This window comes from Monodelphis domestica, chromosome 2 (genome assembly GCF_027887165.1).
Source record: "Monodelphis domestica isolate mMonDom1 chromosome 2, mMonDom1.pri, whole genome shotgun sequence".
Classification (NCBI taxonomy): Eukaryota; Metazoa; Chordata; class Mammalia; order Didelphimorphia; family Didelphidae; genus Monodelphis; species Monodelphis domestica.
In genome coordinates, this window is record NC_077228.1 from 359,733,283 (window position 1) to 359,952,737 (window position 219,455).

At 36.1% G+C, this 219,455-nt stretch overlaps 2 protein-coding genes and 1 long non-coding RNA gene across 4 annotated transcripts; 1 reads left to right on the top strand and 2 right to left on the bottom strand.

The window, feature by feature from the left end:
- Nucleotides 1–39,151: 39,151 nt before the first annotated feature.
- Nucleotides 39,152–100,124, bottom strand: LOC103096518 (uncharacterized). The gene is made up of 3 exons (XM_056814732.1): nt 100,071–100,124; nt 96,185–96,552; nt 39,152–40,374 (listed from the first exon to the last, which is right to left on the bottom strand). The coding sequence occupies exons 1-3, from the start codon at nt 100,122–100,124 to the stop codon at nt 40,158–40,160; spliced, it is 639 nt and encodes a 212-aa protein (XP_056670710.1). The 3' UTR covers nt 39,152–40,157.
- A 25,591-nt stretch (nt 100,125–125,715) lies between these two features.
- On the bottom strand, nt 125,716–176,391 carry LOC103098743 (uncharacterized). 2 transcript variants are annotated; one of them, XR_462777.2, is made up of 5 exons: nt 175,658–176,391; nt 140,542–140,641; nt 131,312–131,409; nt 127,788–127,967; nt 125,716–127,106 (listed from the first exon to the last, which is right to left on the bottom strand). It is a non-coding gene; the product is annotated as an uncharacterized LOC103098743 (long non-coding RNA). The 2 variants fall into 2 exon arrangements; XR_001628389.2 differs by having other exon boundaries at nt 126,241–127,106; nt 176,020–176,391.
- A 479-nt stretch (nt 176,392–176,870) lies between these two features.
- Nucleotides 176,871–179,224, top strand: POU3F2 (POU class 3 homeobox 2). The gene has a single exon (XM_016431200.2). The coding sequence runs from the start codon at nt 177,071–177,073 to the stop codon at nt 178,406–178,408; it is 1,338 nt and encodes a 445-aa protein (XP_016286686.2). The 5' UTR covers nt 176,871–177,070; the 3' UTR covers nt 178,409–179,224.
- Nucleotides 179,225–219,455: the final 40,231 nt, after the last annotated feature.

Consider the following 219,455-nt stretch of genomic DNA (forward strand, 5'->3'; position numbering starts at 1 on the left):
TCATGATCTTTAGGTTATTGGCAGGCCCTTCTCTCCTCTGATATCTCCCAAAGGCTATACAAGTTAAGGTTTCTTACTTCCATGACACAATCTATCAATGTCATGTTCTACCATTTCCTTCTCAGTTTGCCTTCAATCTTTCCCAACATTGGGATCTTTTCTGATGAGTCCTGTCTTCTCATTTTGTGGCCAAAATATTTGAGCTTTGGCTTCACTATTTTGGTCTACTGAAGAATAGTTGGAATTAATTTATTTTCACTGTTGACTGATGTGCTTTCCTTACTCCGAAGGGACTCTCAAAATTCTTCTCCAACAGCACAATTTGAAAGCATTGATTCTCCAGCTCTCAATTTCCAACACTCACAGCCATACATTACTAATGGAAATCTTCTTTCCTCAACAGCATTTCTATATAGCAACAACCAAATCTAAAAGAGAGTCATAGAGACATAAAATATTTGAGTCAATCCACCAAAGCATAGTCAATAATTGTGTAGATTAGTTATTAAGTATCCTTAAAAAATAAAGAACTTAAATAGCAAGTGAAGTATTCAGGGCTCAGGTTTATGCCACTATGATAAAAATTATGATCTACAAAAGTTAATTTAGAGATTTAATAATATGTCAATAGAACTTTACAGAACTTGATAAAATAATGACAAAACTCTTTTGGAAGAACCAAAATATGTAGAATATCAGGAGTTGTAATGAAAAAAGAAAGAAAGAAGAATACTTACAGATTCCAACCTTTTGGTACTGATTAAAAAAATAGGAAAATAAACCAATGGAATAGATAAGACAAAGGAGAGTCAGATGTAATGAAACTCAATAAATCAGTGTCTGATAAATCCCAAAACATAAACTACTAAGGAAATATATCCCTGTTTGATAATAACTACTGGGAAACCATCAAAGTAAAATGGCAGAAAGTAAGCTCAGACATCATATTCCACAATAATTCCAAATGAATATGTGATCTGAATGTAGCAACTCATATCATAAACATACTAGAAGAGAACCAGATCATATGCATTTCACAGCTATGGTTAGGAGCTGAATTCTCAATCAAAGTATAGAAGTGATCATAAAAGGTGAATTAGATAATGATTATATGAAATAGAAAAACTTTTACACAGAATTAATTCATGTAGGGAAAAGAATCAGTTAACACGAAAATCTTTGTAACAAATATCTCTTATATTGATTTTATGCCCAAGTTATATGGACAATTAGTAGAAAAGTGTAAGATCAAAAGCTATTCCTCAATAGATAAGTGGTCAAAATATATGAATAAGAAGTTCTCAAAAGAAACATTGAAAACTACTAACAATTAAATGAAAAAATTCTCTAAATTACTAACAAGAGAAAAACAAAATAACCCTGGAATCTCATCTCATATCTAGAAAACTGGCAATAACAAAAGATGTGAAGAATCAGTGTTGGAGGTAGCTGTAAATTAATATAGTCATTCTTGACACTAATTTATAATTATGTAAATAAAATACCTAAAATGTCCATATCCTTTGACCCAGAGATTCCACCTCTAGTTATATACCCCATTGAAGTCACTGAGAAAAAGAAAGATTCCATATACATAAAATACTTATAACATCTTTTTTTGTTGTGGTAGCACAGAACCAGAAAAAAAGTAGATAGAAAAAGCAACAACCAAAAAATAATTTAAGATAAATGGTACAAAATTACAAAGAATAAGCTTGATCCCAAAGAAGAGATATCCAAAGTCAATTCCTCCTTTTCTTTTATGGGGGGGGGGGGGGGAAGAGGTTATAAGGTCCATGAATGTGGAATGTTCAATATAACAACAGATTTTTCCTTATGGGTTGATCAGTGTTGCTGTTCTCTTGTCTCATGTTTTTTTCATGAAAAAATTTATATAAAGGATGCTTCTCCATGAGGGAGACAGGAAATATACAGAGGAAAATCTGAACAATATGTAAAAAGGCATCAATCAAAATATATTTTGTTAAAGTTTTGGTGAGTGTGCTGCCATATCTATATATTTTTGGATCCTAGTCTTAAGTATTTTAGCTATTCTTCCCAATTTTCTTTCATATATTTTCTTCAAATATTTTATTTAAAATGTTGAAAACTATAGGACCAAGGATAAAGCCCTTTAATTCTTTACTAGAGACCTCCCATCAGGTTAAGATCATATATTAACCACTACTCCTTACATTATCAATTCCCTAGTTATGCATCCACTTAACTAGAGTATCAGCCTACTTTTTTATCTTATGTTATTAAATAGTTTACTAAAATCTAAACACACTACTGCTGCATTCTTCTGATCTCAAATTCTAGAAACCCCATCAAAAAAGAAAATGTGCTAAGATTATCATAACTTGTTCTTAATGAACCTATGCTGGCTTTTAGTGATCAACCATTGTTTACCTCACTCTCTTTTCACAGGTCAACTCTTTATTATTCATACTTATTTAAAATTTAGTAAGTAGATTTTTATACAAATATTTATAAATAATATTACTTTTTATTGTTATGTTTTATGTTTTATTTCTTATATATTGTATACATTTTTATATAAAGGTTTCCAGAATCTGAAATCAAGCTAAATTGGCTACAGTTTTAAGAAACATCCTCTTGCCTTTCCTGAAAATTAAGGCAAGCTTTGCTTAGATCAAGTCCTTTTCTATCACTCAAATTCTCCAATTTTTAAAAGATAATTGATGATGATAGCTCAGCAAATCCTATCAGCTGGTTCTTTCAGCATCTTTACCTAGAATTTGCACAAGAGTAGGACTTGAATTCATTGAGGATATCTAAGAGTTTTCTTATCATCTCCTCACATATCTTGAATTTCAGCCTAGTTAACTATTTCTTGTCTTTCTTAGATGGAAGATCATCCTCCTTCACATCAGAAGTAATATAAGGTTGAGAAATTCTGTTTTTGCTGTCTATAAATTATTGTCATATGATACATTTCAAATGGGATGGTGGCCCTTCTTTGCACTTTGTCTTATTTCCAACAGGAGCTTTAAAAAGGGAAAAGAATTCTTATTATTCTCAGTATTCATTGCAAATTCAGCTCATTCTGAGCTTTAACATTCCTTACATTTTTTAAAGGATCAAGCAGGTGTGTTTTGGACTCATCCTTAGTTACTTTGCCCTTGTTTTCATCTCCTATATATGCCTTTTTTAAAATTTCAGTTTGTCAATAAGTACTTTGAACATTTGCACAAGCCCCAGCATGACTAGAATTAAGAGTGCTGGAAAAGGAATCAAAGGGTCTGGATCAAACCCTATCTCTGTTTCTTACTGCCCATGTGACTTTGGACCAATCAATTTTCTTCTCTGGCCCCAACTAACCTAAGGAATAAAATGAAGAGGTTGGATTAGATTGTCTCAAAGATCTTTTCCAACTCTAAATCTTAAGGTATATATAATGCATTTTCTTCCACATGAGAATGATTTATGTGGATATAATTTCACTTTTTAGAGCATTGCATTTAGTCTGAGTAACTTACTACATAGAATTTTAGGCCAAAGAATCCTTTCTCTTACCTCTTTGAAACTTATTCTCTATAAATCTCAATTGTACATGAAACTATGTCATAGCTTTTCTTCCCTATATTTCCCAAGAGAGGTAGAATGGTGTGGTGGTTAGATAACTGACTTTGCCATCAGGAAGATATACATTCAAGTAACATCTCTGGCACATCATAGCAATATGGCCCTGGGCAAATTACTCAACCTCTCAGTGATCTAGGCACCTCTCTTAGATGATAAAATGTGTGGAAAGCACTGAAATGAATTTGTACAGTGAGTCTCCAGTGAAATCAGAGCTTTATCCTTCTCTCTCACAAACTCTAAAATGGAGTAGTCATTTTTTCCTTTTCTTGGAAGCTGGTAGTAGAGTAGATAGAACACTGGGATTGGAGGCAGGAAGACCTGAGTTCAAATATAGCCTCAGACACTTACCAGTGGCAAGTCACTTAACCTCCATTTGCTTCAGTCTCAACTATAAAATGAAGATAGTCATATTACCTACCTTTTAGGGTTATTGTGGGGATCAAATGAAATAATATTTGTAGAAAACCAATTACCATATTGCCTGGCACCTAATAAGTATTATAGAAATGCTTATTCCTTGTCCTTCTAAAAGTTTATACTATTTCTACTTTGGCAGACACTTCTTCCTTATCAATCAGGATCACATCCAAAATTAAAATTTATCCTCTAATGTATGTATAACCCATATCAAATTGCTTACTGTCTCTGAATAGGTGGAGGGCAGGGAGAGAGGGAGATTATTTGGATCTTATAATTTTAAAAAACATGATGAAAATCATTAGTACATATAATTGGGAAAATAAAAAATTTTGGAATCGAAGAAAATTTATCCTCATCACTTGTTTCACCTTTAAAAGGATATTCTCCTTACCAAAAAACATAAATTTATCAGCTACTCTGTTTTTGATAGAGTAATAGAGCAGATACCAGTAGAATTTAAGCTAAATCCCTCCTTCCTAGCAATGCTGTATCATATCTCTGTTCCATGTCTATTATTTCTTCCTCAACGATTTATATCCTTTTAATTTGGTTTTTGGTCATATTTTCCCATGACTCCCCCATTCTCTCTCATCTATCTTCATTTTTCACTGATCCTCACCTAAATGCTTTCTACCTTCTCTCCTAAATTTATAGATAGTCTCACATGTTAATGTTGAAAATAAGTCCTTTTATGTAATCTGTTCCTTTTGAATAACATCCTTTTGTTAGTCATATTTCAATTGTGAGTTATATCTTACCAAGTCTCAATGATATCTGTAAAGTGAAGTTTAACTCCTTTGATTAAGTTCCTTAGAAAGAGCCATAAGTAGGAATTTTTGTACTAGAACCATCAATACAAACCACAATGAGGACAAGCATCACAAAAAGTACTTGGGGATAGAGAAGAAAGTGGGAGGTACTAAAGAGCAGCTGCAGGTATCTTTTAACTTGCCACTTGAAAGAAGTATTCAATTATTCTTGATAACTAGGGGTTTCAATCAGTTGGATTCCCTTCCCACTCTTAGGCCAACCTAGAGCTTATGTCCCACCAACTACAGCATCCACTTTTCCTAGAGAACCTCCATATGGCAGAGTCAGAACCTAAAGCATTTTCTATTCCTCAAAGGTTGTTATTCCTACTCCTACTCTCACAGTCCTATCATCCTGCCTAGCCATAGCTCCAATACAACCTTCTTCCTTAGATGTATAAAAGTTGTTCTCTCTTGGAGAAAAGTTTCCATACTTGATTTATTACTCATACCTTGCCAATTGGGATATAGCTACCAAAGCCTTAGATATTGTTTCCTATAAATTAATATTGTCTCCTGATATTCTTCTTCCCGTGTAATGCTTACTACTCTTTGAAATGTCTCACTGGATAAATGCTGAATATGGGCTCAGATGTTCTCCCTCCCCTATTTTACATTTCAAATCTCATTATATCATGTTTATAAGACATAAATATTATCTAGATATCTGAATAGATATAAAATATATACATCCCTATGTGTATATATCTATTATTTGCATATAGACACATAGCTACGTCTATATAAATAAGCATACCAGTAAATATTGATGTAGATGATAGAGGTATAGCCAGCTCTTATTATAGGCACTCCATCCCTGGTTAAGAGCCTATTGTTCCTTTCATAAGCTGTAGCTCTGAAATTCAAATCCCCTTCTAAAATCTATACCAATTCTTTTAAACAATCATTATCTCCATAAAATGTCCATTTCTGCTATGAATTTGACATTAGTGTACTCTTATTTACCCTGTTCTTCTAGTTGCCCACAAGTACTTCTGCTTCTTAGAGCAAAAGCATAACAAAACTTTTTTCATGTTCTACACTAACCTCAAACATACTCCCAAAAAGAATGCACCAACATAAATTCCCAGGAAAACCAAACAAATAAGGACTGGAAATTATAAGCAGAACATACCACATTTCTTTTAGTTTTCAATGGTATTTCCCTAGGTTTCTTACAAGCCATAGGATGGTGGGCTAGTGCTTATTTCCATGGCTAATTAATAATTTCTGGTTAGTCCTTAATGCAGGAAACCCAATATCCCTTAGGGAAACCCTAAAGATGCAGATGATTTTGAATTCAAGGAAGTCTATTCACAGCAAGAATCAATGGAGAAAGAAGGCAATGTTACTCAGGACAAAATCCTACCACTTCCTGAAAGTGCTCAGCCGAGATGGGGGTTGCAGGGAAAGGATAACAGAGAATGTATTCAGAATACCAAGTTGAAGTTTCATCACTCTAAAAGCCAGCTTTAACAACTCACATCCCAATGTGGAAATTTAAAGCTTCCTTTCTGTGAATTTTGACTGGTTTATTGCCATGAAAGGAACCTTCACCTCCCCTAGAGCTCTTACCTCTTGGATTGAATCTGCTTCCTGGAGACAGTGAGTGTTTACATCAGCAGCAAGGCCTCTTAAATTCAATCACAGCCAAATCAATGTGTGAAATGAGGATGATTTCAAAAGGATGAAAGTGCTAAAAAGCTGCAGAACTGTGGGAACTACACTAATTCCTGCCACATGCATATTATCTGATGATCAGGTGACTGCAATGAAGGAGTTGGGCTCAATTAAAGCAACTTTACATTTTCCACAAGTGAATTACTTCATTTTCCAGTCATCCATGGGAGCTGTGGAGAGTATGACTTAGCTTTCTATCACTTCTGGCTAAATGAATGACACAGGTTCTTTATGAAAAGGGGTAGGGCCATTTAGTAGAATTTGTTTCATCATGTATTGCAAGGCAAGAAGAAAGATTTCCTGGGCTATTTGGTCATGATGTCATACACTGCTCATGATGATCACAAGCTAAAATACCACCATAGAAATAACTGCTACTTGTATTCCAACATGGCATGAACAAAGCATGAAATTCCACAAATAGCATGACAAATTCCTACAAACTTAATTGCCATATTATCCCAAACTTGGTAACTGCAATTCATAGATGGGCTGTGGGAGAGTGGCCAAATATGGATCATATCTAAGAAAGGAAAGAGGCTCCAGACTTGGGCCTACTCAGAAGATTACTATCTATAAAAATCTAGAAATATGGATACATATATAAATAGAATAAACATATTCTCCCAGAGGAGAGTCACAAAATGCTAAATATAGCAAGTACTGAACAACATCACAAAGCAAAGAATTGCTTATATCTTAATAGAAAAGAAAGGACTGAGTATTTGACTTAAAAAAATAAATCACACATTTATAGTATCTTAAGTTTTACAGAGTACTTTACATAAATCATCTCACTGGTTCTTCACACTAACCCTTTCATGCAAGTACTATAGATAATATAATCCTCATTTTATAGATTATGAAACACAGGCTCAGAGAGGTTTATGAACACAGGTCTCTCCTGACTTGCTTCCCAATTATCTCTCTATTCTACCACTACCTCTTAAGTGATAAGGAAGTCATATAAGAATCAGCTTTCTGTGTGAAGTCAAGCCACTGCCCACTGCAAAAGTCAAAATCAACTTCAAATGAGACGAAAGGGTAAAGATGAGGGATAGGTAAGACACTGTACAATTTGCAATCACATTAAATTTGCCAATTCAGACAAATCTATTCTGGAAATTATAGGAAATGGAATGGATACTAACCTTGTTTATCACATTTTCTATAAAAGTTTAACAGGAGCAAAAGTAGTTGGCACAACAATGAAGTCAAAAGAGCTTATAAACCATCCAAGCCAGGAAATATTTGATCTCTTTGCCAGTAGAAAGATATGGCAGTCAAGGGCAACAACAACTTGGAATACAAATTCACTATGGAGAGGATGGTGGAAGATGGTAATTGATATCATCTTTTGAAACAGAAAAAAAAAACTAAGCAAAAACAAACCTACAAAAAATTTGGGGTGAGACCCTACAGAGATAGATATATAATATCAAAAGCATTCAGTGATGAAACTGGCAGGATGACAACAAAAATATGGGAAATAGAATGATGTGTCATCATTCCTATAACAATCTATTTCTCCCATTAATGACACTGTAATCCCTACATTTGAAGATGTGCTTCATTACCCAAGAACTATATGAAGAAATTTAAACGGCACTTAAGGAAATGAAGTTGAGAAAAGAAGCTAGATCAAATTAAATACACACCAAGGAAATTCATGAAGAAAGCAATTGCATATTGAGATGTTAAGGATTCACTTTAACAGATACCTCAGAGAGGTGAGGTTATCAGAAGAACTGGGGAAAAATACAGATGAAATTAATATCCAGAAAACATTGAGAGAGCATTAATAACTATTATCTCGTGTGCTTAACTTCTAATTTCAAATAATATTGAATGAAAATGATCTACACACATATTGAAGGTATCCTTGATGAAAATATAGAAAAGGAGGATTTTGTAAAAAATTCTCTAAGGTAAGGCACATTTTTTGCATTCACGCAATTGACTAAAAAATGCAAAAAAGACTCCACTGTAATTCATCTGTGTTGCTTAATTTTTAAATGGACTCAGTAAAACAAAATGCAATCATCTCCATAAATGAATAAAGTAAGATAAATTTCCTTGCTAAATGAAAGCTCAGTGATAACTCAATACAATAAAAAAAACTGTGTTTATCTCAAAAAAGTTATATAATAGAAAAAAATGTTTTGCCAAAGGTTTTTATCACCATCATGGAGTATGTAGTACTCAGGGTCCAAATGGAGGTAGGGTTATATAGAGATAGAAAAGTCCTCCTTATGCTCAAATTTACATGCAAAATTAATTGCACTATCTGTAATGAACTATAAAATATTATAAGACTTCTATAAGATTAATGACTACACAAATATTATTCATTTAATAATATAGCAAATAATATAGAAAAAAAACAAATTCAGGCTATAAGATAGTTTTAAAGGACAGTCCATTGAGTTATTACTTGGGTATTTTCAAATGATCCATGTTCTTCCTAAAATATGGCACTCAGAACAGAATAAAATGTTGAAGAAAGAGCCTGACCAAGAAAGAGGACAATAACACTAATAATTCCTTTCTAGTCTTGAACACTATTCCTCTTGTAATGCTGCTGAACTACCAGTATTAGCTCTGATTTAAAATAAGAGAAGACATTATACTGGCGTGACATATTTTTGATGAAGCCATATTACTTATGATTACAACTTTCTTTTCTACATGTTCACTAAAAATCCTTTAATAATATGCTCTAGAATTTCCCAATGAATTGAAACTAGTTTACAGGTGCTCTTTTGAGTTGTTATTGTTGTTTTAATGCCAGCAAAATATGTGCCCTTCTAGTATCCAGTTGTACCTTTTCTTGCTATCCATGATCTTTTGAAACTCAGTAACAGTGGCTCAATAAACCTATATGTAAAGCTCTTTCAATATCCTGGAATAGAATTCTTCTGGAACAACATGAACTCATGACTTACCAATGTTGGATCTTGTATCTCATCCTGTTTGGGTTTTGACACATTATTAAGCACCTTTTTTCTGTCTTGTCCCAGTTCAAAGATAACTTTTTCTTGGCAAATAAAACTGAAGCAAAATAAAAGTCGAACAGTTTCACTCTCAATCATCAGGCATTTATTAATCACCTTCCATGCAACAAGCACCAGGCAAGGAACTGGGGAAAGAAATATAACTAATAAGTCTATTCTCAAGAAACGTATATTTTATTAAGGGAGATTGTTGTTCTTGCTCAGTTATGTCCAGCTATTGATGACCCCATAGACCATAGCATACCATTACTGTCCATAAAGTTTTCTTGGCAAAGATACTGGAATGGTTTACAATTTTCTTCTCCTATGAATGAAGACAAATGGAGGTTAAGTGACTTGCCCAGGGACACACAGTTAGTAAAGTGTCTGAGGTCAAATTTGAACTCATGTCTTCCCATTTCCAAGTACACCATTTTATCCACTGAATCATTTAGCTTTTATTAAGGGAGATAGCATATCCACATATAAGTTCAGTATTTGTAGAATAATTATAAATTAAGTAAATTCAAGACAGAGAGGAGAAGATTCTAACAGTTATATGGAATCAGGTAAAGTTTCATGTAAAAATTCATGTTTGAGTTGCATCTTAAAAAAAGGGAAAAATTCTAAGAGGCAGAGGCAATCAGGAAGAACCTTCCTGTAAGAGAGCATGTCCAGTGCAAAGCAACAGTTATGGAAAATGCAGTGAAGTATCAAGAAGAGAAAGGTCAATTGGACTACACCATGGAGTGTGGGGAAAAGAGCAATGTATAATGATGGGTCTGGGAAGATAAGTTGGGTCTAGATTGTGAAAGGCATCAAAAACCAAATAGAAGAATCTATTTTTCCCCTGGGGCCAATAGGAATGAATTGCATAGGGAAATGATACTTAGGCAGCTGAGTAGAGGATGGGCTGAAGTGGGGAGAGGCTTCAGGCAGGGAGGCCTATTAGGAAAATATTGCAATAATCTAAGGGAGAGGTGATGAAATTGAGATAATGCCTTTCTGAATAATGAGAAAGGGTAGAATTCAAAAGACTTTTTGAAATTGGAAGTGGTAATATTTGGTAACTGATTGGATATATGGGCTATCAGAGTAAAGAATCCAAGGCTAGGGACCTAAGAGACTGGAGGCGCTATCAAAAGCAATGGTAAACTTTAGAAAAGCCATGGGTTGAGTGGAAAATATATTGAGTTTTAGATGTCTTGAGAACTTCCAGTTTATGTTCAATAGAGCAATAGTGATGTAGGACCAAAAATCAGGGGACAGATAGATAGATCTGTGAGTCATCTTCATAGACATGATAATCAAACCCATGAGAGTTAATGATATTATTGATGGGGGAATGGGGGGAATAACATGTAAGATGAACTAGGAAGGGAGACTAAGGGGAGTAGAAGACAGTAAAAGACCCTGGATAAAGTAACATAAAAACTCAGAAAGGAGAAAGTAAGAGAAAGAAAGGGTTAATCAGAAGTATCAAAGACCAATAGAGAAATCAAGGTGGATAAAAACTAAGAAAAGATGATGAGATTTAGTTAGTAAGAAATTATTGGTAATTTTGGAAAGAGTAGTTTCAATTGAGTGATATGACCAGACTGCAAAGGGTTGAGAAGGTGAAGGAGAGGATGTGGAGAAAATGAATGTGGACAGCTTTTTTTCTAGGCATTTGAAAAAGGGAAGAAATATAGAATATAATAGCTTGAAGAACCTAATGAAGATTTTTAAAGATGGGGAAGATTTGAGATTGTAAAAGGATACAGAAGGAACAAGCATATATGGGAAAAGATTGAAGATTATAGAGAGAAAACTATTGAGGAAGCAATTTGCTAGAGAAAATAGAAGAGGAAGGAATGAAGGATAGATGTAGAGGAGTTAGCCTTTGCAAAGAGAAAGATCATCTCATTAGAGGAAATGAGAGGAAAGGAGAAGAAAGTTAAGATATGAAGAAGTCTTAAGATGAAGAGTAGGAATTCATGTCAAATGACCACAACTTTCTAAGTATGAAGGAATGTCCTCAGCTGACACAATAAGGAAGAAACCCCCAGAAAGAAAGTGCTGAGCAGAGAAAAGAAGGATTGGAATAGCTAGGTAAATGGATATAGGAAGTTAATTGTTTTTTTCAGTCATGTTCAACTCTTCATGACCTCATTTGGGATTTTATTTGCAAAAATACTGGAGTGGTTTTCCATTTCCTTTTCCAACTTATTTTACAGGTGAGGAAACAGAGGCAAATAGGGTCTTGCCAAGGGTCACACAGCTATTAAGTGTCTGAGGCCAGATCCAAACCCTGGAAGATGGTCTTCCTGGTCTTCCTGACTCCCGGCTTGACATTCTATCCACCAAAGCACCTAGATGCCCTAGAGAATCAATTAGGGAGGAATAAAAAAATTGTCTTACTGTAGTCAAGGCCTACGATCTATAAAATCTGTCCAACTGAAGCAATGACCTGATTCCACATTTGACACTCATAACTTTAGAAATTCTTTTGCTGTTGTCCTTAGCTTTTGCCACCATCACTTCATTCTGGGATTTAGAACTTTTATAGAATGAGGTATTCGCTTCTAGAGTCCAATTATCTGCCCCATCACTTCATCTCAATGATACCTGTGAGGTCAAATTTGTCTTGTTGCTTTAGAATTTCTACTTCATCTTGTTTATTACATACTTTATACACTTGGATATAGGACATCAGAGGCCACAGGCTTTATTGCCTGCTCCTTTTTTGAACTAAGGTGATTATAGTTCAAATAAATTTAGTAAAATAGCAGTAATAATTTGATTAATATTTGTGGTGCTAAATGACCCACAAGATCCTAGGGTTGGATGAGGGGATGCCCTATATTTGTACTTCTTTCTCAATCACTACTAGAATTGATTAAATGAATCAGAAAACTGTCCAAAATTAACATATACCAAGTTTAGTTTTCATTACAACAGTAATTCACAACCTAGCATGAGCTACAAGCACAGAAAACAGAAGTCATACCCAAAACCTTTTCTGAACCACCATAAGTGCTCTGAGAAAAATTTTACCATAAAATCTGTTTTATTTTAAAATTTATCTTTGACTAATGTTTTAAGTCAGTTCTTTGATCCATGAGATGATACAACTCTCCTTTAGAGCCAAATGTAATTTGATAAAAATTATATATCAGATGAGATTTGGGTCAGCTCCAGGTGGTCTGTATCTTCGATAAAAGGTTATTACATCAAAATCCAAATTAAAATGATTTTGCTGTTATTATTTATTTAAATCTGTAAGGTGGCTGCCTTATGCTTGCTGCATCTGTTTATGCCTGTCATTAAATGTTACCTGCAGTTAGAGTAGCTACTGTCACAGGAGGCAGTGAGATGGGGAAAAAAAAAACAACTTAGATAATGTATCAATGTCCCTTCAAGTCTTCTGATTACATAGATACAACTAAAATTACATGTTTAAATGATTACCCAAAAACTCTATTATTTTGATTCTCTAACTACCATCTTTCATGCTACTTCCGAGAATATATTTAAGTTGATCTATGTTGACTGCTTTTTAAAATGGTTCCTAAACAGTTTGCTATTTTCAGTGGTAACAATGGCCAGTTTCACTGAAGGTTACATAAAATTGAATTGGCTGAAGCATGTGGAATATTTACATGTTTTTAAATTCCTGTGGATCTTTAGTCATTGCCTGAGCCAGAAGATATAGTATATCCAATATCCTATCAAAAATTAATTTTATCATGTATTTCTAGCCTTCCCACTCACTTCTATTAATGTTATTAGCATAACAAAACTTATCACAAAGTTTGAACTAATGCATCAAAGTTCATCAGATGTCTTTAGTAGACTTTTGTGACCATTATTTTGCTTTTGCAACATATCTTGAACTACATCCATCACTTATCATTCTGGAAATAAATGTTTCACCAAGGAACATTTATTGAGTTGTACCTTTGCCAATTCAATTTTTTTTTTTGGCTTAGACCTTGGCAAACTAAAGTCAACATAGCTAATTATGTGCCAACTTTTACTTTTGTTCATTATTTTTAAGTGGTCAAAATTTCACCCACAAAATCTAAATTTATTATAGAAAGTTCAACTTGACCTTACCAAAGTTCTTACTAATTAACATAATTTTTCATATGGTTTTCTTTCTTTGCAATAAGTTCTTGAGTAATCCTTAATAAAATACAAAAATCCAAGTGGACATGAATATATTCTCTGTATGTGTATATCTCTGGCTCTGGGTCTCTATTTCTTTCTCTCTGTTTGTCTCCCTTTCTCCCTCTGTCCTCTGTATCTCTGTCTCTGTCTCTGTGTGTCTTTCTGTATCTCTCTATCTCTCTATCTCTGTCTCTTTCTTCCTCCTTTTCCCTCGTGTATTTTCCTGATGTGATCTCAGCATCTTGTGAACATACCTTGTTTACTACCTATCCCTTCTGGGAAGGCAGATCCCATTTCCAAGATGTGACCTTCAGCATCTCCTGCGATTACCATGGCAAAGAATTCAATGAATCTCTTAGTGACAAACTTCATCTGTCCCTGATTTCCTACTCATGACTGGGAAAAATCCAACAGACCTTTTGGCCTAGCTATTTCTTACTCTGTTTTCATTTCCCACTTTAGCTGCTTTCATCTGTTGTTAATAAATCCCTAGGTCCCTTTCCACCTTTTTTGTTGTTGTTCAGGTTGGAAGGGGGGCAGGGGACTGGAAGGATTAATGCTACTTGGGTCTGTTCTGATGCTTCTACCATGTTTATTCAAAAACATTACTAATTGTCTGATTCATTCTGACCCAGTTAGTACATTTAGTGTGATTTGATTGCAATAGTACATTTTCCCTTCTGTCAATTTCTCACCCATACCCAGCAGCCTCTGCATTCCATTAAAACTCACCATTCCAAAGTTCAGTTGTTTCTGTTCTATCTTATTTTCATTTTCATCCTGATCCCCAACACAATAAGATTGTGATCACTATTTCCCAGATTCTTCTGTACCATTCTGTCCGCAATCAGACCTCATGCATCACACAATACGAAGGCCAGTATTGTTTCTTCTCCTTATTGGCCACTGCACATATTGAATTAGAAAGCAATCCTGTATCAGAGCCACAAACATGTTGCCTGCCTTATCTATTCTGCTTAATACAATCCAGTCTATTCATGGGAAATTCAATTCTTCTGGCCACTACTGGCCTCTTGGATGTTTGCACACTTTTTGTAAAGATTGCAGAGATTTCTTTATCCAGGTGTCCTTTCTAATTGTACAAATTATACTGAGCAACTTATTCTATGAAATGTCTTCATGTTGAATACATAATGATCAAAACTGACCTATAAAATAGTCCATAATCTCAAGGAAAAGAAGTAAGATTGTTTTCTTATTTTTTTTAACAGCCACAGGCTTATATTTTGATAATCTGCAACTTGTTTTTGATATTGGTCTTGCCTTTTCTTTGAATACCTAGTGTCTGCAACACAGTAAGATCATAAATAAAGTTTCTTGATTGGCCAATTAATTGATTCTAAAAGTTTATGTTATTAATAAAAGGCAGTTTTCAAAAATTAAAATTGGACTCTCCACCAATCAAGGCCTCATATCACTGAAAAGAACTATTATTCTTTAATTTGCAAATAGCAAAAGGACCTTTCTAAGGAATCTTTTATAGAAATACATTTTAAAAAGATTTCGCTGATATTTTTCTTTGTTACATCACCCTAGTTATCCCATGTATCCATCCCTCCCCCTGAGTCATTCCATATGACGGGATTTTTTGAGAGAAAAAAAAACTAGCACAACTGGTCAATATATTGAAAAAGTCTAAAAATATGTATATATGTATAATGTTTAACATCTGTGGACTTCTTCCATCCATGTAGTGGGAATTTTAAGGTATCTTCTTTTTTTCTTCATTTATGTCCTGCTTGACCTTCATAATTTTGTTACTCTTAATTTGGGAAAAGGGTGGCTTTATGCTTCCCATTTACATTGTAGTCGTTACTATGTTTACTATTTTCTTGGCTCTCCTTACTTCACTCTGAATAAGTTCATCTTTCCATGCTTCTCTGAATTCATCACACATCATTTCTATTGTGTAGTAATTTTTCATTGCATTCATATACCACAATTCATTGATCCATTCCCAATTGATGGGGATCTACTTCATTTCCCATTATTAGCTATTACAAAAGTCCTTCTCTACATACTTTGGTGTTAATAGTGATTTTCCTTTTTTTTCTTTTTTGAACAAAGGTATTTATTGAAATGGTATATAACATGAATGGTACTGAATATGGCATGAATTGTTTGTTTGTTTTCTTTTTCCCCAATTAACTGCCTCTTTCCTCTCCTCTCTTCCCATTAGAGAAGGCATAATTTGACAAAAAGGTGTAAGTATATATAAGACTTGATTATTTCTATTTATCAGTTCTTTCTCTGGAGGTAGACATATACAAATCCTTCTTCAAACAATATTTCTTACTGTATATAATGTTTCCTTAGTTCTGCTCATCTCACTCTTCATAATTTTATTTGTCTTTCCATCTTTTTTTCAAAATTAACCTGCTCATCATTTCTTACAGCACAGTAGTACTTCATTACAATTATGTGCCACAACTTATTTAGACATTCTCCAACTTACAGGCATCCCTTCAATTTCCAGTTCTTTGCCACCACACAGCTGCTATAAATATTTCAGAACACATAGAATCTTTTCCTTTTTCTTTGATCACCTTAAGAAATAAGTCTAATAGTAGAATTGCTGAGTCAAAAAAAGTATACACAGTTTTATACTCTTTGGACGTAATTCCAGATTATTCTCTAAAATGGTAGGATTGGCTCACAGTTCCACCAACAGTGAATTAGTATCCCGACTTTTCCACATCCCTTCCAACATTTGTCATTTTGCCCTTTTATCATTTCAGCCAGTCTGATAGGGTAAGATATTGAAGAGTTGTTTTGATTTACATTTCTCAGATTAGAATATTTTTTCAGATATATAGTTTTGATTTATTTTTCCCCAAACTTTCTATCTCTTTTGACTGTTTATCAATTGGGGAACAGTTCATATTCTTATATATTTGATAGATTTCTTTATATATTTTAGATATGAGATCTCTCTCTGAGAAACTGCCCATAATTATTTTTTGGCAGCCTACTGCTTTCCTTCCTCTAATCTTGGCTAAATTGGGTTTATTTATACAAAACATTTTCAGTTTAAGGTATTCAAAATTATTCATTTTGTATCTCACAGTGCTTTTTATCTCTCAATTATTCATACATTTTCTCCTATCTATAAACCACTAGAAAAATAACAAAATTCATTTAGAAAAACAAAAGGTCAAGAATATTAAGGAAGTAAATAGCAAATGTAAAGGAAGAAAGTTTAGCAACACCAGATTTTGAATTATATCATAAATGAGTAATGATAAAAACTCCCCAGTACTAACAAAGAAGTAGAAAAGCAGATTATTGGAATAGAACAGATATACAAGAAACAATTTTAGTAACCTTGTGTTTGACAAAGGCCAAGATCCAAGTTTTTGGAATAAAGATTCATTATTTTGTAAAAAATTATTGATAAAATTGAAAAACTTTCTTGCATAAACTACATATAGATCAATATCACACACCATTTACCTAGATAAGATCAAAATGGATACATGACCTAGGCATAAAGGGAGATATAAATTAGAAGAACAGAGATGTTACTTTTTTTCTTATCAGTAGCTTCTCTGGAGCATAAGCCCATTTATGAAATTCAATTACATTTTTATCTGGTTCTGGTCACACTCAGGAGTCTCAGAGTTCCACACAAGGATCATCAAATGCATGTTTGACACTTCTAAATTCAATAGTTTGTCCAAAACCATACTTTTAAGCAGCAAAACCAAGATTTGAAATCAGAACCTTTAACTCCAAATCTAACATTTTTCCATTGTACTATAATGATAGGAAGCAGTCAAGTGTCTGGTATAAGCAAACTAATCAAAAGCAAGCTTATTGACAATTTCTTTTTCTTTTTAAACATCATTAAAGCCATGCAATCTAGAAATTTTAGTATTTTGAGTCAAAAATTAGTAGAGAATTTTCCCACTTCAGAGAATTCTGAACATTAAGAATGTATGAATAATTACATAAATTTGCAATTTGGAATAGCACTCTTAAATTTTAGTCATTTGAAATGTGTGGTATTGTCCAACTTGTGCTAAAGAGAGGGTATTACAAAGAATTTGACATCTGAAGGGGTGCTCATCAATTTTGGGGATAGCTGAAAAATTTTTGAAATATAAATGGAATGGAGCATTATTATGCCACAAGAACTAATGATAGGGATGGATTCAGAGAAAGCAGAAGACTTGTATGAACTGATTCAGTAAAGTAAGAAGAACCAGGCATGCAATATTGCAAAGGAAAATATTTGAAAGACTTTAAAGTTCTGAACAATGAAATGACTAGTTACTATTCCTGAGGATTAATGATGAAGCATCCTATCCACCTTCTAAAAGAGAAGTGATTGATAGACTAGAAATTTAGAATGTGAAATACAATTTTTGTACAGGGTCAATATATGAATTTTGCTACTATTCTTACTTGTTACCAAAAAAAAAAATTTAGGTGGAATGAAGATAGAAAGGATCTCATGAAAATGATAACTCTCCTCCCAAAAAAGGAAGAGAAGAGTCTTTTAAGCACTTTAAATGCAAACGAGTATGCAAAAAAGAGTTCAGGAAAGACCAATATGGAAGAGAGTTTTGAAACTATATTTTAAATTGAGCAACTCATAAGATTCATAGCTTTATGTATTATCTGATTTTTTCATTTGTATATGAAAATGTTCACTTCTTGGCTTTTGTCACGTTCAGAATAGCAAAAATATAAAAATTGTTTCTAAAACAAAAAGAAAACAACACTATGCCCAGTCAGAAGACCTGAGTTTTATTTCCTGTAATCACTCCATTCTCAATTTCATATCCAAATATCAATGTTATCTATGAAATAAGAGTACTGGAATAAACTATCTCTAAAATCTATTCCATCTTTAAAATTTAATTATTTACTATATCTAACTCCTCTAACTGTAGTTAACATCAGACAATGTTCTTTCTCTCTTTCTGCCTTCTGGCTTTCCTGTTTTCTTTCAAGACCCAGATAAAATCCTACTTTCTAAAAGGAAGCCTTTCCCAGTCCTACTTAATGCTAGTGCCTTACCTCAATTAATTATCTTCAATTTATCATATATCTATATATAACATAGACATGTATGCATGCATATTTATCTTGTTTGTATGTAGTTGTTTGTATGTTGTCTCCTTTATTCGTCTGTGAGCTCCTTGGGAATAGAGATTTATTTTCCTCCAGAACTTAGCCCAAAGCCTGGCACAGAGAAAGTAATTGATAAATGATTGCTGACTTGACTTGATACTGATTTGTAATTTACTATACTCAAACTTTGAAAAAAAATCAGAACATTAAATTTCTGAACAGAGAGGCCCATACTGCCACAATCTACTAATTTTCTTTTTTAAGATTTATATGTTATATTAAAATTTCCAGTTATCTCTCACCCTCTCTCCCCTCTCCACACTACAGAAGGTCCCATTTAACAGAAAGATATATGTATACATAATTCTCTTATATTTATCAAAATGTATCATGTTACCTAACAACTGCATGTCCCATAAGTTTTTGGAGGTGAGCCTCCATTGTTAAGCATGACCAGAACAGCTTACGACTCAACTTTTGGATTCCATTTTTCTTCCCATATAAAGATAGCATATCAAATTTCACAGTGTACATATTTTATTGAGCAAAGTTGTCTTGAAAAAGTTCCAGTGATGGTAGGAATATTTTTTTAAATCACTATGCATGCAAAATTAAGAGTCTGGGCAAATTAAAGTTAGTTTTTAAACAAAATTAGCCAAATTTTGGACTTACAAAATCTATCTATAGCAACTGTGGAAGAGATCATATAAAATGTCAGAAACTATTCTATTTTCACTTTGGGTATTTTTGTTTTCTGATTTGTTTTGAGAACAGTATTTTTCTTTTATGTTTATTAAGATATATCCATATTAATTTCTTCTAATATTTGATGCTCATCTTTGTCCAGCACTTTCTGAACTTCTTAATGAAAGCATTTATGAAAGTGAAATATGAGAATTTTTAGTAGTCAAAAAATCTGGAAATTTTCAATTCTTAATTACAAAAAAATAATTTTCCAGCATGTTTTTTTTCCCATCTTTCCTATTATAATCAGTATCAAGGTATAGGTTAACTAAAGTCAGAAAATTTTCTTTACTTCATCTATTGCAGAAAATGCTGGTGCATTAGGTATAACCTTTATTATGGTCCATTTGCTTATGTTTATTATGAAGTATCATAAAAATAATATTGCTTGTTTCCTTTGGAAGTGCAAAATGAAACCAACTTCAGCATCTTTTATTTGCCTTTCTGTGGGAGAACCTATGATCGATCTTTCAAACTAGCTCCAAATGTCTTTCTGCTATTTTCATTTATGAAAATAAAATCAAATATGGAATGACTCTGAGTTCCTCTAGTAGTGCATCATTATGATCATTGGACAAAGATTGCAAGTAGAGTCCTGAGTGTTCAATTAATGTATGGTGATAGTCTATGAACTGTATGGTTTTTAGTCACCCTCTGCTTCCTTTTCTACTATTCACCTATTATCACTCTGGAATCTAAAAAGGGCCAGACAGGACTGATAGTTATTTTGTTTTTCCTAAAGTTTATTTTTGCCTTTTCTGACACCACCAATTGCTAGTTACTTCCTTCTTCATAACAAACATATTTATCGTGTATATAAATAAGGTAAAAGGCAGTATATTGTAGATGACAGAGAGCTGGGGTTTCAAGTTCTGCCTCAGACACACATACTGATTGTATCAGCCTAAGCAAGTAACTTAACCTCTCAGTGATCTAGGCAAAACTTTAAAATTTTTATGTAACTGAAATTATGTTTTATGACTTTTATGATACCCTCTATTCAGGAAGGGATATGTATAAAACATAAGCATAAATAGAGATAAGGGACTAGATATATGTACACAAATATATATGTAAGTATAAATAGGGGACTCAACTTGAACTTGTGTGTGTATAATGTGTTTATACACATCTAATTATCTCTCTATCATCTGTCTAGTATAGGTAGGAATAGGGGATTAGATGTGTGATTTCATTGGTATAAAGATAATAAGATCTTGCTGGGGAATCTTCCTCTACCGAAGCAGATCTACACATTTTCTGCAACATATAGAATTGGAAATTTGCCTAGATCACTGAGAGGTTAAGTTACTTGCTTATGACCAAAGGGCCAGAAAAAATGTGATTCCTCTTTGACACTATAATACCACTACTGGATGTGTATATGAAAGATATCATAAAAAAGAAGAGAGGACCTACTTGTACAAAAATATTTATATCTGCTCATTTTGTGATGGCAAAGAATTAGAAAGTGAGGGCATGTCCATCAGTTGGGGAATGGCTGAACAAATTGTGGTATATGTTCATGACGGAATACTATTGGTCTATAAGAAATGATGAGCAGGATGATTTCAGAAAAAGCTGGGAAGATGTACACAAACTGATGCAGAGCAAAATAAACAGAACTGTGAGAACATTGTACACAGTAATGGCAATATTTTACAACCATCAACTGTGAAAACTTGACGATTCTCAGCAATGCAATGACCTGGAAAAATTCTAAAAGATTTATGATGGGGAATGCTATCTACCTCCAGAGAAAGAACTGCTCTAGTCAGATGCAGATCAAAGCATACCACTTTTCACATTAGTGTATTTATGGTTTTATTTGGAGGTTTTGATTTTATATGAGTTTTCTCTTACAATGACCACCAATGTGGAAATATGTTTTGCATGATAACACACATATAACCAAGAACAATTTTTTTTTTACCATCTCCAAAAGGAGGGAGGAAAGGAAGGAATAAGGAAGACAATTTGGATCATGTCATTTTGGAAAACATTTTAAAATTATTATTATGTATAATTGGAAAGATAAAATATTTTTGAAGAAAAAAATTGTAAACTATAATTGCTACATTAAAACATTCTCCAAATTTGGGGAGGGGTGGATGAAAATTCAAACAGTTCATGAGATTTTGTCCCACAGATAACATGTTGGCAAAATTGACCCAAAAAATAGAAAAAATCAGTTCTGGAAGGCCAGTGAAAAGAAAGACACACTAATTCACTGTAGACAGAGTTTTGAATTAATGCAATTATTCTGAAAAAGAATTCAGAATTATACAAGAAAAGCAATATTTATCAAAATAAGTCAGAGTAGCACTTTAGTAGCAGAAAAAAAACTAAACAAATTCAATGCCTATCAATTATGGACTAATTAAAAAAACTGCCAGACATGAATGCAATATAATATTATTATACTATAATTAGTCATGAAAATGAGTAATATAAACTTGGAAAGATGTGTATAAACTGGTGCAGAGTAAAGATAAACAGAACCAAAACAACAATATACACAGTGACTGCCAAAATATAAAAATAAAAAACACTGAAAGGAAATCAAATTCTGAATAACTAAAAATTATTGTTCCCAAAGAACAAATAATGATGCATACCTCCCTCTCTTCAGCAGAAAGGTGAGGACTACAGGTGCAAAATTTTGTATACTCTGTGAGTTGTCACTGATTTTATCATTATGGCTTAACTGGTTTTTATTACAAGATAAAGTTCTATTTCAGGGAACAGACAAAGGGACAGGCATGTAGAGCCACAAATGACTATGGTGTGACAACAAAAGATATTGATTAAATTTCTAAAATTAAAATATTTCCAGGAAATACAAGCCAAGTGCATATTCACCAAGGAGGTGACTATCGATCAGATATTTTCTTCCAAAAACTTTTTCTACATGGAAAAAAGATTTTAAAAGCACATTCAAATACAATTGGCCATTATGTCACCTATGAACATATGTATTCCAAATATAGGCATCAAATATTGTTTTTGTTGCTTGTGTAACTAGCAACTCCCAATGGCTTGGGGCACATTATAATGGCCTTAAGCATCCTCTGCAGTCAGTGTTGTGAGGTTAGATGCCTCTTCTCATCACTGGCACAGGAAGGGATCTTCAAGCTATCAAAAATAGGAAAACAGAAACTTCAGGAAAACTAAACCAACAATTACAATCAGCTGATGTAAAGGGAATACAACCTACAGCAGAGGTAGGCGGCTGTTCACAAGTAAGGTGCCTAGTTGCTTATTCCATACTGAAGGATACTGAAGATAGCAGAACAACAATTACACCCAGTATTTATATAATATTTGAAGGTTTTCAATGTTCTTCTTTACATATATTAATTCATTTGTTCTCTTCAAGAAAGAACTGGATGACAATTTGTCAGTATGTTATATGGATTATTCCTTCACTGTGGGATGGACTAGATGACTTCCAACTCTTAAATCCTATGAGTCTGTTATTCTTGGAAAAAACCCTGGGAGGAACATGCAATTGTCATTCCCTTTTTATAGATGGGGAAACTGGAGCCAAAATGGGTTACGTGGAAAATCACGAACTATTAAGTTTGGGGAGAGAGGAAGATTCAAACTCAGATATTTCTGATGCCAAAGTCAGCACTGGATCCGCTACAACAAACTACCTCTAATAATAGTTGATATTTACATAGAGCTCAGAGGATTGTACAATGTTCTACTTATATAATTATATTTGAGCCCCACAGCAACCCTATGAATTAACTGCAGGTATTATTAACCCCATTTTACAGGTGTGTTTGAGTGAGGTTAAGTAATTTACCCAAGCTTAGGTCCAACAAGCTCTTTACCTGTGAACCTGAAGTAGGCATGATATGGAAGCAAAGTTTTCCCGGACAAAAATTTGTCTCAAATATACATGCTACTATATAAGATTCCTTTAAATTCATAAACTTTTAAAAATGAAAATATTTTGTGAGAGCTTGACAAGGAGTTATTTGTACTTTAGTATGGATGTCATTAATCAGTATGCTTTTATTCTAAAACCTAATATCATTTCAATGAAGAAAAATGGGGGATTAAATTGGAATAAGGAATAGTTTTATAAAGAATGAGGCTGATGGGGGAAGAGTAGTTTGCTTAGGGTCTTTAAGTAAATTTAGATATCCAATCCAAAAATTCAATTGATAAACATTTATTAAGCACCTACTTACTATGTGTCAGGTTGAAGATACAACTAATAAAAGAAAGATAATCCTTGCCCTCAAGGAATTTACAAGAGCACACACAAAGGAGGCAAGACAGTGGGGGAATATAAGGACCATATCTACTACAGGGACATTTCGTTCCTTGGAATGGAAGCCAGGCAGAGAGTAAGTTAAATAAAAGTCCAGTTTCTGCCCAATAAAGGAAGCTATTGGAGAGGAGCTTGGTACTCTTACCCTCCAGTCTTCAGATTAGAAGGGAGAGAAGGCAGAAGGAGGTGATGTCAGTTAAAATTCCAGTTAGCAGTATGGTGATGAGATTAGAAGGGTTAAACTTAATCTGGGAGGGCATCTTGTTCCATAGACTTGAAACCAGGGAGAGCAACAGAAGCAGAATTGAGGTAAAGCCTCAATTTAGGACAAGAGGACAAGAGCAAATTGTCAACTGATGTGACAAAGAAATAGCAAAAAGATGCCCCCCCAAAAAAACAAAGGTTCATTTAACTATGTAATTTGTCCTGGTTTCCTAGGAGAACAAATCAGTTACCATAATAAAGAAAATCAACTCGAATTGCAATAATAGGTTATTGACTGCTCAAAGTGATCCTAGAGGAACAGTATGAAAAACTTCTTCAGATATGGCTAAATAATCACCCAACCATCTATGTTGTTGTTGTTCATTCATTTCAGTTGTGTCTGACTCTTCATGACCCCATTTTAGGTTTTCTTGGTGAAGATACTGGAGTGATTTGCCACTTCCCCCTCCAGTTCATTTTATAGATGAGGAAACTGAGGCAAACAGGGTTCATTGGCTTGCCAAGGGTCACATAGTTAGTAAGTATCTGTGACTGGATTTGACCTCAGGTCTTCAGGCTCCAAGTTCTGCATCCTATCCACCATGCCACCTAGCTATGACTTATGGAACAAACAATTTCACAAGTTCCTTGGGGTACTTCTGGGTAAAAATATGCAACTTTAGAACAGAAATTTCTTTCCCTTTTTCCCTCAATTTTGTAAGTTCTTTAATGAAATGATATCCAGAAAGTACATGGTTATTTATGAGGCTTCTCTTAAGAAAATTTTGCATTTGCCTCAAAAGTTCTGTGTACAAGGAATGATGTTGATATATTTAAATTAGCGAAAGAGAATTCATTAGAGTCCTCACTTGAACTAAATTCCAATTACTTTTCCCTTCTGTCATCACAATCATATGACAATTTCAGAAGTCTGTACCAAAGTTTGCAAACTCAAGAAATCTCAAATATTTTCAAGAGTGCACTCCTGGAGGAAGGAGAGCCAAATATTTCTTTAAGTTAACTCTCATTTCAAAATAATATATCAGGCCCAAACTGTGACTCCATAATGATAATCAACTAAAAGTTATTATTTTAGTTGGATAACAACAAAGGTTTCAAAAAGAAGCATAGCATGATAGTCCTGAAATTAAATCCCACCTAAAGAAATTTAGAAACGTTAACCCTAAATAAGAATCTTCTTCCTCCCTCAGGGCACAGGACCTTTGATCAAATCCCAGATCTACTACTTACTAAAGTTGTAACTCAGAATGCCATTACTTCTCTGTTGACCTCAGTTTCCTTATCTATAAAATGAGCTTTGGACTAGAAATTTTTTTCTTTTTTTTTTTTTTTAATTTTTATTTAAACCCTTACCTTCTGTCTTGGAGTCAATACTATGTATTGGTTCCAAGGCAGAAGAGAGGTAAGGGCTAGGCAATGGGGGTTAAGTGACTTGCCCAGAGTCACACAGCTGAGAAGTGTCTGAGATCAGATTTGAACCTAGAACTTCCCATCTCTAAGCCTGGCTCTCAGTCCACTGAGCTACCCAACTGCCCCCTAGAAAACTTTTCTAAGGTTTCTCCTTCCAGCTCCTGATACTATAGTGCCATGATATATCACCCCTCTCCCTAACGTCCTAGGATGTTCCATAAATACTTGTTGGCTGGCTGACAAATTATGACATTTTGCAATGGACACAAGGGACAGACTAAAGTCACCCAGTACACATGTAAAAGGAACAGGCTTTCACATTGTCAGCACACATGGAATTTAACCTCAAGCCTATGACAGCACCTGGGCAAAGGCAATCCTTCTAGGACAAGCAGCCAGGTGTTTTATTATGCAAGGGATTGATAAACAAGGTCACTGTCTGTGTATTGTAGAATATCTGTCCTGTCAGTCTGTTTCTCTATAGATCATCCAGAGAGCCAATTCATTCTGTAGAAGCTCAAGAGCCCTAGTACTTGTACCTGCAGGACACGCAGGGAACATTTTTGGTCCTAGTTCAATTAGCCCACGATTGTGGAAACCAGCCAGCCCGGAAGGAATTCTGATCTCTCAATGCAGTGTTGACAGTCTGACCTGAAGCTGTCTTTAACTGTCCATTTCAACTGATGCCTCTCTGACCTGATTTTTCGGTGTCCACTGTATGCTGAAGAACAAGAAGATATGAAATTGAAGCCAATTCTCTAAGTCACAATAAAGTTGCATGTGTGATTTCTTTTTTCCCCTGTAATGAAATGCTTTCTCTTTTTTTTTTTTCAGGACTATTTAATACTTCACAGCTACTTCTGTTCATTACTTTGGATGAAATGGATGATATGCATGACTCAGACTTTGGAGCCTACTCAAAGATGTTGTAACATTTATTTAAAGAAAGTAACTGGGCAAAGTGGGAGACAAGATCCACAGTTTTTCCAAAGAAAATTCAGACTGAGAAGCAAACTCCTCTTCCAATTAGTACTGAAACAAGAAGAATCTGACCACCTCTGTAATCAACCTCTCAGGTGAGATTATGCCTTGGTGCCTTTTGGAGAGGCAGGAAGGTGTGTTCTCAATTCCACCTCTGACACGTATTAGGGGTGATCATGGGTAAGATGTTTTCTATGAGCCCAGCCACCCCTCTAACTCTGTAAGCTAAAGTTGCTGAACTGTACAAGTGGAAGGAGTTTCTGTAGCAGGACTTCTTTATATTGATTTAATCACAGTTGCTGATTGGCTTCTTCCATACTGGGAACTCCCTGCAATGATGAAACTGGTCACAGGATCAATAGATGTAGATCTGGAAGGAGTTTCAGAGGTCAACAAGTCCAGCCTTCTCATTATGCAGATAAGGAAACAAACCATAGGGGTTGAGTGACTTGTCTAAGATCACACAGCTAAAAAGTGTTTGAACCCTGAAAATCATATCTACCTGACTTCAAGTCTAGTACTCTGTCCACTAATGTATACTATACTGCTTCTAAATCTAGTTCAGATCTTCCCCTCTCCTCCCCTCCCCCCACTTGTCACCCCAAAAAATATACAAATTAAGACAATCCTCAGTAAACCACCAGGCTTGAAATTATTATTCTAAAATGCAAATTTCTATTTTTATATATTTATATAAACACTTCTGGTAACAGGTAAATCTAAGAGTAAGAGCAGGGTCACATAGCGATCTTTCTTTCTGATACTGAGCCAGCTCCCCATTTCCTGGTCTTCTCTGGACCACTCTGAGCTTCTGTGAAATAACTTACCCATCACTTCTCTCTAGCTGCTGTAGCAACCATCCCTCTTACAAAACATGCAGAGACTCCAAACTCTAATGGTTTAGAAGTATAAAGAAGGCACTAGAGCCAAATGGAAAGGGCAACAGAGAAGGAAAGGGGGCACAGGAATTGTTTGGGAGCTTAACTAGGCTGGTCCTCAGACTATTGGAAAGTCTGTTGCCAGGCTTTTTCCCAAAGATTATTCTCTTGGATGTACCTAGTAGAGTTTGTACTCAGCTGACATAGACTTCAAGAACCTAAGATCACCTCCACACCACAATGAGGCATCAATGTGGGACTTTTGTGGGGGCCTGAGCTTTATACTTCTAATCAAAAGCCTCCTATGTTTCCAGGATTCAGGCCAGCTGGCACGAAAACCCTTCCCTTTCTTTGTCTCTCTAGCGGGAGAAACAGAACTGCCTGCTCACACTTAATCAAAGGGCAAGGATTAGTTTGGCTTTTCTCACCCCTGCTCCCTCCCTGTCTGGATTAACATGAAGAAACTGCTGAGAGAGAAGAGAACAGCTTTTCCTCTCTGTTCCCTGTTGTCCACGGCCTGATTAGGATCTTGGGTCCTAGGACCTGTACTTCCCAGGAAGATAGTGGGTGGGCCACCAGCCGTGAGAGTAATAATAATAGTGTGCATTTATTTATGACTTTAAGGTTAGCAAAGATTTTATAAGAGCAGCTATTGAGTGATTTATCCATTAGTCATTTTTTTAATCGTGTCCCACTCTTCATGACCCCATTTGGGGTTTTCTTGGCAAAAACGCTGGAGCGATTTTTCACTTTCTAATCCAGCTCATTTTACAGATGAGGAAACTGAGGCAAATAGGGGTAAGTGACTTGCCCAGGATCACACAGTTACAACATTTTGGAGGCCAGATGTGAAATCAGGTCTTTCTGACTCCAGGCCAAATGTTTGATCCACTGTGCCATCTAACTGTTCCACTGAAGTGACTGCTCAGTATAACCATCCCTACTTTACAGATAAGAAACTGAAGTTTAAATCACTTGTCATTTGTGCATACTCATATATCTAGTAAGTGGCAGCGTAAAGACTTGCTTCCTTGCTCTAACCCACTATCATCCTCCTACCATTTCTTAGAAATGAGCAATAGTCCAGTCTCTGATGCAGTAATAGATGACACTAAAAGCAATGGCCATGATAACAATAGCACATTTATTTCAAAATGTAGCTCTACACCTTCTAACAGATTCTCTAGATGCCTCTAAACCCTATAAGAAGACCATCTCAGGAACACTTCATTAGTATTGCTTTAATAAAAACACACACACAAAGTTGATTTTAAAAATAGAAGATTAAGACAGTTCTAAAGCATTATTTAACCAAATAGTTCAAAAACATCAACTACAAGCACTGAAATAAATACTAATTATGTGATTTAGGCTCAAGGATGCACAACACAATTTTATTACATTTAACACTCATCTACATCCAAGCCATTTCTAGGTGGAGAGAGAGATGTCCAAACTGACATATTTCTCTATGCCCTCCATTCAGAATTGATGCCCCAAGATTTCAGATAATAATTATTGGTATCTTCAATAAGGAAAATGGCATGCTATATTGGGTTAACTTTCCAGAATAATCAGTTGTCTCTGGACAATTTTGCTGTTCCACTTTCCCAAAAGGAAGGATCCCTTCCCTTGAATAAAATCTTAATATTTCTAGTGAAACTAAAAGGAAGTTTTTAATATGCTTCCACACAAACTTGCCTGTTCTTATCTTTGTTTTATCTTTGTCTTATCTTTTATTTTGTCAGTTTAGGAATTCCTTTCACCACTGTAGTTAATCTGCCATCTATCATTTAGAAGATAAGGCATAACAAGTTGCCTATAACCCACAGAGATTACAGTAAATGACTTGCCCAAGGTCGTAAAGTAAGTATTCAGAGATGACATTTGAAACCAGATTTTCCTGACTCCAATCCCAGCACTCTATTCTCTCTTATTACAACTGTGTAATACAAACCTAAGGAAAAATCAAATACCTTTTGTATCTTTCATTATAGTTTATTCACAGCAAGTATGTTATAACTGCTTTTGTTGATGAACATGATGGTTATATGTGCTGTAAAATAGAATATTAATTTATAGCTATACAATCCAGAGTACTTTCTTCATAATTCTGTGAAATAGAACAAAGAGGATCATTTTCATTTTACTGACCAATAAACAGATTCAGAGGTCAAATAACTTGTCCAAGGTCACATAGTTAATCAGTGATAAAACAGTTCACAGTTTCCCATGTTATCTTTGTGGGTCAGATATAACATTTTTAATCCTTCCCATGACAGTCCTTCAAATATTTGAAGACAACTATTCATTTCCCTTCTGAGTCTGGTGGGCTGGATGTTTAGGAGATTTCATTCCTTTCCAGCTGAATTCTTGACGTGTCCTAGACTTTCTTTGCAATAATCCCAAAACCTCTCCAATGGGCTAAAATGATGGTTCTGATCTAATAAGAAGAAATTAAACTAGGATCAATGTCCTCCTTTGCAAGTTTAAAAAAACCAATCACATATGTAATGTATCAAGTACACATGGTGAGGCAATATTCAGTTGAAAAATATATGTGGGCTTTAATGGACTTCAAGCTCAAAATGAGTCAAATATAATAACACGGTAAGCAAAAAAAAATAAAATGTCAGAGTGATCTTAGCCTTCATGAATAAAAGCATGATGCTACCATCCAGTAGGCATTTAAGAAGTAGTTCTAAATTGAACTGAATTGGAATGAATTGGTATCCAGGAACAGGGAAGTAATCATAGTCCTTCTGTGTTTGAACCTGATCATTCCAAATCTAGAGTTATTTATTTATTCTGATCTGTCCATTTTTGGAGGAACTGGAACATGTCCAGAATAAAGAGATGAGAATAGCAAGTAGAATAAAAAATATATGGTACCTACATTACTTTAAAGAACTGAGGATGAATAAATGAAATGGATTAATTCTGAAGGGAAATGAATAGTTGTCTCCAAATATTTGAATAGGTATCAATTTGTTAAATCTGACTGGCCAGGGTAGACCTGGGAGTAATGATTGGCTTCTACAGAGTTTCAAGAGTAGAGTTCAACTCACCATAAGATAACAGATCCAGAAAAGGAACTAGATGACCACAAAGGTCATAAAGACCAATCCCCTCATTTTACAGACAAGAAAATGAGACCCTGAGAAGTTAAGTGGCTTTTCCAAATTTACAAAGGATGTTGTTCAGTCATTCAGTAATGTCTGAATCTTTGCTACACTGGACTGTAGCACAGCAATGCTGTCTATGGGGTATTCTTGGAGTGGTTTAACCTTTCCTTCTCCAATAGATTAAGGCAAGTTCAGTTTGCCCAGGGTCACAGAGCTAGTGAATTTCTAAGGTCAGATTTGAACTCGGGTCTTCTTGATTCAAAGCCCAGTGCTTTATCCCTTGAGCCACCGAACTGCCTTATGAAGATAAGTAGCTAATGGGTAATAAAATCCAGGTTTTCTGACACCACATTCAGCACACTCCCTTATATATTACATTGCCTTTCCATAGAAGTTCCCAAGAAAAACTGTCCAAAATGGAATAGAAAACCTTAGGATAAATCAAGCAGAAACTGGATGGCCCCTTGTAAGATACTGCAGAAATTCCTCTCTAGATTGAACCAAATGACCTCTAAGCTCCCTTCCAACTTTGAGATTCTCTGGTTACATAGGAAAATTAGGACTAAGACATAAAATCCTTCATTGGGCATACAAAATCCATTAAAACCTGCACACACACACACACACACACACACACACACACACACACACACACACACACACACACCCGCCATCTTCCCATTCTTCTTTCACCATACTCACTCCTAAGTACTCAGGAGAGGGGAGCAAGTTTGGAATGACCCTAGAATTAGAATTCTCTGCATACATGGTCAACAATAGTACTTGTTCTCTTGCAAATTTTAGGACTTGTTCAAGGATAGCATATGATATCAGTATCATAAAGGGAAAATATCTTAGAAATGTGCCACTAAATGAAAATTATTCAATGAAGCATTCATTGCAATCAACTAGAAGCTTGATAATCTACTTACCAAGGCATACACAGAAGTTTTATAAATAGAACTGCAAACTAGTTTCATGAGAATAAAGACACATCTAAATAATTGAGAAATAATAAATTAATCATTGGTAAACTGAGCCAATTTAATAAAAAGAAATTACCTTTTTTACCACAAAACAAGCAATAAAGAGGATCATAGAAGATTAAATTTATAATTCTAATTGGATAAAATTTTAGAGGCTTTGCATAGTGACTAACATGAAGGAAAAGGAATTTGCAAGGGGGAAACATATTTGCAAGAACATTTTCTGATAAATATCTCATATCTAGTGTAAAGATTGGATTTAGCTATCTCCTAATTGTAACAATGAAGATATTCAGCTCTTCCTTTATTGGGAAGATTGAATTATAATCCACAATCTATTTTTAGATTTTAATCCCCAATAGGTGTTAACTCAGTATTTTAAGTAGATCTACCCATTGTAGCAAAAAGTTGTTAAGTAACTACAAAAGATGAACTAACCAAAAAATGTGTTAAGTAACCCAAAAAAGATATAATCTAACCCAAGAAGGTGTGAACTAAAGAGTAGGCAGTCCTACAGAAAAGCTTCTGCTGTGATTAGTAGACATGAAATTTAGGGGAGGTGACACAAGAGAAAAAGATCTTTAAAAAGGACCAAAGTCCAGAAGAATATATTCAATTAGAGGAGATTGAGGAGATCTTGGACTCAGAGTTGACCTGGAGGATCAGTCTCTCGAGTTTGGAAGGTGATCTCTGACTCAGAGTTGGACTGGAGAAACTGGTGCAAGAGACCTCAGACTGCTTTTCCTTTTAGACAATCACCCTTGGTGAGTGAAAGGCTGGCTTAGTGATCCCACCTTTCTGGAGGTGTGAAACCTCCAGGAAACGCCTATCATCTTAAGACTCTCTTCCCCTTCCTGGGGCTTTTCTAAATGGTATCAGAGGAAGCCAGAGCTCGCTTGCTCTCTCTCTCTCTCTCTCTCTCTCTCTCTCTCTCTCTCTCTCTCTCTCTCTCTCTCTCTCTCTCTCTCTCTATTTCTCTCTCTCCCCCTTTTCTCTCTTCCTTAATATCTTCCCTCTATTGTAAATAAACTACCACAAATTCCATTTACTTTAGTAATTCATTTTGGGATCTAGAAATTAAATCCCTGGTGACCACCAATTAAATATATTCAAGTCTCAACCACACACACACAAAAAATTAACACCAAAAAATATGAGTTTCAAATGTATGAGAATAAGAGCTATTCTCCCAATTGATAAATAGTGAAAGAATATGAATAACAAGTTTTCAAAGGAAGAAATCCAAGTTATCAATACCCATATTAAAAAATGCTACAAATCATTAATAAGTAGAGGAGCACAAATTAAAGTGACTCTGAGGTTCTTTATATGCATAAAATAAGTACAGTTGACAAAAATGGAAAATTACAGGAGCTGGAGGGTCTGGAGGGGGAAAAGTCCTAATAATTAGCATACTATTACTGGTCCTGTGAATTGGTGTAGTCATTCTATAAATCAATTTGGAATTAAGCTCTAAAGGAAACTAAGTTTTGCAAACCTCTTGATCCTAAAACCACTATGGGCTTATTGAGGTAAAAGAAAGAAGAAAAATATTCATATATACAAAAATATATTTATAGCAGTTCTTTTTTTTAGTTGTCAATCAATTTGGGAATAGATTATTATATATTGGCATATGAATATAATAAAATAATATCGTATCCCAAGAAATGATAAAAACAAATGGTTTTGGAATTTACTGAAATGTGCAGAACAATGTTTTATGAAAATAGCATTATGAGGACAAATAATTTTGAAAGACCTAATTCTGATCAATAGAAAAACCAACCATAATTTCAGAGTATGGATGATCAAATATGTAATCCACCTCCTGATGGAGAGGTGATGGACTGAAGGTGCAGAATGAGACATGTTTTTGAACATAGATAACTCAAAATTTTGTTTTGCTTGACTATTTTTTACAAGGGTTTTGTTTCTTTTTTTCCAATGAGGGATAGGTAAAAAAAGGAAAGAAAGAAATTTAATTAAAAAGTAATATTTCTTTTAAAAAAAAAGAAAATTGAAGAAAAATCAAATTGAAGCCCATTTGCTCTTCATGTCTCATATTTTTAATTGTCTATTTTGTCTATTCTTTCATAATTCATAATTCTGAGTTCTGGAATCATATAGATAACAACTTGAATTAGCTTAAAATTTCTGAGTTACCACAAAGTTATGAAGTTATCCAGATCCCCTTATTCTGAGAGTTCTTAATAAAGAGAAGTATGAGGGAAGGGAAGATAGATTTCAGTGGTTCTATAAACTTGGAATGGAGTAAATTACATTTTTACTTCATTATAATTGCTTTTCTTTGAAACCCATGTATTTTTATGTGTTTATAAACATTATCCTCCTAAGGGAAGCATTTATGACCAAATAAGAGATACAGAGCAGAGCATAACAGGATAGGAAATGGATAATTTTGATTACCCTAAATTTTAAAAAGTTTGCACAGGCAAAACCAATGCCACCAAGATTGGAAGGAAAGTAGAAAACAAAGGGGGAAATATACATGTTTCCCTGATAAATGCCTCATTCCTCAAATATACAAAGAACTGCATAAAATTTATAAGAATATAAGCAATTCCTTAATTAATAAATAATAAAAAGATATGAGAAGGCAGTTTTCAAAACTTTCTATACTCATTTGAAAAAATGCTCTAAATCATTGTTGATTCAAGAAATGCACCTTAAAACAACTCTGAGATACCATTTCATACCTATTGAATTACCTAATACAAAAGAAAAGGAAAATGACAAATGTTGGAGGGAAGGTGGGGGAAATTAGGACACTATTGCTTTGTTGATGGAATTGTGAACTGATCCTATCATTCTGGAAAGCAATTTGGAAGGATGCTCATAAGGATATAAAATTGTGCATACCATTTGAAGCAGCAATACCAGTACTAAGTATGCATCCTAAAAAGAAAGATTTAAAAAAGGGAGAAAGAACCTATATGTACAAAAATATTTATACCACCTCTTTTTGTTGTAAAAAAGAACTGGAAATTGAAGAGATGCCCATTGATTGGGGGATAGCTGAATAAATTGTGATATATGATTGTGACAGAATACTGTTATGCTATAAGAAATGATGAGGTTATGCTATAAGAAATGAAAAATCTTGAAGGACTTACCTGAACTGATGCAAAAGTGAAGTGAGCAGAACTAGGAGAAAATTGTATACAATGACAATATTGTAAAGCAGTCAACTGTGAATGATTTAACTATTCCCAGCAATATAATGATCTACGACAATTCCAAAGGACTCATGCTGAAAATGCTTAACAGAGAAAAAAAAAACTAATGGAATCTGAATTCAGACAAAATTATATGTTTTTAACTTTATTGTGGGGGGCAGGTTTTGTCTGTGTTTTCTTTCACAAAATGAATAATATGGAAATATGTTTTGCATGGCTGCATATGTATAACCTATATCAAATTGCTTGCATTCTCAAGGAAAGTGAAAGGAAGAAGGGAGGAAGATTTTTTGGACTTCAAAATTTTTTAAAAACAAATGTTAAAAAATTTTATATGTGATCATAAAAATAAATTTGTTTAAATTATACTAAAAAGCATTCATAATCTTCACCAGACTGGCAAATAAATGACACACAGAAAGGTTAAGAACCCATGCTCTAGTTAATAGTGTATTGCACCTCCTCAAATTATGTTTCATTTATCTGGGGAGGCAAATATTGTGCCTCCCCAGCCTCCCTTGAGAGCCTGGAGATAAGGATAAGGATTGTTCTGTGATTTCAATGATACAGAAAACTTTCTCAGTGAAGAAATTCTATAAAGCAATAGAATGATGGTTCTCAAAGTGTGGTTCAAGGACACCTGGAGATCTTCAAAGTTAAAATTCATAATAATACTAAGATGTTATTTATCTATTTAAAAACTCCTCCCTTTTCCAACTACATATCTGTGTGAGGCAGATTTTCTTCATATACTTCAAGCAAAACAACATATCACAACAGATTGAATGCAGAAGCAGATATGAGAATCCAGCTGTCTTCTATTACGCCAGACATTAAAGAGATTTGCAAAAATATGTAAAAGAATGCAACTTTTCTCACTAATTTTTTGTTTTCGAAAATAGTTATTTTATTAAAATGTGTTATTTATATTTGTGTAATTGGGTTTTTATTATTTTAAGAAAAATTAATAAACATTTTAAAGAGTTTTAGCTTTAGCTCTACCATGGTAAATATTGATAGATAGTAACTCACATAAACAAAAGCTCCTGGGGGTCCTCAATAATTTTGAAAGTGTAAGAAGGGGTCCTGAGACCAAGAAGTTTGAGAAACACTGCACTAGAAGTTGGCACTATCTCTTCAATTTAAAGTTCATGAGAGCTGCCTAGAGTACTAAGGGATTAAGTGACATACTCAAGGAAGTAGAATTAGTACTCAGGCCTTTAAAAAAAAACCAGATCTCTAGCTGTTATTCCATTCTATTTCACTTACTCAACTTCTTGAAAAAAATTTCAGCATCCAATATTCCCATTTCCTTATAAGCTAGGTAACACAGTGGATAGATTATTGGGCCTGGACAAATCAGATTTAAGATACTTACTAGCCTATGTGACTCTGGGCTAGTCAATAACTTTTGTCTGCCTCAGTTTCCTCAACTGTAAGATTAGGATCATAACATCTATTTCTCCAAGTTGTTTTGAGGATCAAATAAGATTTTTGTAAAGTACTTGGCCAGTTCCAGATATATAATAAGTATTTGATCAATTCTTACTGACTCCTTCATTCACTCTCTTCAACCCCCTGCAAACTCCTATCACTTTACTAAAACTATTCTGACAAACCCAATGGCCTTTTTTTTTTTATCAATTCTAATTTTCTTTGACCTTTCTGCATTTCACAATGTTGACCTTTTTCACTTGGCTTATGCGTCACACTACATTGCCCTAGTTTTCCCTCTACCTATCTGAGTACTTTTCTTTCTCTGTATAACTGGAAAAGAATGTGAACTTGTATAATGCAAAAGCCAGAGATAACCAGTGGGGAATCCATGTTCTCTTTGGATGTCCATGCAGTGCCAAGAGATCTAAAAGAAAGTCTTCACTGAATTATACTGTATGGAAGATTGATGGGAAAGAATAGACAAGTCCCACAAGATAATAAGGCATAGATGGGTATCAATCTACATTATTGCAGGAAGTATCCACATTGATGATGTTTCAAGAACATTCTTCCATACTGAAGTAAGTGTTCGATGATATTCTTACTCATGCTCATCCTTTTCCATCCTTTCCCCTTCGTTAGACTTTATCTTCCCTAGGACCAGGAACCACATCATTTTTCAACTTTTTTTTTTCCTAGTGACCAACATACTCCCTTACTCAGAGGAAGCAGAGAATAAATGTTTGTTGAATTTCATTTGCTAAACTGTTTGTGTCAGGTGCTTCTATCCTTTGCCTAAGGATTCAAGCAGCAAAATTAAAGGAAGAATAGTGGGAGCTTTATAAGTATTGCATATTCTAATATATACATATTGTGTAATTCTCTGACATTTTCTTCTGACCAGTATTTCAGAGTACCCTAATTTATCATTACCCTTGTGTTTGGAGGTTGTACCAATGTTCTCATGATAATGATAATAATGGAAGAGAGGCAGTATTGCACTGATCTCAGAATCAGAAGACCTGGGGTAAAGTCTCTCTTCTGATAAATGTTGGTTCTGAGGTGGTGAACCATTCACTCAGTGCTACTCCTCTGAGACTATAAGTTGGAGAACAGTTATTTATATATATATATATATATATATATATATATATATATATATATGTAAAGGATCTCTTCAATTGGAAGTTTCTACAGGAAAAAAAATTATGGGTCCAGACCAAGTATTTATATGTGTTTATAATGTAATAAGCCAAATATTTCCTCCTATTATGAACAGAGCCACAAAGAGCATAGCTTGATAGAATCTGACAATAACCTTTTCAGCTCAATGTACAAATATATTAGACTCCAATGTGAGGAAAAGGTGAATTTTCTAGACTGCTATAAGGCTACTTTAAATCACTTATTTACAAATAGTATTGATTGGAACATTTGATGTCCTTGAAGGAAAATAACCATTTTAAAATTAAATAATCTTGTAACTAAGTATTAAAGACAGATAAGTATTCAGTTAGTAGTTACTGGGGGGTTGAGCACAATTGCTTAATAATCAGAATTTTTTTAAATCCTTACCTTCCTCCTTAGAATCAATACTATGTATTGGTTCTAAGATAGAAGAGTGGTAAGGGCTAGGCAATGGGGGTTAAGTGACTTGCCCAGGGTCACACAGCTAAGAAGTGTTTGAGATCAGATTTGAACCCAGGATCTTCTGTCTCTAGGCCTGGTTCTCAATCCACTGAGCTATCCAGCTGTCCCCTAGTAATCAGAATTTTAAAATCCCACACAGAGAGAAAAATATATACTACATAGTGTTTCAGAAGTTATGTGAGATATTTTAAGTTTCATTGACTTTGCCAATAGCCTAGCATTCCTCACTTTGAGGATCTCCTGGCTGTGCTACACAAATAATGGTAGGAAATCTGGTTGATTGAGAAGGAATAAAACTGAAGCAGATAAAAAAAATATAACTTGTAGAGTATCATTAATAAATTTTAATTGTGACGTGTACCCCACAAAGATAGCTGCACAGTCAATGTAAATTTATGGAAAGTACATAAAGTAACATGCTGATCTATATATGGACATGCTTATTCATAGACAGCTATGATAGGACTTCAGAACAAATCTTAGTAAAAATTACCGGTAGGTGTTTTATGAGAAAACTCACAATATACAGTTTTAAAACAATAAAGAATCTTCCTGTGAAATTAGAAAAGAGTAAAAATTAATTTAGACAAACTCACTTACTTGGGCAGTTGCATGGTACAATAAATCATGTACTGCGCCTGAAGTCAGGAAGACATTCATGTTCCCAAGTTCAAAATCTGGCCTCATATCCTTACTAGCTGTGTAACACTGCATAAATCACTTAACTTCAGTGCCTCATTTGTAAAATGAACTGAAGAAGAAAATGATAGACCACTCCAGTATCTTTGCCAGGAAAACCCCAAATGGGATCACAAAAAAAAAAATGGATACAACTGAAGCAACTAAACAACAACCAGTTTTTTGAAAACAGAAATTTATCTCAAAGACAAGAGAAGGGGGTCTTGCCATAAAGAATTCCTAAATTATAACCTTTTTGTCTTCTTTTGTTCTGTTTTATAGAAAGCATTGTGCTAATAACATTGAGCCTTAGATCACTACAGAACCTCCTTTAAAAAATTCATGGTTACTCAAAAGAAGTAGGACTAACTATCCACCCAGGGAAAACCAAGTGGATGAGAAACATGTTTTCTTCTCAGTTAGTTAGCAAAATAGAATGACTATATGTGTTAGCTTCAAGGAATTTGGAATGACGTAACCTCAAACTAAAGCCTGATAAAGGCTGAAGAGAGACACAATCACTGTCTCCAAATACTTAAAAGTTAAAAAACTAAATTAAAATATTAGGCATGTTCAACTTGACCCCAGAGAGCAATGATTCTTTTCTGCCTCTTCTGTTACTAATGTAGGAACTGAGATTTTTTGCAAATTAAAAAGTGTTCACAGCTACATGAAAGAATTTCCCAAATCACTAATAATAAAAGAAATATAAATCAAAACAAACCTGAGATTTCATTTCATACCCTGAAAATTGGCAAAGATGATAAAATACAGCAAAAGTCAATGTTGTGTTTATTAATTTATTATTGGTAGAACTGTGAAATGGTACAATCATTTTTAGAAAGCAATTTGGAATTATTCAGATAAAGTGACTTTGGACCAGAAATTTCATTGCTAGGTTTGTACTGCAAGCAAGAGATTGATAAGAGGAAAAGTCTCCGTATACACTGAATATTTAAAGCAACATTTTTTGTCAAAACAAAGAATTGGAAACAAGGCAAATGCCCACTGATTGGGTAATAGGTAGACAAATTTTGCTACATGAATATAATGTAATATTACTCATAAGAAATGATGAATGTAATAAGTAGAAAGAAGCATGGAAAGAGCTACTTGAACTAAAGTAGATGAAGTAAGTAGAACCAACAAAACAATATACATAATGACTGCAACACAATGAATGAAAAGACATACATTTAAAAAAATCAAAGTGAATTAACAAACTATAAAGAATACATGGTTCAAATGATGAGATATGGAGGCCACCCTCAAACTACCCATTAGTGAATTTGGGGGGGGGAGGTCCGTGGGTTTTGCACATTGCATATATTTTTATGTTTTCTCAATATATCATCAATCATGATATGTTTACTCTTCTTTTTCTTTTTCATCAAAAAAAATCTTTTTAATTTGAAATCATTTTAAGGAAGGGGGAGAGGAGAGAAAATATTGAAAGCTATCATGATCTAAAACCAGAAAACATCTATAAAAAAACACAACATTTTAAATTGTATGAGAACATGTTGCCAAAATCTAGGTAAACTACATTTACAGAATAATTCTAATTTAGTAATGATTTTTTTTAAATGAGTTCAGTCTAGAATGCTCTGTTCTTGACAAAACACTTTGTAATCACCACTTCCTTTAGATAATATCCCAACCATCTCTTTCATGATTCATTCTCCAATTTTCCCAGGACTTTAAAGTTAAATTCACTAGTCTATACTTTCTAGACTCCATTGTAACTCCTTTTTAAATAAAAATCAGGACATTTTCCCCTTCTCCAATCTAGTCATTCTTCTGTTTTCCATGATGATTCAAATATCACTGACAGTGGCTCATCAATTATAGCTTCCACTTTTTTCAGTACCCAAAGATGCAGTTCTTCAGATCCAAGTGATTTCATTTCAAGAGCAGAGAGGTATTTTCCTGCTGTCTCCATAGTTATCTTGGGTATTGAGTCCCTGGTAGTCATCTTTGCTTTAATTTTCAGCATAAAGGTCATTCTCCTTTCAAGAGAAAACAGAAACAAAATAAAGAGTGAGCATCTCTGCCTAACTCTCTGTCATCAGTTGTAATCAACTCATTCAACCAAAGCAAAGTGATATATCTATTCTGAACCATCTTTTTCCTCCCAAGATGTCTTTCTGAAACCCTTTTCATTTTATTTATCGTCCTTTACCAGTATTGGTTCATTCTGAGTTTTAGACTCTTTGAACAAATATAATTTTTTCTCATCATTGAAATTGTTTCTCTGAGTCTTCAGAATTTTATTCTCTAGCTATTCTCATCCCTCCTGAGTTGACTTCCCTTATCTTAGTCTATGGAATCTCATATATGTGTTCTCTCATCTGCTTTCCAGAAATATAGAATATATATTAAAGTATGCCCCAATTTCTTCTCCACCATCACAAGGAATAGTATCACTTCCACCTAAGTTTTCTAGCATTACTATCAAATCCACCCGCTCTTCTGTGTCAGTAAGAATCTTATTCAGAGTATGATTTCTCCTTGTGACTTCCTCTATTTTTAAGGATGAAATCATCACCATGATAAGGCAAGAAGTTACTAGCTGCTATGAGAGAGACAGAGACAGAGACAGAGACAGAGAGAGAGAGAGAGAGAGAGAGAGAGAGAGAGAGAGAGAGAGAGAGAGAGAGAGAGAGAGAGAAATCATGCAGATGTCTGCAGTTGACAGAATTTATTTTGTCATGCATACAAAGTGAACAAGAAACATCATTTCAGGGAAAGTTGGTCATCTCATAATGTAGTGAATTTAATGCAAATTGCCTGTCAATCCATCTATCTATCTATCTATAATTTGGAGGACTTAATTTTTTGAGTTCCCTTTTGACTTTATCTTCCTCATTATTCTTTGCAACAGAAGTTGGCACACAACCTGCTATTGTTTTCATAGTAGTCTTTTTGCAAATGTTTATGGCATGTAATTAAAACAACTCAAACCTGACCCATTTGTTTAAATGAGTTCGTCTTGCTGAAAAATGGGAAATGAAAAATAACTAAAAGAATCAACATTGATATTGACTAGCATGATTTCTTAAGAAAAAAAACCTACAAATGGCCCTGGGGGTAAATACTTTGTCTCATTGCTAGAGAGAAATGGTAGCCATTGGCAACATGAGTTTTGAATACCATTTGATTTAGACAAATCCTACTGAAATGAAAGACAGAATATATGAGCAACACCTGAGAATTTAGTCCAGAAACAGGAAACGGGTAGGAAAGACTGAAGTGGTTAAACAGTACCTATATAGTGGTTTGGATAGATGGATCCAGAGACATTATACCTTGTACCCAACAATGATGAGCAATCATAGTCAGACCAAGGTAGATCCAGATCTTGTGACTCAATCAATCAGCAAGCATTTATTCAGCACTTTCTGTGCACCAGGCATTGTGCTAGCCATAGAGGATACAAGAACAAAAATTGCATCCTTACCATCAAGAGGATTACATTCTATTAGGGGAAATAACATATATATATATATATATATATATATATATAATAATACAATAAGTACAGCATAACAGCTTAGAGAACAGGAAAAATATACATCCAGAAGTTAGAATTTTTGTTGAGCTTTGAAAGAAACTAGGAAGTCTAAGAAGCAAAGATAAGTGCCGAATATCTATATCAATGAAAAAAGGTGTCTATGAAAGTATCAAAGTTAGTCAATGTTTATTTCAATCCTATATCTCCGATACTTTAAACACTCCTGTTTTAAAGTAGAAATATGTGTTATTAGGCAATATTCCAAGATGTAAAACTGTCGATGTTAAGATTCTAAATTCATTGAAGTCTCAGGAATCTAGCCCAGAAATGCCATTAGTAGGGTCTTGAAATAAGTATGTGATTTGCCTTGGCAGAGATAGTGAGAGACATAAATAAAGGCATGGGTATGGAAAAATGTAAGGTGTATTCATTAAACAGAAGACTGAGTCAATTTGAGAGTTCACATAAAGAATTTGTAGATTATAAAGCTGGAAAGATAAGCTGAAACTAAATTATGGAAGGTATTTAGTGCTAGGATCAAGAGTTTGGAATTTATTGTATAGCAGTGAAAAACCAGAGCAGGTTTATTTTTTTTTCTTTTGATGTGATAATGGTAGTGGTATTTTAGGAAAAAAAATTGATCTAGTGCCAATGTTCAGGGTGTATTAGAAGTGGGGAAAATCTGGAGGCAATTCATAGGTTACTGTAGAAATGCATTAATAAGTTGATAACAACATAAACTGGGATGGTGGCTGAAGATATGAAAAGGAAGGGATAGCTGAAAGAAACATTTGAAGGGAAGAATTAAAAGGGCTTAGTAATTGATTTATTTCAAGGAATAAAGATAAAGAAAGAATCAAAGGTGAATCTAAAATATCTACAACAGATAGAAAATGTAAAGAAATAAATGTAGAGTTCTGAATTATAGAATGGCTATCCCTTGTGCCATGGAAAGGGGAAAAGAATATTATGTAAATAAAATAAGAGATAGAAAGACCTGAGAATCCAGATAGTGTCCTGTTATAGAAGCCAAAAGAGTGAATTTCAAGGACAGATTCAATTACAATGTCAAATGCCACAAAGAACTCAAGGAGTAGGAGAACTAAGAAAAGATCAATTAACTCCTTAACAAGGAAGCCAATGATCTCCTTCCAAAGTTAAGTTTTAATATAGTGATAACATAGTGATAAAAGTACTTCAGGAATTTGAGGAGGGGGCAGCTGGGTAGCTCAGTGAATTGAGAACCAGGCCTAGAGATGGGAGGTCCTAGGTTCAAATCTGGCCTCAGCCACTTCCTAGCTATGTGACCCTGGGCAAGTCACTTGACCCCCATTGCCTAGCCAATACACAGTATTGACTCCAAGATGGAAGGTAAGGGTTTTAAAAAAAAAGAATTTGAGGAAAAAGCTGAAGGGAGGAGAGAAAAAAGAGAGAAAATAGTCATGACAATGGTAGATTTCTCATTCTAGAAATTTGTCAGGGGGAAGGAAGAAGTAGGATGATAGCCGCAGAGAGAAGTAAAATCAAACAAGTGTTTTGGTTTTGTTTTACAAAATGGTCTAGACTTGTGCAAGTGAAGGAGGAATTGAAGATGCTGGCTGAAGAGGGATCCAAATGCCAGAAGTCATGGGAGAAAAGAACACTGAGGATACAGGTGGAGGAACTACAACCCAGCTATCAATACCAGGAAAAATTTAAGGTGAAGAATGTGGTCCCAACCCAACTGAAAAAATCATCCAGTTTTCTATTGTCTATGTCAAAATTTATTTTATTGCCAGGTAGAACTTGTCTCCTGATTCTAATCATTTTCACTGACTCCTTCTGCATTGAATACTCCCTCTCCTCATCTCTGCCTCAAAATTTCCCTATCTGCCTTAAGTACCACTTTCTACAAAAAAGTCCTTCCCAGTCTTCCTTAGTCCTAATGCCTTCCTTCTTGAGACTAATCCAATTTATCATATATATATATATATATATATATATATATATATATATATATATATATATATATATATATATATGCCTTTCTTTTCCCTGTTGCTTGCCACAATACCTGGCACACATAGATGCTTAATAAATGCTACTTGACTAACTAAACAAATAAATATGTAAACACCAGTTTCAAAGTGAGTACCATTAGTTTATCATCATTTCCCCTTATAGGCAATGAAACTTATATGGATACAATTCATTAAAAAAAAACTATTTTTCAAGAAGAGTATCATTTCATGGAGCAAGAGCAGAAGAGAAATAAATGAAAAGCATGTATGCTTCACTGGTACACACATAATGTCAAGAGAATATAAAGAAGTTCCCTAGTACATTGGGTAGATCCTCTGAGGAAAATTTAGGGAAAGATAAGAACAAGAATTACAAAAGATGGACAGAAAGGAATCAATTAAAATCTGCCTTATTGGAGGAAATACCCACATTATTGAGAATATAGATGCACTGGAATAATAATGTAAAATATCATAGCCCTTCCTTATACAGTTGTAATGTTTTTCACCATTATAATATGATATAACATAATATAACATAACATAATATAATATATGATATGATATGATATTGTATGATATGATATGATATAATTAATATATGATATTATATAATTGATATGATATGATATGATATGATATGATATGATATGATATGGTATGGTATGGTATGGTATGGTATGGTATGGTATGGTATGGTATGGTATGGTATGAAATGGTATGATATGATATGATATGATATGATATGATATGATATGGTATGGTATGGTATGGTATGGTATGGTATGGTATGGTATGGTATGGTATGGTATGGTATGGTATGGTATGGTATGGTATGGTATGGCATGATATGGCATGATATGATATGATATGATATGATGTGATGTGATATGATATGGCATGATATGGTATGATATGGTATGATATGATATTATATGATATGATATAACATGATATGATATAATATAACATAACATAATATAACATAACATAACAACATAATATAATATTATATTATATTATATTAGAATAGAATAGAATAGAATAGAATAGAATAGAATAGAATAGAATAGAATAGAATAGAATAGAATAGAATAGTTTGGAGGAGAAACATGGCTAAGCGAATAGAAGACCAACTTTGAAGTCAGGATGACCTAGGTTGAAGCACTTACTCTAACATATATTAGCTATGGGACCCTGGGCAAGTCACTTAAATTCCCAGTGCCACTGACAACTCTATAGGACGATAAATTGCAAAACCAAGCATGGGAGTTTTCAGAAGGGAAGCTCACTGTGATGGTAGAATCATAGAACCAGGATTTTATGTGTGTGAATGTACATATATACACATATGTATGCATATATGTATTCTTTAAAATGTGTTTGAGTGTAATATATTATGTATATGTGTACATATATATATGCATGTGGGATATATATATATTCAGGGTATCCCCAAAGTCTTAGTGCATTTTAAAAGCTTTAAATAGCTTAATATATTGAGAGAATACATTGAGCACTTATAAAACTAGGCATTTATTTGTTTAAAAAAATTAATGCCCTAAAATGGTCACATATACTCAACTTCACACTATTCAAAGTTATAATTATGTAAAATATGGTCATTGATTCCAACTTGATGGAAATATTCAATGCAAATACAAATAATGGGATTCATTGTTTACACTAAATCTGACCTAGCTGTACATAGATAGTTGATGTAGTTATATGAATTGAAGAGAGGCTGACAATCAAAACACAACTCCATAAGTCTGGAATTCTATTTCTACAACTATCATTAACTGCCACATGACTCTGGCCAAGTCATTGAGGATTTGTAAGCTTTTTCATAGAAGAATAATGATATTTTTCTTCTTGGAAAGAGTTTGTTATTGTCTCAGATGCCAGTTACTTTATGCAGGCAAAGACATAGAAACAGTGGCTAAAATCCAGAAAAATTATAATTCGAATACTCATCAAGTCCACTTATGCCCAGATTTGGGGGTTGTCTAATGGTAGGAATGATAAAGTCTCCTGGTGATCAAATGCACTCTCTGTAACTACTAGGAGAATGAAAATAAAAGTGGAAGTATTTAGAAAGGAAAATGGGAAGAAGAAAAAGAGAGAGAGAGAGAGAGAGAGAGAGAGAGAGAGAGAGAGAAGCTGTTCTCCCCTGAATGCCCAGAAGAGGCACTACTTGGGCCCTTCTGACCTCTAAGGGGAAAAAATCAATGTTTATATTCATGTTATTCAGCTAAGAAAAGATTTCATATACTTGAATAATAGATTCATTTCTCTGTTATGGGCTTTGTCCATTAAGATACATAAAGATGCATCCATTTTCAGTTGGAGATGAATGACAATGGTGTTATAAATCCATTCCCAGCATCCATATTTTCAAATGAACATATCAAAAACATCAATGCAATGGATTTATAATGAGAACTGAATAGTCAAGTCTACACAAGCAATGCCAACTGGAGTGCTGAAAAATTATCAAATTAATTTAGGAAGAGACAGATGGCAAATCCATTATGTCTAATTTGAAAGAGGATGCCTGAGCTATTTATTGGTCCCCTCTATCCCCACCAGATAATACAGATCCCTAAGAAAGATTCTTCCAAATTCTGTCCTTGATAGAGTGGCAGAGAAATGGCAGGACCAGTAGCAGTGTATCCCAATGAATCTAAGGTGTAAACTCCATCCTGCATTGTTATATGCATAACTGCATATAACTCTATGCAGTTAAAATAATAGCTAGCATTCATGCAGCTCTTTCAAGTTTAAAAAGCATTTTACATATGTTACTTAGTGAGGTGTCACAGTGGATTGAATGCTCGGCCTGGAATAAGGAGGACCTGAGTTCAAGTCTGCCCTCAGATACTTATTATTATATTGCATGACCTTGGGCAAATCATTTAACCTTTCTGCCAAAGTTTTCTCAGCCTTAAACTAAGGGTTAATAATATGCCTATTTCATAAGATTGTTATGAGTATTGAATGAGATAATATTTGAAAAACACTTAGCTCAATGCCTGGCAATTGGTAAGCAGTTAATGCTTATTCACTACTCTTTATTTCATTTAATCCTTTAAAAAATCCATTGAGATAGGTATATCCCCATTTTTTGTAGATGAGAAAACTAAGACAAAGAGACTTGTCCATAAATAAAAGTGTCTGAGGCAAGATTCAAATTCAGATCTTCCTGACTCAAGTTCAACAAGCAATCCAATGTATCACCTAATAGTGAGCTAGTTGATATAATGTAGAAACACAACTGATAATGTATATAGTATATAGAGTGTCCCAAAATTCTTAGTGCATGCTTAAGCTTTAATAGGTAAGCCTGTCCCCAGCACCTTGTGCCACACTTCAATATCTGACACCCACCAGTGCAACATGGCATCCTCATTATCACCTCAGCATAGTGAATTAATACCCAGATCCCAATTTTGCAAGTTTATTACCCTTAGAAGCCTCCAACAATTGATACAATATTTGAGAACTCAAGAAAGATACATCAGCTTTATGACCCAAAATCCTTTGCTATCATCTCATTAAATTTAAGCTTTAACCAGTTAAAGCTACATTGACTTCTTGAAACCCCTATGTAAGGTAGACGCAGAAAGGCAGAAGACCAGAATGTACTTTCCTGTTCCCACGTAATGATACAAAGGTTTTATTTAGGGTCATATCTCAGTCTACAGGTTGAAAAATCAAAATCATTCTATTCTCTAAGTAGACATTTCCTGGGAATGTAATTGGAGAAGTACTCAATTAGATCAACTTCTGTTTTTCTTAAAGTACATGCAAATTATCTGGGCTTATAAAGTTCTTCTCTGGTCCAAAGCCTTCAAGAAACAAATGTAAATTGGACATCTCAAATATGCAAAACAGTTGTCATATAGAGAAATATTTTTTTTTACTTTTCTAAACATTCCAGACATTTAGGAGTCATGAAAACAAATACACTAAGCACATGAAGACATCATAATACAATATAAATAACCCAAATAACTCACTCTATTAAACAAATAAGTTAGAGTTTGTGTCACATAAAAACAGAAGAATGAAGGATAAAGACTTAAGGATATGCTTTACTTTGACCTCCATATTAATTATTCAGCTCAAAGATACTAAGTCTCCAATACTCCAAACTAGTTTATATCCCCATTAGAAATGAAGATAAATGTCTGATGTTTTCCAAATTTGCTCCACCAAATTCAAAATTTTAACTAATATATTTTGCTAAACTGAAGGATCCTAATTTCTGTGTCCAAGTTAGATCATATTTTATTTTAATAACTCCATAAATGTACAGATTAAATATTAACCTAGGAGAAAGGAAAATAAAACATCCTCCAACTCAGTGAATAAAGTACTATAGGTAAGAAATGTTGTTATCAGAGTCAGTTATTATTTCATTGATTTAATTTGTAATTCCTAACAAAGAGGAGACATCAGAAAATGACTGTTGTCTAGAAACAAAAACATATTTTTAAAAACCATGAGTCTTCTGGGGGCAGAGCCAATATGATGAAATAGAGAAAGTGCCGAGCTGAACCCTCCCAATATTCCCCTCCAAATAACTTTAAAATAACAACTCAAATTGAATTCCAGAATGATAAAGCCAGCAAAAAGTCCAAGTGAGATGTTCTTCCATTCCCAAGATGACTTGGCCAGAAAGAGAACTGTGACATCAAGTAGAGACTGGCCTGGAGTCCACATGGATGAAACATTAATGATGAAACTAGAATAGAATAGTGGAGATAGGAGTAGCAGCTGCTTTGGGTGTTTCCATGATAGAGATGGTATAAGGCCAAGACAACTAGTCAGAAAGAGACTCTAGGGGACCCCTTTGCTATTACTAAATGTGGGAATAGACACTGTTTCCTATATCCATTTCTGGATCATATTTCAAGTACAGGGAGGAACACTTTCAGTCAAGAGGGAGTGGAAGCTATGAGGAGCAGTATGTCCTCCAGTCCTAAGGGATCAGGGCCGTGAGTAGTATCAATAGCATTTCAAGGAAACAAGGGCCCTTCCTGGTAAGGAACAGAATGCACACCAGGACATTAGTAGCCTCATCTTTCCCCAGATCACACTACCTAGGAAGCACCAAAAACTACCAAATTCCCAGGGCTAGCTCTGAAAAGAGAAGTGCAAAAAGCCTGAAGTTTGGGACAGTGTTCTTCCACCCCACCACACACCAAGAACAGAGCCCAATGTTAACATAAAGATATAAATTAAGAAATAGGATGGAAAATGAGCAAACAACAAAAAATAACTGACCACAAAAGGATATAATGGTGACAGAAAAGATCAAGCCACAACCTCAGGAGAAGTCTATGAAGTCAAAACAACAACAAGCAGATTAAAATTTATCAAATGGGAAATGCAAATTGGACACAAGCCCAACAAAAATTTTGGGATGAATTAAAAATGATTTTAAAAATTAAATGACAGTGAAAGCAGGAAAATTAACCAGAGAAATAAAACAGAGAAGGCAAATTATGAAAAGACAATTAAGAGTTTGTTAAGAGGCCCCCAAAATGCTAAAAAAAATAACATCTTAAAGTATAAAAGTGGCCAAATGGAAAAAGAGGTAGAAAAAAATTCACTGATGAAAATAACCTCTCAAAAAGTAGAATTGACCAGATTTTTCAGTGAAGAAAATGAATAGTTAAAAATTAGAATTGGGCAAGTGAAAATTAATGACTTCAAAAGACATCAAGAAAGAATGAGAATTTTTTTTAATATTGAACTGTATCTTTCTATGAAACACAAATGCAATTTTTAAAAGAAAGTACTATATAGGAAATAAAGTGGTCTGTAGAATTTTTTATCATTATACTAGTATAGTATGGAACTATTTTTTACCGTGATTAAACCCTTAAAGGATCCTTTAATCAATGGTTATTAAATAGCAATGGATTTTGGACGCATCTTATTGACTGCAGTAGCTGGGAATATAGCAGAGGGAAGAGGTCCTGGATATGGGTTCAGTAGATGAGAGTTCAAGTCCTTGTATTACTATTTATTTATTAGTGGTGCAATCCAATACAAGTCATTTCTCCTAAGACTCAGTGTTCTTCTCTACAACATGGAGATAGTAGACAATGCTATCTTTCCAAGTTGTTATAAGGAACAAATGAAGCAATATTGAAGAAGCTCTTGACAAATCCCAATCCTGAAACATAGTATAAATGTGGAATTTTAGGAGGAAGACAGCCTCTACAAGGATGTTCAAGTGGTTTTTGAATCATTGCATGCTTTGTGACAGTTTTTTTAAATATACTTTTATTTTTTTGGCTACAATACTCACTTTATTTCCCTCCCTCCCCTCTAACCACACTTCCCGCAGCTGACACGAAATTTCATGGGTATTACTTGTGTCCTTGATCAGGACCTATTTCCATGTTGTTGTTTGCACTAGGATGTTCATTTAGAGTCTACATCCCCAACCATATCCCTTCCACACATGTATTCAAGCAGTTGATTTTTGATGTTTTTACCCCCACAGTGTTTCCTCTGGATGTGGATAGTGGTTTTTCTTGTAGGTTCCTCCAAGTTGTTCAGGATCACTGCATTGCACTAATGGAGAAGTCCATTACATTCGATAGTACCACAATGTATCAGTCTCTGTGTACAATATTTTCCTGGTTCTCCTCCTCCCACACTGCATCAATTCCTGGAGGTTGTTCCAGTCCCCATGGAATTCCTCAACTTTATTATTCCTTCGAGCACAATAGTATTCCATCACCAACATATACCACACTTTGTTCAGCCATTCCCCAATTTAAGGGCATCCCCTCATTTTCCAATTTATTGCCACCACAAAGAATGCAGCTATGAATATTTTTGTACTTATCTTTTTCCTTATTATCCCTATTGGGTACAAACCCAGCAGTGCTATGGCTGGATCAAAGGGCAGGCAGTCTTTTAGCGCCCTTTGGGCATAGTTCTAAATTGCCCTCCAGAATGGCGGGATCAATTCACAACTCCTCCAACAATGCATTAATGTCCCTACTTTGCCACATCCCCTCCAGCATTCATTACTTTCCTTTCCTGTCATGTTAGCCAATCTGCTAGGTGTGAAGTGATACCTCAGAGTTGTTTTAATTTGCATGTCTCTGATTATTAGAGATTTAGAACACTTTTTCATGTGCTTATTAATAGTTTTGATTGCTTTAACTGAAAATTGTCTATTCATGTCCCTTGCCCATTTATCAATTGGAGAATGGCTTGATTTTTGTACAATTGGTTTATTTCTTTATAAATTTGAGTAATTAGACCTTTGTCCGAGGTTTTTGTCATGAAGATTGTTATGAAATTTGTTGCTTCCCTTCTAATTTTGGTTGCATTAGTTTTCTTTGTACAAAAACTTTTTAATTTGATATAATCAAAATTATTGATTTGACATTTTGTGATTTTTTTTCTAGCTCTTGCTTGGTTTTAAAGTCTTTCCTTTCCCAAAGATCTGACAAGTATACTATTCTGTGTTCACCTAATCTGCTTATACTATCCTTCTTTATATTCAGGTCATTCACCCATTCTGAATTTATCTTGGTGTAGGGTGTGAGATGTTGATCTAAACCTAATCTCTCCCATACTGTCTTCCAATTTTCCCAGCAGTTTTTATCAAATAGTGAGTTTTGGTCCCAAAAACTGGGATTTTAGGGCTTATCATAGACTGTCTTGCTCAGATCATTTACCCCTAGTCTATTCCACTGATCCTCCTTTCTGTCTCTTAGCCAGTACCAACTTGTTTTGATGACCACTACTTTATAGTATAGTTTGAGATCTGGTACTACAAGGCCTCCTTCCTTTGCATTTTTTTTTCATAATTTCCCTGGATATTCTTGAACTTTTGTTCTTCCAAATGAACTTTGTTATGTTTTTTTTTTTCTAATTCAGTAAAAAAGTTTTTTGTTAGTTCAATGGGTACAGCACTAAATAAGTAAGTTAATTTTGGCAGGATTATCCTACCCATGAGCAATCAATGTTTCTCCAATTGTTTAGATCTAGTTTTAATTGTGTGGAGAGTGTTTTGTAGTTGTGTTCATATAGTTCCTGTGTTTGTCTCAGCAGATAGATTCCTAAGTATTTTATATTGTCTAGGGTAATTTTAATTGGAATTTCTCTTCCTAATTCTTACTGCCGAAATGGGTTGGAGTTATATAGAAATGCTGATGACTTATTGGGTTTATTTTGTATCCTGCGACTTTGCTAAAGTTGTTGATTATTTCAACTAGCTTTTTGGTTGATTCTCTAGGATTCTTTAAGTAGACCATCATATCATCCATGAAGAGTGATAGCTTGGTCTCCTCATTGCCTATTTTAATACCTTCAACTTCCTTTTCTTCTCCAATTGCTACTGCTAGCATTTCTATTACAATGTTAAATAATAAAGGTGATAATGGGCATCCTTGTTTCACTCCTGATCTCATTGAGAAGGCTTCTAGTTTATACCCATTGCAGATGATGTTTGCTGATGGTTTTAGATATATACTGTTTATTATTTTCAGGAAAGGCCCTTCTATTCCTATGCTTTCTAGTGTTTTCAATAGGAATGGGTGTTGTATTTTGTCAAAGGCTTTTTCTGCATCTATTGAGATAGCCATGTGATTTTTGTCAGATTGCTTGTTAATATGGTCAATTATGTGGATAGTTTTCCTAATATTGAACCATCCTTGCATTTCTGGTATGAATCCTACCTGGTCATCGTGAATAACCCTCCTGATCACTTGCTGGAGTCTTTTTACTAGTAACCTATTTAAGATTTTTGCATCTATATTTATTAAGGAGATTGGTCTATAGTTTTCTCTCTCTCTGTTTTTGACCTGCCTGGTTTTGGGATCAGTACCATATTTGTATCTTAAACTCCTTCTTTGCTTATTCTGTCAAATAGTTTGTATAATATTGGGGTTACTTCTTCTTTCAATATTTGAAAGAATTCATTTGTGAATCCATCTGTACTTGGGGACTTTTTCTTAGGGAGTTATTTGATGGCTTGTTCAATTTCTTTTTCTGATATGGGGTTGTTTAGGTAATTTATTTCTTCCTCTTTTAGTCTAGGCAATTTATATTTTTGTAAGTAATCATCCTTATCACCTAGATTGCCATATTTGTTGCCATATAATTGGGCATAATAGCTTTTAATGATTGCCTTAATTTCCTCTTCATTAGAGGTAAGGTTTCCTTTTTCATCTTGGATACTAGCAACTTGGTTTTCTTCTTTCCTTTTTTTTAATTAGATTGACCAGTACTTTGTCTATATTATTTGTTTTTTCAAAGTACCAGCTTCTAGTCTTATTTATTAAATCAATAGTTCTTTGACTTTCAATTTTATTAATTCCTCCTTTGATTTTTAGGATCTCTAGTTTAGTCTTCATCTGAGGATTTTTAATTTGTTCACTTTCTAGTTTTTTAATTTGTATGCCCAATTCATTGACCTCTGCTCTCCCTAAGTTGTTAATATATGAACTCAAGAATATAAATTTCCCCCTGAAATTGGCTGCATCCCATAGGTTTTGAAAGGATGTCTCATCATTGTCATTTTCTTCAATGAAATTATTAATTGTTTCTATGATTTGTTCTTTGACTAACCGGTTTTGGAGAATTTTATTGTTTAATTTCCAATTAATTTTTGATGTACCTCTCCATGTTCCCTTACTAATTATTATTTTCATTGCATTGTGATCTGAGAAGGTTGCATTTATTATTTCAGCTCTTTTGCACTTGTTTGCAATGTTTTTATGACCTAATACATGATCAATCTTTGTGAATATATCATGTGCTGCTGAAAAGAAGGTCTATTCCTTTTTGTCCCCATTTATTTTTCTCAACATATATACTAACTTCAATTTTTCTAAGATTTCATTCACTTCTCTTACCTCTTTCTTATTTATTTTTTGGTTTGATTTATCTAATCCAGATAGAGGAAGGTTCAGGTCTACCACTAATATAGTTTTTCTATCTATTTCATCCTTGAGCTACTAGTTTCTCCTTTAGAAATTTGGATGCTATGCCATTTGGTGCAAACAGGTTGAGTACTGATATTTCCTCATTGTCTATACTGCCTTTTATCAGGATGTAATTACCTTCCCTATCTCTTTTAACTAGATTTCTTTTTACTTTGGTTTGTCAGATATCATGATTGTGACTCCTGTCTTCTTTTTATCAGTTGATGCCAAATACATTTGGCTCCATCCTCTTACTTTCACCCTATATGCATCTAACTTCCTCATGTGTGTTTCTTATAAACTGCATATGGTAGGGATTTGGATTCTAATGCACTATGCTATTCATTTGCATTTTATGGGTGAGTTCATTCCATTCACATTCAGAATTATGATTGCCAGCTTTGTATTTCCCAGCATTTTGATTTCTACTTCTAGTCCTGCCTTTTCTTCTTTCACTATTTCCTTCTACACAAATGTTTGTTTTTAATCAGTCCCCCTAGTTCTCTCCCTTATTTTACTTCCCTTCATACCTCCTCCCTTCTTATTCCCCCCTTATTTTCTTTACAGTCTTTTTAAACTACCCCACCCTCTCTCTCCCTTATACTGCTTCCCTCCCAACTAGTCCATTTGTTACCCTTCCATTCCCCTATAGGGTGTGAATCTATTGTCTTCCCCAATTGATTGGATTGTTCTTCCCTCTTTCAGTCAATTTCAATGCACTAAGAGTTGAGTATTTCCTGTCTCCAACCTCTTTACCCTTCCAGTGTATTGATGTTCTCCCCCCTTGCCATGAGCTTCTATATATAAATTTACATGTAAATTTACCACCTTTTTTTCTTTTCCCATTTCTTTTAGTATTAGCCTCTTTTTTTAGCTCGAGGTATATATATATATATTTAGTTATTTAGTTATTTATGTATTGTTATTTCTTCCTATACAGTTTTTCACTGTTCCCTCTAAGTGTAATTCTTTTAGCTGCCCAGGTGATAGCAACAGTTTTTAAGAGTTACCACTGATCTCTTTTCTTATAGGGATGCATTATCATTTTAACTTATTGAATCTCTTTAAAAAGGGGGGGGGGTTGTTTTGTTTTTTCCCTCTTTTTAAATTACCTTTTGATGGTTCTCTTGAGTTCTGTGCTTGGACATCACATTTTCTGTTCAGGTCTGGTCTTTACTTTACAAATTCTTGGAGTTCTTCTATTTTGTTGAATGACCATATTTCCCTGTAAGAATATAGTCAGTTTTGCTGGGTAGTTGGTTCTGTAAAAAATATTATGATTTTAAATTGCAAAGTTTAAATTCCTTTTGAGAAGAGTTTTAGGTTAAGAAAGATGCTACCTCTCTGAATCCAGAAACTGAAATGTTTGGAGAAGACACCAGGAAGATGCCTCCAGACCACAAGCTGCAAGAGAAGATCAAGAATAAACTTTGGATGTAGTTGATTGAACATTTATTTTGTATCTATACTTTCATGCCAAAGGGGACTTCCATCTAACTGGTTTTTTTGTCAATGCATCTAGTAATTATTGGTTTTGTTCTTTTTTCCTCTTATCCTCAAATTATTGTAATCTTTAAGTTGATTGTTTTCATGATCCTTTGGGGGAAAATTTTTCCAAATAGGATCAAATGGAGAAATGCAAAAATGGAGATTTGAACCCCAGACTTCAATTCCCAGAAGTCCTTGGTAGCTTCCAGAGTTCCCCAGAATCCCACCTGAGTTCCCACCTGGGCCAAGAACATAAATTGTATTTAAGCTGACTCTCCACCTACTTCGGGTCTCTCAGCTTCTGCTTCTAGGGACAGGCGGCTCTCTACATAGCCAGCAAAATGTAGGTTGCACGTGCTTTCTTTTCTTTGTATTTTCTTTATTTCTTAATCTTTAATAAACCCCTAAAATATAATACTTTTATTACTAGAAACTAATTTTAATCTTAACAGTTCTTGGTTGTAGACCTAGTTCCCTTGCTTTCTAGAATATCACATTCCATGCCTTTTGGTCCTTCAGTGTAGATGCAGAAGATTCTGTGTTATCCTCACTGTGGTTCCATGGTATCTGAATTACTTCTTGGCACCTTTTAATATTTTTTTCTTTGGTTTGATAGTTCTTGAATTTGGCTACAACATTCCTGGGTGTTGTCAGTTGGGGATTAAGTGCAGGAGATGACCTGTGGATTCTTTCAATCTCCACTTTTCCCCCTTGTTCTAGAATGTTGGGGCAGTTTTCTTGTATAATTTCCAGTAGTATGATTTCCAGGCTTTTTCTTTTATCATGGTCTTCTGGTAGACCAATGATTCTTAAATTGTCCCTCCTTGAACGATTTTCTAAATCCTCTGTTTTGTGAATGAGATGCTTCATATTTTCCTCAATTTTTTCATTCTTTTGGTTTTGTTTTATAGTGTCCTGCTCTCTTGTGAGGTCACTTAATTCTAGTTGTTGTATTCTGGTTCTTAAAGACTGGATTTCATCCTTGGCTTTTTGGTCATCCTTATCCTTTTGGTCTTATTTTCTTTGGAGGTCATCTTTCATTCTTTTTACCTCATCTCTCATCTCCTTTGCCTCATCTTTCATCTTCTTTGCCTCATCTTTCATCTTCTTTGCCTCATCTTTCATCTCCTTTGCCTCATTTTCAAGCTGGTTGATTTTGTCTTTCAAGACACTATTTTCTGTTTCCAGATGACTTATCTTAGTTTTTAAGTTATTTTCCCATTTGTCTTCAGCCTCTCTTATTTGTGTTTTGAATTGCATTTTGGTTCTTCCAAAGCATGTATCCAATTCACTGGGATTTCTGAATTTTCCTTTGCTGATCCCTCCCCCTCTGTTTTGTTCACTCTTTTCTCATTACTTGTACAGAAGCTGTCTATTGTGATTTCTTTCTTCTTTTTCTGTTGTTTGCTCATATTTATCCCTTCTTTGCTCCCCATATTTGTCTGTGCTCTTGCACCTCTCATTTTTTTTTTGGTGTTGGGGGTTTCTGTCAGTCTCCCCTCTTGTAGCTTTGACAGAAGGTCTCTCCCTGTAGTCTATGGGGGAGGGGTTTTGTAGTTTGATTTTCCCTGTCCTCTGGAGGCTTTTGATTGGATTAAATTAAAGTCCAGCAGTCTGTGAGGGAGGCTTGTTGGAGTTTGGGCTTCCCTGACCTCTGAAGACTTTTTATGGGATTAAGTTCAGCTGGGTTGGGCTGGATGTGCCCTGAGGCCAAAACCTCCTGGAGGGTTAGAATAATATGGAGGGTCTTAGTAGCTCTCTTCAGACTGCCATCTCTTCTCCCTTAACACCTCCTTCCCCGCCACCTGTGTTTGATGCTCTGAGCCTGCCACAGCCCTACCCTTAAGGTATACTCTCCAGACCAGTGCCTTTGCCAACCCAGAGGTTCCTGCTTCCACTGGAGGCTTAGTGCTCTCGGTGGGGGGATGGGAGGGAGGGGTCCTGGGACCTTCCTTCTGCCTTCCCCTTAAACCCAAGTGTTCTCAGATTCTGGCTTTTGGGGGATGTACCTTTTGGATTGAGTCCAGCAGGAGGGTTCCTTGGCTCTGTCTTGTTGTTAGGTTTGATTTTCAGTCTCCTAGGAGCAGTCAATTTTTGATCGGTAAGGAAGGTTTTTCAGAGGTCTGAACTTCTGGTGCTTCTAAGCCACCATCTTGACTCTGCCCCCCTATAGTATGTAACTTTTGAAGGCAAAAGCTATAGTGAAAAAATGCTCTCATCTGGATGAAATACGATGTGTTCTTTCTTTGCCTGTCAACTTTTCATCTTATTTATTAATATCCAAATTTTCACAACAGACATATTATTCTAGCTCAGGATAGCATCATTCTAGCCATGTAAAATTGTGTCTGTGTACTACCAAATAATATACATTATATGCAGTCTGGGTAATAAACATAATATAAAGGAATCTTTTGTACAGATGACAGAACTCTTTTAAATGACCACAGTTCAGCAGGTATGACTGCACTTTGTCACATCTATAATCTTCAATCTGTAGGTATTTTCAGATTGACCTGAGCCTGAACACTTCTTAGTTCTCCCTACAGTCCATGTTACTTTCTGTATATGCCATTTCCCCATAGGTGGAAATGTGAATGTGGATGTTCTGGGTCAGTGAACATTCCTTTTGCCATGGTGCTTTTGACATCAAGTGCCATGATTAACACACTGCCCTTAATGATGGGCAAAAGGACTAAGCATTCCAAAATTGGCCTGGATTTTTTCCAGAAGTGAAAGAAAGGGGTCTTTGTTTATAGACATTTGAAGGGCGGGCATCAGCATGTTAACTGACACTTAACACCCCAAACCAGTGACAAAACTGTTGGCGGCCTTCAACAACCCACCCTGGTTTCAACTGTCCACTGACACAGACTAGTCACCTCTGATTATAAAACTCATTCTTTCAACTTCCTCAGAGGAATTCCCAAAATAGCAGCTCTTAGAAGCAAACAGATTCTAATTCATTGACATATGCAGACCTCTTAATGTTTTTTGTTTTTTTTTTCTGGAGACAGTTCCATTTTTTTGTACCTACAAGATTATCTATGCATTTTTAATAATTACCTTGTATGTTACGTGATGCAATTCCTTCAGGCACTAAAAAAGAGAAGCCACAGAATTCATATTCAGATTCAATTGTTAGTTTTGCTGCAAGAGGTCCAAGCTAATTTATATGGCGAATTTTTTATATAGCATTTTCCCCCTGGTTTTCCTTTCCTGCTGTCCTCACCCCCTTTCTTCTCCAGTACATTAAGAGATTCTGATATGCCTGCAGCAACATCCACTGGAGGTAGCTGTCTGTAGTGATGCCAATGCAGGCTTCCCTACAGTGGAACTCAGTCATGTGTGCTGTCTCAGCAGTGCTCACTCACTTAGAATACCCTCTGGGACCTCCCTTCCATGAGGGCTAGATCTCATGGCATACCTTCAATAACTTTTGTTGGTTCACTTTTGTTCATTTTAGACAATCACCCATGTTGTATAAATTCCACATGGAAAGTAAGCAATCGCTTATCTTTAGAGAACCATTGATTGAGCAGGTTACTGCCACGGCAACTGCAGAAATTTCACATTAGAAGAGCCTACATGCTGCCTATTACAGGAACAAGATGAAATAATTTCCATGGCATGAAGCTCCTTTTGCTCTATCGTTAGTTACTTTAATTCTCTAAGGATCCGTGATTATATTGGTACATCTGCAACCAAGGCAAATCTTTTTTAAGCTACTGTAGTCAGAACAATTCATTCCCTTTCTAGTGATGAGCCCCTCCAGATTAGGCTCGTCCTCGGACACCAGACACCATATTCATGTTGATATTGTAAGTCTTTCTAATTTTGTTGGATTCACCATAGTTTATTCACTGGCATAACTTTCAAGGAAAATGGTAAATCACAGTTTTAAGATACTTTTAAAGTTTACCAAGCACTTTCCTCTCAACAAACCTATGAGATGGATAGTGTAAGCATTATTTGACATCATTATTTTGCAGGTGAAAAAAGTGAAGTTCAAAGAAATTGGAAAGTTTTCCCATAACTAGTAAATGTTAAAAATAGGATTTGAAACCAGATCTCTTACTGCTAAACCATTTTTTCCTTCACACTAGCAGCTCTGAAACTATTTATTCTTAGTACCCTTTACATCCTTAAAAATTATTAAGGATCCCCTCAAAAAGCTTTCACTTGTTTGTGAGGGGAAAATCATATCACAAAGTTCATTAATTTCTCTTCCTCTAATATGGTCAATGATGAAGAACTCAAAATATATAATTTTCTACAAACTTAGAATTTTGTCACTAAGTTATATGATTTCACCACTGATTTGGTAAGAAGAACCTTCCTATAAGAATCAATGCCAGCTCTAAATGAAAGAACATCATTTTCATTGCCACCATCACAGCGACATTGTACTGGAGGAGTAATGGTATGAAATACTGGTTAACTATTTTTAGAAACAATAAGCCACTAAAAGAGCAAATGATGTGCCATACATAATGTGACTAAGAAGAGGCATCACTGCACAGTGCAAAAGAACTCAAGATCTGAAGTCAGCAGAGACCCCAGTTTGAATCCAGGTTTTGATACTGTTGTGATGGATAAGTCACTTGCTTCCTCACATGAAAAATGGGGCTAACAATACCTATAGTACACATCTTCTATTATGATTAAAATTATCTCAAGGGACTGATTTTTTTATAAGAATACAAATTTATTGACTTTATAAGGTTTGTTGCTTAGGCCAAGCATCATAACTAATAAAGTGAGAGAGGTCTCTATACCTCTTTTGGGACCAGTGATGACCCAATCTGGGTCAGGCAGCTTAATAAATAGATTTCTAGGAATTCATTATTCATCCTCTTCCTTGAACACCCCCAAACATCTTTAATTGGTGATAGCCAATTAAGAGGTGGTCTATCAAACTATCTCCTAACCCTATCCCCACAAATGGACAGATCATATATACAGGAAAAGAACCCCTTCATTAATTAAGCAAATTCTGTTAAGAAAGGAAGATATTCCTTGGGATTCCTAAGGACAAAAGAAAATGCAAAAAGTAATAGACTAGATGGAATCACTGACCCAGTTGCCAGACACAAGAATACACAGTAATTATCCCTAATATGTAGGAATTAATACAGTATATGAAAAATAAATTTTCACACTTCATAGAGGTATTGCAAGAATCAAGAGTTAATATGTGAAAAAACACCATTTTGATGTCAACTGTTGCTAAAATAGCAAGCCTAGTGATTCACCATTTTTTTAAATAGTGAAGTTAATTAAATTGGAGGGGGGTAGTGATTTCATAGGGGCATAGACTTCAAGCTAAAAGAAAACTTAAAGATCATCTAGTCCAACTCTTACATTTAGTAAATGAGGAAAATGAGTCTAAGAGAGGTTAGGTGACTTGCTCAAGGTTATAAAAATCATAACTGACAAAGACTGTATTTGAACCCAGTGTCTCTGATTGCCACTGTGCCACAGTCTCCCCAAAATACTGTTATTGTTATTATTATTATTATTATTATTCTCTCCTTTCAGGAATATCCAACTCTTTATGACCCCATTTGAGAGTTGTTTTTTTTTTTATCAAAGCCACTAGAGTGCTTTTGTCATTTCTTTCTCTAGATCATTTTACAGATGAGGAAACTGAGGCAAGCTTACCCATGGTCAAACAAATCATAAGAGTTCTGAGGCCAAATTTGAACTCAGGTCTTCCTGACTCCAGTTCCAGTGCTCTATTCACTGTGCCATCTAGTTGCCCTTGCCCAAAAATATTAGTAGGTTTTATAAAATAAATTGTTATGGTGGCATTTTATTTAATGGAGTTATTTAAGTGGGGGGGGTCAATAAATGTTGAGGAAAAACACAAATTTTATATTAGTGTCATCAGTCATTATTTTAAAGGGGAAAAGCAAATTTAATGAGTCTTTTGAAAAAAACTACTATATTAGATTACACTGATGAAGGTGTTCATTTTTAGTTTTCTTCTTAATTGGAAAGGCCATCCCCATCTCTGGTTGGAAAGCTAAAGTACAGAGGCACATTGTTAGCAAAGAAATTATCCAGTGACTACAGGTTGAAGTTACTTAAGGTCCTTAATATTATCAGTATCACTAGCTGTGGAGCCTGAGATATTAGTAATTTGTAATCAGTCTAGAAAGTTGGTTGTAATAATATTATTCATGTAATAATAATAAATAGAACTAGGCTTTTAGGCTTTTAGGGTCTCAAAGGATTTTATAGACCACTGAATTTAACCCTTTAATTTTTAAGATTAGAGAAAAAAAATATTTTTTAATTCAAATCCAAGTTTTTCACTTTCTTTATGTATAACCTTGAGCAAGTGACCTAATCTCTCTGGGCATCAGTTATCTCAAAAGCAAAATGAAGATAATAAAAGAAATGACTCCTGAGAGATTCCTTCTAGGTCTAGATTTATGATCCTATATTCTAATTCTAACTGAATTCTAACTCAAAGCAAAAAAACAAAAACAAAAACCAATAAAAAGGCAAATTTGAAATACCAAGTTCAGTATTCTCTTTGCCACTGATAGGCTAGTCATCACAACCATGAATAAGGTTCACAACATGTTTAAAAAAGCCAAACATGTTTTCATGAAAATTGTCAAGAAAACCCCAAATGGGATTACAAAGATTCAGGTATGACTATAGTGACTAAACAACATAGTAATCCTTGTTATATGAGACACAATCTCTCTGAACTTTTTTTCTCTAAACTTAAAGATGAAAGATTGAATCCAATGGCATCCAAAGTACTTTAAATCTCTAACAACCTAATTCTTTTATTCTCAAAAAAATATGACTCCAATCGCTCTTTCCAAGATGGCTACAAATTATTTGCTTCATGCATGTTGTGTTCCTTTAAAGTGGTCTATTTGCTATTTCCCACGTGTTACATTCTATCTACCACCTGCATGTCTTTGTAAAGGCTGTGTTCCCTTCTTACCTCTGCCCCCAAAATCCAAATTCCTTTCTAGGCTCAATTTCAGGGTTATCTTCTACAACAACCTTTCTTGATTTCAGTTACTCCTGTTCCCCATCCACCCAAAAAATTACTTTGTATTTATTTTGTATATATGTAATATAGACATAAAAGCATATATAGATATAAATATATAATTAACAAATACATATATACATTGTTTCCTCTCAAGAGAATGTAAGTTCTATGAGAGCATATGCTATTCTTTGTTATTGTTTCCCTGACCCTGTATCTGGCAGTGGTAAGGCTTCTTCTTGTCTATTTTTAAAAATTCATTTTATTGCTGACTAATTTCTTAATGAAAAAGAAAAGGCTCACAAAATTATAAGTTTAATACATAAGAGAATAAGTACAACCTAGGACACAAGATGAGCAACTGAATTTTTTTAACCACTTGTTACAACCTTTCAAAAGTTTCTATTAGGCAATTTATCCCATACAAATGGAAATGCTGACAAGAAAATCTACAATAAGTAAAATTATAAAGAAATTTAGAAATGAAAAAGATCATCTATGTATGTTACCTGGATCAACCAACTTCTCTTTGGACCTCAATTTACTCTTCAATTCTCTCCATTTTGTGGAGGAGTCAAGATGGTCTTCATTCCTTTCCTAGTCCTCTTCCTGACTTCCAGACTTCAAAATCATGCCTCTGCTACTATTTCATCCTGAAACATCTCTCAACACTTAGGGCTTTGTCATCCTGGAATATCCAACAATTGCTGTGTCCTTATCAATCAGAATAACCCGCTGTAAGGCCAAACCTTTCTCCTATTGGAGGATTCCTCCTGAGATCTCCATTTTGTGGATAGGTCCAAATTTTCATTCCCCTCACAGCCCTGTTTCTGGCTTCTGGACCTACGAAGCCCCACATTCGGTAGTTCCTTTTTGAATGTTAGCTTTCTTCATTAAAATGTAAGCTCTTTGAGGGCAGGGGATACTTCTTTATTTGCTTGAATTTTTATCCCCAGCCCTAACAATAGAGTTTAGCACATAACATGCACATAATTAAATTTTTTTAAATGTTTGTTTCCTTCCTTCCTTTCTTCTGTCTTTTGTAAAATAAATGAATAGTGCCAAATAGCTTCTAACATACTTCTCAGTTATAACACTGTTTTTCTTTTTCATTCTTTCTTAGCAAAATGTTTAAATGTCCCCTCACATAACAAGGATTAGAACCCAATCCAATAAATCACAATTGAAAAAATTAATGATGCATATTTTTACATCCCCAATTCATCCTCCCTTTTGTCTCTCCCCCCATATATTATTCCCCCTCCCTTCCTCCAACTTCTTTATAGGATAAAATATATTTCTATAGATCCTGTGTGTGGATATTTTTCCCACTTTGAGCAATTCCACTGAGAGTAAAGTTCAAGCATCGCCAACAATACTCTCCTATCTTCCCCTCCATTATATTGACTTATGATGCCTCCTTGTTGGAGATAATTTACTCTCCTCTTTACCTCCTTTTCTCTTCTTTCAGTGTGTTTCTCTTTATCACCCCTTAATTTTTTAGATATTATTCCATTAAATTTCACTTACTTCCTGCCCTGTTAATGACAAAAGTTTGCAGTATCTCATGTTATAGATATCTTAAGATCACCTCCCCATGTAGGAATGCAGTTCATTTAACCTTGTTGAAACTATTGAGTTTTCTCTTTTACGTTTCCTTTTTTCTCTTGAATATCAAGTTTGATCATAAATTTGTTTTCAGCTCTATTTTTTCATCAGGAATAACTGGAAGTCCTCTATTTTATCAAATATCTATTTTTCCCCTGGATTATTATGCTTGGTTTCACTGTGTAGGTGATAGTTGGTTGTAATTCTAAATCCTTTGCTTTGTAGAATATCATATTCTCATCCATCTGATCATTTAAAGTAGAAGCTGCTCAATCCTACATAATCCTAACTGTCACTCCATGATATATTAATAGTTTGTTTCTGCTTGCTTTCAGTATTTTCTCTTTGGCCTGGGAGTTCTATAATTTGGCTATAATAGTCCCAAAAGGTTTAATTTTGGAATCTCTTTCAGGACATAATCAATAGGCTCTTTATCTTTCAACTTTCCCCCCTTATTCAAGAATATCAGGACAATTTTTCCTGACAATTTCTTCCAATATGGTGTCCAAGGTATTTTTTTAATCATGCCATTCATGTAGTCTAGAGAATTTTAGATTATCTCTCCTGGATCTATTTTCTAGGTCAGTTATTTTTCCAGTGAGACTTTTTTCTTTCAGATTTTCTTCTATTTCTTCATTCTTTTGAATTTGTTTCATTGCTTCCTGTTGTCTTGTGGAGTCATTAGCTTCCATTTTCCCAATTCTATTTTTAGGCTGTTATTTTCTTCATCAAACTTTTGTACTTCCTTTTCCATTTCCATTTGAACAATTTTATTTTTAGAAATTGCTTTTTTCAGTGGAATTTTGTGCCTCCTTTCCATTGGGACAGTTGTAACTTTGGGGGAGTTGTTCTCTTCATTAATTTTTTTATATCTTTTATAACTGATGATGCTTTCTTTTCCCAATGTTTTTCCTACCTCTTATTATTTGATTTTTTAAACTTGTTTTCAAGCTCTTCCAGGAGTTCTTTTGGGACTTGATGTCTTTTCATATTTTCCTTTGAGTCTTCATATATTTTTTTTTATTTTGGCATTATTGTCATCTTCTGAGTTTGTGTTTTGATCTTCCTTATCATTAAAATAGCCTTCTAAGATCAGGTTTTTCCTTTGGCTTTTGTTCATTTTTCAAGCCATTTTTTTCATGACCCTGCTACTATGTTGAACTTCAACTCTGTTTCTCAAATACAGATAGCACTGTCCCCAATTTCCCTTGGGTGCATTGAATTAAGTCCATTGAATTAAGCTGAATTCTACTCCCCATTGTTCTGTTCCCCTGAATGTACTTATACCAGGCCATTGCTCATTCTAAAGGTTCTCCCCAAAACTATATGGACTTAACTGCTCTCCCCTCTTAAACAAGTAAGACAGATCTGCTCTAATGTTCTTTTACATTATTTTGAGCTAAAACACTGTTTCACCCTGTCTTTCATTGGTTCAACTACTGCAGAATTTGTTTGAAGAAGGAGGATTCTGTGGTTGTTTGGAGGTGGAATTGGGTGAGTTCAGAGTATTCCCTACTCTGCCATCTTAGTTCCTGGAAATAGAAGTCTTAATGATCATGCATATTTTTATACTGGATAGTACTAACTATAGTTAACATCTTTCCACAAAATTGTAAATATTAAAAAGGATCCATGTTTTAACAAGAAGATAATGATAAAATTTAGGGAAAAGTTTAAATTGATTTGAACTTTTTTGCTCACAGCAATTCCCAGAAATAGTTGGACTACAGAATTGTTATCCCTCTATTAAAACTAAAAAGATTTTGGCAGAACATAGCCAAGTGGTATCACAACTTTAGAATAGTTATATATTTAACATTCCTTCTTACTATGTAGCTTTTCTCACTAAATTCTCAAACAATCTTACCTCTTCCACACCCACCAAATTAAATACATCATTGATGAGTTAGTGTTATCTCCCTGCCTTGAAAAATCCCAAGTCTCATATTTTACTTCCATATCCACAAAAATATTATGTTTTCCTAGTTGCTGAGGGGGTCCAGCCTCCCACAGTGGATGGGGTCTTGGAGGTGGGACAGTGTCAGTAGAATGATGAATGGGAAATAGCTTTCATATTCAAACTGCAGCACAGGTTTCACAGGAAAGGCTGCTCCACTTTGGCTGAGGCTTGGCTTTATTTTATACCCTCATAATCACACATCTACTTGGCACACAATTTCATTCTCAATATACATGTTTCCATAGTTCCTAACAACAGATGTGAAGTCTAAGGAGATAGTCAACAAAAACACTGTTGCCAAGTGCATGTTCAGAGGGTAGAATCAACATGACCCAGATTTATGTTGGAGAATTCTGAGCACAGATTTGCCAGAAGTTTTAAGCCTAGAAAAGAGGGTCCTTTCTAAGTGGGTACATGAGAATCCTTAGGTTTAATTTTGTGAGTGGCATCCCCTGGTGATATTCTGGGGGGACAGAGTGGGACATCTGTATTAACCCTACAAGCATGTTTCTCTCATCTATTTTTCCTGGGGTATAATCATAGCAATTCCAATAATAAGGGGATGTTAATAAGGAAAGTCACTCAGAGGAGTTTCAGTGGATGTTTCCATTCTTCCTAGGAGCCACTTTATGACCTCTTGGTTTCCAAGAGTGACCATGTCAAAACATCATGGCTTGATGGCTCCCAGCACCTAGTTACTAAAAATATTAATCTAGGTATTAATCAAGTTTTAATAACAACAGTAGTGAGAAATTATCAATGCTATTAATCATTAAATACTATTAATAGTGAACATATTTATCATATATTATAGGATAACATCACAGATTAAAATAACTAAGAAAATACAAAATATTTGGAATGTATTCATTTCAACATAAACTTTCTTATTACACATCCATTTAGACCAGTCATCAACAAGCATTTATTGAACACTTACTGTGTATTAGGTACAGGGTGAAGTTCTGGAGATACTAAAGAAGACAAAGGCAATTTTTCCTATCAAAATGTTTACATTTTAATGACAGAGAGAAACCTGTCAAGATGGCTTTGTAGGAGGAAGCATCAGTCCATTTCTCCTAAACAACTAATCAATGAAGACCTAGAAAATGCACCAGAATAATATCCTTATCTGAAATTCAAAAGAAAAATCAATGGGCATTTTTTCCAGACCATATTTCTATCCTATGAACACATATCAGAGTCTAGCCAGGAGGTTGTTCATTTGAGACTTTCTACCACAAAGACTGAACCAAAGCCTTGTGCTATGCCATGGGAAAATGAGAGATCCCACACCTAGCACAAAGGGACTAGTACTTTGCAGGGAGGAGTATTTTGACATTTGTTCCTGTCACTTATAACCTGGAGATGAATCCTGGATTTGATGTGTACTGAGAAGGTAACCTACAACTGGGGGATTATAGTCTAGGAAAAGAGGCAGTTATGAGGTAGGATTAAATACTGAATAAGGAGTAAGAAAAGAAGCAAACAGTAGTTGTATGGTTCTGACCCCAGAGAACAGAGTAGGGTTATAAATCCAGCCCCTAGTCCAATCTGATGCCTGTGGCTAAATAACCAGCTTTCAGTTATTTTGTTTTGACTCTGTAAAGACTTCCAGCTAGATTGCTGGGTTCAACAACAGGCTACTAGAGCTCCAATCAGGTGTAAGCCCATAACTGTGTTGCTAAGATACAAACATAGGTTAAATTCTTTTTCAAATAAAATGAATAAAAAAGAATCCCACTATTAGGAGCATTGTGGTGACAGATATGCCCAAGAAAACAACTCCAGAAAAAGAATTGCTCCAAAACATCCACAAGCAAAACATCAAAGAAAAATATAGCTTGATTATGGATCAATAAGAATTCCTAGAAGAAATTTTTATTAAAAAACTTTTTAGATTATTTTTAATTATTTAATAAATGAATTGAAAATACTAGATAAAATTAGAAAATAAGTGACAAGTAAAGAGGAAGGATTTGAAAAAAGTAAATATCACTTAAATAATTGCATAGCAAAAAAAAAAAGAAATTGAATAAGCCATCAAAGAACTCCATAAGAAAAAATCACCAGGGCCAGATGGATTCACAAGTGAATTCTATCACACATTTAAAGATCAGTTAATCCCATTTCTCTACAAACTATTTGACAAAATAGAAAAGGAGTCTTACCAAATTCTTTTTATGATACAAATATGATACTGATTCCCAAGCCAGAAAGACCAAAAACAGAGAAATGACAGTAGCAAAATAGTGTTCGATAAACCCTAAGATCTCTGTTTTTGGGACAGGAACCCACAATTTGACAAAAACTACTGAGACAATTGGAAAACAATATGGTAGAAATTAGGTCTAGATCAACATCTTACACCTTATCCCAATACTAATTCAGAATGGGTAAATGACTTAAATATAAAGAGGTATATCATAAACAAGTTAGGTGGATATCATAAACAAGTTAGGTGAGCATAGACTAGTATAGCAGTCAGATCTATGAGAAAGGAAGGAATTTAAGACCAAGGAGGAGATAGAGGACACCACAAAATGTAAAATAATTAATTTTTATTATATTAAATTTAAAAGTTTCTGTACAAACAAACCGAATAAAACCAAAACTAGAAGGGAAGCAATAAATTTGAGTGGGGGGAAATTTATAACAAAAACCTCTGACAAAGGTATAACTTCTCAAATTTATAAGAAACTAAGTCAATTGTACAAAAAAACAAGCCATTACCCAACTGACAAATGGTCAAGGGACATGAATAAAAACTACCAATAAGTACATGAAAAAGTGTTCTAAATTTCTCACAATTAGAGAAATGCAAATCAAAACAACTCTGAGGTACCATCTCATACCTAGCAGATTGACCAATATGACAGCAAAGGAAATTAATAAATGTTGGAGGGGTTGCAGCAAAATCATGATACTAATAAATTGATGGTGGAGTTGTGAATTAATCCAGCCATTCCGGAAGGCAATTTGGAATTATGCACAAAGGACTCTAAAAGAATGCATACCCTTGGTTCAGCAATACCACTAATAGGTTGTACCCCCAAAGAGATAATAAAGAAAAATGCTTGTACAAAAAAAATGTTCATAGCCACACTCTGTGGTGGCAAAATATATATATATATATGGAAAATGAAGGGTTGTCCCTTGATTGGAGAAAGGCTGAACAAATTGTGGTATATGATGTTGATGGAATACTACTGTGCTATAAGGAATGATGATCTGAAGGATGTCTATATGAACTGGGAGGACCTCAATGAACCAATGCAGGTTGAAAGGAGCAGAACCAGGATAACATTGTACACAGAAAGTAAAACATTGTGGAACAATACAATGTAAAGGACTTTGCTACTAGTAGCAATGCAATAAGCCAGGACACTCCTGAAGGACTTATGGGAAAGAATGCTAAACATATTGTGAGAAAGAACTATAGGAGTAGGAATGCAAAAGAAAAACATATTACATCACTTATCACATGTATATATGGGTGATTTGGGGTTTAGGCTTTAAAGGACTGTTCTATAACAAAAATGAATGATGTGGAAATGCGTATCAAGTGATAACATTTGTACAACCCAGTGGAATTACTTGTCAGCTCTGGGAGTGGGGAGGGAAAGAAAATAAATCATGGAAACATGGAAAAATATTTTAAAATAAGAATTAATTTTTAAAAAGTAAATAGTTAATATCTTAGTACAAGATGTAAAATACTTTATCTAGGCAACAAATGAAAATTGAAGGTTAGAACTGACCAAATAGAAGTTAAAAATTCCATGAGGCAACAAAAAATATTTCAAATTTTTTTCATTGTGAAATGTGAAAAATACAATATTGTCATATAAAGTTAACTGATCTAGAAAAGGGAACGAGGATAAATAATTTATGAATCATTTGATTACCCAAAAGACTTGACCAAAAGAAGAGATTAAATACAATATTTCAAGAAATCATGAAACAACATTGCCCAGATCTTTTAGAACCAGAGGGCAAAATGAAACTAAAAGGATTCACCAGGACTTCCTACAAAAATCCTCAGTGAAAATTCCCAGGAGCATCAGAGGCAAAATTCATATGTCAAAACAAAACAAAACATTGAGGATCCAGGAAGAAAGAATTCAAGTACCAAAGAGGCTCAGTCAAGATCATATGCAATTCAAACATCTCATTTCCTGCTCAGTTGCACTCATTTTGTATTTCTTTGATTTCTCTACCATGTGCTTAATAAACACATCATTGGGAAATCTCATCATATTATGAAATCTATTCAAACTTAGTAGTCATACCTCATGAGTACTATCTGCCCTTGTTATTGGAAGGTGATGACATAAATTCCTCGATTTAAGGAGCATGAACAGGACAGACATTTCCTCAGTTATTTCTCATCTGGTTATATTCATTTTGGACTTCTCTGAGTGATTCACCATGCCCCCACCCAGACACCTCCTTCCCACCCCACCATTTCAGTTTTTTCTGTGTTGTCTTCTCCCATTAGACTGTAAGCTCCTTGAGAGTATGGAACTATCTTTTTTCCATATTTTTATCTCATGCTCAACACAATTATTGACATTGTGTAGATGTTTAATTAATGTTTATTGATTATGGATGAGATCCAGCAGCCACCATTATAAAAAAATAGAGAATCAGAAATAAAGTATTCCAAAAAGCAAGAGATGAAGGTTATAACCAACAATAATTTAGCCAGCAAAATTTAGCATAATTCTATGTGAGAGAAATGGAATTTTAATGAGAAATTTTTAAAAGCTTCCAAGCATTCCTGATGAAAAGACCAGAGCTTAGTATAAAGTTTGAAAAAGAAACACTGGAATGAAGAGAAACATAAAGGTAAATATAAGTGAACAATCAAAAAAGTGATCTATTTACATTCTAATAGGAGAGAATACAAATGTCCCCTTAGAACCTTCATATCATCAGGAGACATAGAGGATTTCAGATAAGGCCAAGGACCTAGGAATGGTGTTCTTATGCTTTAAACATATTCAAAGAAGGAAATGGGGAAGAAACACACTGTGGGAAGGGGAGAAGAAAGAAAAGGAAAGGTGACAGAAATTATTTCATAATGAGGATGCACAAATAAATAACTACATAAAGAAAAAGGGAAAGTTTGAGTTGGGGAATAAATTCACTTTCATTTGAATTGGTCAAAGGCAGAAAGAATATACAGAGTTGGGTGCAGAAATATTTTCCTCAATGAGGAAAAATGAGAGAAAGGAGAAAGAGTAAAACAGGGAAATTATAAAAGAAGTTAGATTCAAGAAAAAATAAGTCATAAGCATAATAAACTGGAGCCACAAGAATCAATTGATGGTGAAGAGGGATTTCAAAGGAGAAAAAGAATGATGAAGGATCTCTGGGCTCTGGACAAGAAATTGAGAAGAAAGGAAAGAGAAGTAGATTTCATTAAAGCTAGAGAATTGGTTTCAAACCTACCCATCACTCATCACCCTCTTCTTTAAGAGAAGGTAAAAAAGAATGAAAAGGAAAACAAATCTAAGGATGGAGGGAAATGCACAATTAATGATCATATCTGAAAATATGAATTAAATAAGTGCACAATGAAAACAAAAGAATAGTTGAATATATTAGGAAATAGAATCCAATAATATGTGGCTTAAAAGGAACACCTGAAATAGAAAAAATTCACATAGTTAAAATAAAAGGCTAAAGCAAAATCTTGTGATTCGAGTGAAGTCAAATAGAAAGAAGGTATGAATCATGATCTCAGACAAGGCAGTGGGAAAAATTGATTAAAAGAAATAAACATTAAAACACTAAAAAATATATTTATTAAATGGCATAGTATCCAAATGTGTAAGTGAAGATTTTAAAAAATTAAAGGAAGAATGAGATAGTAAAAGTATAAAAGTTGAGGACATTACTCTATGCCTTTCAGAACTACAAAAATCTAAAATAAAAACAAATAAAAAAGAAAATTACCGGAATAGAATTTTAGAAAATTAAGTACCTTTCATGATTATTGAATGGGAATAAAAAGGATTATACATTTTACCCAATAGCATGTGGCATCTTTTGGGCAGCTAATGACACAGTGGAAAGAGTGCCAGGCCTGGAGTAAAAAACACTCATCTTCCTAAAAATATGACCTCACTCAATTACTATGTGTAACTCTAGTTATGGCACTTAGTCCTGTTTGTCTCAAGTTTCCTCATCTTTAAAATGAGTTGGAGAAGGAAATGGCAAACCACCCCAGTATTTTTACCAAGAAAACCTTCAGTAGTATCACAAAGTGGCAGACATGAGTAAAAACAATTGAATAACAGTGATACATTATTATGGTATAAAAATGCAACAAACAAAAGCAGAAATATTTAAAATATGCATTATGAACCACATTGCAAAAAAGTCAGTAAATTGTCAATAGAAAAATTATTTAAAATAATTGGAGAATAAATAATTATAAAGAAAGAGTGAGCCAAAAGACAAATCAGAGAAATAATACAAATTTGATATCAGTAATTAGATCAGAGAGAATCATACCAGAAAAGAAAAGACCAATATCCCTAATGAATATTAATACAAAAATATTTTGTAAAATATTAGAGAGGAGACTGCAGAAGCATATCAAAAAATTATACACTATTATCAGTTTAGATTTATACCAGAAATAAAGGCTTTATTTAAAATATTACTAAAACTATCAATATAATACAACATAATAATAAAAAGAATAGCAAAAATCATATTATTATATCAATATATGAAGACAAAAGTTTCTGTCATGATATAGTACCCACTCCTATTTGAAAAATTGAAATATGTTGATCATTATGCAACATAAATATTACAAATTTAAGACCAAAACCCAACACTATATATCATGAATGTAAATTAGAGGAATTTCCAATAAAATCAAAGGTAAAACACAAGGCTGTTCATTACCATCATTAATATTTTATAAGGTAAAGAAATACTACCTTTAGTACTGACAAGAAAAAAGAATTGAGGAAACAAAGTATAGGTGAAAAATAAATAAATAAATAATTATTGCTTTTTGTAAATGATATGATGGTTTTCTTAAAGAACTCTACTGTCAGCTAAAAATTAACTTAAACAATAATTTCTGCAAAATTTTGGAACATAAAATAAATGCACAAAAATTATCAGCATTTCTATATATTACCTAAAAAATGCAGCAGGAAGAGAAATACCACTTAAAATCACTGTAGAATACATAAAGCACTTGATAGACTGTCACAGTCCACTTGGAATCTAGAGGAATATACCTACAAAACCCTATTTATACAAATATAGATAAACCTAAATAACTGAAGACATTAATTGCTCATGGGAAGACCAAGACAATTTGATAAAAAGGAAAATACTATCACATTTTATTTGTTTAGTGCTATGTCAAAAAATTTACCAGAGAATTATTTTATAAATATTTTTTAAATGATGAAATTCACCTAGAGGCACAAAAGGTCAAGAATCTCAAGAAAAATTATGAAAAAAATTGGCAGGAAAGAGAAACAATGGTATTAGATCTCTAAATACACTGCAAAGTAATAATCATCAAAAATATTTTATAAAGTTTGAAATAGAGATATCAATCCCTGAAAAATTATTACATGCAAAATAAAGAAAAGCAAACATAGTAGTCTATGTTTCAATAAAACCAAAGACTCCAGATATGAGTGTAAGAAATCACATTTCACAAAATTCCTAGGAAAATGAAAAATGATCTGATAGAAATTAGGTATAGGCCAATGTTGGTTATGGGTATATGGCAGACAAAAAAATTAAAGGAGCAGAGAATAAATATCTTTCTGATATATGAATTAGAAAATAATTAGTTTATGATCCAACAGCAGATTAAAATTATATCAAAAGATAAAATGGGGGTGAAATCAAAATGGCAGAGAAGATATGAGGACCCATCTGATCTCTACCAAGTTACTGTGCAAAAAAAAGACTATGATATTAAACCTCAGAATGGATTCTGGAGCAGCATAACCCACAAAAAGATGAAGTAAAGTAATTTTTCAGCCAGAAATAGCATGAAGGACCTAGTGTATCAGGGCAGAAGTGGACTACAAAGCCATATGCCAGGGCAGGGCTCACCATGGCAAAGGGTTCTGGGCATAGCTGAAGCAACAGCGAAGGTTTCTGGAACTTTCAGTCACAGACAATAAGGGAGGGTCAGACAACTGCTCAAAAAAAGATTTGTAGGGGTCACTTTGCTGGCTATGGGTGTAAGGTTCTTATTGCATTGCCCAAGTCCAGGTAGCAGTCTGGAGTCAAGTTTCAGGGCAAGGAGGAGCAATGAGCATGGGACCCTGGTCACAGGTCCAAAGGAGAAAAGACTGCTTGTGGTTATTCCCAAACAAGAACACAAACTGGAAGAGTATTAAAGACATCTCTGCTATCATAACACCTTGGAAGAACTGAAAGCAGTTAGATTATTTGTATCATCCCCAGAGTCAGCTCTGAAGGCAGCTTCACAAAAAATCTGAACAGGTATACAGCCCAAATATAATAGAATTTTTTTAATTAAGAGAAAAGAAAAAGACTTAGGGATAAAAAGAAAAAGAAAGAAATCTAACATAGAAAAATTATTTTGGTGACAGGGAAGAGAAAAACATAATCTCAGAAGAAAACAACAAAGTCAATACTGCTGCATTCAAAACTTACAAGAAAAAATATTAATTGCTCTCAAACCCAAAAAGAATTAGTAGAGGAGCTAATAAAAGGATTTTAAAAATCAAATAAGAGAAGTAGAATAAACCGTGGGGAAAAGAAATTAGTGTGATACTGGAAAATCATGAAAAAAGAGCCAAAAATTTGGTAAAGAAGGAACAGTAATACCTTAAAAAACAGAATAGTTCAACTGATAAAGGACACAAAAATCCAATGAAGAGAACTTCTTTAAAAGGTAGAATTGGTCATATCAGAAAAGATTACACAAATTCACTGAGGGAAAAAAAAAACTCTTTTTAAAGTAGAACTGACCAATGGAAAAGGAGATTTTAAAAAGTTTACTCAATGAAATGCTTTAAAAATTAGAATTGGGCAAGTGGAAGTTAATGCCTCCATGAAACATCAAGAAACAATTTAAAAAGTCAAAAGATGAAAATAAAAAGATTTAATGTTAGACTAGATATCTGAGGTGGGAGTGAGGAGATAAAAATGCCAAAGATATTGCAGGTTTGGGGTAACAGAGACAATAGTGGCACCCTTGACACAAATGGAAAAGTTCAATGAAGTAAAGTTTGGCAGGGAAGGTAGATGGATTCTATTTTGAATATTTTGAGTTTCAGAAGTGTATGGGCTTCCAATTAGAAATGTCCAAAAGGCAATTGGTGCTTTGTGATTCTTCAGGAAGAAAAAGGTAGATCTGAGAATTGTCTGCACAGAAGTGATCATTGAGCACAGGGGAGCTGATGACACCAGTCAAAATAGTAGAGAAAAGGAGTCAAGATGGTGGTGAAGAGACAGAGAAACTTCAGACCTCTGAAAACTCTTCCTCAATGATTAAAAACCAAATGCCCCTAAGGGAATAAAAAACAAACCTAACAAGAGGACAGAGCCAAGTAACTGTCCTGCTGGATTCAACTTAAAAGGTATTCCCCCCCCCCAAAATCCTGAATTTGAGAACACTCGGGTTTAATGAGAAGGAAAAACGAAGGTCCCAGGACCCCTCCTGCACCTACAGTACTGAGCCTCCAGCAGTGGCTGGAATATTGGGCTGGCAAGGGCACTAGTCTAGAGGGAGCACCTTGTGGGCAAAGCTGTGCCAGGCTCAGAGCTTTGAACACAGGTGGCAGGGAGGCAGCTGGAGCAGAAGCACAGAGCAGGCAGCCTGGTCACAGTGGAGACACTCCATATTCCCTCCCCCTTCCTGAGGTTTTGACCTCAGGACACATCGAGCTCTTCAAGATCAACTGCACTGGGCTTAATCTTATCAAACCTTCAGGGGACAAGAAAGCCCAAGCTCCAACATCCTTCTCCCACAGGATGCTCTGAGAGTTTTGCTAACTAAGCTCCAAGGGTGAAGGTTGTCAGAAAAGCCCAAATCCACAGATCCAATACATAATAAGAGGAGCAAGATTATAGGCAACTATAGGGGGGAAAGAAAGGGGAAATATGAGCAAACAATAGAAAAAGAAAAAAGGAATTACAATCGACAGCTTCTATCCAGGCAATGGACAAAGAGCCAATGTAACAGGAGGATCAAGGAACACCAAGCAAAAACACAGAAATTCCAGCGAAGTGGACAAAGTCTTTGGAAGAACTCAAAATAAAATTCAAAACACAATTATAAGAGGCTGAAGACAACTGGGAAAAGAACTTTAAAAGCAAGATAAGTCATCTGGAAATAGAGGCACTTGAACTAAAATGAGAAAATAATGTCTTGAAATTCAAAATTAATCAGCTTGAAAATGAGGCAAAGAAGATAAAAGATGAGGCAAAGAAGATGAAAGACGACCTCCAAAGGAAATAAGACCAGAAGGAGGATGACCAAAAAGCCAGGGATGAAATTCAGCCTTTAAAAACCAAAATACAACAATTAGAAGCAAGAGACTTCACAAGGCAGTAGGAAACTATAAAACAAAATCAAAAGAATGAAAAAAATTGAGGAAAATATGAAACACCTCATTCACAAAACAGAAGATTTAGAAAATTGGTCAGGAAAAGACAACTTAAGAATCCTTGGTCTACCAGAAGATCATGAAAAAAGAAAAAGCCTGGACATCATCCTACATGAAATTATCCAAGAAAACTGCCCCAACATTATAGAACAAGAGGGAAAAGTGGAGATTGAAAGAATCCACAGGTCACCTTCTGTACTTAATCCCCAACTGACAACACCCAGGAATGTTATAGCCAAATTCAAAAACTACCAAACCAAGGGAAAAAATATTACAAGCTGCTAAGAAGAAGTCATTCAGATACCATGGTACCACAGTGAGGACCACAGGACCTGACTACAACTGCACTGAAAGACCAAATGGCATGGACTATGATATTCTAAAAACCCAGGGAACTAGGTCTACAACCAAGAATCAACTAACCAGAAAAACTGACTATATTCTTTCAAGGGAAAGTTTGGTCATTTAATAAAATAGAAGAATTCCAAGCATTCATAAAGAAAAGACCAGACTTTAACAGAAAATTTGATGCCCAAACAAATAACTCAAGGGAGTCATCAAAAGGTAATTGAGAAAGGGGGAAAAACCTTTTTTTAGGAACCCAATGAGTTAAAATGATATGTATCCCTATAAGAAAAAAAGAATATTGGTAAGTCTTAAAAATTGTTATTATCACCTGTGTAGCTAGAAGAATTATACATAGAGGGAACACTGACAAACTGTATAGGATGAAATGCCAAGAAAAAAATATGTATATAGATATATGTATGCAGAAATATATATGTATATGTTGATATATACATATGTTTACAACTAGAGCTTTAAAAGGGGGGTTAATACTAAAAGAAATGGGAAAAGAAACAAAAGGGGGTAAGTTTATATGTCACAAAGAAGCTCATGGCAAAAGGGGGTAGAACATAAATACACTGGAAGGGAAAAGAGGTTGGAGATAGGAAATACTCAATTCCTACATGCATTGAAATTGACTCAAAGACAGAAGAACAATCAAATACATTGGGGCAAAGAATTGATTTGTGCCCTATAGGGAAGTAGAAGGATAACAAATGGACTGGTGGGGAGGGAAGCAATACAAGAGAGGGAGAGGGTGGGGGTAGTTTAAAAAGATGGTAAAGAAAATGAGAGTGAAATAAGAAGGGGGTAGAAAGGGAAGTAAAATTAGAGAGGGAATTAGGGTGACTGATTAAAAACAAAATACTGGTGTAGAAGGAAATAGTGAAAGAACAAAGGGAAGGAAAAGGAGTAGAAATCAAAATGCTGGGAAATGCATTGCTGGTAATCATAACTCTGAATATGAAAGGAACTCACCCATAAAACGCAAGCAAATAGAGTGGATTAGAATCCAAAACCATACCATATGCTGTCTACAAGAAACACATATGAGGAAGGTAGACACACATAGAGTAAAAGTAAGAAGATGGAGCCAAATGTATTGGGCATTGACTGAGAAAAAGAGGGCAGGAGTCACAATCATGATATCTGACAAAGGCAAAATAAAAATAGAACTAGTCAAAAGAGATAGGGAAGGTAATTACATCCTGATGAAAGGCAGTATAGACAATGAGGAAATATCAGTACTCAACATGTATGCACCAAATGGCATACCATCCAAATTCCTAAAGTAGAAACTAGTGGAACTCAAGGATGCAATAGATAGAAAAACTATACTAGTGGGAGAACTGAACCATCCTCTATCAGAACTAGATAAATCAAACCAAAAAATAAATAAGAAAGAGGTAAGAGAACTGAAAGAAATCTTGGAAAAATTAGAGTTAGTAGATATGTGGAGAAAAATAAATAGGGACAAAAGGAATAAAACTTCTTTTCAGCAGCACATGGTACATTAACAAAGACTGACCATGTACTAGGGCATAAAAACATTGCAATCAAGTGCAAAAGAGCAAAAATAATGAATGCAACCTTCTCAGATCACAATGCAATGAAAATAATAATTAATAAGGAAACATGGAGAGGAAAATCAAAAATTAATAAGAAATTAAACAATATGATTCTCTAAAATCTGTTACTTAACAAATCATAGAAACAATTAATAATTACATTGAAGAAAATGACAATGATGAGACATACTTTCAAAATCTATGGGATGCAGTACTCAGGGGGAAATTTATATCCTTGACTTCATATGTTAACAAATTAGGGAGGGCAGAGGCCAATAAATTTGGCATGCAAATTAAAAAAAAACTAAAAAGTGAACAAATTAAAAATTCTCAGATGAAAACTAAATTAGAGATCCTAAAAATCAAAAGAGAAATTAATAAAATTGAAAGTCAAAAAACTATTGAACCAATAAATAAGACTAGAAGCTGGTACTTTGAAAAAAAACAAACAAAGTAGACAAAGTATTGGTCAATCTAATTTTAAAAAAGGAAAGAAGAAAAACAAATTGACAGTATCCAAGATGAAAAGGGAGACCTCACCTCTAATGAAGAGGAAATTAAGGCAATCGTTAAAAACTACTATGCCCAATTATATGGCAACAAATATGGCAATCTAGGTGATGTGAATGAATATTTACAAAAATATAAATTGCCTAGACTAATAGAGGAAGAAATAAATTACCTAAACAATCCCATATCAGAAAAAGAAATTGAACAAGTTATCAAAGAACACCCTAAGAAAAAATCCCCAGGATCAGATGGATTCACAAGTGAATTCTATCAAACATTCAAAGAACAGCTAATCCCAATACTATACAAACTATTTGACATAATAAGCAAAGAGGGAGTTCTACCAAACTCCTTTTATGACACAAACATGGTACTGATTTCAAAATCAGGCAGGTCAAAAACAAAGAAAGAAAACTATAGACCAATCTCCTTACTAAACATAGATACAAAACTCTTAAATAGGATACTAGCAAAAAGACTCTAGCAAGTGATCATGAGGGTTATTCACTATGACCAGGTAGGATTTATACCAGGAAGGCAAGGATGGTTCAATACTAAGAAAATCATCCACATAACTGACTATATTAACAAACAAACCAACAAAAATCACATGATTATCTCAATAGATGCAGAAAAAGTCTTTGACAAAATACAGCACTCATTCCTATTGAATACACTAGAAAGCATAGGAATGGAAGGGCCTGTCCTAACAATAATAAACAGTATATATCTAAAACCATCAGCAAACATCATCTGCAATGGGGATAAACTAGAAGCCTTCCCAAAAAGAATAGGAGTGAAACAAGGATACCCATTAACACCTTTATTATTTAACATTTTACTAGAAACACTAGCAGTAGCGATTAGAGAAGAAAAAGAAATTGAAGGTATTAAAATAGGCAATGAGGAGACCAAGCTATCACTCTTTGCAGATGATATGATGGTCTGCTTAAAGAATCCTAGAGAATCAACTACAAAGCTAGTGGAACTTTAGCAAAGTTGCATGATACAAAATAAACCTACATAAATCATCACCATTTCTATATATTTCCAACACATCCCAGCAGCAAGAAGTAGAAAGAGAAATTCAATTTAAAATCACTCTAGACAATATAAAATACTTCAGAATCTATCTGCCAAGACAAACACAGCAACTATAGGAACACAACTACAAAACACTCTCCACACAATTAAAACTAGATCTAAACCATTGGAAAAACAATGGTTGCTCATGGGTAGTATGAGTTAACATAATAAAAATGACAATCCTACCCAAATTAATTTACTTATTCAGTGCCATACCCATTGAAATACCAAAAAAAACTTTTTTACTGAATTAGAAAAAAACCATAACAAAGTTCATTTGGAAGAACAAAAGATCAAGGATATCCAGGGAAATAATGGAAAAAAAATGTGAAGGAAGGAGAACTTGCAGTCCCAGATTTCAAACTATACTATAAAGCAGTGGTCATCAAAACAATATGATACTGGCCAACAGACAAAAAAGGAGAATCAGTGGAATAGACTTGGGGTAAGTGACCTCAACAAGATAGTCTATGATAAGCCCAAAGATCCCAGATTTTGGGACCAAAATCCACTATTTAATAAAAACTTCTGGGAAAATTGGAAGACAGTATGGGAGAGATTAGGTTTGGATCAACATCTCACACCTGACACCAAGATAAACACAGAATGGGTCAATGACTGGAATATAAGGAAGGAAACCATAAGTAAGTTATGTGAACACAAAATAGTATACATGTCAGATCTTTGGGAAAGGAAAGATTTTAAGACCAAGCAAGAGTTAGAAAAAAATCACAAAATGTAAAATAAATCATTTTGATTATATCAAATTAAAAAGGTTTTATACAAACAAAACCAATGCATCCAAAATTAGAAGGGAAGCAACAAATTTCATAACAATCTTCATGACAAAAACCTCTGACAAAGGTCTAATTACTCAAATTTATATAGAGCTAAATCAATTGTACAAAAAAATCAAGCCATTCTCCAATTGATAAATGGACAAGGGACATGAATAGACAATTTTCAGATAAATAAGACAAAGCTATTGATAAGCATATGAAAAAGTGTTCTAAATCTCTTATAATCAGAGAAATGTAAATCACAACAACTCTGAGGTATCACGTCACACCTAGCAGACTGGCTAACATGACAGCAAACAAAAGTAATGAATGTTGGAGAGAATGTGGCAAAGTTGGGACATCAATGCATTGTTGGAGGAGTTGTGAATTGATCCAACCATTCTGGAGGGCAATTTGGAACTATTCCCAAAGGGTGCTAAATGACTGTCTGCCCTTTGATCCAGCCATTGCACTGCTGGGTTTGTATCTCAAAGAGATAAAAAGGAAAAAAGACATACAAGAATATTCATAGCTGTGCTTTTTGTGGTGGCAAAAAATTGGAAAATGAGGAGATGCCCTTCAATTGGGGAATGGCTGAACAAATTGTGGTATATGTTGGTGATGGAATACTATTGTGCTCAAAGAAATAATAAACTGCAGGAATTCCATGTGAACTGAAATGTCTTCCAGTAATTGATGCAGAGTGAGAGGAGCAGAACCAGAACATTATAAACAGAGAATGATACACAGTGGTATGATCAAATGTAATGAACTTCTCCACCAGTGGCAATGCAGTGATCCATAACACCTTGGAGGGATCTACGAGAAAGAACACTATCCAACTGTGGGAGGAGAAACACCAAAGAAAAACAACTGCTTGATTACATGGGTTGAGGGGGATAGGACTAGGGATGTAGACTCTAAATGATCATCCTAATGCAAATAGCAACAACATGGAAATAGGTTTTTATCAAGGACACATGTAAAACCCAGTGGAATCGTGCATCGACTATGGGAAGGGGTGGGAGGAGAGGATGGAGGGAAGGAACATGATTCTTGTAAGCAAGGAATAATGTTCTAAATTGGCTAAATAAATTTTTCAAAAAAAAGAAAAAGAAAGAGTCCAGCCTTGCCAGAATACCTGTTACAACACTTAAAAAAAAAAGATAGTAGTGGAAAAAGAGAACAATGTTCAGGACAAAAATGCCCTGACATCAAATAAGATGCAACAATGAAAACCAAAAAGGAGCAATCAGTCATATAGACAAACAAGAAGAAAACAGAGTAAAAAGAAATTGAGAAAAACAGAGCCTTTAATAAGATAAAGTGATTAATGGTGTCAAACACTGGAGAAAGGTCAAGAAGAATGAATATTCAAAATAAGTCACTGGGGGCAGCTGGGTACCTCAGTGGATTGAGAGCCAGGTCTAGAAACAGGAGGTCCTAGGTTCAAATCTGGCCTCAGATACTTCCCAGCTGTGTGACCCTGGAAAAGTCACTTGACCCCCATTGCCTAGCCCTTACCACTCTTCTGCCTTGGAACCAAGACACAGTATTGATTCCAAGATGGAAGGTAAGGTTTTTAATTTTTAAAAATCTTTATATTTAGCATGTAAGAGATCATTGGTAACTTTATTTTTTTAAACCCTTACCTTCCATCAGTTAAATAATGAGACTAGAAGCTAGGATGCAAAAACATTGGGAGAAAGCAAGAGGACAGAAAGTAGTGACTAGGCATAAAGGGTTTTCTCAAATAATTTAACCTAGAAATGGAATGATAATTAACAAAGAAAGTAGAATAAAGTGAAGGTTCTTGAAGATTAGGAAGTCATGAGTATGTTAGTAGGCAATAAGGAAGGAACAGTAATAAATAGGAAGAGATAAAGAAAAGAAAGGTAGTGGTTGGTGAACATAAGAGTAATCCCAAGAAGACTGGAAAAATAGACTCAATGGTGCAATGTAGAAGAGTTGATCTTGGTAAGAAATGTCACTGCTTAATCTTTTATTCCTTACCACTCATATTAGAAATACTCAGCTGATAATAGCAATTACCTTCCAGATTTACTGGGAAAGAAAATTGTTACATTTGGGCCATTTTATCTAGTCATAATTCACTAGAGCAGCATATTGATGGCCTCAGCTTTCTTAGGATCAACTTGGTTCCTAGAAAGAGATGCTTGGGCTCTTTTTCCAGTTGCTCACTGCCAGTGGTTGAAAGCCAAAGTGAATTGCAGCCATGTCCTGTAGACCTAGATTTGCCTTAAAAGTACCCAGTCATCCTACTCTAAGACAGATAGATGGGCCACTATGAATCAGGGGCCTAATAATGAGACTGAGACAAGAAAAAGAAGAGCATGATTTGTGAGGTCATAAGAAAAACTTGTAGACAAGAATTTGCCTCACCTACAGTATCCAAATACTGTTAGTACATGAAGAACTTAATTATTATTAAATGACTTTTTTAAACAATCTCTTTCTCTTTATTTACCTATCTGTGTATCCATCTGCCTCTTTCTTCCACCTTTTTACTTTTTCTCTATCTCTCTTTTTGTCTCTCATTAAAATGCACAGACACATACATTCACACACACACACACACACACACACACACACTATTCTTCTATTTATCAAGAATGTCTAAAAATGTTGAGACATTCTCAGTTCCAGAGGACATGCTGCCCCATAGGGTTATACAATTGTAATAGGATAATAGTAATAAAACTGTGCTGCAATTTTACTACAAGACAAACGAATTTTCCAAAATGATAAAAGAGGCTCATAAGTTTTCATCTTTCTCTCTCACTCTAATGAAGATGAAAATCATGTTAAACACCAAATACACTTGTCTAATTACATCAGGAAACATTGTTCGGTATTTGCTAATGAAATGTGATGGTATTGTATTCACTGGAAGCTAAACCAAAGTGAATATATAACATTCTAATTACAAAAATGCAATTGGCAAAATGGTCATATGCTTTGAACTGTAGTAAAAATTAATAAAATTATGTAAATACAAAAAAATAGTCATACAAAACATACAAGTCTCATTTCAGACAAGCTCCAGAATATAACTACTTCTTAAAGAAACTTCAAACAAGAAATTCATTGTTAACTTCTGGCTTTTCTCAGAGAGGAGACTAATGCTAAAATCTCTGTCTGAACAGCTAATGATTTATGGATTAGAGAAATCTAAGGATTTTCTGTGGTTTGTTGTTGTTGTTTGTTGTTGTTGTTGTTGTTTTACCATACAGAAGCATGGAGTCCACCTATGAATCCTGTTGTGAGTGAGCAGGAAAGAAATCCTAAATGACTAAATAAAGGTATAAGTGCAGCTTTTCCTACCACATATACTTTTTTAAATGAACCAAGCATCATTTACTTTTTTTGTCTACCATTATTTTATTTACTATTTTCCCAATCATGTATAAAAAGAATTTTTAACATTCATGTTTAAAATTTTGAGTTTCAAATTCTCTCTTCTTTGCCTCTTTCTCCCTCTCTGAAATGGTAAGCAAGCTAATACAGATTTAATGTAAGCAATCATGTAAAACATTTTTCCATATTATTCATTTTCACCACATATATTTTCAAAGTCTCAGTTTAAAAATAACTGCTATATTAAAGATAAACATCTTAATGTCCTGGCTTTATAGACTCTTGTTGTAATACAGTAGTCAAGTCACTAACAGCATATAGACATCATACTCTTTCTAAATTATATCGAGAGAGATGTGCTGCACATCACTACGTCCACAGAGAACCAGATTTGACCTCCATGACTAAATCCATGATCTAGTAAGGTCCTTAATAATGACTCTTTTACAGTATGTGGTATTTTGTCATTGTTTACAATAGGCCTGGTACTGTAGTCATTTTTATTTTTTTACTTTAATCTCTTAATAGAATTTATATTTACTCAACAAATGCAATGCCTTCAAAAAATTATCCTTCAGAATATATGTTCTATTAAATTTTCTTATAATTTAAACACAAGGCTCATTATTAAAATTCATGTATAGCCTGCCTCTACATTTTAATTATCAAAATACATATTTTTATTCTGCATGACAGGAAGCATGGAAATGATAAGCTTTTTAACTTTCAACACTTAAAATCTTGGTCAAGATGTGTCTATGGCTCCAAACCAAACAAGCAATTTTGAAACTCTCTGATTGTTGTGTCTTTGAACTGTCTGAACAAAAACCGCATTCTTCACAAACAGTTGTCAATGATGAATGTGCTCATTTGCAATACACTTACACAAGGAGTTATAAAGGGACCAGAGATAATGTAAAGATCCCTTACTTGCTTTAGTATGCAGGAGAAAAAAAATTACTGTTTCAGGTCTGAGAATATATAATGGACAGTATATCTTCCATTTGGTTCTGATTACTTTTTGTAATCTACTAGAAAGTTAATATAAGAGCAGAATCACATCCTCAGTACTTCCATGGGTGAATTCTTCCTTACAGAAAGGAAAGAAGAATTATATCAGTTGCATAAGACATGAATATCCCCCATTATAATTGCTACTAATACAGTATCACTACATACATATATACCAAAAACTTTTCTTTTTCAGCTACTTTCAGATTTCAATTGGTTTTGATCCTGAAGGACTTATTTAAACCATAAGAACACATCCCTTAATTGGATTTTCAAGATTTTATTTAAGAACCATGGGGGGGGGGGAAGCTCCATCCATATAGGAAATGCACTTTAGCAAAATAGGGACAGTACAGAAAATACTCAGATTAAGCATCTAAATAATAAATATTTCATAGTCCTGCACAGCTGTTCTTTGTAACATTTTCAGCACGGTACAGTAGAGCATTTCAGCAAACCAATGCAAACACAAGAATCACTATGTAGCAAAAGCTCTTGTCATTGTTTGTGATTGTCTAATAGTATAGGGTTCAATAATAAAGGGCAACTGACAGGCTGGGATAAGAAATGAATTTTCTTCTTCTTACTGATACATTAGGATAGGGCCCCCTGCTGAAATGCAGAAAATCTCTTATGAAAAATAATATTTAGAGCACATTATTACTATTCAGAAGATTAAGGTGGGGATGAATTTTATTTTTTAATATTGATTCAAAATTAGAGAAAGATCAAACAGGATCACAATTATTATTCCATATTTTCCATTTAGCAATTGTGTGACAAAGCAAATTATTTTTCCCTCAATGCCTCCATTTCCCTATCTTTGAAATGGGAGTAATAATAATAAATCATGATGCTATGTCTCAAACAGAATAAGAATAAATAGCATTTTATAGGTAAAGAGCTTTTATCTCTTCAGAAGAAAGGTATTAACCAACTAGAGAGTATTTTGTTTATATTGTTGCCATCTTTTAAGTACAGAAAGAAGAAAAAAATGCTAAAAACCTGACTTAAAAAGAAGTCTTGCATACTTTTTTTTAATTCAATTGTCAAAAGACTGGCTGAATTCTAGCTATTGAAAGCATTTTCTTCTTGAAAGCAAAATTCAATGATAGAAAGACAATAACATCAGAGAGCACAAAAGTATCCTGAATTCATAGATTCCAAGAAACAAAAAGAAATTCCTCTTATGTTTAAGATGCCATTCTATGTGGCAAAGGATATAAAGAAATAAGAAATACAGTTGCTGTCCACAAGGGGCTTATGATTTAATTGGAGACAAAATACCCACAAGAATAGTTAAAGGACTATGCATTTCAGTCCCTAGATTACAAACAGTAGTGTCCCAAAAGTCATTATGTGAGTAGGAAAGGAAATGATATGCACAACCCCCAAGTAGACTATAAATTCTTCATATAAGCTCTTTGTGAAATTTCTCCTGGCTTAATATTTGTTTGAGTGTGAGTTAAATTTTTTCCCTCTTATTTTCCCTCTTAATAATATTAAGAAGATGAGCAAAGATATAGGTCATGCATATGTAGCCATGCAAAGCATATTTTCATATTGGTCATGTTGCAAAGAAAACACAGACAAAAAAACAAGAATTTTAAAAGCATTCTTCAATCTCATTCACATTCCATCAGTTCTTTCTCTGGCATTTTTCATCATAAGTCCTTTGGAACTGTCTTGGATCATTGTATTTCTGAGAATAGCTAAATCATTCCCATAAGCTGATCATCATACATTATGGCCATTGCCTGAAGAAGAACATTTTATATTGTAGCATCAATGTTATAATAATTATTTGGAGGAATTTTCTAAGCTAGCAAAGAATGAAATTAGCAGAACCAGGAGGAAAATTTATACAACAATGTTGTGAAAACAACTTTAAAAGCTACAAAAACTATAATCAACATAATGGCCATTCTTAATTCTAGAGGACTGATGAAAAACATATTTCTCATTTTGGAGAAGTGGCAGACATAAGATGTAGACTGGGATATTTTTTATGTACAGTCATAAGGGAAACTTGTTTTACTTAACTACATTTTACAAGATATTTGCTCTTTTTCTTTTCTTCATTTTTCCAATAGAGCGAGAGTAAGATGGAGAAAAAATATTTTTTCATTTGCTCTTCTTTAAATGAGTGAGGGGGCTACCTCAGATGTTGTTGAATGGACTTTCACATAAAGTCACTGTATTAGTTTTACTTAGATGTCTGTGAACAAAAAACTGCTCATGTATCAGGAGTAATCTGAATAATAAAATGAAAAATCAGTAAAACTGAAAAGTGTAGAAAAGGAAAACAATATACAGCAAAATTTTTGCCTATATTAGCAGTTCCTGTTGAAGATGATTAGAGACAGAGGAGACTCGAGACAGAGATCAACTAGGAGGCTATTGCAATAATTACTAAAGTTCAGTAAACAAACGGAATTTGTACCAAAGTGGATATAGTTCTAGTAAATGTTACTAATTTGGGAACAATTACATAATTTGTGCCATTGCTTTAATTAAAAGTTCTTGTTAAGTCATTTTAGTCATGTCCAACATTTCACATTTGGAGTTTTCTTGGCATAAACTGTAATGACTTGCTATTTCTTTCTCTAGCTCATTTTATAGATAAGGAAACTGATATAAACAGGGTTAAGTGATTTATCCAGTCTGAGGCCAGATTTGAACTGAGGAAGATGAGTCTTCCTGACTTTAGGTTCAGCACTCTATCCACTATGCTACCTTGCTGACAATTAAGAGTTCTACTTTTATAGAATAGGTTTACTAACTCAATGCTTCTAGATTCAATTATCCATACTTGACAGCCTAAAATTCCTATGAAGAATGACAAATTTCCTCTAAGAAATTATATATAACAGAAGTTCAATTTCCTATGCAGTTCTATTTCTTGTTCTTTCTTGTAGGTTGAAATGTTTGTTGGTGACTGAAAAGTTCATAATTATATGTGTATGTAACAGAAGTCCCAAAGTTCATTGGTATGTAACTCTCTCCTCATTGGTGGAGATCAATGCCCTGCAGAGTTAATGAGAATGGGAGAGGGGAGAGCTTTCGGGGTTTGAATTACTTGAGTCTCTTCCAATTGCTTCAAGCATTCTGACTTCCAGCATCAAGAGAGAAGATGGATGAAGCCAGGTTGCTGAAATAAAAGTCTCTTGGAAGAAGCTGACTTGAAAGGAACTTATAGCCTCTCTCTTATTCCCAATTTTCTACACTAGCAACTTAGGAGAACTACAGTGGGTGAGACCAGTGACAGAGGCTGGCACATAAGAAAAGTGCCAGGATGAAAAGTGTGTGGAACTGATCACCTTGATGGGGGTGGGGCCCCAAGGGATTGGAATCTTGAGGAGGAGAAGACTGGCTGGTAGAGTTGCTCTCTCAGTCTTGAGAAGCTGAAGAGAAAAAGTGGAAAAAAGACTTTCTCCTGAGGGTTACCCACTTTTCCTGCTGGTACCTGGAAATCTTTCCCCCAACATTTCCTAATTGAAAAAAGACTATTGAAGATGAAACCTGAGAAAGACATTTTAAATCTCTGGCCAACTTTACTTCAGCTCCTGTTACCCTGAGTCTAAACTGTGACCAAGGGGCCAAAACCCAGTGTGAGTCAACCTGACTTTCTCTCAGGGGGCTCAGGCTGCCAAAGCCTGAGTTCCCCCCCAAACTTGAGGAGGGAATATAAGGGTTTTAGATAGAGACAGGGACCCCCTCTTCCCACCTTCCTTTCCCATTCTTTCTCTGCCAGTTATTTCTTTGTATTATTCTGATTGAGTTAAGTTGACATTAAAATAGTTATCATTTCCCCAAACTGTATGTGAGTGAACAGATCAAGGGGAAACCCTTTGATCTCAAGTAGTGGAGGGGGGACAAGAGGGACAAGAGCAAATCTGGAAGATCAGCCTTAGCTAAGGAGGGAAGGCAGAAGGGGGAAATCTTCAAACCCCCTCTCCTCTCTCTCTCTCTCTGAGCCAACCTTAAACATCAGCTGTCTCCCCTGAACCCTGCTTTGAGAAGGAAGGTTCTCCACTGTTTCCCCCTTTTTATACTGAGAGACTTAACCCCTCTAATACAAATAACCATCCCTCAAATACAGACCTCTGACTCTCTTTTAATTGAGCTAAGTTACCTCTCTCTATATGAGACAAATCCTTCAACCTGTGTTATTTGGTAAATATTCTCAAATATATACTTTCTCTGATTTCTTTTTTGCTATAATTTGGATGAATGAGTTTCTTAGCTAACTCTTATGTGTGTTTCTTTCAGAACTGGTATTTGGTGGAAAGATAGTCAAGCCTTGTATATACAGTTTGGGGTCACGCTTTCCCCTCAACTAATTGAACAATAATAAGAAATCAGTTTAAAAATGAAAAACCACATTCCCCAGATTAACCATATTTAAGGGATCAAATGGATATAATTCTAGTCCAGTAGCCCACTTCTCTGAAGAGAGCAGAGAAGCCTCTGGTCTGTACCTCCTCTTACCTTGCTGGCAAGAATTAAAGTTTCCCTTGGAGAAAGGAGAAAGGAGAAGAAGATGCTAGAAGTATCTGTTCTGCTTCCATTCATGCCACATGATGGTATTCTGTGCTACATATGGTAGATAGTCCCTTATTACAAAAATATGGATAGATTATCCCAGGGAAATATATATATGTATGTACACATACACACACACACACACACACACACACACACACACACACACACACACATATATATATATATAATCCAAATTGCCGGTTCCTGAGAAAACATTCAAGTCTTGCTAGGGCTAGTCTTGAAAAAAAGCAATCTTACTAAGAGCAATTGGCATAGTAGGCAATGTTACATTACCAAAAACATTCTAATTGTCTTCAATGGATACAGGAATATTTAGATTTTACAAATTTATTCAAAATTCAACTGTCCCCACTGAGACATTATAATTTTAAGTTTATGAATGCAAACAAATTGATTCAGAGCTGTAATATTTCATTTGTCTAATTTCCTAGGTGCTTATCCTCTATTGCACATATGATACTGCTGGCATTTTGGAGTCACTTGTGCTAAACAATGTATAGACCACTATGAATTAGACAGGGAGAATTTGATCCAGTTGTTGGTAGAAAGCTTATATTTTTATGTGTTTGTATTTAGTTTTTATTTGTTTAATTTGTATCACACACTATTCTTGGGAGCTAAATCCTTGGGGCCTGTTCCTGAATTGATTCTGAATGCAAAATTCCAATTAAAGTCTAGGCAAGTATATAACCCATTACAGAATGCAATATGTGTTTATTTTCTTAGGCAAACCTTCCAAGGGTTTTTTTTTCCCCCGTTCAACCTCTATCCCCCATTGATTTCACAATATCCTGTAAGGTACCTCTCAGATTTCTTAAGATAATAAATAATGATTTTAATTTGCATTTGTCCATCAATTGGCTCCAAATAGTATCAGGGCAATGGTTTTCTGGGACATTAAAAATAACAAAAGATGGGAAAACCCTGCTGTATAGGAAACTGAATGGTATGTAGTATAACAAACCCTAGACTTGGAATCAAAAGATCTGTATTTGAGTTCTTAATTTACCAGGTACTAACTATGAGACCTTCTCCCATCTGCCAAGTAGGAGATTTCGACAAGATCCATTAGGTCCCTTCAAGCTCTGGAATTCTATGATTATATAATATAAATGCATTAATCCAAAAAATTAAATTCAAATGTACTTCTAGAGAATTAGTTTTTATGGGCACTTTAAAACCTATATGATTCCCTCTTAAAATATTTTATTGTCTCAATTACATGTAATAACAATTATAACATATGTTTTCTGAAATTATAAGATCCAAATCATCTCCCTCCATTCTTTCCCTCCCCCCACCCTGAGATGTTATACAGTTTGATCTGGGTTATACATGAATGATCATGCACAACATTTTCCAGTATGAAAGAATATTCACATAAAACCAAAAGCCAAAAATAAAAACACAAATAAAATAAAGTGTAAAATATGTATGTTTTGATCTGCATTCAAACTCCAGCAGTTCTTTCTCTGGAGGTGACTAGCAGTCTTTGTCATAAGTCCTTCAGAATTGTCTTGAATCATTGTATTGCTGAAAATAACTGTCTTCCACAGAAGATCATTGTGCAATACTGTGTACAGTGTTCTCCTGGTTCTTCTTACTTCGTTCTGCATTAGTTCACACAGATCTATTCAGGTTTTTCTGAAATCATTCTGCACATCATTTCTTAAAGCGTAATAGTATTCCATCACAATCATATACCACAATTATTTTGTCCATTTCCTGATTATTGGACATTCCCTCAATTTTCAATTCTTTTTCACACCAGAGATGCTATAAATACTTTTGTATGAATATATCCTTTTTTCATTTTTTTTTAAATCTCTTTGGGATCTCGACCTACTGGCGGCATTACTAGATCACAGGGTATGCACAGTTTCATAGCCCTTTGAGCACAGTTCTAAATTGCCCTCCAAAGTGGTTTAGAATTGGTGTTTTTTAAGTTGCATTATAGTACATTACACTGGACATCCTTTATTAAGCACTATTTTGATGCATTATTGAAGTATGAAGGTGACCCCCTTCTCCAAGACTATTCCAACCAAACACCAGGTCTAAAAGGTCCTCTTGATCAAAAGAGGCTTCAGGTATGGGCTCTACAAAAGGCTACATGGCTATTCATCCTCTGAGGACTGTCTAGCTAAATTCAGAAAGGCTCATCACTCTCAATCACTCATCAAAACACTTATATTTACTAAGCATATACTATAGATCTTCACATAGTCCAAGAAAACAAAATGCCAAAACCCACATGTTAACAAATGTCATTAAGACATAAGGTTCACAGAAATGAAAATCTAGTAAAATTATAAAATGTGCAATTGAACAATGAATGGCATAAAGTTTAAGGCAGTTGGAATTCAAAAGGGAAAGATAGAGATCATTGTGCAATGGAGCACTTGGGAAAAGAATTGAAAATACTACATGGCTTGAAGGACTGGTCTCACATCAGAAGCCAGAGAGGAAAGAGGATGAGTAATTTCAAGAAGAGATTGCAAACTTCTTGAACAACATAAATTTTATATATAAGTTTTCTTTCCCTACTAACTAGGACTCCCCAACTCCCTCCAAAATAACACTTGTTGCTATAACTTGTTGTTGTTGTGGTTGTTCAGTTATTTCCGTCATCTGACTTCATGATCCCATTTGATATTTTCTTGGCAAATATACTGGAGTGATTTGCCATTTCCATCTCCAGCACATTCTACATATGAACAAACTGAGAAGTGACATGCCCAAGGACACACAGCTAGTAAGTGTTTCAGGTCAAATTTAATTTCAGGAAGATAAGTCTTCCTGACTCCAGATACAACATTCTATCCATTATGCCACCCAGTTGACACTCCAATACAGCATAGTGCTTTGTATATCCTAGGTATTTAATAATTGTCTGTCGAATTGGGTCATTGGTATGATGGCTTGGAGAGAGGATTCGTTTGGGGGGTACAATAGAATATAACTGATAGATACAGGGCAAGTTGTAGAAGGCCTTGAAAACTAGGTAGAACAACTGACATAATAAACACATCAAGGATATACTATTTAAGAACCATTGAATTATAGTCAAGAAATCACAAATATAAACTGCTTAGATACATTAAGAGCCAGAAATCAAAATAAAGATAGACTTCACCAATGTCCTCCTAAAAAGGAACCTCAAAAAGGAAAAATGACAGAAATGTCATAACCAAAATCCAGAGTGCTCACATCAAGGAAAAACTATGGCAAAAATTCAGAAAGCAGACCAAATAGCAAGAGTCCAAAGTGGCATCACACAAGACTTGGGAGTTTCTATAAATGAGAGATCTTGGAATGCAATCTTCTAAAAGGGAAAAAAGAAATTCTTCCCAAAAAAAACCCTTATTCTACAAGTATAATCTTGGGGGGGGGGGATAGATCTTTGACAGAATGGAGGACTTAATACAAGAGATATCAGAAACCTAATTAGTATAACAATTAGAAGCTACATGATGATAAAGTACAATTGTTCTATTGTAGAGAAAAAAATGTTGCCCTTCAGAACTTTAATATCTTCAAAGGATACTGAAAAAATAAAGTAAGAAAAACAAAAAAGTTAAGTTAAGTGTAGATTAGGTCTATTCTGAGAGTTTGAAGGGGGGGAAGGAAATATTAGTGAAGAAGAAAGAAGGAAATGTGACTTGTTTATCACAAATGAAATACAAGAATGTACAAATGTGGAAGAAGGGATGGAAGAATGTGCATCAGATGAATCTCAACCTTATGTGAAACAGATAAAGGATGATTTAATATGCACATTAAACTGTTGTAAAAACAAACTTAACAAGGAAAGAAGAAGCAATGACCAAGGGAAAGAAAGAAGGTGACTAAGAAAAAGGGGTCATACATGAATGAGAATAACTACAAGGAAAACAACCTTCCTGATCCTGAAGAGGGCAGTAACAGGAGGAAAAAAGAAAACTTAGATTACCTTTTAGACAATTGTGAAGTGACTGAAGGAAGTTGGGGTTGGAGTAGAGGGAGAAAAGGAAAGATTAAATGAAAGAGCTACAATCTATGATGGTGGCCATCAGTAGGGAATGACTGAGAAAATTGTGATATGTGACAGTATAGAATATTATTACACCATGAGAAATTTATATTAAAGATAAAATGTTAAAGAATCTTGGGTAGTCTGAACTAATAGTGAAGTGATAGGGTCAGGAAGAAACAATATGCAAAGATTTAAGAACTCTAAGTAATGCAATGACTGACCATGTCTAAAAGGAACTAGGATGAACAATATCAACCTACCTCAAGAAGAGAAGTAATAGATTCAAAATTCAGAAAGATGTCCATTTTTTGTTCATGGCCACTGCGTGGATTTGTTTTGCTTGACTGTTTGTTACAATTTTTTTTTCTTTCTCGATTTTTATTGGGGAAAAGGAAGAATAAAAGTTGAAAATTGTGACTGCTGTTGTTCAGTCATATTAGACTGTGTCTCTGTGAACCATATTCTCCATGGGATTTTCTTTGAAAAGATACTGGAGTGGTTTGCCAGTTCCTTCTCCAAAGGATTAAGCAAACAGAAGTTAAGGGACTTCCCCAGGGTCACATAGCTAGTGAGCATCTGAGGCTGCATTTGAATTCAGGTCTTCTACACTTTAGAACCAACACTATCCACTGAACCACCTTGATTCCTCAGCAATAGTGATACCCCTTTTCAAAAGGAAGACTAAAATATTTTTAAGGGTACCAAAATAAACAAAAGGAAGTTCAGAAGGGGAAAAAAAGCGTGGAATTTAAAGTGTGCATATGCATTTGTGTTGGTGTGTGAAATGGTGCTTCATTTTTCATATTACTATTTTTTGAGTTCATGTTCAGAATAAAAGCATTTTAAATCACACAAAAGTAACTGGATTAGACTATATTATTGGTTCTCAAAATGTGGACAGGAACTTGTGGGTCCATAAGACTATTTCAGGGGGCAGGTAAGGTTAAAACTGTTTGTATAACAATACTTAGATATTTTAATTTCTAACATAGTCCACAGAGATAGATATAACACATGCAAACAAAGGTCGTTTGGGGTCCTTAATTTTCAAAAGTGTAAAGGGATCCTGAGACAAGTAAGTTTAAGAACAAGTTGACTAGATAATCATCTGACTGATGTTTCCAAGTTTAATAATCTATGAATAACGGCAGACTTTGATCACAAGGGAAGTGCCTGAACATTTAGCTTAGTCATTATTCCACAAATTTCAGGGTACCTTACTTTTATCTCTTTTACAGACTTATGTCCCACTGTTGCAATTTTCCCAGCACACTTCCCCAGAAATCAGTTCACTTCTCCTCAATAGACTGAGAAGTCTATCTAACTTTGGTTTTGCTGAGTTTTGTTTTACCAATGGAAGGCAATGCGGGAAGGTCTAACACTAACAATAGAAAAAGTAAGATAAGAATATTGCTTTAAAAGTTTCAATAACTAGTTTAGAATATCCGAATTCCAATCTAAACTATCCGAAGGCTAACTCTAGCTATAGCATAGCGGACTGCTACCACCTCATTCCATTAAAATAGAGCAAATCATAGTCCTACAGAGAATCTTCAGTTATTAGTGGGGGGAAACTCCGTTATCTCAAATTCAGTTAGAAAGGTTTCACTTTTCCTTTTAGAATGTATGTAAGCTTTAATCACACTTCTACTTTCTTTGAAACAGTAATTCACTTTTGTCTCTCCTGAAACGGGGAGTGGGAAGGAGGGAGGTTGGGAGTTGAGTGGAGAGGGGTATGTCGGTGATTGTGCTAATGTTTCCCAAACTTGGACAATTTGGACAGAAATTTTAAACTAAACTTTGGAAATTGAAAAAAATTATGGAATCCTGCTTTGGAAAAGTCAAAACGAGATAGTTTTGATTTGGGGGTTTATTCTGTTTTTGCTGCAGTTAGTACAAAATTAGGTTGTTTGGAGAAGACTTTCCCCAAGTTGTGTGCCCCGCCTGTAGCTCTCTGCTCCTTTTCTACTTATCTCCTTACCATCCCATCACCGCCACCACCACCACGCCACCTCCCCCGCAGTTTCTTCCAGAGCTCCCAGGCTGCACACTGCATCTGCACTGACCTACACCAACAATATCTTTACCTCCTGCTGCAACATGCTCAACCGCTGAATTGTGCCAACTGTCCAGAACGCGTGAATTATGCATCTCTTTAGAAAGATTTGTACAAAAGAAAAGCCAAAAACTAACTAGCCCGAGAAGGCGACTTTCTTCAGTTGCGTCTCTCGCTTAACACAAAAGCCCGACCATGTGCAATGTGCCAGCTGGTTGCCGGGAGAGGGAAAGAAATGACGTGACGCGCAGCAGCAGGCCCCCTCCGACAAAGCCCCAAGAGAAAGGAACCCTGCAAGTTACCCACCCTTGTCGCTGCCATCGCCTGCGCCGGGTAGCTTTCAGCCCAACGCCGCCCAGGTCTCTTTCTCTAAAAAATCCAACCCACCCTGCCCTAAGACTTGAAGGAGCTTCTTCAGAGCCCTGCTTCTCTCGGGACTGCCCAGGAGCCCTGACTTCAGCGGGCAAACACGGGGAGGGGCGCTCGCATACCGCAAACTTGCTCGCGTTCTGCCACCAGACCTTACTGAACAGCCTCCTCGTGTTCCGAACCAACCCAAGAAAGGGGACGGGACTAGGAAAAGACAGGGGAGCGCACAGGCACAGACACGCGCGAGGTCGCTCGTTCTCGATGCTGGGGGAAGACGAGCTCCCGAGGCAAACCCGGGTCACAGCCTTGATAGAGAAAGGGAAAAGGGAATTGACACAAAATAATTGGGGCCAGGAATCTGGAGAGAGAAAAAAGGCATAGCTCTTGTCCCTGCTTACTTATTGGAACAAATGAGAGCCTAATTCTGGAGGCATCGAATTAGTAGTAGTAGTAGTAGAAGAAGAAGAAGAAAGTAATTCACCAAATATTTCTTGATATACATATAGACAAGATTGCCTTGCTGAAATTCTCCCTCATTAAATTCCTTACATCTGGCCTTTATATTTAGTGCATACTCCTTAGAATCAGTTACTTGTGTTTTTTCTCTCACTAGATTCTAAACTCTTCCATGAATAACAACAACAAAATAGTAACTTTTATATAGCACTTTAAGGTTTGCAAAACGCTTAAGAAACATTACATTTTAGCCTCACAAAGTTCCAGGGTGGTAGGTGCTATTATTCTATTTTACAGATAAGGAAACTGAGGATGAGAAAGATTAACTGATTTGCCCAGGATCACACAAAATTAAGTGTCGTTCTGCATTTGAACTCAGGTCTTTTTGACTCCAGAGAATTATGTTTAAAAAGTTAACAAGTATTTATATAAGATTAGCATGTGTCAGGTGCTGTGCTGAGGATTGGGAAAACAAATACAACCAAAAATAGACAGTCCCTGCTCCTAAAGAGTTTACGATGTAATAGGAGAAGACAAAAGAGAAAGGTGGAATCTATATTCCTAGCTCCAGAAATCCTATTCTTAGATATTTTAATTAAATGTTTCATGATTGTATATGTAACTTGGAACTATAAATATAAATAACAAATAATTAGACATGTAAATAATTACATGCCCATTTTTAAGGACCTACTATGCTCTGGGCACTATGCTAAGAGCCAGGACCTTACTCTCTAAAGGGGGAAAGAATACACACAAAAGAGAGCTAAAGGGTGGGGGATGGGCAACCAATGTGTAATGGTTCCCTAGAATTGAGGCCAACCAAAGCTGCTCATGGAAAATGGAGTTACCAGGAAGGTTGTAAGCCCTCTATAAAAGAAAGCTTTGGAGAAATTTAATGCTCCAACTTTCAGCACTTCAGTCAGAGGGGGAACATAAATTGAGGTTGAGCTGAGAAGTTGTAGAATATCAAAATCTCTATCATTCTTCATACACTCCAAGGAGTCAGTATTAAAAAGAAAAGTCCAAAATATGGATAGTGGTGCTTCTTATAGTAAGAGAAAACTGAAAACAAAGTAGATGCCCTTTAATTGGTCAATGACTACATAAGTTTTGGTATATTAATAAAATGAAATATCACTGTGCTGTTAGATAACTATAATAAATACAGCCATGAGGGGAAAAGTGTGAGAAAATTTATATAAATCAATTGCAAGTGAAGTAAGCAGAAAGAGGAAACCTATTACACACAACAATTACAAAAATATAAATGTAAAGAATAGCAATTGAACTTGTTTACTTAGAAATTATACCCATAGAGTTCAGGTTTAAAGAAGAAAACATAAGGTGGACTCCGGTATGGGTATGCATATAATTTCAAACTTTTTCAAGACATTGATTAGTTTCTCAGTGTATGGTTAACTAAGTGTTAAGTGTTTTGGAAAGCTTTCTTACTTAGGCTGGTCAACTACTGGTTGGTCTTAGTTATCTTAGAATCAAAGATGAGGAAGGCTGAAATAGGTTAAGTGATTTGCCCAAAATATTCACTCTGTAGGTTTCTGAGTGTGCATTTGAAATCAAGTTTTCCTGACTCCAGAGCCAATATTTTATCCACTGTGCAACTAGCTACCACTAGAAATTAGTCCAACAATTCTGGAAAACAATTTGGGATTATGTTTTAAAAATCAACAAGCAGTTGTATAAGTTTATTATGTGCCAAGAACTGTAAAACAAAAACGGCAAACCTGAAAAGCTAGAAGTCCCCCAGAATTTGTCTCATTCAACTACTTCTTCTTTCATATGAGAAAACTAGAACCCAGGGAGTTTAGAGAAGTTGTCCAAATCTACATAGGTAATAAGAATCAGTCTTAATTCAATTCAGACTTTGGACAAATCATTTATCTCTCTTGGTCTCAGTTTCCTCACCTGTAAAATGATTGTTCTGAACTAAGTAATCTCTTTTGGAAGGTTCATTGAATGCTTAAAACTACAATTCTGTGATTTTATGACCTTGGGCCAATATTTGATCTTATCTAACTTTGGAATTCTCAAACTATTTTTTTAGAAAGCAGGATCATATTTATGTGGGCACATGCTTTTTTAAATTTTCCCATTTAATAAATTATGAATTAAATCATGATTTAAAATTAAAAATTAAATTAAAATTAAATTAAAATATTTTCTGTATGCATGGTTCATATCCCTCTTCCACAAAGAACTCCAGATTCATACATGCTAGGTTTGATCCTTGGTGCCTCTCACCAAAGGGGTCACTTTCTCTCTTTGGCTCATTTTCCCATCCCAGAAACTCTGAAGAAATATGATTATTAAAGCTTAGTCATGATTCATATCTAATTCTCTCCAAATGTAAGTAAAAGAGCTCCTAATTCCTACAAGGCACTCAATGTACAATATAGGTATGAGGAGTGGATATGCTTTTATTTCACCCTTTACAGAAAAAGAATGCTAAAATGCACTTTCTTTTTTAAACCCTTACCTTCCATCCTAGAATTGATCAATATTAAGTATCAATTCTAAAATAGAAGAGCTGTAAGGGCTAAGCAATTCAAGTTAAGTGACTTGCCCAGGGTCACACAGCTAGGACGGTTCAAGGCCAGATTTGACTCTAGGTTTTCGCTCTGGGCCTGGGGCACTTTCTTTCTGCTACCTAGCTTCCCCAAAAGCTTTTCTTTTTTTTTTCCAAAAACTTTTCTAAGAGCCCATGGACAGAGAAAAATAAAACATTTAAATAGCCCATTATCTTCATTCACCTCTACTAGACTGAATATCTATTTTTCATTCACCTTCTATCCAAAATGCCCAAGAAACTCAAAGTAACATCATAAAGAATTGGCAAAGTCTTCCTGGCCCCTCATGGTATGCCTTTTGACCTTTAGCTACAGCCCTGTCCTCTGATGAAGATCTTCTTCCTTTTCCAATAGGAATGCTGTTAAGAAAATCTCCCTCTGAAAGGCTAGTTACCAATAAAAAACTAACTCAGGAATTCTTGAACTTAATATTAGTCACAAGGTAAGCCCTAATGCTAGAAACATAAATTCTAAAGATCAGTAGTCTCTGATCAAAAACTGAAAAAGGAATCAGACAGATAGAAGAGGTAGACAGAAATGTGGTGGTCCAGAAACTTTCTTCTCAAATTCACTTAAGCAAGAATATACTGCTTGCCACATACTCCTGCGGTTTGAAATTTTCTGTCCCTGTGACTGGTGGTGTAAAGGGATAGACATCCTTCTTCCTCTTTGCTATACTCTGGGCTATATAGACATCCTAGAAATTTTTTAAATGGGAATAAAAATTAAAAATTGATAAGTGAAATAGTCATGTTACAGTTCACTCCTATAAACCATACAGGGGCAGATACTCCAACAAGAGTCCATCTTCCTGATTCCCCTTCATCAATCATGTTGAAAGCAGCCCCAGTCACTGGGGACTAATCAAAGGAGTTTCCTCTGTCCTCTCAGCAAGGAGTTAAAGCATGATGTACCTCCATGGGAGGTGCCCTTCTAACAAAAGTCCATGCCCAGTAATCTCATCTGGTTGATTGGACAACTCAGCAAATTAGTTCATGGCTTCCTTGATCACCACCAAAATACATCTCTTTTTGAGGATGAGGTTTAAGTAACTAGGTTTGACTCAACAGAAGAGATAATGAAAAAATGCAATTCTTATCCTTCCTTACAAAGGTGATAGACTGTGGATATACAACATATATACTTTCAGACTTTTTTAGTTAGTTTTGAGGAATTACATTTTCCTCTCTTCTTTTATTCTTTCTTACAAAAACAGTCTTTCTAAGGAGGGTAAAGAGGGAGAGCAAAATATTTAGAAATTAAGGGAGTATTAAAAATGAAAGATAAATAGGTTAATTTTTAACAGAATGAGATTTTGGAAAGTATTTGTACGAATAAGATTTTTAAGTGAGATTTTTTAAATTGTGTTGATGCCATTTGAATTTGGTTTGAGGCACTCAAGCTACAACCCTTTACATAAGGATTTTATGACACTGATTTGTGACAGCTTCACAGTAAGAGTAAAATTCAAATTAAAAATTCTGAAAAATGTTTTTGTTATTCTTTGAATTCTAAAAGTTTACAAGCTTTTGGTCTCTACTAAACCAGTTAGATATAAAACAATATCCCAGGCATCCAGGTAAAAGTATTAAATAATTTCCCATGGAAATCTGTTCTAATGCTTTACAAACAGTATCTAGCAGCAATCTCTTAATCTCTTCCATTCTTAAATTGCTCTGTTCTTCCCTCTACACCATCATTCACAATAGGCAAATAAAACATTTAAAATTAAAAGAAAAACTCAAAGCAATCAATAAGTAACTGTCCAAGAAAATAAATTCCAATATTGGTCATATCCAAAAAGGTGTGTTACTTTCAGCATTTCAAGATCATCATCTTTTAATCAGGAGGTCTCAGATAAAACCTTGCCTTCAACAGCAAACCTTTTTTTTTTTAAGGCTTCTAAATTTCTGTGCCTTCCCATTGTTGATTATTTTTCTATTTATCTTGTATATATCTTGTTTGAACAGTTATTTGCATGATGCTTCCCCATTAGATTTTTAAGTTCCTTAAGGACAAAGATTGTCTTATGCCTGTGATTTAGTAGGTACTTAATAAATACTTATAAGCTGAATTCATTCCAATAGGCAGTTGGTTTAACATGAATCAAGCATTATGTTCAGTGGCAAGAGATTTACAAATTTTCAACATTCTCTTTCTCTGTGATATTGCTATTATTATATAGATTCTTCTATTTTTAACTTTACTTCTCATCAGTTCATAGAGGTCCTTCAAAATAGTTCACTTCATCATTTTTTTTTAATTTTGAACATTATTTTATTTGGTCATTTCCAAACATTATTCACTGGAAACAAAGGTCATTTTCTTTTCCTCCCCTCCCCCCTCCCACCACCTTTCCCTCTCCCATAGCAGACGCATAATTCCACTGGTTATCACATGTGTTCTTGACTCAAACCCATTTCCCTGTTGTTGGTATTTGCATTAGAGTGTTCATTTAGAGTCTCTCCTCAGTCATATTCCCTCAACCCCTGCAGTCAAGCAGTTGCTTTTCATCGGTGTTTTTACTCCCAGAGCTTATCCTCTGCTTGTGGATAGTATTTTTTAGATCCCTGCAGATTGTTCAGGGACATTGCATTGACACTAATGGAGAAGTCCATCACCTTCAATTGTACCACAGTGTATCAGTCTCTGTGTACAATGTTTTCCTGGTTCTGCTCCTTTCGCTCTGCATCACTTCCTGGAGGTTGTTCCAGACTCCATGGAATTCCTCTACTTTATTATTCCTTTTAGCACAATAGTATTCCATCACCAACATATACCACAGTTTGTTCAGCCATTCCCCAATTGATGGGCATCCCCTCGTTTTCCAATTTTTGGCCACCACAAAGAGCGCAGAATATTCTTGTACAAGTCTTTTTCCTTATTATCTCTTTGGGGTACAAACCCAACAGTGCTATAGCTGGATCAAAGGGCAGACAGTCTTTTATCACCCTTTGGGCATAGTTCCAAATTGCCCTCCAGAATGGTTGGATTAATTCACAACTCCACCAGCAATGAATTAGTGTCCCCACTTTGCCACATCCCCTCCAGCATTCATTACTTTCCATAGCTGTCATGTTAGCCAATCTGCTAGGTGTGAGGTGATACCTCAGAGTTGTTTTGATTTGCATCTCTCTGATTATAAGAGATGTAGAGCACTTTTTCATGTGCTTATTAATAGTTTTGATTTCTTTGGCTGAGAACTGCCTGTTCATGTCCCTTGGCCATTTGTCAATTGGAGAATGGCTTCATTTTTTGTACAATTGATTTAGTTCTTTGTAAATTTGAGTAATTAAACCTTTGTCAGAGGTTTTTATGAAGATTTTTTCCCAGTTTGTTGTTTCCCTTCTGATTTTAGTTACATTGGTTTTGTTTGTACAAAAACTTTTTAATTTGATGTATTCCAGATTATTTATTTTGCATCCCTTCCCATAGGTCTGACATGTATACTATTCTGTGTTCACCTAATTTTCTTATAGTTTCCTTCTTTATGTTCAGGTCATTCACCATTTTGAATTTATCTTGGTGGAGGGTGTGAGGTGTTGATCTAAACCTAATCTTTCCCACACTGTCCTCCAGTTTTCCCAGCAGTTTTTATGAAATAGTGGATTTTTGTCCCAAAAGCTGGGATCTTTGGGTTTGTCATATACTGTCTTGCTGAGGTTGCTTGTCCCCAGTCTATTCCACTGATCCTCCTTTCTTTCACTTAGCCAGTACCAAATTGTTTTGATGACTGCTGCTTTATAATATAGTCTGAGATCTGGGACTGCAAGTCCCCCTTCCTTTGTATTTTTTTTTCATTATTTCCCTGGATATCCTTGATCTTTTGTTCTTCCAAATGAACTTTGTTATAGTTTTTTTCTAAATCAGTAAAAACATATTTTGGAAGTTCCATGGGTATGGCACTAAATAGATAGATGAGTCTGGGTAGGATGGTCATTTTTATTATATTGGCTCGTCCTACCCATGAGCAGTTAATGTTCTTCCAATTGTTCAAGTCTAGTTTTAGTTGTGTGGAAAGTGTTTTGTAGTTGTGTTCATATAGAATCTGTGTTTGTCTCGGGAGATAGATTCCTAAGTATTTTATTTTGTCTAAGGTAATTTTGAATGGGATTTCTCTTTCTAGTTCTTGCTGCTGAGCTGTGTTGGAATTATATAGAAATGCTGATGACTCATGTGGGTTTATTTTGTATCCTGCAACTTTGCTAAAGTTGTTGATTATTTCAATTAGCTTTTTGGTTGAATCTCTAGGATTCTTTAAGTAGACCATCATGTCATCTGCAAAGCGCAATAATTTGGTATCCTCCTTGCCTATTTTAATGCCTTCAATTTCTTTTTCTTCTCTAATTGCTACTGCTAGTGTTTCTAATACAATGTCAAATAATAGAGGTGATAATGGGCATCCTTGTTTCACTCCTGATCTTAATGGGAATGGATTTAGTTTATCCCCATTGCAGATGATATTAGTTGATGGTTTTAGATATATACTGTTTATTATTTTTAGGAATGACCCTTCTATTCCTATGCTTTCTAGTGTTTTTAGTAGGAATGGGTGTTGTATTTTATCAAAGGCTTTTTCTGCATCTATTGAGATAATCATGTGGTTCTTGTTGGTTTGCTTGTTGATGTGGTCAATTATGTGGATAGTTTTCCTAATGTTGAACCAGCCCTGCATCCCTGGTATAAATCCTACTTGATCATGGTGGATGACCCTTCTGATCACTTGCTGGAGTCTTTTTGCTAGATTCCTATTTAAGATTTTTGCATCTATATTCATTAGGGAGATTGGTCTATAATTTTCTTTCTCTGTTTTTGGCCTGCCTGGTTTTGGAATTAGTACCATGTTTGTGTTATAAAAGGAGTTTGGTAGAACTCCCTCTTTGCTTATTATGTCAAATAGTTTGTATAGTATTGGAGTTAGCTGTTCTTTGAATGTTTGATAGAATTCACTGGTGAATCTGTCAGGGCCTGGGGACTTTTTCTTAGGAAGTTCTTTGATGGCCTGTTGGATTTCTTTTTCTGATATGGGATTATTTAAGAAATCTATTTCTTCTTCTGTTAGTCTAGGCAATTTGTATTTTTGTAAATATTCATCCATATCACCTAGGTTGGTATATTTATTGCCATATAGTTGGGCAAAGTAGTTTTTAATGATTGCCTTAATTTCCTCTACATTGTAGGTGAGATCCCCCTTTTCATCCTTGATGCTGTTAATTTGCCTTTCTTCTTTCCTTTTTTTAATTAGACTGACCAGTACTTTGTCTATTTTGTCTGTTTTTTCAAAGTACCAGCTTCTAGTCTTGTTTATTAGCTCAATAGTTCGGTCACTTTTGATTTTATTAATTTCTCCCTTAATTTTTAGGATCTCTAGTTTGGTTTTCTTCTGGGGGGTTTTAATTTGTTCGTTCTCAAGTTTTTTAATTTGCATTTCCAATTCCTTGATCTCTGTCCTCCATAATTTGTTAATATATACACTCAGGGATATGAATTTTCCTCTAAGTACTGCCTTGGCTGCATCCCATAAGGTTTGAAAGGATGTCTCGCCATTGTCATTTTCCTCAACAAAGTTATTAATTGTTTCTATGATTTCTTCTCTAACTATCTGATTTTAGAGTATCATATTATTTAATTTCCAATTAATTTTTGATTTGGCACTCCATGTACCCTTACCGATCAATATTTTTATTGCCTTGTGATCTGAAAAGGCTGCATTTATTATTTCTGCTTTTCTGCATTTGAGTGCCATGTTTCTGTGACCTAGTGTATGATCTATTTTTGTGAATGTGCCATGTGGTGCTGAAAAGAAGGTGTATTATTTTTTGTCCCTATTTATTTTTCTCCATATGTCTATTAACTCTAATTTTTCTAAAATTTGATTCACCTCTTTTACCTCTTTCTTGTTTATTTTTTGGTTTGATTTATCTACATTTGATAGTGGTTGTTTCAAGTCTCCCACTAATATGGTTTTACTGTCTATTTCCTCCTTCAATTCTCCTAGTTTCTCTATTAAAAATTTGGATGCTATACCATTTGGTGCATACATGTTGATTAGTGATATTTCCTCATTGTCTATACTCCCTTTTAGCAGAATATATTTACCTTCCCTATCCCTTTTGATCAGGTCTGTTTTTGCTTTGGCTTTGTCAGATATCATAATTGCAACTCCTGCCTTCTTTCTATCAGTTGAGGCCCAAAAGGTCTTACTCCAACCTCTAACTCTAACCTTGTGAGTGTCAACCCGACTCATATGTGTTTCTTGAAGACAACAAATGGTAGGGTTTTGGGTTCTAATCCAATCTGCTATTTGTCTACGTTTTATGGGTGAGTTCATCCCATTCACGTTCAAAGTTATGATTGTTATTTGTGGATTCCCTGGCATTTTGATATCTTCCCCTAGTTCTGACCTTTCTTCTTTAGCTATCTCCTTTTGAACCAGTGATTTGCTTTAGGTGAGTCCCCCTAGTCTCCTCCCTTGAGATGCTTCCCTTTCTAGCTACTCCCTTTTTGTGCTCCCTTCCCCTCCCCCCTCCTCTTCCCTCCTTTTTTATGCTCCCTCCCCCCTCCTCATCCCTCCCTTTTTATGCTCCCTCCCCCCCCTTAATTTTCCTTTCTTTCTTGCCCTAATGGATAAGATAGAATTCAGGATCCCACTGGATCTAGATGTTCTTCCCTCTCAGATTTAATTTCACTGAGAGTAAGGTTTAAGTAATTCCACTTCACGCTCTCTTCCTCTCCTTCTCATATGAGAGTTCTTCCCCTCCCCTTCCCATGTGTATCTTTATATGGGAAAGATTATTCTATTAAGTCCCCCCCGTTTCTTGAAGTAAGTCTTAGTATTATCGATGGTTCCCCCCTCCCTTTTCCTTTCTTTGCCCCCACTTTCCCCAAATCTTCTTAATGCCCCAATCTTTCCCTATGCATGTTTCTTCTAACTACTCTTATGATGCTACAATTTATGAGTTACACAAAACATTTTCCCCACATATTAATATATATAATTTGATGTAAATGTAGTCCTTATAGAAGAGAGTTTGACTTAAAGAAAAAGATAAGATTTATCTCCTTTTCCCTTTCTTTCATATTTACCTTTTCATGTTTCTCTTGCTTTCTGTGCTTGGATATCGAACTTTCCACAGAGCTCTGGTCTTTTCTTAGCAAATGCTTGGAAATCTTCTATTTTGTTGAATGCCCATACTTTCCCCTGGAAGTATATAGTCAGTTTTGCTGGGTAGTTGATTCTTGGTTGGAGACCCAGCTCTCTTGCCTTTCTAAATATCGTGTTCCATGCTTTGCAGTCTCTTAGTGTGTTAGCCGCTAAGTCGTGTGTGATCCTAATGGGAGCCCCCTTATATCTGAAGCTCCTCTTCTTGGCTTCTTGTAGGATTTTCTCCTTTTCTTGGAAGCTCTTGAATTTGGCAATCACATTCCTAGGGGTTGTCTTTTGGGGATTTAGTATAGAAGGTATTCTATGAACCCTTTCTATTTCTATTTTGCCCCTTTGCTCCAGAACGTGGGGGCAATTTTCTTTTATAATCTCCTGTAGAATAATATCGAGTTTATCGTTTATCTCTGGTTTTTCTGGGAGACCGATAATTCAGAGGTTTTCTCTTCTCCCTCTGTTTTCCAGATCCGTGACCTTCTCAGTGAGATATTTTATGTTTTCTTCTAATTCATTAATTTTTTGGGTTTGCTTTATTGATTCTTGCTGTTTTATGATCTCACTTTCTTCGAGTTGCTTGATTCTGGTCATTAGGGACTGGTTTTGCTTTTCAGCTCTGTCTGCCCTTCTGTTGGATGCTTCGAGCTCTTTTTCCAATTGAGCAGTCTTATCTGTTAGACTGCTGATCTCTTTCTCCCATTTTTCTTTCCAGGTTTCCATCTTTTGGGTAAGCTCCAGTTTGAGATCTTCCAGAGCTTGTTGATAGTTTCCATTTTGGGAGGCGTGTTCTGATTTTTTTTGGATTTCCTCCTCATTCTCTTCTTTTCCTTGGGTACTTCCACCATAAAAGTTTTCAATAGTCACCTTTTTCCCTTTCTTCCTGGAGGCTTGATTTTGGGCCATGTGAGCCATCCCTTTGGTGGTTTTATTCCCCTTTCCTTTTTGGTCTGGGGTCTGGGTGATATGGGTGGGTTTTCTGTGAATTTAGGTTGCCTCGGACTAGTTCTTCCCAGTCTCTGAGGTTTCTTAGAGTGCTGGGGCCCTGATCACAGCCACACTGCCCAGGTGTTCAGCTCCGCCCAGATGTTCAGGGCAACCGCCCCAAGTACAGCTCCGCTGACCCCCATGCTCAGTGCCGGCGGGTTCTCCAGTGAAACCGCCCTGAGATGTTTTTTCCTGGCAGTCCCCAGATCCCAAGGACCCTGGAGTGCCCCCTCAGACAGAGACGTTCCCCACTCACTCGCTGTCCCAGTGAGAGCTCCAGTAGCTCACTCTGGTTTGGTGGGGGAGGTGGGGGTGGGTGAAGGGAGGCTCAGTTCACATTTCTGTGCAAGCTTTTCCGCCTTCTTATTATAGTGTGGAAATGTTCAAACCCCATGTACCTTCACCTCTGTGGAGTACTGGGAGTACTGGGGTGTCCTTCTGTTCCTCCAAAGGTGATTTTTATGCTCCTTTGACGTAGTCTGTTTCGTTCGGTGCCGGGGAGAGGAAGCGTGTGGCGTCTAGATTGCAGCCATGATTACCCCCACTTCATCATTTTTATGGCACAATAATATTTTATTATATTAATATTTCACAATGTGTCTAGTCATTCCAAAACAGGAAAGCCCTTTAATTTTCAATTGTTGATTACCACAAAAAGAGCTTCTATGAATATTTTTGTACATATAGAACATTTCCCTCTTCCTTGAATTTCTATGGGGAATAGGTCTACTAGTGTGTAGATAAGTTAACATATGTAGACATTTGGTAATTTTCTGTGTATAGTTCCAAATCACTTGTTAGAATGGATGGAAAAATCCACCAACAATACATAAGTTCATCTATTTCCTCAGAGTAGCTTATATATTTGCCATTTTTTTCTTTTGTCATCTAAATATGATTGGTTTTAAATATAAAGTCAAAGTTACATTTACTTAATTTGCACTTCTTTAATCATTTAATTATTTAAATTTTTTCATTTATTTATTGATAGCTTGGATTTTTTCCTTTGAAAACTGTCTATTCATATTCCTTGATTATTTAACAATTGGGGAATGGCTCTGAATCTTATAAATTTGGATCACTCTATTACATATCTTGGATATGAAACATTGGAAAAACTTATTGAAAAAATGTATTTTTCCCAGTTACCTAGGCCCCTTTTAATTTTTATTACATTAGATTTGTTTTACCAAAACTTTAGAAATGTTTATAGTAAAGATATCTATCTTATCTTCTATGATCCTCTCTTGACTTGATTTGTCATGAACTTTTCCCCTCTCAATACATATGAGGAACAATTTCTTCCTTGCTTCTCTAGTATTTTTTTTAATGATGAGACATAAATGTAGGCCCTATATCTATTTAGAGTTCATTGTGGAGTGTGGTTAGGGTATTGGTATGAGTCTAATTTCTGATACACAGCTGTCCAATTTCCTACCAGTTACTGTCAAATAGTAGTGAGTCCTTCCCTCCATGAGGCTATTGAGTTTGTTTGCTTCTGTGCACTGTGTTCCTAGGTTGTTATACTGATTGATCTTTCATACATTAATACCAAATTGATCTTTTATTAATCAGTACCAAAAAGTAATTAATCCCTTTCCATCCCATTTTTTCACTATTACCTCTGAGATTTTTTACCCTAAATGAATTTCATTATTACTTTATAGGACTATAAAATATTCTTTTGGAAGTTTGATTGGTTTAACACTATATAAGTAAATTAATTTAGGTAATATTATGATTTTTATTATATTATCTAAGCCTCCTCATGAGCAATTAATATTTCTTCCATCATTTAAATCTATATTTCCACAAAGCATTTCATAACTAGATTCATACAGTGTCTGGATAAATTTTGGTAGATAAAATAACAAATATTTTATAGATTCTATGGTTATTTTGAATGACATTTCTCTTTCTAGCTCTTCCTATTGGGTTTTGTTGATTTTATGTAGGGCTGTTGATTTTTATGTGGATTTAATTTCTATCCTGAAACCCTGCCAAAGATATTAATTATTTCAATTAATTTTTAGTTGACTTTTTAGGGAACTCTAAGTATATTGTCATTCTTTTTTCTGTCTTTGCCTATGTCTATTCCTTCAGTTTTTTTTTTGTCCTTGCTACAGCTAGCATTTCTAGCTCTATTTTAAATACTAGTCGTGATAATGGGTAGCTTTGCTTTTCCTTTGATCTTATTGTAAAGAAATCTGATTTTTCTCAATTACATTTAATTTTTGGTCTTGGATTTGAAAAAATCTAAATATTTACTATATTAAACACAAAAATTCCAATAGTTTCTTAAGTTTTTCATAGAAATGAATGCCATATTTCCTCAAGTCTCTTCAGAATCTGTTGATAATACTATTTTTAATTGTAAATTCTTTTATATTCCCATTTAGCGGTTGTCAAAGATATATCATTTTTTACTTTTCTCAGGTTGCGTTCAGGTTTTCACTTCTATCTTATCTTTTGATTAAACAATATAGTCAGGAAAAAGGTACATTAAGGTCCTTAGCTCTTATAGTTTTACTATACATTTCTCCCTCCATTGTTCTCCCTCCAATTTTCTTTAAGTTTCCTTTCCTTTTTAGCTGCTACATTATTAGGTGCATACAAATATATATAATATGTAGTACATGATATCCATAGCATAATACATATACATGCCCCTACTTAAGATATCCCAATGTTTCTCTAGTATTTGAAGGATCAAATACAAACTTTTATCTTTGACTTGTAAAGCCCTTCACAATCTGTCTCCCAACTACCTTTCCAGGATTATCAGGCATTACATATTATTCATATTATTATTATATGTATTACATATTACATGTCAAAATAGAAATGTATATTATTCACATAATCTAAGATCTAAACAGATTATCTTTTTTTATGTTCTTTACACATGGCATTCCATCTCATTAAGCAATATTCCAATGACTGATTAACAAACGGTTAGATATTATAGAGAGAATTCCTGCTTAAGTAAGCCTTAGGATTCAAAAAGTTTTAGGATTATAGATCTAGAACTAAAGGGGACTTGAGATGTCATCTCATCCAATCCCTGGCTTTTACAGATGAGAAAATTGGGCCCCAGAATGGCCCAAGGCCACAACAGCAGTATGCATGAGAGGCACAGTTGTACCTAGATCTTCTGACTATAGAAGCAGTTATTGTTTTTACCTCTAAAATTCTACAATTACAATATTCTATCATTGTCCTTCCTTCATGCCTTTTTCGTTCATGGAATGTTCTCCATCCTCACCTCTTAGCATCTTTACTCTCAAAGATTCAAAGTTCAACTCATGCACAATCTCCTACAGGAGACCCTTCACAATCTTTTTAGCTTCTAGTGCCATATTAATTCTGTATATGTTTTCTGCATTCTTATTAGTGCACATCTTGTCTTCTCCAAACAAATATAAACTCCTTAAGGCTATAATTTCTGCCTTTCTATTCCTAGGGCCAAGCACAGAGTCTATATGATAATTGACTCTTAATAAATGTTTATTGATTGATTGTTATCCATAAAATTCACTTCCTTTTGGGAAGTGAATTCCCTGATTGGGAAGTACAAGAACTCATATTATCTTCCCTCAAATCTTCCATGTGCTTAAAGGTAATTATGAGACCACCAATCAAACTTCTCTGTCATCTTCCAAATATAACAAATAATATAAGTATTCATTTTTAGCTGATAAAAAATTAAAGCTAACATAAAAGGACACACCCTCATGAGTTATCAAGTTTGCAGTACCTTTATAGTACACTATAATGAAAAAAAATTGCTCTACTGAAAAAAGATCTGGATTCAGTTCCATCCACATCTGCTACTAATAAACTGAGTGGCCTTGGGTTGCTTACTCTACTTCTCTGTACCTTTGTTTTGTCATCTAGATTCAGAGGGAGACTTAGAAATGGTCAAATTGCTCCATCACAAATACTAAGGACACAACAGCTGTATTTCACTCTCTAACTTCTGATCCCTGACCCAGTTTCCCTCATGCCTTTTTCTGGTGTTGTCTCTTTGGGAAAGCATTACTTCTTCCCAAGTTGCCAATCCCTAGGAAAATGAAACCTGAATTCAGTTTCATATAGGTGAACCCCAAGTTCTCCAAGCCTACATCAGTGTTTTACCTAACATCATCTCAAGACCTATATTCTAATCCTGATTTAGCTATTGAGTAGCTTCTATGTAATCTTTGAAAAGTGGAATAAACTCTAATGCTCCACTTTGTCATCAAAAAGATGGGGATAGAATTAGGCAACCTTTAATTCAGACTTTAGAATAAATCCCAATGTTAGTTATAAAATCATTTGAGGCATTCCAAAAGTGGCATATTTCTCTTCTCGTTGGAAATGTAGACAATGAATAGACATTTTTCCCTCCAGACTTCATTGAGAATAGAGTCAGAGACCTAGCATAATAACTAGAAGGGCTTATTTTGATATTATAAAGATTTCAAAGATGGGAAAGACATAAATGTGTTTGCAGAATGAGCCAGAATAAAGGGAAATATTGAAGATTGGTGGGGGAAATCTAAGAGTGGGCCAAGTATGCTGGGGAAGTAAAGAGAAAATGGGATCAATGGTTCATGTAAAGGAGTTGGCCTTGACAAAAAGAAAGGACACTTCATGATCAGAGACTGGAGCAAACAGATAAAAGAATGGTGGAGGATGTCAAAAGTTTTTTAGATATAGAAAATTGGAGAATGGGATGTTTATGACTAATGGTCTCACTTTTCTCAGTAAAATTTAGGAAAGGTCTAATTTAGAAGATGAAATAAAGTGGTGCCATGTGAGAGGCTTGATGAGAGAAGAGAATCTTGGGGAAAGGCACTAAGGAGAATGGCATGGAAAATCAATTAGTAAGGAGTAACAGAAGTTTCTGGCTATGGTAAAGGTCCAGTTGAGATTAGATAGCTTTGATTTATAGTGACCCAATGAGCAGTTATGTGACTTCCTCCACTTCTGATCACAGCACGTGTGTAGGAGGAAAGTAAGCATATGATGGGAGTAATCCTGGGTTGGGTTTAGCAAGGCATGAGCAGGAGGAGGTAATGAAACTTGCCCAAAATATGGCAAACATCACCCATCCTGAATGCACAGCTTTTCTGTAATCCAATGTGGTTTTACATAGATGTCAAATAGAGTTTATTTTAATTCTTTGTTAACAGTCTGGAAGAAGAGGATTTTAATTAAAGTCTGTGGAAGATTATAAAGAGGAGTGTGAAAGCAAAAAGAATGAGAAATTAATTCTAAGGAGAAAATGGAATATGAGGGGCATTTTCTCTCTCAACCCCATCTTTTTAAAGCTAATCCAGGTACAGAATGAAAATTCAATTAAATTAGCCAATTTGGACAAATATTTATTAAGCATCTACTGTGCAGAACCTGTAAAGATTCAAAGTTTAGTTTCAGCAGTTTAGTTACCATCATGGAGCTCACAGTCTAGTGGGAGGGGGTGAGGGGGTCACATCATAAATAGCCATAATACAAGCTAAGTGTATTTAAAAGGTGCAAAATATTATGTGCCCTTCAAGCTGAGATGAGCTCTGTTTCAAGTGTTCTTAAGTCGCTCTCTTCATAAGCATGTAAAAATCCAATGAATAGAGTAAACAAGTCAGAATGCCTTGGTTGGATCCAAAAATAAATAAAAATAATCACCTGAGGAATCAAATATAATAACAACAAATATCACTATACTAAAAATCAATGACAAACATTTCTACTCCTACAACTCTAAGAAATACTGTGTTTAAGAAAACTCTGATAAAGTGCATTTCAGGAAAGGATAGATTGAAGGAAATCTGTTGAGTTCAGTCCTCTGGAGATTTAAACTACAGTACTAGTAGGAGTCAGGGTGGGTGGGGGGAAGGAAAACTGAGAGGTTAAGGTAGGTTATAAATTAAATATTACTGAAATTTTTGTCTTAATGCAAGGAGGAACTGTAACTCCCAGGGGAAAGAGGACTAAAATATAAATAGGTCCATGAAAGGTTTAGATAATTTCATGGATGATAGCTCCATAATTGGCTCTCAAAAGGAATCTAGGAATGTTTGAGACACATCCCTAATCTTTGAAGTACAACAACATGAAGGGCATTAGTCAGATTCCCCGGGGCCATTTGAAGAGACAAATTTGTGGACTCAGACCCCAGAGTTAGTTTGGGGGGAGTTAAAGACACTGAGAGGGAAGGGAAAATTCTTGTGTGCTCCCAAAGATGTCAGGAATGGGAAATAGGGGAAGAAAAAGAACAAGAATCTTTTAAAAGGCTAATTAGAAGAGTGAATCGTAATGCCTTGTGAGAATTATATATTAACATGTGTCTACTCTGCAATGACACTGGTGTTCAAAAACCCACCCCATCATTATCCTGATGCTGACCTAACCTCCATGAGTTGATGTGGGTCAGGAATTGCTAAGGATGCTGCGGGGAAAGTGTCTCTCAGACCAAGTTCACATGTCCTAAATCTGGGTTAGAAATATGAAAAATCCTAGGATTAAGGTAGAGGGAAGGCAATGTTAGTTATGCTATGTTGGCCCACCTCCATAAAATGAAAAAGACTACTGTACTTTATGGAATTCCTTCTTTTTTTTTACCTTTACCTTCTGTCTTAGAATCAATATTGTGTATTGGTTCCAAGGAAGAGAAGTGGTAAGGGCTAGGCAATGAGGATTAAGTGACTTGCCCAGGGTCACACAGCTAGGAAGTGGCTGAGGTCAAATTCAAACCTAGGACCTCCCATATCTAGGTCTGGCTATCAATCCACTGAGCCACTCAGCTGCCCCCATTACTTTTCTTTTAATTACTCTTTGAGTAATTCTTTTATATGGACAGATATCATGGATTTTGAGACATTCTATATTGATATTTTAATTTAACTATTCTAAGAGAAAATTTATACAAAGCATAACATGTCTTATCAATGTAAGGGACCAGAGTTCCTCAATTTTGGGGGCAGAATATTGACTGGATAAACAGAAAATATCTCTGTACTATGTCTCCAAAAAATGTTAAAGTATCACATGAAAATGTTCCTGGAAAAGCTGGAAGGAAGATGAGAGGTGAGAAAAAGGAAAAAGAAGGGATTAAAAACAATGTGGTGATCTGCATTATATCCAAAACCTTAGAGACTTTAAGATGTCTCCTCCCTTCTTGACAAAATTAGAGACTGTGTACTGATGTGTGTGTCACAGTTAATAGAGCACAGTCTCAAATAAAAAAAAATCATGTTCCTTAGGTGAAATCTGACTTCAGATACTTACTAGCTATATGATCCTGGGTGAGTCACTTCACCCTGTTTGCTTCTCTTCTCTCATCTATAAAATGAGCTGGATAAGTAAATAGCAAACCACTCCAGATTCTTTGCCAAAAAAACCCAAATGGGATCATGAGGAGTCAGATATGACTGAAATGATTGAACAACATATTTAGACTGAAGCAATGAGAGGAGCTTTCATCTCTCTTGCAAATTCCTGGCTTTCAGACTTAACAAAGACAAGCTCTTTAGTGGGCAGACTTCATGCTCCTATCTGGGAAGCAATACTTCAGTTAGAAATTCTATATTCTATATTCCATATATTCTATGAGAATTATCAGAGACTTCCCTATGACTCTCCACTCCATACTCCCATCCCCTGGACATTTTCTCCCTTTCCAAACTTACAAAACTATAGCATGTGCAATAAACTTTCAAACATGCATACTCTCTTAATTAGGGGATAGGTTGGAACAGTGAATTGATGTCAGGAAGTCAGGAAGACCTGAGTTCACATACCAACTATGACATATTGGCTGTGTTACCAAAGGTAAGTCAATTAACTACTCAAGGCTACAAGCTTTTCTCTGTAAAGTTGTTGAGTCGTTGCTGAGGGAATTCTGTAAATTGATAAAGCTCCGAGTCAGGTGGTGAGAAGTGGGTAGAGGAATGTGCAAAGTACTCTGCTAGATAACCTATAGCTGGCAAAACAAGAATAAATAATTTCTATCTTAAAGAATCTTTAGCATTCAGTAAAGGAGATAGGATTTGTACACAAATAGCTATAAATCAAAATGAATATACATGGGTTCAGCTTCCTCATCTGTAAAATAAAGAGATGGAACTAGATGGCCTCTGAGATCCTTTCCATCTCTATATAAATCGATGACACTATGGACTGTTTTAAAAGTGAATTTTAGGGTATCCTCATTTCCAAAGTTGAAGAAGTGAAATCAGGGAAGACTTCATGAAGAAAGTTGTATTTAAGCATGAGTCAGATCTTGAGTTTCTGCTCTCTTCTCCATATGAACCTTGAAAATCTTCATCATTATAGTTTCATGGAGCTTGTGCTCCTCAATATTTAGGGTTCATCTTGTAATATTCATTTCTGAACTTTAAAAGACAGAATCAGACAACAGTCATGAAAGCATAAAAGCATTACCTAGCAGGAAAACTGGGGGTGGTTTCTTTAGTTTTCATAAATCAAATGAACTAAGTAACCTAGTTAAATGTTATAGTATTATCATAGTGTTTGGCAGCTCCCACTCAGAGTGGATTTTCACACTCATCTGTTCCCCAATTTTAAACTTTTTCCCTACAACTGTAGACTTGAAATATTTTCCAAACCTTATTAGCAAATTCCCCAAAAGACTAAAAGTGATCTACATCCAGATTAAAGCTGGAAATGAAAGGCGGTACTCATCTGTTGACATGATCAGAAAACATCATCACACATAATCACATTTCTTAATGTATAATAAAACAATACTTCACACACTTAGGTAGTGGAATAAAGCCAATCTATTAAATGTGTCTTTTAGTGAAGCTCTGTTTTCTTGAGAAATGTGAGATTTAATAACAGGATGCTCATGGTTCAAAGCATATGATTCTGAATTAGGGGTACAAAACTGAATTTATGAAATAATCTTGGCAGTAAATAACAGAGTTCCTCAAATGGAGATTCATCATGCACCTGTGTTATACAGAAAGAATATCAACTCCATAGCACAGAGTGTATCAATCACCAGGAAATGCAAATTTTTAGAGATACAGAAAGATTGCATTACATAACCTATGAAAAGTAGTAGATCAACACAATGCGATGACAATTACAGCCCAGGCAGGACTGGGCAAATCTATAAGGATTCTTAAAGAGTTTTCATTTAATCTGAATCCTTTTATTTTCAGAATAACAGCAACTGATGGGCATAGTTTTAATTCTAGAGAATATAAACATACACTATTTAGAAACACTGTATCTCAGAATTTGTCAAAAGATTCCACCTCTTTTCCTTTAGACTATTATTTACAAAGAAAAATGGGATAATTATTGATACAATTTAAGCAAAAATAGACTTTTGTCTCAGAAATGTGGGCATTTAAGGAATAATCCCCTTACTTCTCAATTTGTTTGTCATGCTCAATATACCCTGTTTATATAAATATATATTTATGTATATAAATATAAGTATATACATGTACACATATATGCACATGTAAATATACATATGCACATACACACACATATTACAAGCCCATATACAGGTATGCATATACATGTGTGTACTTGTACATATGTGATCAATTTGCTTTCTTTGCACCACTGGGAATTTTCAAAAATATTAAATGGGGGATTAAATGACTTAAGAGATAAATCACCAGCTGTGAGAAACTAGAGTGATTTGGTTATTCTCTCCAAAATTACTAGTATTGCTTGAGGATGTCTTTTCAACTTCAATGAAAAAAGGTAGCAGTTTGAATGCAGCTATTTATAGTCTTTGTTTCATCTCACAAATAGAATACTAATTTCTAACCTAATATAATCCAATGATTTCTATCTATGCTTCACTGGATTCCATTTCCCCCATTACATCTAAACTAACACTAGCAGCTTGCCATCTTCTCTCAAATTCTTTGATCCTTTCAGATTTCCAGGAATAAACAGCCACTAGAGTCCTCTGTCCAAGCTCTGTGGTCCTGTTCTTATGGCATGGCAATGGAAAAAGAGGGAGAGAAATATCACACGTACACAGAAATCTACCCATGTATGTATAAATATTCATGTTTATATACATATACACACACACACACATATATTTATATATATATATATATATATATATATATATATATATATATATATATACTCTATGGTTATAGCCAAAAAGCTAGCATAGGATAATGAGTGCATGGACTAGCCTTCACATCAGACTGGATTCGTTCATGTCTTGCCCCTGACAGTCTTGTCCTGGCTGTATCACTCTAGAGAAGTCGTTTGACTTTCCAGTGTCCCAAGCAACTCTGTAAAAGAATGAGTTAAAGCATATCTTCTCTGATGGGGAGAATTTCCACACTAGGAATTTGCTCTTTAGATGAAATTACAGTTCTGAATCTCAACCCTTCTCTCCAAAGAAAAGCCATGGCATATCACAGTAACAGAAATCTGTAGGAAACTTATAAATTCAAACAACCAGTGGTGTTGCCAATACAACAGTAACTGACACCATATTCATTCAATCAATTTACTGAATTATCTTTGAGTCCTTATTTTTATTCAATGATGTCATTACTTTTATTAATTTAAAATAGAGCTTCGAGGCAACAATGGTGGAATACAGGCACAGAAGGCTAGAATCTTTTTAAGAATCCTCTCTAACCAAACTTAAATTAAAACTTCAAAATGAATACCAGAGTGGCAGAACCAACAAAGAGACAAAGTGAGGCAATTTTCCTAAAGAAAACAACTCAGAAGCTAGGCATAGAGAGTTTATTTCACAGGAGTGAGAAGGGAGCACACCCCATAGAAGACCACAAGAAGGAGCACAGAAACAAGCCAACAACATGGCCCCACCCTACCCACACTACTCAAAGTTCTGAAACCAGGTCCAAGCCAACATCAAGATTCCAAGATCCTTTGTAAGCCAACAGCAGTGCACTCCCACATCCAACTCTTAAAGTTCCAAACCCTAGCATAAGCCTACAGTAAGGCACCAAGCCCCAGCGTAAGGCAGTGTCCGGTGTGCCTGGCCCAGTGTAAGCCATGGGTGAGGCCCCAAGCCTGCCCAAGCCCCAAGGTGAGGCCCCAATCCCCAGTGTAACAGTATGTTGGGTCCTTCATGTCATCAGCAGGCCCTGAGAGAGCCTGAATCAGCAGTACAGGTGGCTTCCAGAACTCTCATATCACCTTGGAAGAACTGAAACTTGCAGAAACACAAAATTAAAGCTGAGAATAGATGCAAGGAAAAACTGAAGTTTAAGAAAGTTCTCTCTCTACTCTGAGAACAAAGACCACCTTTAAGATAAAAATAAAAGGAAAAAAAGGCTAGGAAATGACCAAACACACATGCACCCACATACACACACACACACACACACACACACACACACACATATACACACACCTAACCATAGAAAATTATTATGGAAATAAGGAAGAACAAGGTACAAACTAAGAAGAGGTCAATGAGATCAAAGCAGCTGCATGTAAAACTTCAAAGAAAAATTAAAATTTGTCTCAAACCCTGGAAGAGCTTAAAAAGGATTTCAAAAAACAAGTAAGAAAGCAATAAGGGAGGGGCAGAACCAAGATGACAAAGCAGGTACACAGACCCATATGATCTCTACAAAATTACTCTCCAAAAAGCTATCATATAATGTCTAAAAATGAATTCTGGAATAGCATGACAATGATAAGGAAAGTAAATTTTTAGCCCAAAACAGATTACAAGGCCAGCAGGAGGGATCTAGTGCACCAGGATGGAAGCAGAGCATAGTGTACCACAGTAGATCCCAACTGAAACAAAAGCAAAGACTTCCAGAACTCTTAGCCACAGACAGTAAGGGGGGTCAGACAACTGCTCAGAAGGTGATTTAGGATTCCTTTTGCTGGCTCTTGGAACAAGATTCTTGTTGCATTTCCCATATGAAGAACCAGGTCCCAATCAAGGGACACCATCTCAGGGTAAGAAGGAGCCCCTTATTAGCAGACACCAGCACTTGTGGCCAAAGGGGAAGAGGAGACGCTGATCATAGTACCAAGGCAGGAAAGGGTGCTTGGAGTACTCACAGACCAAAATAAGAGTATTAAGAGTATTAAACGGGAAGAGTATTAAACATACCTCTCCTTACATCATACTAAAAAAACATAATGTAGCTAATAACCCAGAAGACTAATAGGAGAACTCAAGTGGATAGATGTAGTTTCCACTTAGAGAACTCCCTAAATACCCAGCTATGGTCTCTGGGTATTCTAGCCCCTGTTAGTGAGAGTAAAGCGGAATCACTTTCTCTCACTGAGCCAGTCACAAAACACCTTATATAAAATATATGTGTATATATATATTATATAAAATCAGTGTCTCTATTTATTCAGAGATGGTGCAAACTGAGGATCAAAACAAGGTGTCCCTGACTCTAAAGGATGTAGCTATCCAACCCACCACAATCTACGTCCCTCACAAGAGGGAGTCTTCCATTCTTCAAACTAACTTACCAGCTCCCTATTTCTACCTAGGTGTTCACCAAAAAGAGCTGGATAAGCTGCCTATCTATGACCCTCAGTAGTTGGTTTGGTTGAGTTCAAAAGCTGTTGCTCTTAAAATGCTAAGTCCACCTCAGTGGGTCTGACCCCTGAGGTAAAACCTCAAAGCCAACCTGACAGGATGTTAGGCAAAACCTTAAAAGCACAGTAGGTATAGTCAGATCCTTTGCCTGATGTTCTTCAGTTAAACAGAGAACCTCCCAAGATGATTTTAGGGTTTTTCCTGCTTCACAGACAGGCTGAGGTAGACAAGCTCTGACAAACCAGCCTTCTCTCCTCCCTTCAGGACAGAAAGAGTTTCTTCCTATCACAGGAAGTCACTCACTCTTACAGTTGTCCCTTCCAAACTGTGCCTCCTCTGCTAAAATCCTTTCTCTAGAGTTCCTAGCATGTTCCTTAAAGACTACCTTCCACTTCTTTTAAATCTTATCCTTATCTCTATACTTTTCCCATTAAAATGCCTCCTTGAAAGAACTGAAAGTAGTTAGATCCTGAGTACCAGCTCTAAAGGCAGCTACAAAAAAGAACATGAAGCTTGGAACAGTGTTCCTCTTTGCCACAGTTACAGAGCCCAACTTTAACAATTTTACAAATTAAAAGAAAAGAAAAAGATAGAAAAATGAGCAAACAACAACAAAAAAGAAATTCAACATAGAAAGTTATTTTGTTGACAGGGAAATTTCAAAATCAGAAGACAACAAAGTCAATACTGCTGTATCAAAAGGTTACAAGAAAAATATTAATTATTCTTAACACCAAAAAGAATTAATGGAAGAGCTCAGAAAGTATTTTAAAAATCAAATACAAAATAGAAGAAAATTTGAAAAAAGAAATGAGGATAATAGAGGAAAACAATGAAAAAAATCAATAGCTTGTTAAAAGAGGCACAAAAAATATTGAGAAATTGATACATTTAAAAGAGAGGAATAGGAAATGTGGGGAAAAGAAATAAAAGCAATGCAAGAGTCAACACCTTGGGGGAAAAGGTCACAAAAAATACTGAAGAAAATAATACCTCAAAGAGTAGAATTGGACAAATTAAAAAAAAAGGTTCAAAAACTCATTGAGGAAAGTAATTCTTAAAAATTGGAATTGGACCAGTGGAAATTAATGACTTCATGAGACACTAAGAAACAATAAAACAAAATTAAAAGAATGAAAAAAATAGAAGAAAATATAAAATGTCTTATTGGGGAAAAAACAATTGACCTGGAAAATAAATCTAGGGCAAATGGTTTAAAAATTATTAGATGACCTGAAAACAATAATTAAAAAATAAAAAGACATCATGTTATAAGAAATTATCAAAGGAAATTGTCCTGATATTCTTGAATAAGAGGATAAAATAGAAATAGGAAGAACCTACTATCATCTACTGAAATAAGCCCCCAAACAATTCTAAGGAATACTATAACCAACTTCCAGAGCTCCCAGGCTAAGGAGAACATACTGCAAATAGCCAAAAAGAAATTCATGGCACCACAAATATCATGGAGCCACAGTCAGTATTACACAGGACTTAGCAGCTTCTACATTGAAGGACTTTGAATATAATATTCTGGAAGGCAAAGGGATTAGGTTTACAACAATCTACTTAGCAAAACTGAATATAATCCTTAAGAGGAGTGGGGAGGGGGAATAGTCACTTAGTAAAATAGAAGATTTCTAAGAACTCCTGATGAAAAGACAGACCTAAACAGAAAATCTGGAGTTCATATACAAGATTCAAGGGAATCTTAAAAAGCTGAACAAAGAGGAGAAATTTTAAAGAATTCAATAAGGTCAAACTTTAAATTTCTATATATTATACTTGTAGTTCTTAAACTTTTTAGCATTATTAGGGCAATTAGAAGGATATACACAGAGGGTGCAGAAATAAGTTGATTAGGATGACAGGATATAAAAAAGAGGAAAAAAAGAAAATTTCACTGAGAGAAAAGGGAAGAGTGAGAGGTAGAATGGGGTAAATTATATGACCTACTGAAGTGCAATAAAACTATTATGCTGGAGGGGAGGCTGAGGGTGGTGATGGGCAGTGCTTAAGCCTTATTCTCAGCAGAATTGTCTCAAATAGGGAATAACAATTAAACTCATTTGAGTATAAAAATCTATCTTGCCCTATAGAGAGTAGGAGGAATATAAGAAAAGGTAACCAGTGGTGGTGGGGAGTGTAGTAATAGAAGGGAAGGTGAAGTTGAAGAGGCAGTGGTTAAAAGAAAAAACACTTGGGAGGAAGGACATCGTGAAAGGATGGAGAAAGCAGGATAAATGTGGGAAAATAAGATAGAAGGGAATACACAGATAGTAATCACGTGTTAATGTAAATGGGATGAACTCATCCATAAAACAGAAGCAAATAGCAGAGTGAATTAAAAGCCAGATTCCTATGATATGTTGTTTACAAGAAACACATCTGAAGCAGGCAGACACACACAGAGTGAAGGTAAGGGATGGGAGCAGAATTTATTGTTCTTTAATTGAAGGAGAAAAAAAGCTGGAGTAGCAGTCATAATTGCAGACAAAGCTTAAGCAAAAAAATTAAGGAAAGAAATTACATCTTGATAAAAGAAACCATAAACAATGAGGTAATATCAATATTAAACATATATGCACCAAATGGTTTAGCCTCCAAATTTTAAAGGAAAAATTAAATGAGCTACAGGGAGAAATATTCCGTAAAACTCTACTAGTGGATGAGCTAAACTTTCTCTTCTCAGAACTAGATATATCTAATTTTAAAATAAACAAGAAAGAAGTTAAAAGGGTGAATGGCATTTTAGAAAAGTAAAAAGCTCTCTGGAGAAAACTGAATGGGAATTTAATGGAATGTGTTACCTTCTCAGTGGTGCATAACTTCTACACAAAAACTGACCATGTATTAGAGTACTTCACAACCAAAATAAGAAAAGCAGAAAAAATAAATGTATCTTTTCTGATCATGATGTGATAAAAATTATAACCAATAAGGGTCCCTGGAAAGACAAATTAAAAATTCATTGGAAACTAATCTAATTTTTTTAAAGTGTTGGTGAAAGAACGAATCATAGAAACAATCAATCATTTCAATAAAGGGAATATAAGGATAGAATAAAAGGAGGATACAATATATCAAAATTCATGGGATGCAGCCAAAGCAGGACTTGGGTCAAAATGTTTACATAAATAAAATAGGGAAAAGGCAGATCAATAAATTAAGCATGCAACTAGAAAAACCTAGAAAAAGAATAAATTTAAAATCTTCAATTAAGCACCAAATTGGAAATCTTGAAAATCAAAGGAGGGATTGATAAAATTGAAAATAAGAAAACCGTTGCACTAATAAATAAGGGTGGGAGTTGGTTTTATGAAAAAAAGTAGTAAGATATATAGAGAATTCATTAATCTAATTGTATTAAAAGAAGAAAATCAAATAATCGGTATCAAAAATGAAAAGGGTGGATTCACCATCATTGAAGAGGAAATTAAAGCAATCTGGGTAATATTTTGCCCAATTACATGCCAATAAATCTGGCAATCAAAGTGAAATAGATGATAATTTACAAAAATATAAATTGCCCAGATTTTTAAAAAGGAAACAAAATACTTAAATAATCCTATATCAGAAAAAGAAATTGAACAATCCATCAAAGAACTCTCTAAGAAAAAATCCCTATAGCCAGATGGATTCACAGATGAATTATCTCAAACATTAAAGAATAACTAATCAAAATATTATATAAACTACTAGGGAAATAGGCAGAGAAGGAATCCTACCAAATTATTTTCATGACTCAAATATAATACTCTTACCTATGCCAGAAAGAGGAAAAATGAAAAGAAAATTATGTACCAATTTCCTTAAAGGACATAAGGTACAAAAAATTAATATAATACTAGCAAGGACACCACAGCAATATATCACAAGTATCATTTACTATGACCAGATGGGATTTATACCAAGAATCCAGGATTGGTTTAATACTAGGAAAACTATCAGCATAGTTGAACATATCAATAACAACACTAACAGAAGTCATATGTTCCTCTCACAAGATGGAGAAAAAGCAGTCTGTGAAAATACAATAGCCATTCCTATTAAAATACTAGAAAGCACAGGAGTAAGTGGGTCTTTCCTTAAAATGATAAGTAGTTTCTGCCTAAAAACCATATCTCCTATAATGGGGATAAACTAGAAGTCTTCCCAATAAAATCAGATTTAAAGCAACAATACCCATTATTACCATTATTATTTAATAGTGTACTAAAATGCTACCTTTAGCAATAAAAAAAGACAAATTGAAGGAATTAAAGTAGGAAATGAGGAAACTAAACTATCACTCTTTGCAGCTGATATGATGGTTAGAGAATACTAGAGAATCATCTAAAAACTAGCTGAAATAATTATTAACTTTAGCAAGATTGAAGAATACAAAAAAAACACACAAATCATCAACATTTCTACATATTACCAACAAAGTCCAGCAAAAAAGAGATAGGAAGAGAAATTATATTTAAAATAATTCCAGACAGTGTAAAATACGTGGGAATCTATTTGCCATGACAAACACAAAAATTATATGAGCACAATTACAAAGCATCCTTTTCTACACAAATAAAATCAGATCTAAATAATTGGAAAAATATGAATTGCTTATGAGTAAGTCAAGCTATTATAATAAAAATAACAATTCTACCTAAATTAATTTACTTATTCAGTGCCATACCAAACCACCAAAAATTTATTTTATATAACCAGAAAAAATAATAACAAGATTCATCTGGAAGAACAAAGGGTCAAGAATATCAAGGGAATTAATCAAAAAAACTGCGAAGGAAGGTGGCCCAGGAGTACCAGATCTCAAACTGTACTATAAAGCAGTAGTTATCAAAACAATCTGGCACTGACTAAGAAATAGAATGGTGAATCAGTGGAATAGATATGATATACAAAATTCAGTGGTAAATGATCATAGCAATCTAGTATTTGAGAAACCCAAAGATCCCAGCTTTCAGGATAAGAATTCACTGTTTGACAAAAACTGCTAAAAAAAACTAGAAAACTATATGGCAGAAACCAGGTATAGACCAATATCTCACACCCTATACCAAGATAAGGGCAAAACAGTTATATGACTTAGACATAAAGGGTGATACCATAAGAAAATTAGGGGGGGCATGGAATAGTTTATCTGTCAGATCTCTGGATAAGAGAAGAATTTACAACCAAACAAGAGATAGAGCACATTACAAATGAACAATCTTGATTATATTAAATTTAAAAGGTTTTGTAGAAACAAAACCAATATAACCAAGATAAGAAGGGAAACAAGAAACTGATGGAAAAAATTATTATAGCAAATTTATGATAAAGCTCTCATTTATCAAATATATCAAGAACTGAGTCAAATTTATAAGAGCACAATTCATTCCCTAATTGAAAAATGGTCAAAGAACATGAACAAGTTTTCAGATGAAGAAATCAAAGCAATCAATAATCATATGAAAAAAATGTTCTGAATTAGATTAGAGAAATGCAAAACAACTCTGAGATACCACCTCACACCTATCAGATTAATCACTATGACAGTAAAAGAAAATGATAAATATTTGAGGAGATTGTGGGACAATTGGGACACTAATGCATTGTTGGTGGAGTTGTGAACTCATCCAACCATTCTGGAGAGCAATTTGTACCTACACACAAAGGGCCATAAATCTGTGCATACCCTTTGATCTTGCAATAATATCACTACTTAGGTCTATATACCAAAAAGATAAAAAAGTAGGGGAAAAGACATATTTGTACAAAAATATTTATAGCAGCTCTTTTTGTGATGGCAAAGAATTCTAAATTGAGGGGGATGTCCAAAAATTGAGAAATGACTGAACAAATTGTTGGATAAGATATAACACTTTTGTGTTATATGAAATGATGAGCAGAATGATTTCTCAAAAAGCTGGGGAAAAGACCTAAATGAACAGATGCAGAATGAAGTAGACAATCAGAAGATTATTGTACGCAGAAACAGCAATATCATACCATGATCAACTGTGAAAGACTTAGCTACTCACAGCAATACAATGATCCAGGACAATTCTGAAGGACTTAGGACAAAGAATGCTATCCACTTCCAGAGGGAAAAAAAAACTGTTGGTTGTCAGAATGCAGATGAAAGCATTCTATTTTTCACTTTAGTTTATTTGTGAGGGTTTTTTTGGGGGGGGAGGGGTTGAGGGGATTGTTTTATATGAGTATTTAATTCTCACAACAACGACAAATATGAAAATATATTTTGCATGAGGATACATATATAACCCAGACCAAATTAGATACCATCTCTGGGAGGGGGGAGGAAAAGGAGGAAGGAAGACAATTTGGCTCTTATAATTTCAGAAATCATATGTTGGAAATTATTATTACATATAATTGGGAAAATAAAATATTTTTTCAAAATTCAAAATAAAAATATTTATTCTAGTAACATACAAAAACTAACTGTATTTATATTTGGTTTTCAAGACCAGATCAAAGCTAAAGTGTGTGTAAAGATACACTATTGTCCCCATTCTACCCCCAGAACACATGCTATTTTTCTTAATAACAGTCTTTGAGGCTCCAGTAACCGTGTGTGGTAGAAAGAATCAGACAATTAGATATTTTTACTGGAGACCATTACCCTCTACTTTTGGGGTTAAAAATGAATCGGGATATTTATTTTGACTTGATTAATTACACTTTACCTCAGTATCTTCATCTGCAAAATGGAGAGAATATTATTAGCCAAGTTCACATCATGGCTGTCAGGAATAACTAATAAACATAACTGTAAAGCACTTTGCAGTAGATATGCCAGACAAATGTGCCAGACAATACTGGACCAAATCCAAATCCAATGGAAGAGTCAAATGAAAGAAAATTCCTGTCATAAAAGTAAATTTACACTCTGAAGTTCTATAATATTTGACAATATTAGAAATTTTTAGTTTATCTGAGGAAATTATTCTCATACTTTTTTTAAATATTTACAGTGCATATCCACTGAAAGATTGCAGGCAGGATCTTGGATTTGCTCCAAACTGGCGTCAGTAACCAAGATAGGAAGTACTGATATAAAGTCATTAATCAGCTCAACAAGACCCAGTCTTCATCCTAGAGCCAAGGAGTTCCTGCCTGGAAAAACGAAACAAACAAGCAAAAATATTCAACAGTTACCAATAAAAATTGTAAGATACTATCATTCTCATATGTTGGCATAGGCTTCTCAAATTTCCAGGACAATACTTCAGAAAATAGTTTCCTGAGTCGTCATATGATCACAAGATCATATAGACTCAGAAATTTCCTCACAAGCCATCTTATCTAACTCCTTTATTTTGCTGAGGAGGAAACTGAGGCACAGAGAAATTAAATGATTTGACCAAGCCCTTACTTAGATTTTTTTTTTAATATTGGGCTCTTTTTGGTGGGAGGGGATGAAGACTAGACTTGTGATTTTACTGGTATAGAGAACTTCTGGGGAAATCTCCTCTCTCAATGTAGATTAGCATCTGATCTACTATTAATAGTTATATAAAGTTGGCCTGGGCACTGAGAGGCTAAGTGGCTTGCCAGTGTATTACAGAATCTGGATTTGAACCCAGATCTTCCTGATGTTTATGCTGGCTCATCTATATTATGCAAATTCTTATCCAGGACCCAATGTCTATAAGACAACAAAATGTTAAAATACCTTTCTTTTCAAGTTTTCATAGGATTTAAGTATTTGGTGCTAGAAGATACTCTAGAGCATCTCCAGGGAATCTCTTTGTACTAATGAAGAAACTAAGAACCAAAGAAATTGAAGTCACTTACCAAAAGTCATCCAGGTAATGATGAGTAGCAGAGCCAAAAATAGGTCTTCAAAATAATCCTACATTCCTTCCATTGTGGTGTGTTCCCAAAAATAAATCCCTCGGTATTAAAAAAAAAATGATCAAAAGCAATGCCCTTCCAGGAAATAGAAAATTATTGCATCTTATAGGACTTTGGGATCTGTGAAGGGAAAAAAAGAAATGATCTTGCTAGATCTTATGATTTTAGGGAAACAAGTCATGCAAACTCAATAGTATCTCACTGGCAAAAAAAAAAATTCTAAAGGCTCCAAGAATATAAAAAGAATCAGCATACATGCATTATCTATTCAATTCAACTAAGCAAACATTTATTAAGCACTTCATATGTGCAGAATGATGTGAGAAGCACTGGAAAAGATATAGAGATCAACTCCCCATCTCTGACCTCACATGCCTCACAGTCCAGTAGTAGTACTTCTAAGATTCCCAGAATGGCGATTCCTAAAACATTCTGAAATAGCTCAAGCAAACACATTGCATGGATAAGGTATTGTTACAATTCCTGTGTATGCTTTTTTTTAATGAAGTCTCATTCAGTTTGGAAGTGCAGCAGCATTGAAATTCTGACCTGATCTCTTATTCTGGCTGGGACTGGTTCACTTCACTCCTCCTTAGAGGACATGATTGTTCTCTCTTCCTTGGGGTTCACCATATTGGTCCAAGACTTAGTTCAGACAACCAATTGGTTTTAACCCTGCCATAGCTCAGAACTCCCAAACTCAATCAGCCTCAGCCTTCCAAGTATTAATAACTTAACTGTATATTCTTTTTCTTTAACCCTTACCATCTGTCTTAGAAACATTAAGTATTGGTTCCAAAGAAGAGCAGTAAGGGTTAGGTGATTGGGTAAGTGATTTGCCCAGGATCATCACATAACAAGGAAGTATCTGAGACCAGATTTGAGCCCAAGACCTCCTGTCTCCAGGTTTATTGGTGTATCCATTAAACCACCTACCTGCCCCTTAACTGTATCTTCTTAAAGCAAAATTTTAAAGAGTTTTTGTCTTTTGTTGCAAAGCTTTTTGCCCACATTCTTTCATATACCTTTTTTTACACCTTTATCTTCTGTCTTCTGTCAATTATTATTGGTGGTGGTGGTGGTGGTGGTGGTGGTGGTGGTTCCAAGGTAGAAGAGTGGTAAGGGATAAGCAATGGGGGTTAAGTGACTTGTGTAAACCTCAAAATTTCTTAGACTTATAAATGTTGGAAAATTTCACCATTGGGAAATTTCATACTTGAAAAATTTCCTATTGATAGTGGGTCTTGGCTATTGGAATGTGAACCCCATTGGCATGGGAGGTTCCTCCTCCTCCCTTCTTGGGATTACTTTAGGACAGAAACCTTTTGCTGAACAATGGAAAGGGCTTTGACCTATGCTTAAGCATAGAACAGGAATTTCTTTGAGTCATGATTGATTTTAGAATTGATACAATGGAGATACTTGGAATCAATCTCCACCCTATTCAGTCCTAACAGGATTGAGGAAGGGCTGCAGCATAGATCAAAATTTAATTATTCCAATCTCTACCCTACTCAGGTTAACAGGATTTAGGAAGGGCTGTAGCAAAGGATCAAAGATTTAATTATTTGAAAATATGACCTTCAACAGACATGTGCAAAGCCAGAGACCTCTGGGCGGTCTTGGGTTAAGCTAGAGTCTCCATTGGCACAGGGAAATTGATGGACAGTGATTGGTAGATATGAGAACTGAGGGGAGGGAACTTGGATGGTTTCCTTAAAGATAGAGGGGTCTGAAGACTCAGAGGAGGTGGTTGAGGAGTTTGTCTGAGTGGTTGGAGTGTGCTCTGAGAAGCTTGCTCTGAAGGAAGCTGAAGGTGGGGACCTTTGAGACTGTTTCTCCATTTTGGTCACGTGAGTAATAGGGACTGATCTCTTTTCTTTGCCCCAGCTATCTAAGGGCTTGGGCCTTTTGGCCCAGCCTAAACAGAAGGGGTATTTAAGCCCTATTCCCTTCTCTCCCTTTTCTCTCTCTCTATCTCTAATTCCTTTCTTCCTCCTGTTGTATTAAATTCCATAAAAGGTTGACTGCTGACTTGAGTTTTCATTTAGGAATTACATAGCTGATTCCTTGGCGACCTTAAATTAATATATATCAGTCTTTTAAAGTGATTTCCTTGTCACACTTGCCCAGGGTCACACAGCAGGGAAGTATCTGAGGCCAGTTTTGGACCCAGGACCTCCTATCTCCAGACCTAGCTCTCAATCTACTGAGTCACCCAGCTGCCCCTCATATCCTTTAAAAATTGAATTATTTCTCTCTGAAATTTTTCCTTCCTATTTCATTTTTGATTGAAGGCTGTGGTCCAGTAAAAATATAAAATGTTTCTTTATTCCATGAGCAAAATTTGTGTTGGTTCCAGTTGTCAGGCATACAGTTGGTCACTTGCCTTTTTTTTGGCACAGGTTGAGTGCTCACACTGGAGTTTGGCTTATAATCCTTATTTGCAAAAACTCCAGATGGACCCTCTCAGCAATGCACCTCCAAATTTCCCTTTTTGATTTAGACATCCACTACACACACATTTGCTAATGTATAAAACATCAGTACAAAATATAGAAAACATATTTTGCCTGAGTACGCCCTTTTTTATGATGAGCTGAGGTTTTCTTTTCCAGAGGCAAAAGTTTTCCTAAAGAAAAACTATAGGAAACAGAACCCTAAAATAGCATAATTTAAAGGGATACTTTCTATTTAGATTTTTACAGGTTCCTGCATAAGAAATAAGAGCATGCTGTGAAGTTCCTGGAGAAGTCATACAAGTCTGATTAAGATGGCATTCCTGCAAAGGCCTGGGGGAGCTCCAAATTGCATAGAGTGTTATATATTTCAAGGTCTGACCACTTTGGGCCAAATTATAAAAGAGGCCTCAACCTGGACTCCAAAATTACATGCACTATTACCATGTTTCCATGCAAATGATACTGAATTGAATAGTGCTCCAGTTTGATCTATGGATGGCTGGGCACAGAATCATATAGGAGGCCCATGTAGAGGGAGCCTTTTAAAAATAGCCCCATGCTATGGGCATTTGCCTTTAGCAAAGAGCTTGAAGATAGAGTCCAATTAAAAATCATTTTTGCTAAACATTTTTCTTCCAGGCATTTTTAGGTTTTCTGTTCTCTAGCACTTTAAAAGACATACTAATTCATTCTTTACTTCTATTACAACATGCATAAAACTCCTCTGAATTCTAGAATCATTTTACAAATGATTCTGTTGATCCTCTTCTAAATAGTAACTAATAAAGTATAGAAATGAAAAGCACTATGGCCTTGGAGCCTGAAGACCTGGGTTTCAGTCTGGGTTTAAATTAAACCATATTAGTTAACTATGTGACTTTGGACAAGTCACTTGATTGTGTGTGTGTGTGTGTGTTTTTTCAAACAACCAGATTTTTTTCCCACTTTCCCTTTTGCTCCACCTCTCCCATTGAGTATTTTTTTAATTCCCATAATACATACTTGCATAGTCTGGCAGAATAAATCCCCACATTAGCCATGTCCAAAATGTATTCCCAACAGGTCACTTTGCTTTCTTTTTAGAGGTTCAGTTTCTTCATCTTTAAAAAAAGGAGAGAGGCACTAGATTCAAATAACAAATATTTATTAAGTAATTATTATGCTCAGGGCTTTTTCTGAGCACTGGGTACATAGAGAAAAATAAAACAGTCCCTGCCATAAGGAGATTATGTTCTATTTCTGGGGATACAAAAGGTAAACAAATTTAAGTTATATAAATGTAGAAATATAAGTTGTGCTAAGGAGAGAGCCCCAAGACCCAAGCAAATCAGGGAAGGCTCCATAAAGATACCATACTGAACTGAGCCTTGAAGGAAGTAAAAGAATCCAAATACCATAGGAAAGAGTTAGTGCAAATGTTAGTGCAAGAAATTGAATGAACTCTATAATTTCTGAATCCCCATCCAGTTCTACCATTCTATAAAGTCACACCTATTTCTACTGTACATTATATTCCTGTGCATTTTAAAAGTACTGGAAGAAGGTGATCAAACTATCTTCCAATATCATTTAATAAGTAAGTTCCTTTGTTAATAGGACAGAAAAGAGTCCATATATAAAATTCCCTGGAAATAATTTTCTATGTGTACAAATTCTCCCTATAATATATTAGCACATGAAACAGTAGGTGAGCTAATGGTAGCCATAACTTTATTTTTATAGCCTTACCTTCTGGCTTAGAATCAGTATTAAGAACTTATTCCAAGGCAGAAGAGAAGCAAAGACTAGGCAATTGGCATTAAGTGACTTGCCCAGATTCACACAAGGAGGAAATGCCTGAGGCCACATTTGAACCCAGCTCGTCCCATCCTCCATCTCCAGACCTGGATCTCTATTCACTGAGCCCTGTAGCTATCCTGACCATAATTAAAGGGTACTATTTGTTTTCCCTTTCCTAATCTTCCTGCTGTGACCACAGAAGTTAGACTACTAAAATTGCAAGTACAGAGGTACTACATCCACTCCCTTTTCTTCTTGGGCTAAATTGTCCCTACATACAAATAAAACATTAAACAGAAAAGACTTACAGTGAACAACAAAATGGCTTTAACCAGAATTTAATAACAATTTATAACCACTGTGACAATATGCTGGGAGACTGATACTCAAATCACTTTAGGATAGAAAGAACTTTGCAGTATTTCTAATTGGACGCTGCATTTTCACCTTGGCTCTGTATTGTCCAAACAACTCCAGGTAACCTCCATGCTGGTAAAATAACGGGGCTTCAGTCAATCCTCCTGCCAGTTGCCATTCTTTCCAAGAACACTAAAATAGGTGCCACAGACACCTTCTACACTACCATTTAAATCCCACCTTATGGAACTCAAGACTTCCAGATCTCTCAAATTCAGAAGTCAGCCTCAAAGATAAAACGCATATACCTGAGGATAGATATTTGTTTATCTAATGGGGGGGGGGGGGGGGACAGACAAAAGCAAATGCAGAAAAAATATTTCTGGGTTATACTCTAACAAGATAGATGACGAGATGCTTTTTCCAATCCACATTACCTCTTAAACTTCCCCAAAACTGGATGTTTTGTTCTGAGGATAAAACAATTTCTACCATCCATGGTCTAAGGTACCAAGAACCCTAAAAAGGTAAAAATTTCATCAATTACAAGTAGAAAAAGCTAATCCCTAAGTCCTACCACACTGTAGCAACCTCATAGCAGAGCAGTCTGTGAAGCACTCCAGAGGTATATGGATCCACTTGCATAAAGCAAAAAAAAAAAAAAAAATCCATGTGAGGCCATTTCTATACCCACAGAAATAACCTAGAGTCATTTTTATACCCTCAAAATCACTTAGGGCAGAAACTAAGACCAGCAATATATATGAACTACCCAGCCTAGAAGGAAGCTGAGATAACTATCCCCTAGAGAAATAGATCAAAAGAGGAGACAGAAAGTATGCAAGAGGGGAAGAAATAAAAAATACTGGAATTACCAAAAGATCTCAGGAAGAAAAAAATTACTAAAGATATCAAGCATCAAGACATAAATCAGTGGGGAAGATATTGACAAGAGAAGCAAAGATCAGCTCCAAATCATCTTAATTAGCCTAGAGATCTTTGGATAAATATTGCAAGGCAGAGAAACCTGTGGATTCCAAAGAGAGCACAAAACAACAAGATGTTCCCAAATGGTTTTACAAGAGAATTAGAATTTTGAAAATAGAATTTATGGTCTAAACAGTACAACTATTTGGCAGAATAGAAAAACTTGATACATAGTAGCAAGACCCAACAAAGGAATAAAAGTGAGAATAGTCAATAAACATTTATTAAGTACCTATTATTTTCTCAACACTGTACTAAGTGTTAAGGATAATTTTAAAAGGATATTTTTCAAAATAGTTTTTGCCCTCAAGGAGCAATACACAAAAAAGGCTGAAAGGTATGTGAGGTAATGGTAGTCAAAGAAATCCAAAATAAATATAACTACAGAAGTCAATGACATCCAAAATGAATGCAGCCAGAAAAGTCAAAGAAGTCCAAAATGAGTGCAGCCAGACAGGAAATGAGGAGATATCTGGGGGATTGTCTTTCCTATCTATTCTCTCAAATGGAAGTTCGAGAGTTTATGACTCTATCTTCTAATTAGAGAGGCACAGGAACCTGTGAGAACCAAGGCTCATTTTGTCTTGCAAGATGATGAGATTTTCCAATGATGAGTTTAATGGAGGCATGGTAAAAAAATTTAAAAAATAATAATAACAAAAGAAATCCAAAATGAGTGTAACTGGAGATGCCAAGGAAATCTGAGTAGAAAACAAGATGTCAGAGGAGAATACCTTGTGATGACAAACACATAAAAGTGAAGAGTACAATGGAAGAAGATAATGTAAAAGTAATAATCTTAAAAAGAAATTATTCCATGGGATAGTCCTTGTTATACCTAGAAAACAATTTTTCATCTTCTATATGACATCTCAGTGATCTAGTCAGCTCATTAAGATGATAATTTCCAGATAAGTTGCTAACTTGCATTGGTAGATGGAGATTCTTCATCCAGTTCCCTATACAGGATGCTCCTATCACTACTGCCTGAGTGTTGTTATGGGAGTTGCAGAAGAAAGAAGATGCTGGCAGTTGGGGAAGGAGGGGAAGGAGTTAAAAAGACCTGGAAGATGGTTTCTTTCCCTTAAATGAAAAGTTATAGCACAATTAATTCATTTTGTGAAGCATTGTTTAAGTGAAGAATAAACTCAGCACTTCTCCAGGGAAAAGAAAGTGTTCAGAAGGGAAGGCAGAGATTTTTCCTCCATCCTTTCTGCTGTGGAATAGAACAAAGGGTTTCGTGTTTCATCCTAACTGTGATGGCTCCTTCACACCAAGGGTTCAGTTTACTCAGGGCCATGCACCAAACAGTCAGCATACAATAGACAATTGGACTTGGGCTGAGCTCAAAACAGCAGTGATTAAACAAGTGAGAGAAGATCTTCCTTTTGTCTTTGATTTGAACTTCAGTCTCTTTTAGAAGACCTGGAAGGGTTTCCTAAAGAGGCTGCCCAGCCTCCGAGTTTGAGAACACTAATGTGAGCAAGGTATTATTTACTAGAGGCTTGTTTCTTATACATTATTCTAGAGTGACCAGTAGTCATTTTTCTAATTTCAAAGGAAACTTGCTCTCTAAATTCCCCCTGTAATATTAATTTGATTAAGTTTCTTTCCTTTTGGAGCCTAAACAAGGTGGTAATTCTCTTGAACAGTAGAGAGATTGGTGCCAGACTACGTCAAAGGGAGCCACGTTTTATGAGTGAGATAATTACTATGTTGATTTTACCCTCTGAGAGTCTTCAGGGTATGTGATACACTGAAAAAAAATATATATGTGATCCTACTAAGCATTTTAAAAGCCCAAGGACAGGATCACCAGTGTATCATAAATGGAAAAGTTGGGTCATAGGTTTGGGGACATCAATTCATAGAGTAGAAGGAGGGGTGAAAGGCCAGCCTAAATAAATGATGGCATCAGGTATAACTAGCCAAATAACTGATCTGTTTCATTCACTGAAGAGTCAGAAATCCTGTCTGAAGATTTTAGCTCTACTGTGTGTCACATGTTATGTATTATACATTTGCCACCTATTCTACCACAAGTGCCTAAGTCAGAGACTCCAACTGAGTGATCAGGGACTGGCTTCACTGGTAGTGGGACAGGGTTAAACTCTACTAAGACCTTCTTGTTGATGAATCAATAAGTTTTTATGGAGTGAGTTCTGTATAGCCAGTGCTGAGACAAAAAAAAATGATAATATTTAGAAGATAGGGTAGCAATTCCTGGTTAAGATAGCTGTGTGAATTGTTGAAAAGTGTCCTTTTTTTAACACATGTACTACATCAAAGATCTAAAGACTCCCAGAATGATAAAAAAAAACAGCAAAGAAAATTATAGTAAGTGCCTTCTTTCAGCCAAGGACTACACAAGAAGATAACTAGAAATCCTCACATCCTAGAAAAGGGATCCATCCAGAAAATCTAAAGGAAATGCAGATAAATAAATCAGGAGTCAGGCACTATATAGGAGGGATACTCCCAGAGTATATTAAGATCACAGGGCTCTATACTTGGGAGCACAAAAATCAAAGTACAATGTTCTGTAGAGGAAGCTCCAGAGTCACTGGGAACCCACAACTAAAAATTAGAATGGACCAAACAGAAATCAGTGACTCTATGAAACAAGAATTATTAGAAAGGAAGTTAAAGATTTAAAAAGAGAAGAAAATATGGCAGTTACTCTAAAAATAAACAATAAGACAATTTAAGAATCACCAGACTCCTTGAAAATCATAACTTATTTTTTAAAAAACTGGATATCACATTTCAAGGTTTCATAAGTAAAAATAGCCCAAATCTATTAAAACCAAAGGACAAGGTAAAAAATGAAAGTGAAAGTCATGGCTAAAAAAATCCTCAAAATGAAAGAAAGCTTCCAGGAATATTGTAGACAAAATTCAGGGCTTCCAGGTCAAAGGAAAAAAAATACCATAAGCAAAGAGAAAGAAAGAGTTCATGTAATTGTAAGATTTTGCAATTATAGAGGAGAAGAAATGCAAAAATTCAAAAGGCAAAAGAAAATAAATTTTCTAACCTAGAATAACTTAGCCTACATGACTAAGTCTGAGTTCATCTCCTATTTCTGAGTTGGCTAATAAAATATGAGTCCTTAGGAATACAAACAGTTGGTTCTGTCTGGTGCAATCATCCATGAGGATTTTGAAGTATACATGAGCATTTGATAATTATTTGAATCCTGCTAACCCTGTTGGAGCAATGAAATTTTGATTGGCTGCTGAATCAGAATTGAGTATGAAAACAAGACACTTACTGTGGCAACTTTTTTTCTGTTTCCTTGGTATCTCTGAAGAGAATAGGTTGTGGTGGGCTTCCAAGTTGGGGGCAGCTGTAAGTCCAAAGCTCACCCAGAGCTGGAAAGGAAGCTGACTACACTTGACTTGACTAAGAGAGGTAATACCAATGCCAGTAGCTTATTCTCCCTTCACCTGGGCTGATGTGAAGTCCATTGATATATGGTTCCTCTGAGCTTTTCCTCTATGCATTTCTCATTTCCTTTCTTCCTTTGGGGATCCACTTAACCCACATTTACCACCCAATCAAAATCGTGTTAACTGTTGTCTACTGACTTTTGGTACATTCCACTTTGTTCTACAATAACTTTAGTGGCTGGCTCATAGTCTTTTTCTTCTCCCCATCTCCTCCTCTCATACTAGAAGTCTTCAATATACCTTTCATTTATCTCCCAGTTCTTCAACCTACTAATTTCTCATTCCACCTCTATCCCATCCCTCCAGAGATTATTGGTCCCTTGATTGTGCCATCCTCCACCAATGTAACAGTTACATTATCATGAATTCTGAATTTCAATTATCATCACATTATCATCATTCCACCTCTTTCTCATGCTTGAAAAGCCAAATTCTGTTTTTTGTCTTCTCCTTGACTTTCAGACCCTTTGCCCCTTAGTTCTTTCCCAATACATTACCTCTTCTCTTACTATACTCTTGGTGAACAAGTCAACTCTATACTATTATCTTCTATTGAATCCTTTGTCATCTTAGAAAAAAGCCTCAGTCTTGGATTATTCCTACCATTCAAGGAGCCTTTGCTTCTCTTCATGTAGTACTAAATGAAATTTGGGGGGAAATCATGAAAGTGTACTGATTGGATCCACTACAAATTTGTTACATAACATCAAATGGGCTCTCATCAAAGGAAAGAAGGTAATCCTTTTACATGTCCTTAATTGACTTATTACCTCACTAAATCACAGCAGCTTTTCCAAATCTTTTCATCTCTCCTCCAACTTCTGTAAGTTCCCCTCTTCTATCCTCTCTGCCAAGAATATTGCTTCATTCATTTCACTGAAAAAAAAAAGCTGAGACCATTTACTGTGTTCTCTTTTCTCCCCCTCCTCACCTCGTATCTTCCAGATGTGTTTTTAATTATCTCTACCTTCATCCCATGTCACATGAAGAGGTGGTCCTTGCCAAGGTAAATTCTTCTATATGCACAAATGATCCCATTTTATCTTATCTTCTCCAGCAGATTGCCTTTCTCTACCATTCTCCCTCTCACTTATCTTCAGTGTCTCTATCTCTATTGGTTGCTTCCCTATTACTTTCTTACATACCCATGACTCCCCTCTCCTAAAAACAAAACAAAACAAAACTCTGACTTGATCTGTTCATCACCACTACCTATCATTGTGTATCTCATTTTTTTTGTGGTGAAACTTTCTGATAAGGCCATCTATAGCAAGTTGTCTATGTTATTTCCTCTTGCTTTTAATTTTCTGAATTCTAGTTTTCAACCTCAACATTTAACCAAGACTGCTCTCTTCCAAGTTATCATTGCTTTCTTAATTTCCAAATCTACTGGTCTTTTCTCAATCCTCATCCATCTTTACCTCTGTGCAGTCTTTGACACTATAGATTTCCCTCTTCTTTTTCATAAATTTTTTCTCTCTGTTTTCATGACACTTCCCTCTCCTGGTTCTCCCCCTACTTGTCAGATCACTTCTAATTCTGCTTAGCTGGACCTTTGTCCAAGTCATACATACTAATCATAATGCTCTCTTCCCCTCACCCAAACTCCCCCATCAGCCATCTAAGCAGTTCCCCCTTAAAGACAAGTCTCATCTTGTTCAAATCACTCTCTTGGCTTCCAAACTAGTTCTCATTACCTTGATGGCTTTATTGCAGACCCTACAAAAAATTACCAAGTTTTCATAGCCAGTCAGAACAGTGTTCTCGCACAAAGTCACTCCTATTGATAAAGTAATTTTCTCATATTGATAAATATGCTCATCTGCTTATGGTACCAGAGTTTAGCATTTCATCAATTACATTGGGAGAAGTTGGATAACTTGATTGATTTGTCCTAAGTATGTTTTGCAAAGTTCATAGTTTCAACTACTGGATGGATCTTTGGTGATCTGAGCTTCTACATTTTCCTTTCTAAATGTCTTCTCCAGTACCTTATACTAAAGAGTACCAAGAAGAATCAAGGTAGCACAGTACATAATCAAATCTGATCATTAACATTCCTCCATACTTTCAAATACATAGTAATATAATTCAGCAAAAAATATTATTTTACAAACTTGTCTTTGTTGTTGCTTTAAATTGTTTGCTCCTCAGTTTATGAAAAAAGAACATTAAGAAAAAGAAACTGGTAAAAAAAAACCCAAATATCTCTTCTTGGAAAGTCTTATTCTTTAGAGATTTCCCTGAGCACATAGGGATGGAGGACATGGGGTTGGATGGAAGTCACTTCATCATTTTTGAGATAAGAGAACAAACTAATTTGATCTGGTCCTTATGTGGTCCACTGGCTCAAAGGGGACCTTAAATCTTGTCCTCTTTTTTCTCCCTTGGAGTGGTCTCTTTATTCTGGATTCAGTCAAGAATCAAATTCTACAACTAAACCAACACTGGATCCATAGAAAAATGAGGCATTTAACCCACTCTTCTACTCTAGTCCCACACCCAGTCATTATTGACTAATGTAAAAGGAGGAAAGGAAAGCAAGCTTCCTTTTAGAAGGAAAACTTAGTTCTTATAAAGATTCTAGAATACATGGAAATCTCCCCATGTAGATTTTGGCCCTGGAGGGTGGATGGAAAGCAACCCTCATCCTTTGCAATACATTTTAAAGACAAACAACTTTGAAAGACTTAAGAACACTGATCAATGCAATTAACAATCATGATTCCAAAAGATCAATAATGATCCATACTAGCCGCTTTCTGACAGAGAAGTGAGAGAATCAAGATGCAGAATGAGACATATAGTTTCAGATGGGGCCAATGTAGGATTTTGTTTTGCTTGGCTACACATATTTTACCAGTTTTGGTTTTCTTTCTTTTCTTTGGGGAGAACAGAGTGGGAGAGGAAAAAGTAAATTATTTTTATTTGGGAAAAGTAAAAGGAAATAAAAGTTACCATTAAAAAAGAATCTATTCAAAACAATTCCTCATAGAAAGAACTGTGGAAGTAGAAACACAGAAGAAAGACAATTGCTTGATCACATGGGTCGATGGAGAAGTGATTGGGGATAGAGACTCTAAGCAATCATCCTACTGCAAATATCAACAGTATGGAAATAGGTCTTGATTAATGCCACATGTACAACCAAGTTGAATTGTTTGTTGGCTATGGGAGAGGGAGGAGATGGAAAGAACATGAATCCTGTAACCAAGGAAAAATATTCTAAATTAACTAATTAAAAAATTTCTTTTCAAATTAAAAAAATAAAAAACGCTGATTGATACACACACGCAAAAAAAGCAATCCCTCATAGAAGTATGAGGCTCTCAACATGGGATTAAAAATTTAGGAATGATTACTCGGAATTTCTAGATCAGCAACATAATCTTTTTCCTATGAAACTGCAGCCCTTATAGATTTCTTACGCACTGTCTGGATGCATGTCATAAGTGAGTCAAATGTTCTAGATCTGCTTAAAGGAAAAAGGGGGGAAATGATTTTATGAGCTATCTTTGTGTGCTTTATATGAAATGCCAGCACCATACTTTAGGAAAGCAATATACATACCAGGAACAATAATGTAAAAAAAAAATTTGTACATACACATTCAAACAATCAAAGATGGTCTCAAAGGAGCTGGTTTGACTTGAAACATACCAGAATATGCACTGTTCAATTACCAATTTTTCTCTGGTGCATCCCCAAACTAGGGAATTCAATTACAAAAGTCCTGGGTAGAAAATCTCTCCAGGGATTCCTGCAAATGAAAAGAGTTCAATTTTTATTTCAGACAGGGGACAACAAGTAATTCTGTTACAATAATTAGCTTGTTTTAAGCCTGGGGCCAGTATAATGGCCCCTTAAGTACACATAGTTCCCTTTTCTACTACTTTATGAATTTTATATTAAATGAAAAGTTCATACAGTTACAATCACTCTGAATCTCCAGCTATGAAAATTCCTGACATTTAGGCAGATTTGGCCCTCTGACTTATTTTACATTTATACTTATCTCTAACTTCTGGCCTCACTGTGATTGAGGTAAAATCCAGGTTACTGAAAACATTTGGGTAAAGAAGTAGCAGAGCATATTACAGTGTTTGTTAATATACTAGGACTAGGAGAGAAGACAAGAAAGAATAAACTTTTTCTTAGAACTTCCCTCAGACTGTGAGGAGGTGAGTATAATGCTATGAGATGGATCTTTTGGATCAATGACCCTCCTCATTCCTTCCATTCTCAGCCACAGATTAATCCAACTTTTTCTTTCTCCATTTTTCTGGTTGCCCCACATTGGCAATTCCTTCCATCTCAGACCTTGATGTCCCCACTTATTCCTCTATGCTGCCAGACCCTCAAAATATCTCCAGTTCTAAGATAGCTATTACTTTTACATAAGTTCCTAAGGAGGAGGTGGAGCCAAGATGCAGAGAAGACACCCATCTGATTTCTACCAAATTACTCTCCAGAAAGTAATGATAAAACATTTTGAGCAGCACAACCCACAAGAGGAAAAGGTTGAAGTAATTTTTCAGCCTAAGACAACTTGGAAGGCTAGCCTGAGGGTATCTAGTGGTGGTGTGGAGCCAGGTCAGACCCCACCAAAGCAACAGGCTTTGGGCCAAAGCTGAAGCAGCAGCCAAGGCTTCCAAGGCTCTCAGCCACTGATAGTAAGGGAGGTCAGGCAGCTGCTTACGGGGAGACTACAAGAATCTCTTTGCTAGCTCTGGGTGCAGGACTCATTGCATTGCCCATATGCAGAATTAGGTCCCAATCCAGGGGCACCATCTCAAGATGAGGAGAAACACCAGCATATACCAGTATTTGCTACTACAGGGCATCAGAGAACTCTGGTCACAGTTCCAAGGGGTAAAAGAGTGGTTGGGGTTACTCACAGACCAGAGCACAGGTTGGGAGAGTTTTATGCCTCTCCTTACATCATACCACATTGGAAGAATTGAAAGCAGATAGATCCCCAGATAGATCTCTGAAGGCAACTGCACTAAGATCCTAAATCTTGGAACAGTGCTCCCTTCACCACAGTTACAGAGCCCAACAAGGCAGAAAAGTGAGTAAACAACAACAAAAAAAGAAACTCAACATAGAATTATTTTGGTGACAGGATAGACCCAGACTCAGAGGAGGACAGAAAGGTCAGTGTTGCTGTATCCAATACCTATAAGAAAAATATTAATTGCTCTCAAGCCCAAAAAGAACTAATGGAGAAATGTAGTCAACATTTTGGTAGTCAAATAAGAGAAGTGGAGGAAGAATTGTGAGGAAAAAAAGAGAGTGATGCAGGAAGGTCATGAGAAAGGAGTCAACAGCATGATAGGATAGACAGAAAAATATTGAAGAAATTAAAACCCTAGAAAATAGAATGAGTCAGTTGGTAAAAGAGACACAAAAGTCCCAATAAGAAAAAAAAACTTTTTGAAGAGCAGAATTGGCCAAATGGAAAAGGATTTATGAAAATGCACTGAAGAGAAAAACTTCTCAAAGGACAGAATTGGTCCTTTGGAGAAAGAGGTTCAGAAATTCACTGACAAAAGAAACTATTTGCAAAGTGGAGTTGGCCAAATGGAAAAGGACATATATAGAGGCCCTCTTAAGAAAACCATGACTTGAGAATTGGAATTAGGAAGGTGGAGGCTGATGACTCCATGGGACATAAAAAAACAATCAAGGCAGGTCAAAAGAATTAAAAAGTGTGAAGGGCTGGGAAGTGTCTCATTATGGAAAACAACTAATCTGGAAAATAAATCCAGGATAGATAATTTAAGAGTTATTGGACTATTAATTGGTATAATTAATTGGCCATGGCAAAAGGAAAACCTTAGATATCATCTGTCAAGAGGTCATCAGGTGTAAGATTTAAAGTTAGGTTTTGACTCAATATGAAAGTTATAATAGTTGTCACCATTTTTAAAATATTAGTCCCTAAGTCAAAATGACTGTTAGCAACTTTTATTTACAACAAGGTAGAGACAGTGAAAGTGGGAAGGAGACAAATCTTGGTCTAGCATATTAGTCCTAAGTGCTGCTCCAGTGAAGTCCAGCTCAGCCCTGGCAGGACTTCCCCAAGTCCCAATCTCCACGTGGATTTCCCAGTAGTCCTCAGTCAGAAGTCCCCATGGTGTCTTCAGCAAGGGTTTCACCAATGCAGGCCTCTTCCTTCAGCTCCAGTCACTCACCCAGCCAGCCTCTCCAGCAAAGAATGTTCCAGCCAAGGATAAGTCTAGGACAATGTGAGTGCTTCCAAGAGTCTTCCTCCAGCCTAGCTCACCAATACAGAATGAATAAATCCTTGGCATTTTATTCCCCTTTTTTCCACATAACTTCCTGTCTTCCCCTCTTCATAGGAACCAATTGCAGTCTCCCAATTTGCCTACTGCCCAAGGGGGAATAGTGCTTATGACCTTTGTGGGTATGAATTAGTTAGTAAGTGACTTGTGAGCTCTTACTTAATGGTTGATTAGGTGCTAAAGAGGGGTACTTTAAGTTCTTGATTTGATTAACTAAAAATAGACAAAGGGAGAGTTAATTCTATCTTCACACAAGGCAGACAGCCCTGATGTTCAAGAGGACAAAAAGGAAATTGATCCAATCACCTCCTGAAGCAGATCTCAAAAAGATAACATCCAGAAATATTATGGTGAAATTCCAAAACTCCTGGGTTAAAGAGAATATAATGCAGGCAGCCAAAGGGAAAACAGTTAAAGTATCAGAGGCATGTTTGGGATGATGTAGGATTTAGCAACTTCTACATATGAAGATTGGAGGGCCTTGAATATGATACTGCAGAGAACAAAGAAGCTAGGATTTCAACCAAGAATCACTTGCACAGCAGGACTGAGCATTATCCATCAGAGGGGGGAAAATGACTATTTGGTGATAGAGGACTTCCAAGCATTCCTAATAGGGGTACTAGAGCCAAGTGGAGAATATGACTCTAAAATGAAAGACTAGAGAATCATGGAAGGATGAACAGGAAAGGAAAATTAAAAAAAAAAACCTTCAATGGGGTTAAACTGTATATAACCCTATACAGGGAGAAGATTTTTGTAACACTAAAGAACTTTGTCATTATTAGGGAAGGTAGAAGAATGCATAGACAAAATAGACTAAGGACGAGTATATGAGTTGAATATGATGGTATAATATAAAAATTAATTAAGGCATGAGAAAAGAGGAATGCACAGGGAGGAAGAAAGGAAAAACAGAATGAAGTAAATTATTGCACATAAAAGAGGCATGAAAGAGGGTTTACAGTGGAAAGAAAGATGGAAGAGGTGAGGAGAAGAACAAATGAACCTTACTCCCATCAGAATTGGCACAGTGAGGTAAGAACATGCACAATAAAATGGGTATAGAGAGCTATCTTACCCTTTAGTAAAACAGAAAGGAAAGGAAATAAGAGAAGTGTAGGGACTGATAGAAAAGAGGACAAATTGAAGGAGGTCAGAAACTAAACTGGGATAAATAGGATGGAAAGTGATATACCGTAATCATAATCAAATATTTTTACAACACTATAATAAAGTCTCATTTCTCAAATACATAGAGAAATAAATTAAATATAAAAGAATACAAATCATTCCCCACTTGATAAATGGTCAAAGGATGTGAACATGCAATTCTCAGACAAAGTAATTAAAGCTCTCTCGAGTAATGCAAAAAATGCTCTAAATTATTATTACTTAAAGAAATGCAAATTGAAACAAGTCTGAGATACTACTGCACACTTGGATTTGCTATTTTGCTGGAAAAGGAAAATGACAAAATTTGGTGGATATATGGATAATGTGGAGCAGGAATGCATTGTTAGGGAACTTGGAAAGTGATTCAATCATTCAGGAAAGAAATTTGGAACTATGACCAAATAGCTATATAAAACAATACAGAGGGGTAGAGTCAAGATGGTGGCACAGAGGCAGTGAAAGTTCAGACCTCTGAAAACCCTTCCTTACTAATTAAAAACTAAATGCTCCTAGTGGACTGAAAATCAAACCTAACAACAAGACAGAGCCAAGGAACCCTCCTGATGGATACAACTTAAAAAGTATTCCCCCAAAAGCCAGAATTTGAGAAAACTCAGATTTAAAGGGAAGGAAGAAGGAAGGTCTCAGGACTCCACCCCCACCTAAAGCTCTAAGCCTCCAGCAGCAGCTAGAACCTCTGGATGGGTAAGGGTGCTGGTCTGGAGGGAGTACCTTGTGGACAAAGCTGTGTGAGGCTCAGAGTATCAAACACAGGTGGTGGGAAAGCAGTTAGAGAAGAAGAGCAGAGTGGGCAGCCTAGTTGCAGCAACAGAGACACTCCATATTGCTCCCCCCTTCCTGAGGTTTTGGCCTCAGGGCACATCCAGATCAACCCACCTTGACTTAATCCCATCAAAACTTTCAGAGGGCAGGGAAGCTAAAGCTCCAACACCCCTCCCCCACAGGCTGTACTGCAAGATTTGCTGACAAAGCACCAAGGGTGAAGGCTGACAGAACAGCCCAAAACCTCAAAAAAAAATGAGAGAAGCAAAAGCACAGGCAACTACAGGGAGTGAAGAAGGGGTAAATAGGAGCAAACAACAGTAAAAGAAAAAAATGACAATCGACAGCTTCTATACAGGCAATGAACAAAGAGCAAACAAAAAAGAGAAGGATGAGGGAACACCAAGCAAAACAAAAAAACAAAAACCAGTGAACTGGATACAGGCTTTGGAAGAACTCAAAATACAATTCAAAACACAATTAAGAGAGGATGAACAAAACTGGGAAAAGAACTTAAAAAACAAGATCAGTTATTTGGAAATATAAAACAAAGCAAAAATTAATCAGCTTGAAAATGAGGCAAAGAAAACGAAAGATGAGGCAAAGAAAATGGAAGATGAGGCAAAGAAGATGAAGGAGGACCTCCAAAGAAAGCCAGACCAGAAGGAGAAGGATGACCAAAAAGTCAGGGAAAAAATCCAGTCTTTAAAATCCAGAATACAACTATAAGTAAGCAACTTCACAAGGCCTCAGGACACTATAAAACAAAATCAAAAGAACAAAAAAAATTGAGGAAAATATGAAACATCTCATTCACAAAACAGAAGATTTAGAAAATCTTTCCAGGAGAGACAGTTTAAGAATCATTGGTCTACCAGAAGACCATGACAAAAGAAAAAGCCTGGACATCATAGTACAGGAAATTATCCAAGAAAACTGCCCTGACATTCTAGAACAAGAGGGAAAAGTGGAGATTAGAAAAATCCACAGATCACCTCCTGTACTTAATCTCCAACTGACAACACCCAGGAATGATATAGCCAAATTCAAGAACTATCAGACCAAGGAAAAAATATTACAAGCTGCTAAGAAGAAGTTGTTCAGATACTATGGAACCACAGTGAGGATAACACAGTATCTGGCTGCATCTACACTGAAGGACTGAAAAGCATGGAACATGATATTCTGGAAAGCAAGTGAACTGGGTCTACAACCAAGAATCAATTAGCCAGCAAAACTGACAATATTCTTACAAGGGAAAGTATGGACATTTAACAAAATAGAAAAGTTCCAAGCATTTGTAAAGAAAAAACCAGAGATGAACAGAAAATTTGATGAACAAGCACAGAACTCAAGAGAATCATCAAAAAGTAAATAAGAAGGAGGGAAAAAGAAAAACAAAACAAACAAAAAAACAACTTTTTTTAAGAGACCCAATAAGTTAAAATGATATGTATCCCTATAAGAAAAGAGGTCATTGGTAACTCTTAAAAAATGTTATTATCACCTGGAATAGAGGGAATAGTGACAAACTGTAAAAGATGAAATGCTAAGATATAAATATGTATAGATATATGTATGCATAAACATATATATATATATATATACATATGTATCTATACAACTAGAGCTAAAAAAGAGGTTAATACTAAAAGAAATGGGAAAAGAAATAAAAAGGAGTAAGTCTATATATCACAAAGAAGCTCATGGCAGAAGGGGGGAGAACATTAATACACTGGAAGGGTAAAGAGGTTGGAGATAGGAAATACTCAACTCTTACTTGGATTGAAATTGATTCAAAGAGGAAAGAACAATCAAATACATTGGAGCAAAGAATTGATTTGCACTCTATAGGGAAGTAGAAGGGTAACAAATGGATTGGTGGGAAGGGAAGCAGTACAAGGAAGGAAGAGGGTGGGGGTAGTATAAAAAGACTGTAAAGAAAATGAGGGAAATAAGAAGGGGTGATACAAAGGGAAGTAAAATAAGGGTGAGAATTAGGGGGACTAATTAAAAACAAAACATTGGTGTAGAAGGAAATAGTGAAAGAAGAAAAGGCAGGACTAGGAGTGGAAATCAAAATGCTGGGAAATACACAGCTAGTAATCATAACTCTGAATGGGAATGGAATGAACTCATTCATAAAACACAAGCAAATACCAAAGTGGATTAGAATACAAATCCCTACCATATGCTGTCTACAAAAAATACACATAAGGAAGATAGACATGCATAGTGTAAAAGTAAGAGGATGGAGCCAAATCTATTGGGCATCAACTGATAAAAAGAAGGCAGGAGTCTCAATCATGATATCTGATAAAGCCAAAGTAAAAATAGATGTAGTTAAAAGATATAGGGGACGTAATTACATCCTAATAAAAGACAGTATAGACAGTGAGGAAATATAAGTACTCAATATGTATGCACCAAATGGCATACCATCCAAATTTCTAAAGGAGAAACTAGTGGAGCTCAAGGATGTAATAGATAGAAAAACTATACTAGTGGGGGACCTGAACCTTCCTCTATCAGAACTAGATAAATCAAACCAAAAAAGCAATAAGAAAGATATAAGAGAAGTGAATGAAATCTTAGAAAAAAAATAGAGTTAGTAGATATGTGGAGAAAAATAAATAGGAACAAAAAGAAATACACTTTCTTTTCAACCACACATCATAAATTCCCAAAGATTGACCATGTACTAGGGCATAAAAATATTGCAAACAAGTACAAAAGAGCAGAAAAAATAAACGCAACCATCTCAGATCACAAGGCAATGAAAATAATAATTAATAATGGTACATGGAGAGGTAAATAAAAAATTAATTGGAAATTAAACAATACATTTCTTCAGAATCAGTTAAAGAACAAATCATACAAACAATTGAAAATTACATTGAAGAAAATGACAATGATGATACATCCTTTCAAAAGCTATGGGATGCAGCCAAAGCAGTACTTAGGGGGAAATTTATATCCTTGCATTCACATATTAACAAATTAGGGCAAAGGTCAATGAATTGGACACGCAAATTAAAAAACTAGAAAGTGAACAAATTAAAAATCCTCAGATGAAGACTAAATTAGAGATCCTAAAAATCAAAAGAGGCATTAATAAAATTGAAATCAAAGAACTATTGATTTAATAAATAAAACTAGGAAGTCGGTACTTTGAAAAAAACAAATAAAATAGACAACTTACTGGTCAATCTAATTTAAAAAAAAAAAGGAAAAAAGAAAACCAAATTGACAGTGTCCAAGATGAAAATGGAGGCCTTACCTCTAATGAAGAGGAAAGTGAGGCAATCATTTAAAATTATCATGCCCAACTATATGGCAATAAATATGGCAATCTAGGTAATATGGATGCATATTTACAAAAATATAAATTGCCTAGACTAACAGAGGAAGAAATAGAATACCTAAATAATCCCATATCAGAAAAAGAAATTGAACAAGCCATCAAAGAACTCCATAAGAAAAAATGACCAGGTCCAGATGGATTCACAAATGAATTCTATCAAACATTCAAAGAACAACTAATCCCAATATTAGACAAACAATTTGACAGAATAAGCAAAGAAGGACTTCTACCAAATTCCTTTTATGACACAAATATGGTACTGATCCCAAAGCCAGGCAGGTCAAAAACAGAGAAAGAAAACTAAAGACCAATCACTTTAATGAATATAGATGCAAAAATCTTAAATAGGATACTAGCAAAAAGATTCCAGCAAGTGATCATGAGGGTTATTCATTATGACCAGGTAGGATTCATACCAGGAATGCAAGAATGGTTCAATATTAGGAAAACCATCCACATAACTGACTATATTAAGAAGAAAACTGACAAAAATCACTTGATTATCTCAATAGATGAAGAAAAGGCCTTTTACAAAACACAATACCCATTCCTATTGAAAATACTAGAAAGCATAGGAATAGAAGGGCCTTTCCTAAAAATAAAAAACAAACATTATGTATCTAAAACTATCAGCAAACATCATCTGCAATGAGTATAAACTGGAAGCCTTCCCAATAAGATCAGGAGTGAAACAAGGAGGCCCATTATCACCTCTATTATTTAACATTGTACTAGAAACAATATCTGTAGCAATTAGAGAAGAAAAAGAAATTGAAGGTATTAAAATGGGAAATGGGGAGACCAAGATATCACTCCTTGCAGATGATATGATGGTCTACTTAAAGAATCCTAGAGAATCGACTACAATGCTAGTGGAAATAATCAACAATTTTAGCAAAGTTTCAGTATACAAAACAAATCCACATGAGTCATCAGCATTTCTATATATCTCCAACACACCTCAGCAGCAAGAATTAGAAAGAGAAATTTCACTTAATGTCTCCTGAGACAATATAAAATACTTAGGCATCTATCTGTCGAAACAAACACTGTAACTATATGAACACAACTACAAAACACTATCCATACAATTAAAACTAGAATTGGAAAAAACATCAGTTGTTCATGGGTAGGATGAGACAACATAATAAAAATGACAATCCTACCCAAATTAATTTACTTATTTAGTACCTTACCCATTGAACTACCAAAAAACTTTTTTACTGAATTAGAAAAAAAAAACATAACTAAGTTCATTTGGAAAAACAGAAGATCAAGGATATCCAGGGAAATCATGAAAAAAATGCAAAGGAAGGAGGCCTTGTAGTCCCCGATCTCAAACTGTACTATAAAGCAGTAGTCATCAAAACAACTTGGTACTGGCTAAGAGGCAGAAAGGAGGATCAGTGGAATAGACTTGGGATAAGTGACCTCAGCAAGACAGTCTATGATAAGCCCTAAGATCCCAGCTTTTAGGACCAAAATCCACTATTTGATAAAAACTGCTGGGAAAATTGGAAGACAGTATGGGAGAGATTAGGTTTGGATCAACATCTCACACCCTACACCAAGATAAATTCAGAATGGGTGAATGACCTGAATATAAAGAAGGATAGTATAAGCAGATTAGGGGAACACAGAATAGTATACTTGTCACATCTTTGGGAAAGGAAAGACTTTAAAACCAAGCAAGAGCTAGAAAATAATCACAAAATGTCAAATCAATAATTTTGATTACATCAAAGTAAAAAGGTTTTGTACAAACAAAACCAATGCATCCAAAATTAGAAGGGAAGCAACAAATTGGGAAACAATCTTCATTACAAAAACCTCTGACAAAGGTCTAATTACTGAAATTTATAAAGAGCTAAACCAATTGTACAAAAAAAATCAAGCCATTCTCCAATTGATAAATCGACAAGAGACATGAATAAGCAAAAGAAATCAAAACTATTAATAAGCACATGAAAAAATGTTCTAAATCTCTTATAATCAGAGAGATGCAAATCAAAACAATTCTGAAATATCACCTCACACTTAGCAGATTAGCTAACATAGATAGGAAAGGAAAGTAATGAATGCTGGAGGGGATGTGGCAAAGTTGGGACATTAATGCATTGCTGGTGGAGTTGTGAATTGATCCAACCATTCTGGAGGGCAATTTGGAACTATTCCCAAAGGGCGCTAAAAGACTGTCTGCCCTTTGATCCAGCTATAGCACTGCTGGGTATGTACCCCAAAGAGATAATAAAGAAAAAGACTTGTACAAGAATATTCATAGCTGTGCTCTTTGTGGTGGCAAAAAAATTGGAAAATGAGGGGATGTCCTTCAGTTGGGGAATGGCTGAACAAATTGTGATATATGTTGTTGATGGAATACTATTGTGCTCAAAGGAATAATAAACTGGAGGAATTCCATGGGGACTGGAACAACCTCCAGGAATTGATGCAGAGTGAGAGGAGCAGAACCAGGAGAACATTGTACACAGAGACTGATACACTGTGGTACAATCAAATGTAATGGACTTCTCCATTAGTGGCAATGCATCGATCCTGAACAACTTGGAGGGATCTATGAGAAAAAACACTATCCACATTCAGAGGGAAAACTTTGGGAGTAGAAACATAGAAGAAAAACAACTGCTTGATTACATGGGTTGAGGGGATATGGTTAGGGATGTAGACTCTAAATGAACATCCTAATGCAAATACCAACAACATGGAAATAGTTTTTGATCAAGCACATGTGTAATACCCAGTGAAATTGCGTGTCAGCTACAGCAAGGGTGGGGGTAAAGGAGCGAGGGAAATAATATGATTCTTGTAACCAAGAAATAATGTTCTAAATTGACTAAATAAATTAATTTAAAATTTTAAAAAATGAATGAATAAATGAGAAAATAAATAGCTGTTTTAAAAAAAATACATACCCTTTAACCCAGCAACACCATTACTAGGTTTGTATTCCAAAGAGATAAAAAGAGAGAGGGGGAATGATCTATATGTATGAAAATAATTAAGTAGAATAGGGTGGGGAGCAAAAATTTGGGAAATGAGGGCATACTCCAATTGGGGAATGGCTAAATAAGTCATAGTATATGATTTTAATGGAATAGTATTGTGCTGTAAGAAATGACAAGCAAAAGGAACTCAGACAAACTGGAAAGATAACAAACTAAAGCACCATGCAATAAGCAGAATTGGTTGAACATTATACAGTGACAGGAGTATTTTACAATGAACAACTGTAAATAACAGCTATTCTCAGCAATACAATGATCCAAGGCTATGCCAAAAGACTAATTTTTAAAAAATCATCTGCTTCCAGAGCAAAAGAACTGAGAAGAGTCTAAATCCAGACCAAAGCAAACTTATTCCCTCTTAATTTTTTTTTTGTATTTGTTTCCTTCCACAAAAGGATTAACTGGGAAAATGTTTCATATGATTACACATGTAAAATCTAAATGCAATTGCTTACCATTTCAACGAAGGAGTAGTTGGGGTGGAGGGAGAAAATTTGAGACTCAATATTCTTTGAAAAATGTTGAAAACCATTTTTACGATATAACTGAGAGAGGAATAAAATTAAATTTTTTAAAAAGCAATAAAAAAGTTCCTCAGGATAGGACCACGTCTTTCAGTCAATCAAAACAGATTTTCTTTGGCACCTAATGGAAAAGTCTGATTAATTTAAGGAGGTATATAGCTATGTTCATGCTGATTCTGATTGATTGATTCAATTAAGAAATGTTCTTCCCTAACAAAGGAAATTACTTTTAAGTTGGGTGGGATAATCAGTGGATACTTTCCCTTATAATGGTATAGTATTTGGGGAGCTCTGAGGCTCCAACAACTGAGATAAATACTCATTTAACAATAAAAACTACTGACTGTGGAATAGATTACCTATACAATATACACAAGCAATGAGTACAGTAGCCAATGCTTTGATAAACCCAAAGATTCCAGCTATTGGGGTCACTTTTTGACAAAAATTGCTAAGAAAACTGGTAAGCAGTCTGGCAGAAATTAGATATAAATCAATGTCTCATAAATATACAAGATAAGCTCCAAATGGCTACCTGGCTTAGACATAAAAGGTGACATTGTAACCAAAGTAAAGGAACAAGAAAGGAATAACTGTCAGTTCTACAGATAAAGGAAGAGTTCATAATTAGAGGAGGGATAGAGATCACAGAAAGTAAAATCCAATTCTGATTTCAAAAAGTTTAGAAGATTTTACACAAAATCAAATATAGCTAAAATTAAGAGAGAATTAGGTAACTGGAAAAATAATTTTACAGAAGATTTCTTCAAAAATAAATCTTATTTCTAAACTACACATGATCCTGACTCAAATTCATAAGAAAAGAGCAATTCAACAATCATCAAATCACATAGTTTTCAGAAGATAAAATACAAACTGTCAATAGACATGTAAAAATATTCCTAATTACTAATAATGGAGGGAAATGTATATTAAAGCAACATGGAGGTTTCATCTTATATCAATCAGATTGACCAATTTGATTCTTCTCCCCCAAAAAATAAAATGCTAAATGATGGAGGGTATTGGGGAAAAAATAGATACATTAATGCACTGGTAGTGAAGCTGTAAACTAGTCCAGTTATTCTGGAAAGCAAGATGGAGTTATGCTCCCCAAACTCATAAAATGTAACTAACTACTCTTTTACCCTTTGAAAGTGATACACTTCCTTTGATCTAAAGAGATCCAATATATAACAAAGGGATGCACATATATAAACATATTCATATTGGGTTTTTTATGGTGGCAAAGAACTGGAAACTATGAATGCACATGATTTGAGGAAGACTTGAACAAATTATGGTGTAGGGATATAATAAAATAGTATGGTATCATAAGAAATGATGAAGAGTATGGCTGGAGAGAATCATGGGAAGACTTGTTTGAACTGATGTATGGTAAAGTGAGCAGAACTAGAATAATTTCTATAATAACAGCAGTACTGTAAAGAAAAACAACTTTGAAAATCTTAAGAACTCTGATCAATGTAATAACCAATTACGATTCCAATACACTCATGAGGAAGTATGCTACTCACCTCCCATCTGAAAGATGAAGAATTCAGAGTGAAAATTTAGAATAATTTATGAAAAGGGAACTTTTTCACTGCAGGTATTTGTTTTGCCTAATCATACACATTTGTTGGGGTTTTTTGTTTGTTTTGGTTTTGGTTTTTTAAAAACCCTTACCTTCTGTCTTGGAATCAATATAAGACAGAAGAGTGGTAAGAGCTAGGCAATAGGAGTTAAGTGACTTGCACTTACACACAGTCACACAGCTGGGAAATGTCTGAGGTCAAATTTGAACCTAGGACCTCCTGTCTCTAGGCCTGGCTCTCAATCCACTGAGCTACCCAGCTGCCCCCTAATCATACACATTTGTTAAAAGAATTTGTTTTTTCTTTCTTTGTCAATGGGTATACAAATATTGAGAAGAAGGATGTATATCTTCATTGAGTGAAAACATAAAATTAAGTTAACAAACAATTTGGAAAACCAGAAAACATCCTGGAAGGAGTTATACTGACTAATATCTCATGTCATAGAGTAAAAAAGCTTATCTAGATGTAATATGTTAGATGATTAACAAATTCAAATGAATGGGGAAAGTGTTCTTGACCAAATGAGGGTTTGAGAGGATTATGGGAGATGAATTAGATGATATAACATCAACATTAAATAACATCAAAAAGCTTCTGTACATTCAAAATCAATGCAACTAAAATTAGTAGGTAAATAGTTAACTATGGGGGGAATTATTGTAGCAAATTTCTCTGATAAAGTACTGATGTCTAGAATACAAAGGGAATTGGTTAAAATATGTAAGAACAAGAACCATTCACCAATAAATTAATGAACAAAAGATACAAACAAGCAATTCTCAAGGGAAGAAAAACTATAAACAAACAGATAAAGTGTTCCAAATCAATAGTAGTAAGACAAATGCTAATCAGCTTTAAGGCTCTACCAACACATTTTTGGTTGAACTGTTAAACTGGTCTGGAAAGCAATTTGCAACTATATCCAAAAGTCACTAAGTTACCCCTAACTTTTAAACCAGTTATTATAAGGAAGAGTAAGAAAGTGAAAGAGGAAAAGAGTGAGGGAAGGAAGGAGGAATGAATGAATGAGCAAAAGAAGGAAAGAAAAGGAGAAGGAGGAGAAGCAGAAGGAGAATGGGGAGAAAGAGGTAAAGGAGGGAAAAAAAGGAGGAGAAGGAGGAGGAGGATAACCAACCTGTAAAATAATTTGGGGAGACACAATTTAAGAATCATTGAATTGCCAAAGGCCATAAAGAAAAAAGGAACTTAAATTTTGTATTTTAAGAAATCACAGAAGAAAACTGTCAGAGGCCAGAACCAGTGGGCAGAGTAGACATTAGAAGAATCCACCAGTTACGACCAGGAAAAAATTCTAAAATGTAAAGTCCCAGTTCAAACCAAGAACACATGTGAAACCCAGTGGAATTGCCGGCTATGGGAGAAGTGGTGGGAGGGGGGCGGCAGGAGGAAAAGATAATGATCATTGTTTCCAATGAATAATGTTTGTAAATAACCAAATAAAATTATGTTTAAAAAGTAAAAAAAAATAAAATGAAATGAAAAGTCCCAGAAATATTATAGCCAAAATCTATAATTCCCAGGTTAAGGGTGGGAAATAATGTAAGGAGTCAGAAGAAAAGAATTCAAATACTGCAGAAATATAGTCAGGATGACACAATATTTAGCAGTCATCACTATAAAGATATAGATGGAGAATATGATATTCTAGAAGGCAAAGGACCTAGGCTTATACCAAGAATAATGTACCCAGTAAAACTCAGTATAACCCTGTAGTGGGGAAAGATGGATCTTTAATGAAATAAAAGTAGACACAGGTCAAGAGAAGCATGAAAAGGAAAACATGAGTGAGAAATCCTAAATAAGGTTAAATTGTTTACATTCTCATATGTAGAGATGAATTTTATAATAACCAGAGGTCTTAGAGGGAGTCTAATTAAATAGCCTAATTTTAATTCTTTTATATTAAGAAAATCTCAAAATAATTCTGAAGGGATAGGAAAAAGGAAGGCACTGAAAGAGGGGGGAAGGAAGAGGAAGAATAGGGAAAATTATCTCATGCAAATAGGTGATACAATGAAAAGTTTATACAACCTAGGGCAGTGATAACAAACCTTTTAGAGATAGATTGCCAGGTCCTGCCTCCACCTACCCCCCCCCAGACTGAGCCCCATGCCACCACCACACCCTCCCCCCAGACTACATGCCATTACCCCACACAGGAGACAGAGAAAGTAGTCCCATTGGGTTGCTAGGCAGATGAGTAGGTCATGTAAGAAATGTCCTCAGTGCAGGTGAAGAAGGGTAGGGCAATGGCTCTAGCTCTCTGTTCTCCTCCAACTCTGTCACCTGTAAGCCACCCACCCTACCCATTATGTGCTCCCATTGGCCTACTGGGCAGAGGGGCGGGGATGTGAAAAATTATATCGAGCACAATGGAGAGGGGGAGGGGAGCAGCTCTGCCTGGGTCCCTCTGCCTTTCTCTTAATGAACTGGGGTTGGGGGTAGCCCAGTGCCCACAGAGAGCTTTCTGTGTGCTATCTTTGGCAACTGTGCCATAGATTCACCATCACTAACCTAGGGACAGAAGGAACAAAGGAAAATCAAACCTACCACTCATCTGACTTGGTTAAAAGAGAAAGAATGTACACACAGATGGGTACAGAAATTAAACTTACCTAACAAGGAAATAAGGGCAGCTAAGTAGTGAAGTAGATGGAACACTGGACCTGCAGTCAGAAAGACCTGTGTTCAAATTTGGCTTCATAAACTTAGTAGCTGTGTCACTTTATTGTGTTTGATTATTTCTTCATCCATAAAATGACTAGAGAAGGAAATGGGAAACCATTATAGTATCTTTATCAAGAAAACCCCAAAGGGATTCATGAAAAGTCAGACACAGCTGAAATGACTGAACAATAATGGCACCCAGGGAAGTAAAAGGAAAAGGAATTGGGGAAAGGCTACAATAAGAAGAGGGGTAGATTGAGGGAAGCAGTGATCAGAAGCAAAACAGTACCTTAACAACAGAACAATGAGGAGCAGCTAGGTTTCTTAGTGGATAGAGAACTGGGCCTGGAGACAGAAGGTCCTGAGTTCAAATCTGATTCCAGACACTTACAAGCTTTGTAATCCTAGGCAAGATTAATCACAATGCCCATTGCCTAGCCCTTACTACTCTTCTTTTTTTTTTCCTTACTACTCTTCTGCCTTGGAACCAATACATAGTATCTATTCTAAGTTAGAAGGCAAGGGTTTTTTAAAGAGATAACTGAAAGAAGAGAAGGATAAGTATAAGGAAATAGGATGGAAGGGAATACACAGTTAGCAATCATAAATGTGAATGAGAATAGGATAAACTCTTCTTTAAAATAGAAGAGCATGTAAGAATGAATTAGAAACCAGCATCCAGTAGTGTTGTTTAGAAGAAACATATCTGAAACAGAAAGATACATGTAGGGTTAAAATAAGGGGCTGAAATCAAATCTGTTATGCTGCAATGGAAGTAAAAAAGATAGTGATATCAATTGTAGTCTCAAAGCAAAAGCAAAATTAAACCTAATCCAATGAAATAAACAGGGAAACTACAGTTAGCTAAAAAGTATGATAGAAGTAAATTAATATTTATACTGAATAAATTATGCACCAAATGGCAAAGCTTCTAAATTCTTAAAGGAAAAGTAATTATAGGAATGAATTATAGAAAGAGATAGACAATAGAACTATTCTAGTGGACCTCAATTTACCCTTCTCAAACAAGAAAAAAAAATAAGATGAATAAAATCTTAGAAAAATTAGATATCAGAGACCTCTAGGGAATACTGAATGGAAATAGAAAGGAATATAGCTATATTTTGGCTTTAAATCGCCATTAACAAAAATTTACCATGTATTAGGGCATAAAAACACACAGACAAATGTAGAAAAGCAAAAAATATTAAATGTATCTTTTGATAATGACAACGCAAAAAAAAATGTATTCAGTAAAGGGCCTTTGAAACAAAAATAGAATAACTAATTGTAAACTAAATAACCTAATCCTAAAGAATAGATGTAGTAGTAGTAGTAGTCTCTCGGTAACCGAGGATGACTATTGTCTTTGTGTGTTTTTGTGCACAAAGACACTTGTGCATGAAGATTTAAGCGGAAAAGTCGATGCACAGAGACAGTCCCACTCTCTCAGCGTTGGAAGCCTGGGTCCAGTGGCACGAAAGGTTGTTACACCTGGAGACTTCCTCAGCTGCATTGGATGGCCATGTTGTCTTTTGTGTTCCAACACGCCCTAAGCACTCCACAGTGCTTTGCTGCATCGCCATCTCAGCCGTTGAACCTTCTTATTGGTTTCTTCCGTCTGTTCAGCCGAAGCAGTCTTCACATGCTGGGTGAGCAAGGCCCTGGTTCACCAGGGGTTGACGACGACCCAATGGCTACCCTCACAAGGTTTAGCCAGCCTGTTGAAGCCGTTGCCCCGGGTGTGGCCGCTGCCACATGCTAACAGCTACTGGGAGCCACAAGTGAGAGCTGGGTGTCAAGTGAGGGTCAGAGGCTGGAGAGCTGCCCTAGAAGGGCATGACAAGCCCTCCATACCAGAGATATTACTCCTCCCTGAGCACCCCATACACCCCAAAGAATAGATGAGTCAAAGAAAAAAAGAGAAACAATCGACAATCTCATAAAAGATAATGACAACAATGAAACTACATACCAGAATTTGTGGAATATAGTCAAAGCGATGCTTAAGGGAAAATGTATATCTCTAAATGCAATTAAAGAGTGGACAATCAAATAAACAAATTGGGCACACAACTGAAAAGAAAATTAGGAGCTGACAACAAGGTGGCACAGTGAATCTAACTTCAAATTAACACTTAATTGTATGACCCTGGACAATTCACATGAACTCTGTCTGCTTCAGTTTCCTTATTCATAAAATCAGGATAATAATAGCACCTGTCTTACAGGGTTCTTATAAGGATCAAATGAGATAATAATTGTAAAGTGCTTAGTACAGCATCTGGTTAGTATATTGTCTGGTACATAGTAAGCTCTAAATAAATATTGACTTAAAATATTAAATTCCCCCCAACTAAATACAAAAATAGAAATTCCAAAAATCATAGAAGTTAACAAAACGGAAAGTTGAAAAAAAGACCACTGAATAAATAAATAATGCTAGGAGTAGTATTTGGGGGGAAGGGAGAATAGCAATAAAATAGATATGTAATTAGCTAAAATGATTTTTTTAAAATGAAATCAAAATACAAGTCTCAAAAATGAAAATGTCACCATTCACAGCCAGTGAAGAAGAAATAAAATAAATTATTAGGAGTTACTTTTGCTTTACTATATGCCAACAAACTAGAAAATCTAAATTAAATAAATGAATATTTATAAAAATATAAATTGCCCACATTAACAGAACAGGAACTAGAATATTTGAACCTTATCTTAGAAAAGCAAATTGACTTTGCCAAAATTAAATTCCCCTGACCAAAAAAAAGAGAAAAACAAAACAAAACTGGGATCAGATGGACTTATAAGTGAGTTTAACCAAATATTTAAATAATAATAATAACTAACATTTATATGGGGCACCTAGGTGGTACAGTTTAGACAGAATGTTGAACCTGGAGTCAAGACTCATCTTCCTTGGAACTCAGTTCCTTCTGACTTAAGGCCCAGAGCATCACCTACCTACCTAATTGTTAAACAACAATTAATTAATTCCAATACTACATAAACTGGGGGAAAATGTTAAAGTTCAAATTCTTCCTGTTACACAAATGTGACGTAATAGTCAAAACAGAGAAAGAAATATATAGACTATTTCTTTTAAATATATTGATGTAAATTTTTAAAAGAAAATAATACCAGTTACCATAACAAAATGTCAGATATCACTGACCAAACTGAATTGATATCAAGAATACAGGGTTGGTCCAATATTAGGAAATCTCTAAGCATAACTTGCCATATTGATAACAAAAATAAAAATTGTATTACTATATCAGCAGATACTTAAGAAGTTATTGATGAAATACAGTACCCATTTCTGAGTTTAAAAAAATAAGATGAACATTAATAAGTAGAACCTTCCTTGTAAGTAGGGGAAGGTAGAAGTCAATCCAATAAGATTAAAAATAAAGCAGGGATGTTCGTTATCACTACAAATACTGAATATTGTCCTATAAATGCTAGTTATAGCAACAAAAACAAGAAAAGTAAATTTAAGGAATAAACATAGGTAGAAGGGAAACAAAACTATTATTTTTTGCAGATGATATGAGAGTTTACTTAGTGAATCCTGGAGATTCAACTAAAAAACTAATCAAAAGAATTAACAAGCACAGCAAAGTTGCAGAATATAAAATAATCCGAAACAAATCATCAGCATTTTTTTTTGTATTTAAAAACAAAAGCTGGCAGGAAGAGATAGAAAGGGAAATTCTACTTAAAATGACTGCAAACAATATAAAACACTTGGGAGTCTATCCACCAAGATATACAAAAGAACTATACAAACTTAATTACAAACCATTCTTCACACACAGAAGTACTAATCTAAATAATCAGAGAAATCTGAATTTTTTTATATATAGTCAAAGTAAATGAAATAAAAATTATGTTACTTCAAATATTTACTTCTTCATTATCATACCAATGAATTACTTTATAGTTTGAAAAAATAATACAATTCTTCTGAGAAACAAAAGATCAAGAATTAATAAGATCAATGAAAAAACTGGAAGAGTCTAGCAATACCATATTTCATACTCTACCACAAAGCTCTAATCATCAAAACTATTTGACATAGGGAAAGAAATAAGAAGGTTGATCAGTGGATCAATATAAGTATACAATATACCCATGCAAATGAATATAGTAACTTAGTACTTGATAAACCCCCAAATCCCAGCCACTAAGGTAAAAACTCACTATTGAGCAAAAGTTTTACTAGATAATAGATCATAATCTCAAATCATACATAAAGATAACCCCCAAATTAGTACATGATTTAAACATAAAAGATGACATCATAAGTGAATTAGTGAAGCATGAAAAAAATTCCATGTCAGATCTACTGATACGAGTTCATGATAAAACAAGAGATAGAGAAGTTCATAGGAGTTAAGACTGATCATTTTGATTACATAAAATTAGAAGGTTTCTATACAAGCAAAATTAATGCAGCTCAAATTTGAAGAAAAACAGAAAACTGGGCAAAATCTTTGTAGCAGATTTCCTTGATAAAGATGTCACTTCTAAGATATTTAAGAAATGGAGTTAAATTCATAAGAAATAGAACCACAGTCCAATTGACAAATGGTCAAAGAGTATGAATAGGAGATTTTCAAAGAAATCCAAGCTATCAAAAGCTGTCTTTAAAAAGTGTTCCAAATCACTAATAATTAGATAAATGCAAATTAAAACAATTCTAAAATAGCCATATCACATTGATCAGATTGGCTAAGAGGACAGAAACAGAAGATGGCAAAATATTGGAGGAATGTGAAAAAATAGGTATGTTGTTATTGTTATATGCACTATTGTTGGAATAATGAACTAGTCCAAGCATTTTGGAAAACATTTTGAAACTCTGCCCAGAAAGCTATTAAATTGTGTTTGCCCCTGACTCAGCAACACTGCTACTAGGCCTACACCCCAAAAAAGATCAAAAGGAGAGGAAAAGGACATACATGTACAAAAATATTTAGAGCAGCTCTTTCTGTGGTGGCAAAGAATTGGAAATTCAGGAGATGTCTATCAATTGGGACATGGCTGAACAAGTTGTAGTATATTAATGTGATGGAATATTATTGTGCTGTAACAAATTATAAATGGGATAGTTTTAGAAAAATATTGGAAGATTTGTATGAACTGACATAAAATGAAGTGAGCAGAACCAGGAGAACAATGTGTAAAGTAATAGCCATATTATAAGGATAATCAACTTTGAAAACATTAATAACTCAGTGCAATGGCCAACCATAATTCCAAAGAATTCATAATGAAATATGGCATCCACTTCCATAGAGGCAGCTAATAAACTCTGAATACAGATTGAAACATATTTTCTTCTTTCTTTTTCTTTCTTTGTTTCTTTCTTCCTTTTTTGGACATAGCTAATTCAGGAATTTTTTAATATAATTACACATATTTGTAATGGATTTTCTTTCTCTTGATTTCTCTATGGGTTGGGGAGAGAGAAAGGGAAGAGAGAAGATTCAGAACTGAAAATAAAGCTGAATTGTAGGCAAAACAATTTTCAAAATTTAGTAGAGGTAGATGTAAAATATTATACTTAAGTTCAAAAGATCAAATTTACAAGTACAAGATTAGGAGGCATGACTAGGGAGCCATTTATCTGAAAAAAAATATGTAGATTTCAAGTTCAATGGAAGTCAATAGTATGAAATATGGTAGCTAAGCAGGCTTAGGCAACCTTAGACTAGATTGAGATAATATCCTATAGGATACTGTATCTATCTTATACTCCCCTCACTCCCCCCACCTTTCTTTCTCTTTTTTTTTTTTTGAGAATTAGCAAGTAGGATGCACAGAACGTCAAAGTCAAGATATTTTCAGGGGCAAGTAGGACCAATTATCTTTGTCATCTATGGAAATGCTACCAAGTAGTCAGACATAGTGAGGATTTCCTGGGACTATTCAGTTCAAATTTTCATATTCCATTTATACCACTCACTATTGTGGGAAAGCATTTATTCAACCTCCACTTATATTATTTTTAAAGTGTTATTTTTAAAGAGTTAAATTTTCATGGTTCCTTCCCTCTGGGAGGTTAATATCGAAAATAGATAATACCAACATATAAATGCACTTACAAAAGGAAATATTCATGCACTAGTAACAGTTCCCATATTTAACATAACTACAAATAAATCAAAACAAATTTGAAGCAGCAAAAGTGATTTGACTGAGTGATGCACATTTTAGCCTTGAGGCAGCAGGTAGCATTGGCAAGTCTTGGATTGGGACCAGAGGTCCTGGGTTCAGATCCCTGGCTCTGACACTTACTACCTATGTGAACTTGGTAAAATCACTAAACCTCCTCAGTTTCATCAAGAAATGAGTTATGTAAAAAGGTTAATGCTCTAAGGTAATTTACAAGTTTTTATCCATGATTCTAGCAAATGAAAATGTACATAGATTAAACATAAAGTTGCCAAAGAATCAGAAAAAGACCAATTGCATGTCATGAGACACTGTACTTGTTAAATAAGAAGCAGATTGTTCTGAGCAGTGTTCCCATTCTAAACAGTATAGCTACATACAAACATTTGAAAGGGGAAGGGTTAAGCAATAGTGGAAACATTTTTCTGGAGTTTTTATGTTTACATTCTTTAAAAGTGGTTCATGAATGTTGTGGTTTTGTATGTGCTTGCCAAAGCAAGCAGTTCCTTATTCAAAGGTTCCTCACTCCTCTGAAATGAAATTGAACTTGTTCCTCCTCTTCAGCACCACATTTTGTCCAAGACAAGAGAATCAGTTATAATTTGGTCAAAGAACTGCTGGTTCACTACATCTGAAGGGTTATTCGGTAGTTTAGAACTTGAGAATGCTGCAGTTGGAAGCATCTGACCTGTAAAAGGTGTTCCTCAGAAGAAGTACCCAAAAAAGGAAAAATATTATTTAAAAGCTTCTATAAAATCACTAAAGGAGTAGCTCTCCTACATAGAGAAGACCCAATCCATCCTAAGAATGTAGAAAATTACTAAAACATATTCAAAGTCTTTCATAATCTGAGTCCCTTCTTAGTTTTTCTATTATTTACTCCCCTCCACTCTGACAATTGAGCCACACTAGCACAATAATGGTATATTCATATTCCATCTACACAGACTCCAGGTTTTTTTTTTTTTACAGGCTCTCCCCTCATATCTAGAGTGTTCTTCTTTCACTTTTCTTTCTCCAAATTTTCTTCAATACTTACCTAACCTCCTACTTCATTGAGTATTCTAAGGTCATCCAATTTGATCTTTCTCAGCTCCCCTACTCAATTTGCCATAACTTTTCATCCACTTTGTCATAGAACTTTTCCCCCTCTATAGTAAAACTTTTCAATAGATGGAATCTCTCTTTACCTTTCCTTGAATACATTGCCTACCATTTCCTGTTTCATAACACCATACTACCTCTCATTTTCAGGTGCTCAATAATCTTTGGTGAATAGATATATGGAAAAAAGAAAGAACTCGTGTCCAAAACCCTTCCCCTGTCACATAATATGCTGATTTAAATTCCACTGTTAGAAATTCATTCCTCTGGCTCTAAAACTGTGGTCCTCGTGTATACATTGTTGTCATCAACCATCCCCCCCCAACCATACCTAAATATGAATTACTTGAATAGATTCTCATTTCAGGGAAGTGAGTAATTTACTCCACTTTTCTAACAAATGGCAGAGTAAAGCTAATATTCATAAAGACCCATCGAAATAAGCAGAATATAGTATATATTAGTACACATAGTATATAGAAGTATAGCAAAAGTTTTGCCTTCATTATAAGAAATCATTAACTCTCAGATATTATAGATAGGGTAGGAAAATGGAAGAAGAAAGGGGAAAAGCATTTCTGAATTTGGCTAAGTGTATTCCCCCCACCCACCACCCACCCCCATGGGAATGAAGAGACTTTTTGGAAACCTACACCTTGGTGTGAGTCTTAGATATAATCTAGGAAAATTATGGCACACAGAATTTATTGTACAGATTTAGTTCCAGTTTACGGTAAGTTTAAGAAAATGTTTAAGAAAAAAGCATGCAGGTCTAAACCAAGATGAATAAAAATGAATAATGTTCAATATCTCTGTTGCTTAAACTTTTTGATTGAGAATTCTCTAAAGTTCCTTTCTAAAATTCTTCGATATAAGTCCTGCTCGTGTCTGTTCTGAATTTATTTTCTTTGGTCATAAATGGCTTCTTGAAAATTTGTGTTAAAGCAGAGAAGTTCAGATAATACTCTCTGGAACTTTGGAACCTTGAAATTAGATGCACCTACGCTTACAAATTCTGTCTGAAAACTGACAAAATGTCATCTAAAAAGTGGAAGAAACCAGAAAGACGAAAACTCAGGCAGTATGCATCTGGTCAATTACACCATGAGACTTAAGGAGAGAGCATAAAGAGATCTACCTTGGGGCTCATAATTCCATTATGAGCAAGGAGAATGAAAACCTCAGAATCAAACGGACTTTTCCTAGCCTTTGGATCGACTTAAATTTCTATTTACAATGAATATCTGACTAGCTAACAATAAGGCAGTGGCTAACTCTTTCCCAAGGAGGATGCAGATTCCCAACCCCATCCTCCTTCGGTTTCCCCCTCCCACCCTCCGCCCTGTCGCCGCCCTTTAGAGGATGAATGTATCATTCCACAGAAGGGGTTAAACTGGTATTGATTCATTGGTTTCAAAGAGTCTCTGCCGTAGCCAGTGAAAGGCAAAATATCATTTGAAAAGTAGGAGCGTGGGAGAAAGGGAGAAAAAGGAGCCAGAGTGTGCGGGTTTCCTTTGTGCTAAAGGGGATGAAAAGTTCCCTCCTGAACAACTGTGGTATACGGAGGAAAGGGGCAGAGGGCTGAGCTTGAGAGGTGCTGGATACTCACTCGTTTATCTAGAACAGATTACTGAACTACCAGTTCTAAGGATTTGGCTCTGATTTCCTGGAAACCACTTTCCTGCACCCTCAGTTCCTTCTCGCCCTTTTCTTCAGTCTTATGCCACTTTACCACTCCCGCCAGCTCTCCTCTTCCTCTCCAAGGGAAGTAAAACTACCTAGTACCCTGGATTCTAAACTCTGAACTCGCGAAGTCCCTCCCCTATTGCTAAAATCATCGCATACTTTACAATTTTCCCCTTCCCCAGCCCTATTTCCTCATTCACTGTGAGAGTTTGCACTGTTCCCGGGGTCCGCTTAGTTTTCTTATGCTATGTGCATCCTTCTCTTGGGACTGAAGCCCTGGGGTCTCAGAGTTCATCAAGCCACTCAACTTGGTGAGAAGCAGCTCTGAAGAACCGAGTGACGCGCCCCCTCCCAGCAGCCTGAGGAAAAAGGCGAATTGTAATTCAGAATTGTGCCTCTGGAGCTGTTCTCTCCTTCTTGCTCCTCTCCCGCCTTCTCGCCTTCCTGGTCCCCAACTCTTCTCTTCGGTCCCTTATTTACATTTCCCTGATGTCGTTCCAGCTTCGATTTTCTCTTCTTTCACCACCTGTCTCGTCTCTATTTTGACTATCGCTCTTCATACCCTTAGGTCTTTATCCCTTCTACTAATGACCAATGACTCCTTGTCTTCAGTAAATTCTTCATTGAGTTGTTTCTCCTCAAACTATCATGTTCCTTTCTCCCTTCTCATTTCAGGAAATATGGGTCCCCAAAAGTGACTACTTGAGATGGATAAAGATGCGCAACAAGGTTCACAAGCCTTTTTTTTTTTTAAACTAGAAAATAAGAACGTGGATGAACCGGAACCCTGACATGTGAAGATTCTATTCTTCATGATTTAAAGCTAGAATCCTCAAAGTTTTCATCTTGTCTCATTCCCAAAATATAAAGCCCCACTCGGAAAGGTGTTTTTGTTTGCTTGATTAGTATGGCTTGGTTCAGTTCCCCCCCCCCCCCCCACACACACACACCTCTTTGGATTATTTCTTTTTAAAAATCCTGAGGAGTTGAGAGGGAGACGGAATTGGGGTAACAGAGAAAGTGGTCATGTAACCTGATCTACAAGTCTGATTTTTGTTCCTAAAACGTTACTTTACAAAGTAAGTAAAGTGGGATTCAACTTCACTTCCTAGTTGAATACAGACTCTAAAATGTCAGAAGTGCATCATCAGAAATAAGTAAGCTACTACCGTCTGTCCCTGTAGGAGGACCAAGGAGCAGCAGCGCGCTTTGTTCAGGGGGCTGCTGCCCACCCCCGTGGTCCGCCAACGGCTCTACAAACCGCCTTCCACAAACCTGGTGAAAGTTGTTCGCCTTCCAAATGGCAATTGTTCTGATTTGAAAATTAACCCTTAATCGACTTACACTTTTATGAGAATTCAAAAAGTGCTCAACTATGGTAACTCTTCAGCTTGGTGATTCGAATCCTTGTGCCCACTACCTTTTTTAATGTAGAAAAGCCAAGTATGGAAAACGGAGAAGGACGGTCAATGCACCTCTCTCTTTGAGGTGGGACATCACTGCTTTTTAAAGGGGAAAAACTGTTTGTATTTACTTCCAATCTCACTCAGAAGGTCGGATGTTTTTCCTGCAGATTTTAAAATTCGTAGGCAAAAGCTTTGAACTGTGTTAGTTGATGATCAGCTTTATGCCCTTCTCTCTTTCTGGAACATTCAGCCTTGTTTTTCTTCCCTTAAGTTCTGAAGTATATTTCAATTCTTGACCTCACAAAGTAATTTCCCTAGTGCTGGTTATTTCAGCTACTCTCCATCTACCTACCATTTTGCTCACCAGGCTTTCCTATTTTCCTAATAGGCAGCTTCACTGGCATCACTTAAGGTCATTCAGATTGGAAAATTCGCTTCTCTAAATATCTCCTGAATTTCTGGTTTTTCTAAGAGGTAGCCAAAGCTAAGCTATGGAACAAGAGCAGGAATCTGCCTTCACTTCTAGATCATGAACATAAGACTTTGGCTCCAGATAAAGGGAAAGAAAAAACAACCCACCGCTGGTTATTCCCATACTGCATTTTAATCCTGAAATCTGGAAATGAAAATTGAAATTGTTTGATGTATGAGGAGACGTTATCTAATTAGGGCGTAAGAAATTTAATCTTTCCAGCAGGCAGGTCATATAATTAATGTTAATTTAACGCTCAAATTCTCAGTCATTAATTTTTATTCTCTTAAATGTAGTTTGGCAGGGGCCCCTGGTCCATGGCAATGGAACTGACTAGATGTAAGAGCACACTTGGTCTTTGGAGTAAATGACTGCAGGCCCCCCATCCCAATAACAAGCTCACATCATGTATGCATTATTAAGCTGTGTAATTGAATGGTCCATAGTTTGCATATCAGACTATTAAAATAATGTGTTTTGCTTTTCTTTGAACACGTAATGTTGAAGCCTTTGCGAATATTTGGTGATTCTGATAATTATCACCAAATTACTGCAAATGTTCTCTTCATTAACGTGATTTCTCTCAAGCATTTTTTAAAATGTGACTACTATTATGAATTAAGTGACATCTTACAAAGTTGTTTAAACTTATAACAATAAAAAAGAAAGCCACCTTTGCCATTGGCAAGAAGGGATGGATTTCATCTGGGGGAGTGGTGGGGGGGGGTTGGGGGGGGTAGAAAGAAAGTTGCTTCTCATAATTGCTCTTCAAATGACTGGCTTCTCCAAGCACCAAATCTGAGTTTGTTAGAGACAGGACTACAGCTTCTGAAGATAGGCAGCTAGAGAGAGGGGAAGAAAATAACTTAGAATTGGGGTGTTTCCTAAACATCCAAGCTCACTATACAGGACCCTGGAGTGGATGAATAAGAAAGGCTACTTACTGGCCTCTTTTATTCTGGTGCACATATCTTGTAGCAAGGAAAAAAAATTAAAACCTTGAATTTCCATTATTCAAGCGCCAACTTACATTCTTTTTCACTACTAGCCTCCAGTCTCCCATTCACAGACCCCATCCCACTCCAGGACACTATCAGAATCTAATAGGTCTCAATCAAACAAGTATTTCATCGCCTTGAAATAGTGAACTATATATAACTAATAGAAGTTTAAATGCTAAATATCCTTCATTAGAATCTTCTTTCACAATCACATTTTCAAACATATATCTAGGCAGTAAAACAAAATAGAGTACTACTACTGCAAAAATGTCTGTTTAAATTAAAGATATTTGCATTTGCATTACTTTAAAATAAGTTTTCCTTTGAATTATTGTTTTGTAAACCTCTCTTCTTTTCTCAAGCAATTACACTGCTGCTGATTTTCTCTGAGAGTGTCTGCTGCCATGAGCCACACAGTACAGAGATCAGGTGCATTTTATAATTCTGAGAGGTCTATCTTTATTAAACAGAATGCTTCCTCCGTGCCCAGGCACACGCTGATTCTATCCACTATCCAAGCACTCCAAGTTTCTAAGATTTAGTCTTGTCTTCCCGGAGCATAAAAAAGAGGAGAGGGAGGAAGGGAGAGAAGGAGGGAAGGAGGGAGAGAGAGAGAGAGAGAGAGAGAGAGAGAGAGAGAGAGAGAGAGAGAGAGAGAGAGAGAGAGAGAGAGAGAGAGAGAGAGAGAGAGAGAGAGAGAGAGAGAGAAAGTTCTGGTTATTTTTGTAGATACTATACAGTAAAAATGTTTGACTTAGTCCTGAGGTTGTAGGGTATTTTTCTTCACCCCTCCCTTCTTTCTCTTTTCCCTTGAGCCCCTGGCCAGCTCTCAGGGAGGGTGCTGGCAGGCCCTCGGTTGCACTTTTATTTTAGTTGAGAGTGGTGAACACTGCTCCCAGGGGCTGAGAGAAAGCTGAGGGAGGCAAACTGAGCCCTTCTGTTTGGTTTTTCCTCCTCACTATAGCAACCAAAGGCATCTTGACAAAAATGCACCCTCCCTGGACAATGGCCCGGCCTCCTTGTTTGCTGCACTCTTCTTCCTCCTCCAAATCACAGCCAAGATGCACTATTGGTGCTTTGAAAACATTTAACCATCTCCACCTTCTCCCCTTTCCCAAAGGGGAACCCCAAGGAGCCCATTCTACTCTCTGAAAATAATTTTACACTACAGCAGTCCTTCTCTGGGTATTACTGTGTCAATGAGACCAGACCATTAAGGAAACACACACACACACACACACACACACACACATACACACAATGTAAGGCAAAGGAATAGAAGCTTCCTCCCTGAGCTCAGTGGCTCCCTAAACCAAGACTCCAGTTAAGTCCTATGACAGTATGGGTGTTGGTACCCTTGTGTATATACCAAAAAGTCCTTCTGCCACCCTCTATCATCCTTGGAGGGCAATAAATAAATAAATAACATAAAGCAAGAGGCATAGTATATTTTCCCCTGAAACAATAATGAGTCCCTAAACTGTGGCTCTGTGATCTCTTATTTTATTTTCTTTTTTCATCCTCACAAGGTTAATTAAGTTCCCTTCAGAAACTGAGCACAGCGGCTATTCATTATTCTCTCACTCTGACCTAGGGCATTAATACGATCAGGCCTATGACTTGGCCGTGTCATGTTTTCATATTTTGCATTTAATGCTCCCTCTGCCTGCCCAAGATTACCATCTAGAACTCCCTGGGAAGCAATGAGAAAGAATGCTCTGTTTCAACCTTCAGAAAACTCTCCTTTCCTCCTCTTTCCTTTTCCCGTTTCTTAGTTAAGTCCATTTTTAAAGATATCATCTGTATACACTTATTATGTCTATATGCATCTGGTATTCTTACACATTTTTCTTTGTTAATATTCAACCGTAACTTTATAATGGTCAAAAATCCTTATCAGCTCAAAACATCTGGAGGTGCCCAGAATCGAGGAGGCTAGGAGGGCACCCAAGGTGTTCCAGGTCTATAGCTAACATAGTGTGTTCGTCATCCTTTGACTCACAGGAAGGAAGACACAGCATTGCTTCAAAGTCTTTTCTCCTGACCATTCTTCAGGTGTTCCAGGGACATTATCAACAGAAACATTAAGAATAACTATCCATATTTTTGAAGGGAGAGTAGGGCTCAGATTAAGGCATCTTTTATTTTCCTAAGAAAATAGACATCAAAACTCTAATCTAATCAATGAAGAAGTCTCCTCTCCTGCTGTAGAAGCAGAATGAGAACTAAAACCTTTGAATTTTGTGAGTGATGTGTTGATAAGGGAGGGGTCAATGGATTAGATGTATGTAGAGGCACACATATATGTGAGTATAAGGATGTATGAATGTAAAACTGAGAGTAATGGGTTTTCTTTCTTATAGAATACTACTGAATAGGAGCAGAAGGTTGAGGATGGGGGTGGGGAGGGATTCTGTGGAGGGAAGGGATTTCACTCAATAAAGCTCCAAACACTTTAGTTCTAAGAAAGGTTTCAGTTGAAATCACTTTAATTTATCAAAGAATTGTCATCCCCTCCTGTCTGCCAGCAATTCACCTGCTTTAAGGAAAGAAGAAACTCCCTTTAAGCTCCATTGTTAGGAGGTCATTTAACAGCAAGTCCTTTGAAAACGAAATTGCATGAAGGCTAACTCTGTACCACCAATCGCATCTTGTTCTCTCTCTGAGACTTCAATATAAACAGGCTGTATTAACTCCAACTAGAATTTATCTCACAGACTGATGGAATTTGTCCTTTATGCTTTCCCCCCCAAGGCCTCATATTCACCACTCAAAATTTAGCAGTATTCCTTTGATAAATTACTCAAAGTAATCTCTGAAACAGCTAAGTCTGACTGGCTGACGTTGTGTTAGAAGTCTTCAGAGCGGTGTCTGTCTATAAAATATTCACTTGTGGACTACAAAGGGTGGATCAGTTTTAATGACAAGATTCAGAACTAGGGGGATGAAGGGGAAAGATTAATATCCGTGAATTCAAATAATTTCATTTCAAATATGGGGCTTAGAGCATTATATCTCACTAGTTTAAACAGTGATGAAGATAAAATATAATAGTCATCCTATGAAAGGTGGACATATGAATGGAATTACAAGAAATGTGGAAAATTACTAATAACTTTTAAGCAACTTTTCTCTTAACTCGATTGTGAAAGCTGCACACGTGGATACATAGGGGCACTGGACTATAGAGTATAATATTGATATAGAAAATTCAGGTAAAATGTTGGTCTTATTTCAGGAGCTAATATGCTCCTGCATTATTATGCTTATTAATTTCCACTCATGTTGTTTAGATTTCTCAGTTAAATGTTTTTATTATATCAATGAAGAGCAGAGGCAACTTGCAAGTATTGTTTTCCAGTCATCTTATAAATGCATCCCTGAGGCAGCAGCTCTTAGAGCTTGAAGGCAGTTTTCATTAAAGCTGCCAGCTGCCTCTTTGTGTAGATTGGGTGTTTAAAGCAATCCGCTTGTGAAGTCTGGGCCTCAGTTTTGTCCCTCTGTAGGCCCTTAGCATTGAAGTTCCATTCATGCAATGAAGCTCTCCTTCAAATCCAGCGTCTGTGAGTGAGGGTTGGAGAGATAGACTGAAAGGGTAGGATTGAATGGCTTACACAGAAAAGGTTAAAAAGGGAACTGAGATCAAAACAACTCCATTCCACAATTAAACATGTCCTAGCCGAAATCCTTCCATTTCATCTGGACAAGAGTAGCCAGGCAGGCTCCCCTAAGGACAGACTCCTTGGAAGAAAAGATTTCTGCCTTTGCCTTGCAGTAAAAATTTCAGTTTCTGGTTCCTTTAATCCTAAAACCAAGTAAATGTGAAAGAAGTTAGGAACTAGAGTCAGAGCATAAGTATTTCACCTCCGTGTTAGCTTCCCCAACTCAATGTGTGCAAACCATTGACCTTGGTTCCTTTTGTTAACCCCATTGTCCTTGCTGTATGCATTCGTGGAAGTATATGTACACACACGGGAATTATAGTTTGCACACAGTGAGCGTTTTTTTGCTAGGGTTTGTAGCGAGTTTATAATATATTACATCATGTACGTGTGTGGGGATTGAGTGTGGCTAAGTGTAGATTGACTGTAAAACATTAATCAGCAAGGACTTTCAGACAAGCTGCATGAGAATGAATTGTGGACGCTGTTCACAACAGAAACGAGTGTGTGTTGCATGTGGATGTCTCCTTGGTGTAAGTGGAGTTTGCCGGGTTATTTTCAAGTCAATACAGTCCAGAATTGCAGGATTAAATTCAGCCCAACCTCCTTTTAGTTCAGGAAATCAGCAAAGTTGAATCTACTAAGCAGAACCATAGAAAGGGAACTGCAGTCGGCAGAGAGTAAGCAGAGCTGGAGTCTCTTCCATGTCATTTTCCGTGGACTCAGTCTCTTGACCTCGCCACCTTCGAAGGCAAATCTGAAACTCGACGATGGGATGTCAACTCCACCTCCCACCTGGGAGAGAAAACTGCGTTTAAGATCCGCCTGGATGTAATTGTATATATATATATTTTTTTTTTAAATGTTCCTAGATAGCCGTACTAGAATGAAGGAGATATCAAGGAGCCTTGTCAGTTCAAAGCATTTTAGGGTTGTTTGAAAATCCTCTCCACGTCAAAATAAGCAGCCCTAGTATTTGAACAGCTGCTTTGAACAGAGAAAAGGGCTGAGCTGAATCAAAACACTGCAGTGTCTGCCCGAGACACCGCATCACCTTCAACCTGCTTTTATATGGGCAGAGAAAGGAAAGAAAGGCGCGTGAAACCTCTAATCCAGCAGGGTCAGCCACCAAAGAAAGGGGACACATGACTGTCTCTTTCACATCCTGGGTTTCGTGGCACTATTAGATCACCCCCCATTTGGGGGCTAAAACTGCAATAAGTACAGGTTAGGAGAACCCCAGAGGGTAGCAACATCAACAGCTTCGCTGCCTGGGGTTCCCTCCTCCCGGGAGGGAGCAAGAAAAGTGAAGGATGCTTAAGAAACAGTATTAATGACAAGGCTAACCAGGATGATGATGATGGGGCCGGGAAGGCGGAGCCTCCATCTCTTCGGAATCCACAATTCACACGCCGCCCTCTGTGTTCTCAGCCCTACTTGGGGACGTGAAGATCGTTAATTTAATTTGGGAGGCTGTGGGGTTTGCACAGCGGCCCTAGTTTGATGATTGTACAATTAATACTGCGGCTCGATATCCTGGTGATTTTTTTAGGTTTATTAAAACTGGCAAGACGACCGCGGTATTGCCCAATTTTTAACTAGTCTTTTTTTTTTTGGCTTATTCGGAAAATGTGCGGGGTGGGGTGGGGGGAAGAGGTGGGGGAGGGAGAGAAGATGGCTAAAGAGGGAGAGGAGAGAGCAGTGTGACAGAGAAGCTTGTGAAGTTCCCTGTGCCGTGGCTCTCAGATCAATAATCGCTAGTAAGGTTTCCTCATAGGCAGATCTAATTGTTGATATTCAGTCCCCGCCCACGCCCTAACTGGCGCCCCTCGCCCACTCCGGGTTGGAAGAGAGAGGAGTCACCTGCACTGGTTCTGCCGCTTGGCTAGGAAAAGCAGGCAAACAGAGGCCGGTGGGGTGGGGCGAGTAGAGGGGGGTGAGTGGCGCGACGGACGCCTAGAGGACAACGAGCCACATTGCTTTCTTGAAAAAGCCAACTTTCGCACTTACTCCGCACCCTGGAGGCTGAGACTTATTTAGCCCTTTCTCTCCGAAGGTTGCCCAGAGTTGTTTTTAAAAAGCTCTTCCTTACCAAACCACCTAAAAAAAAGTGGTTGTGGGCGGGGGGGGGGGGAGGAGCGGCTTCCTCTTTTACCTTCTTGCAAAATATGTAAAGAAATGAGAACTTTAATCCAGCTCCAAGGTAGAGGAAAGGTGCTGGCTTGGCCTAGGAGGAGGTTGGCGCGGAAGACCGGGGAAGGGGAATGAGAGCAAAGCTAGGACCTGGCTTTTTCTTGCAGCTGCGCCGGCTGGCGCCACAGGGCTCTGGGTTCAGCGGGTAGCGAATTCTCTTCTCCCAACCGCTGGTGCTGGAAGAGGAGGCTGGATGGTGACTGCAGCAGCAGCGGTAGCTGCTATCCGGGAGGAATGAGTCGAGTCAGAGGGTAGGCTGAGCTGAGAGTCGCTGCTGTAGCTCTAAGTGAATAGGCAAAAGAGGGGAGTGTGTGTCTGTAGGTAATTTTTGCGAGGAAGGAGGGGAAGAAGAAACATAATCAAAGCAGAAGACATAAGAAGGTGGGAAGAACACTAACTAGAGAGGAGTTGGCTTCTTCTCTTTCTGCCTCTTTCTTCCGTCTAAGAGCAGAAGAGGGCACAAGTACTAGCTAGAGTTTCGCGGTTAAAAATTATTACCGTTTGTGCCAAAGAAGGCAAAGTTTACACTTGACAGATCCATTTCCTTAGCGAGTCCTAGTTTTACTTCCCCCAATTCAAATTCTGTGCTGGGAAAGAGATTTCCCCTGCACGGTCTATTGTGCGTGTATGTGTTCGCCCGCTCGTGTGTATATGGTGTGCCTAGGAGCTGGCCCCTCCCCCAACCCATTTCATACACAAACACACGTACACACACTCAAAAACATAGAACACGTGGAAAATTTTCAGTCAGACCGCATTGCCGGGGTGGATAAACGTTGTAATTTATAAACTCAACCATTCCCAGAAGAATTCTGCCTCTCGTTAGTAATGATAAATTCTCCAGTCCACTCCACTGGGCTACTTCCAGTAAGATGCTTCGAGGCAGAGAACCACTCCCCTCGAGCAGTTTATTGGGTTCCTAACTCAAAGAGACAGGACCCACTTCCGGCGCCTTCTCTACTTTTGCGCAAGGGACCAAAATTACTTTCTCCTTAGGTCTTTCTTTCTCCCTTCCATCTGCAATTTTTATACACGCCAGCCTCCTTCTTTCCTCTCCCACCCCCCTCGCCACCGCTCAGTTGTCTGGAGAACTATGCCCCAAGTCTTAAACCTCTAGCCAGCCTGATGTCTTACAAATACTTCGGAATCTCTCCAGGATAGGAGATACTAGCAACATGAAATCGATAGAACCAGATAACTCTCAGGAACAGCAAAATCCCTGCCCAGTGTGCATTTCTGAATTGAATTGGCACTTGCAACTGAGTTAGTCTGGAAATTGACTGTAAGATGCCCTCGTACCCCGCATAGCCGTAGCAACAGTGGTGACTGCAATACAATCCCTTATTATTTGCTCTTCGAATTGGCTGAAAACGGAGCTGGGTTTGGCCAGATACTGCCCCGAGTGTTAAATCCCAGAAAAAAGTTTTCGGACATATTCCCTCTTATCCACTATCCACTCTCCCCCTCCCCCACCCCCCCATACATACATATCTTCCTCTTCAGTTTTGTTTTCAAAGTATTCAACGAAGTTGCAAAGAAAAGCTCCGGAGACAGAAATAACTCTCCAGGGTAAGAGACTCCCTCCCGAGCCATACACATTACCTTTTAGAAGAGAACGAAGTATGGTATGCTCTGCCTTTGCCGACCCATTCCTGCAGTTCCACCACAGCTAAGAAGGGGGGATTTCCCACCTAATAACTTAAGTTTTCAGATCAGAGTCTGTACGTGCACAGCACTGAGTTGCGTGCATGTATGTGAATCTGACAGCGTGGGACATTCTAAATGATACTAACGCCAGAACGTCACGATGTGGCAAAGTCTAAATCCAGACAGCAAAACGGTCGGAGCAATACCATAGTCCTCTGTTCAGCCAGCCAGGACTCTCTCATTCTCTTGGTGGCTGTCAGTTCCCTGGAACAGATGGGGGTGAGTTAAAGGATGTAGAAGTAAACTAGACCCGTTACCTTGAAAAGGCACAGTCCACGCGAGAGGGGAATATGAAGAGTCCTGGGGGCTGGGATCATACTTTTGCAGAGCAGAGGAATCTAAGAGCTCTGGTGCTAGACCTCTCACTGAGCATAAAAATGATGCAACGAGAGAATGCTTCTCGGCCTTTGACACTGCAACGGGATTATTGCAACAGGAGGCAAGTCAGGCTCCTTTTGGATTTCGGTTTAAAAGTCTAACAGTGTTTGAATGGGACGTGCGTATGTGTGCCTGCGCGCGCGTATGTGTTCCCTTCAGGAACAAGAATTGAGTTCCCCCCGGTTCAGTATTACCCAGCCTTCGTCCAGCCTCACCTCCTCCCTCACATATTCTACTGGGAAGAAGGCGTGAACCCTATCCTCCAATTCTTCCATGTGGCCACAGTTGACTAGAGCGCCGAATCTGCCCTCCCGCCCTGCTTCTCCGCGCGTTGGAAACAGATGGGGGGCGGGGTCCAGGAAAGAAGGGGTAGAGGGGGCGGGTGGGGGGGTGGATCAGATTGGGGAGCAGAGGGAGGGAGAGAAGACCAGAGGAGAGAGGCGGGGAAATGGGGGGAAGCTATCCAATCAAATCTGCCGTCCCGGGCGGTTGCTAATGGTATCCACGTAAATCAAAAGGTGCAGAGCCAATGGAAGTGGGCGATGGGGGCGGGGCCCGGGCGCGTGCCGCTGCAAGCCTGAGCTGCCAAGAGAGCGGGAGAGGGAGAGAGAGAAAGCTAGAGAGAGAGAGAGAGAGAGGGTAGAGAGCGGAGCGAGCTAGGGAGAGTGAGGGAGAGAGAGGGAGGGAGGGAGAGGAGGAGAAAGAGAAAGGGAGGGAGGGAGGGAGGAAAGGAGAGAAGCTGGAGCAGCAGCAGCAGCAGCAGCAATAGCAGTAGCAGCCCCAGCAGGCGTCGGAGCAGGCGTCGGAGCAGGCGTTGGAGCATCAGGCGGGGGGAGAGAAAAGAGAGAGGGAGAGGGAGCCCGAGGCGAAAAAGTAACTGTCAAATGCGCGGCTCCTTTAACCGGCGCGATCAGTCCGGCTCCGAGAGTCATGGCGACCGCAGCGTCTAACCACTACAGCCTGCTCACCTCCAGCGCCTCCATCGTGCACGCCGAGCCTCCGGGCGGCATGCAGCAAGGCACTGGAGGCTACCGGGAGGCGCAGAGCCTGGTGCAGGGCGACTACGCCGCGCTGCAGAGCAACGGGCACCCGCTCAGCCACGCTCACCAGTGGATCACCGCGCTGTCCCACGGCGGCGGCGGCGGGGGCGGCGGCGGCGGAGGCGGCGGCGGGGGCGGGGGCGGCGGCGGGGGCGGCGGGGACGGCTCCCCTTGGTCCACTAGCCCCTTGGGCCAGCCGGACATCAAGCCCTCGGTGGTGGTGCAGCAGCCGGGGCGTGGAGACGAGCTTCACGGGCCGGGGTCCCTGCAGCAGCAGCAGCAACACCAGCAGCAGCAACAACAGCAACAGCAGCAACAGCAGCAGCAGCAGCAGCAACAGCGGCCGCCGCATCTGGTACATCACGCCGCCAACCACCACCCGGGGCCCGGGGCATGGAGGAGCGCGGCGGCGGCAGCTCATCTCCCGCCCAGCATGGGAGCGTCCAACGGGGGCTTGCTCTACTCGCAGCCCAGCTTCACGGTGAACGGCATGTTGGGCGCTGGGGGCCAGCCCACGGGGCTCCATCACCATGGCCTGCGGGACGCCCACGACGAGCAGCACCATGGGGAACACCACCCGCACCCGCACTCCCACCCACACCAGCAGCCCCCCCCACCGCCGCCGCCCCCGCAGGGCCCGCCGGGTCATCCGGGACCCCACCACGACCCACACTCGGACGAGGACACGCCGACCTCAGATGACCTGGAGCAGTTCGCCAAGCAGTTCAAGCAGCGGCGGATCAAACTGGGATTTACCCAAGCGGACGTGGGACTGGCCCTGGGCACCTTGTACGGGAACGTGTTCTCGCAGACCACCATCTGTAGGTTCGAGGCCCTGCAGCTGAGCTTCAAGAACATGTGCAAGCTGAAGCCTTTGTTGAACAAGTGGTTGGAGGAGGCGGACTCGTCCTCGGGCAGTCCCACCAGCATAGACAAGATCGCAGCCCAGGGGCGCAAGCGGAAAAAGAGGACCTCCATCGAGGTGAGCGTCAAGGGGGCTCTGGAAAGCCATTTCCTCAAATGTCCCAAGCCCTCGGCCCAGGAGATCACCTCCCTGGCGGACAGCTTACAGCTGGAGAAGGAGGTGGTGAGAGTTTGGTTTTGTAACAGGAGACAGAAAGAGAAAAGAATGACTCCTCCGGGAGGGACTCTGCCGGGAGCCGAGGATGTATACGGGGGGAGTAGGGACACACCACCACACCATGGGGTGCAGACTCCAGTCCAGTGAACTCTTTTGGGGGGGAGGGGGAAGTACGAAGGGATGGCTCCCCCCCTTCGCTCCCTCTTCCCCTCCATCCTTACCTATTCCCCGCCCCATTGTTCCCTCTTTAACTTCTGATTGTTCTTTTTTTTTTTTAATCCCCTCCCTCAAGGGGAAAAATGGCAACGAAATCACTGGACTATCCTTTAAACGGTAGCAGGTGTAACGATGTGTTTTGACCTTTACAGGCGAGTACCCAGGCAATGGAGTGGAGTGAGTATCTCACACACACAGAGGGAAGAGAGAGAGGGAGAGAAAAGGGGAGGGGGGAGAGGGAGAGATGACAGGCACTGAGATAAATACCTGGCAAAACTAAATTAATTACCAAAAAATATCTGCCAAACCATGATAAACACAATTGCAGTTTCCATCCTGGAATGAAGCTCTTAGCTAGCACATGCTGCCGGTGTTTATTTAATGTGGATTCCCAACGGGAGAGAGGAAAACAATACACAAATTCTTTGATGTCAACAGTATTTAATCGTAGAAATTTGCACTGCAAGAAAATTGAAGTTTACACGAACCAATTCATGAAAATCCCCCCCAGCCCATCCCCCCAGCCCACAGGTTCACTTTGAAATTGCCTTGTATTTTTTATTCAACAACGAGAGTTAGCTAGTTTTTGGCAGCTCTTCTGAGTATGTTGACCCTTGTTCTCCTTGCTTGTATGTGAACTTTGGTTACCTTCAATTCCCCTTACATCGGTGTAACGTTTATTTTTTCCTTTTACCAAAGCAAAATGATTGGCTTCATACAAAATAAACAGTTTCCGCTTTCAAGAAACGTGCATCGTCTCCCCGATTTATCCGAGCCAAGTTCCGAGCCTAGGATAGAAAGTCGAGTCCTCGTTAGATTGCCAGCAACAAAGTAAACTTCATTTTCAGGCAGTGTTGGGGGTTGGGGGGGGGGGGAGAAGAAAAAGAAAAATCGATACTGAGTGACTGATTGCTTCATTTTAGCAGGCGGGCCCATTGTGAAAGAGCTCCGAGGAAATGTGGAGGTTAAATACATTTCCAGAGTTGTCCAACAGAAAGAGAGTGGCACTTTGAAGAGAACTAGGGAAATATTTGCCCTCAGACACCCCACAGAAAGTTCTCTGCCTTCAGTTTTCATAACGTCATCTCAAGGAAATATTTGTGCTGACGACAGCAATTAAACTTGGGAACTCTGAAAGAGTGAGTGTTTTCATTTAAAAGAAAACAATTCGAGAATGTAATGTGTATGCATATTATCATAAAAATACATTTGTGCATACATAGGGGTTCTCTCCAATTTATGCACTGATTTTATCTTGACTAGCTCAGGTTTTATTTTTCAATTAAAAATGTATCATCCCACGCCTTCTCCTTCCATCATCTATGGCCAGAAAGGCCAATTTGACTTGGGCAGCTTTTTCTCTTTCACTAAGGAAGCCAAATTAAGGGGGGAGGGGGGTAGAAAAATTGCTATTTTCAATCCATCCTTTCCCCTATTTTTATTATATTTAAGTGCTTTTCTTGACCTTCTCTTCATGGAAAATGGTTAGCTTTCCAAAAAGCAAAAGACTTTAGAGGAAAGTCTCAGAGAAAACTTGAAACTATTGAAAAATAAACGCCATTAAACTGTGATAAGTTACATTTTAAAAACATAGTTGGCAAAAAAAAAGGTCGCTAAACGGAAAAGACTTTATTATTATTTTTTATCTAAAAAGGTTTTCTTGTCCAGTGTTAGCCTTTTATTTATTTTATTTTATTATTATTTATTATTATTATTATTGGGTTTTTTGTTTTTGTTTTTGTTTTTGTTTTTTTACTGAAACTCACTACCATAAAAATCATGATTTAGCTTCACACTGCAATCAGTAGTCAGGGTTGGTTGGGGGGTTTTGTTTGTTTTTGTTTTAAGAAAAATTTTAAATGGTATTTTCAGACTTCTGAGACCATTTGAGTTTCAAAGTTTTGCCAGACAAATAGAAAATTATAACAGGCATATTTATTTGCCTTTATTGCATTTCCCCAACAATGGTCAGTCACAGTGATAGGGCACATAGCTGCTTTAGGGTGCATCCTGCTGTTTGTTCTTTTAGTGTTAGGGAATGGCCCTTAGTGAAGTAATTCAGAGCAGGGCAGATATCCAATGGTAAAGGGAGGAAATGAACTTTCACAGACTTATTAATGTGTGGGTAAGGTCAGAAGATGAAGTTCAGAGGATATGTCTGTAGATCCTCTAACTCTTAACAGGTTTTACTAAAACAAAAATTGCCACTGAACCTTACCGCAATGTACATATGTTTAATATTTGTCTTTTGAAATGCAGAAATAGTTTAAATGTTCCTTTGTCTATTTTTCCTTTTTTTAAAATGCTACCCAGGGAAATATTTTCATATCATTTTTAAGTGGCCTGCCTCAATGTATATTTATTTCTTTTGAAGCAAAAAGGTTCTGGAAACTGTTTTTTTTTTTTTCTGTAGCTTTAAATGAGTAGGTGAACAAAATCTATATGGGATGTAATTTTTTTTGGTTCAGTCTCTAAAAATACTTTGTTTTGGTACATTTGGTTGTGCTTGTGGGGAAAAAATAAAAATGCAGAGATCCTTATATATTTATGTTAAAGTAATATTTTATTATCTACATAAAACAAATGCACAATACCTTCATAGTTTGTTCTAATTATTGAAAAATCTTTATTTTATTTTTAAAGATAGTGCCAAGTTGCTTAGTATTTCAATTTTAAGGGATAAAAATCTAGTCCTTATGCTGAGTTATGTGTAAAACACCTCCTTTCCTTCAAACTTAATTAAGTTTTGGAATAAATTTTATGCATATACTGCCATATTTCATGTTTATAACTTCCACAGTCTTTTAATAGAGCACAAGTTGTGGTTTCATTTCCCTACCAAAATCCAGCACCTGCCATCAATGTATTTATAGTTTTTCCTTCTAAATGGTCAGAGAGTTTTGCGCTTTCATTTTCCCACTATTTCATGGTCTTACAAATGGGTCTTGTGCAGTATAAATAGACAGATATATATGTATCCTCCTTCCAGGTTAGCGTTACCCATTCTGTGTACACACATTTCTTTGAAAGCATCTTTGGAACTTGGTGTATGTTAAACTCTGCCCACATGTCCTTATATAATATGAAAGTTTTCTTCTAGGAAGGTGGGGTTTATTTGGAGGTTACTTCTTTTTTTTTAAGTCATCAAATATGTTTAATAGCAAGGATATTCCTAAAATCCATACAACATTCCTGTGTTTGCCAAGTGTTTATAGTCATGGCAAGTGTATTCTCGCGTTAGTTTTACAAAACGAGATGGTTTTAGCAATGGTTTACTAGGCAATGTTTATTTCTCTTCAGGTTATGAGTAGCCATAAAATAGGAAGAAAAGGACACAGGAAAGAAGGATTTTTAAGGAAGGTCTGAATACACAATGCCCAGAACAGACCTGATTTATTATAATAATTATTGTTTTAAATATCAACTATGTAATCCATGAACATTTCAGAAGAATAGGAAAACATACTTTAAAGAAACCAGTTTTTAGAGTAGTTAGAAGTCCAAACTGCTTTGTGTTATTTAATAATTATGCTGTTTGTTAAATCCCATTTGACTTATTTTTGTTGAATGAGTACAATATCTCTGATGCTAGTTTCTAGGCTTATTAGATCTGATCATCTTTTCTAACTCCTAGTCAATATTACATAGGTCCCCAACAGATTCAGCTAAATGATCTTATCAATAGTCTGGCAGAGAAGTGACAGAAAGAAGAAGTGTTTGGTGACTGCAGACATGCTGATGGGTAAAATGTTTAAGCTTAGTATAGATTTAAGTCCTTGGTCAATATTCCACTAAATTTGATGCAGAAAACAAGCAACATCTGCCCTCTGCAGGACATTTTAGTGGACTTTGAGAGGGAGCATTTTTTTCCAAACAAGAGGGGCATGCTAACTGGAAAACATCACGTGTCAACTAGTCCAGGTTTTTTGTTTGTTATTATTGTTTTTTTTTCTTTTTGATGGGCACCTGCCTTTTTGAACCCGAAACGCCACAGCTCCTGGGTAAACCTTGGTTCTAGTTTGAGAATCTCCACCAAACTCCAGGCAATGCTGCCTGCCACTTAAGCCATGATTTCTGGTTTAAGCATCAGAGTTGTCTTCTCAGAGACCTTGGTATAGCCATAGTAAACAAATTCACTCTTTCCCCTGTATTCCCCTAAAGATGCACAATAGAGGGTGGAGAGATTTTTGAAGAAGACTTTAGATTTTCCTAAAAAGGAAGTAAAACATTTCTTTTAGAAGAGAGAGGCAGAAAGGCTGATTATGTAAGAGTCCCAGGAAGGTAGGTTGAATGGCCAGTTCTTGTGGAATGCCACTTCTGAACAGTTGGTTCCCATAAAATGACCCTCGTTTATATTTCAGATATTCAACAACAAAAGCACACTTCTCCTCCTTCCCCTCCTACTCCTACCAATGGAGGCCGAAGCCTGGTGGGCAGAATGAGTTTGCTGATGAAATAGCCATGATAAAGTCCTTCATGTCTTGCTCCTTCTTCCTTCAAGAGCAGCAAGGTGTCAAAGCAACAATGAAAGGGGGGAGAAATGAGATTCGAGTACATATATCAGTGCGTATGTATGTGTAAGCCGAATTCTAATTTTTGAGGGTAGCAACGTGGCAGGCCTCTTTGCCAGGGGACTTTGAGCTGGAGCATTTGTTATTTTCTTACAAATGGACTTTATGATTTGTCTATTGTTTCTTAAGCAAACTCCTAATACTATTCCAACTCCTTCTGCATTCTTGGAAGGGGAATGGAGAAGAAATATTATTAGAATGGGGGGGGCAATGAGCTGGGAAAGTTGAAGAAGGGAAGGCTGGAGAGGGAGGGAATTTTGCTATATATTTCATGAGCAAGTATACATTTCAATAAGCTGAAGAGGCTTGAAGAAATCAGTGGATTAGAAAGAAGCATCTTAAAGTTTCTGCTTGGCAATAGGATGGAAAGGTGCCATGTTCGGCCAGGTTTTACATATTTTATCAGCTCAGGAGCTTTACTTTAAAAAAAGAAGAAAAAGAAGAAGAAGAAGAAGGAGGAGTGGGTGAGTTGATGAAATCCTGGCATTCTCTCTCCACCCTGTAATCCCCACCCCTCTCCCCTTCAAACAATGCAGAAGTAGCTAAGGACCGGCAACTTAACTAGCAAAACATCAGATTTATCACTTCATGCTTATTGAATCCATATTATTTTCAAGCACTTTTATCAAAGGAGAAGTTGCTGAATTTCTAGTAAATGTCTTTTTAGGTAGGGCTGGTTTTTATTTGTTGTTGTTGGGCTTTTGTTTGGTCCTGGGGATAAGCAAATGCTCATTCAGAGAGTATCTGAAGATCATCCCTGTGCTTGGTAAACAGCTAGAGTATTTATTCACTCTCTTTCTTAATCCTACTTTTTCCTCCGCTTTAAGTTGGATCAACTTGATCTTATACTAATTTCACTTTATCGGAATAAACAACCCTGCTTGTCTAATTTAAAATTCCATCAAAACAGCTCCAGTTTTTTTTTCTTATTGTTCCTATAATTTTGGATGTTATAAAAATTAAGACATTATTTGCTAGCGAGATGTCTTGAGAGGCTATTTCATACCATTACAAATATGCACATCTTTCTTAAAGTTTATTCCACCCACGTATTTCAGGGCTTTTATAGCTCTTTGTCTGAGGTTTAAGAAAACCTTAGATATGCCATTCTTCAAAGCCCAACACTACACTCGGCCATGGCTGTAGCTGGTGGTAAACAGCTCCGTGTCCGCAGACTGGATAGCTGTCATCTAGAAAAGGAAACAAAATATATGCCCGACCTATTTACCTGTCACAAATTTTAGAAAGGGGGAGCAGCAGTCCCCCGTCTGAGCAATACGAACGGGTCTTTGATTGTTATAAATTGTATATGATTAACTCCCTATGTGCCGCAGGACTGCGATAAATAGATCGCTAGGTTAAACTTGAACTCAGCGTCCTTTTGGACGGGGATCACGTTCTTTCCTCTTGCAAAATGATCTTTGCATTTGGAGGAGGGTGTTTTTGTTTTGTACAAATAAAAATACAGTCAAAGAAATTCAGTTACACGAGAATAGTTGAGTGGGGTGGAAAAGTTGCTTTTGGATTTCCATCTCAGATCGTCAGTTGTAAATCCCTGGGCTTTCAGGCGCAGACAAATACATTTTCGAATCTGGTGTAGGGTTTCCCCCCTCCACACTTGGAAGTTTCGTTCCATCAGAAGGAATTTTATGTGATCTTTTATGTTCCATGGCACATGATTCTGAAGCGAATTTTCTGCCCTTAGTTACTTATTTTTCTATTTCTTTAACAAAATATTCCATCCTAGCAATAGTAAAGCTTTTGAATTGGCTGGGCTGGTGAATTTGTTGAGGGGGGCAAGCATTCTTAAACAGAGAAGCAAAGGAGACTCAGCTACATCACACTGCACATTTCACCCTTGCACTAAGCCAGCTAGCTCGAGTATGCATGTTGGAAGGAAGGCCTAAGAGAAAATTAAAGAGACCTTGACGGAGGGGTGGGTTATTGCCTGTATTTTCACTCCTGTCTTCGGACATCCTGCAAGCCAGCTTCAGGTGAATGGGAAAGCTTTGCTACTTACTTTTCTGGACTCTGGGATCAGAGCCACTAGGGAAGATCTGGGTTAGAGGGAAAGGGAATGGAATTGTATGTGTGTTGGACTACAGGGTAGATCGTTTTTTAAATATTCATATTTTTGGTTCTAGGTTAAGGTCAAAGGGGTCTGGTTTGGGCTGGAGTCTTGGTCTCAATGCTAACCCCAACACCCAAGGTTTAGGGGGGAGGAGTGAGAGAGATGAAGCAGTGAAAAGGTGGTAAAGTGGGCACATAGCTTTGAAATCTTTGTCCCACTTCTAGGAAAGTATCTGAGACCTAGGGGGTTCCCAAGGACAAGCTTTTTAAATGAGGATACTTGTTGGACCTAGCAGCAGTTACAGGTGGAGTTTGCTTTGCTTGTTTGGGCTGAGGGAGAAAGAAGTAGATCTGTACAAAACCTTTTTTTTTTTCCTTTGGATCCGGGAGCATCCCCTCCACAAAATCCTGCAATGGGACTTGGCAGCTAAATATAAAGAAGCTGGCATAGGTCAACAAAAAGAAGGATGTTGGAAAGGCAAAACCCAACCATGGTAGTTGAGCTTTAAAAGCGAAATGATTCCCTTTGAAGTGGAACTTCGGGGCTCTGAGAGAGGTACCACTGTAAAGAGACTTATCGTAATTTTGGAGAGAAGGCAGGTATCCTTTCCAAGATGCTAGATTAATTCTGGAAGGAGTTTTCCTAAGCACAGCAAGTTTTCTTTAGAGCATTCCCTCTGAGAAAGTCCAAAGGGACCAAACTAGGAAACTAAAAACAAAGAAGGCCCCCAGGAAACTAGCCACTTTTGGCTCAGTGTGAAATTATTCTTATTTTTAAGTAGGTGTTCTGGGAGGAAGAAAAATTAGCTCAATTCCTATTTGGTATTTTAAGAGCCAGAATCAGGTACTACCCCAAAGGTGAAAAGTGGTTAAGTTTGTTATGTAGGTTAACTTGGTTATGGCAAAGAAATATCCTGGCACCGGGGGACAATTGTAGATGCCTTTGAAGACATCTTTTGGACTAAACATCTCACTAAGGCAGATAAATTGACCAGAGAGCTTTGATTGGTTGTAGAAGATCACCCAGTTTAGAAAGATCCTAGATCTAGAGAATTTATTAGAGATTCGGGTGAACTGACCCAAAGAATAAAATGGTGCTGTCTAAAGAAAGAAACTGTTCCTAACTTAGTTCTCGGCAATCGAGTTTGCTAAATAAAGCTCAAGCAAGTGTAGAGTTTCTAATAGTTGTTCACATTTAGAGTTGTCCAGAGGTTCAGGAAACTAGGTTGAATGTGGCCAGCAAAGTAGTTTCCCTATGCTCCAGGGCAGGTTGCTTTAGTTTAAACCTTTCTTTTAGAAGTTTAGGCTGTTTTGGTTTTCCTGCTTCATTCATTAATTCTCCCCTTTCCTTCAATCCTAGATTCATTCATTTATGCCTCCAGTCATTCATTGCCCAGTGGATGGAGGCAGCAACAGCGGTCAGTAGGGGAGACATAACACACAAACAAGGATGGTTCTATTTACTCGCCTCTGCCTGTGGATTTCTAAGACATGCAGCAGGCACAATCATTAAACTAATTTGTATTTGATTGTTTGGGCGGACGGAGGTTAGTTTTATTGCACTAAGCATTCAAGCACGCACGCATCACTGATTACCAGTATACATTAAATAAAGTTGTTTGTACACATTGTCTTACCACATATAGGCAGAGGCTTATTATTCTAATTACTCTAATTAGTGCATTGAAATGTTTTCTACTTGATTTGAGGAGACAGTGATTAGTTCTATTACTTCTTTTAACTCGTATTTCATGGAAAACTGTTGATGCATGCTCAAATTACTTTATTTTCCCTGCGAATATGAGGCTGACCAAAATGCGATGAACGGCATACCGCCCTGGTTGGGCAGCAACTTTGATTCCGGCCCATGCTGGGGAGAAGCTCTTCCCTGGTTCTTTTCTTCTCCCCAGCTAGGGCTTTCTGCTGCTGGTGCTGCCACTTCTTCCAACAGAATATCTACTGCCCTTTTCTCCACCCCTCTCCACCCCGCCCTTCTCTCTTCTTCTTAGTAGAATTTCTTCTTGCTTAGTTGTGTGGGCAGAGGATCCGATAAGGTTTCCGAGCATGGATTCGTTTTGCTGGAGCCCCACAAGGTCTCCTGAAACATTTACTTTTTAAAGAACCCCCTACACACTCACACACCCCAGTATATTTTTCCTCGAATCTGTTTCATAAGCTTTAATGTTACTATTAATTGATAAGATCAGCTAATCAAACATGTTACTTCGATAGGGAATTGTAATTAAAACCTTAATCCTGTTGGAGACTTTTTTCCCTCTAAACTCCTTTTTCTCATAGAAGGGGTTCAAAGTTCACTATAAAAAGTATTATAACGGGGAGATTAATTCGTTATCTAAATAACAATCTTGGTTATTGATCCATCGTACTTTTTTTCACCTTTTGTGTTGGTCGGCGAGACACTTAAAAAGGAGAATATTACAAAGCATGCAATTTGGACCCAGGCCCATAGCCGCCCATTACTAGAGAAACACAAGGTGCTAGTGCCGCCTAAACCAGATAAAAAAAAAAAGGGAGGGCGGAGAATAAACATAATCGGGGAACGCTGCTTTTTAATTATATTGTTCCTCTATATATTTCCAAGAAAAATATGTAAAATCCGAGGAGTGGTCCTTGCAGCCAGAGCTTTATTCCAAGCACTTTTCTCTCCCTTGCAAAGCGAAATATCTATCTAGTCTGGGTAAATATTCGTCTGGTACTGATTTTACTTTTAATGTTTAGACTCGGATTATTCCCTCTCCAAGTCTGAATTCCTAACCTTTTCCGATGGCCTGGATATAAGAATAATAAAACAACAACAACAAGCCTGTAAAGGCGCACCTGCTAAAAGTCTAAGAGTATTTCACTTGTGACTCTGCTGCCATGGAAGTCTTGTCCACACTTTCCTAGCTCCAGCCTCTTCCCCCGTTCCTCTCTTCCTTAACCCCTTCCCCACTCTGTCCCGCCGCACACTGCGCCCTGCCGAGCGCTCCACCTCCTGCTCTCCAGCATCTAAAGAGGGCAGGCTAGAATGAAATCAACTCCTCTTGGCAGCTGATGGTTGAGCATCCAGGGCTCTCCCAAGGCTCAGGGAGGTTGCATTCAGCGGAGCACCCGCCCTTTGTAAGGAAAGGATTGAGGAGTCCTCAGGGGTTGTAGATGGGGTCGGGCTAAGCCTGCGGGAGGCCTCCACGAGGGGGAAAGAAATCTTAGTTTCCCGCAGGGACTGGTCCTCCGGGGTGTGGGAGAAGGAAACTGAGCACGGAGCGGGGAGTTTGCAAATGGGAAACCACAGGGGGCTTGACCTCTATATATGGGGAGGAGAGAGTGCCTTGGATACTCTAGAACCTGATTAGGGAGCAGCACTAATTTGTCTTTTCCCCTTTAAGACAGATTTTTGGCAGCAGTTGGGCAGGGAGGGAGTAGAAAATGACCAGGGATTTCTGAAGCAAAAACCCATTCTCCTTGTTCCACGGTCAGCAGTGGGACCTTGTCTTGTATGTATATGTGTGTCCTGGGAGCATTTTTCCCCTCCCTTCCGTCTCCTCTAACAAAGTCTCCTTACCCCACGCACAGATATGTTATGTAACAAAGTCTCCCTGGCGAATTTAACTGGATAATAAAAGACCTCCCCCTCCCCCACCTCCATCACACACTACCTTACCTCCCTTGTCCCTCTTCACTTCCCCACCCCTCCCTCCCAAGTGCATCTGTTCTCCCGGATTCCTTCCCCTGAACCCGCTTGGCACACCATATCCGGCCTAGTAGAGCTTTGGCGCCCCACAGTGGCTTCTGTCTAAAACTACGTGAGACTCCCCACAGGCTCTGCAAGAGGCTCCTATACCTCTATTTATGCCCTTTTTTTTAAACACCCAAGACGTTCCACCCACCCACATCCGCTCCATCCGCTCAGCCGCTCCTTTAGTGCCTGTTTACAATCTCCATTCACTTCATCTGTTTCCCCACGGTCAGATATTGATAAAACGGGACTCCGTAAATTAATTCCTCTCCTGAATTTCTTAAGTCTGTCCCCAGTTTGTAGTTAGAACGGGGGATTCAAGTTCCAGCTCAGGAAGACGACTGCGTGAGTACAAGGGAATTCCTTAAACAAAAGTAGTAAAAATTCTCGCCCCGCCCCCAGACTAACTTCGGCCTTCTCTCTGCCTTTCCGAAGTTTCCCATTTCCAAATCTTAACTCTTCCAGAGAACCACTTTAAAGCAATCAATGCGACTTTGAATAATTCGTACTCTACAAATACTGCAGACTGGGTGTTTAATGGGTTCAGAGCATCCCGTTTTCTTTGGGCAAAGAGTTGCCATCTGGTTCAGGGCTGGGCCTCATTTCTGTGTTATCAAGTTTGTTAGGCTACCAGCTCCCACAGAAATTTTTTTGCCAGTTCTGTCGGGGTCACCGATTCCAGGGAAACTCAAGACTTATTTCCTAGAGAAAGGAGTACTGGGCCCTCCCAGCACCCAGCATACACAGTCCTGCCTCGTTCCTGTGCCCAGAGTTACTTGGAATCACCAGCAAATCACCCCCTTTCTCCCGTAAAACTTCCAAGTAGACCAGAAAACGCGAGGAAGAGAAAGCTGCCTCTTGAGCACTTGTCTGATGTCTCCTCCATGGTTTCCCTACAGTGATTGCATTTTCTCCTTAGGCCCAATCAGCGACCCATTGGGCTCTCAAGCAGAGGGTCTACGGTGGAAGAGAACTGCTGAGCGACACCACCTTTATCCAGGGGTGGCCCAATTACTGATTTCCATGAATTTTCACTCACTAATGAACAGATGTTTATGCTTTTGAAGGGCTCTTCTCAGTCGCGGGACCCAGTCTCAGGCTGTAGTAGCCCTTCCACTCCCACCTTGTTTCCCTCCATTTGGGTAAAGTGACTAGCTTCAGATTCTGCAAGCCTATTCACACTCCCGTGTATTCCTTTAATTCTTCCCGCCCCACAGGCCTTTCTGACTCCTGGTCAAAATCACCATCGCAGAATGGCTTCATGGCTATCCCATGATCCCAATTAGCTGTAGCAACCAAAACCCAAGTGCCCCTCCACAGGGCACAAGGAAAGTCCGGACTCTGTAGCAGGGTTAGCTGTTAATTTCGTAGAGAATTCTAAGGGGGCTTGAGAGGAAGGAATGGCCTCAGATTGTCTTAGTTTAGTCCGTGGAGAAGAAAAATAGCCCAGGTCTTCAAGTGTATTCCTTGTCTATTCGTTCTCTAATCACTAACTGGACCTTCACCCATCCTGGGGTGCACTGAACAAAGCAGAGAAAGGCGAGCCCCACCCCCAATCCCACGCGCGCGCGCGCGCGCGCCTTTTCTTGGTTAATGGAATTTCTTCACAAGCAGCCTATGGGGCCAGGACCCACCTTTTAAATTTCGCTTTTTTTTCTAATTAACCTTTCAAATGTTATTAAAATTTCCAAGTGAGGCGAGACGGAGTGGTTTTTCCACTGGCAGCCCAACTGGCAAATCGGAGTGGCCCAAGTCTCAGCCTGAGAAGTACAGACAGTTAAAAAAGGATCTGTAAAGAATGGGAGAGAGAGGGCGCTAGGAGTCGCCTGGAATCGGGCAACAGGAGTTTAGGAGAACTCTTTTACTCATAATCTATTCCCTCTTTCTCCTCCTACTCTCCTTCCCCATCTCCTATCTCTCCATTCCTCTGCCCCAAGTCTAGAACTTGGACTCTTCTATCTTTTCCTTACGTTCTTTCCTTAAAAGAAACTTGGAGTTGCCATATCTGTGAAGTATAAAGTTTTATAGATGTGGTTTTTGCTAGGAGTAAGCTCAGATAGGGTAGGGGCTGAGGCTGGGGTTTAGACGCCATTCCTTCCCTCTTCCCTCACTCCCCAGGGGAGGTAGTAGTACCATGCAGCTTCAGACACACTTCTTTTTTCTTTCCCCAAGCTGCAGAATAGCAGCAACTCGAAGTGCGACCGAAATAACTTTCTCATTCTGATGTGTGGTTGTTTCCCTCCTCCAGACACTAGAGAGCACATTTTCGTTGCGCCCCCCCCCCCTTTTCTTTTTAAACTAAGTCACAGGTCAATTTAATTTCTACAGGTGAGACCCCTCGTTCTGGGCTTTTGAAGCTGGTGCTCACTAGTAGCCATGAGTAGGTTGGCAAGGTGGAGCAGGGGCATACTCCTAAAAGATGCAGACAACACAGCCTCAGGACTCTTCTAATGTTATCCAGATGGCACTTGCTAGGTGTCTATTATAAAGACACTGGTTCTGCCTTGAGAAAGGAGGCTAGGGATGGCCTGTAGAGTACATTGGTATTCATCCATACTACCAAGCCATTAAAAGGGGTTGATCAATAAACAACATCACCCCTGTAAAGAAGAATAATTATTGAGAAAGAACAAAGAAAATACTACATGTTCTCTAAAGAGGCTCAACCGCACTCTTCCTCTAGGAAAATTGGGAAAAGTCCTTCATTAGATTAGAACCCTAAATATACTAAAACTAAACTCATGAGGGCCCTAGACTTATGTGTGGCTCAAGATTCCTTCCTGCTGCACCAAGACAAATTTTTGCTCTTTTATAAGAAAGGTCAAAAATCAATCTAGTCAAAAATAGTGCTCAGTGTCACCTCTGCCTGCACTGTAACTAGGTCTGCTTGCCATTCCAGGCCCCATGCCCCGAAGGAATCTAGATCATTAGCACAGGAGTATGTAGCTATTTCCCCCAGGAATAAAGGCCTGCAAACATAATCAGAATTATTTGGAAGGGAATGGGAGTAACCAAATCCAGGAAGGTCTCATGGGAAGGTTTCATGAAGATGATAGTGCAGCATTTTGAAGGAAGGTAGACCAGAAGTTTAGGGAGAAGTGAGGATGGCAATGTGGGATTGTCAATAACCATATGACAGAAGGCTAGAAGGCAGAAGCCTGAAATTCATAAGCAAATTTCTGTGACTGCAGTAAAGAGTATGATGATATACAGTGGAGCAAAAGAATATAGAAAAGGAAAGATAGATGAATGTAGAATTAATTGGTGGAGGGCTTTTAAGGACTTATTGATGTGAAGGCAACTGAGAATCACAGTAAGGGAGTCAAATCAAAACATCTGTTGAGGAAGGTATTTACTGTCCATCAGTCAGGAGAAAGAACATTGAGACGTCTGAGATTAGAAATGAGATCAGTTAGGGGATAGTTGGAATAATCCTGGCCCAAGATGGTCAAGCACTAAGGTAGCTCTGAAGGAATCTCTTAAGATCTGTTAAGGAAAAAGAATTGGAAGTCTTCAGAGATCAGATAGATTAAACAAACCCAAAGGATGAATAACAAAAGTACAATAAGATTACATTTGGGACAAGCATGGGAATCCAGAAAAGGGTGAAGATTCTTTGGGAATGAGGATATATGACAATGGATTTAGATTTGAAAGATAAGGTTTTCTCATTTTACAGACAAGGAACTGAAGCCCAGAGAAGTTAGGTAACTGCAAAAAGTTCCTGATATTGTGATGGAGGAAGGATGTGAACTCAGTTCTTCTGACTGGAAAGTCAATGAGTGATCTATTACAACAAACTCAGTTTTAAATATGCTTAGTTTTAGGTCCTTGTGGAGGGCAGCACCAAGGGATATTTTATAGATTAAAAAATAAAAAGACAAGTGAACAAACATATCACACCACTATTTCCAAGGAAAGGAGTGGGGAATGAACCTAACAAAAGATTAGAGAGATTAGGACTGAACCTTTTTGTGAACTGAGTTAATGAAAACTAAAGACAAATGAGACAGATCACAAAATGCCTTTGAATTATGAGAACCAGCTATGGAAAATTATGTGGTTAATATGGTATCTTTCTGCATCACCTCACCACCACCACCACCACCCCAGTCACTCTCTTTCTACTTAGCCCACCTCCAGGGATGTTGTTACAACCTAGGTCTTGCCTTTCCTAAGGAATTATCTTCTTATACAGACTTTTCTCTCCTTTTTCCATTCCATCCAAACATAAATACAGTTACCGCTAGGCTTTCTTAGGTCAACTGGTCTGTTAGTCTAACATGTGCTATTGTTAACTAAGCTTTGTAATGGCTTAATATTTATTTTCACCAGATAACCTACAGTGTTTCCAAAGTTTTAGTGCAGTTTTAAGCTATTAAAGCTTTAAGTGATTTAAAACTACTAAGATTTTGGGAACACCTTGTGTTTCTAGAGAAACCATACCTCAACTCAGTTGAATGTTGGAAGCTTCAGAGATTGTAAAAGCCAAGAAAGGGCAATGTTTTTGAACACAATGGCTTTTGGAAATTCTGCAGGAATTTCAGATTCCTTGGGTAACTATCTTCTCTGCCTCTTGGTAGGAATGATCTTAAGTAGAACCAAAGGAATGGAGAATCTCTGAAATACAAATTAGGGAGTGTATAAATAAGCATTAAAAAAAAACAAACAACTCTGGAGAAGACCAAAACAAAACTTTTGGAGAAGAGCAGGCATTCAAAAATTTCAGCTAATGTAGGCAGTATTTTGTCTATATCCCCTCTTCTTTTGATTTTTAATTTTTCCTTTGCAGTCCATATCCATCTGACTTTAATTCTCTTTGGAGAAGTGATAGAAAAAGAGTCTATCGCTGAGAAATTTTAGATATTAAGCTCTTTTTGAAACTTATCAAGCCAGCTAAAAAATATGGAAGGTGAAATTTTTAAAAAGAATCCATCTATTTAAGTTTAAAATTGAAACCACTTTTCATTTAATGCACAAAATCTCTCAAAGGTTTCCTAATATTCAAGAGGTGGGAGATGCTATACTAAATGACTTAAGGTTGGGTATACTGAAGGAAATTAAAGTATTGAACAGTGGGTCAGTGGAATAAGTACTTCAGCATGCACTTGAATACAATATTAGGTAATTAGGATTGGCTGCATTTAAAGAAAGAGGATAAAGTTTTACTTTTTAAAAATAATGAAAGCAAGGAATTGGAAACCCTGATAGTATTGACATGCTTCTATAGAGAACTGGATCTTCATATAATTCACCTTACTTGGCATTACTATCCTACACATTTTCTCCATTGCACAAATGCTTGACAGATTGGTTTTACATGAACCTCCAATATACAGAAGCCTGATGTCTTCTATTTCTTTTTTAAAATCAGTATAGCTCTAATGCCTTCATTTCCTGGGAATGTTCCCAAATGTTGCCCTGCAATGTTTGTCAACATTTTAAAGAAATTATTTGCTAAAAACACAATGTCTGTGGCATTAGGAAAGACCTTTCCTATTACTCTTATCTGATAAAAAACAGACATTAAAAGATGACTAAGAATTAGTCATTTGTTAAAGGAACCAAATTTTTTTTTTCTAAATAGACCTATATTCTCACCTCACTCCACATCCACTATAACATCTACATTTCTCTATCTGTTCCAACATGTGTCTTGCAAATCAAAACTGTATTTTTATAGAAAACATTTATAGAATCATAGAGCAAGCACTTGAATTAAAGAAGAAGTCTGAGCATATCTTCATGAGGCAGTAAAAATGTGGAAGAAGAGATGCTAAGCTTTGGAAGAGTTTGGATTATGTTTTCTTTCAATTATATGCTCTCTTCCTTGATTTGGGAAAGAGAAAAGGAGCAGTGTGACTAGGTAGTGTATACCTGCTTAAATACAGGAGCTCAATTTTATTCATATAGTCAGACAACTTTGGAAACTAGAGAATGTTTATCCTTGAAAGAATCTCAGATATCATTAAATCAAATGTTATGCTTGTCAGATGATACAATATGAAGAATCTTCCCACAATAGTAAATCCTCTCACTTTGGGACAAACCACGCTCTTTTTAGGAAAGAATCTGTCATCTTGAATGCAGAAGACAGGCAGATCTGATCAAGAGGTCTGCACTTTTCACAGCCTGGCAGAATGCTACTTAATCAATATTTCAGCTCAAAGGCTATAAAATCCCACCAAAGCATAAATGATTCCAAAAAATTCAGAAACCTACATAGCCAAGTCAAAGGCAGAATTGGGTAATAATTGTAATGTTCACCCACTGCCTTTCAAAGCCTCTACAGACCATACAAATTTGCAGCCTAGTTTTGTATTTAGGCCTTAGAAAATAGACTGGTGTGTGTGCATATTTATGAATAGCTAGGTCTTTTAGCAGTTGCCACTTTGATTTATTCATTTTGGTCCATTTTATGAGCTGCAAGAAACTAGTTCAGTAAAGTGTTCTACCCTTTGCATTAAGGGATCTGGAGATGAAGTCTCCAAATTTCTATTAGGAAGAAGAGCAACAGGATAATGGGTACAGAAGTTCAAACTAAGGTGGCAGAGAAAACTCACTGAAGGAAAGCTGAAGAGTTCTGGATTATGTTAGAACTTACATGAGTTTTAGCAAATACGAGATTACAACAACAATCGATATTTATTTGGTGTATGGGACTGGGGTGGCACAATATGCATTAAAAAGAATTTTTAGATGCTTAAAAATGCTTTCTTCAAAAATAGGCTCATGTGTGTTTTTAACATGGCTCTGCTTATATTTTAGGGACATCTATTCTAACTAATAGAATGAAGAAATGAAAGCTTAGAAATGAAAGCTCATTGTGAATTTGTGTGTACTTTACTATCTTAACATGGCAACTTAAAGATAGAGTTTACCAGTATTGAAGCCAATTAAATATATGTATAAGTGCACACATATGTATATCTACACATATATATGAATAGATACACATATATAAAGATAGACATAGACATATTTCATCAAGTGAAAAATACAGCTATTATAACTATTTTCTCTATAAAATAACAGGTCGAAGGCTTTCCCCTAAATAGATAAAAAAGATTTCCTCTAGAAATGCAGTTATTTGAAATTTGACAACATTCTTAACCAAAAAATATTATCTGCATAATTACATTAAATGTCTTCTGGAATACATTACCACTAATGATGCTAATACAGTTAGTCCAGATGCAAACTATAAAAACATCCATTATCTTTTGTCCTTGAAAGAACTTCAAAAAATTACTTTTTTTTCTTGTAGAAGGCCTGCTAATGCTGTACTTACATTCTTCTCTTCTCTTTTGTGAACTGTTGTAAGGAAAGTGGGACTATTTGTCTTCCCAGGAATTTTAGTATCTGACTAAAGTTACTGAAATGAATAGTAAAAATGTGTCCAAATCTACCAACCAAAAATTATGAATATGCCCCTACATTTAATTTTTTTTCAGTCAGTTCAGTTTCCTTTGTGATTAACTTAATGGACATGTTAGATTGGAACTTTCATGGGAATTTTATTATTTTTTATTTTCCATTCAGCCAAGATGCAGGACAAACAGTAAAATCAATCCTCCTGAATATGTTAAGAACTGAGGGTGAAACAAATAACTTTCTTTAAATATTAGTTCATAAAGATACTTTAAAATTCAAAACAACTGTTACTAATACAGAATAGACAAAAATAAATTCAATGACTTATCAGATAACATTAAGATATTATGGGTAGTGTAAATTGGCAAAATTGAAAAAAGGCCACTACTAAAACAGGATCAAATGAGACAGCATTTGTAAAGCACTTAGCAAAGTGCCTGGTGTGTAGTAGGTGCTTAATAAGTGTTTATTTCCTTCCCTTGTTTCTTTTTAACCAGTTCTTTTTAAATTGTTTGATTATCACAAACTTTACAAACATGAACATTTTCATATACAAATGACAGAAAAAAGAAGATTGTGTATGAAATTGTGACTCTCTAAATAACAACAATATTAGACAGATAAAAACAAATTTGGCACTTTATTCCAAAGCTGTCCTGAAGTTCACTTCTGAAAACAACAACAAAATCTCATCTCAAAGTACAGGTAAAGCAAATCATTTTGTAAACAAGCAAGTAGAACAAATAAGAAAAGCATATGAATAAAAATAAAATTAAGTATCCACTAGAACAGATCAAGAGAATGGAGGGAGAAAATGTCAAATAATGAGAAATGACCAGCCAAATCTTACCAGGTGAGAAAACCTAGAATCAGATTACACATCAATGCATAGCTATTCTTTAAGTGCCTTAGAGGATCATTTACTTTAATACACACAGAAGATTCTGAATCCAACTCATTCAGAATATACTTTGTCATTCTTTGTGGGTTGCAAGCTTTTTTGTTTGTTTGTTTGCAGGTTTGGTGGGCAGCAATCAATAATATCTCTGTTTCCTTGCACAGAGCAGGAGTTTCATAGATGTTTGTGGAATTTAAGTGAATCAAACTGGCAGCTTAAATGCTACAAATCACAGGATCTTATATTTAGAACTGGGAGGGAGGAAAGAAGCTATCTAATCCAACTTTCTCATTTCTTCTTTATTTTTTCTCCTCAATAAGATTACTTTTGTTGATGCTTTTTGTTTAACAGCATATCCATTTAAAAATATATCCTTTCCTCCCTTCAGTGGACAAGATTTCCCTTGTAGCAAAGAAGAGAAAACCATGTTTCAGCTATACCAGTGAACACATCAGAACCAACCGATGATGACATATGCAACATTACCCCCCCCCCCCATTCTAACCCCTTCACATACATATACTTGAAGGAAGATATGAGTTTAAATCCATCTTCAGAAACTTAATAGATCTATGACTCTGGACAAATTGCAATATCTCTCTGACTCAGTTTTCTCACCTGCAAAATGAGGCAAATTCTTTCATTTTACAAATAGGAAAACTGAGCTCTTCCTTGTTTCAGTGACTTGTTTATTTCAGGCTCCCAGTTCTGAACCCCAGTCATGCCCAATATTCCTCCTTTCTGCCCAGCTTTCAGCTTTAAGAAAGCAGGCTGTCTAACCTGGGTGGTGGCTCAAAGTCAGCTTGGTCCATGGTATGTAAGGCCTATTCTTAATTCACATGCTGATCACTGCCTACTTTCATCTAGTTGTAGGGAAGTCAGTACAGAGAAGAAATACTTGCGGAAAAAGTTTAATAAAAGCAATGAGGTTTAGCAGTTCTTTTTGCACATTTTGATAACTCCAGACCAGATCTTTGTGTTTAATGTTTATATGTGGACAAACTAAATTCTTACCTGAAAGACCACCCTCTTGGACCAGCCTGACCATGTAATGCAGTATACTAGAGGAGTTCTGAGCTAGGGGAGAAAATGATCCTATTCAAAAAAAAAAAAAAGAGAAGAAGAAGTTTGAGTCTAGGATATATAATTAATCTTCAAATATCTGAAGATATGAAATTAATGTGATATCTAGGAGAATTGATCAGAATTGCTATAAATTTATGAATAAATGATACATTACAACCTAAAGAATTAATTCATTTATTTTATAAAATTTACCTTGACACACACAAATTTCCTTGATCATAAAAAAATTAAAAAATTAGTAGATACAATGCATATTTTACATTTTATCAGAGATTTTTATCAGGTGAACCTATTCAATTCAATAAATATTTATTAAGCTCCTACTATATGCCAGCAGTTGTAGACTATAGAAAGCAAGTCAATTATCGCAGTGTTTAATCTTAAGTATTTTAAAGCTTAACTATGTCTAGGCAACCTATGACCTATAAACACATCTAGTAGGTTTTTGAGACCAGATTGGACAACAAATCTTTTTTATTTTAGGCTCAGTAATCTATCCATTGTGCCACTGAGCCAACTTTATTTACTATACTTTTGGCATTTCATGAGCTAAAAAAAAAAATAAAGAAAGAAAGAAATCTTCATTGGGTAGCCAACCTTACGATGACAAACTTCTATAAATTTATGTAGTTTGGTCCTGAGGCAATAGATGTATATAAAGTCTGTTGCTTGGCCAACTAGTAATTGCACTACTTGATTTTTTTTTTATTAATCATGGGATTAAGAAGGCTAAAGAACAAATTATTTCAATAGTTCTGGAGATCAGAGATTTTTTTTTCTAGTTGGCACTAAGAGCCCTGAATCCAACTACCCAATCCCTCAAACATCCTGTGAAGAGATGGCTTCAGTTTTATGGGAATGTAAATCTGGCACCTTTCACCAATTTCATATTTCAATTAAGTAATTAAAGCTAGTTGAGTATGAAATACAAAATTTAAATTGCCATAATTCAAAATAAGGTGTAGTTCATAATTGAAAAACAAAGTGGAAAAGGAGGGAAAAGATAGACTCTGAAAGGGAACATGATTCAGTAAGTAATAAATTAAAATAACTTTCATTCTAGACAATATTTTAAAAGGAAATAAACTTTTGTAAAACATTACCTAGTTTATAAATCCTTGGTTTGAATAGGCCAACATCATATTGAAGACAGCCCAAATTGAAGCTTTCTGACACTTTCCTTTACTTACAGTACCTTTACATTTCACAAAGTATTGCTGAACAGTGGTGCTTCCAATCTTAGCTATGTCTACTCCTTAAATTGAAGAATAATTAATCTATCCTGTATGCTACAGAGTGGGTGAAAACTAACCAACGGGCTTTGACTTCAAAGGTTCACCAAGACAAAATTCTAGTATCCATTTTTCCAAAGTTTGTACATAAGCATTTAGAATTACATCAAATGTCAGAGAGACTGATGACCTTTGCTCAAACATGGTCTTCAAAATACTAATGGAACATTTAGTTCATAGAGGGAGGGGAAAAACATTCTTTTTATACAGCATTAATAAAAAAAATTAGCCAAAATTAAAAAACCATGGAAATGACAGAAATGGTTTATTTATTGTGTTAAAAAGGGGGGATTCCAAAATATGGGATGGCTGGAACCCAGTATGAGTATGCTTACCTTACTAAAGGGAGATAGCATAGTAAGTAGAAAGAATTCTGTGTCTGGAGTAAGAGAATTTTCAAATTCTACCTATAACGTGATTGTGTGACTGTCTCTGTGACTTTGGGGCAGTTCACTTGCCCTCCCTGGGTCCCAATTTCCTCATCTGAAAAATGAAGAGATTGAACCAGATTATATGTAAGATCCCTTCTTGCTCTAAATCTGTGATCCAATGATCACCCCAATAAATGTATTGAACTTGTACTCTTCATAATGACAAAATGAGCTGTACTTTTTAAAGGCTTAAGAACATATGCTTTAAAGGAAAATATGGTTAATCTATTATTTAATAGTTCTAAGAGGTAAACATGAATTTCAACAGATGTTTTAAACTGGCAGACTGACAGTACATCTTCTAATTGAATGAGTTAATATATGTAAAACATTTTATAAGCTTAGATTCTTAGAAAATTATATAAATGTGAGTTATTAATGATGGAAAAGTCAATAAGGACCTTTGGGGGGGGCAATTCAGGGCAGTGGAATAAGTCCTAGGTTTAGAATCAGAGAACCTTGAATCAAATTTCACCCTTTCCATTTGCTAAGTGAGTTTGAGCAAATCACCTGACCTTACTGGGCCTCATTTTCATCATTTATAAAATGAGATTTTTCTGAAGTCCTTCCTTCTAAATCTATGAGCCTTTGACTAAACACCATTTAGTCAAGCACCCTTATTTTATAACTAAGGAATCTGAGGCCAGGAAAGCATTAAATGATTTACTCAAGAGTACATGGTCATTGGAAAAGAGCTAGAAGCTAATTTCTATTTTGATTCCTTTAATTAAAAATATGTATATAAATGAAAGGCATCTATTATGACACTTTTTATAGCATTAAAGTGTTACTTTGAAAAATGTTATTTTACTGTTTTTCAAAAGATGAGAAAATGTTTTTAAAATATAATTAAAGGGAGTCTACTTTTTAAAAATAGTTATTCTAAATGTAGAAAATACCAAATTCTTTTAACTTACTCTCTCTAAAATGGTTGAAGTTTCATTTACATTCAAATATTTTCATTACATTTATATTTACATAAAGTTTACATACTCTTTTATCAAACTGTTTCAATACATATATATATCATGTATATAAAACTTCAAGGATTCACACATACTGTTGTATACATATCATATCTTAAGCTATCCAAACTGTATATGTCTTCTCATGAGAAAATTTAAAATCAAGCCCCAGTGATCAGAAAAGCAATGAGTTCTAAGATAAGTTCCATAGTAACCGAATGGAACACCTATATTTTAAAAAGGGATTATTTTATTTTATGCTATATGTGCGTCCAGATTAAGAATAAACTTTTTTTGACTGAACTTAACTATAATAGCTGTATAACTGAAATGTCCACTCAAAGCTGAAAAAAGATATCGTGAATAACTATGAGAAGTCATAATATACAATTCTATACAATAAAAGAAGGGAAGGTGTATAATTGATACACATGGATGTTATATATAAAATTACCAAAGAAATGTCAAGACATTCTTAGCTTTCATTATAACCATACACAACATTGTTAATATTCATACAATTATTTGATATCTACAGATTGTTAATCAAATGATCATTTGATTGCTCACAAGAAACATAAGATCATAGATTTTAATCAAGAAAGGGTCTTTGTTGTCTTCTTGTCCAAACCCCTGATTTTATAGATGAGAAAGCTAAGGACTAGAGAGGTGAAATGCCTCTAAGGAGGTGTTTGGACAGTAAATAGAAGAGCCAGTTTTGGCACCCAATCCTCCAGCTTCAATTCCATTAGTCCTACTGTTTCATACTATCTCTGATGCCCTTTTATTCTCAGAGTTCATAGGACCATGGATTTAGAGCAGAAAGGCATATCAGAAGCTATCCAGACCAACCCTGCATTTTGTTGTTGTTGTCAAGTTGTTCTTCAGTGATGTCTGACCCTTTATGACCCTATTCAGGGTTTTCTTGGCAAAGATATTGGAGAGATTTATCATATTCTTCTCCAGGTCATTTTACAAAGGAGGAAATTGAGGTTTAGAAAGGTTAAATGACAATCTAATTCATGTAGTCCAGATGCTCTTTATGTTTGGCCATTGCCAGAGGTGAGATTTGAGTTCAGGACCTTGATTACAAAGTCAATCTTTCTACTCTACCAGCTAGAATATGATCTAGCTAATGAATTTGGTGCTCTGACAAATAACATTATAGGGGATTGCCAGTGTAATAATACTTGAGTTGGCTATTTGAACAGAATCAATTTCAGTATTCAAGCTACTTAAACTTCCCTGGATCACTGTTTTTCCCATATGCAAAATGATGGAGTTGGATTGCATGATCTCCAGGGTGTTTCTCAGGTCTCTCTTTCTGGTAGACACTGATATAAGTTCCTTATGGACTGGGGCAACACCTTTCTTCCCCCATGGATAGCTCAGAGCTTTTGACACACTAATATCCAATTGGTTGGGGGTGGGGCAGGGTAGTGAGGATAAAGAAAAGTAACTTTACTAGGCTCTGCCTCTCACTATCATATGGGTGACATGCTCTTTATGATCCCTTTCCTTGGTCAGCATCCTCAGTTCTGCCGCTGGATAGAGGATAGATTTCTATAAATCTAACCTGAAGAGGTCTTGGAGTTGCCTGAAGGCACTGCCTCAGAATAGCGTTGTCATGTTATATTTACCAAGCCTCCTGCCATGAGAATGCCACTGCTGATTCATCTTGTGTCTGGGGAACTCAGGATAGTCCAGATTTATTTAATATTTCTTCTTCTTTGGAGAAACTATAATAAAAAGTCCTAATAAAAATCTCTTTGGTTCATATCAGTCCCTCAACTGGGGAAATATCAAAACAAGGGGAACCCCTTTTGTGTCTGTGGATGGCTAATAGGCTCCTCTCTGTGACTTCTAATTCTCTAAACACACACATATTCACTGAAGAAAATCTTAGAGGAACTGTTCTGGTTTAAAAATGCACACAAAAAGCTAACAAACTTTGCTGTTGTTGTTGTTTTTTTTTAAATAAAGAAAGAAACAGAATATGGTATCCACACAAGAGCAAGAGCAGCAAAAGGGGTGGAAAGGTTGGAATTTCACCATTGTCATTCTTGGCAAACAGAGACAGCAACTGGGATTCTTTATTGGCTCCAGGTGGTCCTTTGCCATTCATAGTATTTTCCCTGGGTCTGACCTTAAGGTTGAAGTCATTTGAACATGGAGAATGTCACATTGTAGTTGAAACTTCTTGGGCATAGAAACTGTCAGGGGCTAGAGGCAGGGATCTGCCTCCATTCGCATCATCCAGGCTGTGACCTTCCTCCTCTTTGCAAGGGCTTTGATCTCTCATAGCTGTTGACCACCATTCAGGGAACTTGCATTTTCTATGACATCATCCCTTAGTAGGAGGTGGAGCTAAGCTTTCAGCCCCAGTCTCATAGTTTCCGGAGGCAAAAGCAGAGAAGCATTGATGAGGTTACATTTAATAAATTGTTAACTAAATAAATGTAGGAAGAAGTCTATAATAGGAAAATTCTTTAGAGAAATCACTTCTCATTTAATTTTTGCAATGTTTTGGTAAGATGGGTAAGAATTTCAATGACATTTGCATACCACTTAGATATATGTAAAAATCGCTGTGGGGTGTGGGAAAATCACTAGCTACAGTGCCACTATATATATATTTTTTTCAGTTGTGATAAGATAAACGACCTCAAGAAATTAGCTTTCTCATAAACGTTAGTAGTAAAACTATTAATATGTAACAATTAAGATAAGACTGGCTTGGTTGGATCTCTTTGACAGGATTACATGTATCACACAATTAAGATTGCAACAAATGGTTTACTGCGGAGGCCTGAGCATGTTGAGAGCATTGAAGAATGGGTCCTGGAAATAATGTTGCTACTCTCATTTTCTGGTTCCTGTTACTGTTGCACTGGGGAGTGAGGTGGTAGCTGACTTTAGAGAGAGCTTGAAAAAGTGTATGAAGGAGCTAGATATTTTAAAAATAAATTATGAGAGGTAAAGGAGCAGCCAATCTTACAGAACAGTTTTGTTGTCTTGATATATCCATACTTTATAAAAACTGCAATTCTGGCAATTTAACAGATATTTCTGCTCATAATGGTTTGAACTGATCATTTCTCTTAGGTATTTTAGTCTATTTTCAAGACTTTCAGACAAGTCAAGTAAAGCAAGAAAATGTGGCATAAGACATGTGTAGCAGCTCTTCCGGGGTACATCCCCAACTCAGCACTCACAGCTTTGCAAGTTGGATCCCTAAGGTGATAATTAAATTACTCTTATGGATTACAGAGCAACACACTCTTAAAACTACAGTTTATGAGACCTCCATCAGTTATTTATAACTTTTAGCAGTTATCTAGTACATATGATTAACTCAAAGCAAAGGCATTTATTTATTAGCATGGTAAGAATCATAGCTACCAAATAGCTCCTTAGAAACTGGAGGATCACTCACACATCTACACACAGCATCTGTGCACAGAGGACAGGATATACTGGTAATGAGACCCTCACATCAGAAACACATGTGGCCAAGGCACCTGGTACTGATGACCTTCTTCTCATGGTGAATTTGAACCCAGGACTGAGTTCTCTCTCTAGTCCTGGTTCTCTATCCACTGAGCCATCTACCCATCCTTAGACTTAGATTTTTTTTAAAGGTCCCACATGAATTGCTAGTCTGTTGCTAGTCAATGGCTTTTCTTCTATTTCTATCAAGGTTCATGATCCTTAAAGTTCATACTTCATAAAGGGATAACATAGTATAGATATATCTCTGCTTAGTTTTAACATTTAAAACCCCTTATTACCACTCTTATCTGCATATTATTTTTTTGTGATTCCATCAGCTTACCAAAGTGCCTGGCCCATAGCAGGTACTTAATAAATGAATGAAATCCACACATGCCTATTAGTTAAGGCTTTTTTAATTTGGGCAGAGGTAAAAATAAAAAAGTCTAATTTGGGAACCATGGCATTTTAGAATTCTTCATAAGGGAATATCCTAGTTTGTCTGGTATATTTCTTATTTTGAAAATATTTTATTATAGGCTCTTGTTTTTTATATTAGCCATTTTAACAACCTTCCCTCATCCCATATAAGAGGGGAGGTATGTTTTAAAAATCAATTGTCTAGGGCTTTCTTTTTTCATTAGAATTCAGAACTCACTGCTTTCTGGTGTTACAATTTATATATTTTTAGCAATTTGATTTCTGATTCTCTTATTGTTTTACTCTGTATCAGTTCTTGACATTCATAATCCTTACATTTGTAATTTTTAAAAATGAGTAATATCCTATTATATTCCTGTACCACAATTTGTTCAGCAATTCACCAACTGATAAGCACCAATTTTGTTTCTAGATTTTTGATAAGTGGTTGCTATTATAATTTTGTTGAATATAGGACCTTTATTTCCTCTCCTGATCGCTTTGAAGGCATATGCTTGAGAAGGGGCTTACTTGTTCATTTAGCAGCTCATTTCAACATGAACACAAATTGTGTGTGTAGGGAAAACTAGAAAAGGTTTTAAATTTAAAAACAAAAATGGAGGGGAGGAGGAGAAGGACAGTGGGTGGTGGCTCAGTGGATTAAAAGCTAGACCTACAGATGGGAGATCCTAGATTCAAATCTGACCTCAGATGCTTCCTAGGTATGTGACCCTGGGAAAGTCACTTAATCTCTATGCCTAGCCATTACCATTCTTTGGTCTTGGAACCAATAAGCAATATTGATTCTAAAACAGAAATTTAAGAGTTCTAAAAGGAGAGAGAGAGAGAGAGAGAGAGAGAGAGAGAGAGAGAGAGAGAGAGAGAGAGAGAGAGAGAGAGAGAGAGAGAGAGAGAGAGAGAGAGAGAGAGAGAGAGGAGAGAGAGAGAGAGAGAGAGAGAGAGAGAGAGAGAGAGAGAGGAGGGTAGCTAGGTGGCTTAGTGGATTGAGAGCCAAGTCTAGAGAGGCCCTGGTTCCAAATATGGCCTCAGACATTTCCTGTGTTTATGTGACCCTTAATCCCCACTGCCTAGCCCTTTCCACTCTTCTGCCTTAGAACCAATACACAATATTGATTCTCAGATGGAAGGTAAGAGTTTTTTCAAGAGTCACCAAAACCAATCAAGCACTTCCATATAATTTACATGAGAGACTCAGAGTTATCGAGGAGTAAACATATAGAATAGTACCTATAAAATGTTTTCTATAAGAGTATACTATCTACCTGAAAAGTATTGGCTTTGAAATTAATTGCTTATTTTTCCTTTAGAAAAAGAGATACTAGTACCTTCTGGGCAATTACAACTTTGTGCTTTAAGACCTATTGAATTTAAGCCATATTTTATATTAAATATATTGATGGAAAGTAGGTGCTGGTTCCAAGTTCATCAAATGTATGACATTTTTTCTATCTGTAGTCAATAGTTGTTGCTGTGGATCTCAAGAATGACTGCCTGAAAACTATCATCACTCCTTAGGAAGAGAAACAGGAATAACAGTCTCTCAAACATGTCTTATATTTGCCCACTAAGCCCACTTGAAAGTGGAACTTTTTTCTCTTGTTTCTCCTTGCTCTACTTTACTTCCTGCTTACATTTATCCTTCTCCTAGGTCAAGGAGAAAGATGAGACTTAATTGTAGTACCAGAGCCCTAGCAATCATCAGCTCAAGGTGACATATAACTATTGTTATCTTGACCTTGAAGTATAGGCTTGTTTATATATCCAGAGGTAGAAAAATGGAATGGGAGAGAAGAGAGTTCCAGATTCTACTTATGTTCTGCTCCAGGAGTTTATAAGATTATTTTTAAAATACAGAATAAATGGTTCATAAAACATCCACAGGCAGCATTCTGCTGCAATTCCAAAAGGGAGAAACTCTCAACTTATATACTCCATGACACGAAGACATTCACTGGGGCCACCTGCCATACCCTCATTGTATACTCTGTATTTTAAAAAATTATACACCATGAAATGAGTTCAATCACATATTTTATGTGAAGAGAAAGAATCAAGATAAAAATACAACAGAACATACAAAAGTAAATTCTAAACATTTGGTTGGCACAGAAAACAGGTGGTGGAGAGGTTAGTGAAGGGAGTAGGTAGAATAACCTTAAAGAAATTCTTTATAATCTCCAAGCAAACACTACCAGGGTTCCTTGTTACAGTAGGAGGCCAAGGCTCCTACTCAGAGTTCAGAGTCCCAAATACCATAGCCATCTTTTGGTTCTCCAGTCATCACTCTAGCCCTCAGCTGTCTCTCAGCTGCTACCACGATACTAATGCTGCTCCCCACAACATGCTACCCCCACTCCCATCTCTTCATCTTCTGAGCTAGTAAGGGGGAAAGAAAAACCCACATCTCTCAAGATGCTTTGCCATCACTCAGAATACTTCCCCCCTTGGACTTCCAGAACTTTCTCTACCTGTAGGGTATTACGTATTCAAGGAATATAGTACTACCCTGGTAGAATCAGCATGCTGGTTAGATTTCTATAGCATTCTATGTAATACACCACTATTCATAACTGAAATGAATTTCAACAAGATTGACTATTATGGAACAATGAAATAAGCAATATGGTGACTACATATAAACTGAGTCAAAGACTAATAAAGGAACTCCAGAAGAAACCTTTGGTAATTAACATTCATGGAAATAAAATAAAATTGCCTGTAATTCTATTATTATATAAAATATTCATATTTCATAACTATTCTTTGGACATTACAGAAGTGTGGCTACTTGGCTTTCAAGTAAAACAAGAACCGACAACAATTTTATTTTCTAGAACATTTTTTTCTTAAGAAAGATTTAAAAATTGTCCTGGTGAGATGAATCTTTTATGTTTAATTAATGAGTCAAGGAAATTTGGAGCTAGAAGATCCAAGCCTTTCATTTTATAGATAGGGGTGGTTTTTGCAAAAAGTAAATAAAAGTTGATGATTCACATTCTAAACTCATTATAGCTTCTTCTGCCAGTCCTAGCAAACAGGGGTCTGACCTGAGGCAAATGAGACAGAGAGAGTGGAGTTATACAGTAAGGTTTTATTAGAGGAAAGAAGGGAGCAGAGGGGGATGGGAAGCTGATGGCTGTAGAAGTGGCAGTGGAAGGGAGTGGGGGAAAGGAAGGGCAAGCAAAGGGGGAGCCCATAACCTACAGATGGCTAGGGGTTTCTACCTGGGTGTAGAAAGGGATAATCTTTTATAGGATGGTAGTCTGGGATGAGGTAACCTGTATTGCCTCTCATTGGTCAAAGTGGGGTACTTGTGTCCAGTTGACTGGATTGTCCTAAGAGGGTTGGGAACCTCAGTCTCTGGAGGTTTGAAGTCCTCAGGTCTGATGGTCAGTGATGCAGGAGGTCATTTGTCTATGACCACAAAGTCCTGATGTTTTGCCATGGTTGCAGTTGTGGCACTTCTTGTCCCAGGCTTGGGCAGGTGATGGGGGAAAGAGAAAGGGGTTTTGGTCTCAGGATATATCATCTTCCAATTGTATAGAGATTTAGACACACAATTTCAAGAAACTTTGATTAAATTCTGCAGAATTTTGAAATCACTTATTTTGTGCTACAGTTGGATCTTCCTGAAATTTGAGTTAATAAGTTCAGATCTTGAGATACAGTTTAGCAATGGGAAAATGTGAAATTATTAGCTAGCTATACTAAATGCAAAGCATACAAAATAGCTTTTGGTCAGTTATCTATTTGCATAATAATTATTATGATAAGATTTAAAAAAATCTATAGTGAGGGGATCATCCACAAAATCCAATTCTATTTAATATATCAATTGTTTTCTAAACTTCACTTCACACCTTTTACCCTAAATCTCTGTAGCAAAAAATTACAGATTTTATTTGATAAATATATATATTATATCAAGAATAATTGCCATTACTATACACAATGCATTGATAAAATCATGTCCTCTGAAAATTGGTTTTAACAGTTCTTCCTAATAAGCAAGTATATTGCTCACAGTTTTTCACAAAGTAGAAATGAAAATTTATACTTAGAGCCAAAACTATCAAAGAAAGGCTTTCTGCTTCCTCCTAGACTTAAAATTAGTGTCAAGAACCAAATCTTTAATTTGATGATGCATATTTTCATGAACTCTGATTAAAAGTATCTTAAAAAAACCCTATGGTTATTTTTTGCCAACCATCACTTCATTTACTTAGTTACATCACTATCTTGCTATAAGACTAGACTGAAAGCACAAGTGATAGATAATAGAACCTTTTTTGGGGGGTAATTACTAATGTGACATTAAGGTAATTGGCAAGATTTTTGTAATGTTTTACAAATAAGGATATTTATGAAAAAATCAATAGGAAATGAATGAAAAGGGAAAGTGTTGTCCAAATCTGCCATATTATTGTACACTAGTTTGAATCTGAACCAGTGGTGACATATTTTTAAAGTCTGAATGGGAAAAAAAATCCAAATCATCCATATATTTTATTCATTGTAGAAAACAGTAACCAAACATGGCATTTGTTTCCCTGTTCTATTGCATCATGAGAACTGCTGTCTAAATGTTTTGGCAATTTGGGTATACATGAGAAACAATGTAAAATAAAACTACAAAGAACTTTTCCCCCCTGTTGTCTCCACTACAAAGACACTCATCATTGATCAGTCTCTGGAGAGAGAGTAGATAAGTCTTAAAAAGGTTATTTTCCCCTATGAGATACAAGCATATTATATTCAAAATTCTAGTTATTGAGCATATCGACCTCAGCAAGTTGTTGTTCTTTTAATTCTTTTTCCAACAGAGATTGAGGATTTCCTCTTGAATGTTTCCACTCACCATTATTGGCCCTTGATGAAATTATTTCTTTTAGCTGCATGATGAAATCGACATTTACACACAAAATACACAAGCTAATGGCAATGGGGGCAAGCTAATGACCAATGGGCCATTATTTTGTATCCTCATTTTTCTCATTAGAAGAACTTTTTAGGTATAGATGGCACACAAAAGAATCACATACTTTAACATCAGAAAACTGGGTGGAGTGATAGTAAGTCTGTTTTTAATGCTGATAACTGCTTAAATGAACATTTTCATTTTAAAGACTTAATTAGAATGAGTTTCTGTAGTACCAGGCCATAAATAAAATTAGAATTCTTTAATATGGAAGATAAATGAATAAAACCTGATACCTTGCATAAGATATCCACTTGATGTTTATTGAATGGAATTGAAATAAAAGAGAAGAGAAAATATGATTGTAGTCTGTAAAATCATGAATTATGAGGGCAAATATGATCTGCAGAAACCCAGAAATCTATACTGTGGAGGCAACACTTGATGCTTCAGAGTTTAGAATAAATACAAAGTTCCACACTGTAATTGTGGGTAGTAAATTTATAGAATTCATGACCTCATGGAATGGTGAAATACAAATTGGAATAAGTTTTAAAAGGAATTAAATATATGAGTAGCAGGGAAATGAAAATGTTTGTGGGCTATATCTCTAATGTTTGGAAATAATTTGAAGGAGGACAATTATTTCTTTCTACAATATGTGTGTTAAGGCCTAGTCAGACAGACAGAATACTAAGCTAAATGGATCTTAAGTCTTCTGATCCACAAATATAATTTTTAATGTGTTAATTATAGGGATTATGCTAATTTGCTAGTCATTCCAAATCCTTTATATCATGCTTAATAATATATGTAATAAATACAAATACAAACTATACATGTTTGTTGATATATATATTTTGCAAACTTGAAAAACAATTATTTCCTGCCTAAAATGGCCTTTTCACTTAAAAAAGTTTTTAAGTTGATTTTAAAATACTTCACAAATGTTTATTTTCCCTGTCTAGTTCCCTACCAATATAACATTTTAAAATATGCACACACCCCAAATCTTGACAATATACATAGTCTAGCAAAATAAATTCCCATATTGGCCATGTCCAAATATGCGTGTCTCATTCTGGATTTTAACACCATCTCTCACAGGAAGAAGGTGGCATGATTTATTTCCAGTTCTCTACACCCATGGTTTATTGTTATGTTGAAATAACTCTTAAGACATGACATACACAAATCCAAATCAATGAATAATTTTTATTATTTGAGATCTGTAAAGCTAACTTAAAAATTAAAACTTTTTTTATCCTAGACATTAAAATTTAACATTGGTATAGTGTATAGAGGGGATATATCTGGCAGCATGATGCTATTCCTGTAACAAATACTTCAAAGAACACCAGGGAGGAACTAATACAATATGCATAAATGAGAGGAGGATAGAAGAAAAATACACCAGAGAGAAAAGGGAGGAAAATGGACATAAAACCGTGAATTTGCTTTGTGGCTATATCTAGTGCCGATTAAAAAGAAAAAAAAAGGAAACGCCAGGTTAACCAATAACTTGACTCTATTAACAAAAAGAACAAAAGCATTGTTAAATCTCACACTCAACCTATATATATATATATATATATATATATATATATACACACACACACACACACACATACACTTTGCTAAAAACCAGAGGGAGTCAAGGGGAAGAACTTGGATTTCAAAGGTTCCTAAGACACTAATGACTTTCTTATCCTCTAGTACCACATTTTTCTGGAAGAGTGTGATTAGGTCCATAGTTGAAAGGGTGGAGTTAGGTTTTAAGAAAGACAATTCTGTTATTTAGACCCACCAGTTGCTTCCTCTTTCCAGGAATAAGTGAAGGAGTTCACACAATAAAATGCTATTTTCAAAAGCAAAAAGTTCACTGATCTGTTCATATCTTGAAGAAGGGTCACAGTCTAGTTATTAAGAGGGAGAGGAGGAAGTAAGCTTCTGATACCACTGATTTTTTGTTTATTTATCTGCCACAAAACAGTAATCTCAGATCTTCCTTCTTACTGCCTCCTGGCAGGGTATTCATTATCTTGACCATACAGGACCCTAATCACTTCTTTCAGACTGTTCATGGCTACTGGAGCAGTAGGGTTCAAAGCCAGGAAAAACTTTGGAGTGACATTCTCTCTTCCTTGATTACCATATTGCCTTTTGTCTTTCATCTCCTCTGTCTTTCCTTTATCAAAGTTTAGGCACTCTTTGAGAGCTAAATCATTTTCATCTCAATCATTTTAAACGTTATCTCCTAGATGGAGTCAAACCCAAAAGACAGGTCTTGGTTGCTAGATGGGGCATAGATTACTATCTGATCTTTTCTCCATTCAGAAAATTCCCCTCTTGAAGACTTAAGATGTTTGCAACCACCTGAAAAATAAATATTAGTCAACTGCATTATCACTGAATTCTACTGGCCCATATGACTTGCCTATAAAGTGGGAGGATCCAGATTTGTGTAAACTATAGGTGCCAAACTTATTGCTGGACAAGTATGGCTTAAACTAGATTAAAATGTGATGGAGAAATATTTAACAAAATAAAAATTTTAAGTAATGTTTAATTTGTGTTTTTTGAAGTCAATTTGCAATCTACTGATGTAAACTATTGGGCTTTAAACAACTTTGGTAGATTGGCACACCATGCCACGAGTTCAAGATGCCTTAGTCTATCTGCTAGGTAACTAGTTTTCCAGTGTTGAACTTAAGTACATTCTATCAGATATTTCTGGTAGAGGAAGAAGGTAACACCTGGTGATAAGGTAAGTACCTGCCTTAAGGCATTTCTGCCCTCTCTTAAGCCATTGCTTTTCAGTGAATTAAAGGTGATTAATGATATTCAATTTAACATTTACAGTTTCCTTTAATATCCTTTTTTGTTATGTACTTGTCATATATCAAACGAGCTTTCATATGAAAAGAATAGAATCTTATATAAAATATGAATCTCTATTACAGTTAAGTATAAATTAAAATTGAACACTATAATACCAACCTGTCATAAATAAAAATTCATCTTAGAGACTTCATACTAAATTTATAAGTGTTTATTAATAAAGAGAAAGAAAGAGAGAAACAAGGTTTCCAGCCTTTCTAACTGTAAGAAAGATTTGGTCCCACATTCCAACCCAGCTCAGTCCCTTCCTTGCCACAGCTTGCCAGAGATTGAAAGCAAGAAAAGAGTCATCAGGAGGGCTCAGAGAAAGAGGCAAACCAGAGAGAGGGTGTGGAGCCAAGAGACCAAAGAAGCCATCAAGCTTCCAGAGCTGGCTTTTCAAACCATGTCCAAACTCCACTCCCCCAAACACACCCCAATCCTTTGATTAGCCAATGGTCTTCATACATCATGCCTCTTGGCTGCTGTCAGGTTGTCAGGATGTCAGACATGTAACTCCAGGACTCCTATGGTGAGTCCTTCCAGGATTGGACTGATTTGGAGGTCCCCCAGACATTTAATTCACAGAAACCTATTGATGTCCTCTTCTGGACTTCTTTGTGCTCCGTGTTGGATTTTTAAAATATTAATCACTGATCTTTTTTCTTTTTTTTTGATACCTATCACCCACTCACTCCCCAATCCTGCCTCAAATTTTCCTACTTAAATAAAAGCGTCTTTTTACATTAATAAGTATAGTCAAGCAAAGTGAGTGTACACATTGATGCTAGAAAGCAGCAGCAGAGGACCTTCTCAGGTGTAGTTCCTAGCCTGAGAAGACAGTTGTAAGCCACAGTTGCAAGCCTAGAACTGGTGCTAAGATGTAAGGCCTTTGAGATGCCAAGGATCTTAGAATCAAAACTGAGTAAGTTGCTAATATAGGTTCATCCTCTCCCATCATGCTATGGTTTATTCATACTGTAGATATAACAGTGTCAAAAGAATAGACTCATAAAAATTTTATTCATTGTGTATTAATGTGCTGATTATGATAAACTGGAATGAGATTTGGAATTTTAGGTATTCATACAATCTACATTCCCCAAATTTGGGAGGTCGTAGTTTGAGTAGTGAATGGATGCTGAGTGTCTATATCTTGAATCTTATAACTTATTCCACATCTTAGATTCCATATAAAGTAAATGTCTATTTATAGTAATATGCTGTTATGCTAAATTCTGGATAATTAGAAAGTGTCAGTGGAAAAAATGGGAGCCTGGTTAAATAGTGAGAATGCCCAAAGTTTTCAGATCCTTGGATGTAGCCATGGACACTTTATGTAAGAGTGAGTGTATCTAACTCAATCAGACATTACAAAACACAACACAGGACAGACATTTGTTTTTAAAATGGATTTATGGATATAAATATTTTAAAAATATTTCACAGCAATTTCCAGAAAGCAAATGAGATTCATGTACCTGGCTAGAAAAGACAGGATGACATATCTCTGTATTTGTCTTTGCATTCAGATTTTATTGAAATTTTGTAAAAATGTTAGAAAAATATGTAGAATTTAATAAAATGACCATTAGCATTTTTATAAAATCCTTTTTAGATGGTGATATGAACATTATAGTTTGGACCCACTGTTTCCAAATTTGGGGGTTCACAGGCTCATCATGACTTTGAGACATTTCTATAGTATTAAAATGCCCCTTACTGAAGTTTACTCTAGGGCTCCCTTCCTCCATTTTGGCCTTAGTTAAAAATAAGGTGCCATATAGTAAGATGATATTAATAATGAAGCCAATCTAAACATTGGACAACCAAATCCTTGGTAGGACTAAAAGATTTAAGTATGATTTTTTGAATTGCACAAATGCCAACTTAAAGAGAAATCTCTTAGTTCTACAGAAAAACAATTAAAATCATACAAGGGCCTTAGAGGTTACTTACCTGATGAAGGAACTGAGGACCATATAGGCAAATGTGACTTAGAGCCATACAATCAATGTCAGATCCAGCCTAGACTTACTGTTTCACTGTAAACTTATTCTAAAGTTTCATTCAGAGGAGTAAAGCCATGATAGCTGATTAGAAGTAGCCACTCAGCTAAACACTCCCCACATTCCATTCCAAACCACTTTAAAATAATGCCCCCAAACATTTCTGAATGGCAAAGCCAACAAAAGATCAGGGTGAGACATTTTTAAGGCCAGAAGGAGAAATCTGTGACACTGGGGTGGAGGACTGTCTGGAGTCCCCACACACAGAGGAGATGCAGTAGCAATAACAGAAGCTTTGGGATCTCTCAGTTCAGAGACAGTAAGGGGATCAGACAACCAATCAAAAAGAGATTACAGGGGACTATTTGCTGGCACTAGGAACTGGTACTGCCTGGCAATTTTATTGCCCTTTCATAGTTCTAGATCACAGTTCCAGGGCAGAAAGGAGCACTGATGATAGATGACAAAGGAGGAGGGTGCCTGATTGTAGTTCCAAGGCAAAGAAAGAATCTTGGCACTAATACTTGTGGCTACAGGAGACCAGGGACCCTTTTCTGGATAAAGTACAGCAAACAGATCAGGGGAGCAAGACCACCTTGGAAGCAAAAACTTACAGACCTCCAGAACTGGCTCTAAAAATAGCAGCAGGAAAAAAAAGCCTGAAGGTTAGGATAGTGTTATCCCACCCTGAGATGAGCAGAACACAGCTTTAACATAAAGATCAAGATAAAAAAATAGGCTGGAAAAAGAGCAAATAACAATAGCAAAAATTTGACTATAAAAGGCTACTATGGTAGCAGGGAAGACCAAGACATAAACTCAGAAAAAGATGATGTGAAAATATGATGTGAAAACAACGGCAAAAAATGTTCACAAAGAAAAATGCAAAGTGGACATACACCAAATAAGATTTCCTTGGGAAAAGAAATGAGAGTAATGCAAGTAAATTATGAAAAAAAATAATTCATAGCTTAGTAAAAATAAGCACAAAACTACTGGATAAAATAATAACTCAAAACACATAACTGGATTAATGGTAAAAGAAGCACAAAATTCATTGAAGAGAACATCATAAAAAACAGAATTGGTCAAAAAGAAAAAAAAGTACTACTAAAGCTCACTGAAGAAAATAATTCCTTAGAAATGAGAATTGGGCAACTGGAAGCTAATGACTCCATGAGACATCAAGACACAGAGAGTCAAAAGAATGGGAAAAAATATGAAAGATCATATTAGAAAAATAACTGATCTGGAAAACAGATTAAAAAGAGATCATTTAAGAATTACTGAAAGCCATGATCAAAGAAAGAGATATTATATTTCAAGAAATTATTAAGGAAAACTGTCTTGATATTCTAGAATCAGAGGGTAAAATGAAAATTCAAAGAATCAACTAATTATCTTTGGAAAGAGAGCCCCAAATGAAAACTCTCAGGAGCATAATAGCCAAATTCTAGCACTATTTTAAGCAGTCAGAAAAAAAAATATTGTGGCAACCTCATCAGGATAATATAAATTTAGCAGCTTCCATGTTAAAGAAATGAAAAGTTTTGAATATAATATGCCACAAGGCAAAGGAGCTAGCATTGCAACTAAAAATAACCAGCCCAGCAAAACTGAGTGTAATCCTTTAGGAGAAAAAATGGGTATTTAATGAAATAGAGGACCTTCAAGCATTCCTGATAAAAAAAGACCAGAGCTGAATAGAAAATTTGGCACTAAAACTTGAGACTTGAGAAGCATAAAAAGGCAAACATGAACTAATAACTATAAGGATATAAATTTAAGTTGTTTACATTCCTATATGAGAAGATGATGCTTATAACTCCTAAGAACTTTATCTTTATTAAGGCACTTAAAAGTTTACTTACACAGAAGGCATTGGGTATGAGTCAATTATGTTGGAATGATCCCCTCCAAAAATGAAGGAGTAAGAGAGATTCTCTGGGAGAAGGGGAAGGGAGAGGTAGAATGGGAGGAAATTCCTCATATAAAAAAGATATGTAAGGAAGAGCTTTTAGAGTGGAGGGGGAAATGGAGATTGGGTTGGCAGGCAATGTTTGAACCTTGTTCTCATTGGAACTGTTTCAAAGAGGAAAAAATACATACACACACACACTCAACTGGGTTAGAAATATCACACAATGGAGAAGTAGGAGGGAAAAGGTATAAAAGAAAAGGAGGGAATAATTTTTAAAAGGAGGGTGGATGTAGGAAGGCAAGGGTTAAAGGCAAGACAGACTTGTCAGGAGGGGCAGGATAAAAATAGAAAGGGGAAGAAACAGAAGAAAATGGGATGAAGAGAAATACTCAGTAATCATAACTGTGAATGTGAACTGCCTGAGCTCATCCATAAAACAGAAGCAAATAGCAGAAGGATTAGAAACCAGAATCCAATCTTATACTCTTTAAAAGAGACACATTTGAAACAGAAAGATTCACACAGCATTAAAATAAAGGGCTAGAGCAGAATTTAATGCTTCAGCTACAGTAAAAAAGGGAAGGGTAATAATCATGATCTCAGACAAAGGGAAAGGGAAAATCAGGAAAACTATATTATGCTAAAAGGTGCCATAGACAATGAAGTAATATAAAAAAATTTAGAGCATGTTTCTCTGATAAAGGCATCATTTCTCAAATATATACTGATTACAGAACTGAGTCAAATTTATAAAGAGCCATTCCCCAGTTGATAAATGCTCAAAGGATATAAACAGGTAGTTTTTAGAAGAAAGAAATCAAAATTATTTATGTTCATATGAAAAAATACTTTGACTCGCTATTGATAGGAAAAATTCAAGTTAATTCTGAGGAATGTGGCAAGTATTTTCAGCCAATCAAAGAAAACAAAGAGGCAAAGTGCCAAGCCATTAACAGGTTTATTAAAAGAGATTGGTATCTCTCAGCAAAGAAAAATTGATGGATTTCCTCCATCTAAGACAACTGAATGAAAGTTTTCTTCCTTTTTTATACCCTAACATTACCTTATACAAATATCTTTTCTATCCATTTAACCTTTCTATCTAAATGTCCAGATATCCTTTCTATCTGTGGGTGGTGCCCTAGCTTCTTAAGGGGATGCTTCATCTTCTTGATTGGTCATGAGAGGTCTGAGGCCATCATCACTCTTCCCATTATCAGAAAAAGGTCAAAGCACTATAGCTTTAGTGAAAAGAAAAACAAGTGACTATATATGGCAATAGTTTAACTTAATAATCTTATAAAATAAAGCACATTTACTATAATTCTATTAAACACTAACCAATCATTTTCCCAGATTAACCACTTCCTTTGACTAAATATGGATTAATTCTATCATCTGGGGTCTTATTCAAAGGGAGCAAGAATTTCATTCTCTTCAGGTACCATCTCATGACCATAATAAATGACAAATTATGAAGAAGATAAGGGGAAAATAGGTACACTAAGGAACTACTGGTGGATTAGTGAATTGGTCCAACATTGTAAAGAACAATTTGGAATTATGTCCAAAGGGCATAAAACTGTAGATAGACTCTGAACCAACAATGCCACAACTAGATCTGTATCTCAAAGAGAATTTTTTAAGAAAGGAAAATGATTTATATGCCCTAAAATGTTTGTAGGTGCTCTTTCTGTGGTGGCAAAGAATTGGACACAATTGGGGAATGATTGAATAAGTTGTGGTATATGGTTATGTTGGCATACAATTATGATATAAGAAATGATGATGGGAGTGGTTTCAGAAAAAAAATGGTAAAACCTATATAAGCTGATGCAAAGTGAAGTGAGAAGAACCAGGAAATCATTGTGTAAAGTAGCAACAATGTTGTAATGATGATCAACTGCAGCTATGATCAACACAATGATTCAGGAATATTTCAAAAGACTTATGATGAAAAAATGCTATCTCAAAAGAGATAATTGGTAAATTCTGAGTGTAAATTGAAGAATTATTTTCTTACTTTCATTTTTTCCTACTTTTTTGAAATATGGCTTACATGGAAATATGTTTTGCATATTTTAAATGTTTGATATATTGTTTACCTTCTTAGTGGGTGTGGGAGGGCTTTGGAGGAATGGGATTTGGAACTTAATATTAAAAAAAGAATGTTAATAATAAATGATAAATTAAAATGTTAAAAAAAAACATTTCAGCCAAAGCATAGTTTCCCTGAGAAGTAAAACAGAAACATACCTAGTCATTCTGGGAAATTCTCATACATGACTTTCAATCTCTTGTTCTATAAAATCATTAAGAAAACTGAAAAATAGCTCAAAAACTAACCCGTTTAAATCCTCCAGTCCCTGTTTTGTTTTGTTTTGCCTTGTTTTTAACTATGCTCATAATGTGATGTTAATGTTAGCCATAAATAGCGAAACTGCCAAATTCAGGTAGTAAAAGGAAGAAAAAAGTTCTGAACAGGTATCAAATTGAATACTTAGTTTATGAATGAGAGTTGGATGTGGTCTTGTTCTACACAAAGTGAGTGTTTTCTCTTTTATATCAGTCAAGTATTCAATCCAAGGAAGAGTTGCTGATATATATTATCATGGATCATATATTTTTCAGTGTTTCATATGGTAAGCAGATGCAGCACAAGTCAACACAATCCAAGGTGACAGGAATTTGAGAAGAAAATTGCTTTTGGGTTCTCTATACATTATCAGTTATGTGACAGTAAGTACTTGACACCAATATTATATATACAGTAGCTAGAAGAAGTAGGCAATTTTCTTTCCTTTTTGTTTCTGCTACAGATTCCCAGAGGGTTCTTTTGTGCCTGTACTATATTATTAAAGGTGTACTATAAAATATCATTGTGTGTCATCTTT

Coding starts and splice junctions, on each gene's coding strand:
- POU3F2 (XM_016431200.2), top strand. CDS start 177,071: ATGGCGACCGCAGCGTCTAACCACTACAGCCTGCTCACCTCCAGCGCC.
- LOC103096518 (XM_056814732.1), bottom strand. CDS start 100,124: ATGATTGATGAAGGGGAATCAGGAAGATGGACTCTTGTTGGAGTATCT. Junction 96,553..100,070: donor TTGTTGGAGTATCTGCCCCT/GTATGGTTTATA, acceptor TTCTCTATCAAG/GCTGTGACCCGGGTTTGCCT. Junction 40,375..96,184: donor AGGCGATGGCAGCGACAAGG/GTGGGTAACTTG, acceptor TTCTCTTGAAAG/GAGAATGACCTTTATGCTGA.